This window comes from Lissotriton vulgaris, chromosome 10, assembly GCF_964263255.1.
Source record: "Lissotriton vulgaris chromosome 10, aLisVul1.2, whole genome shotgun sequence".
Classification (NCBI taxonomy): Eukaryota; Metazoa; Chordata; class Amphibia; order Caudata; family Salamandridae; genus Lissotriton; species Lissotriton vulgaris.
The window spans coordinates 876,222,968-876,511,325 of NC_141698.1; the positions used below are offsets into that span (position 1 = coordinate 876,222,968).

Genomic DNA, 288,358 nt, shown 5'->3' on the forward strand with positions numbered 1-288,358 from the left:
AGTCATATACCGTTCACATACACTCTTCTTTGAGACACCTGAGGAGGTTTTTCAATGGACCAATGAAAGTATTTATTTGAAGCTCCACACTCCCCCGCATATGGATTCCAACTCATCACAAGAAAACAGACTAATTCGACCTGCCAAAACCTTGACAAAGAAATGCAGTGAGTCTTGTTCCTCATTGAGGAGTTCTGGGGATGATGGGGGGCCCTGGTTCATTGGATTGTGTGCTCTCAGAGATCCAGAGGGCAGCCTCATCACCTTCTACATCATATTGGTGCAGGACATAAATCCTTGTGGGGCCTGCAGGGACTCTTGACATGCTTCCTGAAGATTAGCAACCACCAAACTGTGAATGTGGTATACTAGTTTCCCCAGCTAATTGAACTTGTTGGGTTTGGGGATCCATTGGGACGGGCCTGGTGGGGTCCCTGTTGGGGCCTCGTTGAGGTCTGCTTTGTGACAGATACTTCTAGTTTGTGATGGCAATAGCGACTTGTACATATGTTTCTGGGTCGTTTGTAACAACAGTACCAACAGTTCCTGATGTGGGAGACCAAACAGTCTTTCGAGGCAGTCCAGGGCCACATATACCAATGGGGAGAAAAGTCAAGCACAATGCTCCATAGATTGTGTGAGGGTCCTCGTCACCCTCCCTCCATTACTCTCAAACGAGATTCAATTAATTTAATTATATATTTACGGTGTTTTATAAAGTGAGAACATGACCCATCCAGGTATTAGATCACTGTTGTTAGAAGGTGGTTCTGACCATCTGAGCCGATCAACTTTTTTGCTACTTGAAGATCTAATTTTTGAGCTTTTACTGAGGGAGAGCCTCATAAGTTGGGACTCACCCACAGTGAACTTATGATGAAAGAGATTACATGTGGATTTTACCGGTGTCCCCCTGGGGACACCAGGCCACTGCGCTGCAGCCGGAGGAAGGGGCACCGGGCTAGTTACATGCAGACACGTGTGTACATGCATGTGCACAAGTGTAAGGGCAGCACAGTGTAGATTCCTGGAGTACGCAGCCCAGGAGCAGCTACAAATTGAATGGTGTGGCAGGAATTATGCAGAGCTGGGTGGTGACATGGAATAGACTTCATACAATGTGAAGAAACATGTAAGGTAAAGTCAGTGTGCTTTACTTCTTTCACTGAAAGACCACGTCATTATTCTCCTATGAGGAGGGGGACCGCACAGGACAGTTTCACTTCCCTAGGGCCTACAAATTCCAGACATGCACTAAAGTCCACTGTAACTTAGGTGAGAAGAAGTATTCTGCAGAGTCCCAAGTCATATCTGTACTGCTTTTCGGTCATCCGGAAATGTCATATACCTCTGAGTCAGCTCATAACCAGAACCTGGCTGGGGCTGAACCTGGCTGGCTTCATTATTGACCGCCCTCCCCAAGCTGTAGCATCAGAGGCCTAGCCCTTCACGGCAAGCATTCCATGGGCTAAGGTCTCCTTTCCAAATGGGAGAGAAGATGGGTGGAGCTACACAGTTATCCATCAGAAGCTGTCACCTGGTGCCAGGCACTGGAGAGAAGGCAGCAAGGGGGGAAGGGGCTTTCAGAGACCATGTTTCATGAGACCTCTGAACAATGCCATTTTGAACTAACCCAGAGGCCTGGGTAGGAAGGAGGAGGCATGGGCAGAGAGATGATGTGTCACTGTTTGATAAGGCAAACTGAGACTTCTTGCCAGCCCCCTCCAAATTCTTTGAACAGACTTTGCACAGGAAGAGGAGCCCTCTCTGGGGTGTGGTCTGCTGAGGAAGACTAGTGCTGGAACCTTGCGCCATCGGGAGCTGGAAGGAAGAACCTCCAGACTGGCCTAGGACCCTGACTTGCGCCACAAGGGAAGATCAGGACCAGTGAGCAGAAGCCTGGGCCTCTGTGCAAGGAGGCGAGAGGCCCAGGAGGAGAGCCAGGTGAAAGGCTGGCGCAGGGAGCCAGTGAAGACTGCTCCCTGCTGAATTCACCCTCCTTAAGACCTGGAGGGCAAAAGAAAGTGCTCCTAGTGGCTAGGGAGCGCCACCAGGCCAAAGAAGAGCCCAAAATGTGGATGATCGGTCCCCTGGGGGCAGAGATATGCCCCCGAGAAGGTAGGCAACCTTTGACCTCTGAGGAGACCGACGACGAGGCGCGTGGTGCTCCGCCACCAGTCTCAAATATGCCCCCGGGGTGGGTAAGGTCCCGGGGGCTGCCCCCACTAGAAGAAATGTCAGGGAGCGCCATCGCACTCCCCATGAAAACTGGCCCACCCTGGCCCCCTATGAGAACGGAAACCGAGGAGCGCCATTGTGCCCTCCTGGGGAAAGGAAAGATGGGCCTGGGAATTGCCCCAACCAAGGTGCCAAGTGCCCACCCTGGCCCCCGAAGATTCCGTAGGGAGGGGAGAGCTGTTGCGCCCCCTGCTGAAGATGTCCTGGGACCCCATCTCCAGGCCCCAAATGGAAGGAGGAGGGAGAAGTGCCGCTGCACACCCCCACAGCAGTGGGAAGGTGGGGGGAGTGCCATCGCACTCCCCTGAAGACCCACCTCAGGAGAGGCTGCCTCTATGTTTGCCTACCCGAGCTGGCACACCAAAATGGATACCTGGGGGTCCGGGTTCAACCGGGCCCCCCACCGAGGCATGATGACATGGTGTGAGGCCGCCAGCAGTGAGGCACAGCTCCCCCCAGAGCAGTGGGGGAACCGCTGCTATAATATGCGCGGGCTGGAGAGATTCGCCCCATAATACCTTGCAGCCCTGGACCGCCCTGAATGGAAATGCAGATCATTTGTGGCGTGTGGTTAGCCCAGGAGGGTGCGTCACCACAAGGTGTGTGCCAAGGTGCAGGGAGAGCAGCAGGAGAAATGCAGACTCCCCCAGCACGAAGAGGAGAAGTCCCCCCTAAGTCTCTAGGGGAAGTAAAAGAAATAACCCCTCAAGGCCTCAGCCAGCAGTCATCAGCATCCTGGGCCTGGAGCTTTTGTTCTGCATCTGGGGGGGTGTTAGGGACTGCCTCAAGTTATTGATATCTGGGCTGGGGATGTCTGAAGAAGGGCATTCCCTGGAGGTGAAGAGGTGTAATTGCAAGAGAAGTACATTTACTAATGTTATTTCTTCAGAGGGACTAAGAGTCACATGTGTAATGTGAATCCATAAGCAAAGTGCGGTTTTGTTGTCGGATATTCCTGCTAGGGTGTCTGGCTGTATATGCTTATCTTGTGATTGTAACTGTGATGCATTTTAGGGGCCGTGATTGTAATGCATTACAACTATTATCAGCTATGATAAGTACCTAATTTAAGGTGATGTCTAAACATATATTCTTGCTGCTGCTTTAGGTGAAGAACAACCCAGACTGTTAACCCCTAAGATGTAGAGGTGTATACTGCATGGACAGTATGAGATGCTCAGTCAGGGTTATGTGTCCCCAGGACAGGTATACCTATTTTTAATGCTGGTTGAGATGATGGGGTGAGTCACCACTGGGATGGTGCCAGTGGGCAAGTCCCTCGCTCCAGTTTATGTCAACCTACTGTATTAGGGGGAAAGATGATATGTATACATGAGAGTGGTGGTACTAGACCCCATCCCCCGCGGGAGGGGTGGAAATGTTACACAATGTCACAAAGTAATTACAACAGCTTATGTATATTTGTAAATTGTGCATAGTATGGAGTAGTGTGTGTGTTTAATACATGTACTCTTCCTTTTATAAAGCAAAGTACAGACTGGACAATCACAATCAATTATTGAGTGTTATTTCTGCTTACTAGTAAATGGCGATTACTAGCCTACACCACCTCCCTTGAGTAAGCTTCAGACTGCTCTGCAATGCTACCCTTTGAGAGTCAAGCACTACAATGGGGTGTTTGCTTCACAGTAAAGGACAAATGTGACATGTTATTTGTGCAGGCCTCACAGATACTGCCTAATTTTCCAACAGCTGTACATATTGCAAACAGGTCATACATACATGAAAACCAAGTGCCCAGAGCAGTGCAAAACAAAAACAGATGAGAGGAGGGAATTGTCCTAGTTTCTGGAGGAAGTGCATTCCATATCCTTTGGGGCAATACCGAAGAAGGCGTACTTGTTAGCCTTCTTTTCGTTGAACTTCTGTGGCTTCAGTAGTAGAGAGTTAGAGTGTCGTGAGGAGCAACTACCCACAATTCAGGTTTTTTGGCCAGGTAGACAGGTATGTTGTAGGGAAGGGTCTTAGTAGTCATGCAAGCTATTTTCAGCTGGATTCTAGCTTCAAATGGGAGCCAGTTTAACTGGTTGAGACCCGGGCTAATGTGTTTAATTCGAATCTCCTGGATCCAGTGATGAACCTAGCAGCTGAGTTCAATGTGGCATGTAGAAGGGCTAGCCTTACTTTTGGTAGGCCTGCCAGCGTAACACTCCCATAATGTAAATGGGTGATGACTGGGGATTAGACTGCTAGCTGAAAGTCAGCCGGGGCAGGAAAGATTTAATTTTTCTCAAAAAAATTCAGTTGGTAGTAGGCTCCCCTGGTGGATGAATTGATGTGCTCTCCCATATTCAGGTATTTGTCCAGCATTATACCTAGAGATCTAGTGGAATTGATCACCTGAGGGGCATAGTTGAGAGCAGTGAGCTGTTTGAGCCATTTTTCTACAGGGGCAGGGTGATTGTAAGGGGTAATCAGAAGGAATTTGGTTTTGAGCGTCTTATGCCTGAGGTCATTGCAGGTCAGCCACTGTTGCATTTTCAGTAGGGTACAGTTGAGTAATTTGATATCGTCAGGTGAGAACATTTTCAAATGCAGTTGTGTATAAACAGCGTACATGTGGTAAGGAATGTTGGATCCTTGAGGGACTGTGGTGTCAGATAGGTTCTTTTGTGAAGGAATGCGGCAAATACCTTTAATACTGGACCACCTAGCCCCACTCTCATCTCAAGAAGGTTGATCAAATTATCATGTTTTACTGCGTCAAAGGTAGAGGAGAGATCAAGTAGTTTAAGCAGGCATAATTCATTCTGGTCTAACATTCTCAAAGCTTCACCGACAATATGTGATAGAGCTGTTTCAGTACTAGGACCTGGTCTGACTACGGATTACTGATGATTAAGGGATTGAAATTGCTCGATGTGGTTTAAGAGTTGCAGGTGTCGATTTTCCTCTATTATCTTTACTAGTGTCTGGATGTTGGTGATTGGGCAATAATTGGAGGGATTGGATAGGTCCACATTCGTTTTGAAATAGGGGTGACCTACCCTATCTTTAAGCAGTCTGGAAACAAGCCCTGACCGAGACATTCACTGACAATCTTAGTCCAAAGGGGGAGTAAGGAAGGGCTGAGTTGTTTGAAGAGCTTTGAGGGCAGTGGGTCAATGAAATGGTTAGAGGTTTTAATAGTAGTTAATATTTTGAGCCAAGATGATTTATAAAGGATTCTGAAAACATTCCATGAGACATTGTTTTTAGTAGTGTAGCCAAATGGAGGTGAGTTATTCTGGAGCTGAACAGGTAGGAGCCTGGGCTGGGCCTGAGTTTGTAGAAGCTGAAAATCGCATAGGAGATTAGTTTCAATTCTTTTGATCTTTTCTATGAAATAGGTGGAGAAATTGTTACCACTTGGTAAGAAACCATTGTCAGCCAAGTGAAGGTTAGGGTTGCATACTGTTTGCTGTTTGATGAATTCAAAGTGTTTATTGGGTCTATTTTTGGCATTGTCTAGTTGTGACCTAAAATATTCTGCTTTGCAACTTTGCATGTGTTTATTGTAGAAACTTGTAGCTGACCTTAAGTGCTTGAGCCTGAAGAGACTACAGCAGATCGGATCAACATTAGAGAGGGGAAGCAAGGGCAATACATTTGCAATATGGATGCTTCTATTGAGCTCTGGTGTTCTAGTCTAGTTGGTGAAACTGAAATCTAAAGCCCTTCTTTCCTTATAGTGTACCCACAATAGACAAGTCCTCTGTCTATTTCAACTTCTCAGAAGTCCCTATTTAGTTTCTTGTAGCTGCGTGTTAGTCCAGTCCTCTGTTCACTATAACTAATGGAGGCATTGTCGCCATTTTAGGTTCAGGCCAGTTTGTAAGGGAAAGTATAGAGGTCCCCAAAATGGATGGCTAGCTTCTGACACCCTGCTTCCAAAAAGGACAACTCTGCTCCTGATGTCCAAAGAAAGCACCCAGTCGAGATCTGCATAGGGCTCAGGCTAGTGCCCCTGAGTATCTTGAACACCACACACCTAACAAATTGCAGCACAACACCTCCTTTCCCACCTCCTCTAACCAAATACTCACACTAGACCTAAAGGAAAGACTAAGTGTTATTGAAAATCAGCTTGATGAAGTGATAGTAGGTATCAACAAAATCCTAATGACCCTCAAAACCTCCCCCGACTATGCCCACTGTTCACTCCTCTCCCCTCCAGAAAGGCAGACCTCCACTTCAGCCTTCAAAAATTCAGCCAAATATCTTGATTACTACTCCTTTTAACAACCAAGCTCACAGACTGATTCAATCTTTTTTAGGATGTCATACAACAAAGCGATAGAGCTGGCCAAAACATATCACAAGACGACAACCAGGAAAAAAAAACTGCTCCAAGATCCAGGTGATCACTGGTATCAGTAGAAACCATATACTACCCAGGAAAATGGCCAGACCGCCAGTACACCTCTCTGATATCCCCAGGGCACCCACCTCTCAGAAACAGCAACTGAGGTATTATCAACTGCCTATTAACTATAGATCTGCCTCCAAGCATGCAACCGAACATGACATCGATATTGCATTCATCACAGAAACTTGGCTTAAATCTACTAGTTCCTCCTGGGTTCTCAATCATCAAGAAAGACAGGATGGATCAACATGTCGGTGTTCTAGCCATTATCCACAAAAATACCATCAAGATGGTGGAAACTGTCTCCTCCACATAAAGCACTTTTGAATATCTCAGCACTGCTATACGGATGAAAAAAAAGAAAACAATGAATTGCCACCTCTTCTACCACCCTCCTGCCAACACTCGCCCCTTCCATGAACACATATCTGATCTGATAACTCGCTACTCACTCTCAAATGCCAACAACATAATCCTAGGTGATTTCAACCTCCATTGGAGTGATGAGAAAAACACATGAATCCAATCCTTAAAAACTCTTACTTGAGTACAACCTTTTCCAACACTGCAAAGAACAAACCCACAACAGAGGCTCAACCTTTGACACCAGTATAGCCCAGGAGATGGCGATAACTAACCCCTGGCGTAGTGTGTATAGCTGGGCTACACGGAGGTCCACGGAGTTGAAATAAAACTCAGTGGAACTGCCATGGAAGTTAGAAGTGTGGGTGAAGATGGACACTCAGGTCTATAATTTTGAGTGGGGGCAGGACTCTCCGATAGAATAGTGCTATAAGTGAATCATGTCCTCTTCTTTCTGACCACTCTTACAGCTTTGGGGCCTTGTATTCTGCAAATCACGCATATTTTTGGTGAATCCTAAGGCTGTACCTTAACGCATCTAAATCTACTGTGTTTTAGGTTGGTAGTTGCTCACAGGATCTCAGTTCGGCATCGAGATTGTGGATTGCCTCAGGTGGGTTATTATCTGGGTGTTTTTGTGTCCCCCGACACAGCATTGGTGTGGATGCATAACTAAGAACCAGTACTGGCTCAACTATGGCAAGATATTTGAGTTTGGTCAGTTTTGCCATTGTCCCTGACTGGTATGTCTGCAATTTAAAAAAAAAATTTGCTACCCCAGTTTTGATATCAACTGCAGAATTTCCCAAATGGCATTTGACAACAATCGTTCTCTACTTTAAACTCCATTCTTAATAGTTTCGTTTGGGAGGGTGGAACCCCCCCCCCCCCGCATTACCCTCGGTAAATATTTACAATCTACTTACTCATTCTTTGTCTTTGGTTCATACAGAAGGGAGTAAACTTGAATGCTGGGCCACTGACAATGTGAGACTCATTGCACCTGAAGTCCCTCAATGTGCAGGTTGATTTTCCTGGGCATTGGTGTCCGGACTGGACAGATATTGAGCCCTAATATCAGGTGTTGCATCTACTGGTCATAAATGATTAATAGTATGATATCCAGGGCAAACTGCTTTTGTGTCTGAAAAATGGCAGATGGGGGATACTCCTCTCATTTCTTATCTATACGATGGGGTGAATTCAGTCGTCTCCCTCCGGTGACTAGAGTAGTCTTGTGGTAAGGAATGTTGGATCCTTGAGGGACTATGGTGTCAGATAGGTTCTATTGTAAAGGAATGAGGCAAATCACTTTAATACTGGACCACCTAGCGCCACTATCTTCTCAAGAAGGTTGATAAAATTATCATGTTTTACCGCGTCGAAGGTAGAGGAGAGATCAAGTAGTTTAAGCAGGCAGGATTCCTTCTGGTCTAACATTCTCAAAGCTTCACCGACAATATGTGATGGAGCTGTTTCAGTACTAGGACCTGTTCTGAATACGGATTAACGATGATCAAGGGATTAAAATTGCTTTGCAGTGAAGGCACTCGCTCCAATGAAATGATGAGGAGACTGACACAGTGAATCCTGCTTTTGCAGAGCTGTCTGCTGCCACAAGTGGCCGCATTGGATCGTTTCGGCAATGACATCTGATAGGGATCTCCACTCTGGAGGTATCATGTGAGGACGGTCCTCAAGCCCTTTCAGATTCTGCAGGCAGAATACCAACTCCATCGTAGCCAATTTCATTGCTACCTTCAGCTTCACCATGCACTAGCCTCATACATTGTTGCCCTGTCTGGTCTTCCTGAATGTAACCCTTTGGAGGGAAAACTTATTCTGGGAGATATAGGTGACCACAAGATTGCAAAGATTTACCAAACTCTCTTATCCAACCATTCGGACATGCTCATTGCCCTCCGTCGGGCGTGGGAGGCTGATGCAGTGGGGATTGGACCGAGGCTCTGGGGGCACCTAGGGCAGCATAAATGAGTTAGATTTTGGTTGATCCAGCTTAAGTATCTTCATAGGGTATATTTCACCCGTCACCAGCTGTGGCGAATGCAGGTAATAGCCTCCCCAACTTGTCTTCGCTGTGGCGTGGGGGATGGCACATTTTTGCATACAGTATAGGGCTGTCATGCCTTGGATTAGTTCTAGAGCAGGGTGACATCCTGTTCTGGGTGGGGTCTTGAACATAACAATCTCATTGGACCTAAAGCTCACTCTCCTTCACATTACAGATACACTGGAAGGTTAATCGATATAAGCTGTTCTTATTCTTCCTGTGTATGACTCTGGCAAACAAGACATAGCAAGAGAGCGGAAAGCCATGCCCTCCCACTCTTTGGCTGTGTGGAAAATTGGCCTGGATTATTTTATGGGTTTGGAGGTGACAGTGTATAAGGCTTGGGCTGTCCAAAAAAGCACCCAAAGATATACCAGGGGTAGGTGGATTTCAGGGGCATCGTGTTGGAATCTCTCAGTTCTATACGACAATTGGTGAATTATGAAATGCATCTGTTTATGTGATATAATGGGGCTTAGAAAGGAACAGGAAAGGCGATATGGTTACTGGAAATGTTATGTATCCTACTGCTAAAGAGTGTGTTGAGGGAAATGTTTTTTCATTTGTCGGCCATTTTGGCCATATATATCATGTAAAATCACTCAAATTTGTTTCGAAAAAACAAACAGTAACACGCTAAACTAATAAAGAATGATTCTGTATTGTATACCATAATGATATGTATTGAAAACAACAGCATCAGTCCAAACCTCTTGCTAAACTCAAAATACGCACCACCCCATCTCCAACTAATACCACCCACATCATTCCTGCCTCCTTCGTAAACCCTAAAAAATGAAACAACCTCTTTCCCAACTCATAACACTACAAAACAAGCTTTCTCTAAACATTAAATATTACCACTTTCCAGCTTAACCTACCCACACCAACCACAGCAGACTGACACTCCTTAAAAAAAATACCCCTCTAATTTATCTCGGTATGAGGAAGAAGCACTCTAATATTATTGTAAGACTAAAAAAACTATTGCATAGGGCCTAATATTCCAAAAAGTCCATGCATCAAGTTAGATAGAGGTTCAATCATTGAGTCCTTGTCCGTGTTTAAATTGGAAGTAAAGAAATAAAGAATGGACGTTATGTGTCTCTTGATGCTTGGACTCAAAGAATAAAACTCTATGTAAATCTGTGCATGGACTCTTTTTGGGATGTTAGGGCCAATGTAAAGGTTCTTTTAGTCTTACAATAATATTTGAGTGCTTATCCCTCCTGTTGTGATATTTGTAATTATTGGGGCATTTTGGACGGTTCGTCCTGGGAGGGGGCACCTTTCTAGCCGGAACTGTACAGAGTAAGATGAAACTGAACCATAATCATTCTAGCTGTGTTTTTACAAAGCCCTAAATTATCTGTTCTCCCCTCAGTTCCTGCTGATCCCTAATCAGGGTCTCCAGGCACTCTGACACGTTGTACAGTAGTGTCTCTTTAAAGTGTAGTGGGTGGGGGGTGTAAGTGGGTATGGATTGGTGTGACTCAGCTTCCGGTGTCAGCTGTGAGAATGTGCCAGCTGTTAAGGTATGGGGGCTTTTGATGCTATTGCTACGCCTCCAGATCCCCCAGCCTATGGAAAGTTGGCATAACTGACTAGGGTCCAGATGTAGGTAAATCTGATTTACCGACTCTAGAATACTGATTTTTACCAATTCGGTATTCTAGATTCGGTAAATCAGATGTAGTTAAAAATTCTGTTATTTTTACCGAATCTGTATGATTCGGTAATTACTGAATCGGTATTTACCGATTCGGTAATTGCCATTGATTCCAATGGGCCTACAGGCCCATAGAAATCAATGTCAATTAGTGAATCGGTAAATACCAATTCGGTAAAATTACCGATTTTGCAAGGGTGACAGGGTGTCACTTTGACACCCTGTTGCACCCCTGATTTTGCCTTGTGTGCCATGTGACACACAGACATGCCCTTAGGGCATGTCTGTGTGCCACATGGCACAGGTGTACATGCACAGATGTGCATGTACACTGGAATTCGTTATTTACCATGTAATAGTATTACATGGTAAATAACGAATCGGTAATGGCCTGTGGCACTGTTTTCAGTGCCACCTACATCTGTATTTACCGATTCGGTAAATTTACCGATTCGGTATTTTACAGAATCGGTAAATTTACAGAATCGGAAAATATACCGATTCTGTAAATTAAGCCTACCTACATGCCAAATCCCAAATACCGGTCGGTAACGGCCGAAATTGGCCGTTACCGACCGGTAATTGGCCACCTACATCGGGCCCTGAATTCTTTCAAGTCACTGCACAAATAGAGAAAATATCTGAATTGTAGTGGTGAAACTTTCTCCAAACATTAAAAAGTGTTTAAAAACATTAATCTGCGAAGTGAGATTATCACAGAAGATTGCTGTGCATTCATTTATGCACCAGTATGTATTTGACTTTTCATGTAGCAAAGTTAAGGGAGGTAGCCTGACCACATGACTTTAGACAACAAATGCCACATCATATTTATTCCACTGCCCATGCTGTTTCCAAACCTAGCTACCAATCGACACCAAACCCTATCATTAATTCATTATCAGTACAACAAAGATTGTTACTGATTTAGGAAGAAAGTATATGTTATGTAAGGTTGACTTTATGCATATTACTTAAGATTTTCGGTTTATAGTGGAGTTAGGTTTATGGAAGATAGAAAACGGCCTAATACATGGCATGAGAGGAAACATAGCAAGGAAAAGGTCAGAAATCTGGGATAGAGGTATGGTAGAAGTATGCATGTGCAATGACACGTGGTGATGGGTGAGGATGAGCATCACCCCCTCTTCTATCCATTAAATGGTGCAGAAGCAGGGACCCAAAGCATAGTAAGGTGAATAAAGTGTTTGGACACAGGTTTAGCACCAAGGGACCTCTTTCTCCCATCATCCAGTGCGGGTTTGCAGAACCAAACCTCGGTTTGTGTACCCTAAACAATCTGATTGGTGTGGCACAATCTAAAGAAATATTTTGCTGTCACCATTACAGGTTGCATAGATTTGGTTAGTGCGTCCTGATAAATGAAAATGAAGGATCAATGTGGGGACAGAAGGAGCACCATCCCACAGAGAACCCTTATTGTGAAAATACATGGTGACTTTACCGCTGGGCCAAGGGTCCCTGAACTCATAGCAAGAAGTCTTGGGCCATTTGTTGGGTCAACTCACAGGTTTGCAAAACAGTTTGTGAACCATAAAGAGGTACAGCAAAGGCTAACAAACCTAATAACAGGGTCAGCTAACCCTTATTTTAAAAAAAACAGGGCCTGGTGGTAGGTGAGTCACTGTGACAAATACTGCTGTCCAACACCTTCAACCGCATAATATTTATACCCATAAATACCAACATGAAAAAGCACAACATCATTAAACAGTAAGGCATATTCAGGCCAATGCATGATACTGCATTCAAAGTCATCTAATTCATATTGTTATTGAGAATGTGATGTGTATGTTCATCTGTACAATTATTGAGGATATTTGTAATTGCATCCGTCACATCAAGGTTGAGGCCATGAGTACTGCATCTGGTGTTCGAGCCGGATTACAGCGCTGATGTTTGAATTTTTGATGGTTTGTTTTTGTTTTGAAATATAAATTCACTGTAACTATGGTTTTTAAGAGAACGTTTTTAAGATGTTATAACCAATAGAATAATTGCTTCACTTGAACCTTCTATAAAATCCACAGGTAGAAACTGACCTTAGTCAATGGTAAATTGAAGGGCTGCAATTAGAGTTTCATGTACTGATAACTCTGAAGCAGTTTAATTATTCTGCATGGAATTTGACACCTAGAAAATTAACCCTGGTGCAAGACCGGGAAAGCCTACAGCCAACCCCTGCTGCATATAGCCAGAGGTGGGTGGGCACACACCTGGTTGAAGGCTGTGCACATGGCTGGACTGGAAACCCGAAGCAGCCCTGGCAAATTTTGTCAGACCAACCCTGGTATGATGCATATTGAATGTACACAATGAGCGAGTGTGACAACTGCAAGGGAAGTTGTGGGGGTTCTCATTATATTTTTTATTATATATTCAATTGTATTAGCTTTTAAAGCACAGCAAATGACAGTGCACCAGGATATGGCAATCTTTATTTGGACTCTTCAGTGATTCCCTCCCTAGCACCCTCCAGCAGTGCCTCTCATCTCTCCATAGCCCTCTCTCTCACATGCATTTATTTGTTCTATAGCACCTATCATATCAGTGTGGGGTGTTGAGCACTTTACATCACACACACACACAGATAATAAATAGCACATGTGTAAATCAAAGTGTAGGAAATGTTACATAAGACAAAGGATACTACAAGGTGTAGAATGCACATGTCATGCACACTGGTAGGCATATTTTAAGAGTGCCTGATCTGAAGAAGCACAAACCTGGGATTCAGAATGTAACACGGTGGTCAGGGTTGATTTACAAATAAGAATGTATTTCTACCCTAACAAACCTGTTTCAGCAAAAGTAGAATAAGGAAAGACTGGGAAAACCATAAACTTCTAACCTGTACCATGTAGTTTTCAAATATGTATGCAGCTCTTTGAAGGCAGTTCATAGCTCACTGTGCTAAATTATGTTTGTAACTTATTAACTGCACAGTAACAACAAGGATCTCTGTGACAAACACAGTGACCCACTAAGCTATGCACATAACATACTGGTCTGTGATCTGCAAGGTGCACTTTCTTTGCAGCATGCACAACAACCTTATGCGCTACCTAAGATGAGCTCAAACATCCACTAGACAAAACTCTGATCTCTTTCCAGCAAGTGCATTAATCCCCAGTTATTGTGACACTTTTAGCTGAAATCTGCTAGACATACAAGGAACTCTGTAGCGGGTGCTTTTAAAACTGTTGCACTGCTACAAAACCATCACCAAAAACGCAACCTGCACCTACTCCTCCAGCCTCCCCAAGAAGTGCTCAATGCATGGTATAGCTAGTCTGGCCTTGGATGTGCATTGTTAAAAATGGGTGCATGAAAATAAAATTAAATGAAAAAAGATTTCTAAAGTGCCCCACTACCCGATGGAGTCTAGGCGTTGTCCAGAAAGAAAAAAGCATAATCTGTTTAATGGATTATTATAGTTGATCAAGATTTCTATTAGTTAAAAAGCCAGGTTTTTAGTGCCTTCCTAAAAGTCAACAGAACAGTGGTATTTTTCAGGTTGAGGGGCGGGGAGTTCCACTTTCTGGCCGTGTAGACTATGAAGCTTCTCCCACCCCAAGAGGATTACTTAAACCTGGGAATCACAAGATAATTTGAGGATGCAAGTCACAAGGGTCTAGTTTAGATACATTTTTGCAGGAGATAGTCAGGGCCAGTATAATGTAGAGGCTTAAGTGCAATGCATAGAGGCTTAAAGTGAAAACGCTTCCTGATCGGAAGCCAGTAGAGCTATTTTAGAGAATGCAAATACTGATTTGCATCTGGGGAAACATAGTAGTAGCCTTGAAACTGCATTCTGAACAGCCTGTAACTTTTTCAGAAATCTTTTCTGGATATACATGAAGAGGGCATTGCAATAAACTAGGTTTGATATAATGAGAGCAGACACTGCAGTTTTCTGTAAATACACCGGAATAAAAGGGAGAACTTTTCTAAGCACTTTCAACAGGTAATAAAAAGAGGCAGATGTAACATGATTAATCTGACCCTCAAAAGACAATTTGTTGTCCACAACAACTCCAAGACTTTTAAAAGTTGCTACTGGGGTCGAGTGGGTGTGCCAATCTTGGGGCCACTGGGGAGCAATAGGAAGGGTTCTAACCAAAACCATAACTTTAGTTTTCGAAGAGTTTAGTTTTAAGCAGATTTTGCTTGTCCAGCGCCGTGTGTGCAAAATACAGTTGTAAAATCTGGTGGCAGTGACCTCCTGGTTGCAGCTACTTGCACCACAATTTGGGTGTCATCTGCAAATGACACAAAGGTAAAGCCATATGATTTGATCAGAGTCGCCAGTGGAGTCACATAAATATGAAACAGGGTAGGGCTGAAATCTGAGCCCTGTTGGACTCCACAAGGCAGGCGAAAAAGGGGGTGAGCTGAGGCCATCCAAAGTCACCACCTGCTCTCACCCTGAAAGAAAAGATTTTAAGAAGGAGAGCGCATTACCTCTAATACCGTAGGATATGAGGTGATCTATGAGTGGTGAATAGCTGACTGTATTGAACGCCGCCAAAAGATACAATAAAATCAGTGCTGTAATCCCTCTGGCATCAAGAGTTTGCCTGATTTCCTCAAAGGCTGTGATGAGTGCAAGTTCTGTACTATGATGGCTTCTATAGCCATATAGAGTATCATCTAGTAGGTTAGTGTCAGTGATGAAGGAGTTTAGTTCTGTATTAACAGTTTTTTCCAAAAATCTTTGCTGGGGATGGGAGCCGTGCAATTGGCTGATAGTTGTCAGTCTGAGGATCCAGGTTCGGCTTTTTAATCAAAGGGAGGATAGACGCCTGCTTCCATTTGGTTGGGAAGTAGCCCCGACCGAACATCTTGGTAAAGATGTCAGTAAACAATGTGGCTATTTTTTCGGCAGCTAAATGTATCATCTTAGAAGGATAAGCATCATTAATACCCGATTTAACAGTATTTAAAAAACCCGAAGTTTGATCCGTGCTAAGGGGAGATAAGGATGTAAAAAGTATGAGGTGCTTCCTATCAGGGAAGACTTTACTATAGCCTTATAGCCCGCCGTAGAGGGCTATACCTGCTATTAAAGGCCCTCTCCAGCGTTAAAGGCCCCGAGCCGAAGGCGAGGGCCTTTAACAAGGGAGAGGGACTTTAATAGCGGTATAGCCCATCTACGAAGGGCTATAAGGCTATTAGAACATTCTGTCACTAGAGGACAGAATGTTCTAACAAAAAAAACAAAGCCTTTTGGAAGCGTGAGGGGATTGGAATCCTCTCAGGCTCCCTGAATCCTTTGTTCACAGCAAGAGCTGTGAACAAAGAAACATTGGAATGTTAGAGCTCCAGGCTTACACCAGCCATTATAAGCCCAGAGCACTCCATTGTTTTCAATGGAGCTCCCAACATTCCAATGTTCTAATAGTCATTGAATCCGGACCCTTGGTGGTAATGGAAGAGGCAGCACTATCTGATGTCAGTTCCAGGGGAAGGCCAACAGTGACTTTGAAGAACAGATCAGATGTTAATATAGGAACATCATCAGCTGCAATGCAAGATGAGTTTGTACTAGCTAAGAAGGAATCAAATACTCCCTTAACCTTATCTCAGAAGAAAGGGGCCATTGACAAACTGTTGACTAACCATCCTGCTTTTATTCACGGGCAATGTGCCAGTTTTTTGATTGTTGAGAAACGTTTCTTGGAGGAATTTTTAGATGACTCAATTTTATGGGTAAAATAGTGAATTGTTTCCTTAAGTACCATGTTCTTGTAAATTTGGAGAGACTGTTTGTAAATTTATTTTTTTGTAGGATCATAGTTAGTCCACCAGTTTATTTGAAGCCTACTGCATTTTTGTTTTTCGAGCCTGAGATTGTTGGTGAACCAAGGTGCAGAGGGTGTGACTCTCTGATTATGATAAGTTTTAAAAGGGATTAACTGATTGAGGGCTCTGTCCAGCCATTGATGATAGTTAAGGGCACTCAGCTTGAGATCAGTCGTGGCCAAGGGTGGTGTATGTTGAAGGGTATTGACATCAAGCTTGTGCAAAGGGCATGGGCACTTCATTGTTTTGGAGATTACAAGCTCTGGCTCTTTCTCTTCCAAACTGAGCCAAAGCATAACAGCAAGGTGGTCAGACCAATTAAGAGGGAGTGAGGCTGATGTTTTTAAGTGGGGGTTATCAGAAAATATTGTATCCAGTCAGTGACTTGCCGTGTGAGTAGGTCATTCAACTAGTTGCATCAAGGGTAGCAATAGCCATGAAATCAATACAATGGACAGAGTCAACATCAAGATGGTCATCTAAATGGAAGTTAAAGCCTCCCAGTACAGTGAGGTCAGGGAGGTTAGCTTTCATTTCTAGTAGTTGGTTTGCTCTGTCTAGAAAAGGTGATCTCGGGCCAGGGGTGGTAAATCAATATATCATTAAAGGAGTACCACTTGTTAATTTCGATTTTAAAATGATGTGCCTCGCTGTTTTGAACTGCTGAGAATGCTTGAGTTTGGATTTTTAAGGATTCACAATGGATTTAGTCTAGTGATCATAAAACCTGGAGGTAGCCCGGGGATGAAATTGGGGTCAGAGAATTCAGCAGCCTGTTTCAGTTATGACATTTAGATCAAGGGCTCTTGAATCGATAACGTCGGCACTTGATAGGGAATTTTTAACGAGAGACAAGGCAGTTATGAGGGCACATCTGCAATTAACTAGCTGCCTGTGTTTAACTGCCACTCTAGTACGAAGGGAAGGTGTTTGTAATTTATCATTGGTGGGATAGAGCTTGCAGTTGGGGTAAGACACACAGTCATCCATGTGGCACGGTTGTCCTATGGGTCCAGGGCACAGCTTATCAGGTTACATGAGTTTAAGCAGGCCATTTCGCGTATAGCAGATGCTGGCCATTCCATGGCTGGTCTGATGGATGGTGAAACCAGCAGGGGGGCTGGCGCTGAGTGTGGTCCGAGCCCTGATGGGTGCAGACAGGCTTGCCTTCAGCACACCAGTGGTACAGACTAGCTCCCGGATCTGCTTTGAAGCCCGGCATCTGGGGGTGTGTCAAGGGGCACTGCTGAAGAGTGCTGATTCTGTACAATAAAACTCAAAAGTGCGGGCAAATGAGAACACCAAACTAGGGCCCAGCAGCCCCCGTTGCCCCTCACAAGCACCCTTGTGAGTCACACCTAGTAGCGAAAGCAAGACAAGCTAAAATAACAACGAGAAATATAAAAAGAAATTTGCTTTAAAAACAACAATTGAAAGTGAAATTATGGCTACAAATTAAAACTGAAAAAACATTGAAATACGCTTATCGTTAGGGCATCAATCCTTAACTTGCACAACAGTCATTCACTTCATAATTTGAACATCAAATGTATTTTGCTGATCTAACAATATTCAATAAATTCTATCCCCTAAAATACTTATAGTCATCTCTGTCAAATTGGTAAGGATAATGCGATATATAATATAATCTTATAATATAATCTGTAAAATGAAAAAAAAAACATTTGTCACTGCATTTGTTTGTTTATGGTTTGCATGGCTGCTGTGCACGTTATGATTGTGGTCAGCATTTGTGGCCCAGCTATCACGGAAAACTGCCAGACAAATGACCCAGTATTTCTGAGTCTATGCGGTTATTCCCTGAAGAAATTTGATAATTACTGGAATTAGGTGCCAGCATACAAGCCTGAATCAGAGATACCGTATCCCCACACCAAATGTTGATACTTGTAAATAGGCTCTTACAAGCTTGGTTCTGATTTCTGGAGACTACCCCCCCAGCATCCAACTCTAACTGCAGCACTTTTATTTATGTTTTACATAGTTTGTATTCAACCCCTCCAATCATGTCTCTCAAAATTCTCCCATGCAGGTAGATTATGCTTGTCATTGATTTGCAAGCTCTATAATGGTCTTACTGATATCATATCAAATATTTGTAAAGCAATGTTCAAGTAGGACTGTCGGGTCTCGGATGGTCCATCTGGGCAAAGGAGTCCAAGATATATTTTAGTGGAAGAAAGTGTTGTCAGTATATTGATCAGGCTGGCTCAATTATGACCCCCAGCCCTTCAGCTGGAGAAAAAACAAAGGTCCTGATTCACAATGATAAACCTACACTTTTGTCCAAGCTAACAATTGTTGGCTGTACACAGAGGGATCTACTAACAGTATCTTAACAAGTGCAGAATCTCTGCACATAAATGGATCTCTTGATGTGCAGCACCGTAGCAAGGGAGTGCTGGGCTGAGCAGGGGTATCTTTGGGGTGCATGGAACGAGAGGGGGTAGTTCAAGTAGACAGGTCTGGTGTTGTTGAAGGATTTGTGGGCAAGGGTGAGGAGCTTGAAGGTGGTTCTCTTCTCAACGGGGAGCCAATGTAGTGTTCGCAGGTGTTGGGTGATGTGGCAGTGGCGCAGTAGGTTGAGGACAAGTCTGGGAGAGGCGTTCTTGACATTCTGGAGTTTGTGGGGGAGATTCTTGTTGATCCCGGCGTAATGTGTGTTGCCGTAGTTAAATGGTTAATTGAGGTCATGAGGTGCAAATCCAAAGTTCAAGCTGACCATGATCGATGGCAGGCCAGCTACCGGACCCAGACAGGTTCCACCTAAGAACTACCTTGGATGGATCTTTTGTGGACGATGAGAGCCTTACTGTGCCATTGTCGAGCCTCTGAAAGGGGGTCACATGTTGTCGTCGAGCTCCATTGAAGTCAATGCAATGTGTCATCATTGGCCGGAGCAGAACGTCGATGTCGAGTAATGTAGGCTGTGAATCCACTGTTGTCGAGCAGCTTCTGTGTCGGTGTAGGTTTTTGCAGGAAAATCAGCTGCAGAACCTTCCAGCAGAGTCAGGGAGCCGCGGACAACAGGGCAACAAGCAGAAAAGCAGCCTTCCAGAAAAGCAGCCCAGTTGATTCCACTTTGCAAGGGTCTTATAAGTAAACCAAATATGCCAATCAAGTATAAAACAATTATACCATGTTTAGAGAAGAGATCAGATTAACTTTAACACAAGTTAGCAGTGGTAAATTGGTCAGCGTCCTAAAGCCAACAAAAAGAAGGTCAGAAAAATAGGAGGGGAAGACAAAAAGTTTGTTGTGGCCTCTCAGAGAGGTACATTTTCAAACACAATCAAACGCAGATCTCGATTTGTGTTAGTTTTTATATCCCATCAGACTTTGAATCAGGTTTGCTTTAATAATAAGATGCAAAGCCAATAGAAAATCTTGATAAATCGGTACCACAGTTTTTTAGTCTGTCTCATTCAGTACTGATGTAGTTGTATGAACATGCAGGTCCAGTTTACCAAACTGTCACACAACGCAGCACAGCAACTGAAAGTTGCTCCACTGAGTTGTGTGACAGGGAGAGAGTAGGAAAGCACCATAACTACAGTTATATAGCACAATCCTTCTCTCTCTCTCTCACTCTAGCGCTGGGGAATAATCAGTCTGGCGGGCACCGCGCACACACCTTTGCACTATAGTGTAATGGTTTTGTGTGAGTTCAGCATAGGTTTTGTACTGGAATGGTACCCTACCAGTACAAAATACTAAGCTTAGACTAACTTTAAAACTTTTCCCATTTCAGATGTGTGCTCTACAATGCAGCACACATGCAAAGTGAGCGAAGTTAGGAGACATACAAGTATTTCTGCTTTACAGCCGCGGTCAGCAGTAGGAGTTCCTGCAGAGCGGTGACGTGGGAAGGGGGAGTGGCAGGGTGTGGGGTAGTAATGTATGGATTACGGAGTTTAATAGGTAAGTAAACATATAAATAAATCATACGAATTTCGTTGCGCGCACTGCATCGCATTTGGTGATGCAGTGCGCGCAACGAAATTCATTTTATTTATTTATATGTTTACTTACCTGTTAAACTCCGTAATCCATACATTACTACCCCCCACCCTGCCCCTCCTCCTCCCCACGTCACCGCCCTGCAGGAACTCCTACTGCCGACCGCGGCTGCTACTTTATACTGTCTGCTTCAAAGAATCATTTTTTTCGGTGCAAAAACCTGTCTACAATTGTTAGCAGATAGTATTTAGCATCAAAAACATGGGTGGTGTGGGACACCACCCACTTTGCACCCATGGAATGCCCCTTCAAGCACAGTAATGCAAAAATAATGCTTTGTGCTGCTTTGTGTTACTTTGAGGCACCTTTCCAATGTAAAAGAACGTGAGCACCGGAAAGAAAATCCAACCAAAAAATTGTGCAGGTTTGAGTAATTTGTGTGACACAAGCCTAAAACAAAAGGTTTTAAATCAGGCCCGCAGCCCAGTCGTCATCTGTTGTTTTGTTTTCTGATGCATCAGCGAGAACCAAGGGACAGATGTCTGGCCTTTCTTTGCAGTTACAAGGGGGAATTCGGCCCATTTGCGACTGCAAACTTGGTCATCCCCCTATACAAACCATATTTTTTGACTCGCTAACCTATTAGCGACTCACAAAATATGGTTTGCGACTCGCTATTAGGAAGGGCTGTGCCAAGGGCGTCCCTTCCTAATAGCGAGTCTGACTGCAATGTATGATTGTTTTGCGACCACATATGCTGTCGCAAAAAACTCGCAGGGTGGTAAGCCACTTGCAAATGGGAGACCCCTTCCCCTGTGTGAATGGGTGCGAAAATATTTTTTAAGAGCAGGCAGTGGTCCCAGGGACCACTGCCTGCCCTTAAAAAATTAAACCAAAATGTTTAATTTTTTCTTTTTTTTTAAGGAAAATGGGCTGCATTAAAAGAATTAAAAACTGCTTTATTAGGAAAACAGTCACAGACATGGTGGTCTGCTGACCCCCGCAGGCCACCATCCCTGTGAGTGCTAGCCATTCTCAATGGGGTCTTAAATTGCGACTGTCTCATGAATATTGATGAGGCATGCAATTTGCGACCCAATTGGGAATCGCAAACAGTGCCTGAGACACTGTGGTACATTCACTTTTGCGAGTCGCAAATTGACGCAATTTGAGACTTGCAAATGTGAATGTTGGTACTTCTGCCCCCAAGACATTTTGCGATTTCCTGGTGTGTTTAAGCCTCCTTAGATGTTTCCCAGTAGGAAATGTGAAAAAAGTGCCTCGGAAGGAGTTTATATCTGAGGGTACGTGCATATCTGAAATGTGATTAGTGGCCAGAAAGGAAAGAACACCGTTGTTTCTGGCAATGAAATTTTACTGGAAAAAGAAATGTGTTCCTCAGCAGTAGACAAGAAAAAAACAGGGAAACCTCACAAGTGAAAGGAGTGATGATTGCCCAATGAGGTGCTTTGGAAGCAGAGAAGCCCTTTCCCAGCTCTGCTTAAAATACTTGGCCAACAGCCCAGGATTTCTTTCCAAGGCATTCTTTCAGAGAAGAAAAATATGATAGGCGCCTTTTAAGAGATGAAGTCGCTAACAAGATAACTGCAGACTTGTTGTGGGTCATCTGGCGAACTAGATGGTTTATTTAACTTGAGTTGAAGTGCACTCAGACTTGGGTTTTTCCCCTTGAACGTCGCAGCTTATTCTTCCAGAAGCGGAGAGTACACGATGTACTTTTACACGCTTTTGGGATTTTCCCACTGACCGCCCCCTGTCATTCCTCCCAGTTAGACTCGCAGAAAGGCTGGCCTATGGAACGTTGCAAAAACAACTTATCAGAATATATAGAAAGTCAAGCTCCCGGCAGGACATTCTGAATTAAACCACTCGGGAGTTCAGCAGATTTTTTTCTCAACTCTAGTGCGTGCACCTCAAGGTATTTAAGTGTTTTATTATTTATCAGTCACTTTTTAAAGAGAGGACCGTGTTAAATATAAAAGCATGTATTGCAATTGAAACTTCTGTTTAGTACAACTTCCTGTTAAATAAAAGTTAGCGGAGTTTGACATCTCCACTTATTTGAAAGAAAAATTATTTTGCTATTTATAAAAAAAGCTAAAATGCGGCGAGATACTGTATAAAATACAAGATGATGTGCATATTTTGTGATTGTATTACGTGTTATCTGAATATTGTGTAATGCTAATTGTCCTACACATTTTCCAAATGTGCATGGTGACACGCATAAGACTGCAGATGACTGGAAAATATATTAAAGCATAAAGAAGTAGTCAATGCAGCACAAAGCTTCAGGTGAAAAAACATTCATAGGTCTAGATTTTGCTTTGGGAACAGGTGGGGAGGGTGGAATAGTTTATAAACTCAAGAACACTTCTATTTGCTTTGTAAAACTGATGGTACTAACAAATTGTCTGCTGTAATAGATATTATTCCCCACAAATGAATTGTATTCATGATTTTTGCCAGGCGTGACTTAACAAGAACACAAACTTTTCGTTCACATCTCAAATGTAATGGTGTAGAAGACTGCTCACAATCGATATGCCATAAGACAAGAGCTCTGTAGGAAGCAGCTGGGTGGCAAGTAGTGTAGTCATAAAAATATCGAATAAATGCTCATTTATGCAGCTGCAACCAGAATAAAAATATTGTAAGCCAAGGCCACAAGAAATACAATTTGCTGAAGGTCAATATATCGCTTTACAGACTAAGGGCCTGATTCAGATTTTGGCGAACGGGTTGCTCTATCACAAAGTTAAATGAATGGATACCCCCAAAATGAAATATAAATCCCATAGGTAATAATGGCATTTAGATTAAGGAGGACAGGATATCTGTAACGGTTGTGACTGAGTAACCCGCCCACCGAAATCTAAATTAGGCCTAAGCTTATTTGCTGTTTGCTACAAATTATGGGGCTTATCTATGAGCCCTTGCGTCAGTTTTGCGCAGCCGGTGCGTCACTTTTTGTGATGCACCAGCAGCGTAAAAAATGTGCCTTGTTGCACAAAATATACAAAGTGACGCATCTAGGTACATGCGTCACTTTGTAAACCCCCACCCTGCATACATTATACCTGCGCCAGGTATAATGTATGCAGGGTGGGCGTGCTGACGCAAGAAAGGGTCATAGAAGTGACGCAGTGAAATCGATAAGATTTCACTGCGCCACTTCTAGGATGCAAATGCGTCAATATCTGCCGCCTGCCTCACAGCAGGCGTAAGGCTGACGCAGGCCCTTTCAAAACCCTATGTGAAAGGACACTACTGGAGTTGCGTCACTTTTGTGACACACTCCAGCAATGCGTCACTTTTGCGCCATACAAATACCTCAGAAATACTGACGTATCTGTAACTCCTTGCGACATGATGCGTCATACAGTAAATATGACGCTACAATCATGTCGCAAGGAGGGCGCACTGAGAGTGGTGCATTGCTGCTTTCACGCAGCGATGCATCACTTCTCATACATGAGACCGTATGTGTATTCCTGCAGCCTTATGTGTATACCTTCAGCCTTTATCTTGCTTTGGTTCTTATTGGACCAATGCCTTTGAAGAAAGCTCCCACATCTTTGCCCTTTACTCCCCTTGGCATTCTATTCCAACTGCGTTGGACTCTGACAAACTGTCCTCTGTGTCCTCTAGAATGCATATCCCTTACCTCATATTCTGTGAGCCATCCCCTTCCTAAGACTCGGCTCATAACTTGTCCTGCGCAATAAATGTCACTGAAATATGCTGCATGCAAAGGCGTGGCCCCCTCCCAGAGCCTTTAGAAGCCCTGTGGACCCTATCACGCTGGGACGTATTGATTTTTAAGGGTAGCGGGCGTGCTATTCCCCCCCTAACAGAGCATTTACAGTCCCTGGGGAAAGGCAGGAGGGTCAGTGCAATGGAGGCTGGACATTTCAAACTCCAGAGCTGTCAGCTAAATCCACAGCAGGAATTGTGGAAATGAACTAAAAAATGCAGAGTATGTGGGAATACTAAAGGCTGAAGCTGGTTTGGCACTCGGGCACCGCATACAGGTTCAGCGGGAATATGATCTGAACAGAAATAGCATATCCTGGGCCTTGCACAAGAGAGGTCCAACAAAAGAGCCATTAGGCGTATCGCATCCAGGATTTCGCAAGAAAGATTGACAAGCTATGTAGCAATGTTGGTTGAAATTGAAGCACACATCCATGCTCTACAGCAGTAGAATGGCATCCAGACAGATGCCTATCCTTGGACAAACAGACAGTACCACCGGAGATCCACATCATTTATTGGTGTTTATTATATTGTGAATTGATGAAAAGAAACGAATATTTGGCAAAATCTATTCATTTAACGATTCTGATACATAATTAAAAATATACATGTACTGATCAAGCTTTTGAAAAATCCAACTTCGAAAATGCTACACTATGTAGCTTCCATTGTAGGGGTAGTGGGTGTGCAACTTTATTTTCCACAGTGAAGTTTATGAATGTTGCCTTTGCAAATGCTGCATAGTATCCCAAACTATATTTCCCGCGTTCTTTCTTTGCATTTTTTGTTATTATTTCAGGATCATTTTCACATATTGCATAGTAATGGTACTTTAATTAAAAGCAGTTCACCTGGAAAATGTATGGAACATTAATATTATAGGTTTATCTTTTGCGGAGTTTTTCTAAACACGGTGGGGATGGTGCATGAAAAGAGCGTTAACCGTCTGCTTTCCAAAGAAAGACTCTGCAACCACAACTTTACCAACTCTAATGGGTACAACGATTTGTCTTTTCTAGAATTCACGGAAATTTACAGAAATATACCTGGTAACCTGTGCCAGTCACAGGTTTCAGGGATATCGTTGAAATAGGTTTGTGAGGGCCTTGTATTTTTTGGATGTGTTCGCATTTCCCCAATAAAAGAGTGTCTACGTGGCACAATTGCACATTGTGGAAAGATAGAGTCTTTGTTCAAGGACACATTTCTTTCCTTCTTTTATTCCACAGGGAAAGTCTTTCTATTCATAGAAATCCCTTCTACTACACCCCCCTACAGTTAGGTGTTCGTTTTCATCCCGTAAAAGTGATTTGCTTTCTGACACTTTGGAAAACTGAAATCCCCACTCATGGAGAGCAGATTCAGAATATTGGGGGATATTGGGAAATATACCGGATTAAAGGGATTTATGACTGTGAAGTCAACTTTTATGGTAGCTTCCAGCCATCATTTCAGACATTTGTACTCATATATTTGATTTCCAAGCACAAACAAATTTGTGAACCTCTAGAGCTACTACTAGGCGGACTTACACAGGGCACCTGTGCTTTAGGTGTTCTCTAGGTGATGAAGACTGTACAGCTGGTTTTAGGTAATCAAGGTGCCCCTTTTGGGAGTAAAGGCGCTACTCGGCGAACGCTTCCTGTTTTACCTGCTGTTGCTGTGGGAAGTTGGAGACCGGACCCGCGACTCACAGCCCCCGCTGCGCGGGGGCCGCTCGGGTCCCTGGGCAACTTCGTCAGCTGTGCCTGCCTGTGAACGGAGTGGAGTGAAGCCGGATTCCAGCAAAGGCTTGCGACGGGCCTGCGAGGACCAGCGGGCAGTGCGCTAACCTGCCACAGCTGGTCCTCCTCCCGCCGCCTCCTCCCTCTGATTGAAAGTAGGGGCCGGACTTGGGCTTTGTGTGCCCCTTTTGGGAGTAAAGGCGCTACTCGGCGGACGCTTCCTGTTTTACCTGCTGTTGCTGTGGGGAGTTGGAGACCTGACCCGCGACTCACGGCCCCCGCTGCGCGGGAGCCGCTCGGGTCCCTGGGCAACTTCGGCAGCTGTGCCTGCCTGTGAACGGAGTGGAGTGAAGCCGGATTCCAGCAAAGGCTTGCGACGGGACTGCAAGGACAAGCGGGCAGTGCGCTAACCTGCCACAGCTGGGCCTCTTCCCGCCGCCTCCTCCCTCTGATTGAAAGTAGGGTGTGGTCCTAAAGGGAACTATATTGCTGGGCTATCTAACTCGGCCCGCGGGACGCGCACGGGCGAAGACCGGGCCAAGAGCGGGCCCGTTTGTGCCCGTTCGTGACCAGCAGTGACCGGACCGGGCTACCCCCCTAACTTGTATAGTATCCACTAGCCATTTGGACCATGTCTGGTAGAGAAACACGGATTAAATCATCGCTAACCGGAAGCCTCTCAACTGCTGGAGGTATGGAAAAATTCCTTATCAGGGCAAACAACATTATTGACAAAGAAATCGTCATCCTGGAGAAACGCTTATCCACAGAACTTATTTCTCTAAAACGCTCATCTATGGGACCTCTTGCTAATGCCATAACACCGGTAAGAAACTGCGAAAACTCAACTTCAGCCTCTGATTCCCGAGGTACAACCGTCGCTAAGAGTGGACTCTGACACTTTAGTGAATACTGTAGCTAACACAATTGAAACTGTAGCAGAGATTAATTTTGTTCCTGATAGCAATAATGTTTCAGTTATCTCTGTCCCTGAAGAGAGTTCCACTAATACTAAGAACCAAGGGGAGAGGGAAGGTGCAATTAGGAAACGGAAAAGAGTATACAATAAAAATGAGCCAAAACCTGGTAGATCTGTTAAATCAGCTAAACTGCGTGGTGACCCACCCCCGTCCAACAACACCCAGGAAGCTGTTCCCCTGGTAGTGAGATGTCCATGGAGTGCGTTGCAGCCCTACTTAAATCGATTATATTCCCATTAGAGGCCAAATTGGATAGGTTGGACCTTAGAATGTCCAATATAGAGAAAACCATTGCTTCAATCCTAGATAACTCCAGCAACCACAAATGCCTAAACACCCCTCTTATTGTCCCCACCCCCTCGGCCCCCCCTCTCCCCAGTCAGACACTATCATCTATCCCTTCCTTAACAAGTTGTCCACCTGCCCCGTCCTTATCTAGTAAAATTAATACCCCAACCCACTAGCATTTAGTGAGCCTAACAGCCGATTTGTCTAAACCTTCGGTACATACGGACAAGGTGAATCAGGGGTCCCCGGTTAAAGAATTTAAAACCCCTAGACCCAGTCGGCCTGACCTTCCACCAGAAGCCAATCGGTGTACAGTCGTCTTAGCTCGAGTACCGCCACTAGAAAACGGGGAAACAGAAACTTTTAATTCCTTGAAACACAGAATTATTAAGTGGCTCAATTGGAATAGACCTTTACCGGCTCATTTACATAACAAAATTATTATAGTCAGGAGGGTTCCCTGGGTTGGTAAGACTCCAAAAACCATCAATGGAGATTGCATTACTGTCAGTTTTAGAGATCCCCGTACGGTTTCCCATATCTGTGCGGGCTTCAACAGATCATTTGATTCCACTATACAAACCCTCCCAGTTTCTTTCTTTTTTCCACCAACTAATAATTTCCATCATACTAGAAGAGGTGACTGGACTGTAGTGGAACGTAGGGGCAGGCAACGACCATTTGACTCCAGACCTCCCATGCTACCCCAATACATACCCCAACCCAACCCCTTCTCTGATTATAATCGCTATGGTTGTTTAGAAGGCCTGGAGGGAGTCGACTGACTATACCCCAATGCACCATCTCCTGAGTTGGTCACTGTTATCGGAGATAGGATAGCCCTTTCAAAAAATATTTTACTGGATGAACGTATGGTAGCTCCTCGTATCTTAGATACGATTTATATGATACCTGCCCCATCTGTTGACCCGAAGGAGGTTTCTATGGTACCCCTTATTCCGTCTGTTGACCCGAAGGAGGTTTTTCACGCACCCCATATTCCGGGGCCAACAGATATGGGTTGTGCAAATATAGAACCTGTGCAGGTCCTTAAGCCAACAGGTTACTCAATGGCGAGTTGGAATATTGCAGGGTGGCGGCAAAGAGTCTCGGCCTTGGGATGGAGAGAACATATTATGTGTTTTGATATTTTGTGTTTGCAAGAAACATGGTCTGTTGAAGACATCCACTATGACGGCTTTGTATCTTATAATTGTCATGCTGAAGAATCTGTGATGGGGAGGGCAAAAGGTGGTCTATTGATCTAATATCTGTACACCTCCCTGTATTCGTAAAAAAAGTCATCTCGTGGGGTTTCACTCTCAGATATTGGAAATAGTAGTTAACAGGGATAGGAACATTCTGCTGATTAATCACTACAATAACACCTTTGATTCTACCAGCAATTCTATTGTGGATGAGCTCGAAGCTGTACTGGACACCATCTACTATAAATCTACCACATCCTATGACATCATCTGGGGTGGAGATTTTAATATCAGAACCTGTCCTCACTCTTACACAACTGCCTGTGGGTTTGATGGGGACAATGGGGAGTACTTAGCTCATTTTCTACACTCCCCCCACGGTATTTCCCTCAACAATCTTCTACTAAAGTACGATATGGCCATCCATCAACATGCCCCCGATAAAGAGGGTAATATGGCTCCCACTTTTACGGGGAGAAATACTGCCTCTGTTATTGATTACCTGCTTATCTCGACTCAGATTGTCCCGCTCTGTACGGTCCCGCTTATTCAGGACCTTGCTTTGAGTGATCACAACGTTCTAACTATGTCCATCTTTACCGAGAATCCTAGGAAGGTTTTTTCCGGCAGGGTTGTAGATAATATCATTCCATGTAGGCAAAACGGGATACGGATTAAGTGGTGTGGGCAAAAATCCGAGAATTTACATTGTAGAGTGGTGAAAGCTGGTTCAAAAGCTATACTTTGCTGCCTCGAAATCGATGCTCCATCCAAAAGCATTATAAAGGACTTCGAGGAGCTCGGCACCATAATTAAGAAAATCTTTACTACTAACAAGTCCCCTATCAAACGGGATACGTTAGGTTGGTTTAATCATGCGTGCACCAGTGCGCTAAAAGCTCTTAAGAATGCGCTATCCAACCTACCTAGAGATAGGGAAGTGGTTAAACACTTGAGGGCTAATTACAACATTGAATTGAAACACAGGAAACAAGAGCTAAGAGAACAAGCCTGGGATGACCTGAACAAAGCTGCAGCCCTTCGGGACAGTAAATTGTTCTGGAGCACTATTAATAGCCCTTTCCTCCAGAAGGAAGAATTCCCAGTCCTTACTGCTCAAGTAAGTGAAGATAGTTGGGTCTTATATTTCGCAGGGATTTTTGACCCAGTCAGGGAGACCCCTGCTAACATCTTTAATAACCCCATTATTCCATCTGAACCCCTGGGAATTATGATGCATGAAGTAGATATGGCTATTAACGGGAGCAAAGGAGGGAAGGCTCCGGGTCCAGACGGGGTCCCTATTGACTTATACAAATTTAATCTGGCCCTGTGGAGTCCTCTATTGACCCTAGCTTTTAATGCCGCTGCTGACAATAACACCCCCTCAACCTGGAGCGAATCCATTATTATTCCAATCTACAAGAAGGGAGATAGAGGAGAGGCCAAGAACTACCGCCCTATCTCCCTCCTGGATTCCTCATTAACCCTTTCCATGCTCATGACGAGCTCAGCTCGTCATGATGCATGGTTGAGCTGTGCTGATGACGAGCCGAGCTCGTCATGAAACACTGGCATCCTGCATTCTTCAGCACAGGAGGGGAAAACACCTAGCAGCGAAGGTGTTAAAAATCATGAGTAGGGTTCTATTGATGCGATTGGAAGAATGGGCCGAAGACAACAATATTCTTGCACCATCCCAATATGGCTTTAGAAAGGGCCTTGGTACTGTAGAACAATGTATTAACCTAAATCTTCTAATAGGAAAATACACCAAGGCCAAACCGGGCTCTTTGTTCCTATGTTTTGCGGATCTCTCCAGTGCCTTCGATTTGGTCGACCATGCCCTATTGTGGTCAACCTTACTGGGCATGGGTGCCCCCTCTGCTATTATCCACTTCTTAGCAAGACTCTACTCCAACCTATCGGCCCAAATCTGTTACGGTCCAGCGGGAGAGTGTACCAGAAAGATCAAGGTCAGATCTGGCATCAGACAGGGATGCGTTTTGGCGCCGTTGCTTTTCTCGCTTTTTATTAACTCAGTTGAGCAGGAACTAATGAAAATCCAAGCCGACGCCCCACAAGCGGGAGGTCTACCTATACCGGTATTACTCTATGCCGATGATACGGTTTTACTTTCTAGAACCGCAATAGACCCTCAAAAATTGATGAATTGTTTTTATGCCTTTATCCAGGGGAAGAAACTCAAAATTAATAACTCAAAAACATTTATCTTGGTGTGTGGCAAAAAGGTAAAACATCTTAAACCGTTTTATTTCAAGGAAAATCGTATTGAGGTTGTCGAAAATTTCTGTTATCTGGGCGTTACTTTTAATAATGGAGGCTCCTGGAGACCAGAGCATTTAAATGTTAAAGCAAGGACGGAGAAGGCTTGTCTAGGCGTTTTCCGCTTTGCTTCAAAAGTAGGAAGTCGTCGAATTGTAGACATGTTGAATATCTACAAACATAGATGTGCATCAATAGCATTGTATGGTTCCGGGATATGGGGACATTGTAATGTAAGGGGTCTGCAAACTATGGAAAATACGTTCCTCAAAAGATTACTCTGCCTCCCACCCTCGGCATCCACTGAGTTAACACACCTAGAATTAGGATTGGACTATTTAGCCGACCTAATTGGACTAGGACCATTATTGGTGAGGAAATCAATTTTTACCAAGTCTGAAACGGGCTTTACCAAAAGAATCATCAAGGATTATTTACATTCGGAAAAAGTCTAGAACATCTCCTGGCTAAAATATGTGATTTCAACTCTTAAGGACCTATTTGATATGGATGTAAGTAAAGATCCTGTATGTATTAATTCCTTGTCTAAACAGGAGGTCAAAGGTGAATTTCTGAGGGTTAAAACTGATATGCGGAAAACAGAAACAAGAGAGTATTCAACTCATGTTTTTTATTATTCTCTTAAAGATGATGTTTCGGGCATACCTATGTACCTCAATGCCATTAGTAGACGACCCCATCAATTTGTCCTTTCAAGGCTAAGACTTGGCATTGTGCATAATTTGGTGGCATTCCCTATGATGAAATGCTACCCTGTTACCCCCTGTCCGTGTGACGGTTTAACTAAACAAAGCACCTTGCACTTTCTCCTACTCTATCCATTGTACAAAGCTCTGCGTATTTTTTATCTTAAACCTTTGTTCATGAAATATTCTATGTTTACCACAGGAAATGCTATGAAGTTATTATTTTCACTTGCGAGCCCGGATATATGTTTTTTTACTGCAACCTTCATCTTAAAATCTATTACAGCAAGAAAAAGTATGGTTTTCCTTTAAACTTTGTATTTCAACTATCGTAGCCTACGCCATATTTACTAGTTAAATTGAATGAAATGTATCTCCCCTGTTGCTGCAATTTTATAAGTATAATGTTTTAATCTGTATACTTTTATGATGTTTTAAAACATTCAAATAAAGTTTATGAAACGAAACGATGGGTGCAACGATTTGTCTTTCCTAGAATTCACGGAAATTTACAGAAAAATACCTGGTAACCTGTGCCAGTCACAGGTTTCAGGGATATCGTTGAAATAGGTTTGTGAGGGCCTTGTATTTTTTGGATGTGTTCGCATTTCCCCAATAAAATAGTGTCTACGTGGCACAATTGCACATTGTGGAAAGATAGAGTCTTTGTTCAAGGACACATTTCTTTCCTTCTTTTATTCCACAGGGAAAGTCTTTCTATTCATAGAAATCCCTTCTACTACACCCCCCTACAGTTAGGTGTTCGTTTACATCCCGTAAAAGTGATTTGCTTTCTGACACTTTGGAAAACTGAAATCCCCACTCATGGAGAGCAGATTCAGAATATTGGGGGATATTGGGAAATATACCGGATTAAAGGGATTTATGACTGTGAAGTCAACTGTTATGGTAGCTTCCAGCCATCATTTCAGCCAATTGCACTCATATATTTGATTTCCAAGCACAAACAAATTTGTGAACCTCTAGTGCTACTACTAGGCAGACTTACACAGGGCACCTGTGCTTTAGGTGTTCTCTAGATGATGAAGACTGTAAGGCTGGTTTTAGGTAATCAAGGGCTAGTCCATAAACGCATCGAAACATGAGTATTCTAATCCTCAACAGATTTCTAAAGAATCAGGTCCTATCTGTTTTCAGCAAAGTACACCTACCTGTTTTCTTAATTTTTTCTAGTAAAACAGAAGTATATGTCCGACGTAAATTGTTGCAAAATTCACGATTTTCATGCATGAGTGGAAAGGCAAAAAACTTTCAGCATTTGCAAACTTGCCAAATTTTCTGTGGAATTATGTGAAGAATTTGCTTTCTACGAAAATGTTGAGTTAACATAAACCATGTAGTATTTTCACTGAACTATGTTTGTGTTACATCCCAACTTTTTCTTGTGGAACACTATGATATCACCCCTGAAACCGAAGACTTTACATGAATTATAAGGTTAGTTCTTTGCAGGGGTGAGGAACACTGCTATACATGAGCCACTGTGCAACTGATTAGATTTTAGAAATTTGATATTGAATACTGTACCAGATGACAACGGGGCAGAGCTTATTCCATTAACATGTAATATGCCAATTAAAAGGGTTTCTTTACCCATAGAATGGCACCCCCAGAGTTCAGCACACCGGGCTGTCACCGGGATACCTTGTTGGGCCAGATCAAACAATCATAAGACTTGGCCAACTCAGTTAAGGTGACCCAATATTGATGAATCATAACACTGAAAAGCACAGTGCACTAAAGCCAAAAAGGAATTGGCACAATGAAATCTTTAAGGACCCCCAGCAGTCACATATATTAATGTACAACAAAAGAGTATAGGACAATAATATCAAAACATTAATTTATTACAAAAAAACTTAACTCTAAGACACATGGCAGAAAAAAGTAAGAGTCACAAAGTACATCTTAAAAGACAATTTTCAATGTGCCTGGACGGATATCTTCTAAAATGGTAATAAAATAATGTAATGTGATCTCTGGCGAAACAAATATTAGTTAATAACAATAAAGATGTTTGGACTAAAGAAAATTTCAATATGGTATCACAAATCCATTCAACTGATCACAATAAAAAGTTGGTGGCCCCCAATCAATATTTTTCTCACACACAAATTAATATAGCTCTCAAATCTTACTTAAATTGAAGAGCAATTGAGAAATATACATGTTATCTAATATTAGGATCTGATCTATTTCAATTTACACACATTCAAATGTAGACTCTGGTCTTCTGTTGCAAGTAAATTGTCTTTTATTCAGAGGCTGTGTCTTCGTGTAGTTATGTGGTGGGTGAATGAGTGGATAGATGTGTGTGTGACTCAATTTAATTGTAGTTGCATTCATAGATGGATAGTTTTGTGAATGGATGGATTATTGGTCAGTGAAAGATGGGCGATGTGATGGACAGATGGGTCCGTTGAAACATTGGGTTAGCGGGTTGGCGGATTATGGAAGATCTGAAAAAATAGAAGGTTGAATAAATTAATGATAAGTAGATCGGTGAAAATTCAGGATGAATCAGTGAATGAACAAAGGAATACATGGATGGATGGATGAATGGGTGAACAAATGACTCAATTGGGGAGTTGTTGCCTTGGTGGATTATTTACTTGCTGGATGGATTAATATGCAGAGGGGTGACTGGATGGCCAGGTGAGTGAGTGGATTGGACAGAAAGTGAGATATGGTGTGCCATAACATAAGTGATGCGTTTTTTGTCTATCCTGGTTCCAAGCTGTGGTTGCAGGTGTTGCAAATGTGAACGCAAACAGCGAGGCATGCTTACCAATACAGTAATCAAGATATGACAAAATGATGGCACTGGCTACAAGGCAACACTGCAAGGATGAAAGAAGTGGGAAAATGAGTTACAAGATATGAAGCTAGAAATAAAAATGTTGACTTCTGCCCCAAGTTGAAGAACAAACACTTTGTCAAGAGAATGATGTGACTCTTCTCCCCTGAATACCAGAACTGGACCTGGGTCCAACATGTGAGGGTAACAATCATATTGTTGGTGAGCTTTCAGTGCCTTTTACTTCCCACCTTCATAGGCTAAATGGATATCTTGATAGTCCCATGTTAAAGAGCATGCATTCTCTTAGTTGTGCTATAACTTACAAGAGGGAGAACCTTCTATCTGTAAAATTCATAGCTGCAGTGCAATCCTATGTTCACACTCTATAACCTCACTGCTAGAGAGTGCTGTAAGTAGTAGCAGTCTTTCCTGTCATTGTTCAGTAGGGCCCACCTCCCCTCTTAATACCGAGCCCTGCCATTTACCCGTAGAGATTTTATACTTAAGACAGCATACAAGCACTCTGCAGTGTCCTCTCTTTACTGTGGGACAACCGTACTGTATCCTGAGGGTGGCAGACCTCTGTGCTAGAGCTATTAACTAAGCCTGGTTGGAGTTCACAGAGTTCCACTATATGGAACTTCAACAAGTGACAAAAGAACTTTGTTGCGCTACGTGGAGTTCCACGAGCGACAGAGTGCATTAGGGCCATGCCGTTCGAGGTGATTTTTTCGCCGGGTATTTGTCCAACACTGTAAAATCTTCCCAAATGGCACCATGTGCAGTGCAAGAGGGCACAGCTTCCTTTCTGCTGCTAGAGTAGATTTTCTACTCGAGTGTCAGCTTTCTCAACACAAACGGAAGGTTTCTTAACGAGGGTGGTTGTGACCGGCCATGACCACTCACATTAAGAAATGTGACCGCCCGCATTGAGAAATCTCACCAGGAGGTTAATTTCCACAAACTCATCAAAGTGACAAAATAACTCCGACATGACTTGATTGCTGAGAATCCCGGTTCAAGTCTTAGTGGTGCAACATCTTGTGTTCTGGGCAAATCACTTAATTTCTCCAGGAGATGCGATTCACCATATGAATCTGCTACAAGATGAAAAAGCATTAAGAGGCAAAACTTTATGGAATAAATAGTCCTACCAATGTGGATGTGAAGAGTATTTCGGCTACGGAAAACTGACAAGAGAAGCAGACAAGGAACAAACATTGGTAAATGCAGGAAAATATGCTACAGCCAATACAAATGGAGGAAAAGTAACTAGCATGCACAAGAACAAATGAAAAGCCAGGTAAGAGAGGAGGCTACATGTAAATCCCTTTATATATTAGAACAATAGATTTCTCAAGCACAGTGAAAACTCTGTGCAAGCAAAACCTAAAAACTGAACCACGGAATGCGCGGGTGACTCAGGAGAATGGGGATTCAATGTCCTATCCAACATATTAGCCAAGACCTAGTGACTGCACATTTCAGGATCATATTAAATCATTTACTGATCAGCAGTGTGCCTTAAATCCAATGTTTTTATCTCACATATGGTTAAACTCTATTCTGAGGGTTAATTATTTTAACAAAGAAACCTTTCATGAGATACGGTTACATAACCTTCCACATTCCAAGCATACATTATACACCTTGTTTTTATTAATACATGTTTTGTTAATCATCAGAAAACAAAGTTAATGCTTTATTTTACCAGGGAATGCGGAAGACAGGGACCACCACAGGCAATACGTGTCTAGCTACAACGCAGGGCATTCAACCCTGCATGTGCTCCAATGGTGGACCTGACTACCAGCTGGACACCAGGCAATAACAGTGGGGCTGATGGAAGCAAGGTTTTTTCCAAGTCTGCTTCTGCTTATGGGCAAAATGTGTGTAAGCATCCCATTCACCACATCCTACTGGGTAGTCCACCAAGATTGATGTGCCACTAATCATTTGAATTATTGATTTCAGTATCACCAAACACAATCAAATTAAACTTATTTTGTTAAACTCAAAAGAGGCGCGTGGGTATAAGGGTCCCAGCTGGTGTTTTAGAACACAGGGCCATCACACCAGGGGAGGGAGGCTAATTAAAAGTAAGAAGAGAGATGATGAGTATCGTGTGGCACAGTTGAAATTAAAACACTGGAAGCCAATGCTGATGACTTCATATTCTGTGGATTTCCTACAAAAACTCTGAAAAATATTGTGTGAATCCTTGAAATGTAGTGATCACAAACAACTGTAGTTTACTGGGAGCTTTTGTCCAGGCCTTTGAAGTCTGCTTTCCGGTTGGAGTCACTTGTGCTAAGTGATCTCCATTACATGGATTATGAATAATACCCCTGTGGGGTTCTAGCCATCTTTCTTTGATGAGACTCAAGGTCAGACTTTAGGCTTTGGGTCCAGGAAGCTCTCTGCTCATATTGAGTCTGTAATGCTGATGGGGCTACGATTTGAGAGAGCTGCAATCCATCCTACGGCGCTGAGAGCTGCTGTTGTGACTGCAGTGCTCAGAGCTCATAATGGCCAGTAGGGAGAAGGTAGGCTGTGTGGTCCTTCCAATTCAGCCTGCGGTACTGAGGGTTTCAGTCCATCATGCTATGATATGGGCTCGTTTCTTGCCTGTTCCAATTCCATGCATGTCTTCTAGAATCAGCCCTGCTGGGGGTTCTAGAATCAGCCCTGCAGGGGGTTCTAGAAGCAGTCCTGCTGGGGGCTCTAGCAGGTCCTGCTGAAGGCCAATGCCGGTCCTAGGCCTTCTGAGGCCCTGGGCGAAAAGGAAGATGTGAGGCCCCTCACAGAAGTGCGACTTCGCAAATTAATTGGTGAGAATGTAGGCAAATCACCATCATACTCAAGCATCACGTGGCACACACTGTCAACTTTTTCCACACGCATCCTAAAGCTACAAGCAAAGAGGTGTATTTATGACAATGTCACTAATGTATTTATGACATTCATAGACAGGATACCTATCTTCCTGTTTCATTGACATTTCTGACACCAGCTCAGAACGCATCGCTCACCTCCCCCGCAGCCCCCCTCCCCTTCTCCTACCCAATGAACATCAACAACAACTCTCTTACACCCCTGGTGCCCTTTCCTGTATCTATAAGCCAGTGCACAGAGGCATTCGCCAATAATCTAACACTAGACAGTCTCATGGACAAATAAACTGACAGCCACCACAAAGCGAAGTCTTACTGTATAGGAGACAGCCCCTCACTCTTACAGTAAAACCCACCAACGACAGTAATAACATAACGTCACATGCGTGATGTTACGTAAGACGCAGTGTACTGTATCAGTGACGTTCTGACAGCACACAATGCCATCTCTTGCACCACGGACACCAGCTCCCTGGGCATCTCTTGACCTGCGTCTCGAGTACTTACCCTACCTGGATGCTCGCGCCTCAGACTGTCTGTCACTTTGTCTTCCTGCATCTGTTTCCCTCCTCCCCCTTTTACTCCACCTGTTTCACTCCAGCTGTCTGTGCCTCTCTTGTCCCCTCCCTGTCTGTTCTTCTGTTGTCCACCCTTCTCCCCTGCCCCCCTTTATCTACTTGCATTTATTTCTGTCACCTCCTCGTACCCCACAAGCAATTTGCCCCATGTGCCATTACAGCTACTTTCCTCAGCTAATGGGCACGCCTGTGACCAAGTCTGCTCCTGAAGCTGCATTATGACGTCTTGAGCCAGACCGTGAAAATTTGCACTGGTGCAAGACATGTGCAAATGCTTTAAGCACTTTTTTTTTCTTCTTGCATCTTTTGGAGCAGACCAGACTGGGGGCCGGGTTGCAAGAATTGCCCCATGACCGAACAATTTTACACCAGTGCAATATTGCCCAAGGGTTTGGACTGACCGAGTCAAAAAATGTAACTTCACTTGGTGCAGCGCTCGCACAGATCGGTTCCTGCAAACACAATTTTGAACTGGTCAGTAAACATCTGTGTAAATTGCAGCCTCAGCAGTACAAACGATTGATTTGAAGCAGGTCTCTTACCTTAACGTATGGTACAGAACTCAACAACGACTCAACGGGGCCCCGACCGACTCCTGCCTGCAGCCCTGCCCACGCATCCCGATCCGAGTAGTGAGTGACTGACTGACTGCTCAGGTATGCGTCACACTGAGCGGGGCTAGCCATAAAATCATGTCCAGGGCCATCATTGGTAGCGCTTTCGCGCGCTACCAGATTGACGGCCCTGGGACCCACTGTCACCCGCATCGGCAAGGCCGGCGTCACGTCACCACCACTAAGGCAGCACCACCAAGCTAGGTGGTGGGGTGCGTGCTTCACGGTGCGTGCGCACAGACAGTGTTTAGTGCTCCCTCTTTTCCCATGATTATTTTATTCCTGCAACTGCAAGGGGGGGGCGCCCCTGAGCGCACAGCCCTGGGCAGCTGCCCATACCGCCCATGGCTAGGACCGGCCCTGCAGAAGGCTCCTCTTCACCCTGGGGAGGGCTCTTGAGCAGCTCGCCGACCGTGGGCACTGCGGCGGACAATCAAGAACTCTTTCTAAGTCTCAGGATGTTGTTTCCTGACACTATGTTCCCATGTCAGTAGTGTTCACATAATCGTCATTCAAACTTCTCCAGTAATATCTATCACATTTATTTTTGCAATAACTATTGGAGAAATGTATCATCCACAGCAGTAACAGGATTTTTACTGAAAGGTAAACCGCAGAACAGGGGAACCACACTGCATACCAAAGTAGCTCTTACCTACATCAGAAGCTGAGTTCCAGGTTTTTATTCTGGCCTGGAAATCAGCACATGTTAAATTGAACTACAGGGTACCATAAATCCACCACCCATTGTGACATACCATCCTAAGGGCACAGATGGAGTAAGGAATTATATAATTAGTGCTCAGTTTATCAAGATGCATGTTTTAATCATTTAAGCATGTCACCTACATTTGTTATAAATGTCCATATGGTGCAATGTAAATGGAACCCTAGGAAAGGCTTTGACTGCCCCTCAGCCATTTGCACTTTATGAGGATGGCATAGAAAGAATGTAGTATTTTAGCACTATGTTTAATTTGGGCAACAGCCTTTTACCTCGTTGTGCCTTTACTATGCTTTTTTAGCACACATATTTTTACCACGTGCATGACTTTACAACGCATGCTTTTACCACGCATTTAAGGTGAGCTGGAGGGTGTGAGGGTGTCTACCCCTAGTTTCTCCTGTCCATTCAAAGCTGTTTTGACCTCTTGTGTTTGACAACCACCGACCTGCTCTTCCAGCAATATTAATAATGTGGACAAGACAGAAGCCGAGCACTACTACACACGTGTTTGATTTCATTTAATTTAATGTATGTGGAGCAGTATCAATATAAATTAATGCAAAGAGTAACATTTACATGAATGCTAAAAATCACTTGATGCGTTGAATCTATGCAAGCCCATTCTTCTTCAGTTTGTGCATGCTTGAACATACTGCGGTGTTAATTATCATCAATTTTTTTTGTAATAAGTCTTCCAGTTCCGCTCCATCAACTTTAATTGCAACTGGAATCGGTGGAGTCGAAGAAATCGTTTTTGATAACTTTGTTGGGAAGTGTTTATCACTCAATGTTATCCCCCATCTTGCCCAGACGTGTGACTTCATGAAAAAAATCCAAGCTGTACCACAGAGTATAGTTTATAATTACTTAAGCACACTGCATGCCAGCATTTGCATATTACATAAGCCATTTTGACATTACTTCACTAACATGCACTAAATTACATTGCCAATCAATGCGGTTGGGCTATTTCCATCAGCTTGAAATGTAGGAATACAATTTAGGAACAAAAGAACTATGGAAGGACAGACATCACTGTGCGATGTGCTGTGATAAGAACAGTCGGATTTTGTTGGATGATGTCCCAATGCCCAAAACCTCATTGTGCCTGCGCAATATGCCTATTGCAAATTATACAAAAAAGCCCACACCAGGAGTTGAGTCAGCCAATATGCGGAAAGATATCTTTTTTAATATCAACCTTTGAATTTAACTGGTCAGTGGCATGGGGTGGAGTTGGAGGGCCCGATGTCAACTCCCCGTTCACCACCCACTACGAGTGTGTGGCAGGTGTAGTGTCTGAGCATTAGACACGTTCTAGTGTTTGCAGCCTGTAAGCACACATTACACACACCCAGCACCTACGTCACTGGGTCAGGTGACGAGGCCAATAAATGGGGCCGGGCGCACGTGCTCGTGGCCATTCCCACTACCCCCATCTGGTGTCTGCGTCCACATTATTGCTGCTCCTAGCATGCGGGCCTAGGGCCCTTCACCACTTTACAGCAGGGACTTGTCATAACATTAGGCGTGCACAATTACTGGTTTGTTAACCACATGTATTTTACATGATTCCAGTCCCTGTTCTGCTCATATGTCTCAGGTGGAAAATGTGTGTGAAAAATTATTTGGTTTTATCAGGTACAATCCTCACACAGTAAAACTTGTAAGTGTGCAGGGCGGTGATGCTGCAGAGCTCCTTGTGTCTCAATGTTCTCGTGTAGTCTTCATGTAGGAGCCTCTTCTGGTCATATGGACCTTTGGTTGTGAACTGAAAGCGTCTGAAAGGAGCTAGCATCTACGACACATTTCAATGCAGTGAAAGCAATGCGACTTCACAATAACAACAGAGAGGATGATGCCCACCCATGAAAGTTGCATTAACACATTTGGGTAGGCACAAACCAATCAATTAGTAAGTCATTCTATCCACCAATCATATATATAAATATGGTTATGCATTCTAAATGTGTATATTCTAAAGAAGAGAGGAGAGGATGTAGCCTTACGGCTAGCTGTCGACCTCAAAGCTGGGGAACCGGGTTTGAGTCTCGGCAAGCTTGTTCCTTCTTAAAAAAAAATGCCCTCCAAGACTCACTGTGAGAAAGAGGGTTCTTGGTTGACTGGGATGTGAGCCCTGGTCAAGTAACAGCTACGATCCCTAGCAGAGTGAAGCACAAAATGTCACTAAATTAATATGTGCTTAACCCTGGGTAGCTTGGCACGAAAATAAGTTAGGCTTAACTCAGAGGCAATCTGTAAAGTATTTATGCAGCATACGAACAGTAATAAAGTGAAAACACAACACAAGAAAATCCCACACAAATTTGGAAAAAGGGTGCATTTTAATATATAATTTGACATAAAAATGACAAAAATCCAATCAGTAGAACCAGAGTTAAGAATTTGAACTAGAGTTTAAAAGATTAAAGCACCATCCACGCTCTCAAGATGGATCAAAGTAGAAAAATGTGGCCAGCCACAATGGAACATGGTTTAAGTACAAGAAATGGACTAGGCCCTGTAAGCGGTTACAAAAGAAAATGTTCTGAGATGTTAACGTTCAGTGGGTAAGGCTGGAGGCGGGTGTCCAAGGTGGGAGCTTTGTTGTAAGAGAGCTCCTGCATTAAGTCGTGGTGAATATTTCTACGTTCAGACTTAGGCCCCCATTAAGATGACGGGCGGACTTTGTCCGCCTGCCATGCCATCGGAAAAAGGGACCGCCTGCCATAAGGGCGAGGGTCCCGTGGGGGGTATTAGGATGTGCCCGCCATAGTGGCGGGCACATCCTGCATTTTTATTATTGTGGCGGGCAGTGCTCTCAGCACTGCCTGCCACAATGCTAAAAGTGCATTAATGCATTTGCATACACAAAACGACAGGCACCGCGCGGTGCCTGCCGCTTTGTTTTATGCAAATGCAGGGGGGTACCACAGGTACCCCCGTGTGCACCCCCACCTCTCCTTCACTCTGGGTGCCCGCAGGGGGCCCCCAGAGTGAGGACCGCATGCTTTTCCATGGCGGCATCGCCGCCGCGGAAAGGCATCTAAAGAAGCCCATCCTAATATGGCTGGTGGTGTCTATTAGACACCGTCACCATATTTAAAATTTTTCTGCCCCGGTCGCCTTGCGAAGTCCCCCTCGGATGGTGGGGGGGAATTTAGGTGCGGATGGCGTTCGGATTGCCCGCACCAGACTGGCGGTCGCTACCGCCAGCCTGACGGGGGCAATCTGCCCGCCATCCTAATGGGCCTTTTAATTTCTTTTTTGGAAGTAAAAAATCTCCAGTAGGACGGGGCTAGTGGCTGTATGGAACGAGAGTTCCACAAGGCTGGATACCCCTTTGTTGAAGGACTGCTGAACCGGATTTGCTTCTTTGGAGAAGAATGTAGAAGGAGCTGCCGTGAAATGAGTCCACCCTGTGATGCATCTTGGGTGGATAGATGAGCAGGTTGGTCCCAGTCTTCCCTTAGTTCTCAGAGCAGTTTTTACCCAAAACTTCTTTACATTCCAAAGTTGGCTTTTAGCCATCTGGGCACCTTTAGCACTACCAACAAGGGTCTGGAGAGGCACAACTTTGGAGGTCAGGACTCACTCAGGCCAGGTCCAGTTGCGGGTTCTAGATGGTTGGAGCCTTTTCTGTCTCTGGGGCTCTTGTTAAGAGAACAGCCATGTAGCCTTTGGAGTCACTTGGGTAGTCCTGGGTTCAAGCAGTGAAACTGGGCTCAAACAGCAGGACACACCTCAGAGTTAAAGGCAGGCTTTGGACAGCATAGCAATCCTTCCATTTGTAGCAAAGCAGTATAGTGGAGTACACAACAAGCCACAGCAGCTGTCTGAGAATTCTTCCACAAGTCCAGAAAGAGAACTGAAGGGTGGCTCCGAGAGTTCTATTTTTATATCTGGTGCCTTATTTGAAGTAGAAGGTTCTAGAGAATTCCCTGTGAAGAGCTTGAAGTTTCCTGTTTCAACTGTAACCTTTTTGGAAGTTAAAAATTGTCAGCGGGAGGTGGCTGTTGCACAAGGCAGTACCAAGAGGTCGGATACCACTTTGGCAAAGGACTGCTGAACAGAATTTGCTGCTGTGGAGAAGATCGTAGCAGACTCGGCAACAAAGTCAGACCGACTGACAATGCACCACTGACAGATCGAAAAGCAGGTTTTTCCCAGTCTTCCCTCTGTGTTCAATGCAGAATGCAGTTTTTAGCCAAACATGTTCTAATTCACAAGTTTTGGATTTTGGCTATCTGGGCACCTTTAGCACCACAACCCAGGACGCGGACGTGTGGGATACCACTTGAGGGTTCAGAACTCAATGAGGCTGGGTCCAGGTGCAGGTTAAAAATTGCAGGAGCCTTTTATATCCCTATAACTCTAAACAGGAGGCTAGCAAACTAGGTCTTTGAGTCACTCTGGTAGTCCTAGGTTCAGGTGAAGATGCAGGGCTCCAACAGCAGGGCTGTCTGATTAGGGTTCAAGACAGGCTCCAGACAGCAAAGCAGTACTTCCAGGTCTCTCATAGCAGACTTGCTGAGTATTCAGCTGGTCACTACAGCAGGCAGACCTACAATGCACTTCGCCCTAAGAACTATGTAGGTCCTACCTTAGGGGTGACTTAAAAGCAATGAAAGGGGAGTTTAAGGCTTGAGAAGCGAGTTATATTGTCAAGTGAAATTGGCTGTTTAAAACTGCATTCAGCCTGCAATGGCAGACCTAGGACTAGGTTTAAGGTGCTACTTAAGTGGGTGGCACAATAAGGGCTGCAGGTCCACTAATAGCATTTCATTTACAGGCCATGGGGATATGGTATACCACTCTAGAAGGGACTTGTAAGTGATTTAAATATGCCCATCAAGTGTAAACCAATGTAGCCATGTTTCGTAGAGTCCGCACAAGCACTTTAGCACTGGTTAGCAGTGGTAAAGTGCACACAGCCATGAGACCAACAAAAGCAAACTTCAGCAAAAAATTGAGGTAAGCAGGCAAAATGATTGGGGGAAGACCACCCTAAGACTAACAGGTATAATGCTCACAAAACTCATACAGTTCTAATCCTAACACAGTAGGCATCCATTATCACCCTCTTCCTCAAATTTAGCCAAATAACTGTAAATAAGCACCTAATGTGGTGCAGGTGAGTTTCCTTGCAACGTAGACACACATGCACAATGTCATGTGACTTAATTTTCTTGGCTTTCTTATAGCCTGTCTCTCTTATCGGCAGGGCCTTGTACTGAGGTGGGTGGGTAAAATGTGCTGGGTTCTGCAGCACAGGTAATTCACAAAGGCATGTGACCGATTTTTGGTTTGACAATGTGATTAAGATAAGACAGTATTAGAAGTGGAAGTGATGTGTTCACATGAGATAGAAAGCATTGCCATCTGATTTGGGAGTGCTTGGCCCATAGTCTCTGTTTTCTATACCATTTTTCTATCTTTTGCCTTTCCCAGTGTGCACCTCAATATATCACTGTGCCTGTGTGTATGTCAGTTCCGCCTTTGCCAATGTGGGTGGGAATTTGTGTCACAATTTTTCAGTGTGCATGTCGTAGACCTTTCATCCTTGGTGGGTTTTACCACTAACTTTTTGCCTTCAGACCATCTGTTTTTTTGCTTACTTCATTTTTGCTGACCTTAGCACTGCAAACCAGCGCTACAATGCTTGTTCTCCTTCCCTAAAACATGGTAACACTGGCTTATACCCTACTGGCCTGTTTAATTTACCTGCAAGTGCCCTGTAAAGTGGCACTACCTATGCCCAGGCCTCGTGCTGTGATCCTAGATGCTGAAACAGCAGTGGAAGGATACAGCTCCTTCATCAAAACACTGTAAAATGGAAATTTCTTGGGTATGCACTACAAGAATTGGGAGGAAAATTAGTGAATTAGAAGCAGAGAACAGATATCGACATGAACGCATTGAATGGTTAGTTTCCCATTGACTAACATATCGATAATATTTGCAGGATAGGAATAAGTGTCCCATTAGACTAATAAACTACATAGAAATATATTTTTATTTACAAAAAAAGTACATTGGTAGAGAAAATATTATTAAATTGAGACCATACTTTTAACCAAACTGATGTGTGTGAGGGGAAGCGAAGAGTGTATGAAATAAGTCAGCTGAAGAAGCTTTACAGGACCAATAATCAGAAGGTTCAGCTGAATTTATACTATTTAGAGATTTGATTGTCAAAAAGCCTTTTGTAAATGAAAAACAGCGTATGAACAATGTTTTTTGCCCTACACAATTTGCATATTTTATTCCAGAGTTTATCCCTCAGAGATATTGAACATGAGACGTTAAAATCTTTTCCCCATTGGAGTTCAGTTAAAGTTATAGCACAGTGATACATGAAGTGCTCTGTATATGTTAGAAGCTTAGGAAAAGAATAAAATAAGATGGGTAAGATGTAATTGAGATCCTTGAGAAGTGATAGCAGAGGAGGGAGAAAATAAGAATAATGAAATCATTTCTGAAAGTTGGAGTTATTTCACAAGAAAGGCATTTTGGTAAGTAAAGGAAGATGGAGCCTGTTGAATAGGAGGAATGGTATTCCCAACAAGTTGTTTAACCCACATGAATCATTTAGCTTGCCAGGATTTTCAAAAAAGCACTTTGCTTTTAATTGTAATCAACTTATCTTACCACAAAGAAGATTCCAAGATTTTGGTTCTGTCATTGAAATTAGTATTCATTTTAGGGTGGAAAAGATTTACAGGTTATTCAAGGACAGGGTTGGAAAGAAGGAGGTTTTCCGAATATAATATAAGAGTTTGAGAAAGAAAAATGGGGCAATAGAGAAAAGTTCAAGTTCCTTCTACAATGGAGGATGATGGGAGAGACTATCTCTAAACAGAAATCTGAATTTATTGATAAAGAAAGCAGTATGATATGATATAAAATTTGGAAGAATAATTCCATCCAAATCTTTAACTAGGTGGAGTTTAAAAACATCTTTAGATGGTGTTTCCTGAGCTGTAATTTGTTATTAGAGTTGCTGTCTTGTTAGCACTAAGAGAGTGCAATAGTGGTGTCGGGTGTGATCAAGAGGGTTTCGTAATTTAACATAGTCAATGAAATGTAAGAGAAAAGTTGATTCCAAGGCAAAATATTTGCTCCTGATGAATTTCAGCAGAAGAACCCACTTAATAGGGTACATGACAAGCTATCAACTTACAGACTTGTAAGCTTTCACTCTGAAATAGTTACATTCACTCCCCTTACCTAATTTACAAATTATATTGTTCTCCATTCTGGCAAAATGTCCTTATTACTTTATGAAGTTAAATTCCAACAAATTCAGGACTGGTATTTTTTTGCTGCAACAAGTCCATTTCGGGCAATGAAGTTCTGTTTAGATGTAAAACAATGTTTGACCATTGGCTGTATATGTTTACATGTATTAAATGTAGACTACACTCTGCAACACATTACGACTTGTCCCAATGCTCAAAAAAGCAACTGTGATGTGATTAAGGGGAAAATTGATATGGAAATTTGAAAACTCCTTTGAGCAGCCACTGAGAGCCCTTTTCACAATGATAAACTTACACTTTTGTGTAGGCTTGCTGTTTTTTGGTATTCATAGGCAAATGTTTTAATATTCACTTTATGACTACGGAGACTACGCAGCCAGAACGCAAAACTCCTTACACATTAAAATATAGGCATGTTTTCCGTTCTGATTGTGCAGTCATAAATGTACTACTTAATTACTTGTTTGTGAATACCAAAAAAAGAGTAAACGCTCTTGTGTATATCCTGAAGTAGGCCTAATATTCTAATCTAAGGTTGCATTGTAGATGCTTTGTTTGTGCAGGATCTGCTAAACAATCAGAGACCATAGTCGTTTCATTTTAATGAGGCATGTTTTCTTGTTATGAATCCCTTCAAATGCAGGGATGAAGAATGCAAAAAAAGTGTGTGTAGTACCTGCAAATGGACTTCGGGCCGGAGGCATGCAGCATTCCCCCGGGACACAATCTGGTTTCCCCATTTCCGTCAGCTCTGATTCAAAGTTAAAGCTTTCTCTCATCAACAGCTTCCAAATTACGAACCCTTATTGGCTGCTTTTGCAGGTCAATAACGAACCTTATTCTTGCAAATCCCAGGAAGTTTCAATGTGTACATTCATTGTGAGCCAGGGCCGTGTCTAGGTGTTTTGCCGCCCTAGGCGAGACTTGAAAAATGCCGCCCCCTCCCTTTTACTACCATCACACTCTCCCCCTGTCATCCAGGCTAGAAGAATTAGATATAAAAAGCATTAGATATAAAAGTACTTGTATTTGGAGCAAGTAGCACGAAGACTGGATAGCTGCATGTTGTACACTCCTTACTGACAGCAAAAGTATTCACAACTCCCTATCATTACCATTAACAATGAAGAACAACAGGGAGTTTAACCAGAATGCTGAGTTTTCTCACCACTAATTAGGAGGTTCATTCCACGCTAGGGGTCGACGAAATTGTGATTTTTGTTTTCAAAATCGACAGCTCTTTTACGAATATTTCACAAAATCAACCACTTCTCCTAAAATGCTCTTGGCCAGGATCTCAAATTAAATGTACACAAAAGGGTTTACACCAGGTAATAAAAAAGTCACAAAAGATACCAGCAGGAGACTGGTTTGGGAACAAATGCTTCTCAACCACAGTTCTAACGTTCTTGCGAGGACTTTTCTCCTTGAACTAGTGTACTCTGGTTGAAAAGTAAGCAACATTTTACAATAGCAAAATAACAAAACTTAATTTCTAAATTCATGCAATGCCGATATTCTCATTACTTGTGATTTTGCAGCTGTAATGAAACTTTCACTTAGGCCTAAATATATCCTAGAATGGCAAATTGGCTCAAACAATAGCAGGGCCGTTTTTTTCTCGAATTACCAATAACCCTTATTCTCCCCATTATACTTCTATAACCTTAATTCTTTTACATACACACTTCCAGATGGGCCATCTCATGCACCAAGGCCTAGAAGGACACGGAAAAACAAGCACTGGCCTTTGACTGCCTGCCCCCCTCTTTGATCTGTTCTCTCCTCCATCCTCTCTTTTCTTTCTCCCTCATCCCCTTAGGCAATTCTCTCCTCTCTCCTCCCCTCATCCCTCCTCACACACCCCCCTGTATCTTTCCCTGTCCCTGTACCCCAGCCCCCAACCCTCCCAATGACCTCGTCCTTCTGCAGCTACCCCTTCCGGTGGTGTCCTTGGGGCTGCCAGGTCTCCTCACTTCGCCTGTAAGTTCTTAAAGCTCAGATGGTAAGTGCAGTTCACAGGCCTGTCATGTCATCTCTCCTCTCTCATCCCCTCCTCCCCCTGCCACCCTGCGCTCCACCGTCCTCACTCACTCAGCTGCCATCTACACCTTGCCACTCCCCCCCACCACCACCCACCTCAATGTGCAACTGCTCTCGTTCTTATCTCCATATGTTTACCTGTACCTCTGTGTCCCTGTCAGACCCTCCGTGACCATCTGCTCCACGGAATGTTTCAGCTTTTTGTTCCTCTGTCTACACGAGGCCGTGTGCCTCAATGTTTTACTCTCCTCTGAGCTGTCATGAGTAGATAGGCATCGTGAAACCCTATGTGTATATTTATTGGGAGGGGGAGGGGGTCCCTGCAGTCCTTTTGTACACAGTTTTGAGAACAGTAACACCCGCTGCTGAAAGGGGAGAAGAGGGGCAGAGCGAGGCCTGTCTAGAGACCGAGGCATAGGATCACGCACTCGCTTTTCACTCTCTGGAGGGCTATTAGTTGACAGCTGTGCGTCGACTCACTTGTCACCCCCTGACGCACCCCTGCCTTGGTGCATACCTCCGTACCTGACTGTTTCTCTGCCTCTCTGTCTGTACTGTGACCCGTGATGACATGCGCAGTGCAGCCATGCTGGCACCGCACAGAACGCGGCGCACACGGACCCCACCCCTGGCGCCAAACGTTACATCACGTGATGTTGAATTATAGAAGGCCTACACAATTTCTCCCCCTTTTGCCGCCCTAGCCATTCTACCACCCTAGGCAGCCGCCTAGTCCTTCCTAATGGTAGAAACGGCCCTGGCAGTGCTGCTGTGTTGTGTGTACGAATGCTTTTGTTGCTGCTGCTGCCTGTGCTGAATGTACTCTGCATGTGAATCTAAACCCAAACGTTTTTCAATGTGCTAGATGAAACTGCATCTAGTTGCATTTTTTTTGTGTTGACATTTTTTATTGAATTCTACTATGAAAATACATCATAAGAATAAAATCAAAAGAGCATGAAGATTGGAACGAAATACATGACAAAATCTGTAAAAATAAGAAAGCAGCAATCGATACATGAAATTTGTATTCAAAATCTAGTTGCATTTTGAGTAAGTGTTAAAGATGGCAGGAGTCGCTGTTAGCATGAGCTGAAAGCCATTTTGTTGTTGGCAGCCATTTTAGTTAGCCATGTGCTCGCCATGTGCTTTCTCCTTCTTCCAGAGCCCTGCACATGATCAGAAAGGCCTAGCTGGTAGAAGAGGTAAAGAGCTGTCAGGCTATTCTTGTTGCTGTAAGGAGAAATGTATCCCCTCCCACTTTGTTGAGCAAGCAAATTTTGTGTAGCCACATTAGTCAGTAAGTATTCTTGTATGTGCCAGGACCTCCCCTGGGTTTTATGTTGACTATGTAACCTATGCATATATAAGGCCCCTGTTCTCTGTACTCCTTAGAATGCCTCCTACAGTGGCCTGAGGGTACTGTGTGATACAATCTCCCTCATGTGAGGTTAATAAGTGCATTCTTTTTATATTACAGCTTCTGTGCCACTTTCTTCTTTGTTGGTATAAAGGACCAGGTGTATCAGTGAACCCCTTAGAAGGTTTTTATTTCTTCATAATTGCTTAACTCCAGTCATGCAAGGTGGCTTCACACGGAATGATGTCTCTACTAGTTGTTTCCCTTTGTATGCTGTATGGACCACAACTCCTTTCACCAACTTAGACAGACCTCTTCTGATATTATCCATCATCCTATATAAGACTCTTTCCAACTCTGCTTTTTATGTCATAGGCGTGTAACAAACGGACTGGAGGAGCGTTTGTGGTTAGGAAAGGATATCTAGAAAAACGAATTACTAATCTCGCAAATTTAGAATGATCATTAACCTCAAGAGTCCCAGTCCCAAACTTTGATCACATGTGCTGCTAAAAATGGCGGCCTCTCTTGCAAAACGACTGGGATGATGCTTCATCTCAGTGCCATTAAACCTTGCCGGTACAGAAATGAGCAGAGGACACATAGGAAAATGGGCGTCAATCCTTCATGCTTCAGATGCAAGTGCTAACTCTTTGTGAGACGTTCGAAAAATGTGATATTCCATCAGATGGCGTAGATCGTGTGATTGAGGAAAAATATATAACCTCCAGTTGGCAGATACCTTAATGCGATAGATATTCAACTTGTGACGCTACAGGTGTGTAAGGGGGTACAGGCAAGCAGCAATTTTCAAAAATTGCATTTGATCATTTGAAAAAAAGTTGGCAATTCGAATGATTTCCCCAAACATGCATTCGTAGCAATAGCAGGGTCATTTGTGCATTTTTCCCTTGTCACTGTAACTGTGGTTCCTCTTGACACAGGAATATTCCACGAACAAGCACTGGTTCAGTAAGCTTTCACCTCCACAGAAATTGCAGAGTTATCATCTTCGAAAATCACTTAGCGAGATTGCTGGCACGAAAAGCCCTAACAGGCTCGGCAGCTCTGTTCATAAGACAGCACCTCGGTATTTTGGTCATTCGCACGCCAAGGATTTCTGTTTGAGAAAAAAATCACCTCCTAATGCAGCTCCACTCAGCTGAAATTGAAAAAAAACTAGCTGCCTTTTGACATTTCAGTCTTTATGAAAAAATCTACTGTCAAATAAAGTGGTTGCCAAGGAGGCTTAGTTCATGCTCCGAGCAGAAGGAAGAGTTGCGACTGTAGAGGAAGCATATGGCAGGGACACGAATTGAAAGATATGCCAAGAGTGAAGAAAAACTGATTTATTGTCAGATAGCACACTGGGCGTTAAGCTGGTCTGATTTTACTCCATTTAATACAGCTGATACATTAAGCGATATAACGTTTAAGCATAGTGTGAATTGAATATGATTACAGAAGATATTTACCATACAGGATGCCATAATCTTCTTAGAGTGTACCTCTTCATATAAACGTGCATGCAAATATAACAAGCATTGGCAATGCCAATTGGTCTGGCTGTAAGGGAATGTTGTATGGTAATGTGAAGCATTACAATTAAATAGCAAGGGAATTGATATTTATTTGTGTGGAATCAAACAACTGCACAATAACATTGGTGTACATTTAAAGGTCCGGTGACAGACGCACCTTCAAGTTAGACCTAAAATCCATGCAGATTAATGACTGCTCTCCTCCTATCTGTGCTGCTGCTAGAGAAAAACAATATACATTATCTAGTCATCTTAGACACTTTAAAAACATTGCAATGTCATATGTGCGACCCTGAAAGTGCAACCTCAGGCAGCTGGATAAATAAGCCAAATGACCACCACTATCAAGCACATTTTTATAGGAGCACACAACTTCTGCTTAATCAAAACATGAACTACTGGCTCCCAACATTTGGGCGGAGCCCACACCCCCTATCACCAGGTGATACTCAAGCAAGACCAGAAAACGCGATTGCAGATAAGTAATTATTTCTATATTAATTGTAGTATCTAAAGTCAATAGTAAGGGCCAGATGTAGAAAGTCTGTTGGGGCTGGACATCCTGGGATTTGCAAAACTGTAGGGGTTTGACCACAAAACGGAAATATGCATTGCAATAAAGTTACACTGAAAGTCAGAAATGGCTTTTCGGCTCACATTACTGCAGTATTCAGTTACATGAAATGGCGCATCTAATGTAAGAGTCATGCAAAGATCGCTTTCACAAAAGACAGGAACACCATGTTACCAATAGTGTAAGTAATGTTCCATCATTTATACAACACAAGCAGTAGCAGTGCAGGCATTCTTCACACAATAAACAGATACTGTAGTCCAGTAATTGCGCCAATGTTGTTCACACAAGTACAGGCAAAACACATAGAGCTTCATTTATGAGGAAGTCATGAAGTGCAGCGCAGCGAGCCACCTTGCTGTGCTGCACTGCATGACAGGGAAAGGGCAGAAATGCACCGTATTTAAGACAACCCAGTGCATTTTTGTCCTTTTCTTTCCGCTGGCACCCAATTGGCAGTCTAGTGCCAACGCATGCACCGTTGCACCATGAGGCAATGGTGCCTGTGTTTCATGCAGTATCGGTTTTTAACACAAAGGGCACCTTCCTGGACAAAACCAATCCTGGGAGGCAATCAATAATCTTAAGAAAGTTGTAGAAGTAACAAATAGAAAATATTTTTCCTGGTACTATGTGTTCACATTCTGACAACCACACAATACTCACTGTGTCATCACACATTTCGATAAGTTGCTTAAGTTGGGTGATAATGCAGCTTTATTAAAGGATGTGTTACTTGTTTTGTGACGTTTATACAAAAGAACAGACCTTGTATTCAGGGACAGGCTGGGAACTGAAACTGGCCCTGGCAAACTGCTCGGCCAGCCCCCCCCCCCCCCCCTTGGGGAGAGGGTGGGGGTGCCGCCAAACTGTTTGCCAGGGCAGGTTTCGGGCCGATTTTGTTACAGGGGGCAGAATTTGCTTGCCCCTGGTAACAAAAACCGACCCCAAGGGGCCCAAAACCGAGCCCCACCTTGGCGGCCCACCGGGGCAACACCTGGTGCCCGCTTGTCCGGCCCTGTTTGTATTTGATACCACTAATACTAGTAAATGGTGGGGAAGCTTCATTCCTTTGTAACCTGCAGAATCCACACTTTTGAGACATCCTGTCTTCATCAGATCCTTATTCTTTGAATGCATGTGGTCAATGTATTGACAGCCCCCAGGAGGCCAGTACCGGCATTTAATTGTTACACTGACAACAACTAAACTCATCATAAAGGTCTGGAAAACACAGATAATACTAATAGTTTAAGTATTATCCCACTACAGATTCCGTCCAATATGCTATAAATTGCTAAGTGATCCTGGTCTTGACGGTATGACAGCCGTTCACATGTGGCACACTCCCCATTCCGGGTACATTTGGCACATTACTGCTGCAGTACAACATTGCACCCATGGTACAGCCTCTGACAGTCCAGTGGCGTAGCTTCATTGGGGTGTTTGGGGTGTTACACCCTCCTAATAAATGTATTTTCTGATAAGCAGTTCAGTACAGCTGCTTTTAGTTGGGTGTTGCTAGATACATGCTCTCTCTCACTATTATGTGTTTTCTCTCTGAGTACTAAAAACCAATCCGCATTCATCTTCCTTTCCACTGCCACTTAGGCCCCTCTCATGCACCACGCCTGTTGTATGATGTATTTAAACGTTTATATTCCAGTCATATTGTCAGAAAATCTGAAACCCCCTCCCAATCTTACTGAACAAGTTATGTCCCTGTCTGACACTAAGGGCTCAATTAAGATGTCTGTCAGAGCTGCCTCTGACCAACACCGTTGTGGTCTCGAGACCGTCTGACCTCCGGTCGGCGGTCCCGACACAGCAATCACAATAAAACTGCACATGGTGCGGTCTCATACTCCCATTTCCATATGGGAGCTTGTGCTGCCACAAGCCAGCCATAGCACACGCCCCCATTGAGAAATGGGAGAGTCTGTTAATCCCTGCACCGCGTGGCAGACACTTCAAAGTGCCTGCCACATGGTGTAGGGATTAACAAAGGTATCCCCCCTGTCCCCAACTGGAGGCTGCAGGGAAAAGGGAGCCCTGCTAGGGGCCCTCATACTTACTTTCCAACCGGCTTTCAATGTCGGAAAGCCTGCCAGGAACCAAGATTCATAATCCTAACGGCGGAAACCATAACCGTCACACTGTGCCCACTCCAGAGTACATGTTACATTTTCCCCACTGCATTCCTTAGAATAAACAAGCCAACATGCATTTGTGTTTGTAGTGGTCATATGTTGGCCGCAGTTTTATTAGGAATACATGGAAATACTTTAGCATTATTTGCATGCCCTGGACATAAATCATCAGCATAGATCTGTCATATTTGCGTCATAAATCATATGCATTCGTCATACGTAATCTCTGTCATAAATCATATGTACATCACCAATTAGCAAATTGGACTGACAGTTCGTTGCTTATCTCCTTTGGAAGCTTGTCTTGTTTCTTGTCCCTTCTGGGTCATCCATTTGTACGGTTGGGTTTTTCCTCTCTTTGCGTGGGGGGGTAGCTTCTGTCCCCGGAGTTAGGCCACTACTCGCTACCTTGTTGGACTCTTTTGTGCCCTGCCATCCGGCGGGGGCTGGGCTGCGAGCGCCGTCTCCGTTTGCTACCCCCTTTCTGTAGGCCAAATCGCCCAGCCGTGAGGCATCCCAAAGTGAGTGGTCCTACACACTGCCCTTAGGCCAACTCACCCAGCCGTGAGGCATCCGAAGGTGAGTGGTCCTATTCCGGCACACCGCCCTTCGGTGTGCCTCATTACCAACCATAATCCTCGTAGCTCTCCGTCGTAGCTCTCCATTGCCTTGCCAGCTTCCCAGCACTGCGACATTGCTGTTCCTTAGGCGTGGGTGGGTGGGACAAAATTCTTGTTGTGCCGCTGCTGCTCCCCCGCTCCATGAAGATAGGAGCTGCCAGGGGGAGAGGCAGCTTATATCCCCGTTTCTTTCTCGCCTCATAGGCCGATTCCCCCATTGGGGGGTTTGTACCCCGCTTGCCTCCCCATTGGCCGGGGGATGGGACCCTTCCTTGTGGCTGTCGCGGGGGAGGGGCGCTTCTCCCGCCTCTGGGCGCCTCTTCGCGCCAAAACCAGTTTTTCCGGGGCTCTGAGTCGGTTATGGCGCCAGCCCTCTAGCCCCCCTTGGGGGCGGCCTCTGCAATAACCGTCACACTGTGCCCACTCCAGAGTACATGTTACATTTTCCCCACTGCATTCCTTAGAATAAACAAGCCAACATGCATTTGTGTTTGTAGTGGTCATATGTTGGCCGCAGTTTTATTAGGAATACATGGAAATACTTTAGCATTATTTGCATGCCCTGGACATAAATCATCAGCATAGATCTGTCATATTTGCGTCATAAATCATATGCATTCGTCATACGTAATCTCTGTCATAAATCATATGTACATCACCAATTAGCAAATTGGACTGACAGTTCGTTGCTTATCTCCTTTGGAAGCTTGTCTTGTTTCTTGTCCCTTCTGGGTCATCCATTTGTACGGTTGGGTTTTTGCTCTCTTTGCGTGGGGGGGTAGCTTCTGTCCCCGGAGTTAGGCCACTACTCGCTACCTTGTTGGACTCTTTTGTGCCCTGCCATCCGGCGGGGGCTGGGCTGCGAGCGCCGTCTCCGTTTGCTACCCCCTTTCTGTAGGCCAAATCGCCCAGCCGTGAGGCATCCCAAAGTGAGTGGTCCTACACACTGCCCTTAGGCCAACTCACCCAGCCGTGAGGCATCCGAAGGTGAGTGGTCCTATTCCGGCACACCGCCCTTCGGTGTGCCTCATTACCAACCATAATCCTCGTAGCTCTCCGCCACGCCGTCAGGGAGGCTTACGTCTTCCTGCGGCTCCCCTCCATTCCTCTTGCCTTTTACCTGTCACCTGCTCGAGCCCTGGCGCCCCACAGGTTGCTCCATAATACATGCCTGCCTTCCTCTGCCAGGTATACTGCATCTCACCCACTGGCCGGAGGTTTCCTGGTCCTGACCTTCTCTTGCGGCACCATATTCGTCTATTCAGCCCAGCTAACTTAGACTACCGCCATCAGAACCAGGTGCGTTATCTGTTGACTGGACCCCCGTCCAGGTTGCTCCTACTCCCCCCATATCATAAGTGGGGGGCAGGGTGTCTTAACCCAGCCTCGAGACAGACTGCTGACTAATGCCTGAAGCCTGGTACTTGCTTCCCGGCGGCACCCATTGTGTCTGGCTGGGCTGCCTGGCCCTAGCCCTGAGGCCCCTTGTAGCCAAGGAGTGTCAAAGCTGAGGGGCTTACCTCCGGTGAGTGACAGTATCCCGCTAGTTTGTCTTGCTCCTAAACTTAAACACCATGGCCTGGTAGTTTCGGCACTGGAGGGGTCTGCCCCCCATTTCCCTCGTTTTTTACCTCTTCGAAGCTTTAGCTGTAGGCTGAAGACCTTAAGCTACCCTTCAGCCGGGCCACTGTAGCGTGCATCGTGTAGCTTAGCTCATCTCCTGGATTTTGGTAGTTCCTGCTTGGCTTAAGCCAGTAACCGACCAGTGTCATCCCACCGCTATGCTGTCGGTCTGCCTGGGTGTACACCCTGCTCTTCCCTCAGCGTTGTAACCTCTAATTGTTCTGCGTGATTCTGGGCCTGAACCAAATCCTCTTGCCCGGTCCTTAACCCACTGGCCACAAACCGCACGCTTGGTCAGCTTGTGCCAGGCCGGAGGACATCAGTCTGGTGTCCATTGCCTTATTGTGGTACCTCTAAACATCTATTTTGAGGCTGGGAATGCTCCCCGTTTTAACAGCTACCTTGTGGTTTCTTGCTTCCCTCTTGTGCCGGCCCCTGTTTTACCGTGCTACATCGTTTTGGGACTTATGGATTGCCGTTACTACAGAATACAGCAAAAAGGGGGGTAAGTGCTCCTTAGCTTCTCTACCATCAATGTGTCCCCGGGGTGCCCCTCCTGCCCTAGCCGGCCCCTTAGCTGCCATTGGTCCTGGATTGTTGAGGCAGCGCTGGGACCCTTGGCTGCACTTGCCTCTTTCCCCTGGGGGCTGTATTTACGGTACTAGGTTCAGATCTTTGGATTTCTGAATTCGACCTGTGACGAAAGCGCATTTTGTCAATGGGTGACTGCCAGCCCACTGAGAAGTGCCCAAGGCATCCCCCCACTAGGGAGAAGACTACTAGAAAATCTGTTCACTTTTGAGCGCCCGCACAAAATTGCAGCAGTGCCTCCGTTCACTAGTGGGGCAGAGTGTAGGCCATGGAGGCAACCGGGCACGACAGCTGGACCTTTTTTTTTTTAACTCTCTGTGCCCCCCACCGACTGCTGTGTATTATCACCTTGGCCAGGCCTTGAGGTCAGGACTCAGGAGGCCGCTGTGATGCTTCTATTAGAGAGACTTGGCACGGTCCTCTGCTACAGAGTACCTGTGATGCTATTTCTCCATTCCCAGCCCTGCGTATATCTGTAAAAACTACGAGGGAGTGCTGTAAAGTTTTTGGACACTGGGGTGCTCCCTTCCCACCTCTCTGGCGAAAGTCCCCCGGATGCTCGCGTTCACCTGCTGGCACCAGGCCGCACTGCCTGTTTAAACCCTTATGCCGCCGTCTGGGTTGGTACCCCTTCCAACCTACGTAACCTCACCTGCGTATTTGTAAAGCGCATGTTCCCGGGGGTATCTTGGCTCTGAATACCTGCTGCCTCTTGTTACCCAAATTAATGGTACTCATCTTCTCGATCTCAGCTGGATGAAAGGCTGTGAGGACCCGCCGGGATTGGAACCCGTTACCATGTGGTCAAAACACCGGCCCCTGCATTGGGCGTATTGGTCCACTGAGTCACCAGGCTTAGCTGATTCGTTCTACTATTTTTTGGTCATTTGTTGGCCGCAGTTTATTAAGGGTTACAAGGAAACAGGTATTACTTGCATTTGCATGTTATGTCATATAAATTTCCTTGCCAATGTCTCTTACCCCTTTTAGGGCGGTTTTTCTGTAGGTTGGATTTCCTTGCGCTCCCTCAGCGCGGGAAGGGGATATTCGTTGTCCCAGAGTTAGGCTGCCTCGCTACCTTTCGGACCTTGTTGTGCCCTAATCCATCAGAAGCCAGCCGGAATGACCGGCCGGGTTCAGTTTCAACTGCTTGCATTGTAATGCCAGAACTGAAACTGTGATGAGGCTGAGACAGCCGCTGACCTGTGGTCAGAGGCCTTCCAGGGCTCATCATAATAAGACCCCAAATAGAAATACTTATGTTGCCATCCAGAGGGGACATGGCCTAGATTTTCGGCCTGACTGTCCCATTTGGAGTCGGACAGGTTGGTTTGTATATGGTCGTTCACTGTCACCAGCAGCACAGAAAACAAAAATATGATGGACTGGAGCGCGTCCCAGAGTAGCGCCTGGAGGCTAAAATAATTTCAGGCGTTCTTGTCCACTGTTTTTAATTTTCTCTCTTAAGGAATGTGGACAACCCTGACTATGACCAGTTCTGATTTTTCATGTCCGCATTAAACTTCTTCTTGTCAATCCATGCGTAAAAACAGCACACAATTCAGCATTACCAAGATGTGGTACAAAACTAATGTTCAAAGAAAAAAGCGCCATATCTATTGGACAGAGGCTGGGCATTAAGGAGGTCTACAGCTGTGTAATGTAAACCAAAGGCGCACAGCTAGTCCCGTCGCGCACAAATAGCGCCTCGAAGTATTTTTTAGCCTGCTAATTTTGTAAAATTCCCATTACAACTAAGCTTCTGTGAGCCAGATCCACTTGATAGAAAACCGGATTATTAAAATCGATCCCCGTGTTTTGCTTTTCCTGCTTCACTGGCACACACCAACAGGAAGCAGGGCAGAATCAGAATCATTTGCCGCTGCTTTATGGTGTGTGAAAACAGCAAGAAGACGGCATTGTTTTGCTCAGTGCGCCAGCTCCGATATCACCGAGCTGAGCTGAATCTCCATTTGAACTGTAAATATGAAATGTGTCAGAGCAGGCAGATGCCAAGGCATGTTGATGCATTTGCATCTTCTGATTGCCGCAGAGATTTATGCCACAGTATTGACAGAGGGCGCGTTGTATGTACTCATTCCATTGCTTTATCGCCAGCCACCCAAATGGAAAACTGCAGTTTGTACAGAGAGCGCCAGTACTTTGTGTTTAATGAATCTGCACTCGCCAAGTGGGCGGAATGTACTTACAATAATGGGGGTTCAGTCTTTTTGCAACAGGGCGTACAGTGGAAAACTACTAAGACCGATAAGAAAGCTTCACTGACTTGGGAAAGAACTAATATCTGAATTGAGCCCAGACTTTTGTTTCACATTTCATGTGTGTACCTTAAATAGAGGAATACTGTACACTCTCTTGTGTTATGTGTAATGTTTGCTGCCTTGGGATGTGCAACTCTGCAGAATGCCTCACACAAACAAATGCAACATGGCCAGGCCTTTAGAGGGGTGGGAGGTGGTGACAATCCCTGTCTCAGTGAGGAATGGAAGGGGGTTCTGTCTTCATGCTTCTCAAAGAAATTTCACCTTTTTGTTGATCTGCAAAGTCTTTCATCGATGTGTTTCTCACTGTAAAGCACTTTATGTAGGGCTGTACTGGACATATTGGACACAGGGAATCCCCCTTATTGACTGTTGGCTGCTTTCAGGCAGTACAGCCAATGGGTATGTGTTTAGTGTTGCTCAGTCCTAAAATCAGCCTGCCTGGATGCCACACTTGCATTCTTATCTGTGTATATATAATCTGTTACCGCAGTCAACTAATAATGTTCATGGATACTGTGACTAAAATTATGATTCTCTTCAATTGCTATGCAGGCTCAGAGCAAGAGGCGGCTTTCATCTGCCAATACAACCCTGATGTCCGTGACCACTTGGCCTTTATGTCTTTTTGGATTATTAAATGACAATTATTAGAAGATATTGTTGAGTGCTGCCAAATGTCCAGAAAGGTTTTGTACCAATTGATGTATACTTTCTTTTAAACAAGAGCTGGAAAAAGCTCATGGGTCTGGCTTTAATTGGCCAACACATGGAAACACAGGCACGCACAAAACCACACTGTCTAATTGTGGTGTGTCTCTGTTCAACTTGCCCTTTTCTGTGTATTTCAAAGTACTTGTGCTTAAAGGCAGCCCCCCACATTTACTCTTGTGTTCTATCTAGATTGAAGATGGTCTGTCCTAGTGGTAAGAGAGGGTTGTTGTGAATAAGCAGAACCAAGGGTTCATGAGCACAATAGTTTCAAAGCCGAAGTCTTGCATGAAGGTAGATAAAGATGTTGATCAATGCTTCAGACCTAGGTTCAGGAGGGCAATAGTGATATAATGTGTAGGAAAAGGTTCGCTGTATTGAGAAGCGGTGAAATTTCAAAGGTAGTGTGGTGTGAATGATGTTTGATTGTGTTTCAAATACCTAGCTCTGGGGATTGTTTCAATAGGCCGTGTTGTGGGATCTGTGATAACAAAGAATGAGGATGCTCAGTGGTGATTTGCACTGAATGCAGGTGTTCCAGCTTGGGAGTGTATAAATATTGAAGTATTGAAATATGCTGCAGGGAATCTCATGTCAATCATTGCAGTCGGCGCTTGAGCCCTTGTGTGGTGGGTCAGTTTGAGTGCTTGTTTTTGTGTCCCTGGACTGGATTGGCAGGTTGAGAGACAGTGGGTGACTATATTGCGGAATGGTGGTGGTTATTATGAGAACTGTGGGTTTGTTGTTTGGCAGTCAGTGTAGGAGCAGCTTGTTCTGGTTCACACTACCTGGAAGTATGCTGATATTAGGCTGCTTAGTTTCATCCCCTGTGTGTGCCTGATAATGGGGAGATGGATAGTGGAGGATGGTGTCTAGTTTTGGGCAAAATAGCAAAGTAGGGATGAAAGGCATGGTATCAATGTTAACCTACCTACCCATAGTAGTAGTTTTTAGGGACCTCGGGGTATGAAACAGTAGAAGGCATAATTTTGAGTGGATCACAACCTTCCCATTCTCATGAAGGGCGATGTGGAGCTTACATTTCTGTTCATGATAACCTGAGATCCTATGTTTTAGGCATGGTGAATGGACCCACGAGAGGATGTTATAAATAATATATTAATAGCAGGGCAAAATGTAAGAAGCCCTGTATCAGATGATGGGGTTTTTCACTGATTATGGTTTATGAGTTGGCCATGAGGGCTTGCTATATTTGCTATCTAAGTGTGATGTTGAAGGGCTGGGGGAATATCGAAGGCACCCTAGAGCCTGTTATGATATGAAGCTCTCCATATTGGCTTGGTGGCCATAATAAGACATTCAGAATTGTGTATTCTATTGATCTTAGGATGCAGATTCAGTGTGGAAAAGCTGAATTGTATAGCCACAGAGTATCATTCAGTACATAGAAAAAAATAAAAGATTAAGTTGTCGTATTAGGTGTAAAAATGTGCATATCCAATTTGCTTTTCTGCTTAGTCATCCCAGATTTTTCACCTTTTTTCTAGATCTAATTTTTGCTACAATTAGCTCTCTCTGTTCTGTGACACAGCTATTCAGGGCCTCAGTGTGTGTCCTCTGACCCTAAATGGTATTGGTAAAATTGTTTTCACCCAATTGATCAATTTAACTTTCTTCTAAGGACAAACTTGCAAAAAATGTATGGCTTCGAGTAGAAACTATGTTCTACTGTTGGACTTCAATTAAAAGACACTGCAGTAACACATGACAAGGAAAAGTGTGTGGGCCATACAGGATAACCTATTTGTATAAATTAATAAGTGACCTCTAAAGTGGGCATTACACACCCATAAGGCAAGGTGCTAATGTATACAAAATGTGGCACCCTTTACTTTAAAAGTGGACTGAAGACCAAAAGGCAATTTCCAGTGTGTAGATTGAGCTACATTTTCGAAATAAAATGTTTCAAAAGTTATTCAAATGTATTTTTCACTCAATTTTCAAAATGTGGTTTAATGGTAGAATCTAATTTTTGATAACTTTAGTGGAAGAGTAACTTTCTAAAATGTACTTTAGTCTTTTTGAGTCACTCACAACATCTCGTCAAACCTCCATGGCTGTAATGCACATCCTTAGCAGGGAGAGTTAACTGGAGCCTGTTTTAGACTTCATGAAGAACAAGGTAGTGTTAGCTCCTTGCCATGTACCAGGGATTACCAGTTGGACATTGTCAGGTGGGTACGCAGCTCATCTAGATTGGGGAGCTTAAAAGAGTAATACCTAGTGGCAGAAGGATACTGCCATATTGAAATCGGGGCTCGTGAGTTTTACAGGAAGACCAAGAGAAAATGCTGAAAAATGAGGTATGGGGACTGCAAAACACTAGTTTGGACTTGGTGACAAAATTTATCCAACCATTGGCAATAGTCCAGGTTGAATTTCCACCTGAGGGAGAAGGCTCTTCAGGAAGCAAGAATATTCTCAACTCCTACTGGAAGAAGAGGACTCGCTCAAGGATTCAAGAACTGCTCGAAATTAACAGGCACTTCACTGTGTAATTACCAGCTGCTTGTGCCGATGGTCCCTGGGGCTGAGTACAAATTAGTCAAGAAATGTGTTTGGGCTGACCACGCTGTGTTGTTTGAGATGTTAGCGGCAACCCTTCCGATTAAGTAACACAGGGGCATATTATCAAGGGGGTTTATCTCCGCTTTTTTGGCTTTAAAAGCCAAGAAAGCGGAGATAAAATTATCTCCCTATTACCTAGCTGTCGCTAACACCAGTTAGCGACAGCTAGTAGGAGATAGGGACCATCCTGTGCCCCACTTTGCATGTCAGTGATATTTATCACTAATGATATGCAAAGTGGGCGTGCCAAGATGTTAGCGACTGAAAACAGTCGCTAACATCGCTATCTCCTATTACCAACTTTTGGAGATATTCGCGCTAAGCGCGAATATCTCCAAAAGCTAACACCTGACCTGAGCAGTTCTTAGCCATGTTATCCAATGGGAGGTGGATAACATGGCTAAGAGCATTAGCTCGGTAATGCATGAATATCGCTGACTTTTCAGCGATATTCATGCATTGCGGCGATTTTTATCGCATTTGCGATAAACCTTGGTAATACCAAGGTTTATTTGCGGTAAAAATCGCGCAGCTCAGCGGTAATTTTTTGTCTCTAACCAAGCAATAGCGATTATCGCTATTGCTTGGTAATATGCCCCACAGTTTCTGACAGTGTTTCTTATTTTTGTGTGACAGTAACCTGATATGTAAAGTCACTGATACTTCAACACTGTCATGAGTGTGGAACATATTTAGAAGAACTTAACAAAGTTATGTGGAAAATCACATATAGTGGTGCAAAAAGGTATTTCCACAAAATCAGCAGGAGTATGGAAACTCTTCAAAACAAATACATATAGCACAAAATAGCATTTAAGTGCAAAATCCCCCTAGGTGCAACATCAAGAATGCACTCTGCGTGCAAAACCACATTTACATTAGCGATATCGTATGTATCATACCTCTGATGTAAACGTATTCAGTGCAGAGAGTAATTTATCACACTTAGTGCAAAAGGTGTGCTTATGGATGACTTCACATTTCATTGGCATGATATTGTGGTACAAAATTACCCACACTGTAATGTCAGCATTAGTGTGAAAAACATTTAGGAATACAGATTACACGTATCTGCAAAACCATATTTTTGGGAGGAAAATGATATGAAGGCACAAAACCTCCTCAGCAGGATTGTAGATAACATCTGGGAAACAGACCACATTTATCTCAATCATCTTTACAGGTGCAAAATAAACCTAGTGCATCATCAGTTGGACTATAGAGACACTTTTAAGTGTCAACACACACCTAGGGAAAAAATTACATTAACCTTGGTGCAACTTCAGCAGGAATGGTAAAGCCCAATTTAGAGGAAAAATCACACGTAAAATCACCTCTGAGTGCAAAATCACATGTGGAATCAAAAGGCAAAAATAGGAATCTAGCTGCCTATGCCAAAGATAATGGTTTCTAGTTCCATGCTCGATTGAAATGCCACACCCAGGTTTCCGGTTCAGGGGTTACGGCATTGGAAGGAAGAGATGAATGCAGTGAGTAGAGTTGGGGCATAAAAAAACTATTTCAACTCAGTTTCAGTCCAATTAAAGACAAGAAGCCATTACACTAACTCAGGGGTCTCCAAACCGGTCCTGGAGGGCCGGATCCATGCCAGATTTTTTGGATACCCCCATTGAGATACATGTAGTTATTTTAAAAATCTGGTATGGATCCGGCCCTCCAGGACCGGTTTGGAGAACCCCTGCACTAACTGGTAGCAAATGGCACTTCTTATTTTGAGAATGTTGTTGAGTGGTAAGGGGTGTGGTAAGTCAAAGAAATGGCAAGAACGTTTGTATGCCATCTATATGGCATACGAAGTGAATGTTGGCACTAGGGAAGTTATTATAAATAAAAAAGTGAAAGGGGCTCCGAATATTGAAGGATGTTCTCAGGGAAAGGAGTAGGTGATAGTTGAGGTGAGCCCCACAAAACAGTGATGAAGCAAACAGAATGACGAGACAATCAAATAGTTCTAAATGTAGTACTGAAAGAAGTAAAAGTGTTGAGTTTTTTTTTGTTTTGCACAAGTGCTAATATTTCAACAAACAACAAAACGATGGAAGGAGTGCTTCTATTAATCTAAACTAGAGGTGGCTGCCACATTCCAGTCTATCGTTAGCTAGTCATTCAGGCACAGTAGAGATAGACTAGACATTTGCAAATCAGTCTTGGTCCTGTTCCCAAAGGAACAGCCTCATTGCTATTACAATGTCTTCGGTAAATGAACTGTCTTGGTAAGATTTGTCTGAGGATCTAACTCATATTGGGCCAGATTTCACTGAGCCTGGAGTTGCCAGAACTCTTGGGGTTTGGTAACTCCAAGGGTGGGTAACCTCCCTTTCACAGGCCACTATTAATGAGGGTCTTTGATGTGATAAATGTATACTGGTATGTTGAACTCTGATGACTTACTTTTTTTTTGCAGGCATGGAGACAAACTCAACATATAACATGCCGCTGGTTCAAAAATCTTCAAGAGAGAATGAGACAGTGTGCATTTTTGGAACAGGTGATTTTGGAAGAGCCCTAGGCTGTAAGATGCTGCAGTGTGGCTATAATGTTGTGTTTGGCAGCAGGAGCCCAAACAATGCTAATCTGATCCCAAAAGGAGCAGAGGTCCTCAGCCATCACGAAGCTGCTCAGAGATCCGGAATTATCTTCCTTACAGTCCAAAGAGATCATTACTCATTTCTCATTGGGTTGGCGGATGCCCTCCGTGGCAAAATATTGGTCGATGTAAGCAACAACCTCAAATTAAACCAATATCCAGAATCTAATGCAGAATACCTTGCTGAGTTGGTTCCAGGAGCTGAAGTGGTCAAAGCATTTAACACAGTGTCTGCCTGGGCGCTGCAATCGGGCACTTTAGATGCCAGTAGACAGGTAAGGATATATCTAGAAAATTGTATATTTATGTTCAAAAAGTGCAATTGTTAGCATTCGTGATCTAGCATGCAGTGATAAAGCAGTTTGCATTCCATGACATAATGCATATGGACATTATGAACTGAAATGTACAATTGTCTTTTGTTAGAATTTGGGGTCTCTAGTTGGCACAGGTAGGTACTTGTGACAAGTAGGGACCGTGGCCTCTAGTCAGGGTAAGGGGGATACACTCTTTAGATAACTCCTGCTCACCCCCTTGGTAGCTTGGCACGAGCAGACAGGCTTATAAAATGGCAATGTGTAAAGTATTTGTACCAACACTCACAGTAACACAGTGAAAACACCGCAAACGGACTCCACACCAGTTTAGAAAAGTAAACATATTTAATCTTAACTAAACAAGACCAAAACAACAAAAATCCAACATACACAGTTCAAGGATATGATTTCAAAAGAGTTCTTAGGGTTGCGTTAAAATAATCCACAGTTGCATCACGTTTAGCCAAAGGTACCTTTAGATGCGACAAAAGTTCCAAGTGAAAGCTGCAGCACTGAAAAACAAGCGATGCGTCACTCCTGAGACCTTGGGGAGGGAATGCGACAACCCCGCTGGATGCAGTGGGCGTGTTGCGGTGACTCCGATCCGTATAGGGAGGGCTGAGATACCTTGTATGGATTCCGGTGCGCAGGTTTCGTAGGAAGCGTCTCGCAAATTTACGAGGCGACGATCTTCGAGACGGTAATGCGCAGCGTCGATCTTCTCCTCTCGCGGTCCCTCGATGCGATGGCTCTGCGACGACACTCGCAGTGATGTGATGCGGTACGCAAGTAAGCGGTGCAACAATCTCACCAAGCGATGACAGGCTCTGCGATGATCCTCGCAGCGATGGTAATCTTCCCGTACCGAAGCGAAGCATTCCGCAAGCGAAGGAAGCATCGGTTCTTGCAACGGCAACAGGCGCTGTGACGATCTTGATCTTCGCGGCGGCTGGAATTTCCTCGCACTGTCGGGGATGAGCGCCGCAAGCGAGCAATGGGTGAAACTTTGCAGAAAGTCTTTAGTATCTTCTTGTCCAGCCTCCCAACAACAGGTACAACTTCCAGAGGCACCACAACTTGCCCAAGCGCTCTAGGAAGGACAGAACTCTCAGTAGCGTTGAGGGGAAGCTGGGGGTGAAGTCCCTTTGTTCCAGGGAGCCAGCTCAACTCAGGCCCTTGGTGATCTCTTCAAGCAAGGGGACACAGCACAAAGCAAAGTCCTTTCCCTCTCCTTGGCAGCAAAGCAACTGCAGGTCAGCCCACAAACACACAACAGGACAGTCCTTCCTCTTCAGCTTTCTCCTTGGCAGAGGTTCCTTCTTGATTCTAGGATGATCTAATTTTCTGTAGTCTGGGGTCCTATACTTATACCCCTAAAAGTCCTTGTTCCCTTTGTGCAGGAGGGCTCTGAGCCCGGTCTGAACCAGTTCTCGTTGTTCCTTGAGCACTTTGTTTTCCTGGCCTCTCCTTTCCTTTCAGAGAGAGGGGCAGGGTCGTCAGGGGCTCAGCAGGAGGTGGAGCCAGCATTGTGGAAAGCAGGCACAGCCCTATTCAGGCTCAGGTCTACCCCCTCCACCACTCTAGATGGGGATGGAGCTATTCAGCTCAGGGATGGCCCACTCAGCCTCTGGGAGCCACCCAGCCCCTGCCACTCACAAACCAGACAGTCAAATCACAAACAGGCCAAGGCACCCAGAAAGGTCAGACAAGAGAACAGCCACTTTTTAAAGTGCTGTCCTCAAACACAGGATTTAAAAACCACCTTTCCTAAAAGGTGTGTTATTAAATTCTGAGTTCAGGGATACCAGACGTTTATGTCCTATCTTGCTACTATGGGAAGATATGCAGGTAACCCATGTAGCCAGTATTCCCCACGATAGCCTATGGGCAAGATAGCCTTACAATAGTGAAAAATGAAAATGACTGAAATTCACTACCACAACATGTCACCTTCAGTAGTACATGCTCTACCTTTCTCATACACTGCACCCTACCCAAGGGGGGACCTTGGGCCTTCCATAGTGGTGTCAAATGTGTACAGAAAGGGAAGGGTTAGGCCTGGTCAGTGGGGACACTGGCCAGGTTGACATGGCAGTTCACAGACTGCACACAGGCACTGAGGTGGCAGGCCTGACACACCATTTTAGGACTACTCATGTGGGTGGCACAATCAGTGCTGCAGGACCACTGGTAGCATTTTAATCACCTACCCTGACACACTCAGTGCACTGTACTAGGGACTTCTTGGTGATACAGATATGCCAATCATGGATAACCAATTACAACAACAATTTACTCAGGGAGCACTTGCACTTTGACACTGATCAGCAGTCACAAAGGGCCTAAAGCATCTAAACCAGCAAAAACGAAATCCAGCACAGCGTCAAAAATACAGGAGGTAGAGGCAAAAAGACAGGGGAAACCACACCAAAGATGCCAGGTCTAACATCTTTCAGTCATGCAGTATCACCAAAGGAGGCTTAACGATGGCATAAACATACCTCACATCTGCCTGGAACATGCCTGATGTTATAAAAGCTATTTATAATGTATATTGCGATTTGGAAGCAGTATGACCAAGCATTATTTTTTCTTAAATGTGGTCCCTCAGCAAAACGCTGGACCCCTAACTGTTTCTTCCATCATGTCACATGTGACATCAGGACACTCTCCTAAACAAGTACAGAAAACCAAAATTCTTGTTGGGCTATTAGTCTTGTTTGCTGTCCAACAAAGACCCCTCTTGTTGGAACATAACTATCAAAGAAATGCATTTTCCTGCTTACTGTCCCCATATTAATAGCCACACCTATGATTATATGAAACTCCTCCCTGCCTAGCTCTTATCGTACTTTGCCCCATGTCCTGGCACTGACACAAAGACAGCTGCCAGTAAAGCTGCACCCAGCACAACTGATTAATACTATAGGGCACCTTTAAGCTTTTACATAAGAGCAGGGAGCAATGGGAATTTTTATTAGTTACCTGTATATAGTCTGCAGACATGTACCTATGTCCACACCTTCTACCGCCTACTCTGGGCACCACAGCTATGCCAGTTGACCCACCTGCTGCAATTGCCATGCCAGAAACCATTTAACATGTTAAGGGCTAACAGTCATCTAGGCTGCCTCCCCTAAAGCCACTACATATTCACTTAAATGCGTTCCACTCTTCCTCCAGGCACCTACCCCCAATAAAAGGCGTTTGATTCAGAATACATTTCTCGAAACTCTACTTCACAACTTTCCAATTGCTATCCCAGGCAATCTCTCCATCTGCCTGTTTGAAGGCAAACTCTAACCAACAACGCTTGTTGATTGAGTCTGATCAGTTTCCAATTCTGAGGTCTGTAGATATTTATGCCTTTAACTGGTTTATAATGTAGTGCTAACATGCTGCCTTCCAGCTGTCTCCTAAGGGTTTGACATATTGAGATCTCGCTAGTAATACCAGACAGTAGCATCGTGCATAATGTTAATGCAGCCTTTATCAGCCATGAATGTTTGACATCAAACTATGTTACAGAAATTTGTGTATCATACATTTGATAGAGCGTGCAGGTCACCCGGCTAGGATATTTTTACTAAATACTCACCTGGGCCCAATAAATTCAATTAAACACACATCAATATTTACCTTGGGTAACTCACGCTCTACTATCAGTATATCTTGAGATTCTCTATACTACACTGATTCCCATATCTACAACCTAGCAAGGTAGATACTAGGAACCTAATCACCTAGGATCAGGGAGTCGAGTATTAAGCTAGGTATTCAAGAACATTTAATAGCATATAATAAATAATGAAATAACCACAGACTCTGGGTAGGTTCAAAACGTTATCTAATCATCATATGGACGACGCACATAGTGGACGACGCCCTCCAAATCCTAGACCAAAAGATGCTCAAGATGCTCAAGATGCTCAAGATGGCCGCCAGGTAGGAGCTCTGGGCTAGAGCTCCGAGTGCTTGGGATTCCAATTTTGGATTTAATCCCTGTTAGCACCCAGCACCCCCGGCCCTCGCAAACAAAGAACTGCATCTAATAACCTATCGCAACAGGAACAGGAAAAACATTCTCAGCATCCTTACCTGACTGGAAGCGGCTGGAGCACCGTGAGGATTCCTCTTCTCCACGCTCTCGGAGATTGGGATAGCCGAGAGAGAGGAGCTAATCGCACCCTCTTCACCGGACACTCGGCTGCCCCCGACCAGCGGCGGTGCTTGGGGCGAACGTCTGGCTGCCTGGAGTCTCCTGTGGCTCGGATTAAAGCCTGCGAGGGTCCCTGGTCACCCCCTCCCCCGACAGTCGCAGGAGAGAATCGGGATCCCCTCCCCCCTCATTGTACGAACCCCGGGCTGCCTTTGCCAGCGGCAATGCCCGGGGCGGATGCCCTGTACTTTGAAGCCAGCGGGAGTTGAGGCGAGGGGGAGTGTTAGCGTCCGGAGCCCCGTGGAACACAGCGAGGGAGCAATCAGCATCGCCTGCTGAGGCAGAGGCGGGAAGGGCTGCGGCTCGGGAGTGTCTGACTGCCCTACGGACAACACCAGGAATCCCTTTGGCTCCCGGCGCCCCCCCCCCCCCCAGCTGCTGCCGAGACCTGGGGAGAGGACCTGCGGACACCGGAGGGGTAGCTGCGGCGCTCAAAGGAGGGGGCCAATGGGCTCTGGAGGACCGAATGAGCCTGCCCCCACCGGCGGCTGGCTGCGGGAGCTGGAGGCGAATGGGAGCGTTGCCCTGCTGCCCAGGGAGTTGCCGTGGTGGAGCGAGGCAAGCGGGCGCAAGGCAGGCGGGAAACGAGCGTCATCGCCCCCATCTGGTGTCTGACAGAGGGAGCGGGGGCCGAGTGCGAGTGTTGCCCCGCTCCCCTGGGACCTGCAGCGGTGGAGCGGAGCAAGCTGGAATCAAGCGTCGTAAGGGCTGCAGATCAAGAGCTCTGAGAGCGGACCAGGTGAACTGCAGACACACTGGTGGATCGAGGCTCCTCAGGCGTGCATGGAGGCTTGATGGAGCCAGATGCTAAAATCATCCGTGACAGCTTAGCATACTGTAAGCTCAAATAAGGTATTTACTTGAATTTGCCAGTACACATTTTTAAATCTACAGTGTTCAAAATGGCGGGGGCCCAAAAGCTAAGGCAATAAATCACCTCCTGTGCCCACGAAGCTCCTGCAAGATAAGACTCCCACACAGCAACCTAGAAGCTGGGCCAGCACGAAAGTGAAACTGCCCTCCCTGCTCACAAAGCATCCACAATAAAAAGAGGACTACTGACTCTTTACTACCAATGTGGCGGCCATTTTTGTCCAGGCTCTCTCTCGGGTGGCCATCTTGGACTAGTCATTGATCGCTGGACTATTCATTAATACTCACTATATGAACTGACACTGAGAACTCACCACCCTAGACCAAGCTCAACTACCGTATTTTGGTGCACACCTATCTGTCTCATGTAACTGATTGCTTTGCATCTGTATTCTGCTCTTATATTTTATCAGAATTATACCTCCAATTGTCTTCTGCTCTACTCTGCAACCTGCACTCATTTCTCGCTTTCCTCTCCTATAGTTTACCGACTGCTACCTCAAGTATTCTGGTCACTCACTAGTGTCACGTAGGCGCACTAGTGTCACGTTGGCGCCCTAGGCGCACTAGTGTCACATTGGCGCCCTAGGGGACCTACCTGTCTCATGTAACTGATTGCTTTGCATCTGTATTCTGCTCTTATTGTATCAGAATTATTCCTCCAATTGTATTCTGCACTACTCTGCAAAACTCTGCATCCTGCACCTATCTGTCTCATGTAACTGATTGCTTTGCATCTGTATTCTGCTCTTATTTTTATCAGAATTATACCTCCAATTGTATTCTGCACTACTCTGCAAAACTCTGCAACCTGCACCCATTTCTCGCTTTCCTCTCCTGTAATTTACCAACTGCTACCTCAAGTATTTTGGTCGCTCACTAGAGTCACGTAGGCGCACTAGTGTCACGTTGGCGCCCTAGGGGCACTCTGGAGCCTTGTAAACTGTGTTGGCATTTGTAGCGTGCATTCAGCACATTTATTTATTAACCTGCAACATGGATCTTATCGGCAAGCACACATATAAAATCAACCACCCACCCGTGCTCACCAAAAAAGCCGCCAAACGCTTCAAACACGGCTTCCTTAAGTCCCACCCAGAAACCCCCTTTGCCGACACCTACTTCTCGTCGGTCAATGGACCCTTGAACACCGATATCATCTTCCACACTACACGCAGAGCTCAGTGGAAAAAAGCGTTCCTCACCCTACTCAACGTTTCCACCACCAGGAAATCCACCCATGGCCTAACACTCTCCATCACACCATCCCAACTCTTCCCAGGCAGAACCACCATCACTATTTACAATAACGGGATTGTCCTAATTCAAGCGACAGACAGGAACCTGGAACTACTTGACAACCTGTTTCCCACTTTCAAAGAGCACCTATCCAATCCTCGGACTTTCACTCATATCACCTCCTGTCCTACCACCCCTGACGACACAGCACCCACCCTTAACACCCCCAACCAAGTTCAGCACCAGAACGACACTCACCTCACCTTCACACCCAGCACCATAGTCACTTACCCACCTGCTGCAGCTACCCCTCACCACCCCTCAATCTCAGACAGAGACCCCGCCCCCCATACACCACCCGCTCCACCATCCCCCCTACCTACCCTCATCCCTCCGCTCATCTTCCCATATCCCCCCCTACACTTTGCACGCCTGTCCCGTACTCCACACCAATCTTCTCAGAACACCCCTCCTCCCCCAACTGCTCCCCACATAACTTGGCTCTCTCTCCGCCTATCTCGCCCCACATTCTTAGCACTCCCGTCCCGCCTAGCCTTCACCCCTCCTTCAACCTTTCACCCCCCACTCTCACTCCCCACTATCCCACCTCCTCCCTCACTACCACCAGCCTCCACACCGCCCTCACTCACCCTTCCCCCCTAGCACTGATGCCCCTCCCGATAACGCCAACACCATCCCTAACATCTATCCTCTCTCTAACACTTCCAACCCCTTCACCAGCTCCACCTTCCCACCCCGATCCTCACCCGTCTCCAACAACCTATTCGCCGGTTCATCGCCTGTACCCCTCCCCAACTCCGCGCCGAACACCGCGCTCGACATGATCATGTCCTCCCTCCTCCAATTGAAAGAAGAACTACACTCCATCAAAGAGTTGCTCATCACACACCCCAGACACCCCTCTACCACCACCACCTCTACACCTAATAACACTCTCCCCGCGCCTCCTACTCGCCTTACCACACAACACGCCCCACACTGGACTTCTATCCCCTCTCGCAATTCCAACAATCACAATACCAATCACAATCGCATTACCACCAATCGCAATGCTCCCTCTACACCTAACAACACTTCCTCCTCACCGCCTACTCGCCTTATCACACAACTCCCCCCACACTGGACCTCTATCCCCTCTCGCAATACCACCAACCGCCCCAGACGCACTGCCAATACGATCACAGACCATGAGACACACGCCCTTCTCCAATCTTACGTCCCGGCTCCCCAAAATCGCCTAGCCACCAACCACCTGCCCATCCCAAAGATTATCTCTAACCCCTCAGGCACCAAAAGGATAACAGAGGCGCCGTCCCTAACAACCTCACTAATGTGCCCATCACTATAGAACCTTCCTCCACCCTCTGCGCCCCTAGCCTCAAATGCATACTTCTCAACTGCAGATCGGCCCAAAAACATTCCGCGGGGGTCGCCGAGCTCATCATGTCTCAGGAACCGGATCTGGCCATTCTGACTGAAACATGGTTGTCAGATTCTTCTACACCTATCTTGGATATACTAGTCCCCCCCAACTACTGTATAATTAGACTTGACAGGCCCATAAAGACAGGCGGTGGAATTGCCTGTATCTACAGAAGCAATCTCTCAGTTACTAAAGCGTCCGCCCCTTCTCTTACTTCCTGTGAATACCTCTGCCTTGATGTCATCTGCGAAAGCAAACCGGTCTGCTCACTTCACATCATATACCACCCACCTGGAGACAAGCTCTCCTTCTGCCAACAACTCATGGACACAATAACAACCAATTCAGGACGGCAAAACACCCAAGTTTTCCTTGGCGACTACAATCTCCATTGGAACAACAGCAGTGACACAGTGGTAAATAGCCTCAAAAGATTCCTCAACGCCCTTAATCTCACCCAAATATGCAATAGCCCGACTCATGAGAAAGGTTCTATCCTCGACCTTATCATCGCCAAAGAGGACGCTATTCAATTAGAGTCAATTCAACCTTGTGACTGGTCAGATCATCATATTGTCTCCTTCCTTATCAATGAGAAAATTAAATTTAACCCATTGCAGCCCTCTAAGTCCAAAGTCTGGAAAAGGGACATGAAGAAACTCAACCCAAACTCCTTACCGCCTAACAGCTGCAATCTACTACTACCCCCGTCCGGCGCTACGGACGTTCAACTCCTGACTGACCACTATCTAAATGCTATGTCCACAATAATCAATGAGGCTGCACTCATGCAACTGAAAAGAGTCTCGTCCAAGATCTCCAACCCATGGTATGATGGGAGCCTCAATGAGGATAGACGGGCCATGCGAATGGCAGAGCGCACTTGGAGGTCAGACCCCTCTGCACTGCACCTAAAAAGCCTGAAGAAGCAGAGAAACGCCTACTTCAGGAAAATAAAACGCTCAAAAAGAGATTTCTTCAGCCTCCAGCTCGCCCAAGCAAAAAACCGCCCAAGGAAATTGTTTGAGTTAATCAGAACACAATCCAAAGAACAACCCCAGACAATCAGCACCATGGGCATTACACCTTCCTGTGAAGAATTCTCTGCTTTCTTTAACCAAAAAAGCGACAACATAAGAAGCGATCTCCTCAATGACGCAATCCTTTACTCCAACCCCCAACTCACAGTAGCGCCTGAACCAAAGAACAACGCTACATGGTCATCCTTTGGCACCTACTCCGAAGAAGAAATTGGCAGATTGCTCAGCACCCTGAAACCATCCAATCACCTAACTGACCCCCTTCCTGCAAACGCTGTAAAAGACTTTACCCCTTTGCTCCTCCCACTCTGGACTAAAATCATCAATAGCTCTCTTCAACAAGGATCCATCCCTGATGCCCTCAAAGTCGGACAAGTCACACCTCTACTAAAAAAAACAACAGCAGACCCCACTGATCTAAACAACTACCGCCCTATTACAAATATTCCCACCCTCGCCAAACTGTTGGAAAAATGCGTACAGCTACAACTGACTAAACACATAGACAAGTTTGATCTCCTCAATGCTCATCAATCAGGCTTCCGTGCAGGGCACAGTACCGAAACAGCCATGACGCACATAGTGGACGACGCCCTCCAAATCCTAGACCAAAACGAAACCTGCCTCCTCATCCTTCTGGATCTCTCCTCAGCATTCGACACAGTTAAACATGAGAACTTACTCGAACTGTTAAACACAAGAATGGGCATATCAGGGAATGTTCTCAAGTGGTTCACCTCCTTTCTACACAACCGCTCACAAAGATTCAAAATCAACAACCTGATGTCCTCTTCGGTACCTGTATCACTAGGCGTCCCACAAGGATCCTCCCTCTCCCCTACACTGTTCAACCTAGTTATGGAACCTCTCACTACTTTGCTACAGACGTCCAATGTTCACTTTCACATGTATGCCGACAACACCCAACTCTATCTCAAAATACAATCCCCAAGGACATCATGCTTCTGAACACCACGATCAGAAACACCCAATCCTGGCTTGCAGAGAATCACCTCAAACTCAATGCCCTGAAGACTGAGTTCCTCCTGATCTCACCTCCCGCAAAAATCTCCACGGCTCAAACATGGCTTAAGCAGTTAACAGCTTTAAATGTACAACCTACCGTCGTAGACTCAGCAAAATCCTTAGGCATAACACTTGACGCCAATCTCAACATGCAGCAGCACATCTGCAAGGCAACCAAAGGAGCGAACTTCCAAATCAATACCTTAAGGAAACTTAAAGCCTTCCTTCCAGCCAAAGACTTCCAAACTGCAGTACAATCTATAGTCATCCCGCACATAGAATACGGAAGCACCGCCCTCTGCGGGCTCCCCCTAACAACAACGGCACCCCTTAGAGCGTCCCTTAACGCTGCAGCGAGACTCATCACTGGCTCAAAAAAACACTTGCATATTTCCCCTGACTTTAAATCCCTGAACTGGCTGCCTTTTGAAGCCAGAATACATCTGAAAATCGCCTGCATGACTCACAAGGCTGTACACCACAACTCGCCCAGCTACCTCACTCAAAAGCTGACAATCTCGGGTGGCTCTAGAACTACTAGAAGTACAAACAATCTTCTGCTGAAACCTCGAAGATTCAGGAAGGAAAAAACCTATAAACGCTCCTTTTCAGGAATGGCACCCAGGATCTGGAACTCACTCCCTCCTGAAACCAGGCTCATCTCCTCCAACAAACTGTTTAAGAAAGAAGTAAAAGCGATTCTCATGGCTAAATACACATGATCTATTATCCTGCAGCTCTCATGAATCCGCTCCGTAATACCTGCCTGACCCCTTGGTCTACTTGTACTACTTGTATTATGACTTATTTGATTGTATATGTTCCCTCTTTGTACTACTTGTACTACTGGTATTATGACTTATTTGATTGTATATGTTCCCTCTTTGTATTTTGATGTATTACTGACGCTCCTGTCTGACTATACATCATGCACGCATCTACCTCAACTATGCCCACCTTTATGTTATCTCCAATAACACTTGCAGCACGCTTAAATAAGTATATGCTTACTTTTGTACTTTTATATTATTGGCGCAACGGTTTGACTATGCACCTTGTACTGACACTACCTCACCTATGATCTACCTCCTGTTTTTTTGACCTACCTATGTAACTATGCACCTTGTACCTAACTACCTCAACTATTACATTCTATTACTTCATCTCCCCCTTGTAAAGCGCTCTGATATCTGCAAAGATCTTGTTCGCGCTATATAAAACTTTCAAAATAAATAAATAAATAAAATCATCATATGTCATGAGCAGAAAGTTAAATGTGATAAGGCTATCAATAACTAAAATCAGAAATAATGTATAGCTATGAATAAGACAGAGTATGCTTAACATCTAAAACTTTAAACTGAAGGATAGGTAAAAATAAGGAACATGCTAATCTTAGATACCAGGCTTATGTAGCATTGATTAAAGGAGGGTAAAGAAAGGGAACATGCTATATTTGAGAGTCTTTAGAGCAGTTAAGAAACTTATTGCAATTCGAAGTTCAATTTTAGCTCAAAATACTAAAGGATAGGTAAGATTGGAACATACTATTCAATTCAGCTTATCTCCTAGAGGAAGGGTAAGATAAGGAGCATATACTAAAATTGAAACGATTTAGCATTAACTACAGGTAGGTCAAAAAGTGGTACATGCTAATAGACAAGTAATGCATAACATCTCATTTATCAAGGAACAGGGGAGAAAAAAAAGGAACATATGCAATTATGCTTTGCAATATTCGAGAATTAGAAATGCAAATATAGATAAGCAATCACCCACACAGACTTTATATTTACCTAGGATAGAGTAAAGACCAACCCTGGCCACGGGTCAGTTTGAAAAGACGGGAGGGAACCCTCAAGGACTTAGGTGCCAGTAGACGAGCAGGTATAGCTCATAGACAGTCAGGACAGGATAACTCCAGAATTTGGAACAGGACCGGGTTCACCAAAGGGTACGACCAACACCACCAGCTTCGGTTGCAACGCCTGCGCTACTCCCTCTCTGCAAGGAATCTGCCAATAACCCTGATTGGGTTCTCGAACCACCCAGCAAAGTGCTTCGCTAGCACTTCCAATTACCAAAACCCCGGAATGGGTTTCTCGAACCTCCCAACAGAGTGCTCTGCAGCTCTCTGTATCAGTCACCTATAGAGTGCGTTGGGTTAGTGACAGGTCAGCTAATCGAACAAGTCGGACAATTTCTCTAGCTAAACCTACGCTAGTTATACTGTTTTTCTGGTCAGTGTACCACCCCCCAATGTTGCAAGTGTAAGGATCCCCAATTTTGATTGGACAAAGGAGGAGGTTAGGTCATCACACCACCTAAAATTTAAACTTTCTCAGGCTTAATATTCAATCTCCTTACCCACCCCTTATTTTCTGTCTTCCCATGACATGTTTTTCGGTGAACAATAGTGAATACAATATTCATATACACTTGTATCATTTGTAGTACAGTTCATCTTCATTCAGCTAGGTCGCAGGTCGGTTCCCAGGAGCATCTTGGCTGTGGCTGCCATCTGGCTGGGTTCCACTGCTGCAGAGTACTCTTTCCTCCACAATTGAGACATGCACAGTAGGGACTTCCAAAATGGGGTAGTAAGCACCTCCCAGGCCCAAAAGAATATGACACATGAAAAGCAAGAGAAAACAATTGAGAACACAGAAATAAATGATTACACTGTATAACATGAATCACTGTACTGCACCCATTACTTCATAATAACTATAGCATTATTGGTTATGCAGAACAAACAGCTTTGCGAAAGCGGCAATGAAAGCTTGTAGCATGTGAAAACACAGAGCGGCCACATTAGCTGTATTGCGCATGAGCAAACACTTTCCCACCAGAACTGCAAGTACGTCATGTCACATGGGTATGACCGACGCATGCGCAGTCTAAATTTCCGCGTAGCAGCAACCATTTTGTAATGCAAGCGTATTAGGATTAATAAACACATAGGCAAGCGTCTCTTGGACACCCCGTATAATGAAAAATGTGCAAAATTAGTAAGACAAACATGTTGATTACTTTATTAATATTATTTGAGGTTCATGATACAAGCAAGTCGCTTAACGTGCAAATCCTTGCTCCATCAATCCCCTCTTTGATGATATTTACTATCATCATTATTAATGGAACCAGATGCCAACTTTTCACATTTCATCTATTTCATTCTCTTCAAACTTTCTATTCAGCCTTTTCTCTGCATCTTTATTAGGATGAGAATTTTTCATCTTTTTACAAATTTTATTATTCAATTCCTCTAGTTCGAGTTCTTCAACATTTCGTTTCATTCCTCTCCTATTTACTGTATATTTCTTTTTCTGCTTTCGACATTTGCAGCAAATTATTATCGTGAACACTAATAAACCTATTCTCGCTATTGGCATCAGTATTTTACTCACAAGACTTTTACCTAGGTTAGAAAACCAACTACCTACAGAGAGGAGACCATCAGTTAGTCTGTTCCAGGCACTATCAACCTCCAGTGGTTTGAGCTCTTTTTCCAAATTAGTTATGTTTCTCACATATTTTGTAGTTTCAACACTTTTGTCTAGAATATACTTGCAACAATGTTGCGCTTTCAACATTCTACAGACTCTGCCCTCTTTTGCCAATAAGGTGTGAAGAGCAAGTTGATTTTGTAAAACCATAGATCTGATCGCAACCAATTCGGTATTAACCATCAGGAACCCTCCAGCAGTGTCATTTGATAACCTATCTACTACTGTTGACAATTTGCAGATTCTGTGTGTATTCAGAGCCACTCTCACTGTTGGTATCAATGCACTAAATATATCACCTATTATTTCTCCTACACTTTCTCTTTTACTACGCACTAATCCAGTAGTGTTTTCATTGCTTCCAGCGACTTCATTCACATGGTATATATTTATGGGAAGACAATTCCAAAATAACAGCTTCCATACCAGTGATCTGGCAATTTGAAATAAACCTTGTTTCCACATATATAATTAATTCCAGGAAACACAGGTTCTGGCCCATTTTTGAAACCCCAACCTCCAATTACCTTGTAATTGAGTTTACATTAACTGGAACCAATGAATATGTCATTATAGTAACTAGTCTTTTCTCTGTGAAGACAAAGTTTCCCCTTCTTTTCGAAATTCAGCAACAAAGCAGGATTAGCTCCACCATTTGGGGTATTCCCTATATTTTCAGCCCATTTAGGAGTTTTCTGTCTTTTATCATTCGCTTTTCTTTGGAATCTTTCTCTTCTTTTCTCTGCTATATTTAGGAAAATTTTCTCTTGTTCATGTAATGAACATGTTAAGTTATCTCAATGTGCTTCACCTAAATCTATAGTACCTATAGTTAGAAAGTATTCTCCCATAAAACGTGCTACATCACTCTTAGTATGTACAGGATTCAAATTTCCACGTATAGGAAGTTCAGAAAATATCACATCTGAATTAGAGTAATAATACTGTAAAGGTCCTCTCTTATAGAATAAACTAGCTAAAATACTTCATGAAATTCCATATGTTAGTGGCAAGTGATGGTAGGCCACACCCTCAGCTACTGAAGTAGGTAGCTTCATACAGAGGTAACAGTCTTCTATTTCCATTGCTTCTACATAGTGTACTAAAAGGTCTGCAAATACATTTAAATGAGTTCTATTCTTGATTCTATGATAATGTAGTCCTTCCTTATCTGGTGCATCTGAGTCCATTCTAGTTTGTCTAAAGCTAAGTGCTTTCTCTTGTGTCTCTACTCTTTGTGGTGTATCTTTCGTTTGCAGCTCTTCTGTGTCCTTTGTCACTGATTTGGTAGGGTACAAATTAGTATCTTTACTCATCATGTAAGGAATAGTTATTGTTAGTCCTATCCATAATATAAGTACTAATGCTACACTACATAAACATACTTTACAGCATGTTTTACAACAATTTTGTCTCGGTCTTCCATTCACAGTGGAATCAGACATTTTGGCTCAAAAGAAGCTTCAACCCCTCTTTGTAACTTTTCACAAGTTGCTTACACAGGGCAACTTTCAGGTTGGTTTCACTTCTTGGTCAGTCTGGTCAGCAATCAATTCTTCATCACTTTCGTCACTTATTTCAAGGTTTTCAAAGTCTTCCAACACCAGATAAGTCCATTCAGGACTCTGATACTTGTTGTTTAGTCTTTTTATTCGGGCATTTCTTCTTTTAGGCTTTGTCCCAGACTGATCAGGTTTACTGGAGTCTTGATTTTCTTGATCAAGTTCTTCGTCAATAGTTTTTAATCTCAGTCTCAGTCTTTTGACAAATCTTGGTACTTTATCAACTTTTCTGAATCTTTTAACTGCCACTGTAATCTGGCTTTCTTCAAGTGCTCTTTTATTCTCGTTCTGTTGTGGCACATCTACTTCATTTTCTTCTTTTTCTCTTCCTGTCTAACTAGTTCCAGGTCTTATTTCGGATTCTTCTGCCTGGTTGCTAAGCTGGCCTTGTTCAGGTATATGCTGAATTTGGCTTTGTTTTGTTTCAATTTCTTCTTCCTGAACACATTTATCTACTTCTATCTGATCCTGTTCAAGCACTTCGAACTTTTGATTTTCTTCCGCTTGAACTTCTGTTCTAATTTCTATCTGTCCCTTTTCAGGCTCTGGAGTTCTTGGAGGAGTGTCAATGATCTGTTCTTTCCCTATCTGGTTTTCCTCATCATAAGATTTGATTTGGATTTCGATAATCTGATCTTTTTCTTATATTCGTGTCTCTTCCTCACTATCCCACTCTCTATCTAAGTAGGTTTGTCTTCTTGTTCTTATTGGATCTAGAGTCAGGTCGATTACTGGGACCCAATCATCTTGACTGGAGCTCGTTGTTCTTCTTCAGCTACTTCAGGACCAATTTCAGGAGACCCCTCCGCTGCACAACCTTCAGACTCAGTTTCTTCAGGTTCAGTCACTTTCTTCGTATGGCTGGCATGGATCCACCGCGGCACACCTGCACACTTCACGGCTGTTGTGGTAACCAGGATCACTTGTCTTGCTTTTCCCCACTTCGGTGCAAGGCAATTCTTCCGAATATGTTTCTTTATTATGACCCAATCACCTGGGTTCAAGTCATGTGCTGGAGTTGTTGGCCTGGCGATGGAGTCTTCCCCAATCTGGTGAGAGATAGAACGCACTTGGTCACCCAGTTGCTTGCAGTATTCCAGTACCAAATCATCAGATATGCTTATCAGTTTGTATCCTGGCACCCATGCTTGCTGCATTGCTCTTCCCATCAGTATCTTATGTGGATTCAAGCCTGTGTTCCGGTCTGGAATACTTCTGAGTCCCATCAAGACAAGTGGCAAAGCCTCTGGCCATTCCATTTGAGTTGATTCACACATTTTTCCCAAACTTGATTTGATTGTGCCATTCAGCAATTCTACTACTCAAGAAGCCTCTGGGCGATATGGACAATGCAGTTTCTGCGTAATTTTGAATGCTTCACAGATTTGTCTTATTACTTCACTATGGAAATGCCCACCTCTCTCTGATTCAATTGTGACTGGAAAACCGTACCTTGATATCAGTTCCCTAAGTAACAATTTGCCTACAGTGATGCTATCATTTCTGCGTGCAGGATAAGCTTCTACCCATTTTGAAAACAGGCAGACGAGGACGTACTTCATTCTTCGACATGTGGGTAACTGAATAAAGTCAAGTTGTAATCGTATGAAAGGGCCTTCTGCCTTCCCAATCTTTCCTGGCAAAACTACAGTTTTCTTTCCAGGATTGAATTGCTGACAAACTAGACACCTTTGGCAGAGTGCCTCTGCTATGTTCCTGAATTTCGAATTGAACCATGTTTGCCTGAAGATGCGTATCATGGCGTCTCTCCCTAAATGTGTGTCTCCATGTATCAATCTAGCCATAGGAGCAAGCAGGCAGTCTGGCAACACACACATATCATCAAGGTGAACAATGACACCATCCTCATTTCTTCACCGACAACCACATTTTCTCCATCTTTCCTTTTCTTTTGGTTCTGCTGCATTCTGCAAATCTCTCACTTCTTCCCATGTTTTTATTCCTTCAAGCACCAGAAGTTGGCAGCTGCTTCCGTTTACCCCCATCTTTTTATTAATCCCTATTTTGTATTTGGCTCAATGTTGGGCCAGTTGGTCAGCATATCGATTACCTGCTGTCACTTTGTCATCACCAGATTTGTGAGCAGCACACTTGATCACTGCCAATTATTTGGGTAACTGGATTGCTTCCAGTAATTCTTGTACAAAATTTCCATTTCTGATAGGAGTACCTGAAGAAGTCAGGAACTCCCTTTGCAGCCACAATTGGCCAAAGTCATGCACAACCCCATAACCATACTGGCTATCAGTGTATATGGTTATTTTCATGTTCCTCCCAAATTTACAGGCTTTTGCCAATGCAATCAATTTGGCTATTTGTGCAGACTTGACTCCATGTAAATAGAATGCTTCCACTGGACCTCCTAAAGTGCATACTGCATAAGCAGCACTAAAACCTCCGTCCTCATGTCTCATGCATGAGCCACCTACAAACAGCTCGTACTCTTCATCAGTCAGGGGCACTTCTTTTATGTCTGGGCGTGGTTTTGTGCTATACTCAGATCAAAGCAGTCATGCTCAACTTCCCCTTTTACTTCTGCTGTGAGAGAATTTGGTAATAGGGTAGCTGGATTCAAGATATTACATTGGGCAATGGTTAAATTTCCTGCACCTACAAGGATTCTTTCATACTTAGTCAGCCGACTAGGTGTGAGATACTGAGTTTTGGTTCTGGTCAACAAAATTTCAACTGCACGTGGAACATACACAGGAACAGGATGTCCCATAATAATGGACTCACTTTGTTCAAGTCTCATGCAAGTTGCAGCTACTGCTTTTAGACATCCAGGTAATCCAGCAGCCACTGGATCCAAAGTAGAGGAAAAATATTCTACAGGACGTCTGGTTAAACCATGAATTTGGATCAGAACTGAAAGTGCACAATTGTCTCGTGTGTCACAAAACAGTGCAAACTCCTTTGAGTAGTCAGGCATTCCTAATGCGGGAGCAGTACACAGACATTCCCGTAATTTCGTAAAAGCTGACATGCTTTCCTCATCCCATTCCACTGGGTCTTTTGCTACTTTCTTTGTCATTTTTATCAATGGTCTTGCTAGGCCTGCAAATCCCACAATCCACTGCCTACAGTATGCTACAACTCCAAGGAACATTCTGATTTCTTTCAGAGTATTGGGTAACTCCATGTTTCGAATTATTCTAATCCTTTCTGTGGTAACCTTCCTGATACCTCTCTCTATCTGGTGCCCCAGATATTTCACTGAAGAAGTACAGAACTGTAGTTTGTCTGGTGACACTTTATGTCCCCCTTCACCTAAATGGTTCAGTAAGGCAATGGTGTCAACGTTACAGTCTTTCCTGCTTTTAGACGCCACCAAGAGGTCGTCTATGTATTGCACCAGGACTGATTCTCTAGGCAATACCAAGAATTCAAGGCATTTTTTTCAGAATTTGATTAAAAATTGAAGGACTCTCTGTGTACCCTTGAGGAACACGATTCCAGACATAAACATGACTGTCAAATTCAAATGAGAAAAGAAATTTGCTGTCTGGATGCAATGGAATTAAAAGAATGCATGGCATAGGTCGATGACAGTAAACCATCCAGCATTCCATGGAATTTGGTACTAGATCACTGCAGGGTTTGGCACAATAGGACAGCAAGGAACAACAATTTTATTAACCTTGCGCAGGTCCTGTACTACCCTGTACTTACCACTTGGTTTCTTTATTCCAATTATGGGCGAATTACAAGGACTGCTCAACACCTCTTGTATGATATCTGCTTCTAACAACCTTTTTATTTCAATAGCAACCCCTGCTTTTACTTCTGCACTCATTTCATACTGTCTAGTATTCGGGTAAACTGCATCTTCTTTTATGGAAATTTTAATTGGGTCAACATTTGCCATTAATCCTACATCTTTCTCAGTGAAATCCCATACCGCTGGTTTCACTGTCTGTTGGAGCTCTTCAGGTAAGTCTTGTATTGTCAGTCTTTTAATTTCTGAGTCAGGTCTTATTAGCATTAATTTGTAGATTCCATCTTCATCCGGGGTCTGAATTTCGACGCCATTTGGTGTGTAAAAGATGGTACAGTTCATTTTACACAGCAAATCTCGTCCTGGTAGGTTCACAGGACTTGAATCACAAACAACGAATCTATGCATCTCTTTGAAATTCCCTATTTTAATTTCCATGGGTTCTGTAACTGGGGTACTAATTCATTTATTAGAAACGCCCACTACTTGGATCGCTTCTACTGAGAGGGGTAGGTTTAGAACGTCTGCTGTTCTCACAGTAGAACGGGTAGCACTAGTGTCCAACAGAAAGGTGACGTCATTTCCTTCAACGTTTCCTTCAATGTATGGCCCTGACTGGTCCACCAGCAAGGAGGCACCATGCACGCACTCCTCCCCCTGCCCCTCAGGCACCGTCAGTAAGGTTTGTCAAAGAGGAATGTATCTTTTAACAGAAATTGGGAAGTTGCTGCATTTCTATTCTCCCTTCCTTCCCAAACCTCTGCTTCTTCACCCTGTTGTGCTTTGCTCCTATAGTTTGGCCTAGGTGCACGAGGCAACTGATTCTGTTTTACCTGTTGCAGTGTCTTCCGTGGTCCCTCATTCTGCGCCTGTGGATTTAAATCATTAATTTGCACATTATCATTCTGCACAGTCTTACACTCGTCCCTCCAGTTCCCCATCTTTCCACACCTGTGGCAGGGGAATTTCTTCCTGGCCTCTTCTCAACTCATTTTTACCCTTGGTTTTCCTCCAGCCCCAGGGCTCTGATTCTGCGTATTTGTCATTTTGCTTAACTGCTGTTCTTGGTGCTCTACTAATTTTACTTGTGCCCAAATGACTTTTTCTTTCAATTCCTTTTTCTTAATTTCTAGCTCATCTTAATAATAGTTTGCATATTTCAGGACTTCATCAATCGGTTTTGCTTGCCAACAGATCTTATTATCTTTGATCCACTGTGAAATTGCAGGCCTTAACCCTAACACAAATCGATAAATGAAGTGGGTCACATCCTTCATTTCAATATTATCTAGCCCACTGTACATTTCAAACACCTGTAACAGACGCTCATAATATGAATGTACAGTTTCATCGCGGTTTTGTGTAGTTCTATATATTCGGGTCCAGTCTGTCTCTTTTGCAGGCACCATTCCTTTAAGTTACAACATTACCTGATTGTACTTCCTCATCACGTCTTCGGAAGGAGCCCCTGTCTTTGGGTCCCTAGGGTAGTCCTCATTTGGCCAATCTACAGCAATTTTACATTCTGTCCACAGATCCACAGGAACTACAATGTCTAAGAAACCATCTAGATCTTTCAGAAGGCATTTTGAAACCTTCACAAATCTCTCAACCTGTCTGTACCACTTTACAGGTTTTTCTCGTAATTTTGGAAAGTCATTAGTAAATGACAAAATATCTTGTCTGGACCATGGCACATGTACATATCCTCCACCTGGTACTTCTCGCATGGGACATCATTTTTCTACCTTGTCTGCTTCTTTTAGGACAAATTCGGAAGCCAATTGTCTTGACCGCACCTCTTCCTTTTTCTTTGCCCACCTGGCTCTCCATTTTTCTAGATCACCCCATTTTTGCATCAAATTCATCAACTCTCTAATCGGAACCTTTTTCCCTGACACATTCATGTTTTCTAAATCTTTGTCAGAAAATTCTACTCAATAGGGTTTCGGCAACACTTTAGACTTGCCAATGTCAATTCCCATGCTAGCTGCCATATCCATTAATTTTTCGGGAAACACCCTTGTATTTTTAGTGATGCTTTTACAGACAAACTGCAATTCATCTTCACTAAGGACATTCAATCTTTCCAGTCCCACATTCCCATTCATCAATTCTTCTATTTCAATTCTTAATTGAAATATGTCTAATGGCTTGGGCTGCGATTTTGGTAGTTTTGGTACTTTTCGTTCCTGATGAAGTCTCTATCTGTACTTCCCTTGCGGGTACAGGTGTAGGTTTTCTCATGGAACCCCTTTCAGGCTCTTGTATTAGTAAATCCATTAAGGAAACCACTGATTCACATTCATTTGCCTGATCATCTACTATCAGGGTTTCTTTCCTTGGCTGTACTACTGATGTAGTTATAACTGGAGCTTTCAGACTAGTCAGTTTATCTCTGTACAATGGAACAACTGGGCCAATGGTCACTGGAATTGTCAAAGCCTCAGGACTAGTATTTAACTGGGATATCTTCTGAATTAATTTGCTTCTCTGTTAATTTAAAGCTTCCTTTTCTCTTTCTTGTAATACTCTCTCAAGGGAGGTCTTGTGAATCACTTGTGGAACTAAAGGTGGATTAAAGAACGGAGCAGTTGGATTTGAAGTGCCTGTCCCCTCATTACAGGATGGCCTATAATATGGAACAGTCGGATCAGACGTGCTCGACCCCTCATTACAGGGAGGCCTAAAGAACGGATTTTTCGGTTTACTATTCTTGTTTCTTCACTATATGGTGGTGGATTTTTCATTAACAAATCCTCCAGGTATTCATCATCAGAATCACCAGTAGTCGTTAAATGTCTAGTTGTGTCAGTCCTTTTACCTCCCATAGGCTCCTCTACGGTTAGTACTGGGTAAAGTCCTTCCACTATCATATTCTGTCTCCACTGTTTCATTTTTTTCTCTTTTGCTTCTCGGTGCATTTTCGGGTACCATTACTTATTCCTTTTTCAATCCTGGGTCTGTCTCGCTCAAAGGCCTCGATCTCCCATGCTTCTAAGCCTCATATTGCATCAACCTAGGTCTTGGATGTAAGTCATTCATTCGGTTTCTCAAATTGAACAAAATTCTTCCATCTTTGGTATATTCCACCCAATTTTCCAACCATACACAAGCATGATACCCTCTGTCAAACATCATAAATGAAGCGGGAGTGTTTGGTGGTGGAATAATAACTCCTTCTCTAGTCTTAATCGGCTTGTCTTTCTTGAAATAATTTTTAACTTTGTCTACAAGAGTCATTTTTCTCTTGCTTCCATACATATTGTAAGGTCTGCCTTTTAACATCTGTTCCTTAGCAAACCCTAAGTATCTCGGAACAGGTATAGTTTCTGGATATCTCGGATACCACATATACTTCGCAAAAACTTAAATCATGCGAAAATACGTACTTCTGTTTACTAAATTCTTCCAATGCTAGCGCGTCTTTCAATTTTTCGACAACCAATCAACACTGTGGTTGCAAATAAGTTCCACCAATGGATGCGCGGCTTTTCCACTGAGACAAGTTCTCACGCTCCTGCGCTCACCCCTCCTTTACAATACTATTTCAGCGACACACCCGCTGTTTCGACCAATACCAGCGCGGCACAGAGTGACGTCAGCGCAGCTCCGCAACTGACTCCCTCCTTCACAAGGTAACTGAAATTCAATGTCTTTCTTTTTTTTTTTTTAAACATTTATTGACAAGTATGGTTATACAGTAGCAATCATACAGCCACCCTGAGTCGGCTGTTACCATTGTCAACAAGTAAACAGGATGAGTCAGTTACACAGCACTTCAGCCGACAACCCGGGGGTCCGGCGGCAATTAAGCAAACATGTCGTAGCCATGTATTTTTAATCGCAGGAGAAATAAGGTCTTTTTCTTTTATGTTTTTTAGGAAAACCAAACAAACCAATAAAAAAGGAAAAATGTAAATAACTGTTGAGGCAAAACAAAAAGCTTATACACAAGTGATCCTTCGGGAGAGGGAGAACCGCATCTTAAAGGATCTTACACGGCAATAATTGAAGCTAAAAAGCTATAGGGAAAGAAGGGGGGAAGGAAGGGGGAAGAGAGCAAGCAAGCAGTATATTGACGAAAATCAAGACCAGAAGGAACATCTGGCTAAGGGATTGCAACACCTCCGGTGGACTCACAAAGGGGGATTACAGATCTCTCCACGATACTGGTTCCACTGATTCCATACCCTCCCCCACTTCTTGGGCCTGCCCCGGGCAACATAGACCGTTTTTTCTCGAAACATGCACTAGTCCATGTTTCTTGCCCAGGCTGACAGACTAGGTGCCCTCAATGATCCCCACAGTTGTGCAATGTCACGTTTGGCGGCCATATTCCCTAAAGTGGCCCATTGTGTCTGAGCCACATTGTAGTCGTTGGGCTCCCACACATTCAAAAGACACCTTCGGGCCTCAGGCAAGATCGAAACACCCGTTACTTCTTCCATGACGCCATGCACACGGTTCCAAAAGGACACCACCGCTGGACATTCCCACAAAATATGCAGGAAGGTACCCATCATTCCACACCCACGCTTACACAATCCATCCACAGAGTATCCCATACATAACAATCGCGGGCCCGTCACATACACTCGGTGCAGGATTTTCAATTGCACCAGTCGCAGACGGGCCGGGATTGCCACCTCCTTCGGGGAGGATATCGCTGCCTGCCAATCCTCATCGCCAAGTTCCAATCCATCGCTGGTCCAGGCCTCACGAAGCTGTAGAAGAAGGTCTGCCCGGTCATTTATCAATTTCTTATATATAAGAGAGATCGTACTGTCCGGGATATGGCCGTCGAGCACTCTGTCATCCAGGGGTGAGGATTCCGGAACAAGAGTGCCAGTCGGGAAGACCGAGCCGATGGCATGTCGGATCTGTAAGTACCGGAAGTATTCTCGATTGCTAAGTTTATATTCAATTTGTAGCTCATCAAAAGTCTTTATCCTGTCTTTCTGCCAAAGATCCCCCACCTTGCTGATACCAATGAGGTCCCATTTCTCAAAGCCCTTGGTAGTCCACAAATTGCCTAACCTCTCGGAGACATAGAGTGGAGTCGCTCGAGTGATAGTGTCTGACCAGCCCATAGCTGCATTAGCGCTATACCAGATCCACACCGCTACCTTGGTGGGCCCCGTTAACGTCGTATCTGACCACTTGGAATAAAGTGCCCTGTAGTAATCCCCGCCGGGAAGCAGCTATTTATCCATGGCAAAGGCCGGGTTAGAAACTGGGCCATACATTGCATGATTAACCGAGCTCAATTGAGAGGCTCAGTAGTAGCGCCTGATATCAGGCAACGCTATGCCGCCATCGTACCAATGATTCAGAAAAGGGGGGTGGTGATGAACAGAGTGTCTGAATTAAGCAGACCACTCTTACCCAGTCCAAAGATCAGGGCTTGATCCATCACCGTTATTTATCTCACTGCACCATCCCAGCTCAGAACCTGGCTATATGCAAATCAGTCTGTCCCTGGCCCAGTGCATCATGGGAACAGGGCAGACTAAAACTGCCAAGCCAATTCTTCACCAGAAAGGAGACAAGCTACCAGGGACCGGTTTCTGGCATTTCAGCCGTCTTTGGCCCGGCTTGCTTGAATCCTGATGGTGCAGTGAGAAAGGGACTCATGTCTGAGTATACCCTGCCACACCTATAGTGGCCAAAAACGATTCAGAAAAGGGGGTGGTGATGAACAGAGTGTCTGAATTAAGCAGACCACTCTTACCCAGTCCAAAGATCAGGGCTTGATCCATCACCGTTATTTATCTCACTGCACCATCCCAGCTCAGAACCTGGCTATATGCAAATCAGTCTGTCCCTGGCCCAGTGCATCATGGGAACAGGGCAGACTAAAACTGCCAAGCCAATTCTTCACCAGAAAGGAGACAAGCTACCAGGGACCGGTTTCTGGCATTTCAGCCGTCTTTGGCCCGGCTTGCTTGAATCCTGATGGTGCAGTGAGAAAGGGACTCATGTCTGAGTATACCCTGCCACACCTATAGTGGCCAAAAACGATTCAGAAAAGGGGGTGGTGATGAAAAGAGTGTCTGAATTAAGCAGACCACTCTTACCCAGTCCAAAGATCTGGGCTTGATCCATCACCGTTATTTATCTCACTGCACCATCCCAGCACAGAACCTGGCTATATGCCAATCAGTCTGTCCCTGGCCCAGTGCATCATGGGAACAGGGCAGACTAAACTACCAAGCCAATTCTTCACCAGAAAGGAGACAAGCTACCGGGGACCGGTTTCTGGCATTTCAGCCGTCTTCGGCCCGGCTTGCTTGAATCCTGATGGTGCAGTGAGAAAGGGACTCATGTCTGAGTATACCCTGCCACACCTATAGTGGCCAAAAACGATTCAGAAAAGGGGGTGGTGATGAACAGAGTGTCTGAATTAAGCAGACCACTCTTACCCAGTCCAAAGATCAGGGCTTGATCCATCACCGTTATTTATCTCACTGCACCATCCCAGCTCAGAACCTGGCTATATGCAAATCAGTCTGTCCCTGGCCCAGTGCATCATGGGAACAGGGCAGACTAAAACTGCCAAGCCAATTCTTCACCAGAAAGGAGACAAGCTACCAGGGACCGGTTTCTGGCATTTCAGCCGTCTTTGGCCCGGCTTGCTTGAATCCTGATGGTGCAGTGAGAAAGGGACTCATGTCTGAGTATACCCTGCCACACCTATAGTGGCCAAAAACGATTCAGAAAAGGGGGTGGTGATGAAAAGAGTGTCTGAATTAAGCAGACCACTCTTACCCAGTCCAAAGATCTGGGCTTGATCCATCACCGTTATTTATCTCACTGCACCATCCCAGCTCAGAACCTGGCTATATGCAAATCAGTCTGTCCTGGCCCAGTGCATCATGGGAACAGGGCAGACTAAACTACCAAGCCAATTCTTCACCAGAAAGGAGACAAGCTACCTGGGACTGGTTTCTGGCATTTCAGCCGTCTTCGGCCCGGCTTGCTTGAATCCTGATGGTGCAGTGAGGAAGGGACTCATGTCTGAGTATACCCTGCCACACCTATAGTGGCCAAAAACGATTCAGAAAAGGGGGTGGTGATGAACAGAGTGTCTGAATTTAGCAGACCACTCTTACCCAGTCCAAAGATCAGGGCTTGATCCATCACCGTTATTTATCTCACTGCACCATCCCAGCTCAGAACCTGGCTATACGCAAATCAGTCTGTCCCTGGCCCAGTGCATCATGGGAACAGGGCAGACTAAACTACCAAGCCAATTCTTCACCAGAAAGGAGACAAGCTACCGGGGACCGGTTTCTGGCATTTCAGCCGTCTTCGGCCCGGCTTGCTTGAATCCTGATGGTGCAGTGAGAAAGGGACTCATGTCTGAGTATACCCTGCCACACCTATAGTGGCCAAAAACGATTCAGAAAAGGGGGTGGTGATGAACAGAGTGTCTGAATTAAGCAGACCACTCTTACCCAGTCCAAAGATCAGGGCTTGATCCATCACCGTTATTTATCTCACTGCACCATCCCAGCTCAGAACCTGGCTATATGCAAATCAGTCTGTCCCTGGCCCAGTGCATCATGGGAACAGGGCAGACTAAACTACCAAGCCAATTCTTCACCAGAAAGGAGACAAGCTACCGGGGACCGGTTTCTGGCATTTCAGCCGTCTTCAGCCCGGCTTGCTTGAATCCCGATGGTGCAGTGAGAAAGGGACTCATGTCTGAGTATACCCTGCCACACTTATAGTGGCCAAAAACGATTCAGAAAAGGGGGTGGTGATGAACAGAGTGTCTGAATTAAGCAGACCACTCTTACCCAGTCCAAAGATCAGGGCTCATCACCACCCCCTTTTCTGAATCGCCATCGTACCAAGGCAGCGTGAGCTTAGCCAAGGCTATCCGGGGGTGTCCGGTCCACAACAACTTTCTTTGGAGGCTCTCGATCTCATGGAAATTGCTGGTAGGCACAAGGTCAAGAGTGTTTTGGAGTGCATACATAAATCTAGGGAGGGACATCATTTTGAAGAGAGCTGCCCTGCCCACCAGGGACAGCGGCAGCCTAAACCAAGCTTTCACATCAGCCTTCAAACGAAGAAGCGGGGGGAGCAAGTTGCGCTGATACCTGACTGCAGGATCATGTGAGACATATATACCTAAATACTTGAATCCAGAAGACGAGATTTGTATCGGGCAGTTGCGCGGCATGAGTGGCGTATTGTCCGTGAGCGAGTAAACACAGGACTTACTCCAGTTGATCACTAGACCAGAGTTTCTACCAAAGGAGCTAAGGACATCGAACAGTACCCCCAGAGATTTCCGAGGAGAAGTGAGATAAAGGAGTATGTCATCCGCATACAATGAGATGCGGTCTTCAAAGTCAGGGGTCCACCTGATACCCTTAAGTGATGGTTCCCACCGCAACCAGGCAGCCAGGGGTTCCAAAGCCAAGGCAAAGAGCAGCGGGGACAGGGGGCACCCTTGTCGTGTACCCCTCCCGAGTACAAAAAAAGCCGAAACCCTACCATTAACGACCACCTGAGCCAGGGGCTCTTCATAAAGTAGCCGGACCCAGCTAATGAATACCGGTCCGAAGCCAAACTTCATCAGAGCCGCCCATAGGTATGGCCATTCCACTGTATCAAATGCCATGGTGGCATCCAGAGAAATTAAAATGGCCGATTCACGTAACGTCTCCGCCCTCGCCAGAACACCGTGTAGACGACGTAAATTCAACGCAGTGTTGAGGTTGGAATAAAGCCAGACTGATCTGGGTGCACCAAGTCCCCAATCACTTTAATCAATCGATTCGCTAACAGTTTTGCCAGGATCTTGGGTTCGGCATTAAGAAGTGAGATGGGTCTATAGGAAGTACACAACTCACGGGGTTTCCCTTCTTTATGTATTACGGCGATAGATGCCAATCTCTGGTCTCGGGGAAGTGAACCCTTCTCCCTGGAGTCTAAGAACATTGAGCAAAGGTACGGCGCCATTTTGTTCGGACACAACTTGTACAGCTTGATAGGTAGGCCGTTCGGGCCTGTAGCTTTCCCGGAGCGAATGGAGCGAATAGCGAGCGCTACTTCATTGGTGGAAAATTCCGCCTCCATAAGCTTTCTGTCAGATTCGGACAAGCTAGGCAAAGCAATATCCCTGAGAAAAAGATGCGAGTCCTCCTCCGGCCGATCAGAGACCGGCGCGTACACCGCTCGGAAGTGACAAGCAAACTCTTCCACGATCTCCAGTGGATCCATCACACGTACGCCATCCACTCGTTCAACAACCGGCACCACTCGATTCAGTCTTTCTTTCTTGTCCAGCCATGCAATCAACTTCCCTGCCTTGTCGCCCACATCATACAAACGGCCCTGTTGCTCCCGACTCATGGCTTTCACAGCATTTGTCACCAAGGCTTTATAGTCAGACTGTTTCAGTTGCAAAACATGTACCTTATCTCGCGTGACCCCAGACTCAAGATCTGCCTCTAAAGCAACAATGTCAGATTCCAACTGCTCAACCTCTTCATTGTGGCGTTTCTTTGAACCGGCAATAAGCGATAGCGTCTGACCCCGAATAACAGTTTTAAAAGCTTCCCACAGGGACACAGACGAGGACACCGATCCCTCATTTTTGGCAAAGCAATGGTCAATAGCCTTAACCACCCCAGCCCTGGTCTCCGGAAGACGGAGATGCCAGGGATTGATCGGGGCGACCTGGCCCCTGGCACCCAGATGGAGATCAATGAGTATCCATAGCGGGGAGTGATCCGAGATGCCTCTGGGCAAATGTCGGACCTCTCTCACCGATACACCCTGGGCTGCAGGCATGAGGATGCAATCAAGTCTAGCCAAGCTCCCATGCGCCCCAGAGTGGAAGGTGTACTGAGCCTGCCCGGGGTGAAGCATCCGCCAACAATCAACCATACCAAACGTTTCCAAGAAGCTGGACTGTGACTGCGTGAGAGCTCTGGGAGGAGGACAATCCTTCGAGCCGCTAACAACAGAGTTGAAGTCTCCTCCAACCACCAAGATCCCCTCAGGAAGCCCCAACACCAGTTTCCCCAGGTCGGCAAACGTGGTGGTCTGTATACCCGGGAGAACATATATTGAAAGGATGGAGATCGCCGTCCCCTCCCACCTACCAATAATGTCCGCATACCGTCCCCTATCGTCCAATACCGTGTCATCAATCTCCAAGGGGAGGGATTTTCGGACCATAACACCAGTCCCTCTGGACCCCGAGGTGAACCCCGAGTGTGCAACCAACCTGTAGCCCCTCCAGTTCATAGCATGGAATGTGTTCCCCACCAAGTGCGTTTCTTGCAATAATACAATATCGGGGGAATGGCGTTTCAAGTATTGAAGTACGATCTCCCATTTTATCTTGTCCCCCAAGCCGTTGACATTCCAACTCAAAACTCTCAACCCCCTATCCTCCATCCCATAAGTGGTGGCAGGGTCCCCCAAACCCCGTGAAGGAAACACAGATCACAATATGCAACAATGCACAGCCTCTGAAACAATTCAAATAGAAAGAAAGAACCCCCCCCAAAATGTCCCATACACACATCCCCGCACCCTGCACTCCTGCGATAATACAAAAAACCACCCCAAGTTGCAGTGTGCCTGTCGCCCTACCCTAGAAACTAATCTACAGGAAGAAAAAGGAACACCCCAGGAGGAGGAAAAGTCCCAAACTCCCCGACGCCCCAGGGTTTGTCTCGTGAAAGTGTCATTGACCCAAAAAGAAAACGGACCACCGCAACACGGTACGGTAGTTACATACGCCGGTTTCCTTACTCCTCCTGGTCCTCTTGGCCTCCCTCTGCACCTCTAGAGTGCTCCGCATTGTCCCGTTGCGTCGTCAAAGTGTCCAACCAGTCACTAACCACCTCTGGCATATCAGAAAATAGCACACGCTCATTATGTTCGATACGTAGTCGGGCAGGGAAGAGCATGGCATACTTCATGCCCAGGTCTCTCAGTCTACGCTTCACCCCGGTAAATCCCAGTCTCTGTTTCTGCACCAATTGAGTGAAGTTGGGGTAGAAGCTGATGGATGCATTCTCAAATTTGGTGGGGCCGTTGGTCCTCGAGGCCTGCAAAATGGCGTTCCTGTCCCTGAAATTGAAGATCCTCGCAATTATGGGTCGTGGTGTAGCACCCTGTTTGCGTCTCCCACCCGCAACTCTATGGGCACGCTCCACCGCAAAAAAGTTACTGAGGCCCCTAGGGGTGAGATGGTTTAGAATCAGGTCTTCCACAAGGAGATCCGTCGATTGATCATCTGAGGACTCCGGAACTCCGACGATGCGGACATTATTGCGCCTAGCGCGGCTTTCAAAATCCTCGAGCCGGTGGGCAAACTGTTCACTCGAGGTTCGAAGGGTCCGGACCTCGGTCTGGAGATCGGAAACGTCGGTGGTGAGACTGGCAGCTTTGACATCCAGCAACTTGACTCTCTCGTTAGTCTTAGCCAAGTCCGCCCTAATCAAACTGACATCCACAGCCACTGTGTGAATCTTGGCGGCCAAAGTTTCATATTGTTGGCCCATGGATGACTTCATGCTCGCAATGGCGCTCATCACATCTCGAAGGGTCAGCTCCTCCATTTCGGGGGGGCCACCACCAAGGTCCTCCGAAGTTTTTGCCAGTTCCGCTGGGTGAACCCTTGTGGCGCGCAAATCGGTCCATAATGGTGGTTTGAGTAATGCCACCCTGGTCTTGGTCGTCAGCTTGTCTCTGTCGGGCTTGCCCGCCATGGTGGGCTGCGCGCCCCTTAGAGGCTTTTGGGACCTGGTGAAAATGGCTCCCCACGGAGAGAAACAGCAAAAAATCAAAGTGCTGGGCGCCGGTGAAGAGCAATTAAGCAAGTGAGCATATGGGCCAGCCAGATCAAGGGACAGTCGTCCCTCAGCTGTCTTGGGCAGGAAAAATCGAAACCGAAAGTAGACCCCGGGTAGCTATCTCCTTCCATACGCCGTTGTTGTTCAACTACTCTCGGGGTGTTTCGGATGCCCAAGTCCCTGGATATCTCACAGTGTAGGCCTTCAGGCTTCAGGACGGAGTATTTCAGGTGTCCGGCGTCCGATTTAAATTTTGAAAAAGGCCATATAGGTCAGGAGAGTCTCAGCTACAATAACCCGTAGTTAGAAACAGGATCCGTGACAGAATAGATGTTGGAGGCGGCGAGGGTTTTGGGAGCTCTCAGCTTACGCGACCATCTTGGATGCGCGCTAAGCTCCTCCTCCAATGTCTTTCTTAAAGTGCAAGTGCTTTATTTAATTTACAACGTAAAACATTCGCCACTGTACTCGAGTGTCTAGAAAAGAAAGATTTGTTTCACTGCAAGTAAACTTCTTCTGTCTACTTTTCATATACTGCGGATAGATCCCTTCTGCCTATCCTTCATACAAGCATTAGAGAACCTGCTACTCCCTTGACTCATCCATTTTGGGATATATACTAAGTCTAAAGTTTCACCAGCAAACCCTTTTGCTATCAATCAAGCTCCGACGAACCTACTACTCCTTCCATGTGACCCTTACTAGGTTGTATCACAATAGAAGTTTTGCTAGTGAACTCATTGCTTTCATTTATTCAATCATTCATACAGAAAACCCTAATCCGTGCTTCCAGTTCTGCCCAACCATGCACTAATTTTCCTCGACTAAGTGACCTCGCCGCGATGTGGCTTCTATTCTACCACCTGCTATTCTGCCCCCGGGGATTCCAGACAAAACTTATAACAGGTACGCATAATTGTAATTAGTTACATATACTTCAATATAGCAGCATCAAATAAACATTTCAATATTAACACATTTCAATAATAATACATTTGATCGATCAATAAAATATGAATCTTACCCTACTAACTAGCTACCTAACTTTAGCTGATCCCTAACCATAGCTCTGCTACCAGAAAAGAATACTGATAGAGCGCGCAGGTCACCCGGCTAGGATAGTTTTACTAAATACTCACCTGGGCCCATAAATTTAATTAAACACACATCAATTTTTACATTAGGTAACTCACGCTCCACTATCAGTATATCTTGAGATTCTCTATACTACACTGATTCCCATATCTACAACCTAGCAAGGTAGATACTAGGAACCTAATCACCTAGGATCAGGGAGTCGAGTATTAAGCTAGGTATTCAATAACATTTAATAACATATATTAAATAATGAAATAACCACAGACTCTGGGTAGGTTCAAAACTTTATCTAATCATCATCATCATAAGTCATGAGCAGAAAGTTAAATGTGATAAGGCTATCAATAACTAAAATCAGAAATAATGTATAGCTATGAATAGAGGTGTGGCTCACTGGTTAGAGGCGGCAGACCTGTAATTTGAGAACGGCCCGGGACCAGGGTTCAATTCCCGACGCGGCAGGGTCATGAACCAGGGGTCACAGGACTCCATAATTCTTGCCTCGGTGCCTACTCTAACCTGGGAACACACTCGGTAACTCTGGGCATTAAGCTTGCCTCATCTCTACAACGGCCCCCCACAGACGCCAGGGATGCCTGGTTTCACCCTGGAGATACCCAGTAAGGGACCATCTCACAGGGAAAACCAGGACGGGTTCCCCAGCGGTCTGCAGCGCCAGGACACTCGGTTAGAGTAACAGTGCGCTTCACAAATACCCCACATATTTACAATAAGACAGAGTATGCCTAACATCTAGAACTTTAAACTGAAGGATAGGTAAAAACAAGGAACATGCTAATCTTAGATACCAGGCTTATGTAGCATTGATTAAAGGAGGGTAAAGAAAGGGAACATGTTATATTTAAGAGTCTTTAGAGCAGTTAGGCAACTTATTGCAGTTCGAAGTTCAATTTTAGCTCAAAATACTAAAGGATAGGTAAGATTGGAACATACTATTCAATTCAGCTTATCTCCTAGAGGGAGGGTAAGATAAGGAGCATATACTAAAATTTAAACGGTTTAGAATTAACTAAAGGTAGGTCAAAAAGTGGTACATGCTAATAGACAAGTAAAGCATAACATCTCATTTATCAAGGAACAGGGGAGAAAAAAAGAAACATATGCAATTATGCTTTGCAATATTCGAGAATTAGAAATGCAAATATAGATAAGCAATCACCCACACAGACTTTATATTTACCTAGGATAGAGTGAAGACCAAACCTGGCCACAGGTCAGTTTGAAAAGACGGGAGGGAACCCTCATGGACTTAGGTGCCAGTAGGCGAGCAGGTACAGCTCATGGACAGTCAGGATAGGATAACCCCAGAATTTGGATCAGGATCGGGTTCACCAAAGGGTACGACCAACACCCGCAGCTTTGGTTGCAACGCCTGCGCTACTCCCTCTCTGCAAGGAATCTGTCAATAATCCCGATTGGGTTCTCGAACCTCCCAGCATAGTGCTTCGCCAGCACTTCCAATTACCTAAACCCCGGAATGAGTTTCTCGAACCTCCCAACAGAGTGCTCCGCAGCTCTCTGTACCAGTCACCTATAGAATGCGTTGGGTCAGTGACAGGTAAGCTATTCGGACAAGTCGGACAATTTCTCTAGCTAAACCTATGCTAGTTATACTGTTTTTCGGGTCAGTGTACCACCCCCTAATGTTGCAAGTGTAAGGATCCCCAATTTTGCTTGGACAAAGGAGGAGGTTAGGTCATCACACCACTTAAAATTTAGACTTACTCAGGCTTAATATTCAATCTCTGTACCCACCCCTTATTTTCTGTCTTCCCATGACATATGTTTTTAGGTGAACAATAGTGAATACAATATTCGTATACATTTGTTGCATTTGTAGTACAGTTCAGCTTCGTTCAGCTAGGTCGCAGGTCGGTTCCCAGGAGCATCTTGGCTGTGGCTGCCAACTGGCTGGGTTCCACTGCTGTAGAGTTCTCTTTCCTCCACAATTGAGACATGCGCAGTAGGGACTTCCAAAATGGGGTAGTAAGCACCTCCCAGGCCCAAAAGGATACGATACATGAAAAACAAGAGAAAACAATTTAGAACACAGAAATAAATGATTACACTGTATACCATGAATCACTGTACTGCACCCATTACTTCATAATAACTATAGCATTATTGGTTATGCAGAATAAAGAGCTTTGCGAAAGCGGCAATGCAAGCTTGTAGCATGTGAAAACACAGAGCGGCCATGTTAGCTTTATTGCGCATGAGCAAACACTTTCCAACCAGAACTGCGAGTACGTCATGTCACATGGGTATGACCGACGTCTAAATTCCCGCATAGCAGCGACCATTTTGTAATGCAAGCGTATTAGGATTATTAAACACATAGGCAAGCATCTCTTGGACACCCAGTATAATAAAAAATGTGCAAAATTATTAAGACGAACATGTTGATTACTTTCATGATACAAGCAAGTTGCTTAACGTGCGAATCTTTGCTCCATCACATTCTGTCATAGCAATAGCCTTGTGGCCCTCTCTGAAGCATGGAAGTATCCACTTTTCTAGTGTTACAATAGCAGACTAAATCTTCATGCATCCCGTGATTATATGCTACTGGTATTTTATCCTGGGTACTTCTAAGTTAGGCTACTATGTCTTATTCAGTGATGAGTCGATCAGTGATTCTGGTGGGTAAGAGTTAGGATAAGGACATTGCCAATTGGTTAGGCATTATCTAAGACAATAGACTTGGCCATTGCCCGACAGATGGAGATCTGGATTGTGCTTCTTGGTTTCAATACTGCTGTGCACCATGATAGTAGACTCCATGCCACATCTTGACCATGCGAGATATACACACTGCGTTCTGAACAATGTGCTCTGTTGGGTGTTAGTGTGTGGCTTGTCCTGAAGGCAAGTGCTGATGTAAACACAGTGATAGCCAACTGTAACACATATTTGCATTATGTTGAATGTATACAGTGTATTGGGTTGGATGTTTGTATTTTCTTGCCGTTTATGCAGTACAATTCATTACTGCTTGGTGGCAGACATATGCGTTTCTTGCATGTTTACAGGCATCTGTCGGATGCCTAACCAGGAGGCCGGCAAAGAAATATGTGCATTTCCACCAAATGAGAGCAACAAAGTGGGCCTAGTTTTCAAGACCGTGACATGATCAGAAGCTCAGCAACCTTTTTACATGCAGGTGCACTACACAATAATTAAAGGCTCGGTTTTCACATTATTTCCCTAGTGAAAATGTGTCAATTATGAGCAGGGGTTAAAAAATGCATTTAGCTAACTTGTGCAGTTATTGGAACAGCTGAGTGTACAGCTTGTTAAAATTAAAAACCCATTAATCAAGAGGATCAGGTTGATTTACACCATTTATTTCTAACATGTTGAATTATTTGTCTGGATATGCCAATGATTCACGTAAACATGTTCCTTTGAGTGCTTCAAATGTTTTAAATGGCTTGTGTGTTCTCTAGCAATTTTGGCCCTGTAGGGCTCGGGGTTCTCATGGGAATACCCATTTTAACTTTTGGACCTGTGTTGTGCTATGGGGCTCCCTAATGAAGCCACATCCACTGTGAATATGAAAAACCAAATATCATTAGGATAAGCTATATGGGGACATTGCTGGTTTGAACAGACAATATTTTAGGGAATAACTGTCTCCGTGATAAATCTTTAGGCTACCTGATTTGCCCTCTGGTTACTTTTGAGGATTCCAGTTTTTTCAATTCTACTGAAATCATGTGTACATTTGTAAATTTAGGCCTGGTATTTCACTATGCGTGTATGCGACTACTTTTACTTTTTTTAATGATACACTGTGGAGACACTGATTGGTTGTTATTGGTATACCTTGCTGAGTTATGAATTTCTAAACCCTGGCACTTTCCTTAGTCAGCTGTGCACTGCTATGGCTTGGAAGCTTCAAAGTCAAGGGCTAAAATGCATACTTGGTCACCAGTTTCATGATCCTGGTACAGTAGCATAAGAATACAAGAGATAAAGGACCCCTTTTGATACGATTACGGTCCAGCAACTTATGATTGCTGTGGGAACCTCCCTGACACCAACAACAGATTTCTCACCTCCCTTGTGAATTTTGGAAATTCAAATGTTGCCCATATTTGGCTACAACTTTAAAAAACACATGGGTGCTTGCTTTGAATTTATTATTGGCATTCTAACCACAATATTAGTAACTTACACATTCAATTACAATTAAAAACTGTTGTTTAAAACTTTTTAAGTGCATGGGGGCATGGCCCTCTATGGAGGAAAATGGTCCCCTGAACTCTAGCTCCATCGCCTCAGCCTTGCATCATCATCTCCGAAATTAGCTAAGTACATTAAACACACTCCAAGTATATGAACAAGTGCAGGTAGGGAAGGCAGCACAGAATCCCAAATCGCTCCCTGATGCCTCCACTCTGTGGGAACAAAACTACCAAGAAACAGGCTCTCTTCAGCCTATAGCATGGCCGCCTCTATACCAGTAATGTGGCGAGGCAACAACTAAAGAGCCAACGAGCTCGCCCCAGATGGGACTAATACCATATCAATCCTCCAATCACTAGCCTCTCTACAAGCAATGTGAAGTTAGTGATTCTACCATTGCAGCATTTTCAACAGTGATACACACAAGCAGGCAATAGTCAACTAAAATGACTTCAATCCCGTAATTATACAGACCACCCCCAAACCACACCTCTGCTCAAGTGGGAGTTCCACAATCTTAGAAGCAGCATAATTTCAAATCACCCGCTACTGCTTACAACTCCGCTGAAGAAGCATGACCTAATTGATTGAGGTCTACAGCATGGCTTCTTCCTGTCCCACAATGCCATGAGGCACCAACTAAAGAGTCATTGAGACTGCACCAACTGGGACAAAGACCTCATTGCGCCTCCGATCGCTAGCCTCCTCACAAGTACTCAGAACCAATTAGTGTGGCCACAATTACATCTGTGTTCACCAAGGGATTCTACCACAGTTGTGCAACCTTGAAAATTGTCTGTATGCGATCTAAAATATGGCCGCCCACCTTCCAGTAACGTGGTAAGGTTGCAACTGGAGTCCTGGGGTGAGCATACTGACCGGAGACTCATTCTACACAAAGCCTCTGATCCCGTTCTTCACTTCGTACAAAATGCAGTAAGTGTCTCTGCTTCTTTTTGTCTCTGCTTTTAACCTCCACAGATAAGAACCCTGCAGTTTTTACTGTGGCCTACCTGCATAATTCCTCCAGCAACCCTAACCATACATGACCCTGTAGCTGAAATGTAGGGCATGGCATCATCATTAGATCAGAGTGAAAAGACATGGGAGGTCCCAAATACCATCTTTGACAAGGATTCTCTACACATTGCAAAACACCACACTCCTGAGTAGGCATTCATTTAAACATCTGTGAAAAGTGTTCCCCAACTCCAGTCGGCAAACGAGGGGGTGTACATACTTGATCTATCAAATTAAAGGCTCATCTCACTGACCACTGCAGGAATCTGGCTCTTTATATAGTATACCAAAATGAGGTATGCTATGCAAAGAGACCAGGTATCCCTTGAGGTTCCGTGACAATTGTAAGTGGTGTTTTCGACTCGCACGAATATGGTCGAGTCTGGTATCTATGAACCACAAATGACGAGTTTAGTGGGTGTATGCAGTTTCGCTGTGTTAACCTAAACCGTTCATCTGTTACGTGGGTTTTTCTATCTGTACCCACGGGTTCCATCTTAGATATGGCATCCATTTTGTCTCTTGCCCTCAAGTAGCCAGCGAACGGACGTTGTCCGCTTCGCGACCCTGGGACTCCCAAGATATCTGCGGAAGACACATGTCCTTTGAAAATGTCTTTATGACAAGGGAGATGATACTGTAAGGCAGATGGCCCCGCTCGAGGCTCTCTTGCCGTGCCGGTTTATTGCCTCAGCCGTGCATCTCATTAGGCACGTCCCTTTGATGCCGGTAGCTCGTGTTTTCCCGACACCTCCTCTTTTACACCCTTTCTAATTCCCCACTGTCTTCATCTTCCTCTACATCTGTCCTCGTTCCTTCTTCGATCTGTTTTATTGCTGATCGGAATGTACTAATGGTGGGAAGATGGGTTTTTACAGTTGGGAACCGCCAAATGTTTCCGCACTTATGTTCCGGACCTTGAATGTATCAAAGTGACCAAAGCGACCCCTCTCGGGGATAATTATGGGAACCAAGCCATAAACCTTTGTGTGCCATGCAAACCTATGGAAGAAACTTGTATAAAAGGAGCGACCCACTTGCAGCAATTTGAAGCAGTCTCCCCAAGTTGCACGTGTTGTACTTGCTGTGACTTCTGTGTTCCCTGCAGTAAATAAAGCTCGAATCTTTGACGCCGAAGGAAGTGTCCCGTGTCTCTGTCATTCATACGCCGGAGCAGGTTACCCACGAAGGTTTCAGGTGTTGTCCCCTGGCACCGCTGGGTCTTAAATAACCCAGTCCTTCAGTTGGCGCCCAACGTGGGGCTGCATCAGTGGTACCGGTCCAAGCCCGACGATCGTGAGGAACTTCGTGTGAAATCTCCGAGGGAAGGTGCACTCCGCTTCATCGATCCTGTTGTCGAAATAAGTGGCCCGAAGACTTTTCCCGCGAAGATTCCCGCCTCCTGACGGCTGCGACGGACTGCTGCCCTGACTGTAGACCTGTTTTGGCGCCTGGCGTAGACCTTGGTATAGCGAGACGATTGACGGGCCTTCCTGGTGACGCCATCGATCTTTGAGTTAAGTATTTGTGGGTCGCTCCCAGAGTTCTTGGTTGTGGTTACTTAGTTGTTGCATGGTTCCATTGCATTTGTGGTTCTTGGTACTTTGTTGTGATATTTGACGACTGCAGACGCCAAAAACCGAGGGTTTTTGCTCTTTGCTGGGACTTGGTAAATCCCGTAACCCTTGAAGTTTGTGAAACACGGCTAGTGTGCAAGATGCCTGGTCGCTGTACTTTGTTTAGTTGTTTCAGACGTTGTGGTACGGATTCCCGACTGGAGGACTCGTGTCCGATACCTCCGGTTGGAACTCCCACTTATGAGCTCTACAGCAAACATGGGCTAGGCCCGATTACTTTTAATGACTATTGGATTCGGTACACTAAGAAGGATGGTGTCCTTAGTTGGCCACCTCATGGTAGCTTTGAGACTCCAATTTTAGATAATCTTGAGGCTAAATTATTTGCGAAAAAGTCAAGGCCGGCCATGTTTGATGCCTTTCGGTTGTGGCGTAAAGAAGCCCGACAGAAAGAGATCAGACAGACTAAACGTAATCAGAGAGATGGTGTTGCTACCATTGTAAAGAAAGCAGAGCAGTTTCAGCGTGATAAGGAGGATAAGGAAAAGGAAGTGTTTGATAGGCTGCAGCGTATGTCCATAGATAAATGCTATCCTGCTTTGCCTACGGAGTCGGATAAGAAGGAAGAATCAGTTGAGGATCCTCTAATGTCTTATCTCATGAAGTCGCCACCTCCGTATGTACAGGGTACCGCTGCTCCAGTGGTTCCCCCTGTACCTGTTCCTCCACTTGTTCCTCAGCCTGTTCCTCAACCTGCACCCGTTCTTCCGACTGTTCCTGCTCCTTTGCCTACTGCTATTCCTACTGCTCCTCCACTTCCGCATACTCCTGCTCCCGCTACTGTTCCTGCTTTACTAACTCCTGTTGTTGCTTCTGTCTCTACTCCTTCTCTTGTTAGTCCCTTGTGCTATACTTCTTCATCTACTCGTAGTCGTACTTCTCCTGTTGCGGCTAACTTCTTTCATTCTCTTGGACCTGTTCTTGGGTCCGCTGGTTCAGATGGTCCTCAGAGACGTAGTCAGCTTCCCGGTAACAGGGAACGTGCTTCACTATACAATATGGCGATGGGTTGGATGACGCATCCTCTTAGAAATCCTCCACGTGCTGTACTTGATACGTTCTGTCAATTCAATGTACCGACACAAAGATTCGTTTTCGAAGAAATGTGCAAGGTTTTGCGCGATCAGATATCGGCCGATGCACCTGATGATGTGTTGACCGCTTTGTCTGATCTACAGCTTCAGTTCTCGAACGGACTGATAGTGGATACCAACGTTCGACGTGCTGTTGAGCGGTTGTTATCTTTTCGTCCCACTCCTATACCTCAAGCTTTGTTTGTCGAGGACGTTGAGAGGCAGTTCGATGCGTCTGGTCAGTTTCCCATGCGGGAAGTTCCACCAGTGTGGATGCCAGGCGATGCTAATGCTGTTCCTATTATTCTGCCACATTTCCAGAGAGTATGGATACATCTCCCATGGAAACGGTCAGAAGTTTTACAGGTGAAGCAATCTTTGCCTGATCCTCACAAAAATCCTGCAGGATATTATAAGGAATTATCGCAGCTCGTAGATGCTACGATAATGAATCTCGCCGATATCGATATGCTGTTTGGCAATGTTGTACCGCAACCGGTATGGGCTAAGATTCGTCAGGAAGATCATGCAAACGAATTGGGTGGTGATTGGGCTGCCCTTACGGCGGCAGATACACGACAGATTGGTGGGGCTAAGCCCGAGCAGCTCATTACGGCTCTCCCTCAGAGAATAATTACACTAATGAAAACTCTTATGCCAGCTATGAGGGTGAATTGGGACAAATTGTCAGCTTGTAAGCAGAAAAAGGACGAGAGTGTCTCTGATTTCTTTACGAGATTTGAGGAGGCATTCATCGATCATAGTGGTCAGGATATGGGCACTGAGGGTGGTCAACGGTTGTTTGTGGATAAATTTGTTTCTAACTTATTGCCCGACTTGAGCAATAAATTGAAAAACTCTGAGAGTGCGTGGGCCGTCTCTACTTCGGCTCAAATATTGGCTACAGCACAGTATTATGAGAACAGAGAGAAAGAGGAGAACGACCGCGCTGATAAAAAGACGAAAGAACTTAAAACTAAAGTGTTGTTACAGCAAGCGTATCCTCCGCGTTCGAATCAGAATGCTTCACAGCAAAATAGATCGCAGTCGCAATCTAATCGATCACAATCTCGAAATGACTCCTCTTCTCAGAGATCTTCGTTAGGGTACAATCAGTGTGCCTATTGTAGACAGGAGGGTCATTTAAAATTCAATTGTCCTGTTCTAAATGATCGTAATAGTGGTAACGCATCTAGAGGAGGTCGTGGTGGTTCTCAGCAGACATCACGTGGTAGAGGTCGTGGTGCTCAAAATGACCGATCAGATAACTCATCAAATTCTAATAATTGTTTCGATCAACGCGGATCATCGCAAGGACGATCTGCGCAGTACAACGTAGACGATTATTACGTCGATCAGGAAACTGACGACAGTAATTACTAGGACAGCCATAGACAAGGAGAGGGAGTGGTATCAGTTCCGGTTGATCAGAGAGGGCCTTACGTCACGGTTGCTACATCGGGCGTCGTTGAGCCTTTTCTGTTGGACACTGGTGCAGTGAAAAGTTCCATTATGCATTCGAAACTCCCTGGCGCACCTTTGTCTGGCTTAACAAATGTTTCCGTTGGATTCTCTGGCGCCCCCGTTAGCAATCCAGTTTCACGCCCTTTGCCCCTTACAATAGGGCCGCGTGAGCTTGAAGCTCCGCTGATTTTGACTACTGGATGTGGTGAAAATCTCTTGGGCCTGGATTTGCTAAAACGTTTGTATGCAACTCTGTATTGTTCTCCTGCGGGTGTAAAGCTTACGTTAGGAGAGAGGGTTGTCTCTCCTATGTACTTGTCTCTCGATAAGCTTCCACCGGAATTGAGTTCTCTTCCTGCATCTCTATGGGCAACAGGTCCCAATGATGTGGGCCTGCTTGACATCTCCCCTTATGTTGTTCAGTTGAAATCTAATGTACGATTGCCACGTATTCCCCAGTATCGTATCTCTCTTGACGGTGAACGAGCACTGTTAGCGATCATCTATGATTTGATCGACAAAGACGTTATTGAAGAAACTCGGGGAAACGTGTGCAACAGCCCTGTACTGCCTATTCTAAAACGTACTGATCCTTCGAAACCACCTGTTTATCGTTTTGTTATCGATTTACGGGAGGTAAATAAAATTGTGATTCCTCAGTTCCCTGTTGAGCCTGACATCACGGCGCTACTGACTCTGATTCCAGCTTCTGCATCTTGGTTTTCGGTGATCGATCTGAAGAATGCGTTCTTCAGTATTCCGATTGCTGAAGAGAGTAGAGACCTTTTCGGCTTCTCTCTTGGTGGACGCAGCTTCCGGTTTAAACGCGCTCCTCAAGGCTACTGTGAGAGTCCATCGATTTACAGTCAAGCCTTGAAGGGTCAACTGGATGCGTTTACGTTGCCGGCTGGTGCGGCCTTAATCCAATATGTCGATGACTTATTGGTAGCTGCAGATACTCAGGACATTTGCAAAATTGCTACGGTATCGTTGCTGCAACATCTCTGTGACTTACATCACAAGGTGTCCCCTTCTAAACTCCAATATTGTTGTCAAGAAGTAACCTACCTAGGTCACTTATTGTCAAAGGAGGGAAGGCGGTTGACCCCAGAGAGAATTGCAGCAATTGCGCGAATGACTGTGCCAACAACCCAAAGAGATGTGCGTGCCTTTTTAGGTATCATGTCGTATTGCAGGAAATGGATTCCAAATTTTTCATTGCTAGCGAAACCATTGGTGGCTCTTACGTGCAAGGATGTTTCAATTCCTTTACCATGGACGGAAGAATGTCAGAAGAGTTTTTCTGAATTGCGTGATTCATTGTGTTCGGCTCCTGTGTTAGGTACTCCTGACTACACTAAGCCGTTCACATTATACGTTCACGAGAGGGAAGGTTGTGCTTTGAGTGTCTTAACGCAACCTTTTGGTGGTAAGCAACGTCCATGTGCATATTTTTCCTCGACCTTGGACCCGGTAGCTAGAGCATTGCCGAGTTGTTTGAGAGCAACAGCGGCAGCTGCGGTGTCCATCCAACAATCAGCAGGATTGGTTATGGATAATATGCTTACGGTGATGGTTCCGCACGCAGTCGATACTCTTTTGAATCGTACGAAAACTCAGCACTTGACGAGTGCGAGGTTGTCTGGATACGAGTTGACGCTGCTGGCAAGTCATATTCAGATAAAACGTTGCAATGTTCTGAACCCGGCAACTTTGTTACCAATTAGCACGGAGTCAGAGGAAATAGCAGAACATGACTGTTATTTGAGGACCGAAGAGGAAACAAAAGGTCGAGTGGACCTTAAAAACACCCCTTTAGAAGATCCAGATGGAACGTTGTATGTGGATGGTTCGTGTTTTAAATTGCCGAATGGCGATGTCACCACTGCGTATGCTGTTGTGACGTTGAATACTGTTGTTGAAGCTGCAAGATTGAATCAGAATTCTGCCCAGGCTGCGGAATTGATTGCTCTTACTAGAGCGTGTATGTTAGCAAAAGGGAAACGTGTGAATGTGTTTACCGACAGCCAATACGCATTTGGCGTCGCCCATAGTTTTGGACGGTTGTGGAGAGAGAGAGGTTTTATGACATCGCATGGTACGAAGATTCAGCATGGCCAGCTTGTGAGCGATCTTTTGGATGCACTTACGTTGCCTAAGCAGGTAGCGATTGTTAAATGTAGTGCGCATCGTAAGGTGACGGATGATGTTGGACGTGGTAATGCGTTTGCAGACGAGACTGCTAAGGAGACTGCCCGGAACCTTAGCACTCAAATGTATGTGACGAGTTCGGTTAGGTGGCCTACAGAGTCTAGTATGTGTGAGGATACTATCGAGAGTGTGAAAGAAATTCAGAGGGAGGCCACCGAGACTGAAAAGACGAAGTGGAAAGAAAGTGCGGGAAAGTTGTATGCGAATGGTTGTTGGGTAGACTTGTCGGAACATAAGAGATGGATGTTGCCAGATGCGTATGTGCTGGCTGTTGTGACAATGGCACATGGGTTAGCACATATTAGCGTGAAAGGTGTTTGTAAGTTGCTGTCTCCTGTGTGGAAGAATGATGGTATCACGAAATGTGCTGAGCGTTTGGTTAAGAATTGTATGGTATGTATGTTATACAATCCTGGTAAGGGAACCCCAACTCCTCCTGGTAGTTTTGCTCCCCCTTCGTGTCCCTTTGAGGTGATTCAATTAGACTTCATCCATATGGAGCGATGCAATAACCTGAAATACGTTTTAGTTGTGGTTTGCGCGTTCTCCCGGTGGATTGAAGCCTATCCTCTCAAAGACAACACTGCTTTGTCAACGGCAAAAATCCTACTGAAGGAATACTTTCCTCGGTACGGAATGCCTCGGGTTGTATGGTCTGATAACGGAAGTGAGTTTGTGGGGAGTGTGATGAAGAGTGTGTGCAAAGGCCTTGGAATTAACCAAAAATTCCACAGCGCCAATCATCCCCAGTCAGCTGGTTTGGTTGAAGGGTATAACGGCACCCTTAAACTAAAGCTAGCGAAGATTCAGGCTACGACTGGTCTTTCGTGGCCTGACGCTTTACCCTTAGCTTTATTGTCAACAAGGGCAACCGTACACTCCCGAGTAGGGCTTAGTCCCTATGAAATAGTGTTCGGTCGCCCTGCGAATGTGTGGGGGGTCCCTAGACCGGGTATGTTCTGTGATCTTGAGTACCCAATGTTGATTGACTATCTTCATGATCTGACTGCTAAACTGAGGTTAATTCACCAACAGGTTTATGAAGCATTGCCGACACAGACGGAGGGTCCAGGCCACCAGCTCCAGCCCGGAGACTGGGTGGTCACCAGAAATTTTGCTCGTAAGAAGAACTTGGAGCCCAGGTTCATCGGACCCTACCAGGTCCTCCTTGCCACGAGAACTACCGTTCGTTTAGAGGGCCGGAAAAATTGGGTGCATGCCACCCATACGAAGAAAGTTCCTATTCCGTTACCGGCAGACTCGTGGGTGAGGAGGGGCATTGCTTCAGCTGAATCCGAAGGATTGCCGGCGTTTGTACCTTTCAGCGACGCACAACCTGTCGGAGAATCCCCAGTGCAGCAGAAAGACACTGTTGAACATTTGTCACCAAAAGACTCAAGACCAGACCATTCGACTGATCAACAGAACTCTGTTTCTTCAACAGATCCTTTGTTCGACGAACAGACACGTCCTGGGAAAACTCGATACTTTTTGCGATCCAGCACTAAGGACAAATAAAATTCTGTTCTGCCTCTTGGCAATTGCATTATCCCGTTTTCCACGACCAGTCTGAACACCCGTATCATTGTAATTATTCTTGTATATATTGAAGGTTCGTTTCCTATGTATTTTTGCTTCCACAGCTGAGAGACATTTGCATATATATTGTAAATAAAGGCCGTAGGGCCGTGCGTGTACTTCCTTCTGGTTAGTAGGTCTTGACGCTAGGTTAAAGACCGTCGGTTCCTGGGAACTCCTAGGGATTGACTACTGCTACACAGAACGAAGTGCGTCAAGAAACGTTGCGGACGGTCATAGGGGATGGCGTTTTCAAAGCTGATGGACTTGGAAAAAGCACAGGCACAAAGATTCGAGCTACAACAACTTAGCCGTACAAAATGTTTTATGTTTCAGATATCCATATTGCTTTTGACTGTTTCTGCATTATTGGCGGGTGGGGTGTACTATATGATGTCGTACTTCTTACCTTCTGCCATACCTACTCCTACTTCTGACCCTAAACTTACCTCCACTGCATCCCCTCATTCTTTTCATATCCTACCCGAACACGAGCAGGCTAGACGTGTAGAATTTCGCAATAATTCCTTTATCCAGCTCCTTCACCAGCACCAGTTAGTGGTTAATACTACTAATTGTTGGGTGTGTGGGTTGATGCCACATACCACAGATAGGGGAATTCCATATCTGGTTTTACCGTATAGTTCCCAGGGTTCCGCTCGAGCATTTCAAACAATGTTTCGAAGCGCACTAGATTCTTACCCCAGTTGAGAGCCACGTTCTCCCTACTCTGGCCCTGGCTCGTATCACAAGCCTTTGTCTATAGCGATAGAAGACTTAGATAGAGATATCTATGAGCCGTCGCTCATTCCGGAGGAAGAGGTACAAGCCTATAGGGTCCTGAGTAAGGTTGAATATAGTGCGCTCACGAGTGATAAACAGCTTAAAAGCTCACCTCCGATATGGGTCGTACCCCACATTGGTAATTTTTGTTTAATGGGTCGTGGCCGAAGATCGAAAGCTCGACTCGGAGCGAGTGCCTGCACTGAGAATTACATTCTGCCGATGATCTCCTCCCCTGTGTTCCTGGCTGCCAAGGGTACATACTTTGTCTGCCATGATCGTGCGTATGCATGGTTGCCCTCCGACTTTGCGGGCTCATGTTTTATCGCAAATCTGTTGCCTCCGACGTTCACTGTAGATGCAGACTATCACAAGACTAGAATTGTGAGAGGCGTAATTAGCGAAGAGGATACTGCCGGTCAAGAGGCAGGAGACTTTTTCAAGGGTTTCCTCCCGTTTTGGGGGCCTATGGTTAATAGTAGGAACCTGAGACAATTGACTCGAGTGGTAGAATCGACAGCTAATATTACTGCCAGTGCCCTTGGTAATATCACCACAGAACTTCAGGCGGATAGACTTATGACGTTACAAAACCGTATGGTTTTAGACGTGATCTTAGCAGATCGAGGTGGGGTATGTAAGGTGATCCATTCGAGCTGCTGTATTTTCATTCCAGATAACGCTCCGACTGTCTATCAAGCCATCTCAAAGTTGCATAAGATCTCTACGTCCATACACGTGGACGTAGGGGATTGGACGCTACTTGGGTGGTTTTGGGGCCTGATGTCGACTTGGGGTTGGAAGATTCTGATGATTATCGGAGTTGTTGTGGCATTCCTGTTCACGTGTTGCCTTTGTGTGCAGTGTGGTCCTGCCTTATGTGGCCTCTGTGCTACAACGTGTATAAGACAGCCGCCTGTTACCAAAGAAGCTCGATTGGACAGAGCTATGTTACAGCAACATTTAGATGGTCTGATGAATATCGAGTATGATTCCGACTAGTGCTTGCCTACATGAGGGCAAAAGGAGCGTCTGAGGTTCCGTGACAATTGTAAGTGGTGTTTTCGACTCGCACGAATATGGTCGAGTCTGGAATCTATGAACCGCAAATGACGAGTTTAGTGGGTGTATGCAGTTTCGCTGTGTTAACCTAAACCGTTCGTCTGTTACGTGGGTTTTTCTATCTGTACCCACGGGTTCCATCTTAGATATGGCATCCATTTTGTCTCTTGCCCTCAAGTAGCCAGCGAACGGACGTTGTCCTCTTCGCGACCCTGGGACTCCCAAGATATCTGCGGAAGACACATGTCCTTTGAAAATGTCTTTATGACAAGGGAGATGATACTGTAAGGCAGATGGCCCCGCTCGAGGTTCATCTTGCCGTGCCGGTTTATTGCCTCAGCAGTGCATCTCATTAGGCACGTCCCTTTGATGCCCGTAGCTCGTGTTTTCCCGACACCTCCTCTTTTACACCCTTTCTAATTCCCCACTGTCTTCATCTTCCTCTACACCTGTCCTCGTTCCTTCTTCGATCTGTTTTATTGCTGATCGGAATGTACTAATGGTGGGAAGATGGGTTTTCACAGTTGGGAACCGCCAAATGTTTCCGCACTTATGTTCCGGACCTTGAATGTATCAAAGTGACCAAAGCGACCCCTCTCGGGGATAATTATGGGAACCAAGCCATAAACCTTTGTGTGCCATGCAAACCTATGGAAGAAACTTGTATAAAAGGAGCGACCCACTTGCAGCAATTTGAAGCAGTCTCCCCAAGTTGCACGTGTTGTACTTGCTGTGACTTCTGTGTTCCCTGCAGTAAATAAAGCTCGAATCTTTGACGCCGAAGGAAGTGTCCCGTGTCTCTGTCATTCGTACGCCGGAGCAGGTTACCCACGAAGGTTTCAGGTGTTGTCCCCTGGCACTGCTGGGTCTTAAATAACCCAGTCCTTCACCCTTATGAGTGGACAGGGGCTTGCTCTAGAAATCCCAAGATGCTCTATCTAGGGTAGTATGGTCGAGCAGCACAAATAAATAAATATATGAATCCTGGATTTGTAAAGTGCAGGAAATCACCCATGAGGCTATCAAGGTCCTGTGTTGTAGGCACAGGAGATTAAGTGATTTGTTAAGAATCACAGGATGTTGACGCTGACGCCAAGACTGGAATCTGGTTCCCAACAGCTCCGAAATCGGCAACTCATGCTGTTAAGCCAAACAGAGTCAATAAATGATGCACACAATCAAAAAGGAAATCTTCACCAATTTGGAAAAATAACAGGTATCTTTCTATATGTTTTGAATCTGAGAACTTCATATCAGGTAAGTACTTTCTCATAATAGACTTTATACAGTGTCAGCACAGTTAAACATCAGTGCGTTTGTACGCATAATGCTTTCCTATGGGGAAAGAATATTTACTGCATACATATACTTGCGATGCATTTTCGTGTGACCCCTTTCGGTTGTGAGTTAGTAGAGGTACAAGGACCAAAGTTCCACCAGCAGATTGATTGTATCTACCCTGGTGAGTTTGGGTGCAGAGGTGCTGGATAGGCTAATAGCTTTGCACGGTAGGTGGTCAAAGGAAAGGGCGGCCACCTGGATATAGGCTGCAGGGGGGACTTGGGGAGTCCGGGATCTTCAAATGGGGGCTCTGGTACTGAGGGTCCTGGGAGCATGGGGAGGAGTTGGTTTCTTTAGGACCGGGTTGGATGGCTTGGATGCAGATTATTTGTGGTCGGCTGACTATCATGCATCAGGGCGCTCACTGGTGTACGTAACAGCAAAAGGGGCTAAGAGAAGACAGCTGGGCCACTCTTGGTGCTGGCCTCTGCGATTCTGATGTCCCTCAGGGACCGATCATAGGTGATGTTTTTGGAGTCCCGGACGAAGGTTCAACAAGCATTGGATGCTGCAAGCGCCTGGTCCCCCGGTATTGGTGCTGGAAGGCTCGTGGAAGTCCTGGCCTCTTCAGTCCTGGTAGGAAGAGGGATCTGACTTCCTTGAATGCACCAACCTTCTCCTGGAAAGCTACTACTACTCGATGGACCCAGTGGACAGCAGCTTCTTTAAAATGGATGTCACTGTAAGTGGCTGCAGGGGAGAAGCTCCTTTACTCAAGGGAAGATACTGGCTGTGGACTGAAGTGCTGGCAACCCTCTGGGGATTGTGGAGGTTGCACAGCTGTTAGATGATTCAGGTCTTTTCAATCATCAAGTCCCTGTGTGAGAGCCAAGGTTTGTCACCAAAAGTCCACAGCAGTCTCCAGTTCTTGCAGGGTCGGCTCTTCAGTGTCCACTATTTCTTTTCAGTCAGTGGAATCTGAAGTTCTGTATGTAGGAGCCCCTAAATACAAAATGTAGGTGTGTTGGGGGAGTGGAGATTAGTAGCAAATGGGCTACGTACCCTTGGGATACTATGCCCCCTACATGACAACTTCCTGTGGGAAGTAGGCACAACCCTGTACCAGTTTGCTAAATTCTGCCGTCACCAAGAGAGCAGAATTTTCCTAGAGTGAGGAACATCAGGCAGCTCACCTTAGGGATGTGACTGTACTGTCTGTGCTCCACACCTAATAATTTCCCACCTGTCCTCGTACCAAATGGGCCTCAGGGGAGTAGGTGACATCTTCTAGGTCTGGGGGATGCAGGGTTTGCATATCAAAGGCAGCATGGCTTTGAAGATTACGTCCTTGATATGCTGATTGCTAGTCATCTTGTTTGGAGGAGGTGTTGACACCTCCTGTTAGAGCAGACATTGTTCCTGACCTCTGAAAGTGGGGTTCTCACCTCTATGGGGTCAGAAATGCATTTGTCGTGGCAGGCTCGACTGGACCAGTCTATTAGCACATAAATGGACTAATGGGATTCAGGGGGTACCTCTAAGGTACCTTCTGGTTGCATGCATTAATAAATCCACCACTGGAATCAGTGTGGGTTTATTAATACAAGATGTTTAATACAAGATGTTTGATACCACCAGATGTTTGATAGCAAACATCTTTGGTTTCAGTGAAGCCATCATGTAGCTGAGTAACACTTAATCACCAGTGCCCAGTACATGTACTCAAGATGGTTTAACTGGTAATGTCCAAGAATCAAGTTGGACATCACAGGGGCATATCTGCTCATGCAGGTAAATCCTCACATGTAATATAAAGCACTCTGCCTTAGGGCTGTAAGGCCTGCTGTAGGGGTGACTTACGAATATTGCACGCAGTGTCAGCAGGCATTACATACAGGAGGTGTTCTATGCTGTGTCTTCACTTTTGTCTGTACTGTGTCACAGAGCCTGCAATGTCAGTTTGTTTGAGTGTGGTGAGAGGTCCCTTAGGATAGCACAATACATGCTACAGCCTTTAGGGACCCTCATTAGCATTCATGCCCTAGGCGCCAGGGGTACCATTTACTAGGGACTTCCACAGGTGCTAAAGGTATTGCCAATTGGGGAAATAAGTGCTCAGTTTTTGGAAAAGAGATCTGGCACTGGAGACATAGGTAGCAGGAACCCAGAGCACTTCTGTCAACATTGCATCAAATACCATGCTAAAGGTGGGGGTAACTACATCAAAAGGGGCACTTTTCTGCGCCTACCAACTGAGCTTGGTTGCCCCCCACTTCAGCTTACTTCAAATCAGTTTGTTCCAAAGAGCTAAAGCGCCAAGATGGCTAAAAAAGAATCAAATACAGGTACGAAAAGGACAAAGCAGAGCCTCCAGAATTTCTCTTTAAAAACATAACTGAATTAAAGGAAACTATAAACACCATTCTTACAAAGCTTTTCCAATGTCTTACAACATGCCCAAACAAAAGAAGTCAGAATGGAAATCATGCACCAAGATGTTGGGGGCATGAGATCAATATCAAACAAATAACTGACAAGCTATGTGAAGCAAAGCAGCACATCAGCAACCTTCAAGACAATCTCTACAAAGAAAGACCTCAGCTCATCACATAAAATGTCAACATTGATGCAGCGCTCTATCGCTGAACATGAGAATTGAAATAGGAGGGGCTACATAACATTTTTGGGCTTTCCTGAAAACAGCAAAGAAAAATATAGCTCATGCATTGCCTTTCTGCAGGACTGACTTCCTTGCAACACTAATATTTCTTTCGATAAACGCTTTGAACTTGAGAGAGCATATTGTATCACTACACGACAAAATGATTGTGCTTCCTCTGTGGGCCTTCCTAGACCAATAACCTGCATTACCAACATGTGGAAATAATCCTGAGCGTCATACGTGAGAACAGAGGTACTAACTGGGAAGGTCACGAATCACAGGATCACCATCTTGTAATACTATTCCTAAGGCTTTCTCTCTGTCAGATCTAAGCCGCAGAACACAAACATCCCCTTTTCCTTTTCAGCATCTGACAGATTCCACATCACCTACAAATGTTCATCGCACCTGTTCCATGATCACCAAGACCTTGCTTCATTTCTAGATAACTTTCAAAAGGCAGAGATGGGTACATCCTCTTTCAATGCAATGTATTGCCAGTATTTATGGGGCATTAACCTCCTTTCTTTTTTGATAGACAGTTACTACTTACTTACACCCTTTGATGATCTGTATGTTTTGCACAAAATTTGAGCTTGCCTGCAAACACTACCTGATAATGTTCTTTTGCTCATATATCTGATAAGGTTTGTATCACATGCTCACAGCTCATGACTGTGGTTGTTATCACATTTCCTTTATACGAAGTCAAATATTACATCTATTTGTCATGCAAATAATGCTGCTCTACCAGCTGCGATTGCAGCCTGTTACTCACTTGACAGCATCCAAATGGTGGAGAGGTAATTTCACCCAATTATCCCAGAGACACTGCAATGCCTCATACCTCCTACTGCTACTCACCTGTCAGTCCTTCTGCTGCCTGTGCTACAGTACTAAGATAATTGACATTGTTATTAATTTGTTACCATCAATCCTCCTACTCTTGCCACAAGAGCGGCAAACCCTGATGCAGAGGTCTAGCCCGGGACCAGGGTTCAATTCCCCGCCTCGGCGGGTGTTGGGCTCAAAATTCCACGGACCTGATAATTCTCGCCTCGGTGCCTTTTCTAATCATAAAGTCCCACTCTGCAACTCTGGGCAATAGCTTGCTTAATCTCCACAACGGCCCCAACAACGCTAAGGATGCCTGGCCTCCACCTTGGGGGTGCCCAGGAGTGGACGCCTCACAGGGAAAGCCAGGACGGGTTCCACAGCGGTATTCGTACAAGCGCCTTGAGACCCTTGCGGGTGAGTAGTGCGCTATACAAGTATCAAGTATGTGGAGGATGCTAACGCTGACCTTTCTGTATTGTTTCAATTCACATTAGCTGTTAATTATTTTCAGAATCAATGGAGGGGGATAGGAATACGTGATCCAATCAGTTTCCTATATTGCTTTGCCAACTCTTAGGCCAGTCAGTCCACTTACCTGCTCTAAAACTTGTTACACGCTCAATATGCTCAGTATGTTCGAGTTGTTTATTGACTGTTATTGCTCTAATTCAACCTACGCTGCGATACGCATCAGTAACAATTTATATGTAATAAAGCTCATTTTCACAGGTATGATTCTGTTTTGAGGCATCCAGAAGATGTTTGCTCTCATCCTTTGGGTACCATGCTATTCCTTTTTCAGGTTGGGCTGGGTTGGTGATTTAAGGTGGGTGAGGATGGGTTATGGAGTTGATGGGCTCTAATTTATTGTTGTATTTATTTTTTTCTGTATCTCTCTTCTCTCCTTTCTTCTGGTCATACCATCATGTTCATTATGGTCCTAAATCACATCATCCACACTATCCATGTCTGCAGGCTTTTACTGCAAGACACTCTTGCCATGAAGTATTCCCTCACATGACAAATTGGGATGACCTTGGTTAAACGTGCAGCCCCGCCTTTTCACCATATCATTTATGCTGAAGACTGATTCCCTACAACGTCTTTCACTTAACACAAAAGGATTGAACCATCCAGTTAGGAGTAGGAAAATTATACCATAAACATACACCTTCAAATGTGATCTACTTCTCCTAAAAGAATCCAAAATATCTCTCACAGACATCTCCTCCTTTAATGCCCCTTGAATCTCGGAGGTCATAGCTTCACCGGCATACAGGAAGAAGAATGGGGTACTTACTTTCATCACCAAACAAGCAAAGATTTGTGTATTAGACATGCTCTTAGATCAAAACTGGAGGTGGATACTCAAAAACTATTGAAATCTGGTAAAGAAGTCTATTTGCTGAACTTATATGCGCCCTAAACTAACAACATACATTTCTGTAAACACATTGACAAATGTATTGCTGGACTGCCCAACAATTCCTGACTGATAGTGGGGGGTGACTTCAACCTTACATTTGACCCCACTATAGATCGCAGCTCAAGAGCCAATTTCAGGACAACCTCATCCCATAAATTTTTGCACAAGATATGTTCCAGCTACTCTCTTGTAGACGCCTGGCATATTCAGCACCCAAACACCAGAGATTATGCTTAATTCTCTCACCCCCACTAATCATTTTCCAGAATCGACCACATATTATTATGTATGAACTTGGCTAGGATGATCATTGATTCGTCCATTAAACCCAGACAGATTTCAGATCATTCGGCTATTTTGGCTTCACTAGACTGGTCCACAAACACCCCAAATGATAGATCCTGGAGACTTAATCCTGAAATATTACAAGACAAAACTAATTTAGAGAAGATCTACAATGCTCTTCAAAACGTCTTTCAGGACAATCCTCCTGAAGATTGCTATCCCCAGGTGCTATAGATCACCTTCGAGGCTACTATTAGGAGGGTTATAATCAGAATCAGCTCCCAAATTAGTAAATCTGCAAACACAAAGATGAAACATTCAGAAAATGAAATTAAACAGTTCGAATTCATGCATTTGTCCAAGAAAGGCACTATTCTCTTAGACAACCTAAACTGGAAAAAATATGAATTGAACAAACTCCTGAGCAGCAGGGCTATCCAATGAATAACCAAATTTAACTCAATAAAATTATATGCTGGCAGTACCGCTGGTAAAGTGTTATCCAATTACTTAAAACATAGACAAAATAGTTCACAAATGACCCCCATCAGGGACAAGAAGGGACAGTTACACTCAGACCCTCATAAAATCTTCTGTGTCTTCCTAGAATTCTATCAAACACTATATGATGAAAAAACAGTGTTTAACTCCAAAGTTAGCAGGACCTAACTCAACAAGCTTAACCTTCCTAAACTAAATGCCTGACTCCAGTTTCAACTATAAATCCCTTAAAGTCAGAAAGGCCCCCAGCCGGATGGCCTTATAGCCCACTTCTAAAAGTATTCATGAAAGAGCTGCAACTACCCATATAGGACTTCTTTCAAGACTATGCCAAGACCAGTTGCATTGGAGGGACCTGTGCAGAAGGTATTATAGCTCTAATTCCCAAGGAAGGCAAAGATTTCACTTATCCCAAAACCTAAAGATCAATATCGCTCATCATCATATATATATACAACAAAATACTGGCTTAACATATTGAAGCAATGTTGGCATCTCTGATTGGCCCCTATCAAGCTGGCTTCCTCAAAGGCAGACTCGCCAGTGACAATATTAGTTTAGTAGGCCACGCATTAAAATTGTCAAAAGTAAAAATGTATCCGGAGGAGCCATAGCACTCGATGCTGAAAGAAGTTTTCAACAAAGGTTGCATGGCACTTCTTAAAAGCCATATTGTCCTGCTTTAATATAGATGAATTATTCATAAACATGGTAATGGCCCTGTACCCAAATCCCAGCACTAAAATTAGGTCTAATGGTGTATTAGCTGACTTTTTTCCACTCAAACAAGGCACCAGACAGGGCTGCACTCTATCCCAATCCTCTTCTTTTTAGTCATTGAACAACTCTTGTTATCCTTTAACAACCCTATTACTTAAATAGGTCCGAATATTATTGGCAAATCTTTTCAAATAGTAGCCTATGCGGATGACTTTCTATGAATAACAGAACTACTATTCCAGAAATGATGGCCAAGATCGAAAAATATTTCTCTATTTCCGTCTGTACCCTCAAAAGTGATAAATTCAAGGTTCATCCACTTAATATTATCTGCACCAAAGAGGCAACCCGACTTTCTAAAGTACTGAGGTCTCAAATGTAATGATGACATCATGGAATCTATTCAACAAAAGGAGTCATTGGTCCACCAAAAGGTTCAGAAATTTCTGGAAGGTTGGACACCAACATTCCTGATATGATCCATTAAAATGGTTATCACTCAGATTATCAACTACTTACTAAACATGCCTCCATCTTCTGCTCAGAAGAATTTTTCGACAACAAACATCACCTTCTTAAACAAATTAATTTGAAATTCTACAAAACCTCATATCGCCCTAAAAAAACGTTGCCTACCAAACATCTAGGTGGTTAACTATGGCAGCCTTCCTTCCACTCTTTCGCATCTCTATTTCTTTGTTTTCCTTCTTCTCTCTGCCTCTCCTTTCTTCTTTCTTGTCTACTATCTTTTATTTTCCCACCACGTGGTTGAGCAACATAGATGTTAATACTATACTATGATCTCTGATCAACTTTTATTTGTTTTTATATAACCTGTGTGTACATTGCCTTGCAACTATACTATGTGCAACATATTTAACTCACGTGTCAACCGCTGTTTTGCACCAAAATCTTTAATAAAAACTTTGAAATAAAGAAAACGTGTTTAAGTGAATTTGGACAGGGTGTTGACTAATATGAAATTCATTGGAGATTGACAGGCATTTGTTTGAGCTAAGCATTAAAGTTGATCATTAAAAAAATGTGCGCATATTAGTTCCAAAACTTAAATAAGTTATCATAGAATTATGCTTTATCGAGAAAAAATGGTAAGTGATGTTCAGAAGCCTAATGAAACCGCACATTTTCAGATGAGTAGGTTTAATGATGACATGCTGCCTAAAAATGATGTAAATTGTCTTTATCTTTTATCTCAATCTAAAAATTGTAAATGTAAGCCTGTTTTTGCCTGCAGGTGTTCGTGTGCGGCCATGACAGCAAATCCAAGCAAGTGATCATGGAGATTGTCCGGACTCTCGGACTCACTCCACTTGACCAAGGATCTCTCGCAGCAGCAAAGGATGTGGAAAATTACCCACTACAACTATTTCCCATGTGGAAAATGCCCATGTACATATCTACTGCGCTAGCTGTAGTCATTTTCTTGTACTGTCTAGTTACCGAGGTGATCCACAGCTACGTCACCAAAGGAGAGGATTATACATATGCAATCATGATTGCAATTCCGAACAGAGTCTTCCCAATCGTGTCCCTCATCCTTCTGGCCTTAGTTTACCTTGCTGGCATCATCGCTGCAATGATCCAGCTGTACAGAGGAACAAAATACAGTCGCTTCCCTGATTGGCTTGATAAATGGATGCTTTGCAGAAAACAGCTTGGACTTGTAGCCTTAGGGTATGCCTTTCTGCATGTTATTTACACGCTTGTAATACCCATCCGATATTACGTAAGATGGTGGATGAACAATTGGGCCATTACACAGGTAACTACATTACATTTTGTCCTTATTTTAATTTTTATAGCGTTGAGATGAACATTGTAACGCATGGAGTATTTTTAAATGAATGGCAATTTTAAGGATACATGCCCAACGTTAGTTAAATTATCAGAATGTGCCAGTTTTCTAAGAGGTTATTTAAATGAACCATGGATTTTCTTTCCTTACGTTACCCCTAGTGGATAGATACAATCTCAAAGGCATGACTCAAAAACTACACATTTGGCATTTTCATACTATGGGCGATGTTAAAGGTTTAGGCCCACATGCATCAACAATGCCATTTGTGATTCCTTATTAGCGAGAAAATAAGGATTCGCTAATAAGGAATTGCAAAAGACTATGCATGAAGAAATCGCTAAAAAATTGCGATTTCTTGAAATTCCTTAATTGCGACTTGCAAATTGCGAATCGCAATTAAGGAATACCTCCCCATTCATTTCTATGGGCCTAGAGGCCCATAGGAATGAATGGGAAGACATTTTCAATTTGCGATTCTCCATTAGAGAATCGCAAATTGAGAATGCAATTTCAAGGGTGCCAGGGTGTCAAAAGGACATCTTGCACACACACATGCCCGAAGGGCATGTGTGTGTGTAAAATGGAACTTTGAAAAATGCACTTTAGTGCATTTTTCAAAGTTTTTGCAAATTACCATGAAGGTCAACTTCATGGTAATTTGCTCCCCCTATTAGCGAAATCGCTAATTTTTTTGGTTTGATGCATTGCATTTAAGGAATCTCAATTTGAGATTCCTTAAATGCAATCGCAATTTAAGTAATCGCAATTTTGTGATTTCTTAAATTGCAAAAAGTACAAAAATTATGATGCATCCCAAATGATGAAATTGCATTTGCAAACGGGCGAATTTTGCGATTCGCACCCTTTGCGAATGCAATTTTCAATGATGCATGTGCCCCATAAACAATAGGTTAGTTTGTAAAGCAGAATATTAAACTCTAATTGGATAACAAGTTTTTCATTGGTCGAAAGATTGCATTCATTTCCCTTTACAATTGGAAAGCAACTTAATGAAAACACAGTTGTTTGAGGGTGTGCTGTGAATATTATTCATGGTTTTCACAACAACAACAACAAAAATTCAGATTAAAATACGTTATTTAGATGTTTTCATTTCAAATGTTGGTACTGTTTGTGAATAGTTTCAAATGCTATCCAAAAACATTTGTACATTACTCTCAACATTTTGTAAAGTAATAAAGACCTTGGGCTATATATAATAATCCTTTGCATTAGGTTTGCATTACTTTTGTAATGCAAAACTGCCACAAGTGCTAATGTAGGGTATACTTTCCAACACAATTCTGGATTGGAATGGGATAGCATCCCAAAGTAACGCAACGTTGTGCAATGCGTTGCATTGGGTTACTTTGCATCAAGTGAGCGTTCCATAGGTAGTGAATGGGCATTCTCCTGCAAACACTCATGGGTTTTTATGCATATCCCTATCTACAATGAATCGTAGAAAGTGATTGTCACCAAAATCCTATGCCTCCTCGAGGCAGACAGAGGAAATGTTTTAAAGAATGAAGACACCCTAGCACCTTGGTGCAAGGGTGTCTGCCTTTGTGCATGGCGGCCAAAGTGTGCCAGCGCAGGTAGAGAGAACAGCTCTACATTTTAGCAGATATGGTGCTGATCTGCTCTCCCTTTCACACAACACAGTAGAGCAATTTTAGTTGCTAGTCTGCTTTGCATTACTTCTTAGTCTGTCATGTATTTTTTAAAGTATTGTTTTTAATGTAATTGATATTGCTTATACACACACTAGACTAAGTATGATCAGAAACGATGCAACATTTTAATGATTTTTTTCAGCATAGGAATACCAACTGTGTTGCTTGGCCTTGATGTCCAGCTCCCTCATGCTCAACTCATGAGCCAAAAGCAATTTCTTTTCTTCCAGGGCGAGAGCATTCTTGCTCTTTTCTGCCCTCTTTTCGCTCTCTAAAAGCAATCTCTTTTCTTCCATTGCAGCTTTTTGGTTCTCCATTTCCAAACTCTTCATTCCAAGGCTTAAAACTTGTAATTCTCTCTGATCCCTTGGTTCTCCTCCCGCTCCTCTGGGGTAAGACTTTCAGGGGAATGAATGCTGGCAGCTCTTGAGGCTGCCCATTAGCACAGGCACAGGCACAGGCAAATCCTGTGACCTGAACCCATCCTTATCCACTTCTGCATTAGCTGTCTCCTCAGCCTCTTTGGTCTCCCACCAGGCTTTTAAGGCCTTCTGTAGCTCATCGTTCTTAGAGCTAATCCTCATGGGACAGCCCAAATCCTTGCAAAATTGCTTGAGTTGATCTACTTTGTAGGAATACAAATCCTCAATGTGAAACTTTAATTTTGCCTTTCAGATCAAAAATAGAACCCAAAAATAAAACACGGTATGTGGTTGTGTAGTGCCTGCACTAGTCCAGTGATGTACACCAATCACTGTGGGTCAAGTACAACTACAAGTTCAAATCCTCACCACTGACCACCAATGTTAGAAGTGGGGATAGCTAGTTGGCAGCGGTAGGTACCTTTGAACAAATAGGGACCCTTGCTTCTAGTCAGGGTAAGGGGGATACACTATTTAGATAACCACTGCTCACCCCCTTGGTAGCTTGGCACGAGCAGACGAGCTTATCCCAAAGGCAATGTGTAAAGTCTTTGTACCAACACTCACAGTAACACAGTCAAAACACCACAAATGGACACCACACCAGTTTAGAAAAATAAAATATCTTTATCTAAACTAAACAAGACCAAAATGACAAAAATTCAACATACAGGTACTCAATAGAATGACTTTAAAAAGGGTTGTTGCAAAAATAAGTTTGTTGATAGTAAGTGCAACACTTTATTCTCAAAATACCTTGGATGCGCAATGCAGAACAAACAAAAGGGTTGCAGAGAAGGCGATGCGTCGATTCTTCCTGCGCTCGGGTCACTATGCGACAAGATGGCGCCTCAATGCGTTGTGACAATCCGGTGCGATGCGACAAAGTGGCGTTTTTGGTGCAGAGCGAAAACGTGGAGTCGATGCGTGCATGCCCGATGGCCATGCAGCAAAATCGGTGGTTTCCTGAGCTGCGAGAGGCCCTGCGACACGCTTCTCGGGTGATGTGACGGCGATCAGTGGCGATCAGTGGCGGTGGCGACACGCTTCCTCAGCGATGCAACAGCCCCTTGACACGCTTCTCCGGTGAAATGGTGGCACGCTTCCTCGGCAATGCGAATTTGGCTTCTGCAGTGGTGACACGCTTCTCCATCTTTGCATCGCGCTTCCAGCTTCCAACAGCAAGGGCATCACACACAGTTACAAGCACCTCCTCGCAGGACAGAACTCCCAGCAAGGAAGATCAGGGAAGCTGGGGGTGAAGTCCTTTTGTTCCTTGGACTTCAAAAACAAGAGGCCAGCTCTTCTCAGGCCCTGGAGACTTTTCTTCAGATGAACACAGAACACAGCAAAGTCCTTCTTCAAGCAGGGGACCCAGCACACAGCAAAGTCCCTTTGTCCTCTCCTCAGTAGAAACAGCAAACTGCAGGCCAGCCCGAGACACACGGCAAGGGCAGTACTTCTCCTCAGTCTCTGCAGCTGTCTTCTTTAGCAACAGGTTCCTCTTGATCACAAAGTAGTCTAATCTACAGGGGTTTCAGCTCTTACATTTATACCCCAAAAGGCTTTGTTCTCTATGTGTGAGGGGTCCTGGTGTCAAGGTTGAATATCCTCAGGATCGGTTTGTAACTGAGAATGGTCAACCTCTCAATAGCCCCAAGCCAGAGTAGCCGTAAGGCACTGGTCAATGAGGTGATCAAGTGGGGGAAGGAAAGGAAGGGAACAGCGGGGAGGGAGATCTGAAAAAACAAGAAAAACAATCAACATTCAGTTTCCTTCCTCAACATGTGAATAATACTTTCCCAGTAGTTATTAAATATGTATTCAGAAACCTATGCAATATAACTGTAAGAAAAGATAACACAAGACAATGCGTTGTTCCTAGAGAATTCATACGAGTATAAGTCTTGGCGTGGAGAGGGTGTGCTGTAACAAGATACATAAAATCATTACTATCCAAACACAACTTTCAAAATAATTACCAACATCGTATTACCTGGGAACATATCTTATACCATGCTACACATACCCTTCTAGGACTCCTAACCACATCAGAGGGGACTGAGGGTAGTCCGTACCTCACAGAAGAACCCCTGTTAAGCAGAGTCAAGAAAACAGTGCACCCATAAATCAACCAAACATCATGTAGTTAGGAACAATGATAAGAAACATCTAGGAACATTAAGCTCATGTCCCTTCTCGTAAGAATTGAAGAACTATGTGTCCGGTACCACCAATATCATAAAATATGATGTCAATGGAACAAAACGACCTCAATGGCATAAACCAGAAATCTAATAGAACAAGAGATTCTTTGAAGAGCTTTAGTCAAGTATTTAGTTCTCAAAGCAAATGGAAACAACAAGAGAACAAACAAAGTTACTCTAAGTACACTCTAAGCCCACAGGAGTTTCGTGAACATACCACCAGGAGTTCCAGCTGTACCCGACACCGCGGGATTACCGAAAGAAGGTCGTAAATCCAACTCAGTGAAGAACACACTGTAAGTGGTGCCAGGCACCCCTACCTCACCGGGGCACGCTGGAAACGGGTGCTTCTCACGGCGGCAAAACAAAGAGGTGACGTCTCCACGGCAGGCGAAACCCTGCTCCTCTTCCATGACTATAAAACCCCAAGGAAAGGCAAGGCGTCCTTCTTGCTCGACATCAAACAATGAATTTCTGACATGACACAAAGGTCTGTCTTCCTTTTTCAGTCATGTCACGTGCTAGAGGATCATGGGCGCTGTAGTCTTTAGGCTACTTCCGCATTCCCTGATGACGCGCTCTTAGTATTCGCAACACCTGGACCCAGACCAAACCAGTTCTGGGTGCACTCTGCCTGTGCACAACTTCTTCCTTTGTGAATGTGGGTCAGGGTCTTCAGATGCACTGCAGGAGGTGGAGCCAGCATTGTGGAAGGCAGGCACAGCCTTATTCAGGCCCAAGTGCTACTCCTCACACCACTCCCACTCCAAATGCAGATCGGTCTATTCAGCCTAGTGCTGACTCATCCAGACTCCTGAAGCCACCCCAGCCCCTGTCAATCTCAAGCTAGACAGTCAATCCACAAACAGACAGAGGCACACAGAAAGGTTGAACAAGAAAACAGCCTCTTTCTAAAAGTGCTATTTTCAAACACAGAATTTGACAACCGTCTTTACTAAAAGATGTGTATTAAATTCTGAGTTCAGGGATACCAGACTCCAATTTTCTATCTCACTCCTATGGGAAGATATGCAGGTAAGCATGTTACCAAGCATTCCCCATTCTGGCCTATTGGCAAGATATCCTTTCAATAGTGAAAAATGAAACTGGCAGTTTTTCACTATCAGCACATGTTACACACACTAGTACATATCCTACCTTTTACATACACTGGGGGTACCTTGGGCTTACCATAAGGGTGTCCTGTAAGTAAGAGATGGGAAGGGTAAGGCCTGGCAAGTGGGTACATGTGGACAAACCCACTGTGAAGAAAGTTGTCAGGACTAACTGTTATGGCGAACAGTTCCAGGGAACCCTTGTGTGTCCTGACAACTTTCTTCACAGTGGGTTTGTCCACATTGTTTTGCATATATTTGAGCTGGGGATAGGGACGTTCCCCCTAACTTCCTCGCTCTCTCCTTGATTAATACCAAGTGGGTACACTGGCCAGGTCAACATGGCATTTAGCAAACTGCGCACAAGCACTGCGGTGGCAGGCCTGAGATATATCTTTGGGGCTATCCATGTGGTTGGCACAATCAGCGCTGCATGCCCACACTCATTGCACTTTACTAGAGACCTACTGGTAAAACAAATATAACAATCACGGATAACCAATCACAATAGCAATTTACATTGGGAACACTTGCTCTTTGGCACTGATCAGCAGTGGCAAAGTGCCCAAAGAATCTAAACCAGCAAAAACTAAATCCAGCACAGTGTAAAAAATACAGGAGGTAGAGGCAAAACGTCAGGGGAAACCACGCCAAGGGTGACAGGTCTAACACTAACTCATTCTAACTTTTAGTAAAATCTTTTTATGATGTATATGTGTATGAACTTTTAAAATTTGGGCTCAATGGGGCTCCGAATGTCTAACTCAAACATTTCTTACTTGGTCTGACTATTCTTTTACTTGAACCATTATCGTTTCTTGTCATTGGAGCAGACTATCTTTTTGAGTGTTACAAACTTAAAGAATAAAGAGGAATTTGAAATCACCCTATTTTTTAGTTGTTTTGTGACAATTTGGAAGCCAAATTATAGTAAGAAGTCCTACATTTGTTGTCATGCAGTGTGCTGGAGTATCCTAAGGCGGTGCTTCCTCACCCACTTGAGTAACCACTCTCCGATCTCCTCTGAACAGATCACGTAACACTCTAAAGCATCGCATGATTAAGTCAAATTTGTCCTTCAACAGACCAAGATTTTCTCAGTTACAACTTCCTGATGACAACTAACAAACCAACCAACCAATCTCAGCGCGGCGTTACACTAACCCACTTATCGCAGCCTGGCGCACTCTGACGTCACCATTTTCCTGCTTACAGTGGCTCTCCCTCCTTCACAATTTCTATATTTGCATTCACTCACTCAATCACAACTCTGTAATTGTTTGCCTTTCTAAAAGATCGATAAAATTCAATCAATCAAGAACATTCAAACACAGCTACCCTCGACCTGTGCTGGTCACCTGAATCAATATAGTCCACCTATGTACACAAGTTTTACCATACGATTCTCACACATCTCAACCACATAAATGTCCCTTTGTTTTGTGTCTATTGTGGAATTGTTGATGCCCTCTCACAACAATTTCTCAAACCTTGGGTGAGACAATCACAAGAAACCAGTGTGGTCAGACAATCACAGGAAACCAGTGTATTCTACATCTGGGATATATTAATCACAGAATCATAGGCCACTTCGGGCCTGAAACTCAAATCACAATCCTTGGACCACGTACGGCCCAAAACCACATTCACTCGACTTTCGCACCAACTCCGCCAGACATCATATAATCAACACACTGCCATCTAACACGCAACACATCTCTACTGATACTCTCTCCTCCATTCACTGCTGTTCCCACCACACCATCAATCTCCGCCAGTCCCTGCCAAAGTCCGTCGTTTTCCGCTCTTGATCATTCTACTCTGTTTAAGGGCTCTAGGTCTTTTCTAGAGTTTTCTAGATTCTCCCCCGCTTTATGTGAAAACCATCTGTGGAAAAAGGTACGGGCCGATGACCTTTTTCAAAGTTGCCCGGCGCTAACCGCCTCTAATACCACTCAAGTTACCAAACAAAGAGGCAGGCGCTGGAGACTGGAAGGCAGGAAACAGAAGTTTTATTCCGACGGAGCAGAACACATCAATTCAGACAACAGGGTATCTTCACGAGGTGCTCTAACCGGATCTCTGAGGCCTGGCCTCTTATACACCGGTTTATGATCTTTATTACAGTTTATTGCATGTGGCACATTGTCGTAAATACTTTGAAGTACGGAAAGGCATCCTCGGAATCCCCGCTTCAGGCCCGTTCCCACACACATTTACAGTAGAAGTCCCCACCCCGGTCACAACAGGTGACGATTGTTGCGCAGCTGGACATTCCGCCGATTCACGGAATGTATGTGGTCGATCGGATCTCATGGGGTGGGGGCTTTGATCAACTCGTGGATCCTTTGATGGGAGAACCTTCCTACTGTATGGGGGGGCAGTAAACAGCATCCGCAGGGCCAGGTGGCGGCCTGGGAACGAGTAAGACAATCGGGTACAGAGGAAAGGGGGTTTTATCAAAGGACCCGGGATCATGAAAGGAATGGAGGGAGGTGTTGAGCTGGAAACAGGATGGGGTTCCGAGGCAGGGTTGCGCTGAAGAGGGGTTTATGGCCCAAGCATGTGAGAGCGGGGGCTGTCAGCGCGCGGGGGATGCCTGCGAGGTCAGGAGAGAGTGAGAGAGACGTGCTGGCTGTCGGCGATGGGCAAAGAGGCCATGGTTTTTAAAATGGCTGCGGCTTACGCGCATGAACGGACTCAAAAAGGGGGGGCAAGATGGCGCCGATAATGATGATACTGCAAGCTAGATTTTAACAGTCCTCCCTTTTCAATATATCGAGCCAGCTTGTCTAATCAATGTCTATCTGCATCAGATTCCTAACCTCGACATCATACAGTGCTCTCATACGTTCTTTTTTAAAGTCCACAGTCTTAGGGCAGATACAATTCGCACATAGTGAACACAGAGGCGGCAGGCATTGAATTCCTAAACAGAACCCACATATTACAACCACAGGAATCAGGATAATAGTAAACAGTCTCCAGCCCCAGTTCTTAACAGTACTCCAAAACCATCCACCAAGCGACCATTCTTCTTGCTCCTGGTGAACTTCTGAGGAGAGTCTGTGGAGATGTTCGATGGCTTTGTACACTGAGGGTGAATTGTCCGGTATATATGTACAGCAGCTGGACCCAATAATGCGGCATGCTCCACCACGATCCTCTAGGACCACGTCTAGAACAAGGCGGTTCTGGAGAGCCACCAAGCGGACCGCTTGAAGCTCGGCTGTATTGTTGGCAAGGATGCCAGCCGTGATGTTCATTGTTGTCTCGACTGCCTGAGTCAAATGTCGGATGGCACGGCTGTTTGCCATCGGGCCCCAGAGCGGAACAAGTCCCTTCATTGCATCGAGGAACTGTGCTCCTGTAGAGTCGGCTTGTTCAATGTCTTTGGCTCGTTTTTGTCTATGGTGATTCGCCGGAGCCACATAGGTCGGAGGAAGGACGAAGGAGATAAAACAGGTGCCCCCCCAGCCTTTGGGGAGCCAGGTGTAGGCTTTTGTGCCGCAAACAAAGTACGTGTTTGGAGAGGATACAAAGGAAGGTGGATCGGTGGAGTCCAAAGTTCTGGTGATGCGGCAGGCACTGCGGCCCACTAGCTGTGTCCCAAGCCCTTCTATGCACATAAGGCCTGTGACGTTGATGACGGATAGGGCCACAGTCAGGGTGGCAGCTGTTCGTTTCCGAAGGTAAGAGAAGGTGGGTCTGGTCGGATTGTTAAACACCTGCATTTTAATTCGTTCTTTGACAGGGATGTCCATGTGGATAGAGTCGTTGGAGGTCTGCGGGCAGAAGTGTGTCTTTGTTTTGTTTCGCCAGACCTCATGAAAGAAATGCGTCATAGTTTTGCTGGAGGTGGCATTATCCCTATAGCTCTCTTGCAAGAGGATCAGCCAAGCAAGGCAGGAGCCGTGAATTGAGAAGGGTGAAGGGATGAAGGGTATCGAATGTCCAGTGGCGTGGGGTAGCAACCCACAGATCCAGCAGTTGGTGGCATTGGTGGCAAGATTGTGCTGGTGCAGCAGTTGCACGAAGGAGTTGTTCCAAAACTCCTTTCGCCTTTCTCTGAGTTGGGGTGAAAGAGAAATCAGATAATGTTCCTTCATGGTGGTAGGCTGTGCAGTGGTCAGGAATGTCTCATGAGCGGGTGCGCTTTCTTCCACAATCCAGAGGGTGGTCATGAGGAGGAGGCAAAAGAGGATTGCGATAAAGAGTGCAATTGTCTTTGAACTGTGGATTTTGTCAGTCTTTGGGTTTCTGTAGTGAATCTTCGGGTGTCTGGTTGCTTCCATCATCTTCTTATCGGGCGCTTCCATCATCTTCTTATCGGGCGCTTCCATCATCTTCAAGGGAGCTCGGTAGCGTGCCCATTCAGTCAATTCGTATTGCGAGCTAGCCATTGGAATGTCCCTAATAGTGTCCCTAGCGTCGGTCCATTTCTCTGCTTGGGACCTGGTCACGTACATGCGTGTCGTCGTCCTATTCTCAGCTGTGGTCCGAGCAGTGATGTTGGCTAGTGCATTTCCCTGTCCAATAATGTCTGTCACCTTCTTGTGTGCCTGGCATTTGATGACCGCAAGTCGTTTGGGGAGGAGGACGGCTTCGATCAGGGCGGAGACTAGATCTCCATGTAAGATGGGGGTGCCGTGTGAGGTCAAGAATCCCCTCTCCTTCCAAAGGAGTCCGAAATGGTGAACCACCCCGAAGGCATACTGGCTGTCGGTGTAAATGTTTGCTGTGGTTCCTGCTGCCAGGATGCACGCTCGTGTCAGGGCAATCAGTTCTGCTGCCTGTGCAGATCGTTGTGTGATGCGGGCTGTCTCTACTACAGTCCGGGCTATGGTGACTGCATAAGCAGCTGAGGTGGTGCCATCAGGGAGTTTGATGCAAGAGCCGTCCACCCACAGCTCTCCATCGGGGTCAGAAAAAGCTGTGTCTCTGAGGTCGACCCTACTCCTAGTCTATTCGTCCGTGAGGGTCACACAGTCATGTACAGGAGACACATTGGGATCGTTTTCTGGTAGGGGCAACAAGGTTTCCGCGTTCAGTGTGGTGCATCTTTTCAGGGTGATGTGGGGTGCAAGCAGAGTCAATTCATATCCAGTCAGTCGTGCACTCGTCAGGTGTTGCGTCTTAGTCTGGTTCAGGAGGGTGTCAACTGCATGGGGTACTAACACCGTGAGGGAGTTCGAGAGCACGATCCCCTCACTTTGTCGGATAGAGATAGCAGCGGCAGCTACAGCTCGAAGGCAGGCAGGCAAGGCTCTGGCTACGAGGTCAAGAGTGGCAGAGAAGTAAGCGCCTGGTCGTTGCTTTGGGCCAATGGACTGGGTCAAGACAGACAAAGCACATCCCTCCCTTTCGTGAGTGTAGAGGGAGAAGGGCTTTGTGTAATCGGGGGTTCCTAGGACAGGGGCCGAACAAAGGGCATCTCGTAGTTCTATGAAGGAGGATTGGCATTCAGGGGTCCAAGGGAGTGGGAATGGAACATCTTTAGCTAGCAGAGAAAGCAGCGGTTTCACAATGAGACTGAAGTTTGGCAACCACTGCCGACAGAAGGAGGTGAGGCCTAGTAGGGAGCGGACTTGTTTCTGAGTCTTAGGGACAGGGGTTTTGGTTTGGATCCGGTCGGGAGTAAGCTTCCTTCCGTCTTTGGACAAAAGGTGGCCTAAGTAAGTGACCTGGGGTTGGCAGAATTGCAACTTCTTCTTGGAGACCTTGTGGCCATTTTCCGCAAGGAAGTGCAGGAGTTGAATGGTGGCTGTGACTGCTAGTGGAGTGGTATCGGCCGCCAAAAGGATGTCATCGACGTATTGTATCAACACCACTCCTTCGGGTAACTGGACTTCATCCAGTTGTCTCTTGAGGGCCTGACTGTAGATGCTGGGGATTTCTGTGTAGCCTTGGGGTGCTCGACAGAATCTATATGAGCGGGCTTTTAGGGTGAAGCCAAAGAGGTATCGGCTGTCTGGATGGATGGGGATAGAGAAGAAAGCATTTTTTAGGTCAATGACAGTGAAGGTGGTGGCAGTAGAAGGAATCAAAGTCAAGATAGTGGTGATATCTGAGACCACAGGGTACTGGGGTACAACTACTTTGTTGATCTCTCGAAGGTCGATGATGAAGCGGTACGCTTTCTCATCTCCCTCTCCTTGTTTCTTGATGATGGGCAAGATAGGGCTGTTGCAAACATTGCTAACCACTTCCTCTACCACTCCTGCGTCTATCAGTGACTGAATAATCTTTACCAATGCCTTCTCGCCCTCAGGCGATATCCGATATTGTGGAAGTTTCGGGAGTATTGCGTCCTGTCGAACAGTGATGTGCACTGGGTCAATAATCATGCGTCCTACGTCCGAATCTGTCTTTGCCCACAGATACGGAGGCAGAGTGTCAAGTAGGGACGAGTCAGTGTCAGTGATGGAAAACATGCGTCGGGAAGGGCAATGTCTGAGCAGAATTGGGTTGTCGTACAGAAAAACTCGAACTCCGTCTTGTGAACATCTAATAGTAGCTCGGAAATGTTTCAGCAAGTCAAGTCCCATAATGGCGTCAGGGGTATTGGCGGTAAGCAAAAACGTTGTGTCAGTTGTGTTGTTCTCTAAGTCAAAGGGGATCGGTGTGGACAAAGGGTTAGTGGAGGGCGTTCCATCTAAATCTATCGATGTTACAAGCGAGCCAGACAAGGGTGCCCTTGGAATCAGTTGTTTAGATAACGCACTACGTGTCGCGCCAGTGTCTACCAGAAATTGAGACTTTGTACCCAGGACCTTAGCGGTGACATAAGGACCTTGCTGGTCAACATAGAGCTCGACTGGATCCCTCCCTTGCCCTAGGCAGTCCTATGCGAAGTCGCGGGCATCGTCGCAGTCAGACTGCTGGTTCTGGTTCTGTCGGGGACGGTCAAATGTATTCGGTCTGTTTGATCTATCGTTATTCGTGTCATTCGCGGACCCCCGTTGCTGTCCTATATTTCTCGGTCCACCCGCTACGTCCTTGGGGTCCCTATTTCTGTTCATCTCCAACAGAACCGGACACTGGGATTTCCAACGGCCGAATCCTTTGCAGAAAGCACACTGGTCCTCGCTAATGTCTCTACGTCCAACATGGGGTGTTGGGGTGCGGTCTTTAGGGGGTGCGTTCCTAGGGACATTTGTCTGAAAGTTCCCTTTGTATTGTTCTCGTCCTATAGTCACCCCTTGCAACTGAGCAATCATCACCCTTTCTTTTAAGTCTTTCTTCTTTTTCTCTGTCGCTCTATGGTTTTCATTTTTCTGGTGCTCGTAATATTGGGCCATCTGAAGGATAGCCGCAGGCTTGGAGGCCGCCCAACTACTCTCGCTGGCCTGCAGTTTCTGAGAGACCTCCTGCGTCAGACCTTTTACATAATTCCGGACAAACAGATGGTGTCCGGTTGCAGTGGTCATGTCCTGGCCGCTGTAATCGGAGAACACCGTTTCAAGCCGGGAGAAGTATTCCGATACGTCTTCCTGGGGTTTCTGACGACAGGCCGTTACTATCGACCAGTCCACTTTCTTTTCTGGGATCAGGGTTTTCAATTTCTGTACAATTTTGTCTGGAAGTTCTAAAATGGGTTTCAAAGGCTTCTGTCCAGGTTCTCGTTGCCTATCTATGCCATCGAGTTGTGACCAGGTATGTCCGAACAGCTCAAGGTGGTCGACTTTCCGGATTTGCTTCCACACATCAGCTGGCAGACATAACCCGAAAAACAAGTCGATGTCAGCCAGGGTCATAATCGTTGAACCTAGGGCTGTACCCAATTCAGTGTAGAAGGCAGTGGGGTTTTTACATAAATCGGGCAGAGACTTCCGGAACGTCAGAATATCTTGCCGATCCCATGGCTGGTAGACCCAGTTGTACACTACCCTCCTTCTTGCATCTTGGTGGTTGACGTCATCGTGTGTTCCCAGACCTCGTGGGGGAACCCAGTAGGGGGCAGCCTCTCTAATTGGCATCATGGTGCTAGCTCGCTCAGTTCGTGATTCGGTCGCTACGGGTGTCGTAGGTTTAGCTTCCGATTCTTGTTCAGTGAGGTGGCGGAAAACCTCAAGCGTACGCGTAAGGAGGTCCGTCACGTCACACTCGCCCTCATCCCCGATATCGACCTTTCTATACAGAGTCGTTAGGCTCTCGGGACCTTTGTCTCGATATCGGTCCTCATACGCATTCAGGGCATGATAACACAGTCGTACGTCAAAGTGCCGTCTGTGGCTCCCTGCATATGAGTTGAACATTTCCGTAATGTGCTCCCCACTCTCCTTTCTTTCTACCAGTGTCCTCACTACCTTGTCGATCCCTGCTCGCTCATCTTTGCTTAACCTGTTCGTTCTTGTGGAATCTGTTTTTCGGGCCTCTGGGTCATCTAACACTGTCGCTTGTGCTGTCTCTAGTACAAGGGGTTCGGCCGGCGCGGAGGCCATGGGGACCGAAGCTCTGGTACTACTCTCGTCTGTGCTTGAGGGTGGTGGGTGCTGTGCTAAAGGTTGGGAAAGAGCATATGGAGGGGGCATGTAGATGATCGGAGGACCTAACAAAAGATCATCGTTGGCTCGCTGTTTCGAGGGTAATTCAGGGTAGAGCGTAGAGGGTGTTCTAACCGGACACTGGCTTGATGTCGCTAACTCTTGTTTCTGTTTGGCTTCTTCTCTCTCCCTAATCTCTTCTTCTAATTTCTTAGCAGCTAGGTGGGCTGCCTTTCGCAGCTCTTTTTCCAACCTACTTTCATTTCTCTTTTTATGTTGTTCTGTTTCTTTGCGCCACATGCCGAGACTATCGAGCATAGTGGGCGTTGTCTTGTGTTTCCCAAGGGCGGTTTCTAGCGCGCTTATTTTATCCTCGTCGAAGGATCCTATCAGTGGCCACTGACTTTTCTGATCCTTCTTCGTATATTTATGCCACAGCTTGCTATAGGCTATAGCGATCAATCCATGCTTCATAAACATGTCCTTATTAGGGGTGCCTTCCAGTGGAGCTGGATGGTTCATCTCTAATAAGCGGTCCGGGCTAAACAGGCTACCAATCAGTAGGGAGAAGATAGGCATGACGGATTACAACGGGGACAAAAGTCTGCACTGCCTATCTTATCACTGGGTGCAAAGACTAGACAGAATATTTCTATTCTTCGTTATTTGCAGGCGGTGAATACCTCAAAAGAACCAATATCGAACAGTCAATGTTCGGTCAATCAAACAATCAATGGGGAGAATAAGTAGGCACAACGGGTTACAACGGGGACAAAAGTATGCATTACCTACCCTTTCACTTCCTGCAAAGAGAGAACCTGTTTTTCTCCGTTTGCAGACAGAGAATCTCCAGAAAACAATCTGTGAACAACAGTTTGGGCCAAACAATCAATCAGTGGGGGAGGAAGATAGGCACGACGGATTACAACGGGGACAAAAGTCTGCGTTACCTATCCTTCACTACCTGCAAAGAGAGAGAGCCTGTTCTTCTCCGTTTGCAGACAGCGAATCTCCAAAAGAACCAACAATTCAAAGAGTAATACTAGTATTTTCCAAATCAAACAATCATTTAACAATTTGTCGTGTTACACGACCGTACCCGGACCGCATGGACAGTTTCTTGTCTTCCGAATCCAGCGCCCGATCGTCCTCTACTCTTCGTGACCGTCGCGGCACTCCTGATGGTTCCCAGTCAGGACCGTAGATCACTCGACAGAGGTCTGTTCGGAACCAGTGAAGTTTGGATGATCGGCTGTCAGACAAGGGACTATCGGACAGGAGCTCTCCCGATCGTTGCAGTCGTTCACTCTGTCGTCAGGACCTCTCCCACTGGATCCACGAGTCGCTGATGGGCCCACGAAGGGCGCCAATTGTGGAAAAAGGTACAGGCCGATGACCTTTTTCAAAGTTGCCCGGCGCTAACCGCCTCTAATACCACTCAAGTTACCAAACAAAGAGGCAGGCGCTGGAGACTGGAAGGCAGGAAACAGAAGTTTTATTCCGACGGAGCAGAACACATCAATTCAGACAACAGGGTATCTTCACGAGGTGCTCTAACCGGATCTCTGAGGCCTGGCCTCTTATACACCGGTTTATGATCTTTATTACAGTTTATTGCATGTGGCACATTGTCGTAAATACTTTGAAGTACGGAAAGGCATCCTCGGAATCCCCGCTTCAGGCCCGTTCCCACACACATTTACAGTAGAAGTCCCCACCCCAGTCACAACAGGTGACGATTGTTGCGCAGCTGGACATTCTGCCGATTCACGGAATGTATGTGGTCGATCGGATCTCATGGGGTGGGGGCTTTGATCAACTCATGGATCCTTTGATGGGAGAAGCTTCCTACTGTATGGGGGGGCAATAAACAGCATCCGCAGGGCCAGGTGGCGGCCTGGGAACGAGTAAGACAATCGGGTACAGAGGAAAGGGGGTTTTATCAAAGGACCCGGGATCATGAAAGGAATGGAGGGAGGTGTTGAGCTGGGAACAGGATGGGGTTCCGAGGCAGGGTTGCGCTGAAGAGGGGTTTATGGCCCAAGCATGTGAGAGCGGGGGCTGTCAGCGCGCGGGGGATGCCTGCGAGGTCAGGAGAGAGTGAGAGAGATGTGCTGGCTGTCGGCGATGGGCAAAGAGGCCATGGCATTTAAAATGGCTGCCGCTTACGCGCATGAACGGACTCAAAAAGGGGGGGCAAGATGGCGCCGATAATGTTGATACCGCAAGCTAGATTTTAACACATCCTACTCTGGTACCAACTGAAGAAGCCGGCTTCCACGTTGTAGATCTGCTCTGGAAACACAAGTTCAATGACTCTTTTTATCAGCTTGAAAGCATGAAGGGGAAAGGAATCGTTAGCCAATCCATTATTGCAGTTCCAATGAACTATGACTACAAAGAATCATAGACTCCCAATTAAGTTTAGTTAATTTATTACAAAGCCAAGAACAAATAGACATTCAGGCACCTCCAGATTAGGCTGTAGAAATATTTCTGAACCAATACAAAGCCAAACCTACCGGTAAAGTTAAGGCGGTGCAGAGTGCGCAGAATAATCAGCTTGAATACCAGAATACAGAAGATGACAACATAGACGTTCAGATTCGCCTTCATTGGGAGTTTGTGGATATAAAGTATTAGTCTGCTCTACTGTACAACTAGCGTGACATCCCTCCTTCGCATTTCCCAAGACAAGATCCATTAAGGTGTCAGTCTGTGAAGTCTTCCTAAGAAGTCTCTTTACGCTAGATGGGTCAAGTAGCATAAAGCTACTGAGCTCGGTCTAAGATATTCTCTCTTTCAGGGCAAGGAAGAATTCCCCGGACAGTGTCCTTAACTTTGATATATTTTTCTCACAGGTACTATCAAAAGATGCACTGTGGCATCACACCATCCAGTCAAGCCCCCTCCTCGTAGGTGATTCTCCATTAGGCTGCGATGGTTCCAGGCCTTGGCGAGATGACCTTGAGTCCCAGGCTTGCTCCAATGACAAAGTACAGAAGTTCTTTATTATCAGTATCAGAGTTCAATGTATCCTTTCCTCCCAAAGCCTAACTCCTAAAACAAAGACTATATTCTAGCTAATAAAGATAAATTCTTCACCTGCCACAGAAACGTGACAAAGAATAAATCCAACATGCATTAAATCTAATGCAAGAGCTTCCAGGGCAAAACTACAATTCAGGCCTACAGAAATCAGCCAACATAAGAAATGGCACAAAGGCCTCATGAAATTATACATAAAGTGAACATTATCTGCTAAATGAAACAATCCTATGTACTCCTAATGTCGTAATATGCAGTTTGTAACGGAGCGTAACGGATTTCCCGCTCACACTTACTTCCCAGTGCACACGTTCACAGGACGATCCTCTTGAAGGACTCAGGCTGCACCAAGCACGCACACACTTCGTCGCTGAGACTTGTTTGGAGCTCAACATGCCCAAGATCATAGGGCATAATTTACGAAGGTCTCAGGCTAGACAGAGATCACGCACACAGCGTGTTTCCGAAAAGGGAGCCATCTCACCTCAGGCCCTTGGGGACAGTTACTTCAGGACACAGCACACAGCAAAGTCCTTCAAGCAGGGGGACACAGTACACAGCAAAATCCTTTTAGCCTTTCCTTGGTTTAAACAACAAACTGCAGGCCAGCCCCAGATCACACAGCAAGAGCTGTCCTATCTATCAGTCTCTTCAGTTGTTTTTCCTTGGCAAAGGTCTTCTTGACTACGAAGTAGCTTCAGTCTTGTTCACACTTGATCAAGCTATTCTCCAAAGTTCAGGGGCTTCAGCTTGCATAGTTATACCTCTCAATGGCTTTGAAGTCTTTTTGTTACAGGGGGCACTGACTCCTGCTCAAACTAGATCTGGGTGCCTCCCTACCAGTGACACCTTCTTCCTTTGATTAGTGGGGTCTGGATTCTCAATCACTCAGCAGGAGATGGGACAATAGTTTTATAGCACCTCCCCCTACACTCCAGATGCAGGTCTGCTTTCTCAACGATCCTATTGCTTTCAAATTCAGCCAGTTAATCCACAACCAGGCAGAGACATACCTCAATGTTAAAATCACAAAAACCTAGCCACTTCTGAAAGATTGGCTTACAAACACATAATGCAAAAACCATATACATACAAAAGATGTGTCATTACAGGGTGTGTTCAGGCATACTAAACTTAACCTTTAAAAAAAACTTAAGCCTTTGGGAAGATAGGCTTGAAAACATAATACACAGCCTTCCCATTATATCCTATGAGCAAGGCGGCCTTTCAACAGTGAAAAACGAAATGGAGATTATTTCACTGTCAGGACATGACACACACCTTAGTACATGTCCTACTTTTCTCATGCACTACACCCTATCCCAGGGGGCCCTAGACCTACCACAGAGGTGTCTTCAGTGCACAGAAAGGGAAAGGTAAGGTATGGCAAGTGAGCGCACTTGACAGAAACACATGGCAGTTTCACAAACTGCGCACAGGCCCGCCAATGGCAGGCCAGAGTTTCCTTTTTAAGGCTACTGGTGTGGGTGGCACAAATAGTGCTGCAGGCCTACTAGTAGCATTAGCATTACCAGTCCTGGCACACATAATGCACTTTACTAGGGACTTCACTTAGTAACCAAACAGACCAATGATGGACAACCAATTAACATTACACTGTACACAGGGAGCACTTGCACATTGAAACTGTTTAGCAGTGGCAAAGGGTCCAGAACATCTAAGTTGGCAACACTATATCCATTGCAAAGTACCAAAAATAGAGGAGATAGAGGCAAAAAGTCAGGGGTAATCATGCTAAGAAATGCCAGGCCTCACACTTACCGATCAATTGTATTAGGGTATTATGTTGTAAAGCTGCAGGAAATTACAGTGCATTTATGCAAGTGTTATCCAATGTCTGACGACAATTCGATCTGCCTCCAAGTTAAGCATGGGCGAATTTTGCGGATCTCGCGTTCGCGAATTTTGCGGATTTGCGGATTCGCAATCCGCAAAATCCGCGAATTCCCGCGAATTTGCGGATTTTTTTTTTTGTGTTCGCCCGTGTTTCTGCCAGTTCGCGAGGGTTTTTACAATTTCGCAATTTGCGAACTTACCTGTCGGGTCGCAAGTTTTGCGAACTTGTTGTTTCTACGTGTCCAGCCTGTTTGGGACACTCTTCTTCATCACTGCCACTCTCTGTCACCACTGCCACTCTCTGACTACTCATGCCACCCTCTGGCCCACCCATGCCACCCTCTGTTTCATCACCACACCCTCTGGTTGTCCAGTGTACATTATTTTCGGCAAAGCAAAGCACACCTTCCCTGCCTCAAGTGACCTGAATTAATTTGGGGCTGATTAATGTGTCACAGAATATTTTTTTAGCTGGCACCTGCTTCCTTAGTGCGCCCTGATTAGTGATCTTTTGCACTTGCTAAGTGCTTTCATTGTTGCAAAATTAGTTACAACACCTGCCCTGCCCCAACTGACAATAATGAATTCGGGGCTGATTAATGGATTTTAACTTCCAGCCTGGCTCCAGCTTGTCTCCCTTAGCTGTAATTCAGGACCTTTGTGGCATATGTGTAACTATTCTGAGGTTCAGAGCAGGGTCACATAATAGTTTCAACTGGCAACTGAACTCTGGAGGGGCCCCTCAGGAAGCACTACAGGAAATGGCTACTAATGATGAGCCTGAACTTTTGAACCTGGTAAGTAGTTACTTTCAGTTTTGCTAAAATCGTATTTCTGCAATTTTGCACTTATTCGCGGGGCGCGAACTCACGCGAACAGTGCGAGCAAAATCCGCTGCTCGCGGATTTGCGGATTTTGCGGGAGATTCGCGAATCTCGCGGATTGCAAATTTCCCGAAAATCCGCAAAATCCGCGAGCGGAACGGATTTTCCGCCCATGCTTACTCCAAGTACACAATAAAATAGTATTAGTAGCAGAATAAAAAACTAAAAGGAAGCAGTAAAGATATTGAGTGAGAGAAGAGACGGACAGGAATACTCAGTCTCATCATCAAAAACTCTCTCTTAAATCAGGACTTTTGGAATAGGGTTGTCACAGTCTGGTATTCTTAGTCAGTTTAAGAGCACATTAAAATGTGAATGAAGCACAATATATATTTAGCAGCGTGAATGACATGAATGCATACACATTGACCAGAAACACCAATTTCTGGGAACCCAAGCCACAACCTATGCATGAAGAAGCCAGTGTAACAAATGATACAAGCCCAGGTCACTAGCAATTCTGAAACTTAGATTGTTTAAGACAACAAGACAAAGCAGCAAAGCCAAAACCCAATCTTTAATCAAGTTCTTTAGAGGAGGCAATAGTCAGAGGTTGCATGAACCATAAATGGGAAGACAACAAAAAAGGATGAGGGAAAAAGCTAGAAAAAACATAAATGCAACGTGGATTGTTCCTAGGAATATTCTTAGTGAATATGAGATTCTTAAATACAGCTGCTCTCAACTTTGCCCAGGTAGTCCCACTTCTTGACCTCTATTTAGTCATGGAGTCATGGCACCCCAGGAGCCACAGGCCAGTCCACAATATTTGTGCAGCTCTTCTCTGCCTTATCCCAGGTGTTATGGATCAATGCCTGATATGGTGGGCTATCAGCAGATCCACTGAAAAAAGTGATACATGGCAAACTTGTCCCTCAAGCAGGGCTGTTGTGTATTGACAATAGAGTAAGTTGGGATACAGGGGAAAGGGTGTATTTAAAGAAGTTATTCCTGGTCTCTCAAAATTCAATGATTCAAGCATTACACCCTGATTTAGGCTTCACCTCTTGAGACTTGTTAGTAAAATGTTCCTTTCTGAGGTATTTGTCTTCTCTTTTAAACAAATGAGATTATCCAGAAAGGTTCTGCTCAAATTGTTTGGGGAGCTCAGTGCTCCTCTGACCTTCTGTCATATTAAATCACTAGATTTGCCACAAATTCTCACGTTTAATCTTGAGACGCAGATTAAAATACCAAAATAGCTAGAGCACTTCGCCTATCAGGATAGGAATTACATTTTGTTTAAAGAAACAGTAACTCATTCTGTTAAAAATGTGAGATCCAGGTGGGTTTCCGTTTCTTTTAAAAATTCCAAATAAGAGAATCAGGAATCAAATTTTACAGATGTAGACCGATATAAAGAATTGCTTCCCATTGAAGAAAATCCACAAAAGTCAAGGCTACTTCCCATGTGCTCCTGGTGTGAAAAACAGTCTACCTTCTGTCCAAAGTTTTTATTATCATGTTTCGCAAAGAGTGATATTAAAAACGGAGATCACTAATACCTTAGGGACAAGCAGTAGCATGTTGTTTGCAATGTAGGACTACTTTTTAGATGTTACGCAGAGTGAATCTGTTAGAAATGGGGGCCCCTAGTTGGCAATGGTTTGCACCTTTGTCCAAGTAGGGACCCTTGCTTCTAGTCAGGGTAAGGAAGTTACAACCTAACACAGACCCTGCTCACTCCCTTGGTAGCTTGGCAAGCGCAGACAGGCTTATCGCAGAGACAGTGTGATAAGCATTTGTGCACACATTCAGTAACATAGTGAAAACACTACAAATGGACACCACACCAGTTTGGAAAATTGGAAATCTTTATCTAAACCAAACCAGACCAAAAGCACAGAAATCCACCATACATATATCAGGATAAAATAAAAAATAGGTTAGTCACAAAAATAAAGCTTGCAGCAACAGATAGCCCTACCTGGGGTTATTACGACGTTGTGACAGAGTATGGTGCCGACCGTGAGGTGCACAGCGTCGGGCCCAGAGTCACACAGACCCCCAAAGAACAGTACCTTGTTAAACGATGAAAACAAAGACGGTGCACAGCCTGGGGATGGTCATGCTTCGTTGGCATCTGGTGGAGTCAGTTACTAATAACCACAGAGGAGGTGAGGCGTCAGTTTTTTACTGCGATGAAGGGTAGGTGAGATATCAGTTCCTTACAGTTTCCGGGGAAGTGACGTTGCGGTGGCCTTAAGGCTTCTGCTCCTTACAACAATGCCGGGTCGATGCATTTGGGAGGTTACCACATCAAGTATCTGCCCCACAATGATGAATCACTGGCGACATTGAGGTTAGGTCTGTGGTATGAACCGGGCGGTGCATCGTGAGCTACACGAGTGGTGCTCTCAGCTCCAGTGCAGGCAGCGGCCTCAGTGACGGTGTCAGAGTCGATATTATTTAGCATTGGCAGGGTTCGGGCTGCAGTGCAAGTCGGGGCTGTGCATTTCACAAGTGGTACCCAAGGCTACCTTGCTGGTCGCTGCGTCCCTCGCCGGCATCAGTGTTGCTTTTTCCCCATGTGGCAGATGGAAAAGCAGTTCCAGAAGCACTAGAACAGATGGAGTGAAGTCTTTGTGTCCCTGAGACTTCAGAACAGGAGGCAAGCTCTACACCAGGCCCTTGGATATATTCTCCAAGCAAAATACCTAACGCAGTTCAGTCTTTGTCCTCTTCTTGGCAGAAACAGCCACTGCAGGCCAACCCCACACAGCATTGGGGCAGTTCTTCTCCTTCCATTATTTCAGCTATCTCCTTGGCAGAGGTTCCTTTTGAGTCCAGAAGTAATCTAAGGTTCCAGAGTCTGGGCCTCCTTTGTTATCTTATGGCAAGAGTCTCTTAGCTCAGTTCAAACCAGTTCTGTCCTTCATGGTCCAGCCTCCTGGCAGGAAGTGAAGACAACATTGTGTAAGGCATAGCCTATTCAGGTGGAAGGGGATTTTCTCCCACTCCTCTAAATGCAGCCCATGTCTATTCAGCCCAGCAATGACTCATCCAGGAAAGGCAGGACACAGTTCAAGCCCCCCAATCGCTGTCTGTAGTGAATGCACATCCCCTGCCCCTGTCACTCCAAAGCCAGGCTGTCAATCCACAGCCGATCAGAGGCATACAGGATGGTTAAGCAAGAACATTCCTACTTCCTAAAAGTGGCACTAACAAACACCTAATTTAAAAATCATCTTTACTAAAATGATAGGTGATTAAAGTATTCAGAGAGTCCAAACTCAATTTCTCCATCTTGTCCCAATGGGAAGTTATACTTGTAAGCTGTTACAACATAGCTCCCATTCTATCCTATTATACAGATAGCCTTTCACTAATGAAAAATGAAATACACTGTATTTCACTATCAGAACATGTCACACACATCATTACATGTCCTGCCTTTCACATACATTGCACTCCTCCCATGGAGGTACCTTGGGCCTACCTGAAGGGTATCTTACATCATGTAAGAAAAGGGAAGGGTAGGGCCTGGCAAGGAGGTGCACTTGCCAGGCTGACATGGCAGTATCAAACTGTGCGCAGACGCTGGAGTGGCAAGTCTGAGACCCCTTTGCAAGTCTGCTTGTGTGGGAGGCACAATCAGTGCTGCTGGGATTTGCAGGCCCTGGGCACACACAGTGCACTATACTAGGGACTTACCTGTAAATCAAATAAACCAATCATGGAAACACCAATCCATAAACACAATTTACATAGGTAGCACTTGCTCTTTGGCACTGATCAGCAGTGGCAAAGGGCCCACATCACCTAGTCTAGCAAAAACGAAATCCAGCATACAGCAAAAATACAGGAGGAGAGGCAAAAAGATAGGGGAAACAACACCAAAGATGCCAGGTTTAATAAGTTGACAGTTTTCCAGCTGAAAAGTTGTGTGAACTACCCACCCACCTGGGAGTTCTCTTCAATAAGGTGGAAGAATCTGAACAGACCATCAGCATTGGCGTGCCCCGTACCAGGGTGGTGTTCCACTGTAAAGTCCATCCCTTGTACAAAAAGAGATCACCTCATCAGTTTGGGGTTCTCACCCCTTATCTGCATCAACCATCTGAGGGGTCTGTGGTTGGTCTGAATCTGGAAGTGATTCCGAAACAAATAGGGCTACAGCTTTTTCAGCAACCAGACCACAGTAAAAGCCTCATGCTTAATTGTGCTCTACCTCTGTTCCTGGGGAAGTAACCTCCTACTAATGAAGGCTACAGGTTGGTATAGGCCCTCATCATTTGGTTGTAATGATGATACTTGTAAAGCGCACTGTTACCCCATCTCGGGGTGTCCTGGCACTGAAGACCGCTGGGGAACCCGTCCTGGCTTTCCCTGTGAGATGGTCCCTTCTGGGTATCTCCAAGGTGAAGCCAGGCATCCCCGGCGTCTGTGGGGGGCCGTTGTAGAGATGAGGCAAGCTTAATGCCCAGAGTTGCCGAGTGTGATCCCTTTTTAGAGTAGGCACCGAGGCGAGAAATATCAAGTCCGTTGACCCAGGTCCACAACCCTGCCGCGTCGGGAATTGAACCCTGGTCCCGGGCTGTTCTCTGCTTCCGGGTCTGCCGCCTCTAACCAGTGAGCCACACCACTCCACTGAGAGAACTTCCCCCACACCATGCTATTAAACATCTGTCTGCACAACAAACTCCCCCTCAGCATCAGACTAACCCCCACACTGCCAGCATTCAGGAAGAGCATTAGGACCTGACTCTTTGGATGAGATAGAGCTGCCTGAATCCTCCTTCCCCCAGCGCCTTGAGAACCTCATGGGTGAGTAGTGCACTGCACAAATTCCGGATTGATTATTTGATTGAAATTATTGTGAAAAGTTGGGTGCCTTGAGCACAGGTGCCATGCACAAGACAGATTTCATGGTATCAAAAGCGGTCTGACAGGCTGTAGTCCAGATCACCTACCTGGGCAAACCTCCTGTAATAACCGGTGAGACCTAAAAAGACTCTCATCTCTGTTTGGGTCTTGGAGGGTTCCCCAAGTCAGAATGGTGTCAATCTTAGGTTGTAGGAGTGCCACCTGGCTACTTCCTACCTGGTGCCCTAAGTGCACCACAGATCCCTGCCTGATTTGGCACTTACTGGCCTTTATCTTGAGGCCTGCCCTTCGCAACACAACCAACACTTCCCAGAGGTGTTGCAGAAGTCCTTTCCAAGTGGAACTGAACACTGCAATGTCATCTAGGTAGGTGCTGCTGAACTATTCCAGTCTAGCCAACTCCTGGTTAATCAACCTCTGAAAGGTGTCAGGGGCATTTTTCAACCCAAAAGGCATCACCCGGAACTGGTATTGACCCTCTATGGGTGGAGTACGCAGACCTCTCCATGGCCCCATCAGTCAAAGCAATCGGCCAGCACCCTGATGTTAACTTAAACATGCTGAGGTACTTGGCAGCTCCCAGCATATCTATGAGCTCATCAGCTCTGAGGATGGGGTGGACGTCATACCTGGTGACAGAATTGAGCTCTCTGTAGGCCACACAGAACCAGTGTTCTGGGGTGGCACTGGGTGCAGCAACCTTTGGGATGCAGACCACTGGGCTGGCCCAAGGGGAGTTTGAGGGTTCAATCACCCCTAGTGCCAACATCTTAGAAACTTCTTCCTTGATGCTGGCTTTGACCCTGTCAGTCAACCTGTAAATTGTGTGTTTAATTGGAGGACTGTCCCCAGTGTCCACATCATGGACACACCACTGAGTGATATCTGGTGTTAAGGAAGAACAGAGTGGCAAACTGCCACAACATTTGGCGACAGTCCCTCTGCTGTCAGGGGTCAGGGCCAGACAGGCTTACACCGTCCACTGACCCAGCACGTTCCTTAGCAGACAGGAGGTCAGGGAGAGGCTCAGTCTTGCACTCCACCACCACATAAGGCCCAGTCTACTTGTCTTGCAGAGCACAAGTCTCTACTGGGACCATGACCCACATTTTCTGGCCAGGCTGGAACTCAATCAGAGTGGCATCCTGATAATACCAGAGTTTCATCTAAACTTGACTGGCTTCTAGATCTGCATGAGGGAAGTTGTCTGAAGTGCTTAGTCTGGTTCTTGAAGGCCAGTATGTAGCTAAATACATCCTGGGGAGGTTTACTGGGAGCTTTCTCTCAGCCTTCTTTCACCAGACTCAGAGGTGCTCTTACAGGATGCCCATACAGGAGTTTAAAGGGTCTGAACTCTAAGGACTTCTGTGGTACTTCTCTGTACGCAAACAGTAGGCATGCTAAGAGAACGTCCCACTTATGCCTCAAGGGTTCTGTAAGGTCCTTAATCATGGACTTGAGGGTCCGATTGAATTTCTCAACCAGTCCATTCACTTGGGGGTGGTAAGGAGTGGTGAACTTAAAGGTAATACCACACTCCTACCACAAGGACGTCAAATACTTAGAAATGAATTTTATACCCCGGTGGGATACCACCTCTCTGGGGAACCCCACATGGGAACAGATCCCCATCAATGCCCAGCTCACAACAGTGGCCATCATGGTCCTGAGAGGGATAGCCTCAGGGTACCGGGTGGTCTGGTCCACCAAGACCAGGATGAACCTGTTGCACATGGCTGTCTTGGGGTCCAGTGGCTCCACAATGACAATACTGGCCCTCTCAAAGGGGTGCTAACTCCAGGAAAAGCTTGGGGAGGAGCCTTGCATTTTCTCCCACTCTTACTAATTGCCTGGCAAGACCTACGATAAGTATCAGAGTTCTTGCGTATTTGGGGCCAATAGAAGTGTGTGACAAGCCTTTCAAATGTATTTTCCTACCCCAAATGTCCTGCCAAAGGTGCACCATGAGCCGGACCCAGTAGTAAGGTCCTGAAGTGCTAGGGTACCATCAGCACACAGGCTGGACTAGGGTCGGCAACCTTAGGATCGCTATACTGGAGACTATTTTCCCAGTAAATCCAATGTGATCCAGACTGATCACCAGCTGCCTGGTTTGCAGCCTGCCACCACAAACCAACAAGAGTAGGGCATTCCTGCTGTCATATCATTCCAGCCTTGAGAAAGCCCTGGATCTACCTGCTACACAGGGCAAAACAGGTGTCAGCTGTTCTCTTTCCTTAACAACTTATTCCGTGAAAAATGTATGAGTGAAATTGACTTAATCACGTGGTGAATACAAAGAACTATCCTCATTCAAATAAACTTGTGTTGTGCTACATTCAATAAGGAATTACCCTACTGTCCAGAATACATGCTTTTGGTAAGGAGGAACACATGCTCACAACCACTCCCACTCTCGTTTTTTTCGAGGCTGAAAAGGTTCAGAGCCTAGAGTAAAGTTCCTCTAGCACGCTAGGGATTCATATCAAGAATTGGAATCTCTGGGCCGTCTCCTTTACCTTAACCTTGAATCTGAAGAGAACCTGGTTTCTTACCACTGGTGGGCTGGTAACCTTTCACCTTGGGAACTAGATTGGGGCCCTTTCTGGAATTCCTTCTGTTCACTCTTGCCCCCCCACTCTTTTGCTGGGGATACTGCCAACCCTTGGCTGAGTCTTCAACATACCCCTTTTGGACCCTGGTGCTGACCCAGTGGTATGCCTCCACAGCAAGCTTCCTGGGGTCAGTTAGCTTTCTGTCAATCAAGTGTTGGCATAGCCCTGGAAAACTATTAGCAGACAAGTGCTCCCATGCCATCAAACCATAGTGCCCCAGAAAATCAGTTACCTGGCTACCCTTCACTCAACCACCCAGTAAGCAACATTCTCAACCCAAGTGTGTGATTCAAGTTTCGTACGGGCTCTGAACTGCTGTCTATACAGCTCTGGGGTCAACCCAAACCTTCTGATCTAGGCCTCTTTCATAGGAGTATAAAACACTTTATCCTCCTCAGATAAAGCTAACAAGCTGTCCCTCCCTTCTGCAGTGAAGAAGCTCCACAACCCCCTCCCAAGTCTCACCCAGGGACCCTCTTAAAAACACTGACCATTGTCATCTCCTAGCACAATATCCTTGTTCACTTCCTTACAAATATACATCCTCCTTCCATAAGCACTGGAGACAAGCTGCCACCATTGGAAATGGACTCCACACTCTTGGTTTTTAAGGCCAGATCCTTTAAGCTTCTGCCATACTCTAAGAGCATCTTCTTTTACTCCATGGAAAGTTTCTACCTCTCTAATTCCAACTTCTAATACTCCATGACCCTCTCTCTCCCAGCTTGAGATTTGCAAGCTCAAACTCATGCACTCTGCTTCTCTGTCTCTTTTCCAGCTCCTCTGGAGATACATTGCTGCCTTCCCTGGAGAGCACCGTCCCTCCATTCAGGACCAAGATCTCATTCTGATGCCTATCTAACTCCTCCCTTCCACCACAGGATCCTCAGTATGTCCACTGGCATTCCTTGATTCCAATCAGGCCCTCAACGACTTTTGGTATTCCAACTTTCTGGTGAGGTCTGTTTCTGAAGTTTTCAATTTCATGCCGATTGTGGTACAATGTAAGTCTCCACCCTATCTTCTTCAAAATCAATATCCACAGATGCAATTGATGCTGGTTTTGTTTTGATGAAAATTGAAAGTTCATAAGTGGTAAAAAAATAGAAAAAGAAAAGTTCACCAAATAGCATGTGGTTGCGTAATGGTCTGCACTATACTAGCAGTGTACTCCAATCACTGTATGTTAGGCACAAATACAAGTTCTATTCCTCACCGCTGACCACCAATGTTAGAGAAGGGGGTCTCCAGTTGTCAATGGTTTGCACTTGTCTACAAGTAGGGACCCTTACTTCTAGTCAGGGTAAGGGAGTTACGACCTTAGACAACCCCTGCTCACCCCCTTGGTAGCTTGGCATGAGCAGACAAGCTTATCTCAGAGGCAGTGTGTAAAGCAGTTGTGCACACAAACAGTAGCTCAGTGAAAACAATACAAATGAACACCACACCAGTTTAGAAAAAAAGGAAATCCTTATTTAAACCAAACCAGACTGAAGCAAGGGAAATCCACCAAACATATATCAAGATATCATTAAAAATAGGTTATTCACAAAAAAAGCTTGTAGCAACAAATTGCTCCACATGGAGTTATAACGATGTTGTGACAGATAAAAATACCAAAGTACGGCGCCGACCGTGTGGTGTGCAGCATCAGGCCCGGAGTCACAAGGACCCCAAAGAACAGTACCTTGGTAAATTATGAAAACAGAGAAGGTGCACAGCCTCAGAAAGGTGATGCTTCATTGGCACATAGCTGTGTCGCTTGCATATGACCACAGGGGAGGTGAGGTGTTGGTTCCTAACTTTGATGCAGGGGAGGTTAGTCGTCCGTTTCTTACTGTTGCTGGGGAGGTGACATTGGGGTTACATCAAGTTCCTTACAAGTATGTGGGGTCGATTGAATCGGGAGGTCACCCACATCAGGTATAGGCTCTGTGATGATGAAGCACTGGCTACAGTGAGGCTGGGGCTGCGGTGTGAGTCAGGGCGGTGCATCATGAGCATCACCAGTGGTGCCTTCAGCTCTGGTGCAGGCAGCGGCTTCGGTGATGGAATCAGAGTCGATACGATGGGGCGTCAGCAGCCATCGGGCAGCAGTGCAAGTTGGTGCGGTGCACTTCACGATTGATGCCCATGGCTTTGTTGTAGGTTGCGACATCACTCACCAGCTTTGGTGCTGCTTTTTCCCTTTATGGCAGCTGAAACAGCAGTTCCAGATGCAGGAGTACAGAGGGAGTGACGTTGTTGTGTCCCTGAGACTACAGAACAGAAAGCAAGCCTTACACCAGGCCCTTGGAGATCTTCTTCAAGCAGGATATCCAGCACAGTCCAGTCTTTGTCCTCTCCATTGCAGAGACAGCCCTTGAATGCCAACCCCATAAAACACACAGCAGAGGGGCAGTACTTCTTTTTCAGCTTTCCCAGTTGTTTTCCTTGGCAGAGGTTCCTCTTGAGTCCAGAAGTAATTTAAAGTTCTTGGGCCTAGGCCCCAATATTTATACCACATTTTCCTTTGTTCTCTTGTGGCAGAGAGTCTCTTAGCTCAGTCCAAACCAGCCATGTTCTCTCTGGTCCAGCTTCCTGGCAGAAGGGGAAGACAGTATTGTGTAAGGCAGCCAGTGCTAAAAGATGTGTGATCTGAGTTCAGAGAGCCCAGACTCAATTTCTCTGTCTTGTCCCAATGAGAAGTTATACTTGTAAGCTGTTACAAAATAACTCTCATTCTATCATATGGAACAGATAGCCTTTCAATAGTGAAAAACGAAATACACTGCATTTCACTATCAGGACATGTCATACACACCAGTACATGCCCTACCTTTCAGATATATTGCACCCTGCCCATGGGTTTACCATGGGCCTACCTGAGAGTTGTCTTACATGTAAGAAAAGGGAAGGGTAGGGCCTGGCAAGTGGGTACCCTTGCCAGTCTGACATGGCAGTTTAAAATTGCATGTAGACACTGCAGTGGAAGATCTGTGAACCCGTTGCAAGGCTGTTTCTGTGGGCGGCACAATCAGTGCTGCAGGCCCTCTACCAGCATTTGATTTACAGGCCCTGAACACACACAGTGCACTGCACTAGGGACTTACCATTAAATTAGATAAGCCAATCATGGCAACACCCATCCATAAATACAATTTACATAGGGAGCACTTGCCTTTTGGCACTGATGGGCAGTGGCAATGGGCCCAAAGCATCTAGATTAGTAAAAACGAAATACAACACACAGCAAAATACAGGAGGCAAAGAAAAAAAGACAGGGGATACCACACCAAGGATGCCAAGTCTAACGGACTCTTGTTGGCATCTTTGCCAATTTATATTGAGTTTTATGTGAGAGAAATTATATAAAATTATGAATTACTCTGCAATAGTAAAAGCTGACCTCCAGCTCAGTACTGATGGACTACACTTTTTTGTTTGTAATGAAGAGACTAATAGGATATTTTGGCAGTAATCCAGCCAATTTGTCAATGTTACTATGTGTAGTTATAGAAATTGTATACATTACTAGATGTAGAATTTAATGTACAAATTCTTTATATACCTAAGTGTTAGTTAAAATACCTAAGGTTATGAGATGAATTCTTGGATATAAAATAAATAGCTACCAGGTGCCAATCAAGATGTAGAAGCCCCTTGTGCATTCCTGACAGAGGGGTGTTGTAGGCTAGACATTCACAATCAACAACGTAATAATAACCTAAAAAATAAATGTACTGCCAGTGCTTTTTCCTTTAAAATGAAAAAGTACAGTACTAAATGTAGAATTAAATACTTCGCTCAAAATATAAACATGTACAAAATGGCACAATATGGTCCATGGGAACATTTGTAAAGTACCAGGGGTGTGCTCAAAAGAAGGCCACATACGTCAATTACCACCCTCAGTTAAGACACCTTTATTGTGTCGTGACCCAGCAGGGTCTGACCCCTAAAACCACATTGTCTATAGAAAAATGTGTGGTATGAAATTATACAGAGTCAGACCTTCTGGCTTTGCCATAGGATGTTATCATACCTTTAGAAATAACATTTAAGCATTTCACCATTATTACATTTTTCAGCATGTTACTACAAATATTTACTTATTTTAAGTTTCTCTCTTAAAATGCCTTTCTTACTGTTTTTGCAGGCTTTCCATAATAAGCGATATGAAACAGTGATCATTTCAATTAAATTGATATTTCTACTATTGATCAATGGTTCTCTCGCAATCACTGAGGACCCAGAAGCTCAATAGGCTCATGCACTCCTATGCCACATTGAAAGATCATCTCCATAAACACTTGGAACAGACTGTAGGCTCTTCTGAGATCACAAACTCTCCCTCATGTGACACATAGGGGTACTGGGTTAGTAAAAGTTAAGAAAGAAATACAAGTACACCATCCTTCATTCTTGGTATATGGTGGTCCTTCTTCTTTTGTTGCTCGTCTTCTTCCTAGTTGTTCTTACCAGGGCATGGATTTAAAAGTGAGGCTGGTGATGAGAGTGCAATTACAGACAGTATCCAAAACTGAGGAAAAGTGTCTGAACTGCCTTGGTTCAGCAACATTCTGAGGTCCTCAGACACAGCCAGTAGTGAAGGTCCATTGCTATGTAAATGGGTGAACGCCTGATTGTTTGGGATGTAGCAATGCGTTGGATTCCAAATAGCCAGAGAGTAGAAAATTAACCGCCCTTTTCAGAGGTTCTGTGGGTATGTGCAATAAAGAAATGATTTGTTATTAAGATGAGGTGCTTACTATCGAATCTACCTTGGATCCCAGGTATGTATTCATTACAATCACCCACTACTCCCTAATCACAGACTACCCCCTACTTCTTGTGTACAATCAATATAGGGTAACCACATCTTTTCTTGTAATTCCTATATTTGAGCATAAAATTCCGACCCTGCACTTCTCCTACACACTCTTTATGTGCCTCCAGCCTATCAATATCATAATTGTGTGCAAGCTTTTTGCTGTCCTTGCCTATAAGTTTCTAAAACTACAGAAATGTATTTGTACGTGGTTTTATTCCAAAGTTCTAATCAATAATTAATAAAAAGTAAAAGCCTACAAAGTTTGACGTCTCCAAGGTCCACGTTTAATTATTTAATATAACCCAATTTTACCTGCCTCTAAACTACTGCATGAGCATAGGCTCAAAGTTGTAACCACTGAAAACATCTTGACTGGCATATTGTTTGTAACTGATTGATTTTGCAGGTACGACTATACTTTAAGTATGGAAACAAATATGCCCAATACAAACAAACGCCAGAGAATATGTCTGGGCGAAATTTAGTTTCCACTGGTACAATGGGCATAATTTCAGAATTTTGAATTACCATAAATTCATTATATCACTTGAATTTTGCTGTTGTACAAAGTTGCATGATTTTGTAGATAGAGAAGGGCAGTTGGTGGAGACAATATCTCACTAAGGCACGTTTACTCCTTCAACCAGTCTCATGGTATCTTGCAAAACAAATTAATATAAAGTAGATGTTATTGTAAAAATGTTTAAAAGAATGTCATGCGAGAGATCCTCAAACCAAACTTAGGGCCTCATTAGGATGGCGGACGGACCTTCGTCCGCCTGCCACGCCAGAGTAGGAGGGACCGTCCGCAGGGGCAGCGGCGGTCCCTCCGTGCAGATTAGGATGTGACCGCCACCCTGGCGGTCACATCCTGTATGTTTAACATTGCGGCGGGTGCTGCTTGAAGCAGCACCCGCTGCAATGTAAAAAATGCATGCTTCGCATTTGCATGCACAAAGCGGCAGGCACTGCGCTGTGCCTGCCGCTTTGTGCATGCAAATGCAGGGGGTACCATAGGTACCCCCCATGTGCACCCCCCACCCCCCTGTCACCCTGGGAGCCCACAACGGGCCCCCAAAGAAATCACCATATGTCTTTCCACGGCAGAGAAGCCGCCGCGGAAAGGCATCTGTTTACCCCCATCCTAATATGGCTGGCGGTGTCTGTTAGACACCGCCTCCATATTAGAGCTTTTCCGCCGCGGTCGTAAGGCAACCGCAGCGGAAAAGCAGCGACGGTCTTCCTGACCCCCCAGCCATCCAAATCTGGCGGGGGGTCTTTGAGGGCTCCGCAGCGGTTTTTCCGCATCCTCCGGGCGGCGGACACTTCTGCTGACCCGGACGATGCGGAAAAACCGCAATCCTAATGAGGCCCTTAGATTCAGAAGTGTAATTTTGCCTTTTTGTATGGAATGTAACAACATTTCACAAACTAATGTATGCGATTTTGCGCAATCCGAGAATAGTGTTGCTGCCAGATAAGACAGCCGTTGAAGGAGGAGTGCTTTTAATTGGCAAATGAACATACGATCATAGGCTTTTCTTGCCACGTTAATAGGGTAGTTTGTAGACTCATCAGCATTGCTAAGTGCAAAAATAGCACAGAACATTAAAAATGCTACCAGGGGTTTTAATTGTTTTTGCACTCAGTTTAATAATTGGTGCCCCACATGCAGAACAACCCATGCGTACCGCTCCATTTTAATTTTGTTTTTACACTCTTTCTTCCAGTGAACTGTTGGTGGTAAAAACAGATTCCCGCAATAAATAGGGCAATTTTCTCTCAGCTTTGGTGCAAAAACAGGCAAATGTAATTTTCACAGCATTATTTATGTATACTAGCACAAAGTCTAAATGGCTCAGCGAGACGCGAACACCTTGAGCTCTACATGATAAAATACGTTTTTATTTGGCCTGTTGTGTTCCCGACACTATGACAAGGAGATTGCTCCCTTTTAATTTCGTGTCAGAGGTTTTCCAGGAATCATGGTATGTATATATGAATGTGGTATTTTATAGCACTTATAGCCAAAATGTGGCTGGGGTCTTTATAGGGTCAAAAGCCATGATACAGTTAAAAGGTGACTGAGGGCAAGCAAGCTCCTAAGAGCAGAGGTTGACTGTTAGTTTATTGCGTTGTTGTGCTATGTAAAGAGGTGTGTCTTTTGGTCTTTCCTCAATTGGAGCAGTGTTTGAGTAGTCCTGCTTGATATAGGAATGCCATTGAGGATCCTGTGTGCAGAGACTTAGAGCACCAGTTGCCTCATTTTATGTTTTTGCACTTCTGTCTCTCCAGTCTGATGGTGTGCTAACTGGGGGTGTACCAACAGCACCAAGATGCTGGCAGTGATTGGGCCCTGGGTGGTAATGACTTTGTACATTATTGAACTGGTTTTGAAGACTGTGCCATGGTTAAGGAGATCAACTGGAGTTCCGTAAAGATACGGGTGCTGCGCTCATATTTCTTTACACCCTTGATGAGCTATGCTGTGGTGTGTTGTGTGCTCTTAAGAGGGGAGGGCAGAGTGGAGTCTGTGATGCCTTAGTGCAAGTTACTGCCACCATCCTTATGCAAGAGTCCAAGAGGCTTGAACTGAAGTTCTTCGCATGCTGTCTCCCAGGAATGGTTTTACTTTCTTCAGCAGAGAGAGATGTTACCTAGATGTCTTAGTTTTTAGAACAATGTGTTCCTTGAGGGTGAGGGTGATATCCAGGGTGAAAATGACCTTGCCAAAACAAGGATAGTGACGGTAATGACCGGTGCCCTCAGGGGTAATGCCCTGGGGTATAAAAAATGACATTTTTTAAACAAATAAGTTACCTTAGAAGATGAACATTTTAAGAAAATGACAGGTGAAGTCACAGAATAAAAGAATAAAGCGAACATAATTTCAATCACATCTACATTTCTACAGTGTATTGAGAAATTGAAAATAATAGGAGTAGTGTCTTTAGAGTAGGGCAATCTTCTTATTCTTCATTGATGGGGTATCCACAGTTAGAGGTACTAAACAGGAAGAACTTATAAAAATATGAAAAAGTAGTGAAGTATGCTTTTGAAGCGCAAGTTTAAATTGATGGTGATGATATACAGAATGAGAGAATCTATTTTGCGGGTGCTGAGGCTGTAAACAGGCCTCTGTATGCACTTTGGCCCAGGCTTGCATTGCCCTTGCATCACACAAGGCAACGCAAGCACTTAAGTCAGATTTACTAAGCCATGAAAAGCCACCTTGCTTGGCTCTTCGTGGCTTAGTAAATCAAGAGTAATGCGCGCGCAGTGCAGGCCGCTGACTTGCATTACTTTGTGTTGGGAGGGCCTTAACATTGATGGAGTGTGGCCATTCCCATGCAACCCCCCATAGCTTTTGGCGCATTCCCAGGCTTACTATGAATAGTAAAGCTGGGAATGCTGTAAAATAGTGCGCCCTCCAAACAGAGGAATAAAGAGGAGAAACGTGTTTATGTTTCCTCTTTATTTCCTCTTTCTATGTATGCTGCATTCTGCAGCACACATACGCTGAGAAAAATGCCTCTGAGGTGTGCCTTTCTGCTTACAATCAATCCTGCCTGTAACACAGGCACACTTGCACCATGGCACAAGGGTGCCGCAGAGAGAGAGCAGGAATGTGACATATCTTATTATATATGGCACATTCCTACTCTCTCCATTTGACGCAGTGCAGCAAGCCTTCCTGCAGCCAATGTAAAGCTGGGATAGCTGAGCATGAAAGACTGCTCGGCAGGTCATCGTTTTAGGTCTGTCAATGGGAGAAACTGGCTCAAACCAGCCTGCCAACTAAGAAGTGTCGACTTACCGCAACCAATGAGCACCCATGCTACCCTAGACAAATATTGGCAATGAAGTATATCCAGTTGCAACCTGGAGAAGCTGCAGGCATGTTTTCCAAGTCATAAAGTAGGCTTCACAGACTGTTTCCATGAATAGGCTGACTACAGAGGTAAGCTTAGGGCGACTATACCAACACAAAAAGATGATGGACTGAATGCTGAACAGTGTAACATTCTCAGCCCCAGTCACAGATCTGGGTTAAATTCATGATTGTTTTGCTCACCATGCCACCCCAGGTTTGGCTCAGCCATATGCAAATCAGTCTTGAGACTGCTCCCAATGGGAACTGCAAGACCTGGTCCTCCCTGGACAAGAAAACAAGATGGGACCGGATTTTTGGGTACCACCTCTCATCAGTCAGACTAGCTTGCATCCAGTGGCATAAGGAGCACAGGACCCACGTCTGGCTAACCCTTCCTACTTAGGTCAACAATAACAACATAAAGGGTAGCTAGCCATTAACAAGTCAAGAAGAATGTCTGCAGTGATATCACTGCATTGCTGCCTGTCTGCTCACAAAACAAACGGCATGCCCCACACAGAGGCCTTCTTAAGTCTACTATACTGACCTAGTTGCAACGCATTGTTTTTGCATTCGCAAATAACGCTGTGTTTTCCTCTCAGTGCCTGGTAATTTGTAACTGTTTATTTGCAGAACTGTGTTTAGACACCTTTTTCCGAGTTGCTATCGGTTGCATGGGTTAAAGGTTAACAGTGGTGTTTTTGAAAGTCATATTTGGATTTGTCTCTTCATTGCATTAATAACCTAGATAACTCATTATATCAAACTCTGTATTCATTCACTATAGTGTCTCTATTTATGTTCACTTTTATTTTTACTAAATACTGATTAGGACGATTTATTTATCTTTGTATAGATCAAAGACAATGCAACCGCCCCTTTTGATCCAAACTATGCCTGGCGTTCGGATGCCTACCTAGCTCCGGGTATCCTCGGATTTTTTTTCTATGTTCTTTTGGGGATAACCTCCTTACCATCTGTGAGCAATATTGTCAACTGGAGGGAGTTTCGCTTCGTACAGGTAAGTGTAAAATATATATTTGATTGAAGCAAAGTCTTCAATTCTATTTAAGATGAACTCATTGTTTTCAGAAACGGTTTACTTCAGGTGCATTAAATAATAAATATACATGCACCAGTAAGATGTTTTTGTCACTCTATATACAATGATATTTCAAATTAAGACAACAATAATTTCACCAGCAGTATGTTTAAATAAGCTTCTCTGCTAAAGATACATGGAAAATCAGAAGGCTTGATAACATCCAAATGCACAGTGAAACTCCGGGAGCACTTTTCTGCCTCCTGCCACCATAATGTGGTCAGGATCATTATTACCAAATTCCTCTGATGATACATGCTCACTGTCTATAGTTTTTGACCTGATATTTGAATTGCAAAGCAGTGAGTCAATAGAAACATGAATCTATCAGGATCTTGAATATTGGCCAATAGGAAAGTAATATAGCCGCTGTGTCACTCTGTTTTTTTTCCTTTAATTTTTGGGGCTGTAATTTGAGTAATTATGTATTAGTATCATTAATGTGATGCATTTCTATCATTAATCCTATTATGGCCTAATTATCTGCCTTTGAAGCATTGAAGAAACACTTCTGCATAGATAATACACAGCTGCTGGCTATTTACATGATTTCTCAGTCAGGCAGAGCCCATCCACACTACTGTACACAATAAAAAAGCAGTACACAATGCCTCAATCGGATCTTTTCCGATTGACTCTCCGGCATATGTGTTACAAATGTTATTATAAAAATCGTATTTTTTAAAAGAAGTCTTGAACGACATCTGTTAGCTCCTATCCAGGAAGTATCTCTATTTATCCTATACCCTATACTCTAAACTACTGACAATCCTCCCCTGTATAAGAATTATTTTCTGCATCTCTCTACTTACTGTGTCACTTTGAGATACACAATTTATTCAAGGTTCTGTCCCCATATATTTAGACATTTGGGGGCCCATTATGATAATGGGCGGATCGCCTCTGCCCGTATGGCGGTGGCGATCCGCCCGCCAAAAACCTCCACCCGCTTCTCATTTCCCCCGCCAAATTACCATGGGGGAGGGGGGGGACTCCGGCGGACGGGAAGATCGTCAGCCGGTTTTGCCTACCGAGCAGAAAAGCAGTTTATATGGTGGCGTTGTCTGGTAGACACCGCCATCCATATTTATATGCAGGCAGGGACAGGCCTTTCCTTGGCAGCAACTCCGCCTCGGAAAGGCAGGCGGTTTTTGACATTGGGAGCCCGTAGCGGACCCCCAGGGATTCAGGGGGTGGGTGGTGCACATGGGGGGTACCAGTTCCATGTACAACATGTCAGGCACCGCACGGTGCCTGTCATGTTGTGCACAGAAGTGCACTACATGCCTTCCTGGCATTGTGGCGGGTGGTGCACAGTGCACCGCCCGCCACAATGTCAGGAATGAAGGATGTGCCCGCCACAGTGGCGGGCGCATCCTAATGGCTTCCAAGGGACACCTGCAGTCCCATTTCGCAATAGGATGGCGGGCGGACAAAGCTCGCCCGCCATCTTAATGTGGCTGTCAAAACAAAACCTGTAGATATAACTGTACAAATGGTATTCCAACAAAATATTGTCTAAAAAATATTATGAGACACAAATATTGTGTCAAAATATTGTGATATCAAAAATATCGTGGGACAGAATATGGAAGGCAAGAATGTCTTTTTTGGGATCTTTTATATGAGTTTTCAATGTATTTGTAAATAGGATTGCTTTTTAATATTTAGCTGAGTTTTACTAGCTTTCGTGTTCTAATTTGGTATTATTTTAATGTTAAGCATGTTTAATAATGTATTTGTATTACTTATTTTGATTTGGTAAGACATTTACATTTATTATTGTATTTTAGGTGTTTATGAGTGTGTTGATAGTTATGTAGGGGGATGTATTGAAAATATAATGTTTTTAATTTAGTACACATTTTTTATTCATTGTAATTTCCTAATTCAGTAATGATGTAAAAAATACCCACTGCATAGTATTGTAGAGGTGCGTTATCAATTTACATGGGGAAGGGGTAGTGAGAATATGTTTTAGCACCTGGAGGGCTGGGGACGAAGCAGGAAACATGTCATGTAGTGCACGGCATATGGCCTGCAGTTGACAGTATAGTAGGGTATCAAGGAGCGTGGGGAGTGGGGACATTGCGGTCTGTAGTGGTGTGACGAACTGTCCATCTGGGTATAGGTCTGAGAACTGTTTAATCTTGTGTTTATGTGCATGCATAATGGCTCCTCTAACCAGAAGCAGCAGCAACTGGGGGTTATTAGCTAATGGAAGAGAAGAGGCATAGAGGTATGCCATATTTGCACTTTTCTTCAAAGCATGCCCAGCAGACAGATTAAACAGTGTTAGTCTCCTTCCAGGGAATTCTGAAAGGCTGATAGAGCGTCATCAATAATATGTATGGGGCGGCGCGGTCTGTCTCGAAGGCCATTTGTGGTTGGAAAGGAGTTGGGTATAACCAGAAGGGTAGGTACTTGGCTTGGGCGCAGTAAGCATACAATATTAAGTCTGGTGCTCCCATTCCACCTTGTGCAAGTGGGAGCATGAGGAGTTCTCAGGTGACCCTTGGTTGTTTACCCACCCATAGTAAAGTGACCACTAGGTAGCAAACGTCTGAAGAAGTGAGTTGTGAGCAAAAGGGGGAAGTTGACGAAAAGGTAAGGAATCAGTGAAGAATAATCATTCTTGCGGTCACAATTCGGCCAGCTAGGGATAGGGGTAGTTTAGACCATATATTTTGTCCTCCAGCCAGGTCATAGTTCCCTCGCTACAGCTACTCCGTGTCGCAACTGAGCCATTTGCCTATGTATCTAACTGGATCATCTGCCCTTTGTAAAAAGTACTCAGTTGGAAATTGTTGTGTATTGTCGGTAAGAAAAAATAATATGGATTTAGCCCAGTTAATTTGTATGCCTGAATAGCCACCGAAGCGGATCATCTCCCTTGTCAGAGGAGCCAAAATCTCCTCCAGATCAAAGGTGTAATCGTCTGCGTACATTGTGGCTACCAACTCCTTGATGGTGAAAACAATGCTCGTTTGTGTGTTGTTGCTGAAGCCTCACTGCCACTGGCTCCATCACAATGGCAAAGAGGAGTGGTGACAGCAGGCACCCTTGCCTTGTGCCCCAGGTAACTGAAAGGGGATCAGAGATTAGCTCATTTTAGCACACCCATGCTGTGGGAAGAGTGTAATGTAGTTGCACTTGCTTAATAATGCTGGGGCTATGGCCAAGCCTGACCAAAAGAGGAAAGAGGTATGCCCATTCTAAAGAATCAAACACCTTGGTGTCATCGAGTAGGGCAGTAGGGCAGATTTGAGGGTCAAGGTGTGCATCACTGCAAGATAGTGCAGAGGTTGTGAGATGTTGAATGGCCTAGAATGAAGCCAAACTGATCGGATCACACTATTATAGGTAGGAGAGGCAGCTAACTATTTGCAAGGACCATGGCATACATTTTATTGTCAACATTTATGAATGAAAAGAGTTGATATGAATCACTGAGGTTGACTGGTTGCCCTGGCTGAAGTGTAGTGATAACTACCTTACCCAATGAAGGTGGCAGGGTGCCTGTGTTCAGGGAATCCTGGAACATAGCTAGAAGGTGTGGAGCTAATAGTGAGTGTTAGACCTGGAATTTCCAGTGGGTTTATCCCCTGACTTTTTGCTTTTTGGCCTCCTATGTTTGACCCTGTTTCTGTTGGTTTTAGGACTCTGGGCACATTACCACTGCTGATCAGTGCTAAAGTGCATATGCTCTCCCTGTAAAGTGTGTTTATGGATTGGCGTTTCCATGAATGGCTTGTTTGACTTAATACTAAGTCCCTAGTACAGTGCACTGTGTGTGCCCAAGGCCTGTAATTCAAATACTGCTAGTGGGCTCGCAGTACTGATTGCGCTACCCACACAAGCAGCCTTTAAAAGGGGTCTCAAGCCTGCCACTGCATGTGACATATGAGTCACCCCTAAGGTAGGCCCAAGGTACCCCTGTGGGCCAGGGCAGTGTGTGAAAGGTAGGACATGTACTGTTGTGTGTGACAAGGCCATGATAGTGCAATACAGTGTATTTCATTTTTCCCTATGGAAAGGATATCTCTCCCACAGGATAGAATGAGAATTTATTTATAACATTTTATAAGTATAACTTACCATTGGTACAAGGTGGAAAGATGGAGTTTAGTTTAATGCATCTTTTAGTGATTTTTACATTGTGTGTTTGAAGATACTTTTAGAAAGTGAGTATTGTCTTGCTTAGCCATCCTGTGTGCGTCTGCTAGTTTGCGGAATGACTGTCTGGCTTTGGAGTTACAGGGGCTGGGGATGTGCATTCTCTCAGACAGCCACTGGGAGGCTGAGGTGTATCTTGCCTTTCCTGACTGAGGCAGGGCTGGACTGAATACACTTGGGCTTCATTTAGCGTAGGGGCAGGAAATTTCCTTGCACCTGAATGGGCATGGTCTGCCTTACACAATGTTGTCTCCATCCTGTCAGGAAACTGGACCAGGGAGGACAGAACTGGCTTGTAATGAGCACAGATCTCTCTTCCACAAGAAAACAAAGAGACATTGTTTAGTTCAAGTTTATTTCACGTTTATTCGGACCGTTGGTCCACAAACAATACATGTCGCTAAAAAATTCATCCAACAAGTTAAACAAAACATTTCATTAACAAACATAAAATCTCCTAAAACTTATTTGATCTAAAATCCCACAATTATCTGATCTAAAAATAGCTATTTGTTAAAACTTGTTAAAAAGATATAAAACTGCCTTCACTTTTTGCATATATTTCCCCATAGCCACAGCAATATCTAAGTGGGCCATTTCTGTCATTAGTATCACAGCCTGGGTACTAGTTTTAATCTCATATTTCATACAAATTGGTTTTAAAAATGTAATACGTAAATCCAAAAACTTCAGACAATCAAACAAGATATGCAGCATATCACATTTGGACCCCAAGGAGCAAATGCAGCTTCCCTCCTCATTGATCATAGCCCGCTTTACAGAGTTGTTCATATAACAAGGGTTTACCCTAATTCTTACCCTCGGAACCTCATTTCGTAATTTGTGGTCAGGTAACTTATCCGTGTAGGGGAAGCATTGACCATTATTCCATGCATCGATCATAGAACAGATCGAAGTTTTACTTGCAAGATAGATTTTGTCCTGTGCATGCGATACTTCCTTCCCCGTTGACCTAAGTAACTTTTTATCAATATTAGCCACGGAGACAGTAGAGCATACATTAAATCTCATCTTCTTGCATAACTTTGTTATTATCCCTCTGGTCTCTCTTGCCCATTTTAGTTCACTGTCCTGAATTTCATTTTTGCACCATTGTGATATTTTGGTAATTGCGCCTATTTCTAGGCGTTGCCAAAAGCGCAAAAGGGCCATACCAACTTGCGTACCCCATGACGTCAGGCCTAGTTCCAGTCTTACTGCCTGAACCATTGCTGACCGGGGAGCATAAATAACTTTTTAGGTTTTTACCTTCTTCCACATCCCAGTTTTCCTTACGACTTAGGAACAACAATTCAGCACCATACAAAAATTGCAGGGGTTCAATAGCAGCGTAGGCTTTTAGCACTGGATTGTAGGTCATAGCACCATAGGCTTTATTAAACAATATCAGACCGCTAATCGAAGCAGAGGTTCTTAATTTAGATGCCTCTAAGTTGGTATTCCATTTCAGACTCTGCTCGAACCATAACCCCAAGTATCTATACTCTGTTACTGATTCCACTTTTTCTGACCCAATCCACCATGAGAACTCAGTTTTCCTCCGGCCAAAGCTCAATGTTTTGGTCTTGTCCATATTGATCACAAGTTTTTTCCTTAAGCAGTAGTCATTAAATACATTTAGTCTTCTTTGCAAGCCAACCTCGGTCTGGTCCATAATCACCAGATCGTCAGCATAGAGTAAACATGCTATCTGCTTGCCATTTAATTTCGGGCTTGCCCCAGTTGTATTCCCCAGCATTGATGGTAGGTCTGCTAGGAACAGGGAGAACAACAAGGGAGCTAATATACATCCCTGACGCAGACCATTTCCAATTTCTATTTTCCCTGATAAACTGCCATCAATGTCTAAGATTATCTGTGCCCAGTTTTTAGTATGGAGCATTTGTAGCAGCCGCAGTATATGATTAGGAATTCCCTGACTAATTAGGGCCTCCCACAGCAGCTCCTGGTCGACTAGATCAAAGGCTGCGCGGAAGTCAACAAAACCACAGAATAACCTACCCCGAGATTCCATTGACTTCCGTGCTATGGCCCAAAGAGCAAAACAATTATCAATTGTAGAATGGCCGGTTTTAAACCCACCCTGTTCCGGGGGAATGATTTGGTTTTCCTCTGCCCAATCTTTTAATAAGTTTAATATTACTTTTGCAAAGACTTTTTCCCCTATATCCAGGAGGTTTATCAGCCTATAGCCCTTACTGTATCTCATTTTGTATTTCTCCCACCTGTGCCTCATTTTACTTCATTTGCATTCCCCCTCTGTGCCTTCATTGTACTCCGTTCTTACCTCCCCCATCTGTGCCTTCTTCCCTGTTTTACCGTAGTGTTGGACTCGTAGTGCTCTCTGCGATTCTCCCGTTTTTTTCCCCTGTTGTGACCCCCTCCGCCCCCACTTCCCGCCGCTGCTCCCTCGCGGCCCCTCCCCCTTTCACTTCTGTATCCCCGTTGGCCGCCCCGTTCCCGCCTCCCAGCTGCTCCTCCCTCCCACTTGGCCTCATATGGAGCCAGCGCGGCGCAGGTGAGTGTGTCCCGACCTCAGGACACCCCCACGCCGCACGGCCCTCCAGCTGTAGGCACTCCCTCGCTGCTGCTCACTCTCCCTTCCGCCGCTGCTCCCATCTGTGCCTCACTGTAACTCGTTTGTATTTCCCCCACCTGAGACTCATTGTATTCATTTGTATTTCCCCGTCTGCGCCTTACTGTATCTCATTTTGTATTTCTCCCACCCGTGCCTCATTTTACTTCATTTGCATTCCCCCTCTGTGCCTTCATTGTACTCCGTTCTTACCTCCCCCATCTATGCCTTCTTCCCTGTTTTACTGTAGTGTTGGACTCGTAGTGCTCTCTGCGATTCTCCCATTTTTTTCCCCTGTTGTGACCCCCCTCCGCCCCCCGCTTCCCGCCGCTGCTCCCTTGCGGCCCGCCCCCTTTCACTTCTGTATCCCCGTTGGCCACCCCGCTCCCGCCTCCCAGCTGCTCCTCCCTCCCACTTCGCCTTATATGGAGCCCACGCGGACGCGCAGCAGTCACGCGCAGTTGGCGCGCCGATTGTGCGCCGAAGGCGGGCCAAAGGCAAGCCCGTCTGCGCCCGTCCGCGCCTGGACCGCGCCCAGCACCAGGACCCCTGGTCCACATCAACGCCAACCCTCCCGACGGACCGACGACGCCGCCACCCTCCATTCACTCAATGCCGACCGAAACGCCACCTGCTACCGAGCCACCCCGAAACGCACCCACGGACCCTTCACCTGCCAAACCTGCAAGTTCACCTGCCTCCGAACCTGTTCCACATTGACAAGCTGAAAACCAGCAGCAACCACCTCAAGTGCATCTTGCTGAACACCCGCTCCATCCACAGGCACGCCGTCGAACTCTGGAACCTGCTCGACACCACATCACCGGACGTCGCCTTCCTCACAGAAACCTGTATGAACGCTTCCTCAGCGCCTGACATCGCCTTCGCCATCCCGGACGGGTACAAGATCACCAGGAGGGACCGCGTCAACCATACCGGAGGAGGCATCGCCATCTTACACAAGAACACCATCCGCATCACGACCAACTCCGACGACACCCTCACCGCCGCCGAACACCTCCACTTCCAGATACACACCGACCCCAAGACGACCCTCAGAGGCACCCTCATCTACGGACCCCCGGAACCACGCACACGATTCAGTGAAGACATCGCAGACTTCATCAGCCCGCACGCCCTCCCCTCCACTGACTACATCCTCCTAGGGGACTTCAACTTCCACCTAGAGAAGAACAACGGCACCAACACCACCACCTTGCTGGACAACCTTGCCAACCTCGGACTCAAGCAACTGGTGAACACCCGCACCCACTACGCCGGCCACACGCTTGACCCCGTCTTCTCCTCAAGCAAGCACATCTCCTTCAGCCACTCCACCGGACTCCACTGGACAGACCACAGCTGCATCCGCTTCAGCTTCAGAAGAACCACGACCCACCACCACCCGCAACAGGTTCCTTGCAGGAGCTGGAACAAGATCACTGCCGACCAGCTCAGCACCTCCCTCAGCCAGAACCCTCTCGCCAGCACAACGGACCCCAACGAAGCAGCCAGCAACCTCACACAGTGGATCACCATCTGCGCAGACAACCTCGCACCACTGAAGACCCTCCCAGCAGACCCGGCAGCAAGAAAGCCTCCTGGTTCACCGACGAACTTAAGAACTCCAAGAAGAACTGCCGTACCCTTGAGAAAGCCTGGAGCAACAACCAGACCACAGACAACATGACTGCCCTCAAGCACGCCACCCGCAAACACCACCAGCTGATCCGCACCACCAAGAAGACAGCATTCAAGGAACGACTGGACAACAACGCCCACAACAGCAAGGAACTCTTCAGCATCGTCAAAGAGCTCTCCAACCCCAGTGCCGGAAACAACGACATCACTCCCTCGCAAGACCTCTGCGACTCACTCGCCTCGTTCTTTCACAGCAAGATCGCCGACATACACAACAGCTTCGGCACACAGACCACGCACCCAACCATCGAGCCAACGCCCCCAACCACCACCCTCCGCGCCTGGACCCCAGTCAGCACCAAAGACACCACCCACGTGATGAACACCATCCACTCCGGATCACCAACTGACCCCCGCCCCCACTATGTCTTCAACAAAGCCGACTCCATCATCGCACCCCAACTCCGAGACATCATTAACACCTCCTTCAACACTGCCACCTTCCCGGAGAGCTGGAAGCATGCCGAGCTCAGCGCCCTCCTGAAGAAACCAACCGCGGACCCCACCGACCTCAAGAACTACCGTCCAATCTCGCTCCTCCCTTTTCCTGCCAAGGTCATCGAGAAGACCGTCAACAGACAGCTTGCCGCCTTCCTCGAGATGAACGGATCCCTCGACCACTCGCAGTCCGGCTTACGAGCCAACCACAGCACAGAGACCGCCCTCATCGCAGCCACAGACGACATCAGATCCCTGCTCGACAACGGGGAAACAGGTGCCCTCATCCTCTTGGACCTGTCTGCAGCGTTCAACACGGTCTGCAACCGCACCCTAGTGCAGCGCCTCAACAACATCGGAATCCAAGAGAAGGCACTGAAGTGGATCGTCTCGTTCCTCACCGGAAGAACCCAGAGAGTCCGCCTCCCCCGTTCAGATCCGAGGCCACCGAAGTCATCTGCGGTGTACCAGAAGGATCATCACTCAGCCCCACCATCTTCAATGTTTACATGAGCCCCCTTGCAGCCATCGCACGCCAACACAACCTCAACATCATCTCCTACGCGGACGACACCCAGCTGATCCTCTCCCTCACAAACGACCCCACCACCGCCAGAACCAGCCTACACGAAGAGATGAAAGACGTCGCCGAGTGGATGAAGAACAGCCGCCTGAAACTGAACTCAGACAAGACGGAAGTCCTCATCCTGGGATCATCGCCCTCCGCCTGGGACGACTCCTGGTGGCCCCCTGCCCTAGGCACCGCCCCCAAGGACCACGCACGTAACCTGGGCTTCATCCTGGACTCCTCCCTCTTGATGACTAGACAAGTCAACGCCGTCTCATCGTCGTGCTTCAACACCCTGCGTATGCTCCAAAAGATCTTCCGGTGGATCCCCACCGAAACCAGGAAGACGGTCACCCAGGCACTCGTCACCAGCCGACTGGACTACGGAAACACCCTCTACGCCGGAACCACAGCCAAACTTCAGAAAAGACTCCAGCGCATCCAGAACGCCTCCGCACGACTCATCCTGGACATCCCCCGACACAGCCACATCTCCGGACACCTGAGAGACCTGCACTGGCTTCCCGTCGGCAAGAGGATCACGTTCAGACTCCTCATCCACGCACACAAGGCTCTCCACGACCTGGGCCCCAGGTACCTCAACAACCGCCTAACCTTCTACACTCCCACCCACCAGCTACGATCCACCAGCCTCTCCCTCGCTGCCGTCCCACGCATCCGCAGAGCCACCACCGGAGGAAGATCCTTCTCCTACCGGGCAGCCAAAACATGGAACTCCCTCCCTATCCACTCCGACTGACCCAAGACCATGTTTCCTTCAGGAAGCAACTCAAGACCTGGCGCTTCGAGCAGTAGCAGACCCCCCCCCCCCTCCCCAGCGCCTTGAGACCCCTCCGGGTGAGTAGCGCGCTATACAAATGCTATGATTGATTGATTGATTGGTAATTTGTGGCTGCCCTTTTTATGAATAGGCCTTATAATTGCGCCTTTCCAACTTTCTGGAACAATTCCCGTGTCCAGGATTACCAGGAACATCTTTACAAAAAACTCCATTCTGGACACGTTTTAATTATCATTGCCGGGAGGTTATCTGGTCCTGCAGCACGGGTGAGGTTCAAGATAGCAATAATCTCCGTTATATATCTTGGGGTAAAGTAGTCCTTTATATCGTCCCTCACCTGTGACCAAACTAAGGTTCCTGGTATTGATTGTGTCGGCCATCTTCCATAAATTTCTTTCAGATAGCCTACCCAGTCATCTTCAGGAACTATACAGGCCAAGGAACCAGATTTCCCCCCCACACTCTCTTGGACAAATTTCCAGAACCTTCTTGCATCCTTGGATTCAATCACCTCCAACATATTTGCCCAGCATTTCTCTTTATACCTTCTTTTTTTATTCCGAATTCATGTTTTATACTTTAACCTTAGTTGCTGAAGTGATTGGTATAGATCCACTTTGAACATGGCCCTTACTCTTCTCTCCTTCTGTCTTATCAGGGCCTTAGCTACCCTGCATTCTTCGTCAAACCATGGTTTCCTATTTTTATTATCAACATATCTACCCAGTCCTGACTTGTTTGACTTGAATTCCTTCTTGAGGGAATCTGCCAGCTTACCTAAGGTTAGATCAAACAACGGAATTCCTGCATTAGGATGATTTCCTTCCGTTTGAATTGACTTTTGAATTAGCTTAAGCTTTTCTATCTGTTCATCTGATATGCAGGTTGTTAGTAGTTTGGGGTAGTCCACATTGACCTGTAGAGCCCTATCTCTACTTTTACGTTTCGGTATGTGTATTTCTAACTTCAAAGGGAAGTGGTCACTACCTGACATTTTCTCCACCTCAAAATTACTTATTTTATCAAAACACCAGGCCTGACAAAATACATAGTCAATTGGGCAGAGTTGCTGGCCCCTCATAAAAGTCCTTCCCGCTGGCCGGTCTTGCTGAAATCTTCCATTTGCACATACCATGCCCAAAGACCCCATTAGGTGACTAAATGACTCATCCTGATGTGAGAGTTCCCCCCTTGCAAAGAGTGCTATTTCAATATTATGGGCTTCTAGCAATTGTTTGTGCCAACTGTCAACCTTTCTGGGATCTAATCTATGATTAAAATCACCTACTACTAGTATTAAATCCTTCTGATACTTAGCGCAAGTTGACTCCAGATCTTCTTTCAGTTTACCCAGATTCTCCTTATATTCATGAGCCTTTCCCTCTATAAATACACATTTATGATTTATATTCCCTCATATCGGGGATCTACCTTCTGCAATAAGATTCTGCAACCTAGTGCCCACTCACTGAGTAATTTTAGCCTTTCAGACCGTCTAACTATCTGTGTGGATATTAGCGTTAATTGACCCCCTGATGGCCTCCTCAGATTATTTTTCTTTGCTGCTTTAGAGTATTGGGCAAATCCTTCTGTAACTAAGGATTTAAGGGTATCGTCACACAGCCATGTCTCCTGGAGGCACACAATGTCGTTACTCTTTATAATGTTATCAAATTCTATCTGTGCCGAAATTTTCTTGTAACCATTTATGTTCCATGGTAAGACTGAAAGGCTGTGTGACGACCCATACTCCTAGTCGATTTCACTAAGAAATCCCTCCTCATCATACTCCCTAGATTCTGGGGATGCTAGGGCTTCATATCTATTTCTAGCAAATACACCTTCTCCATACCCTGCAGCTTCACAATTAGTTACAGTAATTGCAATATCCTCCTTAATATTCCAGTTCGAATTAATGAGCCTTATCTGCCGAACCCCTAGACCAGCATGGTTCGTCAGGAAATGCTGTCCCTGTATTTCCTCCTTCCTTACCAGTCTGATCCCCTCATTTTGTAACTCATTTTTCGCTTTTTCCGCTGCTTCTTTCACCCAAGCAGAATAAAAGAGGACCTTAGTCGCCTCCCCTCCTGTACAGCTTGGAATAAACCCTACTTCTTTGAGGTCCATTGTACCAATACTCCTAAGCCTTGCACATTTTCCCATTATAGATAAAAGTTGAGATCGATTTAATGGGTTTAGTTTTCTAGCTTTTTTCCCCCCTTTGCCACCATTTTCGGGTTTTAGAAAAATCCATAGGTCATTAGTGCCTGTTTGCTTGGCCCCATATTTAACCCCCTTTGAGCGGGCTTCCCTTTTCATTGACATTTGATCTCTCATGTCAACTTCCATCGCAGCCCTGCTGCACTTTGGCATTCCTCGAGATCCTGATGGTTTACTTTTCATACTTTTCTCTTCTCTATCCTGTAACTCCCTTATTGTAGGAGCCAATCCACTTTGATTAGGCTTTGGTTTTACCAATCTTTTCCATTGTTCCTCCTGTTCCATTTGTGGCTTTACTTTAGTCACCTCTGATCTTTGAATTTTTTCCCCCTTATTACCTCCTACCTTCATCATTTCTCCTTTCCCTCTTCTCAAGTTCCTGGTAGGGTTTTTTACTAGGCAACTTTTTGTACGGGTCGCCTCCTTCTCAGGAATCTACCCGTATGATTTCTCGTTTCCCCCCATTTTTTCACAATCATTGGCTGCCGGAATATATATACTGAGGGTTCCTCTTTCGATACGTTTGGGGCCACTAACACATCTTCCTCCACCTCATTACTACCTTCCTCCACCTGGCTTCCACCTATTGGTCTAACCAGAGCCGGCATTAAACCTCTAATTTGGGTCAACTCACCCAAGATTGCTTTAGACTGATCCCCCTGGATTTTTAGGAGATCGTTATTTACTATGGAAACCTCTAGCAAACCTTGCAGGGTTTTTTGGAGGATCCACATAACCTCAAGCATAGAGGTACTCGAGGCTCCTGTAACCTCAAGCCCATGCAGTGGTGATTGCAAAAGTTTATTTCCTAGTTGTTCATTTCCTAGAGCAAAAGATCAGTTCACACCCACATTTTCCTTAGGTTGCTTCATAGTTCCATTTTGATCATTTAAGCTTAGTCCATTACTGTATATGGATGCGTCTCCCCCTTTGTCCTCTAATTCCCCTTCAAGTGACTGTTGGAATAATCTAGGCGAAGAAGACAAACGTGGGTTTAGCAGTATCCCAGATAAATTAAGGGTGGACTGATTCAAGGAGGTTAAGACATTGTCGCTCCTGGCCTCAGAGTTTAAGTCAATATTTATGACAGTACTTGGCTCCTTGCTAATTACATCCTTTCCCTTAAAGTGTTTTCCCAGAAAGGCTTTAATTGGATTTGATACTGGTGAATCATTGCTTGTTCCCTTTAGCTTCGTAGATGTAGGTGTCAGTAACAAGGAGTGGGTATCTCTTAGGGCTTGTTTCTTTTTCCTTGTTGGCTCACTCAGCACTGCTTTCGGATTGCCTGTCTCACTGTCATTGTCATCCCCAGACTCTGAAGGGTTCTTCTCTGTCTTTTTCCCCGTTTTAAAGTTTTTGCGGGCTTTTGTTTTAGCCGGTGCCATTTTTATCAGATTCTAATTTTACATTATCCTTCACCGAGCTCGGATTAGCAGGGATAAGGCCTGGGTTAATGGTATTTCCCGCCACTCCCGCAGTTACGGGGGAGAACAACTCTTCCTCACCAGGCTTGGCTTATTGTAATGGAAACCAAACATACAAATTTTCCGCATTTAAATTACGAGTAGATATCGACAGACTACACCCCGCTTACCTCTGTTCCTCAGTCTGCCGTCACACACCCTCAAAACCACATTGTAAAATCTAATGGTTTCACTAAACCTTGCTGTGTGGCCCTATCGGCGTTCTTTAGCCCACTCAGCCACCCCAGTTCAGACATGGCTATATGCAAATCAGTCTGACCCTGTGCCTCATGGGAACAGTCCAGCCCGAACTGCCAAGCCATGTCTTCCCTGGACCGGAAACAAGCTACCGAGGCCCGGTTTCTGGCATTCCATCCGTCTTCAGCCCGGCTTGCTTGAATCCAGTGGCAAAGTGAGCAAGGGACTCACGTCTGAGCATACCCTGCCACACTTATGGTGACCAAAAGCGGTACAAAAGGGGGTGGTGATGGACGGAGCATCTGAATCAATCAAACACTCACACCCAGTCAAAGATCTGGGTTTAATCCATCACCGTTCTTTAGCCCACTCTGCCACCCCAGTTCAGACATGGCTATATGCAAATCAGTCTGACCCTGTGCCTCATGGGAACAGTCCAGCCCGAACTGCCAAGCCATGTCTTCCCTAGACCAGAAATAAGCTTCCAAGGACCGGTTTCTGGCATTCCAGACGTCTTCAGCCCGGCTTACTTGAATCCAGTGGCAAAGTGAACAAGGTACTCACGTCTGAGCATACCCTGCCACACTTATGGCGGCCAAAAGCGGTACAAAAGGGGGTGGTGATGGGCAGAGCATATGAATCAATCAAACACTCACACCCAGTCAAAAGATCTGGGTTTAATCCATCACCGTTCTTTAGCCCACTCTGCCACCCCAGTTCAGACATGGCTATATGCAAATCAGTCTGACCCTGTGCCTCATGGGAACAGTCCAGCCCGAACTGCCAAGCCATGTCTTCCCTGGACCGGAAACAAGCTTCTGAGGACCGGTTTCTGGCATTCCAGCCGTCTTCAGCCCGGCTTGGTTGAATCCAGTGGCAAAGTAAGCAAGGGACTCACGTCTAAGCATACCCTGCCACACTTATGGTGGCCAAAAGCGGTACAAAAGGGGGTGGTGATGGACGGAGCATCTGAATCAATCAAACACTCACACCCAGTCAAAAGATCTGGGTTTAATCCAGCACCGTTCTTTAGCCCACTCTGCCACCCCAGTTCAGACATGGCTATATGCAAATCAGTCTGACCCTGTGCCTTATGGGAACAGTCCAGCCCGAACTGCCAAGCCATGTCTTCCCTGGACTGGAAACAAGCTTCCGAGGACCGGTTTCTGGCATTCCAGCCGTCTTCAGCCCGGCTTGCTTGAATCCAGTGGCAAAGTGAGCAAGGGACTCACGTCTGATCATACCCTGCCACACTTATGGCGACCAAAAGCGGTACAAAAGGGGGTGGTGATGGACGGAGCATCTGAATCAATCAAACACTCACACCCAGTCAAAAGATCTGGGTTTAATCCATCACCGTTCTTTAGCCCACTCTGCCACCCCAGTTCAGACATGTCGGGTAAACCCAGATCTTTTGACTGGGTGTGAGTGTTTGATTGATTCAGATGCTCCGTCCATCACCACCCCCTTTTGTACCGCTTTTGGCCGCCATAAGTGTGGCAGGGTATTTAATTTAATTGTGGGTTTCTAATGCGCTAGAATTGACTCCCGAAGGACTATCTCTGCGCAATAGACCGCTGGGGAACCCGTCCTGGCTTTCCCTGTGAGATGGTCCTTACTGGCTAATGCCCAGAGTTGCCAAGTGTAATCCCTGGTTAGAGTAGGCACCGAGGTGAGAATTATCGAGTCCGCTGACCCTGGTCCACGACCCTGCCGCGTCGGGAGTTGATTCCTGGTCCCGGGCCGTCCTCTGCTCCCGGGTCTGCCGCCTCTAGACGTGAGTCCCTTGCTCACTTTGCCACTGGACACAAGCAAGCCGGGCTAAAGACGGCTGGAATGCCAGAAACTGGTCCTCGGAAGCTTGTTTCCGGTCCAGGGAAGACATGGCTTGGCAGTTCGGGCTGGACTGTTCCCATGAGGCACCGGGTCAGACTGATTTGCATATAGCCATGTCTGAACTGGGGTGGCAGAGTGGGCTAAAGAACGGTGATGGATTAAACCCAGATCTTTTGACTGGGTGTGAGTGTTTGATTGATTCAGATGCTCTGTCCATTACCACCCCCTTTTGTACTGCTTTTGGCCGCCATAAGTGTGGCAGGGTATGCTCAGACGTGAGTCCCTTGCTTACTTTGCCACTGGATTCAAGCAAGCTGGGCTGAAGACGGCTGGAATGCCAGAAACCGGTCCTCGGAAGCTTGTTTCCGGTCCATGGAAGACATGGCTTGGCAGGAAGAGCTGGACTGTTCCCATGAGGCACAGGATCAGACTGATTTGCATATAGCCATGTCTGAACTGGGGTGGCAGAGTGGGCTAAAGAACGTTGATGGATTAAACCCAGATCTTTTGACTGGGTGTGAGTGTTTGATTGATTCAGATGCTCCGTCCATCACCACCTCCTTTTGTACCGCTTTTGGCCGTCATAAGTGTGGCAGGGTATGCTCAGACGTGAGTCTCTTGCTCACTTTGCCACTGGATTCAACCAAGCCGGGCTGAAGACGGCTAGAATGCCAGAAACCGGTCCTCGGAAGCTTGTTTCCGCTCCAGGGAAGACATGGCTTGGCAGTTCGGGCTGGACTGTTCCCATGAGGCACAGGATCAGACTGATTTGCATGTAGCCATGTCTGAACTGGGGTGGCAGAGTGGGCTAAAGAACGGTGATGGATTAAACCCAGATCTTTTGACTGGGTGTGTGTGTTTGATTGATTCGTATGCTCCGTCCATCACCACCCCCTTTTGTACCGCTTTTGGCCGCCATAAGTGTTGCAGGGTATGCTCAGACGTGAGTCTCTTGCTCACTTTGCCACTGGATTCAAGCAAGCCGGGCTGAAGACGGCTGGAATGCCAGAAACTGGTCCTCAGAAGCTTGTTTCCGGTCCAGGGAAGACATGGCTTGGCAATTCGGGCTGGACTGTTCCCATGAGGCACAGGGTCAGACTGATTTGCATATAGCCATGTCTGAACTGGGGTGGCAGAGTGGGCTAAAGAACGGTGATGGATTAAACCCAGATCTTTTGACTGGGTGTGGGTGCTTGATTGATTCAGATGCTCCGCCCATCACCACCCCCTTTTGTACCATTCCTTCCTCTGGGCATCCAGGCCCATAGGAATGAATTGGAGATTGCATGAGCAATGTGCGAGTACCAGTAGGTACTCGCAAATTGCTCATGCAATTTCAATGGTACAAGGGTGTCAAAATGACACCCTGTCACACCCCCTGAAATTGATCTATGCACATATGTTTCACACACACATGCCCTAAGGGCATGTGTGTGCGCAACATGAAACTTTGAAAAATGCACAAAGGTGCATTTTTCAATGTTTTTGCAAATTACCATGAAGTTCAAATTCATGGTAATTTGATACTCCTATTAGCGAAATTGCAAATTTTGTAACTTTCATGCATTGCAACTAAGGAATCTTAATTTGGGATTCCTTAAATGCAATCGCAATTTAAGGAATTGCAAGTTGGAGATTCCTTAAATTGCGATTTTTGCATTTGGGATAATGTTTCCCAAATGCAAAAATACCGGTCGCAAAGGGGCAGATTCTGAGAATCTGCCCGTTTGTGACCGGTTTTTCCTTTGATGCATGCGCCTGCACATACTTACCAATTATTTGATAATATTCTGGTTTTCAGTGTTTTATTGTCCATATATTTTTACTTTACATACAAAGGTCCAGATGTATCAAAGGGTTTTGCCCATTCTGTGTCTATGGGAAAATGTGTTGATACATATGGCCCAAAGTATATAAAGTCAATATTTGTGCTTTCGATATTTTTGGGTGATATTTTTGTTGTGGATATATTGTCATGGACATTTTTGTTATTTCATCGGACAACTATATAAATAAACCCCCTCAGAGGCACAGCAATATTCTTTAAGGTCGGGCCAGTAATCATATTTTTAGTCTGATATCACCATTTTCAGAAATATCCTTTGAGCCAGCTTGTTGCAGCCATTGGCGACCTTGTGCCATCCTCTTTCTCCCATTGGCTTGATTGAAGTTTTGTGCACATTTGGATTATACCAGTAGAGTACTGAGACATTATACATACATTTCTAGGGGGTGCTTGATCATAGATATGAGTCGGTTTCCGAGATACAACTTATTAGGCAGTCGCACCATGGCCAATGCAGGGGAGGGTGTTAAATGCAGATGCATTGAATGGTCTTGCTGACTGTAGTATATAATTGACACCTCTGCACCTGGTGGTGCTTTTGCAGTCATGGTTGTCAAAACATTCATTGCAGGACTTTTTTCAGCCTTGGGTGGCAAGAAAGGTATCCTCTTGATATTGGGAAGATGTGCATTTGTGGTTGGCAACAAACATAATGTGTATTTGTGAAGTGCATGTTCACCTACAAGAGTATCTTGGCACTGAATAACAGATGTTTATTGTTACCCAACTAAATAGTACACACTTTATCGACCTCTGAAGGATGAAAGGCTGAGTGGGCCTACCAGGAATTAAACCTGTGACCATGAGGTCAAACACAGGCCCATGCAGTAGATGCATTAGTTCACTAGACCACCAGATAGGGCTAAAATGGCGAGTTAAAATTAAACCATTTCAGTATCATTTTTGTGACTAATAATATAGTTATTTTCTTTGTTTATTAAAGTATGTCTCTGGACAAGGTCCCCAGGCAATGGCAACAATGGGTCTAATCAGCAGCTGCCAGGGGCTTGAGGTGTTTGTCTATAGATCATAGAACCCATGACAGCCTTGAGCAGGGTTTCCAAAGTTTCGATCTTGTGGCAGTGGGGTTCAAGTATGTATGATGAGGCAGAGAGGGGTTCACATCCTGAAATGAACAGCTGACATCAGGGTACCTCTGAGGATGGAGCCCCTCCACAGTCAAAAGATATGGGTTAAATCCATTGTTCTTTTGCTCACCATGCCTCCCCAGATTAGACCTGGCCATATGCAAATCAGTCTTCACCCTGCTCCCCATAGGAACCGTCCAGCCCGAATTGCCAGGCGAGGTCACCCCTAAACTGGGAAAAAGCATTCCTGAACCATTTTCAGGGTGTCACCAATCACCAGTCATGCTAGCTTGACTTCAGTGGCACAGTGAGCAAGGAACCCAAAATATTTCAGACCATACAGAACACTGCGGCCAGACTCATCCTGGACCTTCTCGTGCAGATGCACATCGCTCCGACTTCAGAAACCTTCATTGACCACCCATCTAGAATAGATGCCAGTTCAAGATCCTCACTCACTCATTCAAGGCCCTTCCAACCAAGGACCTTCCTACGTCAACCATCGAATGAACTTACACCTACCCGCAAAACACCTGTGATCCGTCTCTCTTGCCCTCGCACACAACCCTGCATCCTTTGCAACTGCTTTGGGTCCGCTCCCTTTCCTACATTGTGGCCAAGACCTGGAACACCCTGCCCCTCCACCCCATGCAGTATCTTCCCTGGTAGACTTCAGAAAGAAGCTCAAGACCTTGTTTTTCGATGGAGACACAGCACCAGATACCCCTGGAGGTGGCAGGGCTTTCTCAAAACAAATGCTGATTGACTGATATTTTGATATTCCTATCTCCCCTCTTTCCCTGATGTATTGATTACTGCATCCAGTGATCCACCCCTCGAAGTCCAATCTGTGCCATAAGACCTGAATTTTGTTTTTTTTATTTTGTTATTGGGTGGGAAGGGGAAGTGAGTAAGGCCTCCACAAACTTTATCCCTTGCTCATCGAGAAATTAATTTATTTCCACTTGAAATGAATTGGAAATCTATGCCAAGGCTTTTAAAGCTGCCTGTGGGGTGAGGGTGGAAAAAGGAAAGAAAATGTGCTTGGTGCTCCTCTCCTGCTGTCTGTTGTTACGACAGAGATGCCACTAACAGCAGAGCATGGTCCAAAAGACATGGGGCCAATTATGACTTTGGCAGTGCTGCACCGGCTCTGGTTCAGCACAGCACCGCCAAAGCCATGCAGAGACTATCTGCAAGATTACAAGTACAACTGAGGTCTCGTGGGCTTTTCTATGTCGTCCCCACAGCGATGCCCTGAAAATGGACACCGCAGTGGCAACACAAAAGAAGTTCCAGGACGGCATGGACTTTGAAGTGCAAGCAGTGCTGGAACTTGGGGGTGCATGCAAACAGGGGGGCACATGTTGTACCCTCCTAAATGCATCCCCATGGCAGCAGGGTCATGGGGGCCCTGTAGAGCCCCCTTTATTCCCCTCCCCAGTCTTTATATGGCAGTGAGACCTCCATGAAAAGGCTGGTGACTGGGAAGCTCAAAATATGCTCGGTGGAACCTAGTGGTCCGACCTTGCATATTGAATAGTCCTCTCCGCTACGCCACCTCCAGGGAACAGGGGTTTCCTGGTGCAGCAGTGGGTGGTGCCAATGGCTGCCTAGAAATAGGGTGGCCACTGGACCTCCACCACAGTGCCAGCACGAGTCTGGCAGTCAAAGACCGCCAGACACAAAATCGGGCCTTAGATCTTCATTCATGAGTCCATTTCACTGGGGTTACAGTGCTAAACAAAAGTCCTCAATAGTTTCCTCATTAGAGGAGCAAGGATCAGTTAATGCTTAGTCCAAAATTATTCGTATTTGATTTGACAATGAACCAGAACATCCACTTGTGGTCCCTCTCCTTGAGGCGGTCTATAACTAGGGCACAGATAGGAAAGGGTGCAATACAGAAAGGTGTACATTTGAGAATTCAGGTAAAGACATCCGTACATCCTCTAAACCCATTTTGCTCTGTTTTGACCTTAGCATTTTTCTTGTGACAAGTGCACAGTTTTAACACACTATAGTATTACTATTGACAAAGCCAAGAAATCTTGTTTTCTCTTTAGGGCACAGCATAGACTGAATACTCTACAGGCAGATAGGTAATCGAACTGAATAGGCCCATGGGCAACACATATCATCACACATGCACACAACACAAACTGGCCCACAGGAAGGCAACATGCATAAATGGAATATATCAGCTTGTCTCTCTCAGTGGGAGAAACTAGAATAGACTAGAATGCAGCCCAGGCAATAAGCCTCAGCTGTAATTATTTTAAGCACTCCCTTCATCACTATATGTTTTGTTGCACTAACATGACCTAAAAATGTGCCTACCTCGTTCTGCATGAACACATTGTATACCTGTGGGCCAGTTTGTGTTGTATGTGCAAGCATCTCTCTCCTGTAGTTTTGTCTCTCTGTACAAGGAAAGTGCAGGCCTATTGGCATTGTCAATGCTATTTTAGAAAGGCAACCCCAACTAACATGAATATGTCTTGCCAGTATGGCCACACACAAATTAGTCCCCCTTAAACCACTCAAACGCACACTGTGCCAGATAGTGTCACATGATTGACCCTTCCAGGTAGGTCGCTCCCCCTCCGCACAGCACTGCCTGTGCCCGTTCTCTCCTTCGCTGCCCCTGTATCTCTCTGCCCGGTTTCCCTTCTGCTCCATTCGCTGCCCCCGTGTCTCTTTGCCCGTTTTTCCATCTGCTCCTCTCGTGGCCCCCGTGTCTCTCTGCCCATTTTTGCCTTCTGTTGCTTGGCTGCCTCTGCATTTCTGTGACTTTTCTGCCTTCTGTGCCACTCGTTTTCCCCTGTTTTCTGTGACCTTTTTGCCCTTCCTGTGACCTTTTTGCCTTCTGTGCCACTCGTTTCCCCCTGTATTCTTGTGACCTTTTTGCCCTTTTTCTGACCTTTCTGCCCTTTGTGCCACTCGTTTCCACCTCAATTGTTGTGCCCTTTTGCCTTCTGTTTCGTCCGTCGCCCCTCTCGCCCCCGCAACTGTGTCCCTTACAGCTCCGCCCCCCTGACTGCCCATTCACTGCCCCCACCTCCCGCCTCCCAGCTGCTCCTCACTCCCACCTCCCCACATATGCCGGCCACTGCGCAGTCGTGTCGCTGGCATGTGGCAAGCCTGTCTGCGCCCGCCCGCGCCTGGACCGCGCCCAGTGCCAGAACCCCAGGCCCGCACACTCACCACCACTACGACGCCGGCACTATCCGCTCGCTCTCAACCCCGGACAGACCCACAACTGCTTCAAGGCTGCCCCAAAACGCACACACGGTCCCTTCACCTGCCGGAACTGCAGCTACACAAGCCACAGAGCAGACAAACAACCCTCCAAGAAAGACCTCAACCACCGTCGATGCATACTACTGAACACCCGCTCCGCATGCAAACACGCCGTCGAGCTCTGGGACCTGCTCAACACAACCTCCCCAGACGTCGCCTTCCTGACAGAGACCTGGTTGAACAACTCCTCCGCACCCGACATCGCCATAGCCATCCCAGACGGCTACAAGATCACCCGCAGAGACCGCACCAATAGAGTCGGAGGAGGAATCGCCATCGTCCACAAGAACAGCATCAGGGTCTCGACTAGCACCGACAACGCGCTCAGCATCGCCGAACACATGCATTTCCAGATCCACACAGACCCCAACTCCACCCTCAGAGGCACCCTCGTCTACCGACCCCCCGGACCCTGCCCACAGTTCAGCGACTTCATCGCCGTCTTCATCAGCATGCACGTCCTGACCTCCACCGACTACATCCTCCTTGGAGACCTGAACTTTCACCTTGAGAACAACAACAACAACAACTCCACAACCCTGATTGATAACCTCGCCAACCTCTGAGTGAGACAGCTCGTCACAACGCCCACCCACTCCGCTGGCCACACGCTCGACCCCGTCTTCTTTTCAAGCCCGCATGTCTCCGTCAGCCACCCCACCGAACTCCTCTGGACCAACCCCCACTGCATCCACTTTACCTTCCAGAAACCCACCACACACCACCGCACCCAACAGATCCCCCGTCGCTGCTGGAGCTGAATCACCGAAGACCAACTACATGCAAACCTTGCTCTCAGCCCACCCACCGAACCCTCCAACACCAAATTCGCTGCCCACAACCTCAGACGCTGGATCGCGGTCCGCACCAACACCCTCGCCCGCTGAAGAAACCCCCCCACACAGACACCAGCAAGAGGGTCAGCTGGTTCACCCCAGAACTCCTCCATTCCAAGCAAGCCTGTTGGATACTGGAGAAGAAATGGCACAGTGAAAAAACTCTGGACAGCCACGCAGCACACAAGGATGCCGTCTGCAACCACCACCACCTCATCAGGGCTGCCAAGAAGACCTCCTTCTTAGTCCGCCTCGACAATAAAGCACACGTCAGCAAGGAGCTCTTCAACATCGTGAAGGAACTCTCCAACCCCAGCTCCAACACAAACGACATCCCGCCGTCGCAAGCCCTGTGCGACTCCCTCGCCACCTTCTTCCACCGCAAGATAGCAGACATCCACGACAGCTTCAACACCCAGACAGCCCCAACAGACAGCAACACAACAGACCCTCCGCACACCATCGACCACATCCCTAGCCTGGACCAGCGTGAGTGTCAATGACACCATCAAGACCATGAGCACAATCCACTCCGGCTCACAGTCAGACCCACTCCCGCACCACGTCTTCAACAAAGCAAGCAGCTCCATCGCACCCCACCTACGCAATGTCATCAATCTCTCCCTTGAGACCCCGACCTTTCCCAGAGAGCTGGAAACACGCCGAGATCAATGCCCTACTCAAAAAACCCAAGGCAGACCCAAGAGACATCAAGAACTTTCGACCCGACTCTACTCCCCTTCCCCGCCAAGGTCATCGAGAAAATCGTTAACAGACAGCTAACCCGATACCTCGAAGAGAACAGAATCCTGGACCCTTCCCAGTCAGGGTTCCGCAGCAACCACAGCACCGAGACCGCCCTCATCGCCGCCACCGACAACATCAGGACCCTCAGCCCGACACTGTTCAACATTAACATTGCCCCACTTGCACACATCGCCCAAAAGCACGACCTAAACATAATCTCCTACGCCGATGACACTCAATTCATCCTCCCCCTCACCAAGGACCCCATCACCGCCAAAGCCAACCTCCATGATTGAATGAAGGACGCTGCCGACTGGATGAAGATCAGCCGTCTGAAGCTGAACTCGGACAAGACAGAGGTCCTCCTCCTCGGCTCCAACCCGTCAGCCTCGAACGACTCCTGGTGGCCAACGGCACTGGGGGCAGCTCCGAACCCCACCGACCACTCACGCAACCTGGGAATCATCCTCGACATGCTCTTGATGACCAAGCAAGTCAATACCGTCTCCTCCTCCTGCTTCAACACCCTCTGCATGCTCCACAAGATCTACAGATGGATCCCGACAGATACAAGAAAGACAATCACCAAGGCCCTCGTCAGCAGTAGAGTCGACTACGGAATCGCCCTCTACGCGGGAGCCCCGACCAAGCTCATCAATCGACTACAACGCATCAAAAACACCTCGGCATGACTGATCCTCGATGTACCATGACACGGCGACATCACCCCCCACCTGAGAAACCTACACTGGCTCCCCATCAACAATAGGATATCCTTCAAGCTCCTCATCCACGCACACAAGGAACTCCACAAGACCGGCCCAGCCTACCTCAACAGACGGCTCTCCTTCTACACCCCCAACCGCCAGCTACGCTCCGCCGACCTCTCACTCGCCACCGCCCCGCGCATCCGAAGAACAACCACCGGTGGGAGATCCTTCTCCCACCTCGCCGCCAAGACATGGAACACCCTCCCACTGAGCCTACGACAGACCCAAGACCTGCTGACCTTCAGGAGGATGCTAAAGACCTGGCTGTTTGATGAGTAGCGCCCCCCCCCCAGCGCCTTGAGACCCTCACTGGTATGTAGTGCTCTTAACAAATGACTGATTGATTGATGATTTTGGCTCCCTTCACACTGTCAACCAGTAGAGAGCTTATACCACAAACTGGGCTAAAAGGTGAGCTGGAAGCCTCTCCATGGAGTGGGATTCTAGGGCATGAATGTTTGGAGGCTTTTGCTAGGTAGGTAGAAGGGCATTGGGCACTGCTCTGCAAAACACCCCACCCCCTTCAGGGCCCAGCCCCTCCTCTCACGTTTTAGAAAGATTTAATGAGTTGGCAGGTCTTCAATTGTGTGAGATGTTCACAACTCATGATGAATTCTTTGTGCATATGTAAATGATTTACCCGGAGACATTTAACAGGTTGTGTAATGTTTTTTTTTTATCTTTTTCCGTTTCTTTGCAGTCTAAACTAGGATACCTTACTTTGATCCTCTGCACTGGACATACACTGGTCTATGGCTGGGATCGCTTTATCTTCGGTCCATTTTACAGATGGCATCTTCCTCCAGCTTTTGTGTTGTCTCTCATCATACCATGCGCGGTGTTGGTCCTTAAGTTTATCCTTATAGCTCCATGTGTGGACAGAAAAATAATGCAAATTCGTCAGGGGTGGGAAAGAAATTCCCAAAATCCAAAGAAGGACGTCAGTGAAAATGGAAAAACAACTGTGTAAACGTCTAAGTATGTTTGTATGTTGTTGTCATACCCTTTTTAGCCACTACACGGTAAGGTGACACAACTGGCAAAGGGATCCATTGCAGTTAAAAAATGCTGCATTGTTTACAGATGCCTGATAATTCTAAGTGAAATACCACTCTTTCCAATTGCAGTTCCAATTCAAGTAAGAAAATACATTGTGTAGTCATGTGTACTTCTATGCATTGTTTTATGCTTATGACAAATCTGGTTTCTTCCATTACATGGCTGTAATTCAAGGATAAGGCGCTATATTATAGAAAGTGCACCAGGGACGCAATGGACATGTGCGCCTGCTTTGTGTCCCCGGGGCATTTTTGTATTACAGTAGAGGCTGCAGGTGCTTGTGTGGGCCCTTCTGTAATACCGATAGCGCTGGTGCACATGTAGCACCAGCGCTATCCATCATTTGCATGAGGGCATTGAACCATGCAAATGAGAGGATTTCTTTGCCTCTGCGTCCATGCCATATTATGGAAGTAGGCACCAAAGGCAAAAAAGCCAGGAGATGCAATGAAAGTGCACCACAAAAAGGTGGCACATTGACAGTGCGCCTCCTTAAGGCAGCACTCTTGGGGATGAAGGGGGTCCCATGAACTGACCAGACATCCCATTGCAGGTGGGTGCAGTCACTCATAGCACCCACCTGCAAGGGGATCTCTAATCTCTTTTGAAAGTGCAGGTGGGTTGCTGCCTGCACTGTGAAACACGGAGTGGTTTTGAAGTAGCCGCTCCATATTTTACTTGAATGCGCTTTCCCCCAGGCAGCACCAGTTTGCGGCTACTCCGAAGGCAGCGCATTCTTTATAATAGGGTGAACTCTCACTGTTTGCACACAACACACCATTTTGAAGGTTCTCAGTGGTGCAGACAGGGAAAGTACACCTTAACCACACTACAGGCTCAGGTGTCGTCCTCTCCAGAGCATATACATGAATAGATTGCACTTCATAAGTTTGAGCCTTAATAACACACACTGACCTGTACTAATAAAGGATCTTGATTCATTGTATCTTTCTCCACTTGAATACTCACACTGCACCATGTTTTCATCATTTAACTTGATCCAAAGAAAACAGGTTAAAAAGAAACTGTATGTTGATGCTCATGATACTGTTTCTGTTCACACATTGGTCTTCAAGACCACAGAAGCAACACACAAGCAGTTGTAGTAGAAGCAACAAATCTCTTTTAGCATCTTTTAGTCATAAGGTAAACACCCTCATGCTAATTACTGACGAGTCCCCACTTCCATCCCATTCCACATCTTCCCCATCTGGCTCATTGAGTGTCCTCTTGTTGCCCAACTTTCCCTCTAAACTGCAACCTCAGTACCCTTTCCCACTCCACTGTACACAAAGGCCACCTGTGTTGTTTCACTGCTTCCACGTCCCCCTCCACTCTTCTTCTACATGGCATTCTGTTTCATGTTGGCTGTGTTTGAACTGTATAGGTCCAATACATGCTTACTTACTAGCAAGCATTCCTAGATTAAAAAAAACACTCAAGCCCTAATAATAAACAAAGCATTCAGGCCCTTATTCTGAGTGAACAGAATGGGATTTTCACGGACAAGTTATATACAGTGACCAAAGTTGGTAAAAAGGCTTATTTACTTGATATGAATATGATAGTAATATTAGAACATTATGTCAGGACATAAGTATCACTCTAGTGAGAGTAGCAAAGGCGTTAGGTTCTTTTAATGTAGTACTTTTTTATGCAGTTTCTATAGTCCCTACTTAAAACCCCAACTCCCTTTATTCATTTATAGTAACCATGATCCATCTCTTGAGAGTGATCCAGATCCGGGAGAGACATGAGTGAGGACAAGATTGTCATGCTCCATCCGAAGAGAATCTCCCATTATCCCCCTTAGTAATCTCGCCCGCCTCTCTTTTCTGGCCAGCATTCCACTACCGTGAGGGACATCAAAAAGGTGCACACATGTTTTCTGTCCCAACAGCATCTCCCCCATCTGACTTGGACATCGGTTTGTATAAGGGATTTAGTTGCCTCCTCCCCTGTCCCATTCTCCTCATTAGTAGGCGAATGAAATCTCACCTCTTGCCCTGGACCTGTAACCTTTGATAGTCCTGTTTACCTAGCACCTGAGGGTCCCACTCACATTAAGAAGGAATTCCCGGCTTCTGTACCTCTCTCAATGGCTCAGACAAGAAAAATGAACATGGTGAAGAGTCAGTCCTGGGATGTTCCTGTACCCTGTACCATGACACACCCTGTAGTTCACCGTGATACACCCTTTAACCTCTGTCCTTGCTAGTCACTAAGTAGTATCCAGCCATTGCCCTGGTGCAGCACCGTACTCCACTCTTACCTCTCACCGTCCTGCAGCGAGAATTCATGAGTTTGGGGGAAATTCTGCATCCTAGTAGTGAACCATGCATTCTTTTCCTCTTTTGCCTGTGACATATAGCCCCTGCTCCACTCTCAAGGAGTAGATTGTGAGTTCCCTGTGACACTTATTTGGCCAAAAACAGCAAAACAGTGTCACAAGTAGACATGGTTTATCACAATTGCCCTTCCTGGGTTCAATATTCCCTTACATTTTACCGTGGAAAAATCCCCCAGGCTACAACAGGAGTTTGTTGTCTGGTAAAAGGCCAGGTTCGCATGCAGGAATTAGTACCGGAACACCAACTCCCACATATTATCCCCTCCCATACAGGACTACCAATATGCCTAGTAAGGGTAACACTGAGGGGCACACTTACTATTATTTCATGCAATGCGGGGGCAGCAAAGGAACTTGATGCACTGTATTACATACAAGGCATTGAGCGGAAATGCTCCATATTTATAAAGATATGGAGCATGTCTGCTCTCTCATTGCGCTGGTGAACTTTGTATGCCAATGCCATCACCTGTGCCATAGTGCAAGGGTGCCTGCATTACTGGCAGGATTGTTTTTGTGCAGAAAGGAAAATCTTCCTGCACCAATTCTATGGAGGCATATTTCTATTTCCATGTTTGCTGCATGCTGCAGCACAAATGGAAAGAGAAAGTAATGAGTAGACACAATGATATTCCTCCTTGTTTTTCCTCTGTTGGATAGGCGCGCCATTTGGGGCAAAACCAGGTTTACAGACATTGTAAATCTGGGTTTGCATCAAAATACATGGGTGGATGCATGGGAACTTGTGTGCAACTTTGCCTTTATTAAGCCATGTAAAGCCACGCAAAGTGGCGTTGCCTGGTTCAGTAAAAGCCAAAAATGATTCTTCATTGGGGGTTGAACCTCCAAAGTGATGCAACCCTGATGCAAAATCTTAGTAAATATGTGCCTGAGTATGGTATAAAGACAGTTAACACTTGGTCACTCATAATGATGATGTCAGTCATATAGAAAGCCATACAAAGGAATGTTAAATGGTAGGGTCGTGAATTACCATAGTAATTCTTCGAGATTTGAGTACATTACTGTAGTGCATTGCATATTTTAATTTAGTGTGCCTTCCTACATAGCATAGTAGTATAATGTGGCTCTCTGTTCTTGCATCAGTATTTTAGATGCCAAATACCAGTGTTTACTGCACCGAGTGGAGAAGTGTGGCTCAATGATTAGAGCGGCAGACCCTGAGGCAGAGGTCTAGCCCGGGACCAGGGTTCAATTCCCCACCTCGGCGAGTCTTGGGCTCAAAAAGTCCATGGACCTGATAATTCTCGCCTCGATGCCTGTTCCAATCATGGAGCCCTACTCTGCAACTCTGGGCAATAGCTTGCTTAATCTCCACAAGGGCCCCCAAAACGCTAAGGATGCCTGGCCTCCACCTTGGGGGTGCCCAGGAGTGGACGCCTCACAGGAAAAGCCAGGATGGGTTCCACAGCAGTATTCGTACAAGTGCCTTGAGACCCTTGCGGGTGAGTAGTGCACTAAACAAGTATACATTTACAGAGGCTGTAATACTTTACAAAAACTATTTCTTCAAGACAAATAAAAAACATTACATCGACATACTAACAAATAAGACATATCATTTTACAGTGAGCTATTTTGTGAAAAGCAAATTCTGGATGCCTAGAACAGGTGCGTATAAATTGGAGTAAAAAAGAAACGCTATTGTTTTATATCATCGTGCACAGACTTGAACAAAGTAAAAAAGCAGTGACAATTGATTTAGAAAAATAGCACTTACTAAAACATATAAGTAAGTCAAATGCACAATAATAACCAAGAAAAAATTGTAATTACATATTAAATACGGACCTTATGCAAAATGACCTGAAGACCTATCCACTAAGAATATGGAAACACAGTTAAATGGTGCAATTCTGCATATTTATAGAAAACACATGGTTTTAGTTTTACATTCTTAAATGAAAATATTTATGTTTGACTGCAATTGCAAATGAAAATATACTCTCTCAGGTAAGGTTGGTTGCTATCAAACACTACTATTAAAATGTCTCAATGTAATGCATATTTTGGTATTTGTGATTCACGTGTCCATCAAGTAAAACAGAATTGTAAGTCCCCGACAGAGGGGTAGCTTTTAAGGGGGGGAGGAGAGAGACTGGAGGAAAATGACACCTCCCAAAATATATGCCTTCTTTGCTTGGAAGTTGGGTCTGGGGACCCAGAATCAGGCATGCTAAGCCTGTTTTTTCCCCACTTGTTTAGATGGAAAAAATGAGATTCACACCCCTGAATCGCACCAACTACACTATGCATGTATTCCCCGAGTGTGTTAACCTTTGTGTTTACATTCCATGGAAAATGTAAGTCTTATTTTTGTCCCCAACATCTTGAAGAATATGGTTTCATTGGAAGTTGCCTGTACTTGCTTTAGTTATTGTGTGTGAAATTATCTTATTTTAAATATATGATCATTCCATTTTGTAACATGGTTAACAAATAAAGGGACATCTGAAAATAAAAATAATGTTTGCATGAAGAGTTGTATGTTTTGCAAATACTCAATAGCACTTTATTGTTTTTTCTTTTATTTAACACTTCCCTTCCCTTCGGAGTCCAATCTATAGTAATAGCTTCACCGAAGTGTTAATTGTCACTCTTGATCCTGTGCATCCTTTCAAAGTGTACAGTTGATAGTGTCTTGGATGTAATTTAACTTAAAGGGCAGGTATTGAGTGAGGTGTGTAGGGCTCAGAAATGTGCTTCAAACATGGTGCAGCAAATGTCACTTAACAAAAACATGTGATGTTACAGAAACTGCCAGAAAAGATGCAGTCACACATATTTACCATTTTTATGAGTATCAGAATCCTATAAAGTGGAACATCATGGAGTGTGTAGTGTGCTGGTCAGTGGAGAGGAGGTTTGCGTGTTCTACTTGGCATCCAGCCAGAAAACAACGAAGCCCAATGAGAAATGTCAAGCAAACTGGGTATGTACTATAAGGGTCGACCCAGAAGCCACAGAGGACCACCCTCCAGTTTGCACTTTTAGGCAATGAGGCTGTGTAGCACCCAGACATAGAGGTCTAATACCTGCAGTGTACTGAGAAAGTAACTGAGCTGTATAGTGTGTGGGACCACCCTGAAATGGCAGAGCCATCCTCATTGGAGGCACTCTTAAGCAGCAAAGATATACCAAGTGGGGTCCACCGAAAAGCAACAATAGCCCATCCTCTCTGGAGGCCGGTTAGGCAATCCAGATATACGAGTGCAGTACACGGATCTAGAAGCTGAGAAATAGCAAAACTAAAGGAGGCCATACTAGGTACCACACATTGTGGGTCTATGGGTCTCCCCAGAGGCGGAAGCAATATACCCCATAGGTGTTGTTGGCTTAATCTTGGGAACCAGATTAATATGCATCAGTTGTTGTTCCTGTGGGTTACAATAGGATTAGATATGGGAAAAAGAGAAGGAGTGTCATGGGAGAAGATTGGGTAAGGCACTAGTTTCTGTCATGATATGCTACCAGATCCTAACAGGCTCTGACAGGAAAGATGCACTTAATGTATACGTGTTTTACCTGGAGGCCTGGGCTCCATTCCCTGGCTGAGGTAGATATTAAAAGGAAGACCAGGCTGTATGAATGCACAGGTCCTGTGAAGGCCTTCACATACCAATCCAGGAAGAACCAGGCAGAAAGAACCAGAAGTGGTGACTTTTTTTTGTTTTTTTTAATGGTAACCTACATCCTGTCATTACATTTTCTGTCTTACTTTCATCACAAAAAGACTATACATCATATATGGGTGCTTTACAAACGTTGCACCAAATGCATGCAGTATAGCTTTCAACCAGTCCAGAAATATGCTTAACAGTAGATTAATACTGCTCGAATAGAAGAAAGACAGCCTACCACATGAATTGATTTCAGACAACTTTTTAGGTCTGACCAAAGGATAAAAATGTGTTTGAGCAACCATTATCATCTACTGGTCAGCTTAAGTATCATTCAGATTTTGCTTCTGAGCATACAGCCTGGCTCAGTGGGTAATCCCACTTCAGCCATTGGCTTTCTACATTTTGAATGATTGCATTTTTCTTGTGCATACTTGCACATTTGCTTAAAAAATAGTCTACTTCCATGACTCTGTTGAGGGGATAGTCTCTACTTTCATTTCATTGTGTTGTTAGGTCTAGCCTGAGACTATATTAGTTGTCTCACCAGACCCGTGCTATCCAAAAAAATGACACAAAATGCATACATGAAATAAATACATAGAGGGCTTGGGGTCAGCCTTTTTCATAAATGTTCCTGCTCATCTGCCATTTGCATCCGCCCACCACAGCATATATCATGGGGCAGTGGGTCAGCCCACATCGGCCATTAGTTGCCTCTCTGTGAGTGACAGCCTTTTGCCTATGTATACATCCACCTAAAGAGAAGTGCACTTCAGTTCTAGGGTTGTTGAGTGAATACTTTACTTTGCCGGTAATTTTTTCTTTCCATTATTTTATCCTCCCATTATTTTCTGTCAATACTGTTTGTTTAATTTATTTCTTCAGGTTACTTGAATCCAAAGCAAATAGTGCATTCACTTTGAGTCAATAAAACATATAAACTTGGGATGTGCATTAAAACCAAAATGGGTTTCGATACGTGTTTTAAGTGTAGCTGCATGCTGGAAGCACCCATAATATGCTAGTAAAATTATGTATATTATTATTTTATTAAATGTAAAATTGTATTTAAAGTCTCAGATAGCCCCGTAGTCTGCCGTATGTATATGTGTATCTGGTCAAATTTGCAGAGCTCCAACACGGGGTGTTAAAAGCCAAAGGTTAAAATTGGAAATGATGAAGCAAAAATTCTTGCAGGGGTTAGAGTAGCTATTGTAAATACAATGCGGTGCGCAGCCGTTGCAACATAAACTGCCTGGGTTGGGATATGGGGGAGAGACTTGGAAGTACTCATGGAAAAACTAAATGTTGCTTTCCCGGAGAAACTGATGCTGTACAAAGTAAGGGCACACAACAGAAAAATCATAAAATACTGCAAGACAGTACACGTGTCCAAGAAAGTCTGCAATGTACATGACAGTGAGAGGATAGCACCTTAAAATGCAAGTTCAAGCTGGATAAAGATGTTAGAAAAGACAAAAATGGTCTTCGAAGGGAGCATGGGAGCTCCTCGAACAAACAGTCCTCTCGCATAACTCAGGAAGGTTTCAGATATGGATTAGGGGCGCTCGGCTGGCCACAGAAGAAGATGGCCGCCTGAATCGTGAGCTCCGCCGGGAGAGGAGCGTCTAATGAAAGCAGCACGTTTACCTGAGTTGCCAAGGCTAAAGTTTGGACGTGTCCTGTTTTACGGAGGGCTGCGGAGTCGTTAGGTGTGCAAACTGGGGCTGTACGATGTCTGGACAATGCCCTAGGTGAGCGCGATGCCAGTCGGCATTCACTATTTCAGGAATCCTCGGTTCTCGCATGCGCGGGGGCCGAGGCTCCGCTGACTGTCTCCGCCCCTTTAGCCCGCTTTCACCGTATGTCTAATGAGGGAAATGAGCAAACTTTGTTATGGATTGCTCCAACGATATGAGAAATTAATTAGGCAAATTTAACTGACTACTGCACTATTACCAACTTTGTGGATATATTTTCCTGTCAAAATTGAATTCACAACCTACACAGTAATGTAAATAAAGCTAAAATGGGGCAGATTTAACTGACTACTGCACAATTAAAAACTTGTGGTCGTAATTTTCTGTCAAAATCGAATTTTCAATGTGCACAGTAATGAAAATAAAGCAAAAATGAGGTAGATTTAACCTGCTAGTACAATATTAAAAATTTGTGGATATATTTTCCTGCCTAAATTTAAATTTTCACGTACACCTGGAGAGGCCATATGCTGAGGAAAATATGAAGTAACTCTTGTAATAGTTCACGAACTTTCAATTTTCATATAAGCGGAAACCAAAGCCTTGGTGTTTAACTTTATTCCTTGGAATATCCTTACATGGACATTTTTACTACTAAACGCAGTCATCACACCTATGTCACAGTTCCAGTTTAGTGTGTATCATATAAAGTGATGTGAATATATTCGCTAAGTACAATGTCATTTTTTAACATATCTTACCTAATACTCTGTTTAATACATCATTTCAACCCTCTTAGGCTAGCTAGTATTTGTGACATACAAAAGGATACAATATGCATTGAAATGGTTAGAGTTAATAGTCAGTTTTGATTTTTGCCGATAGCATCTTCTGTAGTTTTATCCTCTCTGATACTAATCGTCACTGAGATAAACCAAACAATTTAGAGCACATAACAAAGGTGTTATTCCGAAGAAGTACTATAGAGGTATAAAGTATGTATCTGTGCCCTGCAGTGAGATTGATCTTAATGTCATACAATAAACGTGGAAATAGCTCCTCTACACCACTTCTATTTGCTGAAGATCCTAAACAATCAAGCAAGATGGCTGGGAATGGAACTGCTCCCTCTGCAAAAGAATCGCCTTAGAATACCAACATCTCTCCACAAAGTGATACATTGAATCATATCTTACAGGAAATTTCCAATGTCAGTTGATGTCTAGAAGGCATGGATGCTAACATATCATCCTTAGCAGCTGAAACCAAAACTATTAGTACAGAAATAGAAGGTTTTCATGCAAAAACTGAGAATTAGACTTGAGATTGACAACAGTGGAAAGTCGTCTGGGCGCAGTGCAAAACAAAGACCAAGAGATTTCATTTCTTCGCAGTGAGCTAGTTGATTTGGTAGACCGTAGTAGGAGGGATAACATTCGCTTCTTTTGATTCCCAGAAAATATTGATGGTCAAAACGCTAGACTATTCCTTTGTGATGTTCTTCCGAAACTAACTCGTATTACCTTTGATTCTCCATTAGAAAAAATACAAAGAGCTCATTGCATCGGTCCTCCACGAAAGAATCATACAGCTCGGCCGAGACCACTTATCACTTGCTTCTTGAAACATTAACCAACTAGGCATCTGCTAGCTGCAGCACTCTCGCAAGTTTCATTTTCATATAATGGTCACGTCATCCACATGGCTGCAGATTTCTCTAAAGAGACTAACAAGAGACGCAAAGCGTTCCTCAGTTACGACAGTTGGACATTAAATATGGTCGATCGGAGCAGGCTCACTTTCGTATTACTAAAAATGGAGATCCTAGAGATTTCGATGATCCAGTAGATTTGCAACAGTTTTTTGATCAGATGAGATTGCAAAACATGGATACCCTAGACTCTTCAACTGATTCTACTGATGCAAGCTTGGATTCTACACAGCAATCACTCAATAACAGAAGGCGTAATTTTAGCAATCTGCGCCATACAGGAAGTGTTGGACCTGGGCCTATTGGCAGGGTCATTCCTAAACTTTTTGCCTTCCCCCAATACCCTCTCTGACCTATTTTGTTTGGTTTAATGACTCTGGGCACTTTACCACTGCTGACCAGTGCTAAAGTGCATATGCTCTCCCTATGTAAAGTGTAACTGTGATTGATATTCCTGATTGGTTCATTGGATTTACTGTCAGTCCCCAGTAAAGTGCACCAGGAGTGCCAGGGCTTGTAAATGCCAATACTGCTAGTGGGCCTGCAGCGCTGGTTGCGCCACCCACAGAAGCAGCCTTAAAATGTGTCTAGGGTCTGCCATTGCAAAACCTGCGTGCAGTCTGGTACTGTCATACTGGCTGGGCAAGTGCACACACTTGCCAGCCCCTAAACCTTCCCTTAACTTCATATTAGTCACCCCTATGGTAGGCCCTAGGGCAGGGTGCATTGTACGTGTAAGGTAGGACATGCTCTGAGGTGTGTGGCATGTCCTAATAGTGAATTACTGCCAAATTCGTTTTTCACTATTGTAAGGCTACCTGCTCCCTTTAGGCCAGAATGGGCTGCTGGAATTATTACACTCTATAATCCCAGCAGGCTCAGGGAACATGGTAGAAAATAAAGTTTAGTATGCCTGAACTCAGAATAATAAAATACATCTTTCAGTAAAGGTTGTTTTAATATCCTGTGTTTGCAAATGCTACTTTTAGAAAGTTAGCATTTGCTTGCCTAACCATTTCAGCCCGCCTCTGATAGGATGTGTATCTGACTGTCTGGGATGTGTGAGTGACAGGGCTGGGGGATGACAGGTGGTGAATGCAAGGATCACACCTTAGTGGGAGGTAGGAGTGGCCCTGGACTTCTAATCAGGCTGTGCTCTGCCACCACAATGCTGGCTCCTCCCCCCTGGGGAGCGACTGATGACTCAGTCGGCACCTGGCCCAGGAAGGGCGAAGCACCATCATCAAGGTACTCCTGGCTGCCCCATGCCACACAATGCTGGCTCCACCTCCTGTGGAGCGTCTGATGTGCCTGCCCCTCGCACTGAAAGCCAAGACTTAAGCACCCCCAACAAAGTGCTCAAGGACTTAAGATAGCTATGCAAAGGCCCCCCTGGCCTGGGAAGACAAAAGAAATGGTGTATAAAAGTAGGAGCCCTGCTCCTTGTAAATTAGATCCTGTTTGCGCAAAGAAGAAGCTCTGCCTGAAGAGGAGGACCCTGGAATCTGCAAGGAGAAGTACTGACTCTGACCCCAAGAGACTGGCCTGTGGTGGGTGCCTCGCTGCTGAAGGAGAGCAGGAGAAGAAAGACTGAAAGACTTTGCTTTTATTCAACTTGTGCCAAACTTTTACCAAGATCTCCAAGGGCTTGCTGTGGAACTTGCCCCCTGAACTGCGCCCCAGGAACAGTGGGCGCTACCCCCACCTGGAAAGAGAAGCTGCAGTGAGATCTGCTTCTGCCTGGTAAACCCTCCTGAGGAAAAGCGGAGGGCGCTGTGAAGGAATCGTTGCGCCCCCTGAGTGGCCCTTGGCACCCCCGTCCCGCCGAGCAACGCATCTGCTTCCTGGCAGGCCCCAGATAACATCGCCAGGACCAGCCTCACTGGCCCTAGCACTGTGCCTGTAGCCTGCCTAACTGTGGACTGCACCGCAAGACCGGACTCTGCCTTTTGCCGCCTGTTCCTGAAGGAGAGAGTGCCTTGAAGCCCCAGCCGCCGCCGTTCGTGTGCAGCAGCGGCGTGGGGAGAGAAGGAGCACTCCCTGTGCTTTGCCAAGGCTTGTTTTGTGCCTCACTTTGCTGCCCGGGGCGCCGCCCCCTCTTTCCAGGACTCGAGGCGCTTTGTCTCTCTGGCCCGGCCCGCACCGCAACGCCAACCTTCAAGCCCGAGCCGAGCCGCCGCTCTGACTGGCCCAGGAAAGAAGACACCGCGACACGGGACACCGAGCTGACCCCTGACATTGCTGCCTCAACCTTCGCCTAATCTTTAAAGGTACTGTGTGCCCCCTCGCGGTGCGAGCATCCTGCCCTTTGCAGCTCGCACCACCCTCTGTGACCTTCCGTGCCCTAGGAGCCCCGCAGCTGCAGTCTGCACCTGGCACGAGCCTCCCCTCTCCAGAGAGGCTCGCACCGCTCCTGGCCCCCCGAGGCCCCCCCCCTGACATTCCCTGTGGCCGGCGCCCCCTCCGCAGCGAGTCCCACACAGCTGTGACTCATTCTGAGAGCCAGACCCGGTCGTGTCTTTCGCCGCTCACGCGAGAAGCGTGAGCTTTGGCAGGCCGGGCCCGATTTTCAAGCAGGAGGTGCACAGAGGCGCTGGAAAGCACACAGAAGCGCTAGAAAGCACTATACTTGGCAGGAACTGGGCAGAAGGCCCCAAAGAACACACTTTAAAGACTAGAAGAAGCATAATAAGATCTGTGGCATATTTACAAGTTGCTGGAACCATTTTTTGTAAACTACGCAAAGACTGTATTTACAAGCCTGATATAAAGATATATATAAAGAAGATATTTTTACAGAAATACAGTCTAGTGTCATTGTGTGGTGGGTTGATGATCATTGTGTGTGATGTTGCAAATGTTTAACCCTATGTACTCCAGAGTTTAGCCTAGACTGCTTGCGCCACACTACCTAGAGGGTAAGCAGAGGTTAGTTCTGGGAGTAATCCTTTGCCCTGACGTAGAAGAGAGGGTCCCTGCTTGTCGCAAGTACATACCTGCGCCAACCAGAGACCCCCAATTCTAACATTGGACGCAGCGGTGAGGATCGCGAATTTACATTTGCAGTGTCCATGCAGTGATTGTTGACTCTGGCACAGTGATTACCGTCCAGTAACTAAGCCACAGATTTTTTGGGTGATTTATGTTTTACTGAGAGAATCCCCATTTGTTGTGAAGTCATGCCTGGATCAGTCGGAATGGAAATTGAACCAGCAAGAAGCATCATGGATTTTGGTAGAGCCCTGTCGCCAGAGGAGTTGACGGACAGGAAGGAGGCCAGAATACATGAAATGAAGTTGGCGGAGCTGAAATTGAATTGCCAACTGGAGCTAGAATCTAGGAAGTTAGCCCTGGAAGAAATAAAAATGGAGCTTGCGCATGACTTAAGAATGAGGAAACTTGACTTGGAGCTCGAGGGGCTCGAGGCCAGGAGGGCTTCAGCCCAGCAACAAGAAATATGTGTAGCTCAGAGATTGAGCTTTGCTGAGTTGGAGGTGGAGTCCAGCTCAGATGGTGGCAGCAACATTAAGGTATCTAGTGCTGACAGCATAGTGCGGGCACCTAGAGATAAGGCACCTGACTTGGAGGGGGTTAACTTACATCAGGAGGTTCAAGGGCATGAGGTAGCTCCAGTAGTGCGCAGCGTCCCTGAAGGGAATAGGGTAGCTGGCGTAGGAGTTCATGGTCCTAGTGGTGGGAGGGATTCCCCCATGGTTGAGGTCCTGGTGGGTGAGTGTAAAGACCGCCCGGAAGAGTGTGGGTTGTGTGACAGAGACAGTCCGCTACTGTCTGGCCAGTCTCAGAAGAATGGTGTGGAGTATGTGTGTGAGGCGCTGGATGGAGAGGTGGAGGATAGTTTGGTTAACCCTGCTAGGGGGCTGTGTAATCCAATTGTGGGAGAGCATACTTTAAGTCCCAGTTTTCCAGAGCTATGCCAACACCTGTTTGAGAGCGAGTTCTCTGACCCCAGGGATCTCACATTGGAGGCAGACCTTGTGGTGGATTCCAGAGGGTCTGGAGAGGCATTGGGGTGTGATCCTGTGGAGAGTGGCTCAGGTAACTTCCAGCCCAGAGTGGTGGGAGTGGCGCAGAGTAGCCCAGCTAGGTCCTGTAGTAGTGAGAGTGGTGTAGGGCCTCACGTCCTGTCCTTGAGGGGAAGGAGTGAGAATGGGGTTTGTCCCGGTAGTGCCCAACCTCAGTCTCAGAGCCTGGATGGTTCTTTAAGGGAACACCAGGTGGGGAGCCTAGGCTGTCCGGATGAGTCACCCGCTGAGGGGGATCCCCCAGTGGCTAGAGAACATGGAGGCTCTGTAAACTTAGCTCCAGTAGTTCTGGTGTCTGGCAGTACCACTCCAGTTGGGAGGGCGCAGAAGTCCAGAAGGAGGGGCGAGAGGGGGAAGGAGTCCCCAGTGGAAGAACCAGTGGGTCAGGGGCCAGCCAGCAGGGCTGCGTCCCCAGTTAATGACCATGGGGACACCACTTCTGTCCTGGGGGATATTCCCGCACTGTCAGTTGGACAGGGGTTGGGAGATCTGCGCCAGGCAGACTGTCGCACGGCACATGAGCTATGTGCCACCCTCAGGGGGGGCATGCGTGCTCCCCGGGAAGTCCTGGTGCGCCAGGCAAGTGTTCAACTGCAGGGTTGGGTCCCTGAGTTGGAGAGCCAGGCTCAGGTGTTGTCTGACCTGGAGGGCAGGACCACTGTAATCAGTGTCCTGGCCCATGTCGCTTCTAGGGATACCACTCCAGTTGGGAGTGGGCAGTACTCTGGAAGGGGGTGCAGAGGGAGGGAGTCCTTGCCTCTGACCCCGGTGCAGTTTGAGGGTTTAGACCCTAGGATAGAGGGCCAGGTGCAGGGTGTCCCCCCTGACCTGGTGCCCCAGTTGCAGGATAGCACCCCTGAACTGGTGGGCGAATTGTGCAGGTCACCTGCCACAGGTGCCCTGACAATTCTGGAAGGGGGTACCACTCCAGGTGGGAGGGTACAGAGCCCCAAGGAGGAGGACCGGGTGTGGGAGAGCCCACCCCAGTTTTTGGTCCAGCTGCCAGGTACAGGCCTGGAGCTGGTGGGTCAGTGCCAGGATGACATACCTGACCTGACAGGAGGGAGAGTGGACAAAGGGTGCCAAGCACCTGGGGCTACTGCCCCCCACTCTCTGAGGCCAGAGAGGTTTGGGAGCCCTGAGAGGCATGAGGCCTGGGTCTCAGCCCTGACTACTGTCAGTGGCCACTGTGATTTGATGACTGTCTGTTGGGACACACCTGTGAGCAAGTTAAGGTTCGAGGCTGCACAGGTGGTGTCCACAGAGGAAGAGAAGGGTGCCCCATGGAGTAGCTGGGGGGACCCTGAGAGTATGTGCAGAGGATTTAAAATAGGTTCTGATTGGCGTAGAACTGGAATGTGCCCCTGCTGTTGCGGGCCAGGTCCATGTTCTATCGCCCTAAGCAGGGAAGCCCATCACAGTGGTGATTGGTCTACCCTGCATTTTGGCTGGAAGGGGGTTGTGTTGGACCTGGGCCTCTTGGCAGGGTCATCCCTAAACTTTTTGCCTTCCCCCAATACTCTCTCTGACCTATTTTGTTTGGTTTAATGACTCTGGGCACTTTACCACTGCTGACCAGTGCTAAAGTGCATATGCTCTCCCTATGTAAAGTGTAACTGTGATTGATATTCCTGATTGGTTCATTGGATTTACTGTCAGTCCCCAGTAAAGTGCACCAGGAGTGCCAGGGCTTGTAAATACCAATACTGCTAGTGGGCCTGCAGCGCTGGTTGCGCCACCCACAGAAGCCACCTTAAAATGTGTCTAGGGTCTGCCATTGCAGAACCTGCATGCAGTCTGGTACTGTCATACTGGCTGGGCAAGTGCACACACTTGCCAGCCCCTAAACCTTCCCTCAACTTCATATTAGTCACCCCTATGGTAGGCCCTAGGGCAGGGTGCATTGTAAGTGTAAGGTAGGACATGCTCTGAGGTGTGTGGCATGTCCTAATAGTGAATTACTGCCAAATTCGTTTTTCACTATTGTAAGGCTACCTGCTCCCTTTAGGCCAGAATGGGCTGCTGGAATTATTACACTCTATAATCCCAGCAGGCTCAGGGAACATGGTAGAAAATAAAGTTTAGTATGCCTGAACTCAGAATAATAAAATACATCTTTCAGTAAAGGTTGTTTTAATATCCTGTGTTTGCAAATGCTACTTTTAGAAAGTTAGCATTTGCTTGCCTAACCATTTCAGCCCGCCTCTGCTAGGATGTGTATATGACTGTCTGGGATGTGTGAGTGACAGGGCTGGGGGATGACAGGTGGTGAATGCAAGGATCACACCTTAGTGGGAGGTAGGAGTGGCCCTGGACTTCTAATCAGGCTGTGCTCTGCCACCACAATGCTGGCTCCGCCCCCCTGGGGAGCGACTGATGACTCAGCCGGCACCTGGCCCAGGAAGGGCGAAGCACCATCATCAAGGTACTCCTGGCTGCCCCATGCCACACAATGCTGGCTCCACCTCCTGTGGAGCGTCTGATGTGCCTGCCCCTCGCACTGAAAGCCAAGACTTAAGCACCCCCAACAAAGTGCTCAAGGACTTAAGATAGCTATGCAAAGGCCCCCCTGGCCTGGGAAGACAAAAGAAATGGTGTATAAAAGTAGGAGCCCTGCTCCTTGTAAATTAGATCCTGTTTGCGCAAAGAAGAAGCTCTGCCTAAAGAGGAGGACCCTGGAAGCTGCAAGGAGAAGTACTGACTCTGACCCCAAGAGACTGGCCTGTGGTAAGCATGGGCGGAAAATCCGTTTCGCTCGCGGATTTTGCGGATTTTCGGGAAATTCGCAATCCGCGAGATTCGCGAATCTCCCGCAAAATCCGCAAATCCGCGAGCAGCGGATTTTGCTCGCACTGCTCGCACTGTTCGCGTGAGTTCGCGTGAGTTCGCGCCCCGCGAATAAGTGCAAAATTGCAGAAATACGATTTTAGCAAACTGAAAGTAACTACTTACCAGGTTCAAAAGTTCAGGCTCATCATTAGTAGCCATTTCCTGTAGTGCTTGCTGAGGGGCCCCTCCAGAGTTCAGTTGCCAGTTGCAACTATTATGTGACCCTGCTCTGAACCTCAGAATAGTTACACATATGCCACAAAGGTCCTGAATTACAGCTAAGGGAGACAAGCAGGAGCCAGGCTGGCAGTTCAAATCCATTAATCAGCCCCTAATTCATTATTGTCAGTTGGGGCAGGGCAGGTGTTGTAACTAATTTTGCAACAATGAAAGCACTTAGCAAGTGCAAAAGTTCACTAATCAGGAAGCACTAAGGAAGCAGGTGCCAGCTAAAAAAATATTCTGTGACACATTAATCAGCCCCAAATTAATTCAGGTCACTTGAGGCAGGGAAGGTGTGCTTGCGTTGCCACAATAATGTACACTGACTGGACAACCAGAGGGTGCTGTGATGAAACAGAGGGTGGCATGGGTGGGCCAGAGGGTGGCATGAGTAGTCAGAGAGTGGCAGTGGTGACAGAGAGTGGCAGTGATGAAGAAGAGTGTCCCAAACAGGCTGGACATGTAGAAACAACAAGTTCGCGAAACTTGCGACCCGACAGGTAAGTTCGCAATTTGCGACATTGTACAAAACCCTCGCGAACTGGCAGAAACACGCGCAAACACACAAAAAAAAAAATCCGCAAATTCGCGAGAATTCGCGGATTTTGCAGATTGCGAGTTCGCAAATCCGCAAAATTCGCGAACGCGAGATTCGCAAAATTCGCCCATGCTTAGCCTGTGGTGGGTGCCTCGCTGCTGAAGGAGAGCAGGAGAAGAAAGACTGAAAGACTTTGCTTTTATTCAACTTGTGCCAAACTTTTACCAAGATCTCCAAGGGCTTGCTGTGGAACTTGCCCCCTGAACTGCGCCCCAGGAACAGTGGGCGCTACCCCCCCCTGGAAAGAGAAGCTGCCGTGAGATCTGCTTCTGCCTGGTAAACCCTCCTGAGGAAAAGCGGAGGGCGCTGTGAAGGAATCGCTGCGCCCCCTGAGAGGCCCTTGGCACCCCCGTCCCGCCGAGCAACGCATCTGCTTCCTGGCAGGCCCCAGATAACATCGCCAGGACCAGCCTCACTGGCCCCAGCACCGTGCCTGTCGCCTGCCTAACTGTGGACTGCACCGCAAGACCGGACTCTGCCTTTTGCCGCCTGTTCCTGAAGGAGAGAGTGCCTTGAAGCCCCAGCCGCCGCCGTTCGTGTGCAGCAGCGGCGTGGGGAGAGAAGGAGCACTCCCTGTGCTTTGCCAAGGCTTGTTTTGTGCCTCACTTTGCTGCCCGGGGCGCCGCCCCCTCTTTCCAGGACTCGAGGCGCTTTGTCTCTCTGGCCCGGCCCGCAACGCAACGCCAACCTTCAAGCCCGAGCCGAGCCGCCGCTCTGACTGGCCCAGGAAGGAAGACACCGCGACACGGGACACCGAGCTGACCCCTGACATTGCCGCCTCAACCTTCGCCTAATCTTTAAAGGTACTGTGTGCCCCCTCGCGGTGCGAGCATCCTGCCCTTTGCAGCTCGCACCGCCCTCTGTGACCTTCCGTGCCCTGGGAGCCCCGCAGCTGCAGTCTGCACCTGGCACGAGCCTCCCCTCTCCAGAGAGGCTCGCACAGCTCCTGGCCGCCCGAGGCCCCCCCCTGACATTCCCTGTGTCCGGCGCCCCCTCCGCAGCGAGTCCCACACAGCTGTGACTCATTCTGAGAGCCAGACCCGGTCGTGTCTTTCGCCGCTCACGCGAGAAGCGTGAGCTTTGGCAGGCCGGGCCCGATTTTCAAGCAGGAGGTGCACAGAGGCGCTGGAAAGCACACAGAAGCGCTAGAAAGCACTATACTTGGCAGGAACTGGGCAGAAGGCCCCAAAGAACACACTTTAAAGACTAGAAGAAGCATAATAAGATCTGTGGCATATTTACAAGTTGCTGGAACCATTTTTTGTAAACTACGCAAAGACTGTATTTACAAGCCTGATATAAAGATATATATAAAGAAGATATTTTTACAGAAATACAGTCTAGTGTCATTGTGTGGTGGGTTGATGATCATTGTGTGTGATGTTGCAAATGTTTAACCCTATGTACTCCAGAGTTTAGCCTAGACTGCTTGCGCCACACTACCTAGAGGGTAAGCAGGGGTTAGTTCTGGGAGTAATCCTTTGCCCTGACGTAGAAGAGAGGGTCCCTGCTTGTCGCAAGTACATACCTGCGCCAACCAGAGACCCCCAATTCTAACAGGAAGAGATCTGGAAAGATCTGTTTGTGTTCAAGATGACAAATCCTCAGCGTTGCATACTGTCTCTACTTTTGCGCAAGCTCAGCACAGAGATAAATCCCGCTATCTCCTTAAACCTGCCTCAGATGAGGACTGACACAACACTAATATATATGGATTCAGTTAATGTACTATCTAATTTAAAATAAGATGAGCAATGCATTTACTACTTGCGTCTCTATCATAAGAGTAAGGTTGTTTTTTCAATTTTAAGATGTATGCTGAGAACTGAAGTTGTACTTAAATTTATATACATGTATTACATTATTATATAATAGACTATACTGTTTAATAGGACGCCGCCACTCTCAATGCGCTCAATGCCGGCCAGAACCCTGCCTGCTACCGAGCCACCCCGAGACGCACTCACGGACCCTTCGCCTGCCAAGCCTGCCGATTCACCTGCCACCGGACCTGCACCGCCCCCACCAAGTCTAGCACCAGCAGCAACCACCTGAAGTGCATCCTGCTCAACACCCGCTCCGTCCACAGGCACGCCGTGGAACTCTGGGACCTGCTCAACGCGACAGCACCGGACGTCGCCTTCCTCTCAGAAACCTGGATGAATGCCTCCTCAGCGCCCGACATCGCCATAGCCATCCCGGACGGATACAAGATCACCCAAAAGGATCGCGTCAACCAAATGGGAGGAGGCATCGCCATCGTACACAAGAACACCATCTGCATCTCGACTAACTCCGACGAAACCTTCACCGCCGCCAAACACCTGCACTTCCAGATACACGCTGACCCCAAGACCACCCTCCGAGGCACCCTCATCTACAGACCACCGGGACCACGCACGCAATTCAGCAAAGACATTGCAGACTTCATCAGCCCGCACGCCCTTCCCTCTGCCGACTACATCCTCCTAGGGGACCTCAACTTCCACCTGGAGAACAACAATGACAGAAACACCACCGCCCTGCTGGACAACCTCTCCAACCTCGGACTCAAGCAACTGGTGAACACCCCCACCCACTACACCGGCCACACGCTTGACCCCGTCTTCTCATCCAGCAAGCACATCTCCTTCAGCCACGCCACCGGACTCCACTAGACCGACCACAGCTGCGTCCTCTTCAGCTTCAGAAGTACTACGACCCACCACCACCCGCAACAGGTCCCCCGCCGAAGCTGGAGCAAGATAACCGCCGAGCAGCTCACCGCCTCCCTCAGCCAGAACACTCCCACCCGCACAACGGACCCCAACGAAGCAGCCAGCACCCTCACCAAGTGGCTGATCGCCTGCGCTGACGACCTCGCACCACTAAAGAACCCTCCCAGCATACCCGGCAGCAAGAAAACCCCCTGGTTCACCGACGAACTCAAGGAATCCAAGAAGAACTGCCGCACCCTCGAGAAAGCCTGGCGGCTCGACCAGACCACAGACAACAGGACCGCCCTCAAGCATGCCACCCGCAAGCACCATCAGCTGATCCGTGCCACCAAGAAGACGGCACTCAAGTAACGACTGGACAACAACGCCCATGACAGCAAGGAACTCTTCAGCATTGTCAAAGAGTTCTCCAACCCCAGCGCCGGAAACAACAACATCAATCCCTCGCAAGACCTCTGCAACTCACTCGCCTCGTTCTTCCACTGCAAGATCGCCGACATACACAACAGCTTCGACGCACAGACCACGCACCCTACCACCGAACCAACGCCCGCCACCACCACCCTCTGCAACTGGACCCCGATCAACACCGAAGACACCACCCGCACGATGAACTCCATCCACTCCGGATCACCAACCGACCCGTGCCCACACCACGTCTTCAACAAAGCCGATGCCATCATCGCACCCCATCTCCGAGACACCATCAACTCCTCCTTCCACACCGCCACCTTCCCGGAGAGCTGGAAGCATGCCGAGCTGACCACCCTCCTGAAGAAACCAACGGCGGACCCCACCGACCTCAAGAACTACTGTCCCATCTCGCTCCTCCCTTTTCCGGCCAAAGTCATCGAGAAGATCGTCAACAAACAACTTGCCGCCTTCCTCGATATGAACGGATCCCTCGACCCCTCGCAGTCCGGGTTTCGGGCCAACCACAGCACCGAGACCGCCCTTATCGCAGCCACCGACGACATCAGAACACTGATCGACAATGGGGAAACAGCGGCCCTCATCTTCCTGGACCTCTCTGCGGCGTTCAACACTGTCTGCCACCGCACCCTAGTGAAGCGCCTCAGCAACATCGGAATCCGAGAGAAAGCGCTGGAGTGGATCATCTCGTTCCTCACCAGAGAGTCCGCCTCCCTCCGTTCAGATCCGAGGCCACCAAAGCCATCTGCGGCGTACCACAAGGATCTTCACTCAGTCCAACCCTCTTCAACATCTACATGAGCCCCCTCGCAGCCATCGCACGCCAACACAACCTCAACATCATCTCCTACGCCGACGACACCCAGCTCATCCTCTCCCTCACCAACGACCCCACCACTGCCAGAGCCAACCTACACGAAGGGATGAAAGACATCGCTGACTGGATGAGGAACAGCCGCCTTAAACTGAACTCAGACAAGACAGAAGTCCTCATCCTGGGATCATCACCCTCCGCCTGGGACGACTCCTGGTGGCCCCCGGCCCTGGGTACCGCTCCCAAACCAACGGACCACGCACGCAACCTGCGCTTCATCCTGGACTCCTCCCTGTCAATGACCAGACAAGTCAACGCCGTATCATCCTCGTGCTTCAACACCCTGCGCATGCTCCGCAAGATCTTCAGATGGATCCCCACTGAAACCAGGAAGACCGTCACCCAGGCACTCGTCACCAGCCAACTGGACTAGGGAAACACCCTCTACGCTGGAACCACAGACAAACTTCAAAAAAGACTCCAATGCATCCAGAACGCCTCCGCACGACTCATCCTGGACATCCCTCGACACAGCCACATCACCGGACACCTGAGAGACCTGCACTGGCTCCCCGTCAGCAAGAGAATCACGTTCAGACTCCTTACCCACACACACAAGGCTCTCCACGACCTGGGCCCCAAGTACCTCAACGACCGCATGACCTTCTACACGCCCACCCACCAGCTACGATCGTCCAGCCATGCACTCGCCACTGTACCACGCATCTGCAGAGCATCCGCCGGAGGAAGATCCTTCTCCTACCTGGCAGCCAAGACCTGGAACTCCCTCCCCACCCACCTTTGGCGAACCCAAGACCATCTCTCCTTCAGGAAGCAGCTCAAGACCTGGCTGTTCGAGCAGTAACATTCCCCTCTCCCCCAGCGCCTTGAGACCCTCGCGGGTGAGTAGCGCGCTTTATAAATGCCTTGATTGATTGATTGATTGATTGATTGATTGATGTTATAATATGATGTACTATATAATACTGTGTAATCCAATTTTGATTCCTATATGTTTTCTTTTTACCATATTTAATAAATGACATTACCTAATTTTTGACCCATATGCATTTATACATTATAATGAATATTTTTATATATGATGTATAACATATTTAGTGTATCTAAGAGTTGTTAACCCTATCATCGTATAATGAACTACTGACTTTTTATTTTATATGTGTACTCATACTACATACTATCGAATAGATTTAATATACAATTACAATTTACATTATAGCAAGGTATATATATTATTTAGGAATGGCCTTACTTAGTATCCATTCATCTGGGCTCCTCTCCGTGGTGGTGTTCTGGGAGAAATAGTCCTGTGGCTAGCAGTTTAGGACTTTTAGTGTTTTTTATCACTATATATCAATTTACATACTACATTCATATTCTTTTCTTAATCTTATTATTTTTTCAAACTTCTTATTCTAACATTTTAGACTTCCTTTTCTTAATCAATTATCTATATCTCTGTTAAAAACCAGGGGTTCCTGTTTCTTATTTTCCCTCCTTTCCCCTCATATTTTTTTTTCAGGATACTCTTCTGATCGTTAAAATTCTTTAAGCCTACTTTTAACACTTACTCAAATTAATTTGCATTTCCTAGTCATGTCCAATACAACCAACACACAACTTCTTTATGTATTAACATGGAATGTACATAGTCTTAGCCACTACATCAAAAGAAAAAAAGTGTTTTCAAATCTTCAATCCAAAAAGGCGGATGTGGCATTACTTCAGAGACACATTTGGATGCAGTGGAATCGAAAAAAATATGTAAAGACTGGGTGGGCAAAGTTATTCACAGTAGTGTGCAGAAAGGTGAACTTACAAACACAGGCCCCACCGGCAAATGTGGAGTAGCAATCCTCATCCACAAGTCTCTCCAAGTCACAACATTAAAGTCATGGATAGATACTGATGGTCGCTATGTATTTGCCAAGTCACCCATAGGAGATACTCATATTTGCATATGATCAGTATATGCCCGACAGGAACAAAAAAAATCAATTTTCCTTCATCTAAACCATTTACTAACAGAGATAGGTGCATCACAGTATTTTATAGGTGTCGATTGGAATATTGTGAGAAACCCTATCCTAGATAATACAGGCCCACTAGATAAAAATAATGCAGAAGATAGGGCATTAATGGATGACATATTAGCAGATAATGGATTAATTGATCATTGGCGTCTCTCACATCCGTCGGACACTGAATACACATTCTCTTCCCCAACACATAGTGCCCTATCTCGTTTGGATAATTTTTTAATATCCCTACGGTTAATTCAGTCAGTTCTTGAATTTTGCATCTTGGAAGCAGCATTATCCGATCACTCACTGGTTCTTTTAGCTATAGAAGTTGGCATACCCAGACCTGGTCGCAAAACTGGTACATGAACATACAGAGACACAAGTGTCCTGAGGGTAATTCTCAGTTACAGACTTACTTTCAAGATTATCTCCCCATGAATCAGGGCTCAGTGTCTTCAGGTAGAGGGCTATGGGTTGTGGTTAAAGCCACTATTTGAGAGGACAATTAATGCGGGAGGCGGCATTGGTTAATAAACAGAATGCTGCATGTCAAAAAGAGCTAGAAAAGGATATAATATTGTATACCCGCTTCTATACTACTACACCTACTTTACAAAATCGTAAATCTTTAGAACAAGCATGAATGGCACTAAATGAACTATTTACCTCTAAAGCAGAGTTTGCCCTTCAAAGAATAAAAGCAATGCATTACGAACAAGGGGAAACAGCAGACAGATTACTAGCAGCACAATTAAGACAAAGAGAAGCAGCCATGGCCATTTCAGCTATTAAATCTTCTCAAGGTACCGCAGGATATAGTAAATGAATTCGCTCCTTTCTACACATCTCTTTACACACTGAAGTGTAAATAGACACAGAAGGATTTACTAACTTCCTTTCAAAGGTAAATCTCCCTTTTCTTTCTGAACGAAGGAAGGGCCCTTTTTGAGGAAAAGATTAGCAGAGATGAAATTGCACAAGCAATATCTAATTTACCATACCATAAAGTCCCCAGAGAAGATGGTTTTCCAGATGAATTCTATTGTTGGACAGGATATAATGTGATTGAATGTGATCAGCTCTCAGGGGCATGGTGAAAGAACTGGATTACTTTGAAAGCAGGCCTATGTGCAGTGGGTTAGCCTATAAAGCCCGCAGCAATCCCTTGTCTACTTTACGCAAAAGACTTACAAGAAGGCATTAGGAGGTTCAACTGGGATGTTTTGTCTTGAGATTCCGATTCTTGAAATGTCGGACAATAATGTCATTTTTCTCCAGTTTTTCCCCTTGGACTTGCAAGGGAGGCGAAAAGAGTTTGTAATCAAATGACCACCTGTTAGGAAATCACTAAGGAGTCTATTACGATGGCAGGTGGACTTTACAACAAAAGGCACCACCCGCCATATGTGTGGCTGTCCCATGATGCATATTAGGATGTACCCACCACACTGGCGGGCGCAACCAGCATTTTTTACATTGCGGTGGTCGGTGCTTTCAGCAGCACCAGCTGCAATGTAAAAAAGGCATGTTGTGCATTTGCATGCACAACGTGGCAAGCACTGTGTGGTGTATAAATCAATGAGGACTAGCTAATTTAAGGAGAGTTAAGGAGACTCAGGTAGGTACGTCAATAAATAAGGAAAACACTGTTTTCCTTATAAAGCCCTCCCCCACCGACCTAGTCGGTGGCATGCTTCATCATCGGGCCCACCAAAGTGGCACCGAATGTGCCCCGGGTGTGCTAAAACGCCAGGTGACTGCGGAGCTGGCATTTTGCTGAGTGTGCAGTGAAAAGGTGAGAAAGGTGAAGGTTAAAAAGCTATACAGGAGGTCCCAGCACCCGAGGGTTATCAATCTTTAATAAACTGGGCCTCTGTTAGCGGATTATAAAGGCAAAGGGACGTAGATTGGAGTGCTATGATGACCTCTAACGTCCAGTGTGGTCTACATGTTTCAGCCAGTGCCTTGTGAATTTTAAGCTGGCTTTCCTCAGGACCAAAAGGATATGTGAAAAGGTGCAAATTAAATAATAATAAACTTAAATTTAAGTGTTTGTGTAATTCTTTGGCTATGTGTAGCGCACACTAAGGCGCTATAACTGTTAGAGGGGGATTCCCTCAAGCTTGACTACAGAAAACACATAGGACAAAGACAAGACGTACAGGGTAGAGTCATATTAGTATGGTATATCTTTAAACCACTAAATGCCGGCTTATAAGGTGGTGTGCGACCTATGTTCGGCTATGGTGAGCTCATGCCATCTGCATGAAACTGGTGAGGGTTTTAATGAAACCGTTAGTGATAGGTGGTGGGCTAAAAAAGTGAAATTACAAGGTGAGGTACAGGTAAGTACAATACTAGGTCCTCACTCTGTTATTTCTTGTAAAAAGCCTCAGGGGTCGCCTGGCAGAGAAAGAGACCCTGTGGAGATAAAGGGTTGTACAAATCTATCCAACCTGTAGGGAGAAAGAGTTGGTGCTCACCCCATTCGTAGGTCTAATGGTCGTTTTTACTCACGAGTAGTTCGGTCTGGTTCCTCCTTGGACCTATTCGTCCTTCCGCGGCGCCCGATATGAATTGAAGGGGCCGCCCGGTTTCTTATTTATGCAACTCGCTAGGTTGGAATCACCTGTGTAAGGTAGAAAGAGAGGGAGGGGTGCGCGCTAATCGCCGTATCATTGTGGCCCTTGTTGCGCATGCGCGGGAGAGTAGTGTGCGTTTTTGCGCCTGGGTACAGACTGGTTGGGATTAGTACTATGGACGTTATGCGCATGCGCCAGTGTATGGCGCATGTGTGCTGGAAGATATTAAAGTCAAGTTTGTTGACAGGGTAAAGAATTGGGTAAACCCAACGTGTAGGAGTTTTTTTCACACGTGGTAGTTGATGCGCATGCACCATAGTATGGTGCTGGAAGGCTGGGAATAAACCGAGTTGGTTTAAAGTCAAGTAATTTGACGGTGATCTTGGCGATTTGTCCAGATAAGTCAAATCTCAGGATAAAGATTTTGAAAGCCCAACGTGTAGGAGATTATACACGCGGGAGGTGGCTACTCATAAGTGCACATAAGTGCACTGGGGACACATGGTGGGAGAGAAGGGAGCAGTAATGGGGCGCTCATGCAGGGATACCCTGGCACAGTTATCACTGCATTATACAGTGTTTCATAGTGGATTTAGACCACTAGAGAGTAGGTTAGGGGGATTTTTTACACAGCTAGAGTGTTCCATGGTATGGCGTCGTTGAGGCCATGGATATGTGTGGATAACCGATATATACAGCGTTGTTCCTTTTGTAGGAGAAGTTTTTCATTGGTGGAGTTGTCAAATTTTTCAATGACAGTCCAGGAGAAATCGTTGGGTGTGTGGTTGTGGGTTAGGAAATGGTCTGTGAGCTTGCTTATATTTTTACCACACCTTATCGTGCTTCTGTGTTCCGTCATCCTTGTTCGCACTTTTCGGGTGGTCATGCCAATATATTTTAGGCCACATCTGCAGGTTATCAAATACACCAGGTTGGTGGAGTTGCAGTTTGTGAATTGCTGCTGTGTCCAGGTTTTGCCTGGTTCCAGATTTAATGTTTTGGAAGGTGATGTTAAATGGCATACACTGCAATTATTGCAGGGTTGGTGGCCTGTGATTTTAGGCAGGCCCCATGCGTTGACGATGGTATTGTCTTTGTTAAGTGTATTTGGTCGTGGTCTGGTGTTCACCAGCTGATCTCTTAGATTGGTGGCCCTTTTATAGGCACAGCAAGGTTTTTCCCACTTTCTGGTGCCGGAGTTGATGATCTTCCAGTTACGTTGTATGATATTGGCTACTTGGTTAGACGCCGTGTTATAGGTAGTCACACAGGTGAGGGTTGGTTCTTCCTGTGGTTTCTCAAAAGTTTCCAGGAGTGCCTCTCTGTTCTGGTTCCTAGCTCTTTTGCAAGTTTTATTTATTATCCTTGAGGGGTAGCCACGATCCCTGAGCTTGTGCACTAGATCGTTGGATTGCAGTTTGTAGTCCTTGATGTTGCTGCAGTTACGTCTGATGCGTAAAAATTGCCCATAGGGTAAATTTTCCTCAGGTGCCAGGGGTGAAAGCTGTCAAACCTTAGTAGAGAGTTTCTTGCTGTGGGTTTGTAGAAGGTGGTGGTAATGAGATTTCCATTCTCCGGTCTGATATTCAAGTCAAGGAAAGCCAGTTCAATGGAACTGCTAGTGCTTGTGAAGCGTAAGTAGGAGTCTTGTTGGTTAATCCAGAGCATAAAGTTATCCATTTGTTCTTGGTTGCCTTTCCATATCAGGAGGATGTCATCGATATATCGACGCCACATTCTTATGTTGGCAGAGAAAGGATTGGTGGGTTGTTGTATGTATGTGTGTTCAAAGTGGGCCACATACAGGCCTGCCACGCTCGGGGCAAAAACGCTGCCCATGGATGTTCCATTGGTCTGCAGGTAGTAGGTTCCCTCATATTCGAAGTAGTTCTCTTTGAGGGCCAGAGCGGCGCAGTCCAAAATGAAACTGCGGGGGTGTTGTATTCCCAGGGGCTTGTCATTAGGACATCATGCAGTACTTTTAATGTTGCGTCCTGCGGTAGGCTGGTATATAGACTCTCTATGTCTAGTCCTACCAGTAATTCAGTGGTGGGGTCAAAGTTAAGGTCTTGGATTACACTTAAGAGGTGTTTTGTATCCTTGATGTAAGAAGGGATCTTTTGGACCAAGGGATTGAGAAAAAAAGTCACAAAACCGCGATAGGGGTTCCAGAAGCGACTTTATTCCAGACACGATGGGTCTCCCTGGTGGTGGAGTGATGCCCTTGTGTATTTTGGGGACTGTGTAGAAATATGGGGTCTTTATTTCTCTAGGGCATAAGTAGTCCGCCTCTTGTTTAGAGATTTTCTTATTGTCTTTGGCATTCTTGACCAGATGGTTGATGGTGGCTTGCAGCTGTTCCGTTGGGTCTTTATTGAGGCGTTTATAGTTCCTAGTATCACTGAGGAGCCTCTTGCACTCCTGGTCATAGTCAGTCTTTTTCATCAGGACTATGCCACCGCCTTTGTCCGCCGGTTTTATGATTAGAGTAGGGTCATTCTGCAGGCGTTGGATGGTACTTCTATCTTTGTTGGACAGGTTATTGAATGTCTCCTTATGTTGGAGTTGTTCTACTTCTGTGTAGACTGCCTGTTCAAATGTCAGGATTTCAACCGGGATACTTCCCGGTGGGGGAGTAAAGGTAGATTTTACTCTCAAGCCTGTTTCATTGGGCGTATCTTCTCTATTGACGATGGTGTTGACTTTTTTCTCAAAGAAAGCCTTTAGTTTGAGTTTTCTGAAGAACTCAGCAAGTTCTACGTGTAGTTTAAACGTATCCAGTCTAGTGGTGGGGACGAATGAAAGGCCTTTGTTGAGTACTTCTGTTTCCTCTGTAGTTAGTTGGGTATCAGACAGGTTGAACACAAGTGGACGTTGGGGTTTTATTTGCTTGTTCCCGGTTGTTCCCTGGTCTTGTTTCTCGTGTTGGAGCTCACTGGTTCTTCTTCCGGTGCCCATTGGACATGTCCTGGGTTCCGTCTCTTGCCGCGTCCTCTTCTGCCCTGGGATAAAAAAGGATATCATTGGTTTTGATTTCCTTGAAAAAAGGGCATGTTTCCTTGAGGGTACATCTGGGGGTATCCAAAGTATGGGGGCGGTAGGTGGCCGAAAACGGGTGGTGGTGGACCAAAGTTATGGTTTTGGGGGCCATGCCGTGGTTGATGCCATTGTTGTCCTCGTCGGCCTCTGCCTCTGGATGTGTTGGATCCTGAGCTTGAGTTGCTTGAGGCGCTTGAGATAGAGCTATTATCCGAATTCTCAGAGGGTTTCTTTGGGGGGGGTGTAGTCATCATCCGAGTACGGGTAGGTTTTGGAGTAGCTGAATCTCTTTAGGTCCTTTTCAAATTTTTTGATTTTGGTCTGAGTCAGGAAGTCTTTGTATTCCGCTATTTCGCGGTTTTGGTCATCAAGTTTTTTCTTAAAGCCTGTCAAGGTGGTTTTGAAATGTGACTCTGTCGCTTGGATCTCTATCATGATGGCGTCTGATAGGCGTTTTGCAGTTTTTATAATGAGGACTAGCCAGTCCCTGGTGCAGTGCCAGGAGATCTGGGCCCAGTCTTTGCGGAAATCTGCGTCATCCAGGAAAATCCAAGGGGCATTCGTGACCAAAAGGCCAGTGGGCGCTGTGTTGGTGCGTAGATATTGTGCCAGTATGACCCCATGCAGAACAGTCGGAATCCTGTTCCTCTTCTTCTCCGTGAGTGAGTCCCAGTCAGTTGATTGGGCTACAGTAGCGGAAATGTTAAAATCTGCCAGGAGTGAGGGGTCAGCCAGAATTTCGCTGACATCCTCAGCAGTGAAAGTCAGGCCAATATTTTCGGCCATGTTTGAGGGTAGGTAGGGCTCTCACAGCTGCGCGCTGCTTAGTGATATGCAAATCAATGGGAGAGAGAGGACTAGATAGGCTAGCCCGTATCCCCTGGGTTATATGTATACATCAATGAGGACTAGCTAATTTAAGGAGAGTTAAGGAGACTCAGGTAGGTACGTCAATAAATAAGGAAAAAGCACTGTTTTCCTTATAAAGCCCTCACCCACCGACCTAGTCGGTGGCATGCTTCATCATCGGGCCCACCACAGTGGCACCGAATGTGCCCCGTGTGTGCTACAACGCCAGGTGACTGCGGAGCTGGTATGTTGCTGAGTGTGCAGTGAAAAGGTGAGAAAGGTGAAGGTTAAAAAGCTATACAGGAGGTACCAGCACCCGAGGGTTATCAATCTTTAATAAACTGGGCCTCTGTTAGCGGATTAAAAAGGCAAAGGGACGTAGATTGGAGTGCTATGATGACCTCCAACGTCCAGTGTGGTCTACATGTTTCAGCCAGTGCCTTGTGAATTTTAAGCTGGCTTTCCTCAGGACCAATAGGATATGTGAAAAGGTGCAAATTAAATAATAATAAACTTAAATTTAAGTGTTCAATTCATATCGGGCGCCGCGGAAGGACGAATAGGTCCAAGGAGGAACCAGACCGAACTACTCGTGAGTAAAAACAACCATTAGACCTACGAATGGGGTAAGCACCAACTCTTTCTCCCTACAGGTTGGATAGATTTGTACAACCCTTTATCTCCACAGGGTTTCTTTCTCTGCCAGGTGACCCCTGAGGCTTTTTACAAGAAGTAACAGAGTGAGGACCTAGTATTGTACTTACCTGTACCTCACCTTGTAATTTCGCTTTTTTAGCCCACCACCTATCACTAACGGTTTCATTAAAACCCTCACCAGTTTCATGCAGATGGCATGAGCTCACCATAGCCGAACATAGGTCGCACACCACCTTATAAGCCGGCATTTAGTGGTTTAAGGATATACCAAACTAATATGACTCTACCCTGTACGTCTTGTCTTTGTCCTATGTGTTTTCTGTAGACAAGCTTGAGGGAATCCCCCTATAACAGTTATAGCGCCTTAGTGTGCGCTACACATAGCCAAATAATTACACAAACACTTAAATTTAAGTTTATTATTATTTAATTTGCACCTTTTCACATATCCTATTGGTCCTGAGGAAAGCCAGCTTAAAATTCACAAGGCACTGGCTGAAACATGTAGACCACACTGGACGTTGGAGGTCATCATAGCACTCCAATCTACGTCCCTTTGCCTTTTTAATCCGCTAACAGAGGCCCAGTTTATTAAAGATTGATAACCCTCGGGTGCTGGGACCTCCTGTATAGCTTTGTAACCTTCACCTTTCTCACCTTTTCACTGCACACTCAGCAACATACCAGCTCCTCAGTCGCCTGGCGTTGTAGCACACCCGGGGCACATTCGGTGCCAATGTGGTGGACCCAATGATGAAGCATGCCACCGACTAGGTCGGTGGGTGAGGGCTTTATAAGGAAAACAGTGCTTTTTCCTTATTTATTGACGTACCTACCTGAGTCTCCTTAACTCTCCTTAAATTAGCTAGTCCTCATTGATTTATACATATAACCCAGGGGATAGGGCTAGCCTATTTAGTCCTCTCTCTGCCAATGATTTGCAAAGCACTGTGTGGTGCCTGCCTCATTGTGCATGCAAATGCAGGGGGTATCAAGGTACCCCCATGTGACTCCTCACCCCACAACATCCTGGGGGCCCGCACAGGCCTCCACATTCAGGAACCCCATGCCTTTCCATCGACAGGCACTTTCCCGCTTGCATTGTAATATGGATGGCGGTGTCTTGTGGACACAGCCACCATATTCAGCCCCTTTCACGCCCGGTCGACTCGTCGATGGGCGGAAAACCGGCTGACGGTCTTTCCTTCCACCGGGGTCCCACCACCATCATATTATGGTGGGGGAATTGGGAGGTGGGCGGTGGGTAAATGGCGGGTGGATCCCCACCGCCATATGGGTGGTGGCGATCCGCCCGCTATTGGAATAGACCCCCTAAGTGTTTCTGCCTCAAATGATTTCTAAAAACTCCAATATTTCTGCTGAAACGCCGTGAGTTCTTACAAAACAGTTTTATTTAAGTAACGTTAACCAGCAGTACACCGAAAGTGTTGCTCTTTTAACTATACCTTCACTTTTGTGACCGATTTGCAGTGGGAAGGACCAGTCAATGGACATATGTCACAGACTTCAAGACTTTGGGTACGTAAATAGGCAAAGTCAATAGCTCTGGCTAAACACTTATAAGGTCCCAAAGGCGTGGCCTATTGGTTATGCAAATGCTTGTTTTTCAATGCAGCACGTTTTCCTTAAAGGATCCAGCCTGACGTCTTAAAAAATATTTTCGCGCACACTCACAAAGGGAAAGGGGTCCCCAAGAGGCCCCTTTCTTTTTGCAAGTGGCTTACCTCCTACTCGAAGTAGGTGGTAAATTGCGAGTGTTTTTGTGACTCGCTATTAGGAAGGGGTGCCCCTTCCTAATAGCGAGAGTCGCAAACACTATTGTGCAAGTCACCAACTTTCAAAATAGCGTTTGCACATACCAGGACCCTTTTTTGTGGTCTCAAACGTCTGATTTCCCGTTTGCAACCACAAATCATCATACATCTGAAACTTAGAACTTACCAAAGCTCTTTGACATACTTTGTAGTGATATGGAGAGGAAAACTACGAGGAGCTGCCCATTTTACTGTTCTCACTGTACTTATTGGCCTTTTATTTCTTCAAATGAACCATAGTAAGGACTTGGTAGAAAACAGAGTAAAGCAAATCCCAATTAGAGTATACCTTACCAGCAAAAGTGAAAAACATTTACACCGACAAGAAAAATTTACATTTTATTCATTAAGCTAAATATATTGCACAGATTCCTAATAGTGCACTTCATATAGCTTTAAGTGTTTAGTTTTCCAATGGCTACTGGATTTTCTATGATATTGCCCATTAAACATTTAGCTGAATTGATGGGCATCAATAGGGTGTTAGTAAATTTGGACAGTGTTGTAGTCATGTCTGCAATGTATCCTTCATACAGGATAGATTATTTTGATACGCCATCCATTTGAGATTTTCAAGTGGGCATCGTTCCGCTGCTGATATCACTTATTTTGCTCGTTATGGTGGACTTGCACCATGTTGCTCTGCCAGTGCTTGTCCTGTGTTTATTACCTTGTTGTTGACTACGCAGCACGTGAGCCATGTCACCTTTTGCCACGCAGGGTTTCTTTGTACCCATAATTTCCGCAACGTTTATTGTGTACTTATCAATGAAATTTAGTGGAATCTAGTACTGGGTTATTAAATTTGTAAAGATCATTGTAAACTGTGCTCTACATATGCTCTGTCCTAAACTCAATAAATGTATTTAATCATTTATTTACATGGTGAACACTTCACAGTTATTTGTCTCGATGCGCCTTGCCTTACTTAAATAAAAAGTTTGCAAAAACATTATAATGCTTCACAGAAATGGCAAGTCTTGTGTTTGAAAAGCTTTATTGAGAAAATTGTTAACAAACGTAGATATCAGCAAGAAGGAACAGAAAATATGTTTAAATACTATATGAAATACAAGCAATGCTGATATCAATATTAAGAAACAAACAGCATTTTGTGGAGTTTTTAAAGATGAAAGGAAAGGGCGAGGGAATGAGAAAAGGAGGCCTAGAGGGAGGGAGGGCTTTAGAAATTAATCTAGCAACATTAAATTGTAAAGCCATGAACAGCACCATATATATAAATGAAGTAAACATTCAATACATAAAATTCAATATTAAAAAAATGTAACATAAAAGCCTGTAAAAGATAACAAGAAGGTAGAGAGTCAAACTCTTCAAGGGGGTTTAAAAGTTTCTGAATTGATATGTAGGGATTTCTTTAAGGGCAGACAATCCAAATAGGTGGTAAAAGGTAGCCAGAAGAGATCAGTGTTACGGATTGGTTTACAGAAGGAGGCAAAGGCGACATCCAGTCTGTGAAAATGGCATAAGGCCAGATGTAGGAGCCCTAATACCGGTCGGAAACGGCCGTTTTCCGCCGTTTCCGATCGGTATTAGGATTTTCAGATGTAGGGGGCTGAAAAATACAGAATCGGTATATTTACCCATTCAGTAAAATTACCGAATCGGTAAATATACCGATTCTGTAATTACAAATGTAGGTGGCACAGTTTACAGTGCCACAGGCCCTTAAGAGTTGGTATTTTACCACACAATCGTATTGTGTGGTAAAATACCGAATTCAGGTGTGCATGCACATCTGTGCATGCACACCTGTGCAATGCGACACACAGAAATGCCCTTAGGGCATGTCTGTGTGCCACATTGCACACAAGCCTGTACTTGGGGTGCTAGAGGGTGTCAAAGTGACACCCCCTGCACCCTTGCAGGATTCTGTATTTACCGATTCTGTAAATCCAGAATCAGTATTTCCCATTGATTCCTATGGGCTTCAAAGCCCATAGGAATCAATGGGAAATACCGATTCTGTATTTACAGAATCGGTAAATACAGAATTTTACAGATTCGGTAATTCAGATTTTAAAATTACCTAAATCTGCCCCCTTCCCTTTTACAGACTCTTAAATACCGAATCGGTAAAATTCGGTATTTAAAAGTCTGTAAATGGGAATTACCTACATCTAGCCCTATGTGTGTTCCACCAACCTTGAATGGAAAGGTTTGTGAGGGACTTTCAATTAGAAGTTATATGTTGAAATGCAAGAGCAATCATGAGATCCAAAGGGCCATGTGAATGTGCAGGAAGGTCCAAAGAATCAGAAAGACTGCCCAAGAAGAGAAGGGTCATGGAATAAGGACCAGTAAGCGTAAAGATTTGTGTAAGATATGACCAAATTTTGTCCCAGAATCTAGATACAACAGGACAGAGAAAGAAGAGATGGAGAAGATCAGCATTAGGAGTACCACATGTCCAACATTTTGAATCAGAAGAGGTTGAAAAACGTGACAAAGAAAGAGTAGAAAGATAAAGTCGGTAATATAGGTAAAATAAAGATTGAGTAAGAGAAGCAGAACAAGACATTTTTAAGGATCTGGACCATAGCTTATCACAGAGAGCAACAGACCAAGTACAATTAAAGTCCACTTTTCAGGAAAGTTCCAGTTTAGTTTTAATACGATCCAGATTAGGAGAGGTGAAAAATGTATAGATAAGAGATGCTTTAGGAAGGGTATGGAGAATCTTAAGAAGAGGAGAATTAGATATAGGTGATGAGGAGGATGGAAGAGAATAGTAAAGGTCAAGAATGATTGCCACGAGAGTGGTGAATTTTTTGTAAAAAGGATCATGGAGAATGAAATAAGAGTTGAAATTGGGGGAAAGGAAGAAGGCAAAACTTCATCAAAAAGTTGATTAACCCACATGATGCCCTTTATTCTCCAAGCATTCCAAAAAATGGGTCTGTTATTGAAAAGGATCAATGAGTTATACCAAATGGGGGAATCAAAAAAAGATTCACGTGTGACAGCAGTAGGAGAAACCACGGGTTTTAAGATAGAAGAAGTGTGTTTGAACAAGGGAAATGAGGTATGAGGAGATTTGGTAGAGAAGCGTACTACTTCATCAAAGGAAAAGGGTAACAAAAGTGTTTGTTTAATAAGAAGCCAAAGGGGATCAAAAGGTGAAGGTTCTGAGGAAAGCCATCTTGAGGCTTGACGTAAGGAAAAAGAATTATGGTAAAGACGGAAATCCAGAAAATTAACTCCACCATTATATTTGGGTTTTTGAAGAGCCGCAAAAGAGATTCTAGATTTTTTGTTCTTCCAAAGAAACTTTGAAAGAGATGAGTCAATTTGTTTAAAATTGATTGAAGGAATATGAACGTGTAACATAGAAATTAGAATGGGGGCTATCATCATCTTAACTGAATCTAATCGACCCCACCAGGAAATAAAAAGAGGATTCCAGACCGAGAATGATTTATCAATACGGGACAAAACGGCGGACATATTTAAGTTAATTGAAGAGGAAATAGAGTTAGAAAACCAAATACCAAGGTATTTAATCTTTGAGCTTTTCCAAGCAAAGCCAGTTGAAGAGAAAAGATGGTGAAGACAAGTGTTAAGTAAAGGAAGGATTTCAGTCTTATCAGTATTATTCTTATACCCGGAGACCCATGAAAATAAGTCAAATTCAGATAATAATGGGGGAACAGATATTTCTGGATCAGAAATAAATAAGAGAATATCATCTGCGTATGCAGAGAGTTTCAGTTGATTATCCCCATATGGAAAGCCAAAAATGGAGTGACTGTTACGGATGGAGGACAAAAAGGGTTCAAGCGCTTAAATAAAAAAAAGGAGTGGGGATAGGGGACAACTTTGACATACGCCTCGTTGAAGAGTAAAATATGAAGAAACCTGACCATTCACAAGAAGAGAAGCTTTGGGCGCCGAGTAGAAAAGGGAAATAAGGGATATAAATTTAGAACTAAAGCAGTGCCATCGTAACGAGGCAAACAATAAAGACCAATCAACTCGATCAAAGGCTTTTTCTGCATCAACTGAGATCGCAGCTAGAGGAATTGAAAGAGAGGAGGCTTTATTCAACACATTAAAAAAAAGACGGGAATTAACGGAAGTGAGTCTACCTTTAACAAATCCACATTGTTCTTTACCAATGAGATGGGGCATGAAAGGGTCTAAGCGTAAAGCAAGTAATTTAGCAAATAATTTATAGTCCACATTGACTAAAGAAATCGGACGATAATGTTTACAGAATTGGGGATCATGGCCCTCCTTAGGAATAAGACAAATGGTGGCATCTTGAAAAGTACCCTCTGCTTTACCAGATGAGCTTAAAGATTATAAAAGTATTAAAAGTCTCAAGAAGTAAGAGATCAGAAAAGTGTAAATAAAACTCAACTGGAAATCCATCGGGACCAGGTGTTATACCTTAAGTGAGAGATGATAAAGCCATAGAAAGTTCATATGATGAGATATCAAGATCAAGGTCTGAAAAGGTAAGATGAGAAAGAGAGGGTTTAGGGAGTCTCTCAACATAGGACTGAATAAGAGAAGGAGTAGAAGGAGATTCTGGAGTATAAAGATGTTGGTAAAATAATTGGAATGAATGAAGCATGTCCTTGTCTTTATGAAGGAGAATATTGTCAGAATAGTAAATAGATTCTACAAGAATACGTTCTTCACGTGACTTGAGATAATTAGCTAGAAATATCCCTGATTTATTACGACCACCATAATAATGAGCACTACTATGAAGAAGTATCGAAGATTCATTATCCGTAGTAGATTTATTGAATTCCTGATTTTGCTCATAAAAGTTCTGAAGATATAGATTTATCTGAAGAAGTATCAAATTTAATGTTCCAAGGATTTGATATGAGCCAATGAGTCTTACCGCTTCTGGAGATATTGCTTCTTCTTCTTAGATACAAAAGCTATAATGAAGCCCCTCGCAGTGGCTTTAAAGGAATCCCAGAGAATATGAGGAGAAGTATTAGGGTCGCTAATAAGTAAGAAGAACTTGGTGGTAAAAGAGAGAAAAGAGGAGGATAAATTGGGAACAGTAAGAAGGGAACTATTGAAACACCAGCGAGAAGATTTGGGATGTGGTGAAAATAAATCCAGATCTGTTACAATGGGAGCATGGTCCGAGAATACCATAGATTCAATAGAGGAAGACAATAAGTGTTGAGATAGAGAATGAGAGAGAAAAATGTAATCAAGACGAGAAATGGATGAGTGGGGAGTAGAGAAAAAAGAATAATCCAAAGTATCAGGGTGAGAGAGGCGCCAAGAGTCAATAAGACATGATTGCGAGATAGTATCAAGAAATTGTTTGTGAGTTTTGTGATGTATAAAGCGAACTGTGGATTTATGATCAAGGAACAGATCAAGATTCTGGTTACAATCTCCATCTAAAATAAACAAGTCATCCTTATGCTGAATTAATTTTTTCGTGATTAAAGGCCAGAAAGAGCAGTCAGGTTGTGTGGGGCCATAAACATTGAAAACAGTTAAGGGGATAGAATTAATTAATAATTTAGCTAATATCCATCTATCATCAGAATCATTTTCTTGTGACAAGACTTTACATTTCTCATTTTTGTGACATAAATTGACAACTCCATTCTTTTTGTTAGTAGAGGGTGAAAACAAAACTGTACCCACCCAACTTCTTTTTAATGTAAGGGACTCAGCCTCTGTAAGATGTGTCTCTTGCAAAGGAGCAATATCAGGATTATAGGAGGCTAAATGAGAAAGGACTCTCTGCCGCTTAATAGGGCTAATAAAACCTTTTACATTCCAGGAGATAACTCTGAATTTTCAAACAATATAAACTCAATAGAAATAAAAACCACAATATTGCATACAAATTACCAAAGAATAAATACAAAAATTCACAAACACACATACAAATGAAAGGGAGATAAATATAAACAGAGGAAAAAAGGAATTTGGCCAGAAGGTGCAGAGGAAAGAGAAGGAAAAGAAGGAAAGGGAAAGAAGAGACCGTACATATCCAAAAGGATGACTGATAATAACATACCTGAGGGGGAGACAACAAGAAGAAAGGGACATTGAGGCAATGGCGACACTCAACAAGACGAGCAACCCAAAAACGGGAGTCCAGACCACATCAGGACGAGGGAAAGTAGCAGGGAAGCCACATGGGTTGAAGGAATAAACACCAACCAATCTATGTGAAAAGACAAAAGATACTATGAACATGAGGGAAATACACAGGGAAATGCAAAGCAGGTCAACAAGTGAGGCAAGGAAACAACAGCTAAAAGAAAAAAAAATTATTATCAAAAATAGTCATAGAAACTAACGTTAACATCTAAAAGTAACCATAAATATAATTCACTTCATGAATATTATAGAGAGAGAACTGAAAAAAGTCAACAATAGCCCTGTAAGGAAAAAAGAAAGGTTAGATGCTCAACCATTAGAGGAATTAGCAGTGTCCATGCCGGTGGTGGTATGAATGAGGATGAAGTTCTTAAGTTCTGCAGGATCTTGAAAGGACCATGTTCGATTTTGGTATGTAACCTTGAAGATACATGGATGGAATAAACCATATCTGGCACCAAGAGAGCGCAGAGGAGCACGAAGATCAAAAAATTCTTTCCTTCTGGAGGCAGTAGCATTGGGTACATCTTGAGAAAGAAATACTCTTACCCAACCAGGAAAGTTGACGTTTAGATCTGGCGGCTGATAGAACTGAGAGAAGATCTGTGAACTTCAAGAAGAGAATGATGACACCACGAGATTTAGTTGGAGCAGATGAAGAGGAAAGTTGAGGACCAAGTCTATGAGCTTTTTGGATACTAAGAGAAGAAGTCAACGGCATCTCCAGGAGTTTAGGAATGAAAGAGGAGATGAATGATACCGGGTCAGCACTTTCCAAAGATTCTGGCAAACCATATATACGTAGATTGTTCCTCCTATTCCTATTTTCAAAATCCTAAGTGTGTTGTTGAAGGGTGAGGACTGTCTTTTCTAGAGAGGAGATCTGTTTGGAATTGACTTCAATCAATCAATTCTTACTTTATTCGGTTATTAAAACAAAACAACCATAAACGTTCAGGTAAAATCACAGTTGTTAAAAAGAAAAAACAATACATATCAAATTCATCCAATGCACCAAAGTCACCTCATCACATTTCAGAATATAATAGATTTCCGAGATTTAAAAACATTTTTGAAAAACGAAGAAATCGATACAACGCTTAAAATATTATCAAGTTTCTGTACAGCTTAAAAGGCAGGGCGAAAGCGATTTATTTCCATGGTCTTCAATAAGGGAACAACCCATCTTCGTCTAGGAATTGAATAAAATTCGCAGAAAAAAAGAATGTGTATATCTGATTGTTCTGACAAATCATCACAAGGACATTTATTCAGATTTTTCGACCAATCATTCATGATGGGGAAGCTAAGTGACCTAAATAACAAATTAAATCTAAAATGAGTTAATAAGAACCTCTCATAGTCACTCATTAGTAATTTAACATATGGCTGCATTTTACTGGAAATCATGATTTGCTCGTGCACAACTACCGTTTTTTTCATCATTTCTATGGTGGTTCTGCACTCATACAGGTAATTCATACACTTTTCCTTCAGGACTTTCCTGGGGATTTTACACAGGGAGGATGGTTCATCATAATAATTTGCCAAACCTAAGTCAGTGAAAAACTTCTTCACATAACAAAGCCATCCGATTTTACCACCATTATCTAGCCTGGTCACGTTGTTCACAATGGAACGGTTTAATCCACATTCCTCGGTGGTCTAGATCCTGTGCCATAGCAGTACCGGGGCCACCTTTATGATGTCTTCTAAATACGGTTCCCCGAGTTCTGCATGTCAAACATATGTGGAGAAATTTTTTGGAATGGCTAGGAGGTATCTCATGAAGAGGTTTTCCGCCACCTGTAGTGATTTTGCATTTGGATATCCCCACAATCCTGCGCCATATGTCGCAATTGCTACACAGGTAGCTTTATACACAATTAGCATCTCCCCAATAGGTTTCCTTCCAATTATTTTACAAATTTTTTTTAAGGCCATTATTGATTTGCAGAACAATAACTTTCTGGTCTTGATTGTGTTATTCCATAGACCCGTGTGGTCGAACAAGACTCCAAGATAAGAAAAAGTTGGGGTAAAATCAACTGGGGAACAACCAATAAAAATTGCCTTTATCTTTTTATGTGCACCTGAGCCACAGGTCATGGTAAAGGTCTTTGAACAGTTTATCCTTAGGTACAAACATATCATGAAATCTGCAAAGGAGGTGACTATACTTTGCATAGCCAGTGGAGTTCTGGCCATCAAGACTGCGTCGTCGGCATACAACAGTGCTGGGACTGATCTTTTCCCCACCATCGGCATATCCTTACACTCCCTTAGCAATGTAGTCTCCACATCATTAATGTAGAGCGTAAAGAGAAATGGAGCCAAGACGCAGCCTTGTCGTACTCCTCTAGTGATGCCAAATGATTCTGTACATTCACCATTTTTTCCGTGTCTAACTCTAGCGGATGCACCTAGATAAAGTTCCCGGAGGAAATTAATAACTGATGTATCTACCCCTAGTTGTTCCATAACCAGCCAAAGTTTACTATGTGAGACGCAATCAAATGCAGACGATAAGTCTACAACAGTTAAAAACATGCAACCATCCTTGGCTTTTGTATATTTTTCTATTAGGATATGCAAGTTCAAACATTGGTCATTGGTACTGAGCCCTTTCCTAAAACCATATTGCAAATCACTGATTATTGTTTTTTCATCAGCCCACGTTTGAAGCCTATTTAAACTCACTCAACCAAAAACCATAATGGTGGAGTCCAGAAGCGATATTGGGCGATAGCATTGACAGCTTGCTCTCTCCGCCTTTTTAAATAGGAAGATAGGAGGCCATTGCGAGACGTGGCATTAAAAAGTCGGGTGAGGATCGGGCCCCAGAGACCTACATTATTTTTATATAAATCCACCGGAACCCCGTCGGGGCCGGGTGCCTTGCCTCCCAGGCTTGCATTAATACTGGCATTCACCTCCGCTACGAAGATACCTGGAACCAAGATGTTCTTTGAGTAACAGTAATCTCCATTTATATTATCCTGTACTGAGCAATCTTCCTCTCGACTCGCAGCAGAGTATAGTTATGAATAAGGCTTCACCCACTCTTTCTCAGTTATGGATGTAGGACGTTACTCCGCATACCGTTACAACTACCTACCATTACAACGCGACCATTACAACGCATACCATTACAACGCATAGCGCTTTGGGGTGCTGGATAGTGGTAAGTATAATTTACTATTCCAACTCCAGTCCCCGTGGACCCTAGGGAAGGTGTTGGATAGTAAATTATACTTATTCCCTATCCTATAGCGCCCCCCCAGCGCAATACGTTGTAATGGTATGCGTTATAAAAGTCGCGTTGTAATGGTAGTGCGGAGTAACGAATGCGTTGTAACAGGTGCATACCCTCAGTTATGGCTACTTCTATTCTGAGACATTATAATTTAGGAAAGGTCCGTTAACAGGTTTCCAAAAAGCTGCAGTATCTCGGCTTGAAGATGCTTCGCACAGAGTATCCCATGCTTCTTTTTTTAAGATATCTTTTCTCTTTTTTAAAGTCTGCTTATAGACATTTCTACGGACCTTAATTAGAGTGCTATCTTTAACTGGGGTATTTAAAGCATATTTAAGGTTTGAATAGCCCTTAGTACAAGCCGTATCAAACCAGCTTGTTTGGATCTTTTTAACACCTTTTGTATTCAACCCATAGGCACTTCTTAATTTGTGATAGAATTAATAGGAATTTTTTAATAATATCAATGTCTTCAGTATTCACATCCGTACAGGCATAAAACTGGGACTCGCAGCTCTTTACTAATTTTTTAAGGAAATCTTCGGGGACAACTTTAGTCCACTTTAATGAGTAACCATTTTTCCTGGCCCTAGAGATGTTATCTGCTCGCGGTTTAAGCATATCATTTCCACGTTGTGCTTTAGGTCTGCCCTGAAGAACTAAACTAAGGGGAAAGTGGTCACTCAATAGATTATCCAGGGTGTTAAATGTCTGGATCATTGACTTGTATCTCTCATGATTGTTGCTCCAATGAAGACACTTTGTTATCCATCGTAGACCATTTCTCTTCAAGGAATTGCATTTTATTGTTAGTCTCTTCCACAAACAGACACAAAGCACATAGCTCTAGAAGCCATTCCATAGAAATGGTAGAAGGTGGTTTGTCAGGTGATGGAGGATCTTGTTTCAAGCGTTTGGATGAAGAAACAGGTTGAGAGGATTTACTTGGAACAGAAGACGTCGCAGAAGAGAGACCAGATGGTATTCCAGCCATTTGATGTGAAGTGTGAGAAGAGTCTGATGTTAACATTGCGGAAGGAGGAGATATAGCCACAGGAGCACTGCTTGAGGGTACAAAACCAAATTTTGGTTTGCGCAATCGTCCCATAAGTAACAACCTGAGCCTAAAAATAAGTACTGTGTAGTTGTGTCGGTACCAGAATAAAAACTACTCAAAGTGGCATTAATATGACCAATAGAGAGCAAATGGCGGCAGAGGGTAGTAGTAGTAACCAAATATGGAATGTAATAAATAATTCAAGTGAAGATGCAATGCAAGATCCTGTTGGAAGATCAGTTGAATAATCCGAGAAGAAGTCTAGGCATAGGCAACAGCGGGAGTCTTCAGCGCCAGCTTAAGCAACACATGAAAACAGAGGTATATATTGATAAGGAGCGTTACAAATAACCAACAATTTATTTAATTGATAGAAGAAACACGCGCCCTGAAGTAAACATGCTTAGTAAAAAGATATTGTGGAAGTGGAACTAACATAGAGCAGGGTATGAACAGTATATCAGAGGCATTGAGGTAAAATGTGCACCTAAAATGGCGGATGTTGTGTAGTAAATTGAAGCAGGATATTTGTAGTAATCAAAAAAGTGCCCCACTGAAGAATGTCCCATTGATAGTCAGTACAAATGACTGCAGCAGAAGAGGTATAGTACTATGAAGAGAGAACACATTTCAGTCTCAGACAACTTGAGGCGATGCACAGCTTATGTAGACTGATGATCCTCCAAAGCACAAGCAGCCATAAGCCATAAAAGCATATTGAAATTGGGCTAGCCAAACCAAGCAAGGCAAGAGGTTAAAATGGAAAAAATACCAAAGGAAATCTGCATTGTCCATGAAGGAGAGTATTTGTTGCGACCTTTCACGCTTGACGAGGCATTCCAGCAGAGCGCGCACCTGAAATGGCGGGCGCTGTGAGGAGACGAACGTCGCGGCTGAAAACAAGTGAAGCGCGCTCCGTTAAAGGACAAAAAAGAACATGTTCTGAAATACAATGGAGGCAGTTCCCACGTCTGGAGATAGCGGAAGACGCGCTAGAGAATGGCAAATTAGTCCCGAAATGGCGAGTGGATTCCCTAGACGGCCATCTTGTTCGGCGCCGAGACCACGCCCCCCAGAAATGGAAAGTCTAAACATTGAACAAAAAAGTTTTCATACCTGTTCCATACCAACATAAATGAAGGAGCTGAGGGCTTGATTTAGAGTTGGCTGACGGGCCATCATTCCTTCATCATGGAGGAACTGATCTCTTCATGAGGCAGACTGAATTCTGTCTATCATATTTAGGGCTTAGGTCAAAGGACCGCTGTCAGCCATGCCAGCGGACTGTCTGTCGGCCGATCATCAGTCCTCTGTTGTCAGTCTCCCATTCCACTGTTGAAGGATACAACTTTGTCAAATTGCTTTGGAGACATCTGAGCACCATGTACAAGCTGTCTACTGTAGCAGTGAAGGTGGATACCCTCGCAATATAGGACATCAACGGCAGATGAGGTTTCCAATGGCAGATCAAAATCAACTTATCAGCGACACCTGAAACTCACATAACACAACACGCTCCTCAATCCACACAAACCATTTCCTACTCACATCAGCAGCAGGCCTACATCAGCTTTTCCTTTCAAAATGTCTAGAAGACAACCCAGGCTCTTAGAAAATAAGAGGACAGCTATGATGGAGATAATAAGCGGTGAACCACAGTTGTTTGGAGCCTTGGACCAGACAACAATCATGAGCTAGCGAAGGCAAATGTGAGACAAAATATTTGGATACAGAGAAGGTTGTCTCCAACACAAGGTGGTCATAGGAGGAAATCCGCAGGCGTTGAAGTTATCTGCAGGAGAGCATACATTCTCTTGCTTATAGGGCAGTCCACAATGCCCTGGCAATGGGTGGTGCCTCATCCAGGCCCCTCAACTTCATGCCTTGGAAAGAGAAGTTGTTGTTCAACTCAACACTGAATTAATTTTGGGAATTCTAGATAGAGTGGATACTGATAAGTACAAATACCCCCCGCATGCACCCTGGCACCCCCATTTTATGAAAAAAAAACTCTCCACTAATGGCAACCGATTAACTCAACTTTTATACATGATGTCTGTCACAACTAAACACACACCCATCATCATCACTAGCTGCCTTTGTATTACTCTGTTGTTTTCTTTAACACACCTCATAATAGAAACCAATTCAAGCTGGAATAACATCCTATTTGGAGCAAAAATTACAGACTTATTTGTAATGCCTACATCTAACAATGTACTAATAATACTGTAAACTATGTAAAGCAAATAATTTGTGTAGTAGACGGTATAAGAAAAAAATCCTTGCTAATACGACTACAATGTTTTAAGTCTGTTTTTTAATGTTGCATAACCCTCTAATGTTGAAGATTATTCTAATTAAAATTGGGCACATTTTTTAAGTCAAAAGCCTTTACTTTATAACTAACAGGTATAAAATGTTACAGTTTTTGTGCAAATTAATATTTCACATTTTTGATGGTAAGCATAACTCTCTTTTTACTGACAATATCAACATAACTAATGACCCTTCACTTGCAATTGCAAATAGACTCATCTACATATACGTTGAAGTAGATTGGTGTATTTATAAATGTGGCAAAAGGTCTGCAAAGTGTCCTGTGTCTGGCTGACACAAGTCTCACTTTCCCATATTGCTGATTTAAATAATTTGGTAACATATTGTTTTATATCCTACACATTGCTCATGCTTGTGCTATTCACGCAATAGATTGAAGAAGAAAAGTACAATATATTCAATATTACCATCTTATTGTGTTGTATGTTCTAATTATACTCCATACCCATGCTAAAATAGTTCAAAGATTAGATTATCGACATACAACTGTTTTAGAGATTCAATTTCACAGACTGTTGCTAAGTCATAGTATAATAGAGCCCAGGAGAGGAGCAGGGCTGGAATGGGGAACCCAAAGGAGTCATGGCAAAAATGCTCCAACCAGCCCCACTCCCTTCATCTCCTTGTGCAATCTCTTTCTTTCTTTCTTTCCATCCAGCCATTCTCCCTTTCTCTCCTCTTCTCTCCTCCCTGCTCCCTCTCTGATTGCTTTCTCTCTACCATCCCTTTCCCTCCTTTTTTCTCCTGAAGCCTCCCAGTGCCTGCTACAAATATCCTCAAGGAGCGGGGGAATGTGACAAGGACACCAGGGGCGGTACAATACAATGTAACCCAGGGGTACAACAGGCATGTACTCCCACCTTGCGTGCCCCAGGGCACTTTGGTGTTACAGAAGGGGACACAGGCGCTTGTGCGGCCTCTTCTGGAATACAGATAGCGCTGGGACACACATAGCACCTGCAAAACAACAGTTGATGGACAGTATGCAGAACAATGTCATACATTCACCCCAGTACAGAGATCTGGGCCTAAATCCATCGTTTTTGTGCACTCCACACCACCCCAGTTCAGACATGGCCATATGCAAATCAGCCTTGACCCTGTGCCTCACGGGAACAGTCCAGCCCGACCTGCCAAGCCATGTCTTTCCTGGACCGGAATAAAGCATCCTAGGACTGGTTTCTGGCTATCAGCGTCTTCAGCCAGGATAGCTTAACTCCAGTGGTGTGGGGAGCATGGGACTCACGTCTGAGCATACCCATCCCACTCGGGGTGACAAATGCAAAACAACAGTTGATGGACAGAATGCAGAACAATGTCATACATTCACCCCAGGACAGAGATCTGAGCCTAAATCCATCGTTTTTTTGCACTCCACACCACCCCAGTTCAGACATGGCCATATGCAAATCAGCCGTGACCCTGTGCCTCATGGGAACAGTCCAGCCCGAACTGCCAAGCCATGTCTTTCCTGGACCGGAATCAAGCATCCTAGGACCGGTTTCTGGCTATCAGCCGTCTTCAGCCAGGATAGCTTGACTCCAGTGGTGTGGAGAGCATGGGACACACGTCTGAGCATACCCATCCCACTCGGGTGACAAATGCAAAACAACAGTTGATAGACAGAATGCAAAACAATGTCAGCCATTCACCCCAGTACAGAGATCTGGGCCTAAATCCATCTTTTTTTGCACTCCACACCACCCCAGTTCAGACATGGCAATATGCAAATCAGCCTTGACCCTGTACCTCATGGGAACAGTCCAGCCCGAACTGCCAAGCCATGTCTTTCCTGGACCGGAATCAAGCATCCTAGGACCAGTTTCTGGCTATCAGCCGTCTTCAGCCAGGATAGCTTGACGCCAGTGGTGTGGAGAGCATGGGACTCACGTCTGAGCATACCCATCCCACTCGGGGTGACAAATGCAAAACAACAGTTGATGGACAGAATGCAGAACAATGTCTCACATTCACCCCAGTACCGAGATCGGGGCCTAAATCCATCATTTTTTTGCACTCCACACCACCCCAGTTCAGACATGGCCATATGCAAATCAGCCTTGACCCTGTGCCTCATGGGAACAGTCCAGCCTGAACTGCCAAGCCATGTCTTTCCTGGACCGGAATCAAGCATCCTAGGACTCCAGTGGTGTGGAGAGCTATCCTGGCTCTCCACACAACTGGTGTCAAGCTATCCTGGCTGAAGATGGCTGATAGCCAGAAACCGGTCCTAGGATGTTTGATTCCGGTCCAGGAAAGACATGGCTTGGCAGTTCGGGCTGGACTGTTCCCATGAGGCACAGTGTCAAGGCTGATTTGCATATGGCCATGTCTGAACTGGGGTGGTGTGGAGTGCAAAAAAACAATGGATTTAGGCCCAGATCTCTGTACTCGGGTGAATGTATGACATTGTTCTGCATTCTGTTAATCAACTGTGGTTTTTGCATTTGTCACCCCGAGTGGGATGGGTATGCTCAGACGTGAGTCCCATGCTCTCCACACCACTGGTGTCAAGCTATCCTGGCTGAAGACGGCTGATAGCCAGAAACCGGTCCTAGGATGCTTGATTCCGGTCCAGGAAAGACATGACTTGGCAATTCGGGCTGGAATGTTCCCATGAGGCACAGGGTCAAGGCTGATTTGCATATGGCCGTGTCTGAACTGGGGTGGTGTGGAGTGCAAAAACAATGGATTTAGGCCCAGACCTCTGCACTGGGGTGAATGTATGACATTGCTCTGCATTCTGTTCATCAACTGTGGTTTTTGCATTTGTCACCCCGAGTGGGATGGGTATGCTCAGACGTGAGTCCCATGCTCTCCACACCACTGGCGTCAAGCTATCCTGGCTGAAGACGGCTGATAGCCAGAAACCGGTCCTAGGATGCTTGATTCCGGTCCAGGAAAGACATGGCTTGGCAGTTCGGGCTGGACTGTTCCCATGAGGCACAGTGTCAAGGCTGATTTGCATATGGCCGTGTCTGAACTGGGGTGGTGTGGAGTGCAAAAAAACGATGGATTTAGGCCCAGATCTCTGTACTGAGGTGAATGTATGACATTGTTCTGCATTCTGTTCATCAACTGTGGTTTTTGAATTTGTCACCCCAAGTGGGATGGGTATGCTCAGACGTGAGTACCATGCTCTCCACACCACTGGAGTCAAGCTATCCTGGCTAAAGACGGCTGATAGCCAGAAACCTGTCGTAGGATGCTTGATTCCGGTCCAGGAAAGACATGGCTTGGCAGTTCGGGCTGGACTGTTCCCATGAGGCACAGTGTCAAGGCTGATTTGCATATGGCCGTGTCTGCACTGGGGTGGTGTGGAGTGCAAAAAAAGGTGGATTTAGGGCCAGATCTCTGTACTGGGACGAATGTATGACATTGTACTGCATTCTGTTCATCAACTGTGGTTTTTGCATTTGTCACCTCGAGTGGGATGGGTATGCTCAGAAGTGAGTCCCATGCTCTCCACACCACTGGAGTCAAGCTATCCTGGCTGAAGACGGCCGACAGCCAGAAACCGGTCCTAGGATGCTTGATTCCAGTCCAGGAAAGACATGCCTTGGCAGTTCAGGCTGGACTGTTCCCATGAGGCACAGTGTCAAGGCTGATTTGCATATGGCCGTGTCTGAACTAGGGTGGTGTGGAGTGCAAAAAAATTATGGATTTAGGCCCAGATCTCTGTACTGGGTTGAATGTATCACATTGTTCTGCATTCTGTTCATCAACCGTGGTTTTTACACATATAGCACCAGCACTATCATCAGTCACTCACAGCACCCGCCTGCAAGGCGATCTCTCACCCCTTTTACAAGTGCAGGCGTGTGGCTGCCTGCACAGTGAAGCAAGGAGTGGCGGCCTCAAAAGCCCCTCCATATTTGACTTGAATGCGCTGCCCACCCTGGGGGCAGCGCATTCAATCTAATGTGGTGCACTCTCCTTGTTAGCTCTGAGCACACCTTTTCAGAGATACAGCTACCAATGTAATGATCATGAGGAAAACCCTGATGGGTGTAGCCACACAACAGGAGGAATAGCTGGGCCAGATTATTGAACTTCTAATGGTCCAGAATGGTCTTGATAGGGCCCAGAATAAGATCAAGACGTTCGAAATTATCGACTGGTGTGACACGTGACTGTCTACACTTTATATTCTGGGGTGGTGCAGTGTGTCTTTATACCATTGTCTGCAGCAGTGCTTAATTTAGCCGACCTTTTCTGTGGTAAAGTAACATCTTCTGCCAGATTGGTCCTAGAAACATCTCCAGCTGACAGCTCCATGGAAAGGAGAACGTTGTTGCCCATGGAGCCACCTATTACTAACTCCTAACTCATGGACTGTTGCCTGGAAAAGGACTCTAACCAATTGTAGGCTTTTCTTTCATTTCTCATCCAACATACATGATAACTTGTTTTCCGAGAAGGCGAAGTTGTATTGTACTATATTATATTTGTGGATTAAGAATACAAAATGAATAAAAATAATATGTGCTGTGACAGTCAAATGAAAATAAATTATGTATTGAATTACATTTTAAAAATGTGTAAACTGTGTTAGAAAGTTAACAATTTAAACAGGTGTATTGGCTACACACCATACATATTTCACAACAAATACAATTAGTAAATGACGAGTATCCTATTGTGTTTAGATTCAGCTATAGAGATGTATTCAAATATTTGTGACATAATTAATTTTGTGTTACAAAAAAGCCCAACAAGTGAGAAGTATTTGTCAACGTAGTCTATAAACACCTGTCAAGATGCAATCTATGCAGATAAGACACACCATTTGGAAGTACCCAACTAGCAAAGAGCTAAGATGCATAATTAAAACAAAATACACAATGGAAAGATGATAAAATATCCACCAATTAGGAAACAAATAAAAGTCACTGTTACATGTGTTTATGAACTGCTTCACGAAATACATTAGCAACAGAAATCTTTAAGTCTTCAGCCACACTTTGGGCCTGTCCACAGATATTATGCTTATATATAGGCTGTAAATCCAAGCAGTTTCTACAGATAAACTAAAGAAGAGCTAATCGAGGTCAAGAACTAATTCTAGAATTAAAGACATACACAACATGTGCCATTAACCTTAGATTACACTTATTAACACTGGCATCACTCTATGACTGAGGCAAAGTATATAGATGTTATTTGCAAACACATCACATCAGTGTTATTATATCAATATATCCACTGATGGCTTGCTAGTGCTCCAGCAGATGACAGAATGGCATGACCTAGGCAAGAGTAAACAGACATATTGATATGTTTGTGAGAAACACTTCCATTTTAAAACCCAAGTAGTATTTTACTAAGAATAAACATCAAAAGCTGTAATAGGTACAATCTCACATAGCATGCCCATCTTCATATGTCACATTTCAAATATTTATTCATGTGATTTCAATAAAATGAACTTCCATAAAATATTTTTTTCCTAGAATGTCCCTAACTAACCATTTACTTTGGGCTTGAATTCAGTTATCATTAGGCAAAGATGTTTTAAATGAGTTCTCACCTGACGTCACTGCCTTCATCCTCATCACTGTCATCTTGCTGACACATCACCAACTTCATCCAGGGGTTCTCAATTGTAGCCATCATCAGAGAAGAAGAGATTGGTCTCTGCAGGTCAAAATTATGCGGCATACTATATAACACAACTATCTTGCAGTCCTTTCCAGGAGAATCGAGGAGGGCTGCACCAGACTTGTCCAGACAACGAAACAAGGTCTTCAGGGGCCCTAAAGCCTGCTCCGCAGGCCCCTTGTTTGCACATGGGCCTCATTGAAGTGCTTTTCCTCTGACCTTTTTGGGTTTATCATTGGTATTAAAGCAATGTGCGGCTAAGATAAGCCAAGTCAACTGTAAAAATAGAATTTTAAAAATAGATGAAGAGTAAATATGCCCGGAAGGCCTAAAATTTCAAATCAAATATCTGTACAATACTAATGTTAACTCTTAACAAGAATTCAGGTCCTCCTTGGTGCAATTGCTTCCAGGCATGAGGTTGCACCTATCCAAAGTTGCAATCTGTTGGCCAAAAAGCATGGGCCACATTTATACTTATAATATAATCTACTTTTAGCAAAGCAGACACAATATCCTTGAAAATTGTGAAGGAGAATCGGTATTCTGAAATCATAAACAGGCTCTTCATAATGTTGTTTTGTTAATCCTTTATGGAGAATAGTATGGTAAAAGTGATTATGTCTCTTTGATGTGTTTAAGTTTCTGGACTTTGTAACTGATGTATGCATATGTGCGTTTTCAGCTTCTTCTGGAGCTAGTGAAGTTGGACAGACCTGGGGAGAACAACAGGTAAGCCACAGTCAGAAGATGAAGCCATCGGCAGCATAAGGACATATGATGGGTTTTAAACTGGATACCAACCTGTCATGCAAGACCCAGATTAGCCATGTCTCCTCGTCCAGCTTTTGTAAAACGAAGGCCCAACGGAGATTCCTTCACTTCCTACCCATGGACTGCAGGAAAACAATAGTACATGCATTGATCACATCACAGCTTGACTACGCAAACAGTCTGTATTTAGGTCTGCCAGCTTACCTGTTCAAGAAACTGCCGATTGTGCAGAAAGCAGCAGCCAGGCTTATCAGAAATGTCCTGCTGAGGCATCACATCTCTACTCATCTACGTAGCCTCCATTGGCTGCCCGTCAGGAGGAGAACTAAATTCAAGGCACTGACGTTGGCCTACAGGGCACTCAATGATATCTGCCCTCAATACCTTAAGAAGAGAGTCCGTAACACCGTCAGTCTAGAACCCTCAGATCAAACCTTCTTGAACGCCTTGTCGCCCCACGTTTCTCAAGGTTGAGACTAGGATGATGGTCCTTCTCCATCAAAACTGTGACCTTGTGGAATTCCATGCCAGAACACATCAGACTTTGAAGACCTGGCTCTTCAGCCTCCCTGAGCACCCTGTGGCTTGATTACTCTAACTCGCCCTCATCCTCTTCCGACTCCGCTAGCGCCGGGACACCTCCGTTGGGGGTAGCTGTGTGCTTTAGATGCTTCATTACATTACAGAGGGACTTTGTGGAATGGTGACTCCATAGTCCAGGTTGCCAGCACAACACAAGATCCAAAAGCCTCAGACCCGCGCCATTCCCTCATGGTGGCAGACTACCAATCCCAGTATGTTCCCTCCATTACTGTGTGCAGCACCAATTAATACTACCATCAGCACCACTCTTGGAGCCAACACACAGTCTGGGAATTCACCAGGGTCTCTTTCACCCTGGGCACCTATCCCTGTGCCCCTATCCAGTTAGAGCTAGTCTCAGTTGAGGCCTTTGAAAGTCTAAAGGGCTTCTTTGGAGGGCATACAGCATTGTTGTATGCCATCCAAGGTTTCACAACTGTCATAAATCAACAATATCATGAATGGCATGCTCTCTGACTAGCCTGCCTTAAAGAGAGGTTCACTGTCTACTAGTGCCTCCTCTGGCACAGTGTTTCCACCACACCTGTCACTATTCTTTCTTCTTCTCCCATTTTCAGTTTGACACCATTACCCTAGCCACATCCAATGCCCTGACCCCATTCCATGCACTGGCACCATTCTACGCCCTAACTCTACGCCCTAACCCTTTTCCACATCCTCTCCCAACTTCTCCTTCTGAAACTATCTGTACACATCCATCTACAACTCACCTGCTTCAGCCTTACTCAAACCCCCTTAACCTTCCCAGACACCTAAATCTTACCACACTGCCCAACCTGACACTTCTGCCAAACACTCCAATACCCTCCAATATCACCATTTCCCTGGAATCTCCCATACTTCTCAAACTCACATTACCCCTTAACCTCACCATTCCTGCCACAATCTCTCCGCAGAACCGCCTGGCACTGCCCCAGCTAAAAAGATCCTTAAAACCACTTCCCATCCGAAGATGTAGGTGCCTAAAATGGCATCAGGTCACGAGGATGGCAAGCTTCTTGTTGGCATGTAATGAGACACTCTTTATTTGAACTCCCTCTTATGATTTAGAATTTTTTATTTCGGTTTGTGTGTATATTTTGAAAATATCCAGAGGATAAAGATTTTTGCTGCCCTTTTTTCCTATTTTTTTGTAAAAAATAAATATTTACAAAATGTGTCAGTTCCTGACTTGCATGTTTTAGAAATTTGAAAACATTTGCCGCCAGTTTACAAAGCGGCCTTCTCCACATGGTTTTCCCACATTTTTTTCCTTTTTTATGGGCCTGATTTTTGCTGTTTTCGCAGTCTGTTACCTTTCCTCCGGCTAAACAGGTGCTTTAAATATGGTTAAATAGCCTTATCCGTGATTGATATATTTTAATTGCCTATAAATCCCTATTATATGGAGTTAAAAATTAACCTCTGACGTGGAAGTTAAATGCGACCTGTGGACTACTGCATCTATGGTGCAAACCACAAGGGATGGCCTATATTACATGGCTCAAGGCCTGACACATGTAGCTAAACTACAGCAGCCTAAAGAAAGCCTGTCAAACCAGTCACAATAATCATTTTTGACGGACGAGAACACCTACTTTTAAATATTAATAAGGCTACCCTAGCTACACCTTGTCGCCCACAAGGTTCTGTGTCTGATATTTAAAGCTGGAACATGGACAAAATTAAAGTTGCCTGGTTCCTTCAGTGACTAGCCCATTAAAGCTGTTCTCACTGACAGGGCTATTGCTGGATCCTAGAAAATATATGCATTTAAGGTCAGATTATAACTATTCCATGTTCATCAAAAGTCCTATAGATATTGAAGTACATTTCAGAAATGTGCATGTTCTTTGCTTGAAGCACCTGGAGGCTAAACTGCATTAGCCTACCAGCAGCTGCCCAGCCAGTGCTGTCCTCAATGAGTTGATAGCTATGCTCCCACAGTCAAAGAATGGAATAGGTCTGCTGACAGGCTAGACTGTGTGTAGGCCATTTGATTCCTATCAGCACAACATTGACAACAGGGGTGGACACGGGAACCTAATTAACTTAACCTCCATAGTTTAATGGAAGGGGAAATCTGAAGAAAGAAAAACCTTTGACCCCAAGGTACACACTAATGAGGCTGGCTCCAAACCTAATGTGAGGGAAGATTCCCCCAGATCTGGTTTGGAGTGGACATAAGGAAAAGGACTATTCATTTTCCTAGTCACAACTCCGGATGGGCACAGAAATCTGCACAAGGGTTGAAGGGATCCCCCAGCTTGGATTTTAGGAGTGAAGTTGTTCGCAGTAAGACAAACCGGATGTGCTTCAAAAATTGGAGGATTGTCCTTTTCCCACTTAGGTTAGGAAGTTTCCAATCCTCAACCCCATACACTGGCAATGCAAATCATAAATTTGGAAGCTCAAAAAAACATCCTAAGAACACTTTCCGAACCTACGGAAGGTCAGACGAGGCATGGACCTACTCCCTTAATTTACAGTAGGATAAAGAAGTGTACCCCAAGTATCAGATGGGTTACCTCCTGTGTGGCTGCAGGGACACAACAGGGCTGCATGAGGTGGCTATGCATTTTTGGGTAGCAAGAGAATTTTTAGGGCCTAGGATGGGTATGGGTTTTTGGGTGGCTAGGGTAATTTTAGGGGTTAATGTGGGTGTGCATGTTTTGTGTTTAGAAGGGTAGGTGTGGGTTTTTGGGTGGCAATGGGATTTTAGGGGATTTTAGGGTTTAGGGTGTTATTTGGGTTTTTGAGTGGTAAGGGTAAATGTAGGGTTGAGGGTAGGTAAGGGTTCTTGGGTGGCAAGGGAATTTTTAGGTTTTAGGATTGGTATGGGGTTTTGGGTGTAAAGTCTTTTTAGGGTTTAGGGTGGGAATTGGTTTTGGGTGGTAAGAATATTTGTATTTGTGTTTATTTACCATGCATATGCATTTACCACTTACCATGCATATGCCTTTACCATACATGCCTTAATAATGCACATTTAATTGTAAAGGCATGCGTGGTAAAGGCATATGTGTGGTAAAGACTTGCATGGTAAAGACTTGCGTGGTAGTGTTGCGGTCATTATAATGACTGTGTTGTAAAGCCATTCGTGGTAATGGCTTCAGGGATTCCATCATATATCTGTTTACCAGTGTCAAATGAATCTGGACAGGGCCTTACTTGTAGCCTCTGCTGGAGTGAGTCCTGCCCCCAGGTAGTGTCCCTGAGGTTCTGGGATCCACAGAAGTGACCCAAAGTATCTGATTCAAAAACCCTTGAAATAGATGAGTTTTGGACTTCCAAGACTTCTGGAGCCATCAGTGGGGACTAGCATTTCAATACAACCGTGTTGGGTACAGCTTCAGGCTAGCCAGCAGGGAAGATTTTGAGTTTCATAAAAAGACTTAGTCGAAGATAAAATCTTTGACTAGGATGAATCCGCTTGGTGTATTCGGTCAGAAATTGTGCCTAGGTTCCAGTCTATGGCTCCATAGATTATCATGGGCTCTTGTTATTTTTTTAATGCTATTGTTAGATAAAACTTAAACAATCATATCTTCCTTCTCTTATTAGAGTTTTGTCATTTTGATGATATTTTTTAAATAAAATGTATCTTTTTTTAATTTGTTGTTCGGTGTGTAGAATGATTTTTGGTTCGGTACTGCATAATACTTTACAGATTGAGCCTGTCTTGTCCGTACCATACCTACCAGAGAGTTGAGCTCAGATTAATTTTGCAACTTTGGGATTCACCATGACAAGTTCATATCAATCATCCTTGAGGCTGGCAACCTTCTAACCCAAATAATAAGCCACTTTATTAGAATATGTGATTGCATATTCCACTATGTTGGATATGTTTAATATTTATTTCCATTCCCATGTCTTCCTATTTGTTGTGTATTGCATTGTGGGAGACGCAAATCAGTCCCTTTTACAGTAAGTGACATTGAGACAGAAGACCTCACTTTTGGATGTCAGTGATTCCCTGTAGTGCAGCCTCACTAAAGGTAGGCTCCATAAATGGCAAGTCATTCAGAGTAGTAGTAGGGTGTGCATACATAAGAAAAGAACAATTGTTTAAATAATACATGTAGGAATAGGTACTGACCTGTGGTTCACATATAGTACACAACATAGATTATGTATGCCTACACCTAGATGAAGGATAAGAATGCAATGTCATGCATGTGTGTGTTCAATTCTGTTAAAAATGTGGAAGATTTTTTACCTAAAATCTAAGTGACTAGAGAGTGGAAATCTGTACTTAGGGTAACGGGTCGGCTTATGTCATTGTGGAGTGTGTTTAACCATTTTTGGGGGATTAAACTTCCATCTGGAATAATCTGCTGATCTGTTGGGAATCCTCTTGATTTCATCCCTAAATGTTTTTGGATTAAAAAAAATGTTTGCCTCTCCCACACACTGTACAAGTCACATCTTGGGCTCTATATACACCAACATGACTAATCTCACGACTAACAAGGCCATTTCTTTGATGTAGGTGCATCATGACCTCATCACCTTTTTACTTACATTAAATCAACCTTCACACAAAACATTGGAAACCAACAAACTTGATATAGTTTGGCATACAATAATTTCCACTGTATTACACACTGCACTGTTCTCCATTTTTCTGAAGCCCATCAATGGCATTGTCACAGCCTCTGATAATTTCAATAAATATCTTCTAGCATTTTTTTTACAATACTGCCCCTTTTGAAAACTAAGAAGAATAACAAGAAATAAAACTCTTCTCCCTGGTTCAATGAGGACCTACGAGAGGCTAAAAAGAACTGCAACAGATTAAAAGGACTATGGACGAACAAATGTGAGGACTTACCTAAAATTGAGTATAAAATAGTAGAGAAAAACATCACAGTCTCTTGCAGGCCACAAATGTCTCCTATCTAAAGAGTGGAACTGACGTGGCCAGTATTTTGTGTGATTAACTATTCAGTATAGGCAAATTACTCATTATTCCAGATGTAGCTGCTTCTTAAAAGCTCTTCCAATAACCTTCCCAGTACTTTTATAAGAAAGTTCTGGACTTCTGCACATTATTCTCCATATATTGTTTGAGGCCCTGAGTATTTGGGACTCTCCCCCCAAGTCCACAGGTGGCTCTACTCTTTCCGCATTTTCCTCTTTAACTCCTATTGAAGTAATACCTTTAATGAGCACCAATAAATTGGAATCCCTTAATGATCCTTGCCCTCGTCTATCTATTGGTTACATATGGAATGCCTGATCATTAATTTAATTGATCTCCTGAATCTCTTCTTACCCTCTGCCTTTCTACCCCTAACCGGGAAGCAGGACACCTTTACTCTGATGTCTTTTCAAAAAGTGTAATGCTAAAATGTCTGACTTAATTAATTAAAGACCAATATCTTTACTCCTCTTTTCAGCAACAATTCTTGAAAAACACATCAACTCTCAATTAAGCAATTATCTCAAAACAAATTCTCTGTTTGACTATCCCAATCATGTTTTTGGTCCCATTTCAGTAATGAAATTGCACTTCTAGCCTTTACAGAAGAACTGAGAGACATATTAGGCTAGGATTCCTACAAAGCTCTGATTTTATTAGACCTCTCAGTAGCTTTGGGGAATTCCTCCAACTCCATACTACTCCAGACATTTCATTGGATGGGAGTATGTGCTGTCTTCTGGCTCAGGTCGTTTCTTGCAGAATAGATCTGTATCTGTGTTGCTTCCCCCTTTCTCCTCTGTGCTAAGTCCTATTACGCAAGGTGTTGCTCAGGGGTCTGACCTTAGTCTGACACTGTTTAACACCTATATGGAACCCCTAGCTAAACTAGTGAGCAGTTTTGACTTTATAATATTGTCTTTTTTTTATGACAGACAGTTGGTGGTCACCATCTATGAAAAGTGGACACAAACCCAGAAAGACTTTCAAACCTATCGTTCAGAGGTGGTAGAATGGATAAAAGAGATATGATTGAAACTGAATGGAAGTAAAACTGAGATCCTTCTCTTCAGAAAACAACCTTTTTATTCAGTCATCAGCCTTTTGGCCACTTATTTGGGCACGCGCATGTGAAGAATCTGGGCATTCACAGCAATAACAAACTTATGTTGTAACCCCAAGTCATGGAAGTGGCTAAAAACTGTTTTACTGAAAGCTATGAGAAATGTTCTTCCATGTATTCCCCATTCTGCTAGGAAAACCGTGATCCATAGTTCATAGTTACTTTCAGGCTAGACTACAGTAATTCCTTGTATCTAGGTCTCACTTAAGGCAGGCTCCATTAATGGTAAGTCATTCAGAATATGGTTGCCTGCCTTATATTGTATGTAAATCAGCCATTTATCTGAAACAAGACTCGCTTTTCCCTATAGACAATATACTTTCCATCACTGTTGTTGTTGTTGATTTTTACTACACCCACAAGGTATTTACCCTGTGCATGCAGCTAAACAGAAGCACTGCATATGTATATATACCTACCCAATACTAAGCATGAGGAAACGCATAGACTTCAAGGTACATCATGGGCATTACAACTTGGCTAGGTATGGCCATTTATGTGAGACCACACTTGCTTTAACCGTAAGATGATATGCTTTCCATCACTGTGGTTGCTGTTGTTTTTCTTATCTTTATTATGTCACCAGGTTTTTATCCAATGCATACAGCTGGGCATGTGCATTGCATGCTCCTACATATTCACCAAATAAGAGTTGTCTCTGGATGCTATCTCCATTCTCTATCTCTTTTTGTCACCTCCAAGTCAGTTCATACATCAATTGTCTCAGGGTATATTATATACTTTAATGAGCTTGGGTCAGGTACGTAGTTAGGAAACACATGTACTTCTGACCGACCTCCCCATGATTAGTTTAGCTTTCACTTTTCACGGTCCAGGCGACTTGCCACGGTCATCTCTATGACACATATTTGGCAAGAAAGATGTTGACTTTAACCAGTATTTAGAGCCAACTTGGATCATTATATCCACCCTTTGGCCTATTCCTAGGGATTCATGGATTAAATTACCACTCTGTGACTTCTTTGAGTTATTTTTAGATTCACAACACACCACTCTATTCAGTGACAATACTTCTACATAGCACCTCACACTTAATGGCAGCTTAAAAAGAACTCTGAAATAGAGCCCCCCTTCTGGGTCTGTTGGGCATTGCAGCGCCGGCCCAACGAGTAGCTGCCCAATGATGAAGCATGTAAATTACTACAGGAGTATGACCCATAGACCACGTCGGGATCAGAGTAGGTAATCAAAATAAACAACAATATACCAACTGGTATTACTGTAGAGACAATTAGACATGCATGCGAAAAGAATTACGAGAACAGAAACAAGGAGACTCAATAGGTTTTGGAATGTGCTCATGGCATCATATAATTGGAGAAAAAATACTAATAGGAAACACAGTTGTAGCAGCACTGTACATAAATAAATAACAAAACAACCCGAATTGGACTTGGTGCTAGGTATGTGAAAGTGACACAAGGGTGGCGACGCAAGTGACAATTGTGTTCAGTATGAACAACGCATGGTGTGAAAGTGTGTTCAATATATACAGTGAATCGAAAGGTCAATGTGGCTCAAGTGAAGTAACAACGCAAAAAAGTTTGTCTGGTTTGAAAGGAAGATTTAGATGAGCCACACTGGGGGATGCGCCATTTAGTGAGCTGAGGGGTCGACGACTTTTCGATCCTTGTTAGTCAGGATCATCTTCAGGACGGGGTTGCCTTTGGAAAACGGTGCTGTACAGGGAAGGAAGGAAGAAGGTAAGGCTGGGAAGGGGGAAAGGGAAAAGAGGGAAGAGGGGAGAGTAAAGGTAGGCGCTGGCGCAGTGGCTCTGGGACTGGCTGGGGCGGTCCGGAAGTATGAGGCGCAGTGGGGTAACGGGGTGCATGGGAGGGCGCAGGGAAGCACAGGAAAGGGTGCTTGTGGTGCCATGGCGAGTGGGACAAGTAAGGAGCAGTGATGCTAAGAGGTGTGCAAGGGGCAGAGTGTAACAAAGGATTTAAAAGGGATAAAAGAGGTGACAGTATGGTGGTCGGTAGCTGGTACATAAGTAGTGAGCTGGAAAGTGTAGTCAGATGCTCACATGTAGTCAGACACGATAATTGGCAGTGCACGGGGGTCAAACACCTGGTGCCCCACGAAGGAGATGATGCCGTGGAGACAGGTTGAGGTGGTTGTGGGCTAAGAAGGGCTGTGAAGTGCTGAAAAGTGCCCTGTTGTGGAAACAATTGGGACGGAGTGCTAACCTGAGAGGGGTGTGCTCAAAGGCTGGCCCAGACGAGGGTCAAGAACGTGCGGTTACAGGGGGGGCTATGGGTAGCGCGCTGGGTGCCAGGATCATAGGGATCGCGATCCAAGGAGGGGTAGCAGGGAGCGGGCTGATAGCCAAGATCAGAGAGATCATGGAGGGATGTGGGCGGGCGGTGCATGAGGGGCATTGCGTGCATGAAATTACCTGGGGCAGCAGGGGGAAGGGAGTAGTTCGAAGAGAGGGGTCCGGCGGTCAATGTCCAGTGGTGATCTGTGGCAAGGAGGAAGCGAGTGAGAAGGAGTACTAATGCCATCCGGCATAGTCGGAGCATGGGAGGAGCGAGGATCAATTACCTGAGAGGAGGCCACTCCACCTCGGGGGGTATGTGAAGATTTCTCAGGGGGCTGCGTGTCCCGGAGGGGGTCGGAGGATGGTGCCTCTGTTAGACCATACCTGGGGGGCGAAGGCAAACGTGAGAGGGAGAAGCTACGAAGGGTCAGTTAAGCGAGTCCAGGGGAAGAGAGGTTTACCTGGAGTTGAGTGGAGCAGCAGGGATTGGCATTGCCTCGCCACAATCGTGTGCAGAGTGCCAGTGATTAGTAGGTACGCGGTCGAGTGAGCCTGTAGTCTTATCGGGAAGGGGGGAGTGATGCTGTCTGTTAGAGTGTGGCAGGCGCTGAGCCAAGGAAAGCGCAGACTTAGGCAGGGGGGAGGGGAGAGGGGCGGGGAAAGGGGAGGAGGCAAAGACATGGGAGGAAAGGTATGTTGAACTATAAAGCTATTGAAAACACTGTCGATATCCCAATCTGACAATAAATTGAAGGCAGAGAATGGTAAACACAGTCCCTTGGTGTAGCACTGACAGACATTAAAGCTATCACGGGCTAGAGAGTGGCATCATATTACATGAGCAGCTAAGAATAACAATTCTAGTATGAAGTATAATCGATTGGTGCAATGCAGCCGGGGGGACATGAAAGGGGTACCCCCAACTGGGAGACAACTCATATGATATGGCATAATTACATATAGGAATAAATCACAATACATTTTAGAATGATTGGACATCCTGAATTAGAGAGAGTGACAGGCATGTATGTATTTAGTTAGACGGTGTATCAGGCATGTAGTACATGGGTGTAAATAAGGACAGTTATGAATTAGTGTGGAAGCAAACATGATAATAGCCCTAGAGGAGGCTGGACCAGTAAAGGAGGGGGGGGGACATAATTGATAGTCAGTGGTCAGTAACTGTGGAACATTAAGAAGGGCGGTTAGACAGAGATGGTACTGTTCCATTCATCAATGGTGTTAAGTCCTTGGTTCACTGAGTTGCATAGAGTAATCCATTTACATTCGCACCTGTTGGGGAGGGTTTTGATGTCTCCACCCCTGATTGGTAGAGTGGGTTTGTCTATCACCTGCCAGAGGATGTCAGTATCGCAGTGATTCTTTTCTAGGTAGTGTGTAACCAAGGGTGCCGTGAGGACTTTGCAATTGATGCGGCTTTTATGTTGAATTATTCGTTGAGTGCTGCTTTTTATAATAAGTGTGAGAACTTTGGCCCTCATTTCATATTACCACCCTGAGGAGACGTGAAGGTGGGAAGGAATGAACAGAAAAAAGAAATCTGCTATTTCACTTGGGCTCCCTCCCTAAATAGCTCAAGAGAGTGGTCTAAAGCTGTCCAAAGTGTGTGGTTTCCAGGAGAAGCATGAATACTGTAAATTCCAATAGAGCTGAACTCTCACGAGATTAAATATTTACACATGCAGAGAGCTGTTCGGAAGCACCTTTGCTCCGACTTGCAGCGTCTGCTCGATCCTGAATACTAAGAAGTAAAATAACTTGCGTTGCCTTCTGAAGGACAGTTCATATAACTCAATCTTTCTGCTGAGACAGTTCAGTGGGTACACTCTTCTTTCTGTGATCTTTTTTAACTTTAGCTTTGAAAGTTTCATGTCAATCAAGTATCAGTTCAGCTCCAATTTCTTCTTTAGTTAATAAAATGTCAAGTAACAATACGACTTTGCATCTGGTAGTAACTTACTCATGAAAAAGCTCTTTATATGTTCTTCTTTTTAAACGCTGTATCTTCAACTTAGTATCATACGCAGGTTTGTAGCCCACTGTATAGAATTTGGTGGTGAGAACCCTTTCACACCTATACTGTCTCTGTCTCTGTGTTGATAATATATCAGTAAGTTAGTTACATTTCACATAAGGTAGATGTGTGTGTGTGTTTGTGTGTGTGAGGTTGTGTGTATGCGTGCATGTGACGTCAGTCTGCACCGGCTGGAAGATATCTATATTGCCTCAAAGTTAATTGAATCGCACCAGATATGTTTTACTGTTGTTTCAGTTTTATCTGTTTCGTTTTTTGAGAGAGAGAATTAGTACGTCTGCACACATGTATTAAAGGCACAGCAAGGAAAAAACAATTCACCTTTAATGCTGAAAGAGTTAGAGTATACTGTCAACTCCATTTAAATAGTGGAATAGAAGTTAGAGACTTCTGCAGTTCCATGCCTAACTCTACTCAATTTCGTCCATGAAGTCGTACATAAAGTCAGCATGACCTAGTGGATGTAGGGACATTAACGATGAAGTGAAATGATTTGCAGATTACATTTGACGTGAAGCAGTAGGAATATACAAAGCTTAGCTAAATGTCTCCCACTAATTTAGAACAATTTGACAGAGATCATGGTGTACACATTTTTGCTAAACAGTAATGTTCAGGGGCTCTTGAAATAAAAAAATAAAACATGATTTTCATATATGTGGAGAAGGAATATGTGATACATGAAGGGGAGGCGGAAAGTATCCTAAAATGTTATCTTCTGCAATAATTACAAGAATGTCTTGCAATATTTCATTAGACTTATGCCAACTACGTTTTTCTATCCCTTCTAAGCACAGGTTTTGAACCTTCCTTGCCTCATCCATGGTTCTCCTGTTTGGAATGTTTGTGTGTCTGAGCAGGCCTCCCCCGCGACTAGGGGAGGGACGCCCTTAGTAGCGCCATGGAACCGAGCCTCCTCCGGGGGCTGTATGAGAAGAGGGACCATTTGTGATGTCACTGTGGTGCCTAAAGGAAAAAGAAACCTAGTAGTATGTTATTTGAGGTGGTGTTCCAGGGGTCTCGTCCTCTTTGTCTTTTTGGACCCCAGGGAAGCAGCAGGAGCGTCGTCAACCACCCACCCACCCAGCAGAAGCGCAAGGTGGAGCGCTGACAGTTAACAACAAAGGGGCATGTACAGCAATAGAGGTTCAGCGACTGGATGGTCCCCAGGATGGGGTAGGAGGGAAGTGTGCAGAAGGTAGGTGAGGAGGGGGGACTGACCTACTGGTGGTCCTGGACTCTACTGCCCTAACCCACAATGTATGAGCTAAGTAAAATCTTGGGGAGGCTGCCTGTGTCTAGGTACCCCGGTGGGCCGGTGCGCTATGCGATACCCTGGATTTCAATTCATGCAACTGTTTACTGTTGCGCATTGGGGCCTGCTGGCACAATGTGTACAGCAGAGTGGGTCCTTGGGGGGCCGAGGCGGCCAAATTCAAGTTTAAGTGCACGGCCAAGTTAAAGTTCAAGTGTAAAGTCGTGCCTTATTTCCACAGTGCCTTTGACAGGTGTATGTCCCTAAAGTGTAATGCAGTGAGTAATGACATATATCCAAGTAGAATATGTGTACTCTCGTAGTGGTTTTTGGTGAATTAGCTGGTTTTGATGTGAATAGAAAGTCTACGCCTTGGACTACATAACCTGATTCAGAGAGTTCTTGGGCACAGTGGGGGCGGAAAGGTGGCGGTAGTGGGGGAGGTAGTGAGTGTTACATTGTGGGTCTACTATTTATAGTCAGCTATTTTCCTTTCCTCATGCTAATGATCGTTTATATTAAGGGAGGTAGAGTTTATATATTTCCTGTTTGACCCCTTGGAAATGCAAATATTGCCAGTTGAATTTTTCAGTTCTATACATTTAGGCATAGATTTATTTGCAGTTTATTTCTACTTTTATGCAGCAGCACGCATCCTTATGGCTGTAGGTGCCTTGCTACTGCATCTGTTAGTTATAGAGAGTGTCTGACAGGCTAAGCAACGGTCAGCCTAAAGGAAACTCTTTATTTTCAGGTCAGACAACCAAATGCTAGACATGGACTAATTGCGCGTCCTGGCTGCCTGAGCTAAACTTTGCTGGACTGAGGATGTCACAGCTCCTGTGGGCATGACTAGGGATGGGCGAAACTCGTGAAGTTTCACACTGCAGAATTTTGCAGATTTACCTAAAAACTCTGCTAGATTCGGCAGAGTTCCGCCAGTGGCAGAGTTCTGTACGTCGTGCTGATTTTGAGTATTGGGAGCTTGTCCAGTGCGAAAGGCACCACAAGGGGTGCCAGAGGTTGTTGCTTGGTTCTGCCACTCAAGAAGATTCTCTACTCAAGTGGCAGCTTTCTCAATGCATGTGGCATCTTTTTCAACATGAGTGGTAGTGGCCAGCTGCGACCACCATCATTGAGAAATCTCACCGGGAGGCGGTCTAGTGCTCGATTTTCTCGCTCTAGCTTGCCAACTTAACGTTGGTGGGCCACACGCAAGAAATAACTGTGCCACACATCAGATGGTAGTGTTTTTTCGAAACCCTGCACTCCAAACAGAGCGTGGAGTAGGCAAAACTCTGCAAACTCTGCAGGAGAAGAGGGGTTTACCACCCACTCCTAGGCACAACTAAGCTCAGCAAAAACCCTTGGGCTCTTCCCCTCTTGACTAGGGATATCATCAGTGATTGCCTCATACCTGGTTGCTTCAGTTCTAACCCCTGAAGTGCCCAGGACCGTTCGTCTACCACTGACACCTCATTACAGAGGGGGTGTGGTCAGTATTCTTTCTGACCCCATCCAACTCTGTGATGAGGTAGGAAATGCTGCCTCCCCTTATTGGCTGAGCCAAGATCAGCCAATTTGGGGGGTAGGAGTCCTAACCTCCCTGGCACCTCTGAGGTTCCTATCCTCGAGAGCTGCAGCAGGGAAGTGTTGTTTGGTGCATGCGTGTATGTATGAATACATGTGTATGTGCATCTGTGAGGAAGTGTTGTGAATGGGTGTGTGTGAGCGTGTATGCATGTGAATGCATGGGTGTAGTGTGCTTGTGTGTGTGTGCCCCTGCCCCATCTCATTTATACTTACTGGCCACCACAGCTTTTATGGCACAGTCCTAGTTTCGTAAATACAAGGTAACGCAATGTACCGCATTGCTTTGGGGAGGCGTTCCATGGGTGGAGCATGGGCGTTCCCAAGCATACACCCATGGATTTATAAAGGTGAATAGCCTGGGATTGCACCAAAAAGCTACTCCTCCCTGAAGCAGGCATTGCAATGAGAAATATTTGTATTTCTCCTCATTACTTTTGCTGTACATGTGTGCTGCATTTGGCTAAGGATGGTTTTTATTCCTGCGTGCACAAAAATAATCCTGCCAATAGCAGATGCACCCGTGCACCCTAGTGCAAGGGTGCCTACCTTGGCACTAGGCATCACACAGTGTTTCAGCGGAAACTGAGAGCAAAAATGTGCCATATCTTAATAGATATGGTGCATTTCCGTTGTGTCACTTACCCCCAGTGCAGAAAAGCAGCTTTGCTTTCTGCCATGTGTTGCGTGAAAGAATTACTAAATATCCCCGTGGTCTCTTAGTATATCTTGCTAAGACGTTCAAATTCAAGGTCACAATTATGTCCAATTCTTAACTATTAATTCCTAAACACTTCTAAGGTTGGTGAATCATGTTACTATATACTGTAATGACTTCTTCGGTATTGTTTAATCCCAACTAAATTAATTCAATTTTGGGTTTTCCCATAGAAAAGTAATTTACATGTACTAGTTTCTCAGGAGAAACAGTTTTGGTACCGGGTAAAGTAATGAGGTATAATGTTTTAGATGATTGATTTTGTAAAATTGTAACAAATGAGTAGAATGTTATTTGTAGTTATAGTGATGTCCAGGGATATCATTTATATGTCCAAATATCAAAGTACATTTAGTGGAGCTGTGCATTTGACTAATCCAATTGCTAAATGAAAACAGTTGATTATTATCCTTTAATTTAATTATGAATTGAATTGAATTGAATTGAATTGAAAAATAATTTATATTGCGCAGAACAATAACCCGCAGGTATCAAGGCGCCTAACAGAAGATCAGAGAATGATCAAGAAAACTTAAGACCCTAGACATAGGCTTGCTTGAAGAGAAGGGTTTTTAAGGCAGTGCGGAAGATCTGAAGGGACGGGAGAGATCTCAAGTCCAAAGGGAGTTCGTTCCACCACTTAGGAGCAAGGGTGGAGAAGGCTCTGCCTCCCCACTTGGCTCTTCGTACACGGGGGGCTGTCAAAAGCAGTTTACCAGAGGAGCGCAAGTTCCTTCGGGGGACATAGTGGGAGATGATGGATCCTATTCCAGTGTCACTCTTTTTGGCAATGGCTCTATAGGTCATACAAAGGACCTTGAACCGGATTCGATATTCCACCGGCAGCCAGTGCAGTGTTTTCCTGGCTGCAGTGGCCGAGGAGCGTCTGGGTAAGTCCAGGACAAATCTAGCTATGGCGTTTTGGACTACCTGTAAGCGCTGCAGCTGTCCTTTATTAAGTCCAGCATACAGCGCATTACAATAGTCCAGACGCGAGCCGATAAGAGCAACAGCTATTTGTTTTCTTGCCTGGAGAGAGAGATATTTCCTGACCCTGCGCAGAGTGTGGATCAAGCCCCAACAGGTGGAAACAGTTCTGCTCACCTGGTTGCCTAGGTCAAGGGCAGGATCTATTAACACCCCGAGATTTTTAGCAGAAGATGTGGGGGAAGGGCAAGTTCCAAGAGAGTCAGGCCACCAATTGGCTGACCAGATGTTTTCTTTCCCCCCAAACACCATCACCTCTGTCTTCTCCCCATTCAGTTTCAGAGAGTTCCGGATCATCCATTGACCAACCGCCTCCATGCAAGATCTAAACTTGGAGGCGATTAGGTCATCTGAATGGGGAAGAGAGACGAGGATTTGAGTGTCGTCTGCGTACGAGACTACCTCCATCCCGAATGATCTTATTAATTTAGCTAGTGGGGTAACATAGATATTAAAGAGGGTCGGGCTAAGTGCCGACCCTTGAGGAACCCCACATAGCAAAGGATGGGATGGAGATAGAAACTCCCCAAGCTTGACTCTTTGTTCCCTCCCCGTGAGGAAGGAGGTCAAGAGATCCAGAGCTGCGTTCTTCACCCCCACCTCCCTCAGCCGAGATGTAAGTACTGAGGGGGAGAGGGTGTCAAAAGCCGCAGTTAGATCTAGCAGGACCAGGAGAGAGGTCTGGCCCTCATCTACTGAAGTGCGGATCTTGTCAAGCACGATGGTGAGGGCTGACTCGGTGCTAAATTCTTTCCTGAATCCATGCTGGGAGGAGTCTAAGCATCCCGAGCTTTCGACAAAGGCAGCAAGATGCTTGTTAAGATGAGTTTCAAGCATCTTAGCAGGAGCAGGGAGCAGGGAAATGGGCCGGAAGTTTTTTAGGACCCCCGGATCCAAAGAGGCCTTTTTCAGCAGCGGTTTCACTACCGCCTTCTTCCACTCTGCAGGGAAAACGCCATCTCTAATGGCTAGATTCGTTATCTCTAGCAGCGGTGGTAAAAGGGTCTCCCTACACTGTTTGATGACCTTCAGTGGGCAGGTATCCAAAGGTGAGCCAGACTTAGTCTTGGCTAACAAAAGCTCAAGGTCTTGCAAGGCCAGCGGGGGAAAGGTGTCCAGAGTGCAAGAAGGGGAGAGTTCAGTGGTGGTCAAACTCGTCTCTACACTGGGTATAGATGCACTAAGGACAGCTCTTTGTTCCTCAAGGGCTAGGTGAATGTTCTGAATTTTAGAGTGGAAAAAGGAGGCGATCTTATTACAGAGATCCTGCGAAGGGATGACAGGGTCAGGGACTTGCAATCTGACCAGGGAGTCTACAGTTTTAAAAAGTTCCTTCGGAGAGGAGAGCGAGGAAGTCGCGGTCACAAAATATTCTTGTTTGGCCTGCAAAATTTCAGCCTTGTATTTTTTAACAAGAAGTCGATGAGCTTCCTTATTTTTGAAATCCCAACTAGCGTGCCATAACCTCTCCTTTCTCCTCACTTCTTGCCTAAGAAGCCTAAGAGATTCGGAGAACCAGGGGGTGGACGGTCTCTTTCTAGCGCGGCGTCGGGATTGTTCTGGGGCTAGTTGATTCAGGGCCTCTGTAGTGACCTGTTCAAAGTGAGCGACTGCGGTCTGTACGCTATGTAGGCCAGTGCTAGCAAGGCTTGCAGCCCAGGGCACGAAGGAGTTGCTATTGATATTCCTGAAGTTTCAAGTGGTCTCTGTAGTATGGTTCCCTAATTTACGGGAGTTCACCCGTTGGTAATTCAGAAGGAAATGGACCGCCAGATGGTCAGACCAGGAGAGATGGATCGTATCCTTGATAATCAAGCGGGGGTCATTGGAAAAGATGCCATCCAGAGTGTGTCCTGCACGGTGAGTGGCTCCGGTGACACGTTGCGTAAGCCCACAAGATTCTAGGGCCTCAGTGAGACAGGAGGTGTCAGAGAGGTCGTGCCGCTCTAGGTGGTAATTAAAATCACCCATGATGGAGAAATTATCTTGGCCAAAATGAGGTTCAAGAGATTGAAGAAGGTGGTGCGTAAAGTGGGTTCTCGAGCCGGGGGGATGATAAATTAAGATACCGTTAAAAAAGGGGCGTTGCTCTTCCTTTATTGTAAAATAAAGAGCTTGGAAACTATCAGGAAAATCAATCAGGGGTACAGTGTGGCATTGAAGGTGATCTTTGTAAAGGATCGCTAACCCCCCTCCAACTCGTCCCTGTCTATCAAGTCTGGCCAGGCAGTAGCCTTCCGGGACAGCCTCTATCAGATCAGGGTCGGAGGAGTCCTTGGCCCAGGTTTCGGTCACAAACACTAGGGTGGGCGTTCTGTCCAGTACCATCTCCTTAAACATAACCTTGTTCTTGATAAGGGAGCGGATGTTAACCAAGATGCCCTCTACTTCTACTGTATTAGAAGTAGATGTGATAGGGTGTTCAGAGGTGGGGTAGATGGAAACGGGGTTGGGAGGTCCTGGCGAGAGATAGCAGCCGCAAGAGAGTGGGAGCAAGAGATCATCCGGTTCATAGGTATGAGAACATCGTTTTTTACAAGGTTTAAGGGCCAACATATCGCGAAGAGAATAGCTACAAGAAGGAGATGACATTTTATCCGAGTCCAGGGCCCAGCCGTCCAGCCCGTCCTCAGCGCGGACGGGCGCAGACGGGCTGGACTCTGGCGTGACTCCGGCGCAGGTCCGGCGCGTCCGCAGTACGCGTCTGCTGCGCGGAGGAAAGGAGGAGCTTTATGTAGCGCTACTAGAGCGCGAGGGCGGAGAGTCCTACCCCCAAGATGGCGGCCCCTAACAGATCCCAGCCCTCGGCGTCAATACTCGGCCGAGGGCGGTCTGTATCCCAGGCAAGAAGAAGGGAGCAGGCGAAGCGCTTACAAGCGCTAGGAAGTCTCGCTCAAAAAGCGGCAGCACGCTAGTAAGTCAGACGTGCTTCTAATGTTGCACACAGTATTAAAATCACTGACACAAAATAAAGCATACACAGGCTAAAAGTGGCAAAGAAAAGAAGGGAGACCTCCCGGCTTCCGCCTCAGGAGGGAGAAAGGTTCGAAGCAGTTGGTAATCCCCGAGACAATGGCAAGAATCCCTTATGTAGCGCTACTAGAGCGCGAGGGCGGAGAGTCCTACCCCCAAGATGGCGGCCCCTAACAGATCCCAGCCCTCGGCGTCAATACTCGGCCGAGGGCGGTCTGTATCCCAGGCAAGAAGAAGGGAGCAGGCGAAGCGCTTACAAGCGCTAGGAAGTCTCGCTCAAAAAGCGGCAGCACGCTAGTAAGTCAGACGCGCTTCTAATGTTGCACACAGTATTAAAATCACTGACACAAAATAAAGCATACACAGGCTAAAAGTGGCAAAGAAAAGAAGGGAGACCTCCCGGCTTCCGCCTCAGGAGGGAGAAGTGTTCGAAGCAGTTGGTAATCCCCGAGACAATGGCAAGAATCCCTTATGTAGCGCTACTAGAGCGCGAGGGCGGAGAGTCCTACCCCCAAGATGGCGGCCCCTAACAGATCCCAGCCCTCGGCGTCAATACTCGGCCGAGGGCGGTCTGTATCCCAGGCAAGAAGAAGGGAGCAGGCGAAGCGCTTACAAGCGCTAGGAAGTCTCGCTCAAAAAGCGGCAGCACGCTAGTAAGTCAGACGCGCTTCTAATGTTGCACACAGTATTAAAATCACTGACACAAAATAAAGCATACACAGGCTAAAAGTGGCAAAGAAAAGAAGGGAGACCTCCCGGCTTCCGCCTCAGGAGGGAGAAAGGTTCGAAGCAGTTGGTAATTATGACATGGACAATATATCATGTCCATGTACTGATGCCTGTTCCAGTTTTTGAAGCATATGTTGTGAGACAAATCCTATATTTAGTTATTTTATGCATTTATTTTTTTTATTTACTAGCAGCGTTTTCTATAGCGCTGGCCAGAGTCGGCGGTATCAGAGCACTTTACATGAGTATTAGCAAGTTACAAAGATTACATCATGAGTTTCAAAAGCATAGCATAAAATAGACACAACATCCTATGAGGAATAGAAGGTTCAGGGGGAAAAGTAAAAAGGGCTGAAAAGCTGTTCGGGTCAGGCAGACCGGCAACAGGGAAAGAACTTCAGAGGAACTAAAAAGTCAAAGAGAGTCAAACAAACCAGCTGGGGACCAAAAATCACTACATCCAGTGTTGCTGTGATTGTACAAGAGGAGAGGGGTGGAAGGGACAAAGGGGGGGGGGGCGACTAGAGGTAAGGACAGTCAGGTGATGCAGGGAGCAGTCCAGTGGCAAGAGAATAGGTCGAAGCCACTTAGATGGTGGACCCGGTTCATCATCTTTCTCTGCCATCGGCAGATCATCAGAGAATTTAGAGGTGAGGAAATTATGCCGAATGTCCAGATGGGTAGGTGACGGCCGAGGAGGTGATCAACAGCCAATCTCCTCTAAAGCTGACTAGGCAGCTCCACCGGGCATCGGCCATGTTACTAGGGCCAGGGAAACAAATTCATGGTTCTTCAGAGGTTTCGAGATGTGGGAGCAGGCAAAGGGAAATATAAATATAAATATTTTCATGTAACTGACAGCTGCCTTGACTCCAGTTGTGCTCACCTTCTTTACAAGGTGGGAAATGTTGTTAAGTAAGATGCTTTTATGAAATATAAAGTCCAAAAAATGTTGAACAATTCAGAGTGTTTCAGCAGCAGAGCAGTCAAAGTCTTTTGCATTGCACTCAATCACTCAGACTGAGGAATAAAAGGTTCAGCCCAAGGGTCGCTTCAAAACAATATTAAGCACTTTCTGAATGATGCTGATTGCCTAATAGTGCAATATGTAAAGCTATACATATGTAAAATGTAAACGTATTAGAGTACTCTGTTCTTAACTTTCATATCTGTTTCTACGAAGTGTTGAAGTGTTTTTCTTGATTTGGTCAAGTATTCCAAGACCTTCTGAATGATGCTTATTGCCTAAAGCAACCTGTACAAATATACATTCCATTACATAACTTTATTTAGGTCTCATATAACATAAAAATACATTTTCATACATTTCTCCAGAGGGAGTATACACAAATGAACCATAGATAATACATAACCATACAATTAATTCATATAGAAGAAAATATGCTAAAAAGAGACCCAATAAAAAATATATACACTTCGAGCTTAAATGTGTCAGAGTGCTCTGTTAACTTACATACGTGTTTCCTACAATTATCGAAGTGCTGGACTTGATTTGGCCACGTATTTCAGGTCCTTTATCTGATGGTTTACAAATGAGCATCAGATTCTTTTATACTGTATTGCTCAAATTATTGAGGAACACATTTTTGTGGGAGTTAAAGAAAAAAGTTTCACTGAGAGGTATCAAACAAATTGATATTCCAATGTGAAATTGTTAGCGAAATTTCTTCACAAATGTTTGCTTCCACAGGTGCGTTACAAATTGGTAGTGTTAAAGTACTTTTCTTCCTAAATTCCCCATCTCTGCGTTTAGGAAATATATAGATCATATATGAGAGGCGTGTTTTTTTTCATATTTAAATTAATTTAAAGTAAAAAGATTTTTTTAAACATTTTCAATATATTATTAATATTATTATTATTTAGTCACTTGTAAAGCGCGAACAGCTACCCCCAACGGGGGTGTCCCGGCGCTGGCAACGTGTGAAGTCCTAGAGGGTCCATCAGAGAATTCCGTCAGGCTAGATCCGAGAGAAGAACCAGGTTTTGAGTTTCCTGCGGAACACAGCCTCAGATGAGAGGAATCATGGGAATGGGAATATTGCATCCCAAAAGTGTACTTAAGCTAGGCACAGTTTGCATTGCGTAATTTGTGAAACAAAATCCCTAAACGGTCTTCAATGTAGTGCCTTGAAACATGAAATTTACAATTTACCGGCATTTTCTTTTACGGTCATTATATTTTTGTGTGGCGTTTTGTGTGTCCGGCTTGTGCTGCAGGCACTGGCGTACTGAAAGTGAGGGGGCCTCTCTGCACGGTACTTAGAGGGGCCCCCTCCGGGCTCAAAACAGAGCTCTTCGGCTAGAGTGCAGTGCCGAAGGGGCCCCTTTGAGCTAGAAGCCCCCCCGCACTGCAGGGGCTGCAGGGGCCTGTGTTACGCCCCTGGCTGCAGGAAAGGAACATTAAGTGTTCGCCGGAATAGCATGAATGATAATTATGAGTTTCCATATAAGCTGAACACTATCAAACTCACATTTGGACAGAGTAAAAAGCAACTTGCTTCCAGAATGTTGCAAAAGTGTTTTTTCTCCATGAAGACAATTGTCTTATTTTTATGTATACTGTTTTTCTCTGGTTCTTTAACAGATGTATCAAATCAGATATTTTAAAATGATGTTCTTTAAAGTTAAGAATTCCATCTGCATTTCTTTTTCTGTTTTTTTTCTTTCCCTAAAAATGTTGCAACCCCTCTGCCTGGAAATGAGCTAAAACAGACATTGCTTCACATAACATCCCTACTTTATTTATTCAGTGGCATGCAACATCCTTGCCGGATTATGCAATTATTTGGCTTTCTTTCAACAGCATTCTTCTTACAGAGGCCTAAAACGTAAAATGTTTTTTTAAGCATCCAGCAGCAACAGCTTCTCTTACAAGAATAATATTGAACTGTCATACATTAAGCTCCTTTTTTGGTTTACAAATGTAAACCTCCATAAAGGCATTGCAACTATCAAAGTTGCAATGATTGTATTGCCTTTCCAGTTATTTTGTAAAGTTACTTGAAACAATTTAGACGTAGGAATATTGTAGCAGTCACTCTTACTCGTGCTCATCTTGTGAAGCATTGCTTTGATGTATGAAGACATTGCTGTGAATGGAATGTACAAACAAGCAAAGTGTTTAATGAGGAATAGGAAGTGGTCTATTCTTCACATGTTTTTTTATGGTCTCTTTCTCTCTTGCTCTCTCTGTCTCTCTCTCTCTATATATATATGTATATATATACAGATATTTATATATATATATATATATATAGATAGCTATATATAAAAAGCTAGATATATAGATTTAGATGATATATATATATATATATATATATATATATATATATATATATATATATATATATATATATATATATATATATATATATATATATATATATATTCACTGGAAAATAACACAGGTTTCAGGGATGCTATAGTTAGTTGGACATTTCACTCATACAAAACCAGAGAAATGTGTCTGTTAAATTTATTTGAGGTAACTGTAACTCGAGCCCCCGCAATGCACTGCTGATGAGTCACATATTACATCACTCATGACATGGTCAGTGACATCACTGATGACATCTCAAATGACTGTGTGTTTCTGTAAAGTTTAAAAATGTTTTATATATATATATATATATATATATATATATATATATATATATATATAGGCCAAGGTGTATTGAAGAATGAGTGGGTGTATGACCGTCTGAATGGATAATTTAGTAGGTGCGTGACTGACTTTATAAGTGAGTGATTAAACGTGTCTACCTGAATGCATGGGTTGGTTACTAAACTGTATGAATGTTGGTATCAGTCTGTTTGTTGGTGTGTAAGCGGCTTGGTGGGTTGGTGAGTAGCTACATGAGTGTCTATATGGGTTATTCATTGGTTGTCAGAGTATCTGTATGGGTGCCTGAGCATCTGTGGGGGTGGGTGGGGGGTGTGTGACTTTGTGCATAGATGTATGAGTGGGTGATTCACTGGGTGTATGGGTTCAAGACTACATCTGTGAAGGGCTCTATTGGTGGCTGAGTGTGTTGGTGAGTAAAATGTCCAACTAACTATTATGTCACTGAAACGAATGTTTTTTTCAGTGAATTTCTAAGGTTGTTCAAATGCTAATTTCTAACTATCACGTCTCTGAAACCTATGCTTTTTTCAGCGCATTTCAAAGGTTTTTTAAATGCTAAAATCTAACTATGCCTACAGAGGTAAGACATCTGCAGAAAGAGTATGAAAAGCACAGAAAGAAGTAAGAGAAATGCAGAAAGAGGAAACAGAAGTCCAGAAAGATGAAGAAAGGTGCAGAAATAAGCAATAGATATGCATAAAGATCCAACAGTGGTGCAGAAAGAAGCCTTGTTGCAAAGGCATCCTGTGCCCCCAACTTGTTGCTGACTGGTACTGGTGTTAACTGACTCTGGCTAACCAGGCCCGGATCCAGTGCTATGTTAAAAGACACTTAGAATACAGTGAAAACACCTACGTACACTAGGATATACTGTGGTTTGGGGTACCCCTGTGATTGGCATGACCTCCCCTGTAAGGCCCTAGCACATAATGGGCAGGGGTGTTAAAACTACCTTTAAGTCAGAGGTGCAGAATGAAGCAAGAGCAGTGCAGAAAGAACCAAAAGAGGTGCCGAAAGAGGCAAGAGGGGTACAGAAAGAGGCAAGGACAGTTCAGCAAGAAGCAAAAGAGGTGCTGAGAGAGGCAAGAGAACTGCAGAAAACGGCAAGAGAGGTGCAGGAAGAGGCAGGAGAGGTGTGCAAAGAGGCAAAAGGGTACAGGGTTAGAGCGGTACAAAAAGAGGCAAGCGAAGTGCAGAAAGAAGCAACTAGAGGTGCAGAAACAGGCAAGAACGGTACATTAAGAGATAACAAGGGTGCAGAAAGGTAAGAGAGATACACACATTTGCAAGAGAGGTACAGAAAGAAGCAAGAGCAGTGCAGAAAGAAGCAAGAGAAGTGCAGAAGCAAGGGAGGTGGAGAAATGGGGAAGAAGAGTGCAGAAAGAGGCATGAGGGATGCAGAAATGTGCAAAAGAGGTACGGAAAGAAGCACAAGCAGTGCAGAAAGACCTAACATGGGCAAGTAGAGGCAAGGGGTGCCGAAAATGATAGGAGATATGTACAAATTGGCAAGAGAGGTACAGAAAGGGGCAGGAGGGGGGCAGAAAGAAACAAGAGAAGTGCAGAAAGTAGGAACAGAGGTGCAGAAAGAGGCGCGAAGGACACACAAAGAGGCAAGAGAAGTGTAGAAAGAAGCAACGCAGGTACAAAAAGAAGCAAGAGAGGTGAAGAAACAGGCAGGAAAAGTGCAGAAAGGGTGAACAGGGATACAAAAAAAGGCAAGAGAGGTACAGAAAGAAGGAAGAGGGGTACAGAATGATGTAAGAGGGGTGAAGAAAGTAGCAAGTGAAGTGCAGAGAGAGTCAACAGAGGTGCAGAAAGACAAACGAGAATTGCAGAAACAAGCAAGAGAAGTGCAGAAAGAGGTGAGAGAATTGCTGAAAGAAGCAACGGAGGTGTAGAAAGAAGCAAGAGAAGTGCAGAAAGAGGCAAGTTAGGTGCGGAAAGAAGCAAGAGTAGTGCAGAAAGAATTAACAGAGGTGCAAAAAGAAGCAAGAGGGGTACCGAAAGAGGTTGGAGAGGTGCACAAAGATCCACAAAAGGTAGAGAAAGAGGCAGGAGGGGTACAGAAAGAAGGACGATAAGTGCAGAAAGGAAGAGGCAAGAGAATTGCTAAAAGAAGCAACAGAGGTATAGGAAGATGCAAAAGAAGTGCAGAAAGAGGCATGTAAGGTGTATAAACAAGCAAGAGCAGTGCTGAAAGATCCAACAGAGGTACAAAAAGAGGCAAGAGGGGTGCAAAAAAAGGTAGAAGGGGTGCAGAAAGAAGCAAGACAAATACAGAAAGTGGCAGCAGGGGTCCAGAAAGAAGAAAGAGAACTGCAGAAAGAAGCAACAGAAGTGCTGAAACAAGCACAAAGGTTGCAGAAAGAGCAAGAGAAGTGCAGAAAGAAGCAACAGAGGTACAGAAAGAGGCAAGAGAGGCATAGAAACAGGCAGGAAGGGTGCAGCAAGATGGAACAGGGGTGTAGAAAGACACAAGAGAGGTGCAGAAAGAGAAAATAGGGGGGCAAGAGGGTGCAGAAAGAGGCAAGTGAGGTGCAGAAAGAGAAAAGAGAGGTACAGAAATTGGCAAGAGAACAGCAGAAAGAGGCAAGAGGGAAGCAAAAAAGGGAAGAAGGGTACAGAAAGAAGCAAAAGAGGTACAGAAAGAGGGAAGGTGAGTGCAGAAAGAGACAACAAAGGAGCAGAAAGAGACAACAGGGGTACAGAAAGAAGCAAGAGAGGCGCAAAAAGAGGCATTAGAAGTGCAGAAAGAGGCAAGTGAGGTGCAGAAGGAGGCAATGGAACTGCAGAAAGAGGCAAGAGAGTTGCAGGAACAGGCAAAAAGTGTGCAGGAAGAGGCAAGAGAGGCGCAGAAAAAGGAGAAAGGGGTACAGAAAGCAGCAAGTGAGGTTCAGAAAGAGGCAAGAGATGTGCAGAAAGAGGCAATAGAAGTACAGAAAGAGGCAAGTGAGGTGCAGAAATAGGGAAAAGGGGTGCAGAAAGAACCAACAGAGATACAAAAAGAGGCTAGAGGGGTTCAGAAAGAGGTAGGAGAGGTGCACAAAGAGGCAAGAAATGTACATAAAGAGGCAAGAAAGGTACATAAAGAAGGAAGAGAAGTACAGAAAGAGGCAAGCGAATTGCTGAAAGAAGCAACAGAGGTATAAAAAGAAGCAAGAGAAGTGCAGAAAGAGGCAAGTAAGGTGCAGTAAGAAGCATGATCGGTGTAGAAAGAACCATCAGAGGTGCAAAAAGAGGCAAGAGGGTGCAGAAAAAGGTAGGAGAGGTGCACAAAGAGGCAAGAAAAGTACAGAAAGAGGCAGGAGGGGTGCAGAAAGAAGGAAGAGAAGTGCAGAAAGAAGCAACAGGTGCTGAAAGAGAGGTGAATGGTGCAGAAAGAGCAACAGAAGTATAGAAAGAAGCAACTGAGGTACAGAAAGAGGCAGGAAGGATACAGAAAGAGGGAGCAGTGGTACAGAGAGAGAAATAATTATACAAAAACAGGCAAGAGGGGTGCCGAAAGAAGCAAGTGAGGTGCAGAAACAGGCAACAAAGGTGAAGAAAGACGCAAGAGAGGTGTAAAAAGAGGCAAGAGAATTGGGGAAAGAAGGAACAGAGGTGTGTAAAGAAGCAATAGAAGTGCAGAAAGAGGCACATGAGGTGCAGAAAGAGGCAAGAGAAGTGTAGAAAGAAGCAAGAGAGGTGCAGCAAGAGGGAAGACAAGTGCAGAAAGAGATAATAGGGGTGCAGAAAAGGACAACAGAGGTGCAGAAAGAAGCAAGAGAGGTGCAGAAAGAGGCAATAGAAGTGAAGAAAGAGGCCTGTGAGGTGCAGAAGGAGGCAAGAGAACTGCAGAAAGAAGCAAGAGAGTTGCAGAAATAGACACAAGGGGTGTAGAAAGAAGCAACAGAGGTGCAAAACGAGGCACGAGGAGTGAAGAAAGAGGTAGGAGAGGGGCACAAAGAGGCAAGAAAAGTACTGAAAGGGGTAGGAGGGTTACAGAAAGAAGGAAGAGGAGTGCAGAACGAGGCAAGGGAAATGCTGAAAGAAGCAACAGATGTATAGAAAGAAGCAAGAGAAGTGCAGAAAGGCAAGTAAGGTACAGAAAGAAGCAAGAGCAGTGCAGAAAGAACCAACAGACATGCAAAAAGAGACAAGAGGGATACAGAAAGAGGTAGGGGAGGTACAACGTTGGGAATGGGTAGAAGGGGGCACGGTAGACACTTCCTGACCCTCTAGGTTTTCTGAGGGGAGTTTAGGAGGGGCATATATGCCAAAATAAAAAAAATAAAAAATTAAATTTCGCGGGGGGAGCGCCCGGTACGCGCATCGGGGAGCGTACCGGGGAGCGTACTTTGGTGAAAAATTGTGAAAAAAGTTAGAGAAAGATAATCATTTTGAGTGATCAGAGGTAGGGTAGCTCTGAAAAGAGCTTTTGGGTTCTGTGGCTGATTTAGGTATCTACAAGTAGGTTCCAATGCACAGTCTTAAATTCAGGAGGAATATTCTATTCCCCTCATCTGAGAAGTGCACACCATCTCCTCCGTAGATGTCTTGCATGTTGTAACGCAAGTTATTGTTGTATATTGAACCCATTCCATAGTCTCTCATGTAAGCAGAAACAGATTTATTCACATGTTTCCGTGCTTTCTCAAATTGTGGACAAAATTGGTTGGACCAGTTCCATTTCTGTCTTTGGCATATATTGGAATATACCAAGGTAGTTTGTGGAAAAAGTGTCATCAATTGATCAAAGGTGTCCTTTAAAAGCATTTCCAGACCAACCCCAGTCAAAGTGCCCAAGTCATTTCCTCCACAGCACACTATTAAGAGGTCAGGGTTTGGCAGATGCAAAAAGGTGTTCACCAATGGTATCAATTGGTGACATCTCAATCCTCTCTGGCCAATCCATTTAATTTCCACATTTGATAAATCAAGGTTGTGAAAATGTCTGCAAGCTGCATACCTTTGAGCCCAGTGGATGTAGCTATGTCCAATAATCCACACAGAATACATGATGAGAGAAGGTTCTGGTGCAGTCACATGAAGTGTGGGAATGAAATGGCAGTTGGAACAGTAGGAGTTTACAAAAAAAATTGTGGAGTTTCCCTGCTCTTGAATCACAAGCAATGATTGGTGGATTCAGATAGTTGAAAACTGAAAGTTAGGGTGCATGGTTGTGTTGTGTGAAAGAAGCAATTTTAATGGTCAAGAAAAAGTCAATTAAAGCAATAATGTCCTGGATAAGCTGGTGTTTTGAGAGCTCAAACATCCTTGCTGACTTAATTTATAACATTGTTGAATAAACTTTTGAACCTGAGAGTTCAATTAGGAGGGAGTTGCTATGGTAACAGGTAGAAAAGTCTCAGAGGGGGAAGGGTGTTGGTTTGAAAATAGTGAGGGAAGAGTTTTGATTGGTTGAAATGAGGCATATGTGTGTTGAATTAGAGCTTTTCTGTGCCAGTCTTGGTTTCAGTGTATTGAATGCATACCTTTTGCTCTGCTAAAGAAAAATTGGTGTGTGTGTCTGACACTGTTCTCAATCTCCAAAAGCATTTGTAAAGGTAAGTAATGATATATTTAATTTAGATAGAGACTTATTTGCTCAATGGAGAAGATTTGGAAGTAGATAGTGAAGTTTCAGTAGTAAAATTGAATGCTTGTACATAGGACTTGTGCTGTGTTTGTAAAAAGTTATTTAAAAAACGATTTTGGGGTAAAAGAATGGCTTTTATTTTTTTGAGAAGCAATTAATAGTGTCTGCCTCTGTAAAGAAATATATTTGAATGTTTTAGAATAAAGTCACCTGCGTTAACTCAAATTAGGAAGCAGATGGAGATTCTTTCTTGTTGGTTTGTGGTATGTTTTTTGGAAATGCTTGATATTAAAATATGCAAGATAGAGGAATTGTCTTTTGTGAAACAGTGAGGTTTCAGTAGTGAAATTGAATGCTTGTACATAGGACCTGCGCTGTGTTGGTAAAATGTTATTCAAAAAACGATTTTGGGGGCAAATCAATGGTATTTACATTTGGGCCTTAGTTTTGATTGGCTTGTGCCGCAGGTGCGTCACTTTTAACATGGGAAAAAAATGACGCACCGGTGGCGCAAGGCTTTCATAAATAAGGCCCTGAGTTTCTTTGCTGTTGGTTTTTGTGTTGCTTTTTGATAATGCTTCCTATCAACATTTGCAAGATAGAGGATTTGTATTTTGTGAAACAGTGAGGTTTCAGTAGTGAAATTGAATGCTTGTACATAGGACCTGCGCTGTGTTGGTAAAATGTTATTCAAAAAATGATTTTGGGGGCAAATCAATGGTATTTACATTTGGGCAATTTTGGGTGCTAATCAATGGTATTTCCATTTGGGCCTTATTTTTGATTGCCTTGTGCCGCAGGTGCGCCATTTTTAACATGGGAAAAAAATGACGCACCGGTGGCGCAAGGCTTTCATAAATAAGGCCTTGAGTTTCTTTGCTGTTGGTTTGTGTGTTGCTTTTTGATAATGCTTGCTATCAACATTTGCAAGATAGAGGATTTGTATTTTGTGAAACAGTGAGGTTTCAGTAGTGAAATTGAATGCTTGTACATAGGACCTGCGCTGTGTTGGTAAAATGTTATTCAAAAAACGATTTTGGGGGCAAATCAATGGTATTTACATTTGGGCCTTATTTTTGATTGCCTTGTGCCGCAGGTGCGTCACTTTTAACATGGGAAAAAAATGACGCAACGGTGGCGCAAGGCTTTCATAAATAAGGCCCTGAGTTTCTTTGCTGTTGGTTTGTGTGTTGCTTTTTGATAATTCTTGCTATTAACATTTGCAAGATAGAGTATTTGTATTTTGTGAAACAGTGAGGTTTCAGTAGTGAAATTGAATGCTTGTACATAGGACCTGCGCTGTGTTGGTGAAATGTTATTCAAAAAACGATTTTGGGGGCAAATCAATGGTATTTACATTTGGGCCTTATTTTTATTTATTTTTTTTTTTTCTTTTATCCTCATTTGCGTGCATGGCTCCAATCTATCAAAACCAAAAACTGCCACAGAGCAAAAAATTAGGTAGTGTATGTGTGCTATCTCAGCGTATAGCTGGCGGGAAGTTTTATTAAGGAGGGGGGGAGACCAATTCCCAGCAGCACATTACACAGGCCGTGCAAGACCTTGCTTAGGGCTGTTAGTTAGTAGATAGTGCCCGGGATACCGAGGCCCTTATAGTGCCATGGCAATTTGTCATGGATGCAAGGGAAGGCAATGCTCGCATTAATCATAGGACCTGGGGGAAAAAAAAAACCAGGCTCATCGCTGCTACCCTAGCATGGTCCAGAAAGCTCTCCTACTAGGATTCCCTCCCCTGGCCAGGTCAAGTTTGGAAATCTGAAGAAGCGATGACCGCCATTCATGCACGGTGGGCGGTTGGGCATCTTTCCAATGTCTGCATATCTCCCTACGTGCCGCCAGGATGGAATAAAATAGCAGATTAGTAGCGGCGTTGCGGGCTTTGCTTCTCAGGCCAAAGATGACAAGAACAAGGTCTATGGAGATGTGTTCTCCCAGGGACTGGGATAGCTTGTTACCGATAGTGTCCCAGAATGTAGATATGTTTGGACATTCGTAAAACATATGGATGTCGGATGCTGCGGTGAACCCACACCTTGGGCATAAGACCGGGCCCGTTAGAGAAAACTTTGTCAGCCTCTGTGGGGAATAATATGCCCTATGTATTGTAAAAAGATGGGTCCTACGAAGCCACGCAGGTTTAACTAGGTCCCAGAGTACTGCACAGGAGGCTGTCCAAAGCTCATCCACATCTATGCCTGGCATTGAGTCAGCCCATAGTGATGTCGGTAAACAAAAGTTGCTATCCATTTCATCGATAATCTTATTATACCAGCGTGATATTTCTTTCTTTGCCACGGGGCTGTCTGATAGGCAATTCACCAAATCACTATTACCGCCTATGGGTAGACTACTAATCCGGGTTGACTGCTCTTTATATGTCTGAGTCCAGCTTGAGATTTGGATGTATTTGAATCTCGACAGACTTGGCCCGACTTTATTGTTTAAGTAGTCCCATGGAAGCAAGGACCCATCCATAAACAGGTCTTCCCAAGTGCTGATTCCGGCTTCTCTTAGTGGATTTGTAAGTGCGTCTATTGCCCATGCAGGGGGAACGGGTAAGTCTCATATAGGAGCCTTCCCTGAATAATAGCCCACTTTGGTCGCTTGCCTCACTTTGTATCACGTGGATGCAATCCCCTGTAAAACTTTCAGTTTTATTTTTTTAAAGAATTTGGGGTCTCCAAATTTAAACAAAAAACCAACCTGGCCTACTCCTTCACAGTCCAATAAGGTAGAGAACAAGCGGCCCATCCCTGTCACTGTTGGAGTTTTAAGTAGCATGCGTGTATGCGAGAGCTGGAACGCCCATGCGTAGACCTGAAGATCTGGTCCAGCTAGCCCTCCCTTCTCCCTGCGGCGTCTAATTTTTTTCCAAGAAATTCGAGGGCTCTTGTTATTCCAAATAAAACTAGTAATCGTGCTCTGTAGCTTTGAAATTAACTTAGAGTCAAAGAAAAGTGGAATTGAATTAAACAAAAAAGAAATCTTCGGCAAGATACTCATCTTCACCAAGTTGACCTTGCCTAAAATGGTAAGCGGGAGATGTGATCAGTCTCTCATAAGTTTTCGGCACTCTGCTGCTGTTTTGGCAAAGTTTAATGAAGCAATCAAGTTAATATCTTTAACTATGTTTATCCCCAGGTAACGTAATTGAGGTTTAGATGTTTCATTATTAGTAGTTGTATTGATATTCCAGGACATTGACTCTGTCTTAGAGGCATTTACCTCATACCCTGAGATTTTTCCAAATTTGAGAGTCAGGTCGATTATCTCTGGATATGCTTCATCAAAGTTTGTCGTGAAAATCATGATATCATCAGCTTAAAGTGGAACCTTTTTATCCCAGCCACCGAAAGCAAAAGGTTTAATAAGTGTATTGTGTCCTAAAGTTTGGGCGAAGGGTTCAATGTATACATCGAAAAGAAGGGGAGATAGGGGACACCCCTGCCTGGTTCCTCTAGTAACCCTGAATGGCTCCGTTAGACCCCCGTTTATCAGAATTGAAGCGGAAGGGCTTCGATATAGCAGGTTTATCGCTCTTCGGAATCTATCCCCAACATTAAACTTTCTCAAGGCCTCCGACAGGTACAGCCAATTCACCCTGTCGAAGGCCTTGGTGGCATCCAACGTGAGGACAGACAGAGGCATAGCCTCTTTTATAGCTATATCTATGGAACCTATTAGTTCATAAGTAAGCTCGCATAGCTGTCTCCCTTTTATAAAGCCTTTTTGATTGGGATATATTATATCAGGCGCTACACGGCCAAGCCGATTGGCCAGTATTGTGGCAAAGATTTTATAATCGGCATTTAAGATTGAAATAGGCCGATATGAGCCACAATCCGAGGGGGGTTTTCCTGGCTTCAAAATGAGGGTTATAGAGGCATTATCCCAGGATGCAGGTGGCAATGCACCATCCCTCAGAATTTGATTAAATAAGGTTACTAAGAATGGGGACACCTCTGAAATCAATTTTTTGTATATTTCGCTCGGTAGACCATCAGTGCCTGCCGCCTTTTCCCCTTTTACTCCCCTTATAGCCATCTCTACTTCAGCAATACTTATTTCCTCTTCCAAGGAGCGGCTCTGTTCTGGTGTTAAAGATGGTAGGGAGATATCTTCCAACCAACTCTCGATGTCATTATGGGTAACATTTAGGTCTTCTTGATATATAGATTGAAAGAAAGTTTTAAATGTTTCTCTAATTTCTATGTCACTAGAAGAGGTGCCCCTCTCTGATGTGACGGAGGCGATGTTATTTCGGACCCGATCTGATTTAGATTTCCAGGCCAGTAATTTTCCTGCCCCTTCCCCATATTGGAAATGAGAGAGCTTGCTTGCCTCCCATTTCTGTAAGACACGTTTCTCTAGGATTGATGATAGGGTGTTCTTTAATCTATTCATCTCTGCAAGTTTTAAAGATAGGTCATGGTTATCTACTAACCCATCCCTGTCAATGTCAGTCTGAACAGTTAAGATGCTATTCTCTATATAGGTTACTTCCTCCATATACTGTCTTCTTCTATAGGCTGCCTTGTTCTTCACGATGCCTCTTAATGTACACTTAAATGCGTCCCATACAGTGCCTGCTGGAGCTGTGCCCGTGTTAGTGATGAAGAAATCACGTGCTTCTGATTGGAGAAATTCTACATCCTCTGTTGATGTGAGTAGTGATCTATCAAAGGACCACAATCTTGTAGGGGGCATAGCGCCCAGTTTTAATTCAAGCTTCATTGCTGAATGATCGGAAAGGTGTGATGGGATATAGTTTACTGAGATGATATCGTCGACCAGAGCTCTACTGGTAAGGATAAAATCTATTCTAGATTTGTGTCTATACTTAAGGTTCCTGAATGAGAAGTCTTTCCTCTGGCCCTCTCTAAACCTCCAAATATCTACATACCCATACTGGTTCATTAAACCTATAAGACAATTTCTAGATTTAGAGGTAATTTTCTGTCTACTGTTAGGAGATTTGTCCAGAAGTGGGTTCAAAGTAATGTTGAAATCCCCAGATATGATCACCGGGTCTGGGAATCTCAGCAGGTGTTTAAATAGGGATTCCAATGCTGAAGGATCATCAATATTTGGTCCGTAATAGCCTACTAATGTTAATTTCATTCCTCCTATCGCTATTGCTACAATGGCCCATCTCCCTCCAGAGTCTACTTTCTGCTGTGTTATTTTAAAACTAATGGATTTCTTGAAGAGAATAGAAACCCCCGCGTATTAGATGTTTGTGATGTTGAGATCGCGGATTCTATCCATCTATTCCTTTTAACTAACTCAAGCATTTCGCTTTCGATTAAATGTGTCTCCTGGAGGATAATGATCCCGGCATCGGCATCTCGAAGATATTGCATAATTTTATTAGCACGAGGCCTGGTGCGGAGACCATTAACATTCCAGGATAATATATTGAGCCTACTCATAGTGCTGAGAATATGGATTACTTTGTGAGACTGACAATTTATATGAGTTCATGTTATTTTGCCGACGGTGAGTAAAAAAACTTATATTCAAGAATTTACTAAAGTAGAAAGATTGGAGCTCATTCAATAGTGTGTATTTTTTCCTATTTACCTTGTGCCCCACCACCCCCCCGTGTCCTCCCAGGCCCCCCCCCTCCCCTGGGAAACCCCTGTACTCACTAACAGGAAGTTTCCGGAAGTAAGTGCCCCTAGCTCTTCCCCGTCCCCCCCTCGTGTGCCTCTTACCCTTTAACGATAGCTCGCCTTTCAAATATTCATGCATGTTTTTATAAATGTGTGTTTATTTGTGAATATTTATATATTTTGTGTTTTTCGATTTCCTTGTCTCTCATTTTATCTTCCCTCATTAGTAAAGAGAGGTATTAATAGGTTGAAGAGTTAGAAGAGTTAGACATAATTTACAAATTTACTTCTTCTCTACTCAGCTCTACTCAGCTCGCCCCCCTCTCTTTCCTGCTTCCTAAAGACAGTAAAAGTTCATCTGCGGCCTGCACTGATCTAATGTTGTACATTTTATTGTCCAACATTATCTTGAGGGATGCGGGGAAACCCATCTGTACGGTAGCACCTATTTTACGAAAGGCATCCATTCTGCGGCCTAGCTCCCACTGTTTATCTAGGGTGAACCTGGACAGATCTGAGCGAATCTGAAAGTTAAAGCCTTTGAATGTTAGTGATTTTTGCTTAAGCGCTAAGTTTAGGATATGCTCCTTTAAGGAGTAAGTATGAAAATTTACGAGAATTTTTCTGGGTTTAGCCCGCTGTGGGTTACGCCTGAAAGGGTCTCTGTGGATGCGTTGAATATCTGTTGCTACTTCTTCATTAGGATGCGTAAGATTTAGAGATTCTTTTAGTAAGGTGATTATATAACTCTTGATGTCCGTGCCTTCACTGCCTTCAGGAACATTCAAGATGCGTATATTGCTACGGCTTGCATTGTTTTCTAAAACCTCCATTCTCTCCGATAAGGCCTGGTCTTCCTTTGTTAATCTCAAGATGTCATCCTGGGTGCCCTCGGCCCTCATAGATATTTGTCCCACCGTTTCCTCCAAGGCTTGGGTTCTCAGCGACAGGCTACCTACTCTTTCATCAAGAGACTCGCAGAAGCTCCTTATTTCCCTCTGATTAGAGGCTGACTCAGCAAAACCTTGCTTTATCTCCGCAGATAGTGCTGCAAACATCTGTTGTAGCGAGGCTACTGAGATAGGTGCTGAGTTAGGACCTAAGGCGCCTTTTACTTCTTGACAAGGGGCAAGATTGTCGCCCCCAGAGTTAGAGGCAGGTTTAGCGATCAAAAGGGGTTCAGAAAATATCCCAGCTTCAAAGTTGTCTTCTATATTGACTGTATTGTCCGAGATGGTTATACTGAGAGGATTACTGCAACTGTCTTCTGAAACTGAGGGTAGCATTACTTCTTCTACTCTCAGCGCGGAGTCTTCTATGACTGCGTCCGCTAGATCTTTGGACAGAACTTCTTCTCCCTCCAAGATCGGTTTTTCTGCAGGCTGTGATGTGTAAGTGGAGTCAAGAACTGCCGGTTGAACCTGGTTGTCTAAAGAGTTAACCGGTGCTATAGCTAAAGCCGAGCCTTGACCGTTTGTAGTCATGTTTCCAGACCCTGGATAAAGCTCAGTAATGGGGCTACCCCTCTGCTGGTGTTCTTTACCAATTTTCAGGACTTGAGGAATTACCTTGAAGTATGAGCGCAGAGACGGGGTGATCTTAGGGATGGAGGTGGGAAAAGGTTTCGCCTTACCACGCTTTCTGCCCCTTTTTGCTTTGACTTCAGTGGAGAGGTAAGATGAAGTTTCCTGGTCTGAATATGATTTTGCTACGTTTTGAGGGCTCTTTTTAGACTCAGAAACCTCCTTTTCAGCCTCCTCCTCTGTGACTTGCAGCGCGCCTTTAACCCTCCTTTTACGCGATGTACTAACTCCCACCAAACCCTTGGCTGCGCTCTTACCTTTTGGTTTCCTAACCGTCTCTGCAGTGTTCATGTGTGCCAGGGGTAGGTTAGTGATTGCTGGTTCTCGATCGCTTCTGCTGATTTTTACCTCTTTAGCACAGTTATTGTTGCCGCTAGCTGTTTTCTCGTCTTCGCGTATGACTCCTGTGAGCTGCTGAGGGGGAAAAACGACTGGAAAAGTAGACGGTAGTGTAGTAGCGCCAACCACTACCCTATTGCCATAGCTAGTACTGCTCAAATGGGAGTCCCTGCGGAGGCTCCGAATCCGCCTGGTTCTACGGAGCTCCAGGGCGGCTTGCTCCCAGCGCAGCAGCTCAGGTGCGGGCTTCCTACGGTAAGGGCGTTCACTGCTGCAGCTGACCGCAGTCTTGCTGTTCGTCTCCCCGGATCCGTGGTGTACGCCCTCCTGGGCTCCGCGGCTCGCGTCTTTCACTATGCACATCGGGCTACGGGTTTCGGTTAAATGGTCATGATCTCTCGGTTCTCAATTCCGCTTCCGTGGTACGTGTCAGGAATAAATTAGTAGGCACATTGAAACACGCATAATATCTTGATTAAAAGTCACTCATCCCAGCGAGTTGAACACGATGATTTGGCACTCGAGAGCAGGAGACGGAGCGGAGCACTACAGCAGTCAGCCGACTGCCGCCATGTTTCCCGCCGACCTTGGGCCTTATTTTTGATTGCCTTGTGCCGCAGGTGCGTCACTTTTAACATGGGAAAAAAATGACGCACCGGTGGCGCAAGGCTTTCAAAAATAAGGCCCTAAGTTTCTTTGATGTTGGTTTGTGTGTTGCTTTTTGATAATTCTTGCTATTAACATTTGCAAGATAGAGGATTTGTATTTTGTGAAACAGTGAGATATCAGTAGTGAAATTGAATGCTTGTACATAGGACCTGCGCTGTGTTGGTAAAATGTTATTAAAAAAACGATTTTGGGGGCAAATCAATGGTATTTACATATGGGCAATTTTGGGTGCAAATCAATGGTATTTACATTTGGGCCTTATTTTTGATTGCCTTGTCCCGCAGGTGCATCACTTTTAACATGCGAAAAAAAATGACGCACCGGTGGCACAAGGCTTTCATAAATAAGGCCTTGAGTTTCTTTGCTGTTGGTTTGTGTGTTGCTTTTTGAAAATGCTTGCTATCAACATTTGCAAGATAGAGGATTTGTATTTTGTGAAACAGTGAGGTTTCAGTAGTGAAATTGAATGCTTGTACATAGAACCTGCGCTGTGTTGGTAAAATGTTATTCAAAAAACGATTTTGGGGGCAAATCAATGGTATTTACATTTGGGCCTTATTTTTGATTGCCTTGTGCCGCAGGTGCGTCACTTTTAACATGGGAAAAAAATGACGCAACGGTGACGCAAGGCTTTCATAAATAAGTCCCTGAGTTTCTTTGCTTTTGGTTTGTGTGTTGCTTTTTGATAATTCTTGCTATTAACATTTGCAAGATAGAGTATTTGTATTTTGTGAAACAGTGAGGTTTCAGTAGTGAAATTGAATGCTTGTGCATAGGACCTGCGCTGTGTTGGTGAAATGTTATTCAAAAAACGATTTTGACGGCAAATCAATGGTATTTACATTTGGGCCTTATTTTTGATTGCCTTGTGCCGCAGGTGCGTCACTTTTAACATGGGAAAAATATGACGCACCGGTGGCGCAAGGCTTTCATAAATAAGGCCCTGAGTTTCTTTGCTGTTGGTTTGTGTGTTGCTTTTTCATAATTCTTGCTATTAACATTTGCAAGATAGAGGATTTGTATTTTGTGAAACAGTGAGGTTTTATTAGTGAAATTGAATGCTTGTACATAGGACCTGCGCTGTGTTGGTAAAATATTATTCAAAAAATGATTTTGGGGGCAAATCAATGGTATTTACATTTGGGCCTTATTTATGATTGCCTTGTGCTGCAGGTGCGTCAATTTTAACATGGGAAAAAAATGACGCACCGGTGGCGCAAGGCCTTTATAAATAAGGCCTTGAATTTCTTTGGTGTTGGTTTGTGTGTTGCTTTTTGATAATTCTTGCTATTAACATTTGCAAGATAGAGGATTTGTATTTTGTGAAACAGTGAGGTTTCAGTAGTGAAATTGAATGCTTGTACATAGGACCTGTGCTGTGTTGGTAAAATGTTATTCAAAAAACGATTTTGGGTGCAAATCAATGGTATTTACATTTGGGCAATTTTGGGTGCAAATCAATGGTATTTACATTTGGGCCTTATTTTGATTGCCTTGTGCCGCAGGTGCGTCACTTTTAACATGGGAAAAAAATGACGCACCGGTGGCGCAAGGCTTTCATAAATAAGGCCTTGAGTTTCTTTGCTGTTTGTTTGTGTGTTGCTTTTTGATAATTCTTGCTATTAACATTTGCAAGATAGAGGATTTGTATGTTGTGAAACAGTGAGGTTTCAGTAGTGAAATTGAATGCTTGTACATAGGACCTGTGCTGTGTTGGTAAAATGTTATTCAAAAAACGATTTTGGGGGCAAATCAATGGTATTTACATTTGGGCCTTATTTTTGATTGCCTTCTGCCGCAGGTGCGTCACTTTTAACATGGGAAAAAAATGACGCACCGGTGGCGCAAGGTTTTCATGAATAAGACCCTGAGTTTCTTTGCTGTTGGTTTGTGTGTTGCTTTTTGATAATTCTTGCTATTAACATTTGCAAGATAGGGGATTTGTATTTTGTGAAACAGTGAGGTTTCAGTAGTGAAATTGAATGCTTGTACATAGGACCTGCGCTGTGTTGGTAAAATGTTATTCAAAAAACGATTTGGGGGGCAAATCAATGGTATTTACATTTGGGCCTTATTTTTGATTGCCTTCTGCCGCAGGTGCGTCACTTTTAACATGGGAGAAAAATGACGCACAGGTGGCGCAAGGCTTTCATAAATAAGGCCCTGAGTTTCTTTGCTGTTGGTTTGTGTGTTGCTTTTTGATAATTCTTGCTATTAACATTTGCAAGATAAAGGATTTGTATTTTGTGAAACAGTGAGGTTTCACTAGTGAAATTGAATGCTTGTACATAGGACCTGCGCTGAGTTAGTAAAATGTTATTCAAAAAATGATTTTGGGGCAAATCAATGGTATTTACATTTGGGCCTTATTTATGATTGCCTTGTGCCGCAGGTACGTCAATTTTAACATGGGGAAAAAATGACGCACCGGTGGCGCAAGGCCTTCATAAATAAGGCCCTGAGTTTCTTTGCTGCTGGTTTGTGTCTTGATTTTTGATATTGCTTGCTATTAACATTTGCAAGATAGTGGATTTGTATTTTGTGAAACACTGAGGTTTCACTAGTGAAATTAAATGCTTGTACATAGGACCTGAGCTGTGTTGGTAAAATGTTATTCAAAAAACGATTTTGGGGGCAAATCAATGGTACTATCTAATCCTTGTCAATAATGTAAAACCAATTCATGTGCTCAAAATATTTTTTTAGAATAACATTTAAAAAGCAGAGATAAGGTTATATGTATAAGTATTATAGTGTTTATATTGTTTACTTATTGTCATTGCTTTATTGTTTGATAATAGTGGTCTATAATGGTTTTTTTTGTGGTTTTTTTACCACAACCACAAATCTTTTTTACCACAACCACAAATCTGTGGTTTTTTTACCACAGATTTAAATCAACGTTTCAATATTAAGGCAAAATGCCCACAAGCCAGAGGAGAAGGAAAGATGGTATGTGAAAAAAAACAAAAAGAGCAATGGAATTAAAGCAGTGTCCTACAACAAATACTACAAAAAACGCCAAAAAAGCTCCTGGTAAGACAACAAAGTCCTTTCTTCGGAATATTTATAGATCAAAATAAAATGATAATATACATGTGAATTTACAGAAGGAGACAGCAAATTTGAAGAGAAAGGAGAGGTCCCCCCAAAATCTTACTACTGCAGCAGGAGACAATAATATTTATAGGAATAGAAGGCAAAATGAATTTAGGGACATACGTAAACGAATGTTTCGCAATAGGGTAGTTTTAAATTTATTAAAAAACATTAAGAAAGGTACACAGAGAGCTGCTTTTTATAAGAAAAAGAAAAATGTAGAGAAGATTGTTGATCAAGCTTTTGAAGTTAAGAACAAATTATTTATTTTAGTAATCAATAGAATTAGGACACTTAACAAGACAATTGATGTTTTCAAATCAAACAGTAGATTCAAAAGAGTAATTAATCGAACTCATTTTTGTAAAGTTTTTTCTGGAGAATGGATGCATAGTTCAAGTTGTGAGCCATTTTTTAATGAGGAGAGTTACTTCCAGGAGAATGATTTAGTGCATGCAGTTGACACCAGTGGTCGAGCATATGAGGTGAAAGATGGTTGTCCGATTGAAAAAGAGAAACTTGTGTCTAGAGATGTAGAAGAGGTATTAAGTGATGAAGTTTTAGGAGACCGTACTATGGGTCCAGTGTACAATTGGAAATGTAGTAGTATTGTAGTGTGCGATAGGATTCTATCGATGTGCTTCGTAATTTCTTACGTACATATAGTAAGAAAATTCTAAAACAAAAAATTAAGATATTGCAAGACTTAGATCCTTGCAGAGTGAGAGAAAACACAGGTTTGCATGGACATTTCATTGGCTTGTCTTTCTAGAAAAGTATGTCAGAGTGTTTTTCATCATTTTAGGATGTTAGCAGTGCATCATAACAAAATGAGGAAATTAGTGAGAAGGTTGTATTTTGCAAAAAGTCCAGCACTTAAGCTTAAACAGTTAAACAGTGCTCTTTTGCAAGGAACTGAATTAGATGTGAAGAAGATTTGTGAAGAAATTGAGATTTGTTATTTTTGTGAAAAAGAGGACAGTGTAGAAATTGACACAGTAATGCAAGATAATGTGGAAGACAATGTACAGATTTCAAGTACAGAAAAGTTTGACCAGGAAATTAGCAAGTTTCAGTTGAAATCAAGTGAAAGGCCTAATTTTACTTGTGTGTGTTGTCGACGGACTCATTATAAGATTCAGACTAGGTTAGTTGATTTATATGCAAAAAGTGAAATGGAAAATAATAGTGAATGGAGGAATTTTGCAACTTATTTGTTGGTGGAGAATTCTTTTGATTTGAGTTTTGATCAGCGTATTTGTAAATATTGTTATAATAAATTAAATGAAAACAGAATGCCTGCTAGAGCTGTTTATAATAATTTGGAGTTGGACATTCCTTCTGAATTGATGGATTTAAATACATATGAATCTATTTTAATTCAATGTGTCTTTTCAGGCAATTGTTCGCATGGAGCCTAAGACAGGGAAATTGCCTCCTTCAGATTTACAGAGAGGATTAAAGGGAAGAGTTGTTTATTTGCCTCTAGATTTCAAGAAAAATATTGATATAATTGGTGTAGAAAAAGTAGAAGAGGAACCTTTAGTTATTCTAGTTAATGGGGTTCCGACAAAGAGTAAGAAAATCTGGCAAGATTTAGTGGATGTTAGGAATGTCAAAAAGGCAACGTTGTATTTGGTCAAAAACAATGAGTACTACAAACATGTATGTGTTGAAGCAGAGGAAATAGTTGCAGAAGAAGACAGTGATTGTTCAGTAGGCCAAATTGAAAAAGTTGATGTGTCTAGAGGTGAAGAAATATATGAACATTATACTGTTCATCCTTTGCATTCCAAAGAAGTAATGGGGAATGCAATTGACTTGTTTCAAATGAAAGCAGCAAAAGGAAGTCCCATTAGTGTATGGGAAGAAAGTTTGGAAGCTCGTTGTTTTCCACAGCTATTTCCAACAGGTCGAGGTGGACGATATGACAATCGACCAGTTCAAATTCCGGGTTCTGAATACCGGACTTTAAGATTATATGCTGAAGATTCAAGGTTTCGTCAATGCATTCCATATTTGTTTCATCTACTGTATGAAAGTGACTTGTCTGGACTTTCATATGCAGTAAATCATATACTGAAAAGTGGAGCACATCTGCAAAATGTTTCGGCAAGGGACTTTATGAAAAAAGTCAATCTGCAAGATAATATTTTGGAATCTCATCTAATCAATCTCATGGCATGTCAGCGTGGTACAAACGAGTATTGATACCGTCGTCATGGGGAATTAAAATGTATGCTAACAAACTTAGGAACTCCTACATGGTTCCTCACTCTTAGCTGTGCTGAGTATGCATGGGACGACTTACTTGAATTTCTACGCGAGGCAAATGCTAATATACAAAATATAGAATTGAAAACACCAGAAGAACTGTGTTCTTTGGATCCAGTGAATGTATGCAGATATTTCAATCATAGATTTGAAGCTATGATGTCTGTTATTACCAATAAAAAAAATCCTCCTCTTGGAGAGGTTTTGGATTTCTTTTGGAGAAAGAAGTATCAAGCGAGAGGTGCTCCTCATATACATATGTTGTTGTGGATTAAACATGCACCCAAATTTGGATCAGATTCGGATGAAACAGTGATGAGTTTCATTGAAGAGTATTCAACATGTGGTGTTCCTAAAAGTACCGAAGAAAATAATTTAAGGCAACAAGTTTTACGCTTCCAATCCCATCGTTGTGGGAAGTACTGTCGTCGAAAATTCAAAAACAAGGAAAAGTTCTACATAAAATGTCATTTTGCGTTTCCACGACCAGTGATTTCTAAGGGAAGAGTAAATAATTTGATGTCATCTCTACGACATACTGTGACGAGGAAATCACCCAAAAATACATACAATTTAAAAAGAAACGAAGAGTCCAAGTACATCAACGACTACAACCCAGTGATTTTGTCCATGTGGAATGCTAACATGGATATTCAGTTCGTTGCTGACAACTCTATTGCTGTGGCTCGATATGTGACATCTTACATCACAAAAAAAGAAAAGACAGAACTAAAGGAAATGTGGGAGGACATTTCACATGAAAAGAGTCTAAGCAAGAAATTATACAGTTACCGTCTGAAGATATTGTTGCATCGAGAAATTGGAGCATATGAATGTTCTGATCGGTTATCATCAGCAAGTCTCTATGCCAAATCTAGAACAATCATTTGGGTGAGTCTAGGTCTTGCTGCAACACGAAACCGAGTTTTGAAATCTGTACAAAAAATTGAGTATTTGGCGGAGAAAGAACAAAATAGTACAGATATTTTGAAGACAAACATGTTGGATACATACTATCCAAATAGAAGTAGTCACCTTGAGAACGCTTGTTTGTATGAAGTTCTGCAAAACTATAGTTATAAAAGGAACATCACAGAAGATATCGATAATGGAAAATATGCTGTCATTGGAAATGAAGGATGTCTAGTGAAGCAGAAAAAAGGCCATTTGATTAATCATCAAAAATTGAGTTGTGAATCTCCAGACAAAAGAGAATTTTACTATTTAGCTCTTTTGCAACTCTTTAAGCCATGGCGTATAGAAGAGGAACTACTTGGAGATTTTCTCTGTTACGAAGATTCTTTTAATGCAACGAAGGATACCATAGAATGTCCTGTTTTTCTAAATTATCTGCAAATGTTGAACGAAGAAATAGAGCAAGAAGCCACAGTTGCTGAAGAGATTGCCAGAAACAGTTCTCAAGATAGTCAGAGTTCTACTTCATTGAGTCAGGATCCACTAGGAGGACCAATTATCCAAAATAAAGCTGCCACTGCCATGGATGAGGTGAAAAGAGCTATGGAACAAGCTCAAGAGGATGTGGTTAACTTAGAAGATTTGGTAAAGCAACTAAACGTTATATATGATGAAGTCACAGAACAGATTGAACATGGATTCAGACATGAGAAGAAAGAGTGCTCATGTACATCATTTGAGCCTGTCCGACTGTACGTAAGTGGAGAAGCGGGGACAGGAAAAAGTTTTCTAATTAAAGCAATTGCAACTTATCTGCAGAAAAGGACTGATTCACCGCTGTCTTGTGTTGTAACTGCTCCAACTGGACTGGCAGCAAATAACATTAAAGGGATTACTCTACATCGTTTACTGATGCTGCCAGTTGAGCATGATAATAAATTGCATTACAACAAGTTATCTGGAGATGCGTGTTCTGAAGTTTCCAGAGTCCTAAAGAAAATGAAACTTCTTATAATTGATGAAGTAAGCATGGTCTCAAATCTAATGCTTGCTTTTGTGCATTCGAGAATGCAAGAAATTCTTAGAACAGAGTTATTTGTTATTGTTATGTGTTATTTGGAGGAAAACACATTATTGTTTTTGGAGATCTATTGCAGTTGACTCCAGTAAAAGGACAACCAGTGTTTAAAATGCTCATGCATGAAGATACCAGGAAATCCCTTGGAAGCATTGGAAACGTTCATATATGGCTAAATTTCAAATATGCAGAACTGTTTCAAAATATGCGACAGGCAAAGGATGAAGATTATAAAAAAATTCTACAAGATGTAAGAATCGGAAAAGTAAGCGAGCATGTGAAAGAAGCTTTACATGCATGATTAATTTCAAATTTGTATCCAAATGAAAACATTCTTCCAGAGAATTTTTTAAAGAAAATTACTGATAACAAATCTGGAATATGTTTGATGCCAACTCTGCAAGAATGTTCCATCTTCAACAACAATATGTTAGAGTTAGAAAATGAAGAGATTGTGAAACTAGAAGCAATAGATAAAATTGAGCATATGGGAGCAACAATTATTTTGTCAGAGCATTTGAAAACAAAATTGGATTCATTAGAGAAGAGTATATCTAAAACAGCAGGTTTTGAAAAGACTCTGAATGTGTGTTTTAATTGTCGTATCATTTTGAGAAGGAATTTAAATGTTGAAAGAGGTCTGGTAAATGGAGCAATGGGTCATGTTGTTGATTTTATGAATTATAGAAATAGAGATGGAATTGAATTTTTAAAAATTAAATTTGATGGCATTGAGCAAGTTCAGCAAATCAGTCGTTGTTCTACTAGGTTTTTGCTTGTAAAAGACTTATATGTTCACCGGAAACAGTTTCCTGTTTGTTTGGCATATGCGGTGACAATTCATAAATCTCAAGGTTTAAGTGTAGATAGTGCTTTGGGGAACATTGAAAGTTCTGTGTTTAAAGAGGGTATGGCATATGTGGCATTATCACGAGTCAGAACTTTATCTGGATTGTATTTGATTAAGTGTGATGACACAAAGATTTGTGCAGATCTGGATTGTGTTAAAGAATACAATAGATTAAGAAGAGAGTATGCTCCACATTTGGCCCAATATCCTCTGATTGAAAAACGTGTGGTAGGCCGAAAAAGAAGAAATGAGAGTAATTGTAGTGAGGTAGTAGCAAAAAGACAAAAAGTAGATGAAAAAATGTAATTGTAAGCAGAAAGAAAAAGGGTTTTGTTCAAGATGTGGTTGGATTTCAATTTGAAAACAGTTCTGGTGTCAACTGCTATGCTAATGTAGTGGTTAATGTTGTTTTTTTTCTTAAAACTTTACAAGAACAGATTGTTGAAAATTGGGATCAAAGATTGTGTGGTTTATTGAATTCTGTGTTTGAGAAATGTAGCAGTGATAGAGCAAAAATAGAAAGTGTAACAGAAATTCGAAATATTTTAGATATGTGTTCTGGTCAAGAAAAATTTTCACAGAACATTCAGCAGGATTGTCAGGAATTTTTAATGTATATGTTTGGTGTTTTGGAAGATGAAGGTGTAGATGTAGAAAATCTTTTTAGCCTTTCCTATCAATGGCAGCATGACTGCAAGAATTGTAGTTTATCAAGTACTACTAGAATAGACACTGAAAGATTTATATATTTAACTTTACCAGACTGCAAATCAGTGCCATTTAATAATCTAGTTAAAGCAGCTGATCATAATATGGTGTGTACCCAATGTAATTGTCCAATGCTGTCCACATTATTTATACAAAGTTATGGTCAGTATGTGATTTTAGTTTTCCAACGATGTAGACCTGATGGATCTAAATTGACAACTTGTATCAAAAATGTTGTGGCTTCTCAGTTATCAATTGCAGGAAGAACTTTTACAACTGTAGGTATTATTTATCATGATGGTCCTTCAACAACATCAGGACATTATACATGCTACTTAAAATGTCAAAAAGGTTGGAGTTACTGCAATGATTCTCATTTGACTTATAAACAACTTTTGCCTTTTGACTTAAAAAATTCTTACCTAGTGTTTTTAAAACCAACATTTTAGTAAAGGTAATTGGTCTATGAAGACGGGTGCAGTTAATAGAATTTAGTTACTTAGTTAGTCTAATGTTTAAAATTATTTATGTCAAATAGGTACTGTAAGTGGATCTCATAGTAAGTGATATCAGTATTATAGGAAATGTTCAACATGAGTGAACAAAAAAGGGAATATGAATTTTTAAAGATTGTGAAAATGTTATATGTGCTTTTCTTTGAAAACTTCGGGTAAACGGTAATTTCAGAGTTTAATTAGAGAAATTTTAAAATATACTCATATATCTGACACTATTTGGCCGTAAGGATAGTTGAAGGTATGAGTAATAAGTTTTAAGTTAACACAAGGAGGAAAATGAAAACGTTGAGAATTATTTCAGATGTTCTTAGAGCTTTTTTTTATAGAAAGTCGATGAAATGGAAGTTTAAGAGAACAGCAGAGTATTTTCCTACGAAAAGGACCTTCATTATCTACTATTTGGCCTCATGGAAAAGTAAGTGAATCAAAGATTAGTGTGCATATATAATTTGTAAGTTTATGTGGGTTTTTTAAAACACAATCTTTTACACCCATACAGTCCTGCACATATGCTGTCTTCAAAAAACATATAAACAGTCAGTCAGTCATTGATGCATCTATATGCTAAGTAACACCCCCACCAAACCATACAGACACTCATACTGATACTAAAAAAACATCTAATAACCCATATACACACACATGTAGCTACTCACCAACCCATGTAGCCACTTATACACAAAGTGAAACACTGATACAAACATTTAAATATTTAAACATTACTCGCTAATATATGTATTCACTAAGATACACTTAATAAGCCAGTTATCCAATCAAAAAAAAAAAAACATTCATTAAGACAATAATTTAAACATGTATTTTTCCATTGACCTTTACATATACATATATTAAACATATTTATTTTTCAGAAAGACACACATTCACTGGATGGTGTCATCAGTGATGTCATGAGTGATGTCACTGACCATGTCATGAGTGATGTAATATGTGATGTCATCAGCAGTGCATTACACACACAAGTTATAGTGAGTCCAACTAACTATAACGTGGAATTTCATTGGTTTTATGTCAGTAAAATTTCCAGCTAACTATAACTGGTGTGAAACCTATGGTTTTTTCAGTGAATATATATATATATATATATATATATATTCACTGAAAACAGTAAAAAATAATGGGACGTTATAGTTAGGTTCAGATTTTACGAAAAGACAAATGCATAGAAATTTAGCATTTTGAGTGATTGTAATTGTAAATAAGTATAACTGACGCCCTAAGTTAACTATATTTCGGGTCCCCTGCATGCACAGTTTTCTCATCAATAATTTCATGGCAAATGTTGAATTGATATTATCAATGATGTCACAGAAGATGTCATGAGTTGTAATATGTGGGGTAGTTAGAAGTTCATGGTCAATGTGCAAATTATAGTTTCCTTAGGGCACAAGTTGTAGTTACTTCAGATAACTATAACTATAATTGCTGAATTTGTATGGTTGTATAACATCTCAGCCTGGGCAGAGTTTGCAGAATTTACGCTACGCCAAACTCAGCAAACTCAGCAAATTGCAAAAATAACTCAGCTGCAATACGCGGAGCTCTGCAAGTGACGGAGTGCATTAGATAAATGCTGTTCACAATGATTTTCAGTGCCGGGTATTTGTCTGCACTGTGCAATCATCACGAATGGCACCATGCACAGCGCAAGCGGGCACAAGCGGATGCTGCTTCCTTTCTACCGCTCGAGTAGATTTTTTACCTGAGCAGCAGCTTTCACAACGCGAACAGGTGGTTTCTCAATGCAATCGGTCATGAGCACATGCAACCACTCGCAATAAGAAATCCGGCCGCCCGCGTTGAGAAATCTCACCAGGTAGTTGATTTTCCATGCTCTTGCTCGCCAAATTGACATTGACATTCGCGAATGAGGAAAAATGTCTCTGGGAGGTGTATTTTCCTAGCTGGCGCTTGCCAATTTGATATTGACAAGTACGAGCGAGGAAAAAACTCTTCTCCACAGAGCGGAGTTTTTCAGAACTCCACAAGCACCGTCTATCATGGTGTGCGTAAAACTCCACAAACTCTGCAAGACGAGCGGAGTTCACCACCTTGGGTTAGTAAAATCTGAACCTAACTATAATGCCCGAGTAACCTTTGTGTTTTTCAGTGAATTTTTAAGGGTTTTTAATTCTATTCCCTAACTATAACATCCCTGTAACCTTTGGTTTTTAGTGCATTTCACAGTTTCTTTAATATAAATTGTACTATGATTTGACCCAATTACCAATATACATTTCCACAAGTTTATAAATACCTTTTATTCACACATTCCTTCTTATTATATATTTTAAAACTAAGGGGCCCATTATGATGTCAGGTGATCCGCCCAACATCTTTCCCCGCCCTCATGCCATTTACCCACCCATATTACAAAGATGGGTGGTACAGCAGCAGACGGAAAGACTGTCCGCCGCTTTTCCGCTGGTCGAATTGCCGGCCGGGCAGAAAATACACACAATATGGTGGTGATCCATATTATGATGCCTGTGGTGTGTATGCCTTTCCATGGCAGAGAATCTGCCATGGAAAGGCATGCAGTCTTTGGCTTTGGGGGCTCGTTGCGGGCCCTCGGGTGTTGGGCGGTGGGGGGTACACTTGGGGGGTACCCATGGTTCCCTCCTTCATTGGCATGCACAGGGTGGCCGGCACTGCACGTTACCTGTCACGCTGTGCATGTCAATGCACAACATGCATCTTTAATATTACAGCACTGGCCACCACAATGAAAAAGTTGTGGGATGTGACCGCCAGGGTGGCGGTCGCATCCTAATTGGCCCTTCTGGAAAGCTGTACCTCTGGCGGTCGGTCCTATTTTCCGTTACAGTGGTGGGCGGACAAAGTCTGACCGCCATCGTCTCGTAATGGGGCCCTAATATTTTAAAAATTAAGGTAAGATTACTTATGTAGTCTTTCTAGAAATGCAATGCCCCAATTCATTCGTTTTTTATATTCATGTTATGGATCTTCAGATCTGTCACAAATCTTTGGACAAATAAGGGTTCTGCAGGTTATATTGCACACATTCAATACTAAAACAACAACACATTGAATACAAACATTTGCTATTGCAATTTCTATAGTTGTACCCCTGCCTGTGTCTGGGTATGTGAGTGACTGTGTGGATGTGTGAGTGGCTATTTGGGTGAGTAAGTAAGTGTAGTGGCTATGTGGGTGTGTATGTGGGTGTGTGAGTGGCTATTTGGGTATGTGAGTGGGTATAGTGGCTATGTGGGTGTGTGAGTGATTTTATGGGTTTGTGAGTCGGTGTGTGAGTGGCTGTATGGATATGTGAGTGGGTATGTGAGTGGGTATGTAAGTGGTTGTGTGGATGTGCAAGTGGGTGTGCGAGTAGGTATAAGTGATTTTGTGGATTTGCCAGTGGGTATGTGAATGTCTGTATGGGTATGTGAGTAAGTAGTTGTGTGGGTCTGTGAGTGGCTGTTTGAGTGTATGAATGGCTGTGTGAGTGGCTTGGTCGGTCTGTGAATAGGTGTGTGGGTACTTTTAGGAGTCTGTGAGTGGGTGTGTGAGTATCTGTATGGGTGTGTTAGTGGGTGTGTGAGCTTTTATGTGTGTATGTGTGTGTGTGTAGGTGATTGGTGTATGTGTTTTTTTAATTGGGGTCTGGATCAACAGATACACCCCAATCCCCCCAAATCGGTGAGGATCTGTGGATTCTCGCATGCTAAAACACATTTTTGTACAATTTCTTGCCCATGAGGGGTCCTTCACAGACCACTCCATCAGTCCCATGGGGTCAGGGCATCTCTACCCTGACCCCTTCTATTACTTTTGCATGTTATTTTCTCCCTGGGAACCATGTCCTGATGCACAAAATGGTGGCCACAACTTTTATCTCAGATTGCGGCCACCCAATCACTGCAATGCTTTTGGCATATGGATTCGCGAATCAGCCTGGATTAACAGAGGATCCGTGGTGGGTCCACGTCTCAAGATATACATAAATCTGTTTTACTTTACTACCGCCAAAACTACTGGACAGAGTTACACCTAATTGCAAAAAGCTATTTTCTGGACCAAGATATTGCTTTCCGTCAAATTGGTGTAATTCCGTTTGCCGGTTCGGGCTGTAGTCATTTCTAAAAATTGCATGGGGAAAACATATTGTGGAACTCCCCATTTTCTCAGCACCTGCTTCACAGATCAACCCAAAACTTTCCGGACAGCAGTTGAAGTGACTGGCAAACTAGTTTTGAGTTTTTTTTTAAGATTCATCATATGGAGCAAAGCAAAAAAACGCTACCTATGGAGCCAGCCATTAAGTACCCCTCCTGTTACCTCCAGTAAGTGCCACACAGAGGTATTCCAAAGAGGCCTTTGGAGCCCATGCCCCCTTTCTGCACCATTCTGCAAACGCACCTCCTGGAACACTACTAGTTGGGAGATGAAGTCCACTTTACTCCTGAGGGACCTCTGGGGCCAAGAAACCCTCCTGGTACCTCCTGTAAGTCCTACACAGTGGGATTCATGAAAAAACATAGAATATCACTGAAAAAACGAAGGTTACATGGATGTTATAGTTAAGCTAAGATTTCACTAGTACAAAACCAGTGAAATTCTGTGGTTATAGTTAGTGAGCTAACTATAACTCGTGCCCTCGCAATACACTGCTTATGGCCTCATATAATACTTCACTTATGACATGGTCAGTGACATCACTGATGACATCACTAATGGCATCTCAAATTACATCACTGATGACATAATTTATTTATTTTTATTTACTTAAGAGTCTTATATAGGGGGGCGTGGCTTACGCGCCGGCGATAGAGGACGTCTTTCCCGTGAGCTTCGCCTCGGACAAACCCGCGGATGCCGTGAGGACCCGTCTTGCCGTCTTTCGGAAGGATTTTTTTGCTGTATAGCAGTGTCGGAAGGTGGGCAGCCTACGATGAAGCGCTTTTACAGCCAAAACAAGCGCATTTTCAAGGACAATTTACTACGGTAATTATCTCTTCACTTAGTAGCACGAACGGCCGCCATTTTGTTTGCCGCCGACGTGACTGCTTCTCTGCGCAACTTCTGCATTCACCCTTCCGTTTTGGCATTAGCTTGGATTGGATACCAAATTATGATGCTGCGCCATTTACCAACTGTTGTGGGCTCCTTTCCAATTTATGCACTGTCTCTCTTTTGAATCTAATGCGCAGCCTCCTCTCTGTGGTGAAACGACCGCCATTTTGAATTCCTGAATGCCATGCTTTCTAACACTGCTACATAAAGGCAATGTGGTGACTGCCTCACCGTCTTTTCAAGTCTCTTGTTCTCCTGGCTTCCAGTGACCATCTGCCTCCTCCATTTCCTCATTACACTGTATATACCAGCCTTATTGTGTTTCGGCTTTCCTTCATCTAGCCTTGCACTTTATATTAACACAATGGTCTACCACCCTGTCCATATTCTGCTCCTGGTGGATGCCTCCTCTATGATGATGTGTGGCTTTTAGTGGGTCTTCGCACTGATACATAGTGCGCTACTAGGCGACTCCTTTTCTCATCGTCCTATATTTGCCTCATTGTTTGCCCCTATCATCTTTGTGCATCCACACTCTGGTTCATATTATACAACTTTATTACACATATCTCCCTTTTGCTATCCTGCACCATGGCAAATGTCTCTACTTCGCCGAAGTTGTCGCAAACCGGAACCAAACCTAAAAGGCCTAAAAATGACCCGCCCTCCCCCATTAACTCTTCAACTAATCCTGTACTGGACTCCATCCTTGAAGAGGTGCGTGGTCTTCAACCTTTTATGTCTGCTACCAATGCTAAACTTCAGCAGATTGAGGAGCGCTGGGTGGTTATGGAAAATAAAGTTTTGAACTTAGAACAACGTGTCAGCGATGTCCAAGACCTCTCAACTCGGATTCCACTATTGGAACAAGAAACCCACAAACTCAAACTACATACAGAGGATTTGGAAAATCGCAATAGACGCAATAACCTACGCGTTTATGGTGTTCCGGAAAATTTGGAGGGGTCTGACATGGCCTCTTTTATTCGGAAATTTCTTCAGGAACTTTTGGAACTCTCACCGTCGACTCATCCTCTAAATATCCAACGAGCACACCGTCTTGGCCGCCTCATCTCCAATGCCGCCAAACCTCGTGGAATCATCATGTTATTCTTGGAATTCACAGAATTAATAGCTGTATTGAAGGCCGCCAGGGCCAAACGGCGTCTCCAGTGGTCAGGTCACAACATCTTCATTTCCCAAGACCTCTCATCTGCTACAAATGCTCGACGTAAGGAATTCCTGAACCTTCGGCCTACGATGAGACAACTCAACATTCAGTATGGAATTCTCCATCCCTGCTTCTGCAAGATCACACATAATGGTCGTACCAGGTCCTATGATGATCCCCAGAAACTTCGCGACTATCTGCTAAGTGGCTCGCCTTCCACCATGGACACTGCTAGCTAATGTTTTTTTTTTTTTGTTTCTCTTTGTTTTCTCTTTCTAAATCCACTACACTAGCCTATCTAACTTTTCTTAACTTATCTTCCTTCTCTATCTTCGTTTAATATTTTCCTCACATCCTTGTGTTTTTTCTTCTTCATAATGTCCGTCTACTGTGTGCTCGTGGGACGTGTCCTTTCTCTGGTGTACCCTCGTCTCACATGCTTTGGTTACTATCTTCTTCTCAGATCAAGCCTTTGCGCCTTGATCTGTTTCCTTTTTTTCTTTCTCTATTTGTGTATCTTTCCTCTCTCTCTCTTTTCTCTCTTTTTCTCTGCTTCCTTCTTCTTAAGTGGCCTCTACTGTCTTCTCTATTTGTCCGATTATTCTTTCCTCTTTTTTCGATTCTTCTTCGCTTTCTTAAAATGAGCGTTCTACGATTCCACTGTTTAACTGTCATTTT

At 44.6% G+C, this 288,358-nt stretch overlaps 1 protein-coding gene across 1 annotated transcript; it reads left to right on the forward strand.

Annotated features, from left to right (window-relative positions):
• The first annotated feature begins 22,133 nt into the window (after positions 1-22,133).
• LOC147688933 (metalloreductase STEAP4-like) lies at positions 22,134-188,954 on the forward strand. Its single transcript, XM_086941828.1, has 6 exons — positions 22,134-22,456; positions 64,896-65,353; positions 120,983-121,510; positions 158,227-158,391; positions 183,761-187,613; positions 187,970-188,954. The coding sequence occupies exons 2-5, from the start codon at positions 64,898-64,900 to the stop codon at positions 184,028-184,030; spliced, it is 1,419 nt and encodes a 472-aa protein (XP_086797954.1). The 5' UTR covers positions 22,134-22,456; positions 64,896-64,897; the 3' UTR covers positions 184,031-187,613; positions 187,970-188,954.
• Positions 188,955-288,358: the final 99,404 nt, after the last annotated feature.

What these genes read in the sequence shown, in the direction of transcription:
- LOC147688933 (XM_086941828.1), top strand. Translation starts at nt 64,898, where the DNA reads ATGGAGACAAACTCAACATATAACATGCCGCTGGTTCAAAAATCTTCA. An exon ending in CTTTAGATGCCAGTAGACAG is followed by an intron (nt 65,354 to 120,982) that starts GTAAGGATATAT and finishes TTTTGCCTGCAG; the next exon opens with GTGTTCGTGTGCGGCCATGA. An exon ending in GGGAGTTTCGCTTCGTACAG is followed by an intron (nt 158,392 to 183,760) that starts GTAAGTGTAAAA and finishes GTTTCTTTGCAG; the next exon opens with TCTAAACTAGGATACCTTAC.